Source organism: Rana temporaria, chromosome 5 (assembly GCF_905171775.1).
Source record: "Rana temporaria chromosome 5, aRanTem1.1, whole genome shotgun sequence".
NCBI classification, from domain to species: domain Eukaryota; kingdom Metazoa; phylum Chordata; class Amphibia; order Anura; family Ranidae; genus Rana; species Rana temporaria.
This window is the reverse complement of record NC_053493.1, coordinates 259,370,909-259,659,266: the sequence shown is the minus strand read 5'-3', so window position 1 is coordinate 259,659,266 and position 288,358 is coordinate 259,370,909. Positions and strand designations below refer to the sequence as shown.

Here is a 288,358-nt window from a genome sequence, read left to right as displayed (position 1 = left end):
AGGTCTGTCCATTCCAGAACATTGTACTTGTTCCTCTGAATAAATGCCTGAGTAGATTTTGAGCTGTGTCTTGGGTCGTTGTCTTGCTGAAATATCCAGCCCTGGCGTAACTTCAACTTTGTGACTGATTCCTCAACATTATTCTCAAGAATCTGCTGATATTGAGTGGAATCCATGCGACCCTCAACTTTAACCAGATTCCCAGTACCGACACTGGCCACACAGCCCCACAGCATGATGGGGCTTCCACCAAATTTTACTGTGGGTATCAAGTGTTTTTTTTGGCATGCTGTGTTCTTTTGCTGCCATGCATGATGCCCCTTGTTATGACAAAATAACTCAATATTTGTTTCATCAATCCACAGCACCCTATTCCAAAATGAAGCTGGCTTGTCCAAATGTGTATTTGCATACCTCAAGCGACTCTGTTTGTGGCATGTGTGCAGAAAAGGCTTCTTTCGCATCACTCTCCCATACAGCTTCTCCCTGTGCAAAGTGTGCGGAATTGTTGAAGGATGCACAGTGACACCATCTGCAGCAAGTTGATGTTGTAGGTCTTTGGAGGGGGTCCGTGGGCTGTTTTTGACCGTTCTCACCATCCTTCGCCTTTGCCTCTCCAATATTTTATGTGGCCTGCCACTTCTAGCCTTAACAAGAACTGGGCCTGTGGTCTTCTATTTCCTCACTATGTTCCTCACAGTGGATACTGACCCCTTATATCTCTGTGATAACTTTTTGTAGCCTTCCCCTAAACCATAACATAGAACAATCCTTCAGGTCATTTGAGAGTTGTTTTGAGGCTCCCCATGTTGCCACTCTTCACAGGAGAGTCAACGAGAACAACAACTTGCAATTGGCCACCTTAAATACCTTTTCTCATGATTGAATGCACCTGTCTATGAAGTTCAAGGCTTAATGAGCTCACCAAACCAATTGTGTGTTCCAATTAATCAGTGCTAAGTAGTTACAGGTATTCAAATCAACAAAATGACAAGGGTGCCCAAATTTATGCACCTGTCTAATTTCGTTTTGATGCATATTGCGCATTTTCTGTTAATTCAATAAGCCTCATTTCACTACTAAAATATTACTGTGACCTTCATTTTTTTGATAGATCAAAATGAAATTGCTGATCCAAACAGCCAAATATTTATAAATGATCATCTTGGAAATTGTCAGGGGTTCCTAAACTTTTGCATACGACTGTAAAGGCATACAGTAAAAAAAAGTCAGAAACAGAGAGTATCTCATTACTTGAGACCATTTCAACAAGCAGACTGACGTCACATGCCGACTTTATATGGGAACTTTATATGGAACATTGGTATATACTGTATGTTATAGAGTGCTGTACTGTATATATCATTTTATTGGTTAAGATCTCAGGGATATCACTTACAGAAGCTGGGATGAGAAATTTAAACACAAACACTGATATATAAACAGTAAATTGACTCAGAAATCTTCAGTCTTCTAAAAACAATGCATTCATTTTTTATTTCCAGATGCAATGTGCTTGCTCTCTGCCTAAAACATTGCTGCCCATCCAATAATAGCTTAACCACTTACCCCCCGGACCATATTGCTGCCCAAAGACCAGAGTACTTTTTGCGATTCGGGACTGCGTCGCTTTAACAGACAATTGCGCGGTCGTGCGACGTGGCTCCCAAACAAAATTGGCGTCCTTTTTTTCCCACAAATAGAGCTTTCTTTTGGTGGTATTTGATCACCTCTGCGTTTTTTATTTTTTGCGCTATGAACAAAAATAGAACGACAATTTTGAAAAAAATGAATATTTTTTACTTTTTGCTGTAATAAATATCCCCCAAAAATATATAAAAAAAATTTTTTTTCCTCAGTTTAGGTCGATACGTATTCTTCTACATATTTTTCGTAAAAAAAAATCGCAATAAGCGTTTATTGATTGGTTTGCGCAAAAGTTATAGCGTTTACAAAATAGGGGGTATTTTTATGGCATTTTTATTAATATTTTTTTTTACTAGTAATGGCGGCGATCAGCGATTTTTTTTCGGTATTGCGACATTATGGCGGACACTTCGGACATTTTTGACACATTTTTGGGACCATTGGCATTTTTATAGCGATCAGTGCTATAAAAATGCATTAGATTACTATAAAAATGCCACTGGCAGTGAAGGGGTTAACACTAGGGGGCGGGGAAGGGGTTAAGTATGCCTGGGTGTGTTCTTACTGTGGGGGGGGTGGCCTCACTAGGGGAAACACTGATCTTCTGTTCATACATTGTATGAACAGAAAATCAGCATTTCCCCTGCTGACAGGAACGAGAGCTGTGTGTTTACACACACAGCTCCCGTTCCCCGCTCTGTACCGAGCGATCGCGTGTGCCCGGCGGCGATCGCGCCCGCCGGGCACACGCACGGGAGTCGGGGGCGCGCGCGCGCCCCTAGTGGCGGCTAATAGGCAGGACGTCATATAACGTGATCTCGCCTAGGAGAGCCACCTTGTGGACGTATTTCGACGGTGCGGCGACGGCAAGTGGTTAAAAGTTGTGCTGAAAATCTGTACAATTTTTTGGGTATTTAATATTAGGAAATAGGCAATTACTTTTTTGACAAGAAATTTGCCTTCTGACTCTTGGCTGTGGCAAATAAAGCTGAATTATTTTCACAATAATATATGCCTCTTCCTCTTACATAATATTCAGCAAATCTATACTATATTTATGACTCCTGTCTTTGAAATAACACAATATAGTTCTTGTTTCGGGCATAGTTTCTACTGCTAGATTGCTGCCCCAGGCCCAAATCAGTCTTCCATACTCTCCAGCCACCGCGCCATATGTTTGGCTGTTGTTTCTGTATCATGGCAATGTTATTTTTTAGTTTGGCAAAACAACTGTCTCGTCTCTGGGATGTGGTTTTGTGCTTTAGAGGTGTTTTGGTGCACTTTTGGTTTGATTTAGTTTTTTTAAACTTTGCAAACAATATCACAATCAACGAAGTGCCTTGTTTTGCTACTGCTTGACAAATTGTATAAAGTTGATTGCATTAACTTTTTTTTTTTACTAATGTACAGTGCCTTGCAATAAATGTTAGATATATTGTCCCTGCTAAATTCAGTGCTTGATTATGGCCTATCACTACTACATAGAAATCTTCTCTCTGGAAAAAATGTTGTATTTTGAGAAATTGTGAAATCAATTATATTTGATTACTGCTGCTGTTTGTATGCCAATTAATAATGTAATGATGAGTAAAATAAACTATTACAGATGCAATGTATGTAATGCAGTAATACAGTGTCGCTGATGCTATCTCTAATGTTCTGTGAAATCACATACAGCTTTTAGGCATCCCCAGAGCATGTAATCTGAAGTATTTTTGAATTTTAAAAGTTGCTTCCTAAGCTCCCTCCCCACCAATGCCACTGCTCAGCTCCTCATGCCCATTGTTTGACTATACATCACTCTTAACCCAGAAATGGACATTAGTAATTTCTAAGATTTGGCTCCCATTGCTTTCAATGGGGCTGGATGTGGGATCTTAACATTGGTAAGATTTTCCGTACCTACGTCAACTGAACCCAGGTATGGTCAGTCTGTCACAATGTGAATCATTTCAAAGTTTGTGATGTTTCATACCCTGTTTTATAGCTGAAACAGAACTGAGTGAATTAGTCAAGGTTTTAGGATATATAAACAATAAATCAAGATATACGGTAACTTTTTATTTTTAAGTTTTTGTCAGGTGTTGCACAACACTTTAAACATGTAAGTGACCTTCTTTCTTCCATTTTAAAATGCAGGTGATAAAGAAAGGATTAATTTTCCATTTTTAGCTCATTTTAAATGCTAAGAGACATTTCATAAATATGCCAATGTTGTTTTGTAATAAAGCAACCCAGCTTCTAGCGAAGCTTTGCCTAGTTTTAAGGCAAACACAAAGTCCACTTACTTTATACTTATAAAACACAGTTAGAAAGGGAGTTCATTGTCAGGGTTTGCATTTTACACCTTAATCAGCCACGGAACTTCTTCAATTCATGTGACAGGGTTTAAGGGTACAAGTGGCAACTCTACCCAAGGTATATTTGGTATCTAAGACAATAGATAGAATTAAAAGCATATTGCATTCATATAGACTAACTGGCTTACATATGACTGGATTATAATCTTAATCTGAAACCGTGCACATTCAGGACAAAGAAACAGGTTTACTTTAACATATACATTCCCTGCAGCATATACTTGCCTTCCCTTCACCTCTCTTTAAAGCAAACCTGTGCTTTCATCATTCATAGTAAAGCAACAGGTTTGGTTTATTACCCTATTCTCATTTCCTATAGTTTCTCCCTGTGACAGCACCAAGACACCAAAACTGTAAGTACAAAAAATCTTTTTTCCACAGGAATTTCGGGCAACTTTAGGGGTGCGCGCTATACGCGGGAGCGCGCTATACCCCAATAAATACGGTAACCCAAACTCTTTTATGCTTAAAAATATCAGGAACTTTCTTTAACTCCAGGAGCTCAGCAGGGTGGCAGAGGAGCACAGGAAAGCTGAGTATGTGAGGTTGGAAAGAGATAGGGTATTAAATAGACATGTGCGTTCCTGTTCGTAACAATGGATTTTCGTACGAATTTGTTAGTTTTCGTACATTCGTATCAATTCGAGCATCCGAAAAGCTGAAAGACCCAAAATACGAAAATTACGGAATTCCGAATAAGCAAAATAACGAACAAGCTAAAATACGAACGTATGATTGGACAATCTTACTAAAATACGAAACAGCGAAAAAGCAAAAGAACGAAAATTACATCTATAAGGAACGATTTGCATTCCGTATTTTAAATCCTTTGTCTGTTCGTATTTTCATTTGTATGTTCGTATTTTCATTTGTGTGTTTTGTAAATCCGTTTCTTTGTCTGTTCGTAAATTTGTGTACTTGAATCGTTCTTTCGAATGGGCACTGGGCAGTGTAGTTAGTGATTGATTACTTGTACTTGCACATTGTACAGTGTAAAGCCTCGTACACACGATCGGACTTCAAACAAACTTTTCCGTGGATTTTTGTCTGAAGGGAGTTGGCCGGAATTTTGAGACCGAAAAAGTTTGTCCGTTAGAGCATACACACGGTCGGATTTTTTGGAAAATGCTAATTTTGACGTTTGTTGGCAAAAAGTCAGACCGTGTGTACGGGGCTTAAGAGAAAGTATATCGCAATATGGATTAGCCGCGTGTTGCTATGTATTTACAAAAGTACAAAATTACGAATCCATTAAGCGAAAATTATTATCTAACAAAATTACGAATTTCGAATAAACGAAAATAAATTGGACAGAATTACGAATCATTCAGTATAAACGAAAATAAAACTGTTCCGAAAATACGAACGGGTCTGAATAGGAAAACTTGCATCTTACGAAATACGAACGGGTCCGAATAGGAAAACTTGAGTCTTACGAAATTACGAATCTTTACGAATCTACGGAATGAAACGAAGCGGAACAAAAAAATAGGAATTTTTTTGTTCTGCAGACGAAACGCAACAAAAAATATGAAAATGTTTGTTGTGCACATGTCTAGTATTAAAGCAAAACTGCTATGGGAGAAGGCTTTCATTGGTGACCTACTTTAAGGGCCAGTTCACACCAGGAATCCCAGAGGAATGCACTTCACGTTCCTGTGCGATTCACATGCAGTTCAGTGTGATGCAATTTGAGCCTTTTCATTTTGAATAGGCTGAATCACACTGGACCGCAGCAAACATAGTGCATGCACTACTTCAAAAAATATAGAGCAACAGGATCGCATTGTACTTCTGTACCATGTGATCCAGTGCAGACAAACACACTACGATTTGCGACCTACGATTGGGGTGTCATTAACTTAACATTGACACCTGCTGAAGATTACAACAGCAGTGCGGAAACAGCAGTTTTTTTTTTTTTCAGATTTCCATAACTTATATAGCATTATCTAGCATTACCTGGGGTCAGCAATGGCCAATTACATATTTCTTTCTAACTAATGAAGCATGTAATACAATGGTAGTGTTAGTACTGAGGTTAGTTTGATGAGCTTGAGTTTGAAAGTTTTGTTTGAAAATGTACAACGTTTGAAGAATGATAAAACTATTTCAGGTAAATGTTGCACCTGTTTTTTTTCCTAATGTGATCAAGAGTTGTAGCTGAAGTTTAGGGGTTTTATGGTTTTTTTTGGAGGGGGGGGGGGGGTAAAGGACCAAACACATTAGTTATGTGTAGTGGTGTGTAGTGGTGTGCATCCTATTACCAGCAGGTGGCTGCTTCTGGTAAAAAAAAAAACTTTCAATCAGACCTGCAGGTTACTGCCCTCAGCAACTGTCTTACAGCACTATGAGAGTTAACATGCTATTGAGAACAGTTGCGACACCCGCTTCTGCCCCTCTCCCATCATTCACAAAATTTTCATTACTGTTCTCCTACATTGCATTGTGTTCTGTGAATAGAGTTGAACGACAGGATCTCCACTGCCCATTCATAGAATGCAGTGCATTGTGTAAGAATCATAATATGAGTAGTATAAATTGAGGGGAGGACAGAAGGAGGAAAGCAACGGCACAGCCTCGGTAGTAGTGCCTGCTGTTATCCTTCACAATGCCGGAAGGCCCCTGCTATGAACGCTGGAAGACCCCTGCTCAGGGCAGTATCTAGCAGCTCTGAAGGAGGAACTGAACAGAAGATTTTTTCCAGGAGCATCCACCTGCAGGTAATGGGGTACACACCATTACATATAACTAATGTGCTGTATCAAAAATAAATCAATAATTAAATAAACTTCAGCTTTAAAGAAAAATGAGGCATTGATCTGCTTTACATATGTAGCGCCGGGCTCCCAATGACAAGGGCGCTACTATAAATTTAGGGGGAGTCTAAGACATAGTTGGGCTCAGACTCTGTTAAATCTATTTAAATTTGCCTCTGTTCTGACTGTGGTTGTGCTCGGTAGAAGTTTTCCCTTGTTGCCTATAGGTGGCGTTACCACTTCAGGCCCATGTTGGAACTCGGGAAAACCATAGTGTGTTGAGTGACCCTTCTCGGCAGCAGCCCAGTGGGAGTGGTGCCCCGCTGTGCATGCTGGGAGGGGATACTTAAGGGGCAGACACCCTTTTTCGGGGTCCTTCACCTCATGGCCCTCCTGACGCAAGGTGGGTGTGTGTGATTTAAGTCTTGGGACCACGTTGGTCTGAGGCTGTGTTCCTATCAAGTAGGCCCAGCTATGCTGGCTGGGGCCTATGGTTCTACAGGGGATCCCAAGCTGTCCGTCCAGGTGAAGGAAGCTTCTTAGTGAAGGTAACTGGGGGAGGACCTTCCCTGGAGGAGACAAGCAAGGCAAGCTGATGTCTCGGGATTGGCCTGGTAACCTCGTTAAGGAAAAGGGATCCACTACGCAAATTGTCTTACAGTCCGCCGGATTGGCTTAAATGCTCTTTTGCTGTAAGGCAGGAAGTTTGGGACTGAAATCCTGTGGCAGAGGATTCCTGATCCTGTGTGCTCAGACAGTCTGTGGCAGAGACTGCATCATTCCGGCTGCTAGGCCATGTGAGAGGGGTCTATCCGGGTGAGCAATACCATCTCAGGAGTGAGTGGTGAATACTGGGACTTTAAATACTTTTTTGTGCATTCTGTACCGCCTGAACCTTCCCCTTCTCTCTATACTCACTACTTCCTTCACAAGTTTTATGCAGCAAAAATAAAGCCTACAGTTGAAGGTTTTACATCTTGTGTGGACATTGCAATTTCTACAGACTTCCTCCCCTGGACAACGAACTTAGAGGTAACGTGCAAAACCCAAAATCTAAACCAGCAGCTCCTACAGGGGTAGTGCTACAATATAGTACAGTGAACAGTACTATATCCTCAACCTGTGAAAGAGGTTAGCAAGGGAGTGGCCTAAGAAATATGAATTTAGGAACTTAGGTAACACACTGAGAAAGTGCATGACATCTACAAGGTCTGAAATCCTTTCTAGTTTGTTACGATAAAGGCATTGTTGTTTTAAATAAAAGATGTGAATGTTCTAAGTAAACCTTAGTCGTATTAACTCCCTAGAGCAAATTCAAGTGGGGCTTTCACAAAGTGTTGGAAAATGCCCAAAAAAAAATGTCAGTGGCTGTGCTGAAGAAAGAGTTTTCAAATCAGCAAGAGTTCCCCTGAAGAGCTGGCAGGTAATGGATAGGTAGGAATCACATACACACCAGATGTTCAGCCTTTGAATATATTTGTACTACTAAAAAATAGAAGAAGGGAGTATATTCTCGGAAAACTATAGTAGGCATGAACATTAAAGCTGAACTCCAGGTAGATATAAAAGACACAAATTAATGAAGCTAAGTATTTATTAAAAAATCATGAAAGTGTATGTAAAGGCATTTATTCGGAAACAGTTGGGAATGGTTAGAGCCTTTATTAAGTTTTAATTCTGTTTCTGTTCCTGCAGAGAAAATGCATTTCTCTATTTGTACTGTTGACTAATTCACTGGGACAAAAAGTGAGGGGCAATCCAAAAATTTGGAATTGTCACCAAAGCAAAGATGGAAAATCTTCCGAAGAGGACACCTGCTCTTGTGACAACTCTCTCAGAATATAATTCTTCTTATATGTTGTTGCATCTCAAGGAAAGAAAGTGAAGGGAAGTCTCCTTTGTGAAACAGAGATAGCAAAAAATAACCTGTTAGAGGTTTTAATGCCTCGTACACACGCCTGGTTTTCCAGACGAGAAAACTGCCATTTTTTTGATTGGTCGGGAAATCCCGTCGTGTGTATGCTCCATAGTAGTTTTCCTGATGAGAAAACTGCCCCCCAAAAAAATTAGAACCTGCTCTATTTTTTCCCGTTGCGTTTTCTGTCAGTCTTTTTCTCATCACGAAAACCGCTCGTGTGTATGCTTTTCTGAGGGGACAAAAAATGCGAATGCTCAGAATCAAGTATGAGTCCCTTTTATAGTGTCGTTATACGTGTTGGACGTCACCGCGGTATTGTCAAGCCATACAGCGTAGGTTAGATGAGGCATTCGGTGCGGAGTCCTCTGGATCACTGAGGACGATATGATCCGCAGCCACCTCGTCCCAGCCATGTACAAGTCCATGGGTTTCTTGGGACTGTAATTGATCGCTTGAAGACTGCTGATGCTGAGTGCTAGGCTACACCTCCATGCTGACACAATCCTCCTCCTCCTTCTCCTCCTCGTCCTCTTCCTGTGTGATAGGCGAGCAAGCAGGAACACTGTCTGGATAAAGGGGGCCTTGAGAGGTAAGGAAGTCCTCCTTTTCCTCCCTCTGTTCTGCCTCAAGGGCCCTGTCCATTATTCCATGCAGCGTGTGCTCCAACAGGTGGATAAAAGGGACAGTGTCACTGATGCATGCACTGTCAATGCTCACCATCCTCGTGGCCTTCTCAAATGGTGACAGGACAGTGCATGCATCCCTGATCATGGCCCACTGGCGTGGGAAATAAACAAACAAACAAACTCCCCTGACCCTGTCCTTCTGCCATATTGGCACAGATACACATTAATGGCTCTCTGCTGTGTGTGCAGCCGCTGCAGCATGGCCAGCGTAGAGTTCCACCTGGTGGGCATGTCACAGATTAGGCGGTTCTTGGGCACTGGCATTATATGACCGTCGGAAATGCACACAGAGTTTCCTGGCCTGCTTCAGGACATCCTGTAACCCTGTAGCCCAAGAATCAATGCACCACCAAGTTAAGGACATGAGCAAAACAGGGCACATGGGTCAGTTGTCCCTGTTGCAGGGCGGAGAGGAGGTTGGTGCTATTGTCGCAAACCACCATTCCTGGCTCAAGCTGGCATGGCTTCAACCACCTCTGAGCCTGCCCCTGCAGAGCTGACAGAACCTCTGTCCCAGTGTGGCTCCTGTCCCCCAAACACACCAGCTGAAGCACTGCATGGCATCTCTTTGCCTGCGTACCTGCGTAGCCCCTTAAACGCCTATGAAGCACCGCTGGTTTCGAGGACACATCAGCACAGGAAGAGGCCACAGAGGAAGAAGAGGAGGGGTGGAGGAGAGAGGTGTGTCACAATGACCAGTAGTAGCATTTTGGAGGCGTGGTGGCGGAACAACCTCCAACACTACTGTACCTTGTCCTGCATCCTTCCCAGTTGCCAGCAGAGTCACCCAATGCACCGTGAAAGATAGGTAACCTCCCTGTCCATGCCTGCTGGACCATGAATCAGCGGTAATATGCACCTTACCACTGACCACCCTGTCCAGCGAGGCATGGACATTGCCTTCCACATGCCGGTAGAGAGCCGGAATCACCTTCCGTGAGAAAAAGCTGCCACTGAGGTACCGCACATTCCACAAACTCACGGAAGGGGGCAGAATCTACCAACTGAAAAGGCAGCAGTTGAAGTGCTAGCAATTTAGCTAAGCTAGCATTCAACCGCTGGGCATGTGGATGGCTGGGAGAGAACTTCTTTTGGCGCTGCAGCAGCTGGGTCAGGGAAATTTGCCTGGTACAATCTGACATTGGTGTACCGATAGTAGATTGCCTGCAAGTACTTGGTTGTGACACACCTAATTCTACACCTTCAGTCCTATCAGTGCAGGCTTCAGAGAGGACTGAAGGTATAGTGGGGTTGGAGATCCCAGCAGATGAGGAGCAAGGAGAGGTCCGCTTTGTTCTTTGGTGGTCGACATATGTCTGGTCAAGCATGTGGTGCCCAAGCGGGTGATGTTTTGGCCACCCAAGATACACTTGCGACATATGTTGCAAATAGCAGCGGTGCGATCTGATGCACTCGTCTCAAAAAAAGGCACACACCAAAGAACTTTTGGAATAACGTGGAGAGACAGCAGCGCCCTGCACATGCGGAGCTCTGCGTTGTGATGCAGTTGGTGTGCTGTCCTTAAGCTGGCCCCTGGAGGGCATCTTGACTCATTGGAGATGTGCCTCCTCCTCCTCCTCTCTCCTATCAGGCACCCATGTGGAGTCAGTGACCTCATCATTTCCTCCCTCCTCATCACTGTAGAAAACCTGGCAATATGCTGCAGCTGGGGGAACATGACTGCCAGATTGCTGTCCTTCTTGGGAACCCCCTCTCTCTGGGCTCATGTTACTGCCTTCCTCTAGCTGTGTACCATCATCGGAGCCTTCAAAATGTTGCACATCCTCCTGCAGCATGTACCCAACACTGTGGTCAAACAGTTCTGGGGACTCCTCGGGAGGACATGGTGGGGCTAGGGAAGGAGTGACTGATGCCATTGAGCAGAGGGAAGAGGACGCGTTGGCAGCTGCTTTGCCAGACAAAGTACCCTAAGCCTGGGTAAGAGAGGATGAGGACGGCTTGGTCATCCACTCTACCAAGTGTTCGGCATGTTGCGGCTCAACACGGCGAGCTGCCGAAAAAAAATATGAGCATGTCCCACGGCCACGTGCTGATGAGGATGCACCGTGTCCACGACCAGCAGCACTGTTGCCTCTAGACGCAGAGTCTGCTTGCCCTCTTTTATCGGCTTGTGACTCTCTGCCTCTCGTTGTCCTTCCAGACATACTTATGGCCTGCAGGGAGATGTAGCTGCACAAATACTGACAATACTTGCTGATCAGTCACTGCCTGTTGTATTAATCTGAGAACACCAGCAATTGTATTTACGTAGCTTTAGGTGCACACTGTGCAGAGAACACAGTACACCAAGTGAAAATACTTGCAGATCCCTGCCTGTGGTATTAATATGAGAACTCCAGCAAATGTATTGATGTAGTTTTAGGTGCACACTATGCAGAGGACACAGTGCACCAAGTTAAAATACTTGCAGATCCCTGCCTGTGGTATTAATATGAGAACACCAGCAAATGTATTGATGTAGATTTAGGTGCAAACTGTGCAGAGGACACAGTACACCGCGTGAAAATTCTTGCTGATCAGTCACTGCCTATGGTATTAATATGAGAACAACAGAAATTGTATTCACGTGGCTTTAGGTGCACACTGTGCAGAGGACACAGTACACCAAGTGAAAATACTTGCAGATCCCTGCCTGTGGTATTATTATGAGAACACCAGCAAATGTATTGACGTAGCTTTAGGTGCACACTGTGAGGAGGACACAGTACAACAAATGAAAATACTTGCTGATCAGTCACTGCATGTGGTATTAATATGACAACAACAGCAATTGTATTCACGTCGCTTTAGGTGCACACTGTGCAGAGGACACAGTACACCAAGTGAAAATACTTGCAGATCCCTGCCTGTGGTATTAATATGAGAACTCCAGCAAATGTATTGATGTAGTTTTAGGTGCACACTATGCAGAGGACACAGTGCACCAAGTTAAATTACTTGCAGATCCCTGCCTGTGGTATTAATATGAGAACACCAGCAAATGTATTGATGTAGATTTAGGTGCAAACTGTGCAGAGGACACAGTACACCGCGTGAAAATTCTTGCTGATCAGTCACTGCCTATGGTATTAATATGAGAACAACAGCAATTGTATTCACGTGGCTTTAGGTGCACACTGTGCAGAGGACACAGTACACCAAGTGAAAATACTTGCAGATCCCTGCCTGTGGTATTATTATGAGAACACCAGCAAATGTATTGACGTCGCTTTAGGTGCACACTGTGAGGAGGACACAGTACAACAAGTGAAAATACTTGCTGATCAGTCACTGCATGTGGTATTAATATGACAACAACAGCAATTGTATTCACGTCGCTTTAGGTGCACACTGTGCAGAGGACACAGTACACCAAGTGAAAATACTTGCAGATCCCTGCCTGTGGTATTAATATGAGAATACCAGCAAACGTATTGACGTAGCTTTAGGTGCACACTGTGCAGAGGACACAGTACAACAAGTGAAAATACTTGCTGATCAGCCACTGCCTGTGGTATTAATATGAGAACAACAGCAATTGCATTCACATGGATTTAAGCGCAAACTGTGCAGAGGACACAGTACACCAAGTGAGATTACTTGCTGATCAGCCACTGCTTGTGGTATTAATATGAGAACAACAGCAATTGCATTCACGTGGCTGTAGGTGCACACTGTGCAGAGGACACAGTACACCAAGTGAGAATACTTGCTGATGAGCCACTGCCTGTGGTATTAATATGAGAACAACAGCAATTGTATTAACGTAGCTTTAGGTGCACATTGTGCAGAGGACACAGTACACCAAGTGAGAATACTTGCTGATCAGCCACTGCCTGTGGTATTAATATGAGAACAACAGCAATTGCATTCACGTTGCTGTAGGTGCACACTGTGCAGAGGACACAGTACACCAAGTGAGAATACTTGCTGATGAGCCACTGCCTGTGGTATTAATATGAGAACAACAGCAATTGTATTAACGTAGCTTTAGGTGCACACTGTGCAGAGGACACAGTACACCAAGTGAGAATACTTGCTGATCAGCCACTGCCTGTGGTATTAATAAGAGAACAACAGAAATTGTATTCACGTAGCTTTAGGTGCACACTGTGCAGAGGACACAGTACACCAAGTGAGAATACTTGCTGATCAGCCACTGCCTGTGGTATTAATAAGAGAACAACAGCAATTGTATTCACGTAGCTTTAGGTGCACACTGTGCAGAGGACACAGTACACCAAGTGAAAATACATCAGCTAGCACAATCACCTGCCTGCCTGTCAGTATGTTAGGAAGAGCAGAACTAGCTAAACTCAATACAGTGTATAAATATATATAAACACCTGGGATGCATATATATCCTCTACACACTGTAACTGACTAGCCTGCCTGCCTGCCTGCCTGCTCTATCTAACTAAAAAAATGATACTGTCTCTCTCTGTCTTAACCACCGCAACACACTACACAAGGCCACAACGGAGGCGGCCTTATATAGTGTGGGGCGTGTACTAAACCACCTGAGCCATAATTGGCCAAAGCCACCCTGGCTTTGGCCAATTATGGCTCTCAGTTTTTTGCGTGCTGTGATTGGCCAAAGCATGCAGGTCATAGTGCATGCTTGGCCAATCATCAGCCAGCAATGCACTGCGATGCCACAGTGAATTATGGGCCGTGACACGCCACTCGAATTTGACGCGAACGGCCCATAAAGTTTGTAATTCGACGAGCGGTCGAACATACGATGTTCGAGTCGAACATGAGTTCAACTCGAACACGAAGCTCATCCCTACTGAGGATTACAGTATCTGGAACTGCCTCCTCCCAGCCTCCTCCCAGCCACATATTACTCCCAAGGGTTCTGGGGATGGAAAACTATTTGTTAAGGGTTGACGTATGTCTTGCTCTGCTTCAATGCCTCCAAAGCTGCCAGAATCATCCTCCTTCTCTCTCCTCTTGTGTGTTCTGTGGCATAGGAAATATGGGGTCTGCATAAAGTGGGCCTTGAGAGGAAATAAGTGCTCCTTTTCCTCCTGCTGCTCAGTCCATAATGCCACGCAGAGTCTGCTCTAGCAGGAACACAACAGGGATTGCGTCACTGATGCATGCTTGTCACAGCTCATCATCCTTGTGGCCTCCTCAAATAGTGACAGTACAATGCATGCATCCTTTATCAGCAGTGTGGCTTTGTTTTGCTATACTCACACAGCCGCTGAAGCATTGCCAAAGTCGAGTTACACCTGGTGGGTATGTCACAAATCAGGTGGTTTACGGGCAGGTGTAATTCCCACTGAATTTCAGCCAATCGAACACTGGCTGTGTATGACCGCCTGAAATGGCTACAGACTATTCTGGACAGCTTCAGCAGATCTTTCAACCCTGGGTACCTATTTAAAAATGCTGCACAACCAAATTGAGGACATGTGCCAGGCATGTTCCACTCAGAACAGGCCTTGTCATTGTCAACCGAAGAAGTTGAGTGCATGTGCTCAGCATCATATCCAGAGGTTGGAAATAGACATATGAGTGCTGCCAGCATTGCTGCAGAGGTTGAAGGGGTGGGGGTCAGCCTGTCAGGGCTCAGACCATACTCTGCACACTGCATCAAATTGGTCTGCATGGCTTTCGTTCCAGAAGGAAGCCTCTTCTAAATTATGATGTACAAGAAAACCTGCAAACAGTTTGCTGAAGACAAGCAGACTAAGAACATACATTTCTGGAACCATGTGGTCTGATGAGACCAAGATAAACGTATTTGATTCAGATGATGTCAACCAGGTGAGGAGTACAACGACAAGTGTGGCTTGCCTATAGTCAGGGACAGATTAAAGTAGGGGCCATTGGAGCTGCAGCTCCAGGCCCCTACCTTATTGTAAGCCCAGCTGCTCAAAGAGAACAGGCCCCCTGTCAGCCCCCTGCAGCCCACCATATCACAGAAGTGTCCCTGATGCAGGCTTCGATCTTCCCCCAGCCACCTTGTGCCTATATCCAGCCATAACATGCAGGTGGGAGCTCTTCCACCTGCTGTGTACTAGGCACTAATACTGCGCCGCTCCCTCCTCCAAGTGCCGCAGTGGAAGATTACAATGTGCGATCCTCATTCCCATGTGAGCCTCACACATAGCAGAGCAGAGACCAGCCAGGTACATGGAGAACCTCTGAAAGGGAGCCCTGGGACATGGCTGCTGTCACTGTACTGGGTTGCAATGCTCTGCCCTGTGCCACAAGTAAGGGATGGAGGGATGCAATTTTGTGTTGTGTACCCTTTATGTGGGCACCTGGTGGTATGACAGTGGATAACCACTGGCAAGTTAGTATACAATGCAGCCAATCAGACAGCCATCTGCTAGGTGCTGGGAGTGTGGGCATAGGAGGTCTGTACCAGGCACATTCCCCCCTGGACTGTGTATGTTTGGATATGGGGAGCTGTCTAAATAGACTGTGTGTGACTTGTATTGCATGGAGTCTGCATGTCATGTGGGCACAGTGTAAAGTCCATATAGGATGTGTATGGTGAGCATAGTCAGTGGCGTATTATCCATGTGTGCAGCACATGGGCCCTGGGGGGGGGGTGTCCCGCCCCGTCACTGTGATCTAGTACACAATGCACATATGGAGGAACTGCTGCTGCTCCACCTGTGCTTCCAGATGTCCCGCATCCTTGCTTATGCTCCTCCTTTCCTCCACCACTGATGCTCTGTCACTATTCTGCAGCTCCTTGCCCTTACCACCGATTTGGAGCGCTGCAAAGGAGTTACATGGGATTTAACTCCAATAATAGATCCCCCCACTGCTCCGACTCGCATACGGACCCCCCTCACTGATGCCCCACGCCACCTTCCTGCAGCTCTGCTAGCCGGCTGTCATGGTCTTACCTCCTTGCTGTCCTCCTTCGTTTGACATGTGCTGGCGGCCATCTTGGTTTCTGGGTTTCTTGTAGCCTCCCACCCTGCGGCTCCTCCTTCCCACTGGAAGGAGCTGGATGCCTGGCTCATATATATAGGAGTCTGTGGCTTCAGTTCCTTGCTTGGTCCTCCTGTGTTCACATGCTTCTAAGACTGCTGCTGCTTCTGGTTCCGATCCTGGCTTCGTCTGACTTCCCTGCTGGTTCCTGATCCTGGCTTCGTCTGACTACCCTGCTGGTTCCTGATCCTGGCTTCGTCTGACTACCCTGCTGGTTCCTGATCCTGGCTTCGTCTGACTACCCTTCTGGTTCCTGATCTCTGGCTTCGCAAAGACTCTGCTTCGGTTTTCACCATCCGTTTGGACTTTTGCTTTACAGCTTGATTTTCAATAAAGCATTCTTATTTTCACTTATCTCTTGTTGTACGTCTGGTTCATGGTTCCGTGACATTAGGACCAAGCCATGAATTCTGACGGTACAGGGCCATCCTCGCTACCCACGCTGGTTGCCAGACTTGATCAGCAGGATCACCTGTTGGGTCGGTTCGCTGTGGCGTTGCAAACCCTGCTTGAACGCACGGCTCATTTCGCTCCCGTTGCCGATGGGTCGGTGGTCGCTCCTGGGCCCGCTCCTACTGCCGCTCCGGTTGTTGCGCCAGAGTCTACCCCGACACCTGTTGTTGCGCCTGCGGTGTTTCGGGGTATGACCGGTTCTGCCCCCCTTCCACAGCGCTTTGGGGGAGAGCCAACTCAGTGCCGAGGTTTCCTTAACCAGGTGGGCATTTATTTCGAGTTGCTGCCACATGCCTTTCCTACTGAGAGATCAAAGGTGGGCTTCTTGATCTCGCTGCTCTCGGACAGGGCCTTGGCCTGGGCCAGCCCTTTATGGGAGAACAACAATCCGGTGGTTGCCGAGTTTTCCGGTTTTGTTGCTTCTCTTCGGAAGGTATTCGATGTGCCGGCTCGCGCTGCCTCTGCTGCGAAGCTCCTTATGTCCGTCAGACAGGGTTCACGATCCGTAGCCGAATACGCCATTGAGTTTCGTACCCTGGCAGCAGAGGTGGGCTGGAATAATGAGGCTCTGGTCGCTGCTTTCTCTCATGGTCTCTCGGATGCCTTGAAGGATGAGGTTGCAGCTAAGGACCTACCAGTGGAGCTCGAGGCTCTTATTTCTTTCCTGATTTTGATTGACACCAGACTCAGGGAGAGACCTTCCTTTAAGGAGTGCCTGCGGAGGCCCCCTAACAGTTTGGCGCCTAAGTTTGCTGTCCCACCCGTGCCTCCCTCTCCTCCCACGCCTCCTGGGGTTGACTTGTCTGGGGGTGAACCCATGCAGCTGGGGTTTGCTCGCCTGTCCGAGGGGGAGAGGGCACTCCGGAGACGCGAGGGCCGATGCATGTACTGTGGTCTCGGTGGTCATTTTCGGTTGGCATGTCCGAACCGTCCGGGAAACGCTCGCACCTGAGATCCTGTCGGGGGCAGATCTTGGGTGGAGTCTCCTCGTCCCCGGTTTCCCGTGTTGACAAACCACTGATCACTGTTGTCCTCTCCTGGGTCGGGGGCTCGGTGATGACCCAGGCGTTGGTGGACTCTGGTGCTGGTGGTTTGTTCATTGATAGTGTGTTCGCTGCCGCCAATTCCATTCCTCTGCAGGCTCGAGGTTCCCCGCTGGCTCTTGAGGCGATAGACGGCAGACCCCTCCAGCGTCACACGTGACTCATGAGACCCTTCCAGTGGGGATAGCCATTGGTGCCGTTCACAGAGAGTCGGTCTGCTTCCAGGTTATTTCGTCTCCACACTACTCGGTGGTCTTGGGGTACCCCTGGCTCCAGAAGCATAATCCGACTTTCGATTGGAGATCGGCCGAGATCCTCTCGTGGTCACCGCAGTGTGGGGCTAGTTGCATCCATGGGCCTGTCAAGTTGCTGTGTACTTCCTCGGACTCTCTGTTGCCTCCTGAATACGAGGAGTACCGGGATATATTCGATAAGGTGCGCGCGGTTGCTCTACCTCCGCACCGCCCATACGATTGTGCCATAGAGTTACAACCTGGTGCCGTTCCTCCTCGTGGCAGGGTCTATCCACTGTCGGTAGCGGAGAATGAGGCCATGGAGGAGTACGTGATGGAGGCGCTTTCACGCGGGCACATTCGCAAATCCTCGTCCCCGGCAGGGGCTGGATTTTTCTTTGTGAAAAAGAAGGGCGGTGAGTTGAGGCCTTGCATCGATTACAGGGGTCTCAATCGCATCACGATCAAGAACGCTTACCCGATACCCTTGATTTCCGAGCTGTTCGATCGCCTTAAAGGGGCCACGGTCTTTACCAAACTCGACCTGAGGGCGGCATATAACCTGGTAAGGATCAAGGCGGGCGATGAGTGGAAGACGTTTAACACCCGGACCGGTCATTATGAATCCTTGGTCATGCCCTTTGGGTTGTGCAATGCGCCCGCAGTCTTTCAGGAATTCATCAATGATGTTTTCCGTGACCTGTTGCAGCAGTGTGTGGTGGTCTATTTGGATGACATCTTGGTATATTCTGAATCCATGGAGGCCCACATTCTGGATGTCAAACGAGTGTTGCAACGGTTACGAGAGAACAAGCTGTTCGGTAAGCTTGAGAAATGCGAATTTCACCGATCCCAGGTAACCTTCCTAGGTTACATCATTTCCGCTGAGGGGTTCTCCATGGATCCTGAGAAGGTTTCGGCTGTCTTACAGTGGCCCCAGCCCAGTGGCCTTCGTTCCCTGCAGCGCTTTTTGGGCTTCGCCAATTATCGGAAGTTCATCAGGGACTTTTCCATGCTGGCCAAGCCTCTCACGGATCTGACCAGGAAGGGCAGTAATTCCCAGGTCTGGCCGCTCGAGGCCATCCGAGCTTTTGAGGCCCTAAAATCCGCCTTTGTGTCGGCTCCGATTCTGTCGCATCCCAACCCTGGGTTGCCCTTTGTCCTCGAGGTGGACGCGTCTGAGACGGGAGTAGGCGCTCTTCTGTCTCAGCGTAGAACACCAGAGGGTCCTCTGCTTCCTTGTGGGTTTTACTCCCGGAAACTGTCTCCCGCGGAGTGCAACTATCAGATTGGTGACAGGGAGTTATTGGCCATCGTGCAGGCCCTTAAAGAATGGAGGCACTTGCTCGAGGGCTCGGTGGTTCCGGTTCTCATCCTGACGGACCACAAGAATCTGACCTACCTTTCTGAGGCCAAGAGATTGTCACCACGTCAGGCCAGATGGGCTCTGTTCTTGTCACGTTTTAATTACGTGGTCTCCTACCTACCCGGTTCCAAGAACATCAGGGCGGATGCCTTATCACGGCAGTACTCCGAGCTGTCCAGGGAGGAATCGATTCCGACTTCGGTCATACCTCCGAATCAGATCCTGGCCGCCATTCGCACCAGCCTGATCTCTCCCCTGGGTGAGCAGATTTTGGCGGCTCAATCTGGTGCTCCCTCTGGGAGACCCAACGGCAGATGTTTTGTGCCTGAGGAGTTGCGCACTCGGTTGTTGCGAACCTACCATAACTCCAAGACCGCGGGGCATCCTGGAAAGAATCAGCTGTCCTGGGCTGTTTCACGTCTGTTCTGGTGGCCTTCCCTACGTTCCGACATCGCCGCATATGTAGCGGCATGCTCCGTTTGTGCCCAGAGTAAGTCCCCTCGGCACCTTCCGTTGGGCCTTCTGCAACCCATAGCCACCGGGGAGCGCCCATGGTCGCACCTGGGGATGGATTTCATCGTGGACCTCCCTGCATCCCAAGGCCATTCTCATGATTGTGGATCGGTTTTCCAAAATGTGCCACTGTGTTCCTCTCAAGAAGTTACCCTCTGCACAAGAGTTGGCCACGATTTTTGCCAGGGAGGTCTTCCGGTTGCACGGTTTGCCCAGGGAGATTGTGTCGGATCGGGGGAGTCAGTTTGTGTCCAGGTTCTGGCGCGCCTTTTGCTCCCAGTTGGGGATTCATCTCTCTTTCTCCTCGGCCTACCACCCTCAGTCCAATGGGGCCGCAGAACGATCCAATCAGGCCTTGGAGCAATTCCTTCGTTGCTATGTCTCCGATCACCAAGACAATTGGGTTGACCTCCTGCCTTGGGCTGAGTTTGCCAGGAACACGGCGGTGAACTCTTCCTCTGGGACGTCTCCCTTCATGGCCAATTATGGGTTCCAACCTGCCGTGTTACCGGAGGCATTCTCTCCCCAGGATATTCCGGCTGTGGAGGATCACCTTTCCGTCCTACGTGCTTCTTGGGTACAGATCCAGAAGTCCCTTGAGGTCTCTGCGCAGCGCCAGAAACTCCAGGCTGATCGCAGACGAGCGCCTGCTCCTTCCTACCAGGTCGGAGACCGTGTATGGTTGTCCACCCGCAACCTCAACCTTCGTGTGCCCACTCCCAAGCTGGCTCCTTGCTTTGTTGGTCCCTTCGGAGTGCTTCGCAGGGTAAACCCGGTGGCCTATGCCCTTGCGCTTCCACCTGGCATGCGGATCTCCAACGTGTTTCATGTCTCCCTGTTGAAGCCACTGGTGTGCAATCGCTTCACTTCCTCGGTTCCTCGGCCTCGTCCGGTCCAAGTGGGCAATCATGAGGAGTATGAGGTGAGCAATATCCTGGACTCACGCCTGGTCCGCGGTCGGGTGCAGTTTTTGGTCCACTGGCGTGGTTATGGTCCAGAGGAGCGTTCCTGGGTTCCCTCCGCAGATGTCCATGCTCCTGCCTTGCTCCGAGCCTTCCACGTACGCTTCCCTCAGAAACCGTTTTTTGCTCCGCGGAGGAGGGGCCCTTGAGGGGGAGGTACTGTCATGGTCTTACCTCCTTGCTGTCCTCCTTCGTTTGACATGTGCTGGCGGCCATCTTGGTTTCTGGGTTTCTTGTAGCCTCCCACCCTGCGGCTCCTCCTTCCCACTGGGAGGAGCTGGATGCCTGGCTCATATATATAGGAGTCTGTGGCTTCAGTTCCTTGCTTGGTCCTCCTGTGTTCACATGCTTCTAAGACTGCTGCTGCTTCTGGTTCCGATCCTGGCTTTGTCTGACTTCCCTGCTGGTTCCTGATCCTGGCTTCGTCTGACTACCCTGCTGGTTCCTGATCCTGGCTTCGTCTGACTACCCTTCTGGTTCCTGATCTCTGGCTTCGCAAAGACTCTGCTTCGGTTTTCACCATCCGTTTGGACTTTTGCTTTACAGCTTGATTTTCAATAAAGCATTCTTATTTTCACTTATCTCTTGTTGTACGTCTGGTTCATGGTTCCGTGACACCGGCTAGCTTCAGCTCTGTAGGGGAGCTTCAGGCCAGGGAATCCAAATCTGTCAAAGTATCCTCTACCCTCCATGGCACTCCAGCACTTCCTGTACTGGGCTCCCGAGCACAGCACCGACCCGCACCCACCTCCCTGCAGCTGCTGGCCGGCTTCCCCTCCTCCCCCTTCTGCCAGCTGTAGCTGCTGCTGGGGCAGGAATGTTTACTAGCCCCTTCCTGAATTAACACAGTGAACGATCAGTACCGATTGCTCCTGTGTTAGCACTGTCAATTTATGTTACATCAGTCCCTGCCCTCGAGCTTACAATCTAAGGTCTCTAACTCACATTCATACATACACACACTAGGACCAATTTAAACAGGATTAAATTCTGTCTTTGGTTTTGGGAGGAAACTGGAATACCCGGATGAAAACCCACGCAGGCACAGGGAGAACATACTGTACACATTCCAGGCAGGTAGTGCCGTGGTTGGGATACATTTTTTATTTATTTTATTTAAAAATGTTTTACACTTTTTTGAATCAATCTTATTGCTATCACAATGAATGAACAATATCCCTTTTGATGGCATGGGCCTTGCCATGTCTTCTTTATCGAGGGATTTGGGGTGTATTAGACCCCAGATCTCTCCTCTGGCCTCCAAAGCAGCCGATCACATACAGATCAGCCCGATCGCCTGCTTCACTGGCTGCTAACCATAAACCAGAAGTGACAATCCAGAAATGACAGTTCCTCTCTGTGCAGTCCACAGAATTCTGCCAGATGGAGCCGTCCCAGGCTCCCAGATGGAATAGGAGAGCCCAGAAAAGGCAGCAGCGATGAGGGGGGCACCCCTTTCCACTGCCTGTAGAAATGATAGAGTGGTTGTACAGTGACTCAAATCACTCCAACAAGAAACAGCATCGCCTCTGCCACTTAAACCTGGTGATGTCATATGACGTCCATATGACTTCCACCCAGAGAAAAGTGGTTAACAGGAATTTTGTAAGCTATGTTGGCCTCTGTTTTATCTTGGTCTCTGTCATGGTCCTGCACATGTGATCAGTTATGACACTAGCTATTGGATAGTTTGACAGTTTGGTTGAGAGCACAACCAACGAGACAGTTACATTTCCGGCACAAACCGGAAATGTAACTGTTCCATTCATGGGTTTACTTCCGCTTTAAGCATGCCCCTTAAGCCCTTCCCACCATTAACAAGATCTGGCAACATCCACTGTTCTGTACGTTGGCTGCCATATTGTGTGAGCGTGCCATAGACCTGATGGTGGTACCAGTGGGCACTGGGAATTCTATTCCTGGCATCCCTACTGTCAACATACTTCCTTTATGTGATGTGTGTACTGTCTGTAGTCTGTGTATGATGCACAGTGTGGGCACAGTTTGATGTATAAATGTGGGTACACACTATAATCCATATTGGATGTGTATGGTTGGCATATATATCATCTACATTTGCTGTATGTGTTCAATATAGTCACACTGTGATGTACAGTGATGGGCACAGTATATTCTCCATATAGGGAGAGCTTGGCATAGCCCTGAAGGTGGTTCATGTGGGCACTGGATAACTGTTTACGTTTTCATTTTATTTATTTTCATGGGTGTACTCACTTTTGTTGCCAGCGGTTTAGACATTAATGGCTGTGTGTTGAGTTATTTTGAGGGGCCATCAAGTTTACACTGTTATACAAACTGTACCCTCACTACTTTACATAGTAGCAAAGTGTAATTTCTTCAGTGTTGTCACATGAAAAGATATAATAAAATATTTACAAAAATGTGAGGGGTGTACTTTTGTGAGATACTGTACAGTATATTACATTAAACATGCAGTAACGCACTGATACTGTATACTGTCTATTGAGGTAAACGTAGTATAACGCACTGATATATACTGAGTTAAACATGCTCCATGCTCCGACCATAGAGATTATTACATCTACTGTAGCTGTTACGGACCATTCAGCACAGCTTCTAGTGCTTGTTACTGCATGATTTTAGTGGCATTTTCTTTTAATAAACTTACCGTCTGGAATGTCACTATGGGAGCCTTTCTGTCTCTATTCATCTGAGGATTTTTTTCACTGCCACTTACCATTGGCCCTCTCTGTTGGAGATTGTGTGAGCTGATGATTGATCGTTGCCCACCTGTACCCAGGATCCATCAATTGGAGTTACAGAAGCCGGATCGTATGTGCCTAGTATCCCTGCAGGGGTTATATGATCTGGTAAGTGGGGACACATGAGGGGATCACAAAAGTCACTGATACCCTGTTGAGAGCACCACCTTTCACCTTGGAATGACTTGAAGACTTTTTGTTTACCTGTTTTACTTTATGCAACCTCCTGGATGGAGATCCAGCCTGAACTTCCAATTATGAACTGTAACTAAGGATAGTTGCAAGTCACATCTTCTTATGTGCATGAGTGACTGCTTGAGCTCATTATTTAATAAATTTTTGATACGGTTACTGCTATGCTGCAGCTTACAAATATTAATTATTTTTGGGTAGGCACTGTTATTTATTTATTTATATAGGTGTGATGTTGGTTTGTTTCTATGAACTGTCTGGTTCATGAACCTTGCTTTTTTGCACATTGTTGAGGTACAATTCCTCCTTTAGCCTAATCCTCATTAGCACCATTCAAGAGGCCTAGGAGATGCTTTTACACACTTTCTGCATTAAGGATTCACCTGCCCTTTGCAGGCGAACTAGTCCTGTGGTACTTCAGTTGGTGTGCACATTTACTGTTTATTTAACCCACGATTGTCTTTTTACACCCCCTTTTTTTCACGTGCACGCACAGGTAGACCTGTGGTTTTAGTCTATCACTTAGACCTTTTGGTCTTCTAGTGCTAGGTAGCGCCCCCACCCCCTCCTACACTTACTCACTTTTATTTCTCCTTAGGGAGTTTTTCTGGGGGGCTGCAACCTTTAAGTGACTTACCTAAGTGCGGATTCCTACATTTTAATTTAATGAACAGGGTAAAACCTTCCAGACAAAAAGAAAACAAGGGCGCACCAGCCTAGTGTATTACCCTTTGGATACATTTTATTTAATTAAAATACAGTATAAAACCTACTCATAATTGTAGTAGAAAGGTTTGCAGTAAAAAAGTAATTCCATAAGTGGCTGCAACATGTAGAACCCAAACAGCACTCCGAATGGTCATGGAGGATCCAATGAGGTTCACTGCCGGCTGACATGTTTCAAAGCTCAAGGCTTCTTCATCAGAGCCCAGGCTGGGCTCTGATGAAGAAGCCTTGCACTTTGAAACGCATCAGCTGGCAGTGACCCTCATGTTGCAGCCACTTATGGAATTACTTTTTTACCTTCTTACTGCAAACCTTTCTACTACAATTGTGAGTAGGTTTTATGCTGTATTTTAATTAAATAAAATGTATCCAAACGGTAATACACTAGGCTGGTGGGCCCTTGTTTTCTTTTTGTTTGTTACCAGGATACCCCCATCCATGAAGTGCAGCAAGGCCAGTGTCATCGTTATGGAATATTGACTGCTTGACAATCCACTCATGTGCAGGAGCATTTGTTTTCTGTTATTAAAACCTTCCAGAGCTTAAGTGGTTAAAAATATACTCTTTCTATCATTAATCTGTCTATATTAGTAAAATGTTTACAATAATATCAGAAAATATCTTATTATTATTAGTCAGATTATATTACAGTACTAAAAACAAAATTCTACTTGGCTAATCTGGGTACTTTATTGTTTTTTGTATCACATTATTAAGCAAGGCTCTATATGTGCTGCAAACAAACAATATCCCTGTCTCCACAATAGCTCTATATCAAGAAAAACTGTCTTTTTAACCAAATGTATGCAATAAAGTGCACTGTTTTCTGCTGAAGGCTATTTTAAATTAGGCTAATAAATTGCTATGTTCTTTCCTTGGTGATAATGCACTACATTATGTACCTCTATATATGCAATGCTATCCGTAATGGAGCAGAAATTACATATTAGACACAGACCAGATGTTCTTATATACATTTACATTTATATATATAACAGAACATGAAGTATCACTCTGTCATTGCTAGGTCTCAATGGGACAGGATAAGGAATGAGAGTTTCTCATAAGAAATGGGAAAACCTTAACTGGGTCACCAGAAAGGATAAATGCAAATAGTAACGTTTCTATATGTGCTTGCACGATGATCTATTTAGTAGCGCCTTGTATGTAGATTTTTATATAAACACAACCAAGCACATTATCAAGAATTTACATTATCCTTTTATGTGATTCATTTTCATTAAATACATGTATAGCTTCAGACTTTTTGTAGAGTATTGCTTTTTAATAGTAATGTTTTATGAGTGGCTGGTAAAGCAAACCTTATATATAAACAATGGAAAACACACTGGCATTTACAGAGAAAGCCACTGGCAGAGACAGTCAGATACACTGCACACTCAACAAAATTCTTCCACACTAATAATAATATACTGCAAACCACATTGGTAAAGTGCAAAATGTATGTGATAAATGTATATACAAATTATAAGTCTGTTTAAAATGTGCATAGATGAAAACAACAGTCCTAATCAAAGGTGATATCCACCACTGTGTAATGAAGAGTGTCAGACAACTTCTATATTCACCACGTGGGCCATTACCATTTACCAGAATCTATGGACTCTATGACAGAGTCAGTTAGGCCTGCAAACAATATAATAGTATCCGGGAACTGAGACCAAGATGGGTACATCTAATACTCATGATATCTCCAGTTGCTCAGGAATATAATGGATATATATGGCCACGAGGGTAATGCAAGATTCCTCATAAAATCAAAACATATAAGCCCACTGTTGTGCTTATTAAAGAAAGTTTTCCTGCACAGTATTTATGATTTAAGTACCGTACTTATCGCGGTATAACGCGCTCCCGCGTATACCGCGCACCCCTAAAGTTGCCCCGAATCCTGTGGAAAAAAAGTTTTTTTGTACTTACAGTTTTGGTGTCTTGCGCGGCGTCTATCGGCGGCCTCGTCGGGTCCGGCGTCCGTCTGCGGCTTCGGGTGTCCTCTTCGTCGGGTCCGGCGTCCTTCTGCGGCTTCGGGTGTCCTCTTCGTCGGGTCCGGCGTCCGTCTGCGGCTTCGGGTGTCCTCTTCGTCGGGTCCGGCGTCCTTCTGCGGCGTCCTCGCATCCTCCCCGCTCGTTTCCCACGCCGAGTTTGAATACTGCGCTGACATATTCAGAGCGCAGTACACTCGTGTATTGTCGGGCAGGCTCGGCAACTCTCGCGCTGACGTCCTGGACGTCCAGGACGTGAGCGCGGAAGAAGCCGAGACTGCCCGACTATACCCGAGTGTACTGCGCTCGGTATATGTCAGCGCAGTATACCGCGCACCTTTTTAAGATGGATACTCTTAAAGAAAAATTACTTCTTGCGACATCCGAGTTCCAAAGCATAAGCTGTTCAGGAATCTTCATGAATGTAAAACTGTGTATTGATGAATGGTGTATGTGTCTGCGTGTATGATTGATGGTAATCAGGTGTTTTGAGTCTTCTAGAGTTTGTTAGTCTCCTCATGGCATCTCTAAGACCCCTTTCACATTTAGGAGTTTTTCAGGCTGTACAGCGCTAAAAATAGCGCTGCTATCCCGCCTGAATGACTCCTTCACTGCAGACTCAATGTGAAAGCCCGAGGGCTTTCACACTGAGGCGATGCGCTGGCGGGAGACAAAAAACTCTTCTGTCAGCAGCATCTTTGGAGCGGTGAGAGGAGAGGCATGTATACCACTCCTTCACCGCTCCTTCCCATTGAAAACAATGGGAAACCGCGGCAATACCGCCCGCAATGCGCCTCTATAGAGGCGCATTGCGGGCGGTATTAATCCTTTATCGGCCACTAGCGGGGGTTAATACCGCACCGCTAGTGGCTGATTCCCGCGGCAATCCTGGCGGTATAGCGCCGCTATTTTTAGCGGCGTTATACCACCACCGCAGCTCCTGCCCCAGTCTGAAAGGGGCCTTATGCCTCTAATTACCATCTCAGACAATAAGATAAAAATTATAATACATTCTGCCCAAAATGATGGCTTCTTTTTCATTGGTTAAAAAAATCTAATGATTTACTTTTTCGTGAGTTTCAGGTAATATCACCTTCAAACACTAGGCTTGTCTGAGCAGAAAAATGTGTTCTGAACTATCTTTTAAATAATATGTTCTATTTTCATAATGTGTATCAGTTTCTATATTTGTGCTGAGGAATATATATATATTATTCAGGGATTCTGGTAACCAGCATAATATACAATACTCTCAGTTTAATTTTGATTAATCAATGTCACATAAAAATGGTCATATATATGTATAAATGTATAATTCTGGTATATCCAATAAATATTTGTTTATCTAAAAATATACACCTGCTATATGCATATTTTTATACAGTTATAATCATGATTCATGTCTTACATAATACTTATTGTTTTTTTTAACCGCTTGTCTACCGCCCGCCGTCATATGATGGCGGGACAAAGACTCTATCGCTCTGGGTGGACATCATATGACGTTGCGCCTTCCTGAGCCACTAGGGGGTGCGCGCACACCAACGGCGGCGGACGCCACCGGCGGGGCACTGAGAACCCGGTGCACATGCCCGGCGGCCGCAATGTCCGCCAGGCACCCGCGATTGCCCAGTAACTCAGCAGGACCGTGGATCTGTGTGTGTAGACACACAGATCCATGTCCTGTCAGGGAGAGGAGACCGATGGTGTGCCCCTTGTACATAGGGACACCGATCGGTCACCTCCCCCAGTCAGTCCCCTCCCCCCACAGTAAGAATCACTTCCTAGGGAACACATTAACCCCTTGATCGCCCCCTAGTGTTAACCCCTTCCCTGCCAGTCATATTTATACAGCAATCAATGCATTTTTATAGCACAGATCGCTGTATAAATGTGAATGGTCGCAAAAATGTGTCAAAAGTGTCCAATGTGTCCGCCGCAATATCGCAGTCACAATAAAAATCGCAGATCGTGGCCATTGCTAGTAATAAATAAATAAATAATAAAAATGCATAAATCTATCCCCTATTTTGTAGCCGCTATAACTTTTGCGCAAACCAATCAATATACGCTTATTGCATTTTTTTTAACCAAAAATATATAGAAGAATACGTATCAACCTAAACTGAGGGGAAAAAAAATGTTTAAAAAAAGATGGATATTTATTATAGCAAAAAGTGCAAAATATTGTGTTTTTTTTTTTTCAAACTTGTCTCTCTTCTTTTGTTTGAAGCGCAATAAATAAAAACCGCAGAGGTGATCAAATAGCACCATTATACCACTCTATGTGTGGGGAAAACATGATAAAAATTTCATTTGGGTACAGCTTTGCATGACCGCGTAATTGTCATTCAAAGTGTGACAGTGCTGAAAGCTAAAAAATGGCTTGGGCAGGAAGGGGTGAAAGTGCCCTGTAGGCAAGTGGTTAAAGAATTGTACTTATAATTTGTTCTACATCAAAATCTTTATATTTTCATTGGGTCAGTAGATACTAACATCATAATCGTATCTGTGACCTGGCATATATTATAAAATTTGAATGACTTATAATCAAATATAGGTATTGGAATATAATATATATATAATTTGAGTAACTTATAATCAAACATCTGTATTTTTAACATAACTTTTAACAAAATGACTGCACAAAATTTAAATCTTTTCCTAACGTGTTGAAATGATCCTTGAACAGTCTCAATTAATATTTAGAGATGGCTTAATTTAAATTTAACACAATGGGTTTCGCTAGACAAGGATGATTTCCATGTCATAACAGTCTAGTCATGTACAAGGACAGTAAATGTTTTTCTTGTTTTGTGAAACAGGACATTATTGTTCAAGCAAATCAATTTCAACACAAGGCTTGTATAGTTTTTAGAATGGTTGAGCCATTAAAACTTGGAAAACATATGAAATCACAAAGACCCCCAGTCCACCTGTCCTGAGGCCCAGCTGAATCTAACATCTCTACCAGAAGATTATAACACTTATTATTTCTTCATCATATTTATAACACCACGTAGTGTGAATCCATAAAACATATTTATTAAAAGTAAAATGCAAAGCTACTCACATGTAGAGCATAAAAACAGTGCTCTGTATACAAAACAGTAGTAAATGATTCCAAGTATTCCAGAGACTGCATGCAAGCGTGGGGACGTCAGAGATAACGCACGTGACATCGCCACACTTGCATGCAGTCTCTAGAATACTTGTAATAATAAGTTTAGTCTCTTGTCATTAACATACAATCCTCAGCCAATGTATATCAAGACAGCCCTCGCACATCAAGACAAAAATTTTGAAAAAAAGTTTCTCGTCTTTCAAAACGCTCGTAAACCACGTTACTCGTAAACTGAGGCTCCACTGTATATATTTATATATATCTTTTTAAGTTAGATTGGTTTCCCATCTTATGGCGATCTCTGTGATTTTCAGTGCATTTTCTGGCCAAGGTGAAGAGGCGAGGCTCCCAGAATGTGCTACTTTACACACAAAAGCCTCTTAGGAATTCCATCGCCCTTGGTGAATGTGAGACGCATTGTTGCAGACTCACTCGTGATTTCCAGAGTCCCTCTGTCACGTACCTGATGGTAGAGCCCAATATGCAGGGAGCGGCTTCTTTTACACCTCTGACTCTGGAACACCTGATAAGGCAGACAGGGAGCTTGCGAGTGTATAGTCACACAAGCGCCTGACAGGAACACTGGTGCTGGGACTGAACTGAACTTCAGGAGACTCTGTAGGGGTGCCAGCAGTACAGGAGATGACTGGAACAGTAGGCAGGCTTGAGGCAGAGATACTGGAAGCAGGAAGCTGCAGTCAGCGGAGGAGGTGTTCAGTAGTTCAGAACACAGGCACGTCCAGGCAGGCCAGGTCATATACAGAAAACCGGATCAGGTACAGATTCGGAAGAAGAGGCAGAGTTGTGGTTCAGGCCGCGTCAGCAACAGGCAGGCAGCAGGCAGTCCAGAGGGAGAAGCAGAAGCGTAGTCAAACCAAGCCAGGGTTAAGGGCAGGCAGAAGACAGGAGCAATCAGGAACAAGCCGGGTCACAGGAACAGATAAGCAGAACGTTTAAACAGGTAGCAGGTGGGTCTCAGGAACGCTGTAGACCGAACAGCAAGGAGCCCAGGCAGCAGTCCCTTTAAATAGCCCCATTTGGCGCCAAGAGCTGTCACCGCGGGTACCAAACAGTACCACTCGCAGGAGAACTGCACAAGACACTATTCCGCCATCTTAAGTACTGATTTGCCCTTTTTGCCACCATCATGTAATTGAGCAAATGCAGAGATGCAAGCCCCTCCTACTTGTGAACCTCAGATGTGTACTGTATTTCTAAGGACATGATCATCTGTGAGTATGATGAATTCCCAAGTCCCACGAATAGATATTTTGCCGCTTACCTGCTGTATTCATATATATTTATGTTTATGCGTTTTCCTGTATGTACATTTTTTTTAATAGAACAAACAGCCTGTTAAACTGCTGAAGAAGGAATTGAATACCTACAGCTCCCATCTCCGAAACATGTTGGGATCATCTGTGACCACACATTTACTGTAACCTCTTATTGAGGCGTTGAGGTGTTCCAGTATTCAGTTGCTGTTCTATTTGATCGTGTTCAAATGCATTGTTTTTAGGTGTATCTACTTGTGTGTTTTCAATATATATATATACAGTATATTCAATAAATTTTTACTTTTTTATGATAGTACTTCCTTTCATTCTGGCTAATTTGCCTTGCCCATAAAATCCCTAAAAGGGGCACTACATTTCCAAAATGCTATGTGAATGAGAACAGATTAAAGTAGATGTTATTCCAATTTGGATGTTAATTTGAAAATCTAATTTAAATGTATTTCTCATGTAGCTGTGAATTCAACCACTTGGTAGCTAATTAAGATGCCCCTTTGGGCTACAATATATAGAATGAAACAATAGCAAGTTAAAAATGAAACCAGGCTACAATATGAGGAATATGTGCAAAGTTTTGAAACCCTTATTTAGCCATCTAGCCCTAAGCAGGAGTAAATTTAGTGTTGCTTGGCTGTAATCAGTCTAAGATGAGAGTAATAGTTCTTTATGGGGCAACTATGGAACTGTTTAATCCTAGACAGGTTATAAAGGCAGATACAACTCATCAGCTTCTTTGGGGATGAGTGCTACATATACTGTACATGAACAGAATATTTTTAGTTGACACATGGGAAAATCTTGCAGGTTTGAAAATGTGTTCAATTGGTCCAAAGCAAACCTTTTTCGACTACACAAACTTGTTTTGGTAAATACTATACACCCATTCCCCACACTTTGGGAAACCTACGGACTTCCTAGATCTGAACTGTCCCGATACTTTGAAATCAGAAACTTCAACATGTGATACCTCAAAACAGGCTCCCTGCTGACCCAGATGTCGCAATTCGAATGCATATGCAAAAGTTACCCCTACATTAGAGGACCCCACAGTAGAGGACTTATTTAGATTCTCTACAAATAATTAAGTGTCAAACAGATGTTGGCTCACCATCGTATGTTACTAAATGAGAGCAGAAATTGGGGTGCACATTTGATGCCGCGTACACACGATCGGTCCATCCGATGAGAACGGACCGATGGACCGTTTTCATCGGTTAACTGATGAAGCTGACTGATGGTCCGTCGCGCCTACACACTATCGGTTAAAAAAATTATTGTGTCAGAACGCGGTGAAGTAAAACACAATGACGTGCTGAAAAAAACTAAGTTCAATGCTTTCAAGCATGCGTCGACTTGATTCTGAGCATGCGTGGATTTTTAACCGATGGTCATGCCTACTAACGATCGGTTTTGTCCTATCGGTTAGGAATCCATCGGTTAAATTTAAAACAAGTTGGCTTTTTTTTAACCTATGGATAAATAACCTATGGGGCGCACACACGATCGGTTTTGACCGATGAAAACGGTCCATCAGACTGTTGTCCTCTGTTTAACCTATCGTGTGTACGAGGCCTGATACCACAGACTGATCTGGTATTTGGGCCGCTACCAAATCTTCGTCACCTAATGGTCTAGCAATAGGAACAAACTACAAGGTCTTTGCCCTCTGGTACCTAGTTCTGGCTAGGACTGCAAAATATGTCCCCTCAGCAACACGCTTTTGTGGCTGCTCAGATCCAGGTACACACCTCCATGTGTGGTGGGACTGCCCTATAGACCAAAACTTTTGGATGGACTCCTTCACAATGGCATCCAAAGCCTTGGAAACCAATATTCAGACAGATCCAACAACAGCTCTTTTAAATGTAAAACCAGCCGAGTTGACCCAAAATCAATTCCAGCTCATTCTTCAGCTTGTTACAGTTGCTAAAGAAAACATTGCTAAAACATGGAAATCCCTAACCCTAGTTGTGGCTATAAGTTAACCGTATAATAAATTAGGCTCTTATTCACACTAAGATAGAAGCCATCGAAAACAATAAAATCTGCAAATTTTAGAAAATATGGCAGCCATGGGTTAAACATTGCTTACCCGCAGATTTTGATCACACTTTATTAATGCCTTGGTAATCCCACCTGTTGCTTTTCTCCCTTTGCTATCTCGTGGACTAGAACCACACTACCACCCGGGGAGCTTTCTCCCCCTTTTGCTTGTTCCTCTACTCCCCCCCCCTCCAATCTCCTGGGCAGGGTTAATCATGGAAGCCTTTGATTTCTCTACAGATTTTCAACTCATTTCCCACCTGCCCACCCCTCCTCTCCCTTTCTTTCCCCCATTCTTTCTCCTTCCTTCCACTTATGATTTCCATACCTACCACCATCTCTACCACCTATAAAGCTTGCTATCATGTTTAATTGCAACCACATGTGTCATATATATGTATAAGCAGATGTAGGTGGTAGAATTGATAGACCTATTACATTTCTGGGATCTAAGAATAATGGGTTATTTGCATTTTTGACATGTGCAATGCACAATGCTATAGTACAGTGTTTCTCAACTCCAATCCTCAAGGCGCCCCAACAGGTCATGTTTTTAGGCTTTCCACAGGTGCACAGGTGATTTGATCGGTTTCACTGCCTTAGTAATTACCACAACCGTTTCAGCTGAGGGAAATCCTCAAATCCTGAAAACATGACCTGTTGGGGCGCCTTGAGAACTGGAGCTGAGAAACACTGCTCTAGTATGATAAAAGGTACCACTTTTACACATCCACATACTAGGAGGAATATGTGCATTAAAGGTTTTTACACGTGCCAGAGTTTGCTTGCAGCATACATTTTAAAGTGCACTTGTGGGCTCTATTATGTAGGAGAGACTACACCGAAAATTAAACACAGAATTTCACAACACAAGTCATCTAATAGATCCCCTAAATCTGATTTGCCGGTTGCATGGCATTTCAAAAAATGCAGACATACATCAGCACAACTCAGGTATATGGTAATGGACTGATGTATCTGTTTTGAGGAGAGAGGGCAATAGAGAGTTAAGATTAAAACAAACTGAAGTAAGATGGATTGCACTTCTTCAGGCTTTAATCACTAAAGGTTTGAATAGGGATTTTAATTTGCATCTTTTTTATAGGATACATATTTGTTATTCTTTGTTTACATATTGTTTATATTGTGTTAATTTTGTTGTTAGATTTTTAGGTGCAGATGGAATGTACTGGTAACATTGTAGTATCTTGTAAGAATTGTTAGCTGCTTCAATTAAACAATGTCTATGAATTGATGCATGTCACCTGCTTCTTATTTCAGGTCAATTGAGGATATGATTTAAACCCACATTTGTATTATTCTGTTTTATGCTTCTTGTACCTGATGGAGAATCCTTGTGGCATCCAAAACAGTTGTACTGATGATGAAAGCATTATGCAGATTGGACTTTGGTTTCTTATACATACATATATGTTATATACTGTGGCCCAGATTCACAAAGAGTTACGCCGGCGTATCAGTAGATATGCCGACGTAACTCCGAATCTAAGCCCGTCGTATGTTTAAATGTATTCTCAAACTGAGATACACTTAAACATGCCTAAGATACGACGGCCTGCGCCATCGTATCTTAGGGTGCAATATTACGCTGGCCGCTAGGTGGTGCTTCCATTCGGCGTAGAATATGCAAATGAGTCGTTACGCCGATTCACGAATGTACGCTTGCCCGTCGCAGTAAATTTACGCCGTTTCCATAAGAGATACGCGGCGTAAAGATAAACATGCCCCCTAGGTGGCGTATCCAATGTTAAGTATGGCCGGCGTTCCCGTGTCGCAATTTGAAAATTTTACTTTGTTTGCGTAAGTCCTCCGTGAATGGGGCTGGACGCCATTTACGCTCACGTCGAAACCAATGACGTCCTTGCGACGTCATTTAGCGCAATGCACATCGGGAAATTTTAGGGACAGCGCATGCGCAGTACGTTCGGCGCGGGAACGCGCCTAATTTAAATGATCCACGCCCCCAACCCGGATCATTTGAATTAGGCGGGCTTGCGCCGGGGGATTTACGCTACGCCGCCGCAACTTTACAGGCAAGTGCTTTGTTAATCAAGCACTTGCCCGTAGAACGTAAATGTCATACGTTACGCCGCCGCAGTTTTGCGCGAGTCTACGTGAATCTGGCCCTGTGTATCTATTACTGCATATATATCTTGGCATCCATATGTAAAACACAGATTCAAAAAGATTCTCAAACTCATACATATGTAATTTAAAAGACACAAAAGGTGCCAAGCAATGTACAACTGTCTATAAATAAGCATACCTATGCCATTCTGAAAACTCATTAAATCACAAATGACCTTGTGACATTGTCAAAGTGATAATTGTACCAGTACACGGCACATATCATCCTTAGGGATTTTACTGACAATAAGCAGACAAGCTAAATGAACAAAAGACAATCTGTGGCAGATGTGACTGTCCCTGTAAACCATATAGAGAGATTTTGGTAGCATAAGCCACAAAGTCACTGTTTGACTTCAAGGAATGTTCTATTCCTTAGAATTTGTCATTGGCAATATTGATGACTTCAGTGAAAGTACAAGGTGAAAGTGTTAGTTGTAACTAGAATAGTAGAATACAAAATGCAGATCTCATTTTAAAAGTAAAGTGTATCAAGGTTATCTTTTTTAACAAAAAGGGGAAAATGCTAATTAATAAAGAACTAATGTGTATATATAGATATATCTCTATATATATCTATATCTATATCTATATATATATATATATATATATATATATATATATATATATATATATATATAGATATATATATATAGATATATCTCTCTATATATATATATATATATATATATATATATATATATATATATATATATATATACATATACATATATATATATATACACACAATATCTCACAAAAGTGAGTACACCCCTCACATTTTTGTAAATATTTTAATATATCAGTTCATGTGACAACGCTGAAGAAATTACACTTTCCTACAATGTAAAGTAGTGCGTGTACAGCTTGTATAACAGTGTAAATTTGCTGTCCCCTCAAAATAACAACACACAGCCATTAATGTCTAAACCGCTGGCAACAGAAGTGAGTACACCCCTAAGTGAAAATGTCCAAATTGAGCCCAATTAGCAATTTTCCCTCCCCGTGTCATGTGATTCATTAGTGTTACAAGATCTCAGGTGTAAATGGGGAGCATGTGCGTTAAATTTGGTATTATGGCTCTCACTCTCTCATACTGGTCACTGGAAATTCAACATGGCACCTCAAAGAATTGTTGCTCTACATAAAGATGGCCTAGGCTATAAGAAGATTGCCAAGACCCTGAAACTGAGCTGCAGCACGGTGGCCAAGACCATACAGTGGTTTAACCGGACAGGTTCCACTCAGAACAGACGTCGCCATGGTCGACCAAAGAGGTTGCGTGCACGTACTCAGCATCATATCCAGATGTTGTTTTTGGGAAATAGACGTATGAGCGCTGTCAGCATTGCTGCAGAGGTTGAAGGGGTGGGGGGTCAGTTTGTTAGTGCTCAGACCATACGCCGAATCTGTGGGGCATCCTCAAATGGAAGGTGGAGGAGCGCAAGGTCTCTAACATCCACCAGCTCCATGAGTGGAAAAGGAGTGGAAAAGGACTCAAGTGGCAACCTGTGAAGCTCTGGTGAACTCCATGCCCAAGAGGGTTAAGGCAGTGCTGGAAAATAATGGTGGCCACACAAATATTGACACTTTGAGCCCAATTTGGACATTTTCACTTAGGGGTGTACTCTCTTCTGTTGCCAACGGTTTAGACATTAATGGCTGTGTGTTAAGTTATTTTGATGGGACAGCAAATTTACACTGTTATACAAGCTGTACACTCACTACTTTACATTGTAGCAACGTGTCATTTCTGCAGTGTTGTCACATAAAAAGTTTTACACTATGTGGAGGCTTCTTTTTCCTTGCTTTACATGAACCATTTGGTGTAATATCACACTTTTACCACTTTAGTGCTGGTGTTTCTGATTACCAGAGGAGTGGCCTTTTTGGAGACTTGGGGTCCAAAATCAACATCCAAGAAAGCATTGTATGGTTAATCATACACCTGACTCTAAGCCTACAAAATCCCTGACATTGTGCAAGTGTACAAAGTGTGCAAGTGCAACAATTGATGCTGGTTTGAATTCAGGGGGTAGTCGCACCAAATATTGATTTGATTTTGACTTTTCTTATGTTAGCTCACTTTGCAGTTTGTAAATTGATAAACATAAACAATAATATATATACAGTATATATATATATATATATATATATATATATATATATTCCCCTGATAAACCACTAAATCAGAATGAAGTATATATTGATCTTCAAAATTTTCTAAGAAAGCTTAACCTACAGAAATATTTCTTATTGAACACAGAGGAGAGAATGGTAGATGAATCAGAATACAAGCAAACAACCTTAAAAAACAATTCCACATTTAATCCCACGACATTAGGAAACCAATTTATGGGAGCATTCAAAAAGATGGTCGAAGGAGACCTCAGAAATCTGGAAAGAAAATTTAAGAATAAGAACAGAAATGTGTGGAAAACTATCAAAGAGATTGGGAATAGAAATTAAGTTGTAATCCGGTCAGCGGATAAGGGTGGAGGGTTGGTGATTTTAAATAAGTAAGACTACGAAAAAGAGATAGACAATCTACTTAAAGTAGAAAATACATACAAAAAACTAAAGGGGAACCCCAAGCAGCGGTTCAAGAAAAAATTGAAAAGTATGTAAACAAGGGAAAGGCCTAGGGCATACTAAACAATAGGAGGCTGAATACTTAGTATCCAACTCCACGAAAACACCAGTCATCTATTATACCCCCAAAATTCACAAGAGGTTGGACAAACCCCCAGGGAGACCGATTATAAGTGGGATCAATTCGGTCTTTTCCCATCTGGGGAAATATTTAAATACATTTCTCAAGCCCCTGGTGAAGGAGGGAAGATCTTACCTACGTGACAGCCTACAACTGTCAGGAGAGTATAGTAGACCAGTACTGTGTGACTGCACAGAGGAGACCCACAATGTATGCGGTGAAGTTAAAAGGTGTTTATTAACAAATAAATGAAGACAACCGTAACAAAATAGCATATACAATCAGGGGAAATACCGTATTCATAAACAAAGCCAGGCCGAGGTCATACACAGGGGAAGTCAGCAGATGGGTGAGGATGGGAACACAGCGGATCAGGGAGCGGATGGATGGACAGGCTGCGGGGCAAGAATCCAAGAGGGAACAGGAATCAGGACACAGGGAGGACAAGTCCAGGCAGGGATCAAGGATAAGGATCAGGATCAGGTCCAGAAATCAGGGTCAAATACAAGCTCAGGTCCAGGAGGTATGACGATACCAGGGCGAGGAGTGATTACACACGCCGGGTATTTATAGAGGCGTGCTGATTGCATTCAGGTCACACCTGAACGCAGGAAGGGCTGTGTGCTCCACACTGCTAAGAACGCCCCGCTGGTGGACGCCAGTACTGCAGCCCAAGGATAACATAGCAGTAACACCAGCAGGGGGAACCTTCCCTGACAGTACCCCCCCCCAAAGGAGCGGCCTCCGGACGCTCCAATTAGATGTTGCTGGGGAAAGTCCGTGGTGTCAAGCTGGGCAGCAGATAAAGTCACATCAGGTTGGGCCGGATGAAAGTCCATGACTTTTAACAGGGCAAAGTGCAGCTCAAGCTGGGCAGCGGGTACAGAAATCTTAAGTTGGGCAAAAAGTACATCAAGCTGGGATGCAGATAGGGGCAAATCAAGCTGGGCAGCAGACTCCGGGTCGTCGAGCTGGGCAGCAGGCTCCGGGTCGTCGAGCTGGGCAGCAGGCTCCGGGTCGTCGAGCTGGGCAGCAGGCTCCGGGTCGTCGAGCTGGGCAGCAGGCTCCGGGACGTCGAGCTGGGCAGCAGGCTCCGGGACGTCGAGCTGGGCAGCAGGCTCCGGGTCGTCGAGCTGGGCAGCAGGCTCCGGGTCGTCGAGCTGGGCAGCAGGCTCCGGGACGTCGAGCTGGGCAGCAGGCTCCGGGTCGTCGAGCTGGGCAGCAGGCTCCGGGTCGTCGAGCTGGGCAGCAGGCTCCGGGACGTCGAGCTGGGCAGCAGGCTCCGGGACGTCGATCTGGGCAGCAAACTCTGGGTCGTCGAGCTGGGCAGCGGGCAGGGACACCTCAGACTGGGCAGCGGATGGCACTGAAACAGGCAGGGCAGATGGCGCTAAAACAGGCAGGGCAGATGGCACTGAAACAGCAACTTCAGGCTGGCAAACTGGCACAGCAACTTCAGGCTGGCAAACTGGCACAGCAACTTCAGGCTGGCAAACTGGCACAGCAACTTCAGGCTGGCAAACTGGCACAGCAACTTCAGGCTGGCAAACTGGCACAGCAACTTCAGGCTGGCAAACTGGCACAGCAACTTTAGGCTGGCAAACTGGATCAGGCTGGCAAACTGGCCGCATAGCAGGTAGAGGTTTGGCAGAATCAGGTTCAGCTGGCATGCAAGCAGACTGGAGCAGGTTGGTTGGTGTGGAGACAGGTTGGGTTACTGGCAGGATCATCTTGGTTGGGAAAAACTTTTGTTTTTTCTTGGGCTTAGCCACAGAAGCTCTGTAGGTAAGGGGTGCAGCGGACTGGAAAGGAGGATTGGGATATGGCAGAGTAGAGGGAACAGTAGCTGGAGGAAGTTTTTGTGGGTTAGTAGGCGGCTGAGAAGAGACAGGTGGGTTGTATGCAGGATAGGTACAGGGAGCAGAGACTGGATATTGGTATCTGGTGGGAAGCAGTGTATACTGAGCTTTGACTGGGGTTGCCATTGGTGATGGACAGATGGATATTTGGGGAGGTGAGTGGTTAATGGCAGGGCTGGAAACAGGTGGTTTGGCAGAAATCAGGAGATCTGACCATGCCTGCAGCACAGGCTGAACAAAAGCAGATTCACACACACCTTGTCTAATCAGAGCCTGCACTGAACTAATGCACTCAGACAACTTTTGCTGGGGACAGGAGGAATAATGTTCATCAAAAGACGCCGGATCATCCTCTAATAACCACACCAGGGATTCAACTTGGTCATGACTGAAGGGAGGAGAGAAATCATCACTACCATCTGGGATGAACGACAGGGCCGGTTTAACACATAACTGGATTAATGCCTGAACATCATCATAAGACATATAACCCTGATCCACCATGGAATGGGCTGATCGGATGGTTTCCATCAGCTGGTCACTTGTCCATCCCTCAAAAACCTGGCGACAATACTCCTCATCCTCCTCTGCCAGCAGAGAAAAGTAAGTGATTTCATTGAAATCCATCTTCAAAAAACGCACCGCAACAAGATGGTTCCTCAATGCAGGCACGTCTGGTCAGGGAGGGCCCTGGTATACTGTCAGGAGAGTATAGTAGACCAGTACTGTGTGACTGCACAGAGGAGACCCACAATGTATGCGGTGAAGTTAAAAGGTGTTTATTAACAAATAAATGAAGACAACCAGTGCGTAACAAAATAGCATATACAATCAGGGGAAATACCGTATTCATAAACGAAGCCAGGCCGAGGTCATACACAGGGGAAGTCAGCAGATGGGTGAGGATGGGAACACAGCGGATCAGGGAGCGGATGGATGGACAGGCTGCGGGGCAAGAATCCAAGAGGGAACAGGAATCAGGACACAGGGAGGACAAGTCCAGGCAGGGATCAAGGATAAGGATCAGGATCAGGTCCAGAAATCAGGGTCAAATACAAGCTCAGGTCCAGGAGGTATGACGATACCAGGGCGAGGAGTGATTACACACGCCGGGTATTTATAGAGGCGTGCTGATTGCATTCAGGTCACACCTGAACGCAGGAAGGGCTGTGTGCTCCACACTGCTAAGAACGCCCCGCTGGTGGACGCCAGTACTGCAGCCCAAGGATAACATAGCAGTAACACCAGCAGGGGGAACCTTCCCTGACAACAACTCATCCAAGAGCTTCAACAAATTAAGGGGGCAGAAAACTATCTACTAGCCACAGTTGATGTCAACTCGCTATATATTACAGCTAGAGAAACAGTGTAAATGAGATACAAGTAAAAGTGATCCAAAAGATGGCAATCACATAGCGTAGATATTAAAAACATTTTTTTTTTATAAAAATAAATAGCAATAGTACAATATATTGGTATACAACCCTGAAACTCTGATACCTGTAACACCAAGCTGGTCCTGTGGATTATATAACCTAGACTTGGATGGTTGTCACTGGAATGATCCCAACATGTTTCAGTGTATACAAAATTCCTTCTTCAGGGCAGGACAGAGCAGGGTGCAATACTAATGTACAACCTGATCTTCTGGCATGGCCCATATTCCTAGGGCATGCTCCTCCACCTAGTGGTGGGCAGAAGGGACAGGAAGGAAAGGGGGGTGAGAATGGGAGGGAAAGGGTAAAAGGTAGATCCCTGGGTAAATGTGGCGCCTATAGCCTGCGAGGACCATCAGGATAAAAGGGAATCACAACCAATCTGGCCACGTATATGGGATGGTATCTCAGAATAAGGTAAGGATAGTGGTCTCTAGGGATGAAAGCCGCATGTTTTTGGCAAATGAAAAAGGAGAATGTATTTATTTCTACAACCTTGTAATTTTAAAAAGGTATTTCTCACATACAGTAAGGACATAGTTACAATTACACACCCTAAATTTCATTACAAGGTCCCCTTTAACTATGATTATTTACTGGTCAGCATCTGAAAGTGTTTTCCAGTTTGAAGTCTAATGTAAGAAAAAATCCAGACATCAATAGAAAATGCTTTATATTACAAAATATTATTCCAGATTCTGTAAATTCATAACAAGATAGACAAATTAGCTAAACCTTTGGATTAACATCTTGAATGTGTTATATTAATAGCAATTATATAAATTAATAACTATGCAGAATTAAGATATGATGATGCTGAATTGCTGATGACTGAAACCGTGTTTCAGTAAACACATAGAAGAATCCCTATGCTTTACTTACAGTATATATCATTATAAAGATAATAAGTGAGAGTTGTACAATGAATATGGATTTGCACAACACTCCACACCAGGCAGAAAGCCTTGCATTACTGTGTGGAGTTACAGACAGGAAGAACAGGAAGTGAGGATTTCTCAGAAGAAATAAGGACATTTAAAAGCAAAATAGAAGGATGAGGTAAGTGAAGGAGGACTGCACTGGGGTAAAGGAAGCTATTTAGGGGGATTTTTTTATTACCTTTACAACCCCTTTAAGTAAGGGTTTGGCTCCCTCTAATGAACGCTGAAACTCTATCAGGATCTTTCTTTCATTTAAGAAGTAGACAGTTATGCATTGTGGGATATATAGTATAATCAGGAAGTGACTCATGTTGTTAAATCAGTCTGGGAACTACTGAACCAACAATGCTAAGTCACAGAACAGTCTGCTGGGTAAACAGGTAAAAGGACAGGCGTGGCCTGTATTCGGTCTATCTGGACGCTATTCAACTGCCAGCAGGAGGTCTGTGTGTGTGACCGAGAGTGAGAGACTGCGGCCAACAGAGGAGAGCTGGATCATCCACCCCAGAGGTATCTTTGGAGGAGGGCCCTGCTAGTTGAGCAGATGATCGGCCTGCATTTCATAGCATTTGAAGCCATCAGCTTTCCAGTATACTGGGAGGAGCAGCATGGCGTGGCGGCACCATCTTCACTGACGGAGACACCTGCAGGGGGTTCCGGACGTCTACCAGCCAGTTGAGGATCCACAGTGGTGAGAAGGCACCTGCCTATCCAGGTTGACTGAAGTATTGCTGAGTGAGTTTCTTTGCTACAGACTACTGCTGAGACATGTAGTTCCATGGCTGTGGTTCTGCTGCACCTGAGCATCTTACATCCAGACTTTGGGGCTTTGTCTTTCTCCCCTGCGCTGTAAGGTCAGTACTGTATTGCTTACATAAAAAAGGAATTATAATTGGGAATAGTTCTTCAGTTAAGGAATCCATAGCATCATATTCTACAGTTATTGATATTTCACTGTCTCTTTTGGATTACAAATAACCACACAACTCAACACTGCAGTATGAAATAAGCTAGCTGAATATAAAACTGGAACCTGAGGAACATCCACTGCTTTAATCCTTTACAAAGCTTTACTTCTCTGAACTGCAACCTAGAGGGAGCCATTTAGTGAGATATAGTTAGGACTTTCATTGTATTACTGTATTCACTGTTGTGCATTTTTTTATTGCATTGGTCTGTGTGTTGAGGCCTCAGTGGGAAGGTATTCAATACCTGTGTTAAAAGTATTGAGGATCTATCTCCCTGTGCACATGTTCACATATACCCTCACCAAGTTGCTATTGGGTACAAGTGTATGATTTTATTGCATTGAACAAATACCTCTGCAATCATAACCTGTGTTCATTCATTGTTTAACCATACCATTTCCTTGTGTTATCTTTTGCCATAGTAAACGTTCTTTGAGTGGTTTAGTGACTTTGTCAGAGCTTCTCATTATTACTGTAGAACCCAAAGTGTCAGAGGTAAGACTGGGTCTACAGAGTCTGGGTGGCCAGTGGGGTATAGAGTCAATCAACAGCCCTCATGGGGGTACCACTACACCTATATAAAACATTAAAAATAAGTGCCTATACTGTTTAAAATCCAGTAAGGCACTGTGTAACCCTGCAGCCTTAGTTGTCCTATATTCTCAACACTGTGCCGATAATAAGTAAGTCACTCGAGGCCGATCTGCTGAAAGCTTCAAGATTTACTGTTGCTGAGCAGGAGAAAATAACAGGAATGGCACAGGCTGTGCTGAGGAAGGACAGATTAAGGAGAGAGAAAAATAAGCAGGCGAGGTGACAGGACAATGTTTGCTGCCAGGGAGACACAAAAGAGTTAAACTTGCATAGAGAGTGTCTTATCTTATCTCCCTAAAATTGTCTCTCCTTTCTCCCTAAACAGTAGCAGCCTGTGAACATCAGCACTGTAAAGCTTCTGTAGCCTTTCCCTCTAGCTGAGCCAAGACATACAGTCAAGATTGGAAATGTACACATTATAATTACAGAAGGTGACATCGTTTTTAAGACCAAGGAGAGGGGGAGAGTTCTCAGAAAGAAAGTGCTTGCTCTGGGCTTCAACAACATGGCCCCTGGCAAGAAGAAACAGGAGCAATGCCGGAGACAGTTTACTGCACACTATAATTTCGGTAACATAATTATTCATGTGGAATGTATGTTATTTTGTACAGCAACAATAATTATTAACGATCTATTATCAGTAAAGTTCCACTTGAACTATTCTTTCCCCTCCAGCAGCATACCTTTTCTAGCTCCCACGCTTCTCTGTTTGGCCTGGGATCTAAGTGAAATACCCATCACTTTGGGGCATGTGTAAGCATGTCATAGCACTGATGACTAGTGATTGCCCAAGCACTGTGATATAGACAGGGAAGGAGCCCATATTCCTATGTGGGCTCACAAGTTAGATTGGAGCTTGCAGAAATCTTTTTTCCCCAGTACTATTGACAGAATGGAATTGTACAAGAGCAGGGAAGCGTAAACACATTCTGCTGGGGAAGGGGAAGTTAAATGGCCCTGCATGGCCAAACAAAAGGGTCAATCTACGCCTAAATATTTAGGTTGTTGTATAAGCCTAATCACCTAATGAATCTCTTGTGACATTCTATAAATGATCAGCTTAATATTTGAACAGTAGTAGGTTCCAGCATGAAAACATACCAAATCTTGTTACTTTTTCTGATTATATAGCATACGAGCAGGGGAAGCATCATCATTACTATGATACAGCAGTACCTAGAAATTAGGGATGGGCTGAAACGACCCCCTGTTCGTTTCGCACCAGAACTTTCGAGCATCGCAAAAGTTCAGAACCGAATAACAAACCCAATTAAAGTCTATAGGACCCGAATTGTAAAAAGCAAAAGTGCCCATTTTGAAGGCTTATATGCAAGCAATTGAGCATACAATGGGTATGGGGGTCTGGGTACTGCCCTGTGGGACATGTATAAATGAAAAATGTTTATAAAAAACATGATTTTTAAATGAGCACTGATTTATTGATGCTTAAAGTGAAAGCATAAAAATGAAAAAACCCTTTCAACATAGTATTAGGGGGGGTCCCCTTAGTCTACCTGTAAAGTGGCATATCTGTACTGTGTATAGAAGCTCCTGCAGTAATAATTGCATTTATAAAGCCAAAAAACTGCATTTTCCCTGCAAGCTTTCTTTTGTAAGCAACGGCTTGTGGAGCCAGTCTGTATGACGAGGCCACAATGTGGTTCACTGGGAACAAGATTATAGATTTTTTGGATAAATTCAGTTGTCTCTTCCACAGACTTTGGATAGAAGTAACAGGGGCAGAAAAATTGGTCTTTGGGTGTAGGTGGTGCCTTCACACCAAAACCTTATAGAGATACTCTTGATGAAAGCAAGAATTGGTCTTGCTGTCAAAAATTTCAGTGATATGCACTTGTCAAACAGGTGCGGAAATATTGTTCCGCTGGGCTCTGAGGAAGAGGTCTCTGTCACCTCGAAACGCGTCAGCCAGCAGCAACGCACCTCGCCACCCCCCCTACATTCTGGAGTGTGGTTTGAGGGGTATTTCAATTATCGTTTGACAAGCCTTTTATCAGTCTTTGTTTGTGAGTAGTTTTCATTATTTTATTATTCCATTAAAATTTGTCAAACGGTAGTACACGAGGCTGGTGCGCCTTTCTTTCTCCCTTTTTGTCTTCTATCAGGATTCCCCCATCCATGAAGGGCAGCAAGGCCTCTGTTACTACGGGTTTTTTTGACATCTAAGGAGAACTGTATGTAGACATCTGACTAATTATCAAGGATCCCACTTGTGCGCAGGAGTTTGTGTTTTTTGTCAGTATTTCGCGGAAATATTGTTCTTTGGGTGTCGGTGGCGCCTTTGCACCGTAACCCTATTGAGGTACTCTTGATAAAAGCAAGAATCTACCTAGTTCTCAAAAATTGCAATAACATGCACCTGTCAAAGATGTGTGGAAAAAATTGGTCTTTAGGTGCCGGCCGGCCTTTACACCGTGCTGCTAGAGCTCCAGCCAACTCGCCAGCATTTCTGCATGTATATGCAGTTTTACTCCTCAGTATGAGCTCTGCTAAAAAGAGGAAGATGAAGAGTTTCCTTAAAAAACTCTTCTTGACCTAAGACCAGAGTTACTTCCCTGGTACATGATCCTCCACGTCCCAGGCCTGCAAGACGGAGACACGTGGCGCGCCTCGCTCGGCATCGCCGATGGCGGCACTTCCTGCTTTCCCAGCTTCTTCATCAGCCTCGGAATCCCTTTCAGGCTTCCCGGATGCTCTTGCCTCTCACCCGCAGTGTACTCTGGGGCCATGGGCAACCTCGACCTCTGCTCTTGGGACCCCAACCACAGGGAACTCATCCAGTTGCTGCCTACAAAGACTGACAAAGACTTTGTGTTGGTCTATGAAATAAAATCCCAATAAAATACATTCATGTTTTTGGTTGCAGCATGACAAAATGTGGAAAATTTCAAGGGATATGAATACTTCAAGACACTGTATTTAAGGCATTCTGACAAGGCTCCTCTATATAGCCCAGTCCTAACACCTATTTTTAGCTTTCAAGTTGGAGCACATACAGTATAGCACTCAATAAAAAAAGGGAAGGTTTGCTTGGAGGAATTCAATTCCTCTTTAAAGGCTGCGCCGCTTTTCTCTATTTTAGTTTTTTTTTTTTAAATAAATGTATGCAATTAAGCATTTTTGCTTACCATGCATAGTTGTTAGAATCTAGGATTCCCCTATTCATATGCTAATATGAAGACAGTGATTTTTAAAGCATAAATATAAGTAGACGCTAGACGTGTGCATTCGTTTTCGTCCGAATGCATTTTCGTCCGAATTTCAGGTATTTTCGTTATCGTTTTAACAAACGATAACGAAAGCACAGAGAACGAAAACCGAAAGATCCGCCATAAACAAATGCTTTATTTTCGTTTTCGTTGCGGTTGAATGTGCCTAACCTTAACTCTATTGGTCCAATATTATTCTACATAAAGAGAAAAGATTCGACATTGAGAGAAAAGATTCGACATTATAGAGACATGAAGAGGAGTCGACATAGAGAGAAAAGATTATAGATAGAGAGAAAAGATTCGACATAGAGAGAAAAGATTTGACATAGAGAGACATGAAGATTTGACGAAGTAGCTAAAAACATACGATCGCAGCAAGCGGACATTTATGGTGAAATGCTCTGCCCATAGGCTATAGAAGAATTCTAATGTTGGTTGACTAGTAATAATAATTAATAAATATAATTATTATTAGTCATACAACATTAGAATTCTTCTATAGCTTGTAGGCGGAACATAAGACCGGAAATGTACGATTGCGGCATCGTACAGTTTCGTTGCTCCGTCAAATCTTTTTTTTTTTTTAAAGATTCTGTCGAATCTTCTTTTTTTTTTTTAAGATTCCGTCAAATCTTCTTTTTTTTTTTAAGATTCCGTTGAATCTTCTTAGAACATTCGACAGACACCATAATGTGTGTGTTGTGTCACCGGCGCTCATCAATATTATAGATATATTTTATAAATATATTAGTGTCTGTCAAACGATCTTCTGCAGTTTTAGTGAATACCTCAAAAAGTGTATGAAAATTGTGAAAGAAAAAATATATACCGTATTTATCGCGGTATATACGCTCTGGCGTATACCGCGCACCCCCAATTTGGCCCCCAATCCTGTGGAAAAAAAAGATTTTTAGTTTTTTTGTACTTACAGTTTTGATGTCTTGCGCGGCGTCCATCTGCGGCCTCGTCGGGTCCGGCGTCCTTCTGCGGCTTCGGGTGTCCTCTTCGGCGGGTCCGGCGTCTGTCTTCGGCGGGTCGGGTGTCCATCTTCGGCGGGTCCGGTGTCCATCTTCGGCGGGTCCGGTGTCCATCTTCGGCGGGTCCGGCGTCCATCTTCGGCGGGTCCGGCATCCATCTTCGGCGGCGTCCTCTCGCTCGTTTCCCGCCACGACTTTGAATACTGCGCCCGCATATAGCGAGCGCAGTACACTCGTGAATCTTCGGGCAGGCTCGGGCGCCTCTCGCACTGACGTCCTGTACGCTCAGGACGTCAGGACGTCAGTACGAGAGGCGCCGAGACTGGCCGAAGATTCACGAGTGTACTGCGCTCGCTATATGCGGGCGCAGTATTCAAACTCATGGCGGGAAAGCGGGTATCACCGTATATCGCGCACCCACGATTTTGCCCTGATTTTCAGGGCAAAATAGTGCGCGGTATACGCCGATAAATACGGTATGTATATATAAGTACATATATATTACTACTGCGCTGATCCTGTAGGTTTGTGTAAAAGATAAATATAAATATAGATACACCAGCAGTTTGCATAAATAGATACAAAAAAATATTTTCAAAAAATAGCCCTTATACATATATCCCTTAAGTCTCGTACACACGATCAGACCATCCGATGAGAACGGTCTGAAGGACCGTTCTCATCGGTTAACCGATGAAGCTGACTGATGGTCCGTCACGCCTACACCACGCCTACACCATCGGTTAAAAAAATGATCGTGTCAGAACACGGTGGCGTAAAACACAACACTGTGCTGAAAAAACGAAGTTCAATGCTTCCAAGCATGCATCGACTTGATTCTGAGCATGCGTGGATTTTTAACCGATGGTTGTGCCTACTAACGATCGGTTTTGACCTATCGGTTAGGAATCCATCGGTTAAATTTAAAGAAAGTTGGCTTTTTTTTAACCGATGGTTAAATAACCTATGGGGCCCACACACGATCGGTTTTGACCGATGAAAACGGTCCATCAGACCGTTGTCCTCTGGTTAACCTATCGTGTGTACGAGGCCTTATGCATATAAAACGTGCAAATCAAGTCAAATCGCCATATAATATAGTGTAAATACCAGTGTACACGCGTTTGAGCACTTGTTTTTTGGTGTACACCGGTATTTACACTATATTATATGGCGATTTAACTTGATTTGCACGTTTTATATGCATAAGGGATATATGTATAAGTATATACAAGTATATATAAGTATATGTAGTAATATATATGTACTTATATATACATATATATTTTTTCTTTTACGACAGACACCATAAGCCTTCAATGACAGATTCGACCTTAATTAATTTGGATTTTCGGACAAATGCATTTTTTTACGAAAAACTAAATAAATAAAAAAGAATTTCGGGAGTAACTAAATAAATGTATTTTTCGGACAAAAATGAAATTCCGAAACTAAATATTTCAGTGTGCACATGTCTAGTAGACGCTAGGATTCACCTATTATTATAGTAATGAACTTGTGGACAGGTTCATGACATGCAGGACAGGAATTGAGGTTGTCGCAAAATAGAGGGAGGGAAAAGGTTTTGAAAACTGCCATGTGCTAGAGATAAAGAGGAAGCAGTTTTGCAGGACTCCAAAAAAGTTGTCTGGAGAGACCCTGGATAAAAGGAAGAAGACTTAATCACCAGGAAGAACCAAATTAGGTAACCATTTAGTGTATTGCATACTGTATATTGTCCATGCTCATTTGCTAGGGAAGATAAATAGCTTGTGCATATGCATATGCTATAAATATATATATATATATATATATATATATATATAGTACAGAGGTTTTATGCTTCCTTACTTTTACCGCTAAGAACCTTAAAAGACAGAGTGAATAAGCTATAGAAATATGACAACTGGCCCAATTTATAACTAGCCATCTGAATTTATAGCTAGCTTTTGAAGTAAGGTGCACATGGAAGGACCTTGCACATCACAAAAAAACAAAACAAAAAACTCTCAGCACACTTACCAGCTATCCCTCAGGCCCCGTACACACGACAGAGGAACTCGACGTGCTTGGCACGTCGAGTTCCTCGTCGAGTTTTGGGATGAAGCCGCCGAGGAGCTCGGCGGGCCGGCTTCTCCCATAGAAGAACGAGGACAACGAGAAAATAGAGAACATGTTCTCTATTTTCTCGTCGAGTTCCTCGGCGGCTCCATCGAGCCAAAACTGTACAGACGACAGAGATTCTCGGCAGAATCCGGGTTTTGACCGAGTTTCTCGGCGAATTCTGCCGAGAATCTCTGTCGTGTGTACGAGGCCTCAAAGAAACGAATTAGGTCATAAACAGAAGGTTTAGTTGCACACATATGTAAACATTTGCAAACATATGTCAAGGTGCACTGCCTCGCCAAGGCTCCTCTGTATAGTGCAGTCATAACTCATATTTTTGAGAGCCTGCAAGTTGAAGCGTAGATAGCAGCAAATAAATTAAAGGCAGGTTTGCCTGGAGGGAGCCCATTCCTCCTTAAAGGCACAGGGACACATTAGAAGCCGAGCAAAAACACAATGGGAGCTGAAGGAGTCCAATGTGTCCACACGCCAGACCGAGTGAGCAAGATATACAATGAATACAACCACCCCAATTTATAACTAGCCTCTGAATAAAGAGGGCCTAGTGGTGACATCAGTGACATATGGTCATGGCCATAGACCAAATATGGCTATGGCTATATTTGGTCAGTGATATCACCACATCTCTGCCGCCTTGTATATAAACCATTATTTACAACTGACTTTTTTTGTGAATAAGTAGAGGTATTATGTACAGCTTACACATTCCTGAGGAGGGGTTGGATATCTGGGGGCCCCCTTATCTTAAATGAGAATTTCAGATTTTAATCGAACCACTGGGTCAGGGTTGTGAGGAAAAGGTCCTTGTCCTTATCAACATGGCCCTCATGTTGTGGGCATATGGCCTGGTAAGGTTCAGGAGGGGAAGCAGCATTGCTGCCCCCCCTCCTGATGTGCTAGGCTGCATACTCAGATTAACGGTCTGGTGTGGATTTGGATAGGATCTCAAGCCATTTTTCTTCCTTTTTTGTATAGGGTTCTTACCCTTAAAACCTATTCCAGGTCCAAAGGTATAGCATGTATAGCAAAAGCAACATATTTAAAAAATGACCTCCTTGATGAAGGTTTGGTATATATTTTGGGAAGGAGGGGTGTTGCATTGCATTATTTACAAAACAAAGGATGCTTTTTTTTGTAAATTTCACTTTTGCTGCACTACTTTGTTCTCATGGTAGCAATGTTCAACTTCAATAATAAAATGGTAATTTTCGCGCCAAAAATGTAATTAAAATTATGTGTTGTGAAAAGCACGTAATAAAAAAATACAAATTACATGTATTTATTTCTAAGCTGCAACCCTGTGAAATGGAGTGAATACCTCCCCTTTTACGATCCCTCAATCAATGTTTATACTGTTTCCCCTGGCAGGATTAGACACCGAAAGGGTTTACAGGGATATCCAGATCTTTGACCTTTTGCATAGTTAGTATGCCATCTAGCGACGTAAATAGGTATCCCTCTAATATTAATTAATTAATTTTTTAAATATATTTCTTTTTGAGTCTTTTTTAGCTATTTAAATACAGCATCCATGCAGCGAGCACACTAGCGCTTGGCCAATAGGAATTAGCGCGTTGAGAGTATGTGATATGCATATATTTGTCTGATTGTAACTTTGCGTGATGTAATGTTTAATCCGGCACTGGGACTGCGCTCCAATTGGCTGCTGTTGCTGACAATCAAATGACACTTCCGCCAGTATACAGATATAAACATGTGATCATTGTGACCAGGCACGCCCCCCTGGAGACGTAATTCCTACGAAACGTATGTAGGCGGCGTAGCCTGGTCACGCTGTTGTATGCCCAAACATCCAGCTTCCTGGAACGAGAGAGCAGCTGTTGGTGGAATGCACGCGACCACGCCGACACGGAGGTGTAGGAATCCGTGCATATACTGACAGGCCTGCAGCCCCAGTGCCGGGATGGGCACATTTTAATGTAAGTGGCCACTTGGCCCATGTTTTTTATTCCCATTTTTTTTAAAAACCGGTTGCACTATGGAAGTTTTTTTCTGTTGAATGTTTCAGCTCTGACTATTGAGGACAAGGTTCTATCTATCATCTGTGATGCACGATATCCATGCAGGCATTATCTTGCATAAGTGATTTTGACCATCTTTTTCACTAAAGAGGTCCAAAGGTTCTGGTAAGAACATTACCACCATCTGAGCACGTTTTGGGTGTTGATCGTCTAATATGGTGAAGGAGCACTCAAAGGCACTTATTGATTGAGAAGATTTTTCTACAACTATACCAATATCCACAGTGGCACTTAACCAATTTTATTAGTGACATTAAATCAACTATTATATGTTGTCTCACTATTGGCAAGAAATCCACCATTAAGTTGGGACTTTTCTTTCTTTTGTTTTTGTGTTTTTTATTTTTGCACAGTGATCTTCACTTGCAATTTAATTAACTCTATAGTCACTTTCTTTGACTCGCAATAATCAGCAATTGGTTAATAATCCTATTTTTTATTCAATCACTCAAGTATATGTTATTTCCACCACTTTAATTAGTCACTTGTATATTTTAGTGATCCACATCTTATATAGCGCCCCCTATCACTCAATCAATGTTCAACTTCACAGTGAAGTTTACGGTAGCCCCCGATCAAGTTTTTAAGCAAATAGTGCTTTTTTATTATTAAAGTCACTGCTACCAGTAAAACTGTATTTTGTTTTTGCATGGTTACATAGCCCCTAGGATAGTGCCCAGCCTCCCATGCATATTTTTGCTAATCCTTTGACAATTAGCCTTAAAAAATGAAAAATATTGATTTGACAGATCAGGCTCCCATTGATTTAAATAGTATCAGAAGTTTTGATATGTTCATATGTTGATATGCTCTTGGAATCAAATCAAGGTGTGTTGTGCTCATCCCTAGTCATGGAAAAGAGGATTATTATACAGGTCTAAAGCCATACTGTAAGTAGATTTTTCAAACAAATGTTTGTATGAATATTTGTATTAACATTCATATGAAAATTTTCATTAGCATATTCAATGACATGATGAATGTCATTCAAAAGTACTTCAAAAACATTTGCTTTTAATATTTGATATTGGAGTGAATGAGTAACAGAAAACTCTGTTCACTGTTAAAAAGGTCAATTCCATTCTTTTGACACCCCAGACGATGTCTTCTTAGATGAAACGTGTGTCAGGTCGTATCTACAGCTACTACTGCATGGAATCGACTCATTATATACAAGCGCTTGTTTTATCCTCTCAAACGTGAGCGTAAATTTTAAACGTTTTCAAATAAATGTTTTTCCTGTTAAACAGATTTACACTATGTGCATACCTTTTCCTTATTTTTGGTGAACCTGAATATCTCTGCCAGGGAACCCATCGTTAATATAGAGGGTATGCTACTTATTGCTGAGATGAAAGTGTGATTATCTAAGGCCCCATACACACCATAGAATCCATCCGCAGATAAATCCCAGCAAATGGGTTTCAGCGGATAGATCCTATGGTGTGTACACGCCAGCGGATCTTTATACGCGGATATATCTCCCCTGGGATGGATTCCAGCAGATCGGATATTCGCTGACATGCAGAACAAATCCATCTGCTGGAATCCATCCCAACGGATGGATCCGCTGGTCTGTACAGACTCACCGAATCCATCCGTCCGAAGGGATCCCCCGCATGCGTCGCAATGATTCAACGCATGCGTGGAATTCCTTATATGACAGCGTCGCGCACGTCGCCGCGTCATAATCGTGGCGACGGCGCGACACGTCATCGCCAGAGGATTTCGGTGCGGATTTCAATGCGATGGTGTGTACACTCCATCGCATTAAAATCTGCTGAAATCCTCGAGAGGATTTATCCGCGGAAACGGTCCGCTGGACCGTATGCGCGGATAAATACTCCCGTGTGTATGGGGCCTTACTCTAATGTTCACCAGTTCCAGTGCTGAGGGATTCGTGTTTTTGGTGCAGTGTCACCATACAGCCCTTTTAGACTTATTTGGCATATGCCTTGCTGAGTCCATTCAATCCGGTAAACCTCATTCCTATTAGTGGTGGCAGCTTTTCTTCTATCATTACATTTGTGTTAACTGAAGATCAACTTTCACCCATTTGGATTATCACTTCACTTATGCTATTACAGTCATCACAAATGGACATATGTATATTTACTCATAGAACGAATAGTATTACTCATTTATATATATTTTTATGTGTTTAAGATCTTAAACAAGTTTTATACTTTTTCCTTCATTGTCCTTGTTTAGGACCTGTTCATTTTTAGCGCTGCACTTTTTGTATTACCATCCTTTGTATTACCTTTTGAATTTTCTCTTCACTACAGTCAAAATTAAAGTTCTAATAATTAGAAAATTAAATGAATGTTGTTAAAACAAAAAAATTCTAATGGAATTCAATTTGTGTATGGTCAGCTTAAGAAAAAACAGTTCACGTTCCAATTCTTTTTTCAATTCTTTATTTATAGGCTCAGAGTACAGGAAAATATCAAACAGAATAACGCACAGTATAAATGACAGGAAAATTGTCCAGGTGGACTACCAAAAATAATTAAACTAGGAGATGCTGGAAGTTAACAAATAACTCAACTTGTGTTTGGGTACAATACACACATCTCATCCAGTACTGTATTGTATCATACAGCAGGGACCAAAGAAAAGCTACTGTATAATGCACTAACTGTATCAATCTCTCTCAATGCAGTAATGTTCCTGTCTGCAGCGACGCTCTCCCCTCTTCCTGGCCTTACAGGAGACTCTAAGAGCAGTGAGAGCAATTCACTCCTGCTACTGTCAGTCAAATTCTGTACTGATCAGGGAGCAAGGGGTATGTATCTATGGATGCACACATCATGGCTTGAAAGCACACCTGCATGATTGTTCCCTCAACACATGGCTTGCTAAAAGAGCACACACAGGGAAAGAGGGGAGGATAGTGACAGTGACGGACTCCAGAAAAGAAGGTAAAAACTGCAGTATGCGATATCGTTTTACAGAATAGGAAAGTATAATTTCTCTTTTTATTTTAAATGTTAAAAAGTAGCATTTCTAACTACTTTAAATTGTTTATATAAACTGGACCCCTATTTAAAAATGACACGAGTTATGAAAAATTCACAGTAATTTACATACTACCCACAGTGAATTTGAAATCTTCTGTGGTGTTAATTCCCCAATTCATGCCATACAATAGATTTGGGTCGTTGACTTCATAAAGGGCTTCTTCTACTTGTCCTAGAATTAGCATGTGAAATATGGGGTGTGGCGTTGCTCTGTTATAAGTGTATTATTACATGTATTCGCTTAATGTTCAATGGAAAACCTTTGTGACCTTTTTGAGTATATGTGAATCATTTCATCAAAAATATAATAAAGTGACAAGTGATAATTAGTGATGTCGCGAACATAAAATTTACTGTTCGCGAACAGCGAACGCGAACTTCCACAAATGTTCGCGAACCCGGCGAACCTCATAGACTTCAATAGGCAGGCACATTTTAAAACCCACAGGGACTCTTTCTGGCCACAATAGTGATGGAAAAGTTGAATTAAGGGGACTAACACCTGGACTGTGGCATGCCGGAGGGGGATCCATGGCAAAACTCCTATGGAAAATCACGTAGTTGACGCAGAGTCTGGTTTTAATCCATAAAGGGCATAAATCACCTAACATTCCTAAATTGTTTGGAATAACGTGCTTTAAAACATCAGGTATGATGTTGAATCGATCAGGTAGTGTAAGGGTTACTCCCGCTTCACAGTGACAGACCAAACTCCCCGTTTAATGCACCGCAAACAACCGCAAACTCCCCATTTACACAAGGTTGGATACAAAGCTAGCCATGTCCCGTTCCTTGTCCTCACTGACGTCATTGAATGTCTCTTCCTCCACCCAGCCACGTACAACACCAAGGGTCCCTGAAAGGTGACAACAGGCCCCCTGGGACGCCTGCTGTGGTTGGTCCTCCACCTCCTCAAATCCACCTTCCTCCTCTGACTCCTCTTCTTCAGACTCCTCTCTCTGCATTGCCCCTTTACATTACACAGCACCCTGCACCTCTGGACCCCTTTATATTACACAGCACCCTTCACTTCTGGAGCCCTTTACATTACACAGCCCCCTGCACCTCTGGACCCCTTTACATTACACAGCGCCCTGCACCTCTGGACAACTTTACATTACACAGCACCCTGCACCACTGGACCCCTTTATATTACACAGCACCCTGCACCTCTGGACCCCTTTACATTACACAGCACCCTGCACCACTGGACCCATTTATATTACACAGCACCCTGCACCACTGGACCCCTTTGTATTACACAGCACCCTGCACCACTGGACCCATTTATATTACACAGCAACCTGCACCACTGGACCCCTTTATATTACACAGCACCCTGCACCTATGGGCCCCTTTTTATTACACAGCATCCTGCACCTCTGGGCCCCTTTTTATTACACAGCACCCTGCACCTCTGGGCCCCTTTTTATTACACAGCACCCTGCACCTCTGGGCCCCTTTTTATTACACAGCACCCTGCACCACTGGACCCCTTTATATTACACAGCACCCTGCACCTCTGGACCCCTTTACATTACACAGCACCCTGCTTTTCTGGACCCCTTTACATTGTCAGTATACACTGTCACCTGTCAGTATATTAGAAAGAGCGGATCTAGTCTAGCTAAACTCAATACAGTGTATAAATATATATACAAAACCTGGGATGCATATATATCCTCTACACACTGTAACTCTAACTGACTAGCCTGCCTGCCTGCTCTATCTAACTCCAAAAAATTACACTCTCTCTCTCTCTGTAAACCACCGCAACACACATTAGATTACAGAGGAAAAAAAAGCAGACTGATGGACTAGCCCTAAAAAGGGCTGTTTGGGGTGCTGTCAGGACGCTGTCCTTACAGCAGAGATCAGATGAGTCTTTCAGGACTGGAGTGGACACTGAATACACTGGCCTAGCTATAGATTTCCCTATTAAATCAGCAGCAGCTACACTCTCCCTCCTCTCACTAAGACTGCAGCTTCAGAATGAATCTAAAATGGATGCTGTCCAGGAGGTGGGAGGGTCAGGGAGGGAGGATATGCTGCTGATTGGCTGGAATGTGTCTGCTGACTGTGAGGTACAGGGTCAAAGTTTGCTCAATGATGATGAATAGGGGGCGGACCGAACATCGCATATGTTCGCCCACGGCGGAGAACCCGAACAAGCGATGTTTGCCGGGAACTGTTCGCCGGCGAACTGTTTTGTACATCTCTAGTGATAATGCTACTCAATACTCCTTAGAGACAAACACACATATAAATCATATAAATGTCAACAGTCAACAGTCTTCAAAATATAAACCTTATATCATAAAGGATATCCAACGTGCAATAAGTTGATATATGGTGATGAAAAGTCCTATTAAATCCTATAAAGTTGATAAACAGTCTGTTTGGAAATAAAGACGTTATTGCACCTTGGATTTAAATGATGATATAAGGTTTATATTTTGAAGACTATTGACTAATTATTGCACCTTCATATATATGTTACATTTATATGATTTACATCTAAGAATACACTTATAACAGAGCAGTGCCACACCCACTAGAATTCATTTATATTCACATAGACCCTACTTAGGTAGGTGTCACGGTGAAGGAAAGCAGCTCTCATCAGAGTATAATTAACCATCAGCGCAGAACAAACCCATAACTATCTGACTCCATCATTGCCATCATTGCCTAATCATACAGGTGTTTTTTTGAGTCCCTATAAATGTCAGCACTTAAAAAAAATTGAGATCGAATACTGATTTGGGAAAATTATCTTGCAGCAATTTTTTTTATCTTTCTGTTATTATTTTAGCATGTATGGCAAATCAATACATAACAAATGATGTCTCATTGTTAACACAGACATGTTTGCTGTCATCATACATAAAAAGACCAAAAAAGGTCAATACATTAGGAGAAACTAAATTATAAATACTACAGCTGCACACTACAAAACATTGACTTACGCTGCAGCAATGACTTTTTTTTCTTAGCAGTGCTGTAATTGTGCTCAGTGAGACCTTGTTAACATCGCAGAAGGAGATAGTTTAATAGAGGCACTGCTGGTGGCTGACAACAGATTGCCTCCCCCGAAGGGTAGAAAAGTCTCTGTAGATTCAGGGAGTTTTGGCATATTGCCAAGATACAAGCCCCATGTCAGTGCTGACAAGAAAACATAAAGAGCAGAGATTAATTTTTCACAAGCATTACCTCTGTATACCATAATTTCTTGGCAGCCGTCCTGCTGGAACGCTACCAGTTACAAATCTAAGAGCGCACACATTACTAAACAAAAACACTCATATTTTCTTTCACTGTATACACATCAGTTAATACAGTAATTTTTCTACTTTCTATTAACCCACAAAAGGAGACAACGAAAGAAGAAAAAGCAAACTTGAGCCAGAATGCTTTAGTTTAAAATAATTTTAAGAATACATTACCCTTTTCAAAACATACCCACCGATCTACTAAGTTGGGTAATGGGAAAACCACAGTGCATTTTTAAACTTTTGAATTTCAATGTAGAATTTACCTGAAAATAATATTTTTCACTTGATATGTTACATTTTCTCAATAACAGTTCAAACAAAGCTTGTAAGCTTTCTCAAGTCACCAGTGATTATCCAAATGCTAGTTATTATAGTCAGCATCCTTGCTAAATGGCTGCTGTGAAAATTCAATTAGATAGAAATTCACCTGCAAGCGCTCTCTTTTGTGGTAAAGTCTATGTACAGAGCTCTATTTGAGAAGATGTTTTGTGGAGTGAAAGTACTTTACTGCAAGACACTTGCAAATGTACCTGGATGCACTGGTTGACTGAGCAGCTACAGTACATAACCAGTGAGGTTTAATATTGTTTTTTTTTTTAAGTTATGCATTTGAGTTCTCAACACTTTCATGCATTATACAACCTATAGGAGTATCTTCACTGGTCTCACAATTCGATTAGATTTAGATGATCATGTCAATGATTTGATTTGATTTGAATTTCACCTGCTCTTAAAAAAGGACACTTCCCTGCATATAGTAAAGTCTGCACAGTGAGCACAGCAAACAACAGTATTTATTTAGAACAGTAAATACTATGGAAAATATTAAATGTAAACATTAACATAAATGTCTAAATCTTAAGGCCCCTTTCACACTGGTGTAGAGGGCGGCGTCGGCCGCTATTTTTAGCTGGGGCAGGGTGCTACAGCCTAGTTTATATTCTGCATTTCGTGTAGATTAGATATTCAGTGTAGAATCTATTTTCAGGCAGTGTAGTATATATAATATAGTGTATAAGTAGTTAAGGGTAACCCTGCACCAATATTTTTTTTAAATGGTGTAGGGCCCCCCCCCCCCCAATATCCATACCAGGCCTGGGATGGATTATAAGGGGAACCCTGGGCCAAAATAAAAAGAATTACGTGGGGGTCTCCCCCAAAATCCATGCCAGACCCTTCAGTTCTGGCATTGATTTTAAGGGGTACCCCCCAAAATATATACCAAACCCTTACGTGAGCATGCAATCTGGCAGGCGACAAGAGAGTACCCCCCTCCTTTACCGTACCAGTCCACTTGCCCTCAACATGTAAAGGGTGCCTTGGGGTCCCCCCAAAGCACCTTGTCCCCATGTTGATGGAGACAAGGGCCTCAACCCCACAACCCTTGCCCAGTGGATGTGGGGGTCTGCGGGCGGGGGCTTATTGGAATCTGGAAGACCGCTTTAACAAGAGTGCCGCCAGATTCCGCTCCCCCATGTGAATGGGTTTTTGGGTACATTCAAGAGTGGGAAAAATCACTACGCTACCTAAGTGAACATGACAAAGTTGCTAACACAAACAAAAGACAATTTGTATAAGATAATGAGAAGAAATATGTAGCGCTATGCAAATATATATATAGGGTGTATTGAGTTAAGGAAGTAAGTTCCAGACCCCAACAGTAGTGATGATCTCACTATCAGTACATAAATCAACATAAATGTGCAAATTCAAATAAATGAATGGACGATGGACTCATCCGTGCAATATCACTGTGACACTAATGTAATACCAACACAAAACAATGTGAATGTGCAGATTCAAACGTATATGTGGACCAAAAACTCATCCGTACAATGTCACTGCGATACTAAAATTGCCATGAGCGGCATCAATGGTCACACTGGCTACCCTTACTGCGGAAACTTTTGTAAGTAATCAAACATACAAATGGATCTTTCGCCAATCCATGCACAGACATGAAACAGTGAATATATGGAAAATATAGCATAATAATATTAAAGTGCAAGTGCGCTAAAATACAACATTCATATATTGGGATGTTCATAAACTGAATGAGGAATGATATCTCAAACGATATATGATAAAAGTCATTTATTTGAATTTGCACATTTATGTTGATTTATGCACTGATAGTGAGATCATCACTACTGTTGGGGTCTGGAAGCACCTACTTCCTTAACTCAATATATCCTATATATATATATATATATTTGCATAGCGCTACATATTTCTTCTCATTTTGGGTACATTCACCAAAAAAAGTGTAAAAAAAGCAAAAATGACAGGATATAGTTTTGGACAATTCCTTTATATATATATATAAAAAAAGAAAAACTACCCCACCATGTCCATCCATCTTCAATTACGGCACAGACGGTCCTGAAAAAAACAAAAATATAAAACTTAGAAACTCTGCCTCCATGGGAGGCGTCCCTGTGACTGCGGTCTTTGCTTTAACAGCTGTTATATAGTCAAGAGTGGGGCCGCCCGTTGATGTAAACGGGAGACCCTGCCCTCTCTGGCATCACATAATGTCACATGACATCAGAAGGGGCAGGGTACCCTGGTTTCATCAGCGAGGGGCATTGCCCTTATCTATATAAGAGCTGTCAAAGCAAAAAGATGGCAGTCTTGGGCACGTCTCCCATGGAGGCAGAGTTTTTCCTTTTTCTCTCGGGACCATCGGTGTCATGATTGAAAATGGATGGACATCGCGGGACAGTTTTTCTTTTTTTATATAAAGTAATTCTCCAGAACTGTTTCCTTTAATTTTTACTTTTTTGACACTTTTTTGGTGAACTGGTAGGGGTACAATGTACTCCATACTTATTCACATAAGGGGGGCCTTGGATCAGATTCCGATAAGCCCCCCATCCGCAGACCCCCACAACCACCAGGCAAGGGTTATGGGGATGAGGCCCTTGTCCTCATCAACATTTCCTGTGGCCTGCCATGTTGCGAGCTATGATAAGGGTCTGGTGGTAGGTCACCTATAACCACCACTATTCTTTTACCCAAGAGAGGCAGGGCTCAGTGCGGCTCAGTGAGTTGTAGGGCGAGATGATTGCAAATCGACTTCAGCCATTCTCCGCAACGATGCTGAATCAGGAATGGCTGCATCGATTCGCCAATTATATTCAACAGCCCTATTGAGTACATGATGGAAGGGATTTGAGTATCCTGGTAAATCATAAACTTATATCTAGAGTCCATTTCTTGGCTCCCAGGACCTCATTTAACTCAGTTCCTGTTGATTCAGTCTGTCAAGTACCCCCTTTCCTGATGTGCATTATCACTAGAAAATGCAATGCACAGCATGAGTGCCATTGTCAACAGAATTAAGGACTGCCTAATACCCTCACTTTAGGAGAAGGATTCTGTTTATCACATTACTGGAAACCCGGACACCTGAAATGTATGGAATTAAGGTATGTATGTATGCTAAAAATGTTTAAATATTTACTTCTGATGGGGGTTCAGGAGAGGGCTGGAGCTTGATTAAACTGAATTTCAGGTATTCAGACACTGAATGTAGTGAAGGCACGCTATGAATTAAGTTACATAACATCTCCTGGGCTTGTCTCTATTATTTACATTTGACAGGTTTATTGCTCTGCCGGTTATACACTTCGGGATCTGACACATCAGCTATACATGCCCCTCCCCTCTGCTGCCCATTTACAAAAGTCTTTGTATTTTGTGAATGTGTTCACATAATACCAAGCATATTTTATTGGGCAGGAGGTGGGGAGGGGGCAAAGCAGATGCAGTGACCCTCCTGTTAAAGAAGCAGATCTCAGAAAGATCAGCGTAAATCTCCCGAAATTACAGCGATAGCTGTCTTTCAAAAGTAATATAAAGCTGTCAGATATAAATACTAGAGCCAAGCCCAAGAGATTTCACACACCTTGTTTGACTAAACTTATAGTGTGCCTTAATTTTTTTCAAAGCAGCTGAATTTCTGGAATTCAGCTTTAATGGTATTAATTACCAATTGGTATCTTCTCAATTTGGCAGGATACTAAATAAAGGATACTAGAATCCACATACATGTGCACCCCTCCCATGCTTCAGCCACTTGGAATATTTTGGCACGCGGTGGGAAGATCTTGGCACAGAGTGGAAGCAGCGAGTGATAGGTCAACTTTTGCATCTGGGCCCCCAAACTACAAGTTTCAAGCTACGCCTCTGATTATTGCTCTGTGTACTGTCTCTGCCGTAAGAGAAGTGCTTCCACAAGTCTCTTTCATTGTGCCGGCAGGGAGATGGGAAAGATCTCCCACTGATGGGCCTCCGGAGGTGCAATTGCACGCTGATTTGACACAGGGGATGTCAATCAGCGGGTCCGACGGCCTCCCAAGATCATCCCCCAGAGAGGCAAAATGGCGATCTGCCTACGTAAACAAGGCCGATCACCGTTCTGACAGGAATGAAGATAGAGATCTTGTGTTCCTGCTAAACAGCAACACCGATCTCTGTATTCATCCAGTCAGAGCAATCCCCACACAGTTAGAAAGCACCAGCTAGGCACATTTAACCCTTTGAAAAAAGTGTCAAAAGTGTAAGTTTGGTGTGCAATTTGTCCACCACAATGTCGCAGTCCCACTAAAAATCGCTGATTGTCGCCATTACTAGTAAAACAAAAGAAAGAAAGAAAAATGCCATAAAAATATCCTATAGTTTGTAGACACGATAACTTTTGCGCAAAGCAATCAATATATGCTTATTGTGATTTTCTTTACCAAAAATATGTAGAAGAAATTCGATTTTCTCTATCATACATCACGGGACACAGAGCGGCATAGTAATTACTATGTGGGTTATAGAGTCTACCTTCAGGTGATGGACACTGGCACTCTCAGACAGGAAGTTCCTCCCTATATAACCCCCTCCCATAGGAGGCGTACCTCAGTTTTTTCGCCAGTGTCTTAGGTGGTGGTCACAGTATAAGCAAGGTCCTTTGTGGCTGAGCTTAGGAACTGTTTTAACCGGATCCATCCAAGGTGCTTCATAGCCAAAGTGGATGGTACCCGGGCCCCTGGTGGACGAGGGGGTTTTGCCTATAATGCTTCTCGTTTGAGAGCTGGATTCTGGGTTCCAGAACATTGGTCTATGTTAAACGGCCAAATGTCATCTGTTGCCAGGATGCTGTATAGGTCCAGGGGAGCGGTGACCTGCTATGGACCCCAGACCCTGAAGGTTTTTGCGAACAAAGCCCACGGTGAAGGGTGAAGGCTGGGCCTCTTGTCCTTGACAATACCCTGCAGCGTGGACAGGTAAGTGAGAAATCTGCGGGACGTGGTCCGTCGGCAGGTTTCTCTAGTAAGGGGAGTATGGGAATAGCCCAAATATGCTGCTATGCATGGGCAGGTCTGCCACTGTGTCTGTAAGACAGGATGGCTGTAAATCGTTTCTCATATACATATGTTTTTCCCCTGTCTGGTACTGGTAATCTGTGGCAGCAGGTACTGTAGGGATGCATGGGGATGTCTAAGCTAGAAAAAGCTTACCAGCCTGAGAAGCAAACTTGCTTGGCATGGCGGTTCCTCGGTCCTCCCTGCGGCGCGTGTCTCCAGCCCATACTGCTGCGGTGTTAGTCTGCTGTCACGCGCGCGCGCGTGCGCGTGCACGTAAATAGCGGCGCGACGTTACGTGACGCTGGGGCGTGGCAGAACGGCGCACGCGGGTGCGCGCTAAAGGAACGCTCCCTCAAGCAGTCATGACCTTACAGCGTGGGGGGACACAGAGCGCGGTGCCAGGTGGAGACTTCCTACTGTCGACAGTGGTCAGGTTGGTGGACCAGGACGCCTCAGGGTGCATCTGTTCAGGGGCTGAAGTGCCCATATCTGGACATTTGGTAGGTGCCTGCCTGTAAAGCCTCCTCCCCCATAAGGACAGGTTATATTACGTACCAGGCTATCCCAGTGGAAGCGTTGCCCTTAGGCAGCTTCACAAAGTCCCAGGTAGTTCTGCTACATAAGGGGTACTTTGTTTTTTGTGGCCAGGTTCCTTCCAAATTGCGGGGAGTTACTAGGATTGGCTATGGCTCCCAAGGGGAGTTCAAAAGCGGCAAAGTCCGCAAAAAGATCCAGGGGATCCCCATCCAGCTCGGAGGACCTAGGCCAGGCCTCAGCAGCGGCCCCACTCCCTGAGGATCCGGAGCTTATCGGTGGGCAGGATCAGGTAGCTGGTGCTATAGCAGGGCCAGTCCAACCAGCCCCAGTGTTTGTAACACAAGAGGTACTGGCTACTACTCTGGTGGGACTAGAGGAGAGATTGGCAGCCTTAATTGCTGCATCTCTTCCCGAGAAGAAGCGGGCTAGATCCCCTTCTCCTAAGGTGCGGTCCCGGAGTCTTGAAAGTCTTTCCTCTGATGAGGTAGGCTTCCTAGAGGATCAGGAGGAGGACCTGGAGGAGAAAGTGTCTGAGGAATCTACCATTGAAGAGCCTTTTTCGGCCTCGCAGGCTGAAAAACTGTGGATTCAGTCCTTAGCGGACATGGTCCGCTCAACATTTAAATTACCATTACCGGTATCCCCTACAGGGGTAGTATCCTCTCTAGGGTCTTTGAAGGCTCCTCATGCTAGCACTTTCTTTCCAGTCCATCCTCTCCTGGAGGAGCTTATGTATAAGGAATGGGCTCACCCTGACAGAATCTTTATTCCACCAAAAAGATTTTCTGTGTTATATCCCATGGAGGAAAAATTTTGCAAGAAATGGTCTGTACCGGCTGTGGATGCGGCCATTTCATGCGTTAATAAAACTTTGACCTGTCCTGTGGACAATGTCCAAATGTTTAAGGACCCGGTGGACAAGCGTTTAGAAACGTTATTGAAGTCCTCTTTTGCCACGATGGGGGCGGTGGTTCAGCCGGCTATAGCAGCTATTGGGGTGTGCCAGGCCCTGAAGGACCAAACTAAACAGGTCCTAGGGGATTTGCCAGACCAGCAAGCTCAGGAACTATCTGATTTACCTAGAGCTCTTTGTTTTGCAGTGGATGCGATAAAGGATTCTATCCAACAAGCATCCCGTCTCTCCATGTTTCTTGTGCATATGCGCAGGCTGTTATGGCTGAAGAACTGGTCAGCCGAGACTCCCTGCAAAAAGCTGTTGACAGGTTTCCCCTTCCATGGGGAAAGATTGTTTGGGGAAGACTTGGACAAGTATATAGAAAAGATTACAAGTGGGAAAAGTACCCTGCTACCGGTCAAGAAGCGGTTCAGGGGCCCCACCTTTAAGCGTCCAACAGCTCCGGCACCTGGGCCATCTAATACTAAGTATCGACGGCCGCCGACTAGACCCAATAATGACAACAAGCCGCAGGGGCAGTTCTTCACAAACAAGAGACCCTGGGTCCGTAAGCAGGGTAAACCTGCCCCCAAGGCGTCCTTGTGAAGGGGCGCCCCCATCCGGTTGGGTGGGGGGAAGACTCCAACAATATTCCAATATCTGGAGGAAGGGAATCTCCGACAAGTGGGTTCTCTCCGCGGTAACCTCCGGTTACCAGTTGGAATTTCGAGAAATCCCCCCGCCTCATTTTCAAAGGTCAAACTTGCCGAGCGACCCAGAGAAAAGGGCGTCACTGTTGGCATCCCTAGACCATTTGTTGGCCCAAAAGGTGATTGTACGGGTACCCACTCAAGAATACGGTCTGGGGTTCTACTCGAATTTATTCGTAGTCCCAAAGCCAAACGGCGACGTCAGGCCGATTTTAAACCTAAAACGGTTAAACAAATTTCTAGTGATTCGGTCTTTTCGGATGGAATCCATTCGTTCAGTCACGGCATCATTGCAGGGGGGAGAATTTCTAGCGTCCATAGACGTCAAAGACGCATATCTCCACATTCCCATTTACCCAGGACACCACAAGTTCTTACGGTTCATGGTAGGTCAGCACCATTTTCAATTCGTGGCGCTGCCGTTCGGCCTGGCCACAGCTCCGAGGGTCTTCACAAAGATCCTGGCACCGGTGTTGGCAAACTTAAGAACTCGGGGTGTCCAGATTTTGGCATATCTGGACGATTTATTGCTAATAGAGCACTCGGCTCTAAGCTTAGAGCGCGCAGTCCGAACCACAGTTCAGTACTTAGAGACCTTGGGTTGGCTCATAAACAAAGCCAAATCTGCCCTTCTTCCTACCACAAGCCTGGAATATCTGGGCTTACGCCTCGATACAGCCCAACAAAGAGTTTTTTTGCCTCAGGCAAAAGTCGAGTCTCTGACACTGACCATTCGGTCACTGTTAAGAAAACAGAAACCAACGGTTCGTCTCAGCATGCAGTTGCTGGGGAAGATGGTGGCTACCTTCGAAGCGGTCCCCTATGCCCAGTTCCACTCCAGGAAATTGCAGAGCGCAATCCTGGCAAGGTGGAACCGGAGAGTTCAGTCCCTAGACTGCCCTATGAAGCTTGGTGCGTCAGTCAGGGGAAGTCTCAGCTGGTGGTTAACACCCCAGAACCTGAAGAGGGGGAAATCCTTCAATCCGGTGGCCTGGGTAGTGATATCTACCGACGCCAGTCTGAGGGGTTGGGGTGCCACCCTAGGGGAGCTCTCCCAGCAAGGGCTTTGGTCAAGCAGGGAGAGTCTCTTGCCCATCAATCTGTTAGAGATCAGGGCTGTGCGGTTAGCCCTAAGGGCCTGGACGTCCAAATTACAGGGCTCCCCGGTAAGGGTACAGTCAGACAACGCCACGGCTGTGGCCTATATAAACCATCAGGGGGGCACGAGAAGTCGATCAGCCCAGAAAGAGGTGGATCAGATCTTCGTTTGGGCAGAGGCTTACATACCTTGCCTGTCGGCAGTATTCATACCCGGCATACACAATTGGCAGGCCGATTACCTCAGCCGCCAACAATTATTTCCGGGGGAATGGGCTCTCCACCCCAAAGTTTTTCAGACCATTTGTCAAAGATGGGGTGTGCCGGACGTGGACCTATTAGCATCCAGGGAAAACACGAAACTGCCCAGCTTTGTTTCCCGGACAAGGGATCCATGGGCCTGCGGGACGGATGCCCTGGTATGTCCTTGGCACGAGTTTTCCCTTGTTTATGCCTTCCCACCGGTGCAGCTGCTGCCTCGGCTTCTGCGCCGGATCAGGTGGGAGAGGAAGCCGGTGATCTTAATAGCCCCGGCGTGGCCCCGAAGGGCTTGGTATTCCCTGATTGTCAGGATGTCAGTCGGAGACCCATGGCCTCTTCCCTTACGACCGGACCTGCTGTCCCAGGGGCCGATATTCCACCCTGCCTTACGGTCGCTAAATTTAACGGCTTGGCGATTGAATCCTTTGTTTTAAGAAAGAGGGGTTTGTCAGACTCTGTCCTGGCTACCCTAATCAGCGCCAGAAAGCCAGTTTCTAGGCAAATATACTACAGGGTGTGGAGATCTTACATAGCCTGGTGTGAGACCAGGAAATGGCACCCTCGTAAATTTGTAATTGGCAGGATCTTGGAGTTCTTGCAAAGGGGGCTAGACATGAAGCTAGCTGTAAGTTCCCTTAGGGGCCAGGTGTCGGCCTTATCGGTGTTTTTTCAGAGACCGCTAGCCACGCATTCTCTAGTAAAAAAAATTTTTCAGGGAGCTTTACGGATTAGTCCTCCGATTAAACTCCCCTTATGTCCATGGGACTTAAATTTAGTCCTTTCAGTCCTTCAGAAGCAGCCTTTTGAACCCTTGGGTCAAGTCCCATTAATCTTGCTTTCCAGGAAATTAGTCTTCTTGGTGGCCATGGCTTCGGCCAGGAGGGTATCAGAATTGGCAGCATTATCCTGTAAGGAACCGTTCTTGATAATCCATGAGGACAGGGTCGTACTCCGACCCCTTTCTACTTTTTTGCCCAAAGTAGTCTCAAGCTTTCATTTGAACCAAGATTTGGTTCTTCCATCCTTCTTTCCCTCACCAAGGTCTAGGGAAGAAAGGTTACTACATACCTTGGATGTGGTAAGAGCCGTGAAAGTCTATTTAAAAGCTACGGCAGACATTAGGAAGACAGATTCCTTATTCATTCTGCCAGATGGGCCCAAGAAAGGACAGGCGGCTTCAAAAGCCACCTTGGCCAGATGGATTCGGCAGGTAATCTCTCAGGCCTATGGCCTGAAGGGTAAGGAGCCTCCGGCTTCTATTAAGGCTCATTCTACAAGAGCTTTGGGGACTTCATGGGCAGTTCAGCACCAGGTTTCTATGGCCCAGGTATGCAGGGCAGCTACCTGGTCATCAGTCCACACGTTCGCGAAGTTTTATCAGCTGGACGTGGGGAGGCGCGGGGACCTGGCCTTTGGGCAGGCTGTTTTACGGGCAGCCCTTTGAGTTCCCTGCGCTCGATGGCACCTTGGATCTTTTCTTTTGGTTTCTCCCCCCCCTCATTTGGCATTGCTTTTGGACATCCCACATAGTAATTACTATGCCGCTCTGTGTCCCGTGATGTATGATAGAGAAAAAGGGATTTTTATAAACAGCTTACCTGTAAAATCCTTTTCTCGTAGTACATCACGGGACACAGAGCTCCCACCCCTCTGGGAAAATTGGGAATAATATTGCTTGCTACAAAACTGAGGTACGCCTCCTATGGGAGGGGGTTATATAGGGAGGAACTTCCTGTCTGAGAGTGCCAGTGTCCATCACCTGAAGGTAGACTCTATAACCCACATAGTAATTACTATGCCGCTCTGTGTCCCGTGATGTACTACGAGAAAAGGATTTTACAGGTAAGCTGTTTATAAAAATCCCTTTTTTTTAATTATTTATTTATTGGATGTGTTTTATAGCAGAAAGTAAAAAATATAGTTTTTTCAAAATTGTTTATAACGTCAAATAACACCAAAAGAAAGCTCTATTTGTGGGAAAAAAAGGGACACCAATTTTATTTGGGTACAGCATTGCACAACCATGCAATTGTATCGCAAAAAAATGGCCTGGTCTTGAAGGGAGTAAAACCTTTCCGGGGCTGAAGTGGTTAATAGGTTATTTAATTAAATGTTTTAATACCTGAACAACATTATTGACTGGTGGTAAATGGTAAAACTGTTGACCTTTTCAATGTATTTGAATATCAAATATTAAATCTTCTTTCAAACAATATCTACAGATAAAGGTGATATCCTTGAAAAAAACACACAAAATAATTACTTTTTCAATTATTATTCAACAAAAACAATAATAAATATAATGGTGTACTGTGTAAAAATAACTACACACCTGGCCTCAATAGCTTATATTGCCCTCTTTAGCAGATATTACTTTGTGTAGACATTTTGCATAACAACTGACCATTTTCTGACATTTGTCACATTTTTGACCACTCTTTAATGCAAAATTCTTTCAGTTGCAAGATGTTTGTGTGTTTCCTTGAATGAACAGTTCATCATAAATCCCCTTACATATTTCAATGGGATTCAAATTAGGACTTTGGCTAGACTCTAACCGTCCATTTTGTTTTACCCATTCTTTGGTGAATTTGCTAGTGTATTTTGGATCATGATCATGTTGAAAGATCCATTTCCAATCTAAGTTCAACATTCAGACATATGGGCTCACATTCTTATTAAGCAGACTTTGAAAGGATACATTTGTAGTTGACTTAATAGGGTTAATTTACTAAAAGCCAATAGAGTGTTCACTTTGCAAGGATAGTTGCACTTTGCACAGGAATTTTCCCCAGAGCTTTGTGAATGAGGTAAAACTCTGCTGGCTTCCATCAGTTAATTATGTACTGTACAAGCAAAAATAAAAAAAATAAAAAAAAATTCCACATGATCAGAGGCGACTCTAGGTTTTGTGAGGCCTTAAACAAAACCTAGACATGAGGCCCCACTTACGCCCTTAATGGAAAAAAATTAACTGTATAAATTGCATATATTAAGAGCTTTAAAGTGCTGGTGCCAGTGCTCTATATCTTAGTGCTGGTGTCAGTGTTCTCTATCTCAGTGCTGGTGTTGGTGCTCTCTATCTCAGTGCTTGTGTCAGTGCTCTCTATCTCAGTGCTGGTGTCAGTGCTCTCTATCTCAGTGCTGGTGTCGGTGCTCTCTATCTCAGTGCTGGTGTCAGTGTTTTCTATCTTGGTGCTGGTGTCAGTGTTCTCTATCTCAGTGCTGGTGTCAGTGTTCTATTTCAGTGCTGATGTCACTGAGGGAGATAGCAGTGGAGAAGCCAATCAGCAGGCAGTGCCAGCACAGGATGCAGAGCGCCCGGATTCACGATGGCTGAGGATCAACACTTGACTAGGCTTGCACCTCCCGAACCCCACAGTGGAACCCTGCATAGGTGGGGGTAAGGGCAAGGTGGAGGTAAGGGTCAGGGGCTGTCAAGCACAGGTTGGCATACTGATAACCAAGAGTAAGGTAGTCGAGGAGATGGGGCAGGGGGTGGATTTAAAGGCCAGTGGCTGAGGGATGCTGGAGGAGCAGGAAGGAGGGGTCTCTCTCTCTGATGATGGTGGTAGCTGGCTGCAGAAAGGGTTGAGGTGGCATGGTAGTTGTGCCTCTGTCAAGTTTATATGTAATTTATTTAACCGCTTGCCGACCAGCCGCGGCGGCAGGCCGGCTCCCCTGCGCGAGAGCACGTAATATAACGTCGGCTCTCGCGCAGGCCACTAGGGGCCCCCGAATCCCGTGTGCATGCCCGGCGGGCGCGATTGCCGCCGGGCAAACGCGATCGCTCGTTACAGAGCGAGGACCGGGAGCTCTGTGTGTAAACACACAGCTCCCGGTCCTGTCAGGGAGAGAAATGCTGATCTTCTGTTCATACAATGTATGAACAGAAGATCAGTCATTTCCCTTAGTGAGGCCACCCCCCCTACAGTTAGAACACACCCAGGGAACATACTTAACCCCTTCCCCGCCCCCTAGTGTTAACCCCTTCACTGCCAGTGGCATTTTTATAGTAATCCAATGCATTTTTATAGCACTGATTGCTATAAAAATGCCAATGGTCCCAAAAATGTGTCAAAGGTGTCTGCCATAATGTCGCAGTACCGAAAAAAGTACCAAAAAAAATCGCTGATCGCCGCCAATATTGATAAAAATGCCATAAAAATACCCCCTATTTTGTAAACGCTAAAACTTTTGCGCAAACCAATCAATAAACGCTTATTGTGATTTTTTTTCGAAAAACATGTAGAAGAATACGTATCGGCCTAAACTGAGGAAATTTTTTTTTTTTTATATATTTTTGAGGGATATTTATTACAGCAAAAAGCGCAAAAACTAAAAACCACAGAGGTGCTCAAATACCACTAAAAGAAAGCTCTATTTGTGGGGAAAAAAGGACGCCAATTTTGTTTGGGAGCCACATCGCACGACCGCGCAATTAAATCAGTTAAAGCGACGCAGTGCCGAATCGCAAAAAGTGCTCTGGTCTTTGACCAGCAATATGGTCTGGGGGTTAAGTGGTTAAGTACATATATCACCTTTACTTACAGTCACTGTTTGATTGCATATCTAATATTTGCCTGTTTGAATATGTTTGAACAATTTCCATGGGGTGTTCCTAACTTTTTCACATGACTATAAAATAAACTAAAGAGAGACTCAAGAGATAAACATAAATCTAGACGAGGGAAAAGTTTAGACTCCAGAATTTAGAAACGTAGTAGGAGATGGGTCAAATACATTAGTAAGACTTCAACTTAAAATGCAGTTTCGTTTTGGGTCCAGGTTTACAAAAATAATTGTCTAGAACAGGGAAAGAAGACAGAGGAGGGCAACTAAATTCATAAAAGACATTGGGCATGGGGGAATACAATTACAGGCCAGAAATGAAAAAACATTATAGTTGATTGGTCTCTTCAAACAACACCCCTGTTAATTATATTATGCCATATTGTTATAGGGGAAGCATAATCTCTAATTATACATCAGACAGGAGGCTCATATCTTATGCATTATCTTTCTTTAATAATGCCCATAGCAGAAATACAGTAAACATTTATTGTAACTTAAAAATTCAAAGAACTACCCTTCCCAGCAGTCCCTGGGCCAGTGTAGCCCCTCCCAGACCGTAGCCTATATAAGGGACTGTCTGAGGTAACCTATTCCTCTTTCTTTCTGCTCATAGCCAGAACTCAGATAAGTACATTACTCTATGTTTATAATTTTTATGTAGGCTTGCTTGTTATTTGGTTATCAGCAGCCTTTTTAATTTGTGTAGATCCTAATGTCACATCGTCTTTCCACAGGGTGCTGGGGATCCCCCCCCTCCCACCCCGGCTTTTATTACAGCTACGGAGGTTTTCCCTCCTCCGCTATTCCCTTCAACTTCCACCTGTATCTGTATATACCCTCTGATCCCCTCAGACCTTCATCTGTGTGTTGTTCTATCAACCTTCTGTCTTATGAAGCACAACTGATATTTCTAAAATGATAAACGTTTAGTTTTTGCTGTATGCTTTTCCCTTTGCTATCTGTGCCACCCGTTTTGTAGAGAACGCGGTTTCCTCTGATGTGTACATCTTACAGTCATTGGGCTTCTTTATTTGTTTATTTTACAATATACCGCTGCTTTGCTTCTTTTGTTTCCCCCCGGTGCGCTCTGCACACTGCTCGTTTTCTGAATGGAGGTAGGACGGCCCCATTTTAACATCTCGGCGCCTTTTTTCCTACCTCCCTTCTTCTCCTTCTCCTCAGAGCGTCTCATCTCTGAGGGGGGCGTGGCGGTGAGGATCTCCCTGCACCAATCGCGCTATTGTCGCGAATCGACGGCGAATTCCTCCCCTCCCCTGCTTCTGTCACTCCTTCACCTTCAGTTACATTATACATCAGTTCTTGTTCTGGGAATTTATTCCCCTGTAGTCTATTCTACATATAATGAATATATTAATACATGTAAATAAATAATACATTTAAATAATTATACGAATGAATAAATTATTGACTTATTAAATAAATATAAATAAATCAATGAACATAAATGTCTATAAATAAATAATTTATACAATCTATATGATTGAATGAATAAATAAATATATAAATATATATAATAAACAAATTTTAAAATATAAACTATTAAACTATACTTTATATATAATTGAATAAATAAATACATATATATATATATATATATATATATATATATATATATATATATATATATATATATAAATAAATAAACAAATTATAACAATAATTGAATGAATTATAGAAATTACTATACAAGTTATAGTACATAACTTCCGTATCTTCCTGTGCTGCACAGCCGTGCTGTCCGCAGACAGCTGACTCCTCTCCTGTGGCTGGCGACAGACCCTTTACTCCCTACTGGTGCCACTGAAGTGGTGGACGCAGCCCTGGAAGGCCCTACCTACCTCAGTGCTGCACTGGTTCCTGAGCTGGTCGGTAGGTCCGTCCAGACTACCAGGGCATCGGTTGTTCCAACCCACATGCACCCCTATGTCCGGATCTCCCGGCAAGGATATAACGCCCCTGAGTAGGGCATGGCGTCCCGTATGCGCCGTCACATTAATGTGGCCTCCGTCTCCCCGGCAGGGGAAGTAATTAACATGCCCCAGGCAGTACCCTCCCAGGACTGCCGACCCATTGACTCCCCGACAGGGGAAGTAAATAACATGCCCCAGGCAGTAACCTCCCAGGACTGCCGACCCTCTGACTCCCCGGCAGGGGAAGTACATAACATGCCCCAGGCAGTACCTTCCCAGGACTGCCGACCCACGGACTCCCCGGCAGGGGAAGTAAATAACATGCCCCAGGCAGTACCCTCCCGGGCCTGCCGACCCACTGCCTTCCCAGACTCCAATCGACCCCCGAGCCTCGGGGAGATGCACATGCAGAGGCAGCGATCCGCTAGACGGACTGAGCCAGACTCCTCGTGGACTCTTCCAGAGTCGTCCGCGGAGTACGAGGCGGCTAACACCTTTGAGTCTGAGGATGAAAATGATGATGATAATGATGATGATTATGTGAGCAGTGGGCACATGGCGCTCCATGACGACGCCAACCCTAGGTCCCAGGGTAAAACCTTATTGGACTCTTGTGGAGTACCATTTTTCGATCAGGAGGTGATTGGCCACCCACACTCCGGTGACTGGGCACCTCTACCTGAGGTGATCCAATAGATCGAATGCCGGACCCGGAGATCGATCGGTACGCTAACCGGACAAGTTGAGGGTGGAATACTCACCCTTCCATTACCAAATACGGTGGTGCTCACTCCGGAGGTGGATCCCATAATCATTCAGTATTCCAGGAAGGGAATAGAGAGGGCCTTTGGGACCTCACAGTACTGGGTCTTAGATCTCTGGACCTATCACCTAACCCTACGCCTTAGGGAGCAGGCTACCGCCTCTGTTAGCCGGTTGACCTAGCACAATGGGATCACGCTAATTGATGATATCTTTAAGACGGTAGGACAAATGGAGTTATATTACCAGGCGTATACCTGGTTCACCATCCCATTCGGTTTTTCAAACCTAAACACCGTCCTAATGGACAACAGGTTGCTAGACCTTGGACCAAACAGCCGATAGTAGAGATGGACCCGCTCTCTTTGAACTTCCTCGACAACATCTTCCCGATCAGGAAGAAGAAAGGCGTTTTTTTTCGTCCGGTGGGAGCTTGAGAAATCTCACCAACTTACTGCCCTGTGGAACAAGGGTGAGGTTGAACATCTACTTGAACGACCTACTTCTAATGGCTGGTTCCCCTCGCCTAGCGAGCGAACACGCCTCCTGGATGGTCGGATCGCTTCGCGATCTGGGACTCCTCATAGATCACGAACACCTATTATCTCCCCATTTCAGGAGATCGAGTTTTTGGGGTTCTTGGTGGACACCAACCGAGCGATCCTTCGGCTACCCATACCCAATTAGCCGCCATCCGCAAAGACATCAGTATCATGCTGGGCAGCAGCGGGTGTCCTTACGCGGGCTGACTCACTTAGTCGGCCTGTTCCCGATGTCAATCCAGGCCACTCTCCAGCCCCTCTTCACTGTCGAACCCTCCAGAGACTCAAGACTCTACATCTTCGCTAGGGGCTTCGCTATACAAACTAAGTGAAGCCATGGTGGACCTACGGTAGTGGTTACTTCATGCCGTCAAACGGAACGGCGAGACATTTTCAACTCCTCACCGGATTTCGTCATAGGGTCGGATACCAGCCGCCTCGGCTGGGGTGCTCGGTGCAGTCCCTCGTCCTCCGGTAGGACGTGGTCCGCAGAGAACCCTCGGCTGCACATCAACACGTACACCCCTGACGGGCTTTTTTGCCATCGGAAGTCTGTTGCCACGCACGTCCATCTGCTGTGTGCTATTGCGTTCGGACAACGTACCGGCAGTCCGGTACGTCGATCGCTTGGTGGGCCCCTGATCCAGAATCCTAGCGGATCTAGTAAGACTTCGGGCACTTCTGCCTGGAATGCAACATCGTCCCGATTGCGGGATATGCCACAGACTATCCCTATAGGGTGGCAGATTGGATTCTCGTTACCTGACCGATCCCAACGATTGGCGACCGCACCGGTCAGGGTCCCTGATCCTCGCTCACTTCGCGGATCCTTCTCTATGGACCTGTTCGTTCCCCGTATCAACCACCAGTTTCCACGCTCTTACAACCGGAGGCCGGATCCGGAGGCGCACCATGTGGACGCCCTCCACCAAACGTGGTCACAGGGGACACATTACGCGTTCCCCTGTTCCCGGTGACCCTCAGGGTCCTCCTTCACTTAGCGAGCCGGAGGGCATCAGTCGTGCGGTTCACTCCGTGGTGGCCGACGCAGCCATGGTTTCCCCTCCTTCTGAGGATGACGGTGGAACTCCCCAGGTTGTTTCCTCATTCCCCCCCACCTCCTCGCTGGTCCGAACGGGGATCTGCACCCTCTACTCACGAAGCACATCCTACCTCTCCTCACATGGTTAGTATCGGGGTTCCGGTCGCAGACTACGACCTTTCGGGAACAGCTAGGGATTCCCTGCCTTGGACTGGGCCCCGGGACTAGATCGGCATCTCGATCTACCTGGGGACTCTGGGTTACTTGGTGTGATCAACGACGGGTCGACCCCATTCAAGCGCCAGGGTCTGTAATAGCCAATTATCTGGCGGACTCTTTGGATCCGTTGGTGTGTCAATTTTGAAGGCGTTAAGTTTAAATCGCCCAATGTACCAGCACACTTGGGATTTTTCCAAGGTCATGATCATGTTCTCGGGCTGGGGGACGTTGACACTCTGTTTTGAGGTTACTGTCTTTCGAGCTTACTGTCTTCTTGTGTCTGATTTCCATCATCGTGGGTCAGACATCAAGGCTTTGGACATATCCAGGCGTCATTCCTCGCCTCAGAGACTCAAGTCTTTTTCCGTCGTGCGTTGGACCAGACGGTACTTCGATCGGTTTTCTACCCGTTCTTCCCCGCACATCCACAACTGTATGTGGTCCGCTGTCTACAGACTTATATGTCCTTGACAGCCTCGCTGCGATCTTCGCAAGTCTTTCAACTCCTCGTTTCCTACGTTAATCCTCTCTTCCCGGTTTCCTCTGTGACTTACTATAGCGGCGGACTGTTGTCAGCGACCGTGTTTCCGCCAATCCCGCTTTGAACAGGAGGTACACATATCTATGTCAGTGTTGTGGATTATTTTGATTGTTATTAGTCATATGCATTGTTATAGCTTTGAACTTGCATAAGATATGAGCCTCCTGTCTGATGTATAATTCGAGATTTTCCTAGCTTGTGACGGAAAATATTAATTATATGAAGACAGGAGGCGAGTATCTTCCCTCCCAACCCAACCCTGTCACGAGGTTGTCTCTCTCTCGTTCTAGACTGATGAACCACGCACCCTGCAAGTCGGAGGCTGGTACGCCCCGGGAGTTCGTTTTCACTATCCCCGTTGGGATTGCTGTCCGTTTCAATCCATGGGTTTAGTTCACCGCAGATGGAGGTTCCTACTGCGTTCCGGATCCGGAGTCGGGATGCCATTGACTGAATCCGTTGGTCCATGTTCCTGAGGACAACTGACCAGTCGGCTCCGAATGGTTTGGGTTTCCTATAGTCCCCGTTGGGATGAAGTTGGTCCGTGTTGGCCTTGTCCTTTCGTTTCCTCCAGATTCGGATGTTGTGTTCCGGTCGGAAGGTTCCCGGCAGCCGCGGAGATGTCCAATTGGACTTTCGGTTCCTGTTTACACTAATTTGCATGAAGAAAGAGGAATAGGTTACCTCAGACAGTCCCTTATATAGGCTACGGTCTGGGAGGGGCTACACTGGCCCAGGGACTGCTGGGAAGGGTAGTTCTTTGAATTTTTAAGTTACAATAAATGTTTACTGTATTTCTGCTATGGGCATTATTAAAGAAAGATAATGCATAAGATACTCGCCTCCTGTCTTCATATAATTAATATTTTCCATCACAAGCTAGGAAAATCTCGAATTATATTCAGCTAATTAAAAAATAAATATTCCTATACAGTAGTTATATATTGTCATATACTATAGTTATCAGGTCATACTCTTATACCCATTTACGCCTATGTGTTTCAGTAATGTGTGCACTAAAATGTCTGCTAGTACAATGCATTGCAAAGTACCATGAATGGGCATTGCAGTGACATTCATTTTGAATGGAACTCAACACACTTAAGTAGTAAACCTGTAATGTACCTGCCTGGTAGTACATCACAATGCAAGGTGATGCACTGAAAAAGAAAAAGGTTCATGTCACATTTTAGATGTGTTGCAGTGCATTGACAAGCCATTTAAAAAATTGGGCTGCCTTAATGCAATTCACATGCATTGGCACACAGCAACAGACTGGTAAGATCCAAATGGGCCCATATAAAAACTTGCCTATTTATTAAAAGATGTTGTTTTTAACGGAAAGTATAAACAGCATAAAATAAAAGATGAAAAGAACTATACGAATAAGACGATAAGATGAAAAAAACACTTGCTTTAGTGATTTTTTTTTTTTTACAATACTACTTAAATACAAGTACAGTATAACTACCTTATATGTGTTTACAGTATAATTCTTACTCAATATGTGATATATTGTACTTTTCTTTTTCAGCTTATCTCTACCATAAGCAGACTTCTGCCCTCTTGGATGTTAGCATGATTGGACAGGTTTCTGCCTCCAACAAGATAAGCACCTTTACTTTCTGGAACAGTCTGCTACTGTGAAAATTCTAATTATGTTATCATCACCAACAGAAGAAACAGAAGATTTCACAGCAGATGAAGATGTTTTTCTTCAGATCTTGCTCAGGCGGGCTTATTCAGCAGAGCAATGCAAAAAGCAATGATTATATGAAAAGTGCAGAAAGTAACATCAACCAATCAGGAATAATCTCTTGACTGATCTGATTACAGGAAATCGGATTGGTTGCTATAACCTATAGGACTTCAAACATCATTATTTATTTATTTTTTGTTATTTTGAATCTGTTTATCAATGAAATATGTTAGACTATTAAATGTGATGCATATTGTATCTGTGTTTACAGCAGCATTGGGCTGCTGTTTGAGAGTTTTATTTAAACATTTACCACAAGAAGAAATACAAAAAGAAACACCTTCTTGCTAGGCTGCTTGGAATAGGGTCAAATAACTGTGACTGAAAGGAGGCATGGAGGTCTCAGTAAGCCAGAACAAATGGAAGTGCTGACCCTGCAGGACTTAAGAATACACAGAGGAGTAGACTTAGAGCCAACAGAGTCTGCAGTCCAATTAAGTAAGTACTGTATTAAATAAGACAGGACATAACCAACACAGCTTGTGAGAATTGAAATAAAGGTTTACTTTTTTATAGCCACATCTGCTTGATGTGTTGTGGATGCTCTCCATGGTCCTGCAGGTGGAGCGCAAATTCATTTTTTTAACCTCTCTCCAAGGTCCTGTATTTTGTCATATTAATGTTTGACATCTTACTAATATTTTTTTTTATTCTTAGCAAGTTACTGATTTAATCACCAACAATTAAATATAATTATATCCAAAGTATTTGTGAAAAAAAAAAAGTTTTTTTTACAATATTCTGCAAAATGGGAAGCACTGACATGTGTAATAAAATAGTCACTATGTATGCCCATTCGTATAATCAACAAAATTCATGTGGTTTAAATCAAGCAACATTTCATAAAGTATATTTAAAGTGAAATTTAGCCCTGGTTCACACTGGGTATGATTTGGAACGATTTGAGATGCGATTTGACATGTCAAATCGCATCTCAAATCGGCGGCAATTGTCGGCAATGGCACTGTCCTAATCAGTGCGACGCCGCATCTGCGATTTCAAAAAGTAGTTCCTGTACTACTTTTTGCGATTTCGGGCCGCGATTTACATTAAATTGCGGCCGAAATCGCGGCAAAATCGCGGCAAAATCGCAGCCGCGAAATCGCGGTAAAATCGCGCATTTTACAGCGATTTTGAATTCGCAGCAGTGTGAACCTAGGCTAAAAGTGGGTTACTCTTAAAAAAGTGTTGACTTTCTTTCTCTTAGTGGTACCCAGTGCACAGGTGTCTTCCTTTCCAATGAGAGGGAGCTACCTGAGCCACACAATCTACAGGGACTCTTTAGAAACCAACTTTTTACATTCCAATTGGTCCTCCTCCAGATATTGTCAACTGTTCCAGGGGGTATTCACAAGATCACAGGAAATACCTTGCAGATGCTTGGCCAATCTTTGCAGCATGGATACCTTAGCCACACCATTCCCCTGTCAATGAAAACCCCTTCACATACAAGTTCTCATATCCTCCAATTTTAATGATGTTGGCATTAAAGAAAGAAGACTATTTACACTGTCTATACTGCTTATTGAGAGGTAATGTAAGGACATGGATACTGTGCTATCACAGCTTTTTTTTATAAATTACACTGACATGTGTAATAAAAAATAGTCACTATGTATGCCCATTCTTATAATCAACAAAATTCATATGGTTTAAATCAAGCAACATTTCATAAAGTATATTTAAAGTGAAATTAAAAGTGGGTTACTCTTAAAAAAGTGTTGACTTTCGTTCTCTTAGTGGTACCCAGTGCACAGGTGTCTTCCTTTCCAATGAGAGGGAGCTACCTGAGCCACACAATCTACAGGGACTCTTTAGAAACCAACTCCTTACATTCCAATTCCTACTCCAGATATTGTCAACTGTTCCAGGGGGTATTCACAAGATCACAGGAAATACCTTGCAGATGCTTGGCCACTCTTTGCAGCATGGATACCTTATCCACACCATTCCCCTGTCAATGAAAACCCCTTCACATACAAGTTCTCATATCCTCCAATTTTAATGATGTTGGGATTAAAGAATGAAGACTATTTACACTGTCTATACTGCTTATTGAGAGGTAATGTAAGGACATTGATACTGTGCTATTACAGCTTTTTTTTATAAATTACACGGCTTGCTGGCAGCCTCTGCTCAGTATTTAATTTCATTACACAATGTAATGTATGCATAATTACATTATGGGAGATGTTGCTCTGGAGGCGTGCCTATGCCAGGAATAACTGAGCTTTCAACAGCTACCCTTGCAAGAATTTTACAAGCCTAGTGATTACGCGACAGGAAGTAATAAAAGCTGTTTTGTGCTACAGGAACGAGGTAAAATAAATAATAAGGCTGAGACATGCTTTAGAAGGGTAGAGAGAGTTTTGGGATTAAATCTAGATGATGGCTAGACATGACCTTTGTTACTCATCCTCATTTCTCAGTAAGCACTCAAGAGATCCCTAAGCCTTGGTAGCATGTACAATTAATATATGAGACCAAATTGAAATTTTTGTGATTGCTTAAGCCCAATCATGTCTGGCATGAAGCAGCTTTTCACAGTTATGCCGTGTACACATGATCGGACATTCCGACAACAAAACCGTGTATTTTGTTCCGACGGATGTTGGCTAAAACTTGTCTTGCATACACACGGTCATACAAATGTTGTCGGAAATTCCAAACGTCAATAACGTGGTGACGTACAACACGTACAACGAGCCGAAAAAATTAAGTTCAATAGCCAGTGCGGCTCTTCTGGTTGATTCTGAGCATGCATGGATTTTTGTGCATCGGAATTGTGTACACGCGATCGGAATTTACGACAACAAAACTTGTTGTCGGAAAATTTGAGAATGATGGAGCTTACACACGGTCTTAATTTTCGACAACAAGCTTCCATCGAACATTTATTTTAGGAAATTCCGATTGTGTGTACACAGCATTAGAATAACACCAGTCAATCACTGTAATGGTAAAGTGTTGATGTGGGTATGCTCTGCTGCCTTACAGCCTGGGAAAATTGCTATAACTGATGGTACCAAGAATTATGTTCTGTATTCTAGAATGTCCAAAGATCATTGAAAGAGCTGTAGCATAGTTAATTCATGCAGCAAGACACTCATCAAAAAACAAAACATGTTGTCACATAGTGGTGTTTATACAGTGTGACAAATGGCAGATTCACATCAAGGCAATCGTCAACATTGATCCCAGCAAAGAGGGTAAAAAGTAGGTTTTCTCAGCAGAGCTACATCAGCAGGATCTATGACCAGCAGTAATAGGCTAGCAGATGAACAGCCAGGAAAAGCAGCAGACAAACAAAATCATTCAAGCTAAAGCTAAGGGTCAAACCACAATGACAATCAGGATAATCAGGAAGAATGGGAAAGTTTACAGATTTTAACTGAGGCTTGCAGGAGCTACAATTCAGACTCTGCTTCTTAGCTTCTAAACTGGTTGGCTGACAAGCTGACTTGAGCCTGGATCCACATCGCAATTTATTATGAAGAGCCTAAACAATGTGGCTGATTTATTTACTAAGAGTCGGTTCACACAGGGGCAACACAACTTCCAGCATGACTTTGGGAGGCAACTTGGACATGACTTGAGTATGAATCATCAGGCAACTTACAAGCAACTTCAAGTCGCCTCCAGGACAGTACAAGGCAACTTCAAGTTGCCTCCAGGGCAGGAGGCTTTCCAGTGGCCAATCAAACAACAATCAGCTCTGTGGGAGGGAGGGGTTTGCCTAAGAAATGCATGTTATCTTCCTGTATTGTTGCTTCAGTTAAGACAGTGATCAGACTTCTGAGGCAACTTCCATTGAAATCTATGGGTACAAGTTGCCTACAAGTCTGATTGAAGTAGTACAGGAACCTTTTCTGAAGTCGGAGCGACTTTAGTGTACATTAAGACGGCTCCATTCACTTCCATTGATTTTCTCAACTGTGCGACTTGGGACGACTTGGGGAGACTTCAAGTCAGATCCCAGGTCGCCCCTGTGTGAAACGGCTCTTAAGCTATCACATCCGTGCCATAATGCAAATGCACAAATCAGCATTTCCCAATATTTATCAAACTTGACTGTCAAGTGTCAATAATCCAACAGAGCTGTTCAGCGCTGTAACACCTGATTTAGGATGTTCACAGTGCATGTGAAGATCCACCAGCTATGTAGTGGCGAACCACATTTAAAATTAGTTTAGCATGGCAAACTGTGATTTTTTTTTAAAACATACATGTGATAATTCTATAATATGCAATTTTTCCTGATTTTCAAATGTACAAACAAAGTCAATAAAAAGTGTAGAAAACAGGAACAATTTACCTGGATCTAAAAAAGTGTTTGTGGAAAGAGTGGATGATGGCTATGTATAGGTGTATTAGCTAGATAACAATATTACAACTGGTTTTAGGCTCACCAGTACAGCACATGTTGGATTCCTTATGAAATGCCCATGTGAATTACAGTGGTGTTAGACTGATATCCTGGCACATGGACTGTCATCTGAGACTATCTTTGGAAGCACATGATGCCCATAGCAATTATAAGGGTTTTTGATTGCTTCATTAGCCAATACTGAATTCGATTTCATCGGTATGTTCAATAGCAGTGGTATTCTCAACTAAGAACTATCAAACCAACAAGCAATGTCAGCACCCATAATTGCAGTCTTAAAAAATAAACTACACTCGCAACTCTTCAAAACCACACTTTCCAGCAAAATAGCAATGCTAAATCAAAACCACTCAATGGGAGAAACACTCAACTCCCTTAACAAAGCATTACTACAGACAACAGACACAGTCGCTCCAAGACGCAGAGCACTAGTAATCGGTATTGGCGAGTACATTAAAAAAAGTATCGGTACTTGTACTCAGTCCTAAAAAAGTGGTATCGGGACAACCCTACTAATAAATATTAGTTTAATACTGTTGTAAAGTGCTGACTAATTTGTCGTCTCTTTCCCTTCTCCAGACTTCACCATTTGAATAGTACTCACGTTTTGCCTAATAATGGTGTGATATTAGGGGTTTCATTTAAATCTAGTGACTTTCATCAAGTACAGGCCAGCCAGAGGTGTATGTTTTCAGAGCTTTTGACCCACATTTATTGACAAAAAAAGTAAAATTAAAAGAAAAACACTCACAAGGTTAACCTTGTAGGGGTTTTCAGCATCACCACCATAGATTATAAATTAACCAGCCTTCTGGCTATTCAGGCTTTGTAGTCCCTAAGCTTGTCTCTGCACAGACTCACCAAGCTGGTCTCAGTCAGCTTTCAGAAAAATAAATTTCTCACCTTGATTTTTTGAACAAATAACATAATTAATTAATTAACTTGCTTTAGTTAACATGCTTGGAAGATGCCTTAGAAATGCAAACTTCTTTGTTGGGGAATACAAATATCTCCCCAACCAACCACCAATGTTAAAGGAGAACAGAGTACATAAGTACCCATTATAAATTTGTTCAGGTTCTATGAAAAGGAACACAGACAATTTCACTAAGTCTATTAACTGAAAGAAAAAACAAACACACAACACAAAAAAGGTTATTCAGGACCACCGTTGTGATCCAGTGTCAATCATAATGTATAGCAATGGAATCTGCATCATTCGTGACATTATGCTCTATCTGTACAAAACACATCCCTGCTGCTGAATGACACATTCCTGGGGCTAAATAAATATCAACATAGCATGGGGCATCCTGAATGACATCATATCCCTGAGCACTCCTCTTCTCCAGCCCTGCAGGGATGGTCTCAAGCTTCAATAGTGTGAACCAACATGCACCAGAAAGACATGCTAATCACTTTTAAGGTCAGTCACGTGATCTATGCTAGCCATTTGATGAACTGTTAACCAATTATGAAGTAGGTTTTAGTTTGCCAATGAGAGCAAAGGTGTCAAATATGTCACTAAAGCAGTCATTTTGAAAAAAGCAAATAAGGCATGTGGGAAATCCAGTTTTTCCATGGCAAATGCAAGTTATCAATATACATATCTCATGGTGAGATATTTACTAACATGTTGCAGGTACAGCACCACCCAGGAGTACTTGTGGAGACTTACTAATAGCTTGTGTGTTACCGGTGGTGGTCGTGCACTCAGATTGCAACTTGTGCTGCTAATGAATAGATTTGAAAACCTGGTGTATGTATGCCATTATATTAGTGAATTAGTCTGTTATAAAAGTGTTAACAGGTAACAAATTATCAAAAAGCATGTCAAAGATCCCCCCTTACCAATAAATGAAGCCCTTGGACGCATCACAATTCCTGAAATAAAATTGACCTAAACAAAGTAAAGATTTCAACCCAATTGTGATACTGTGTCACTACTGAAAGGAAAGAGAATGCTGGAAAGGATCCTAGAGAATTGAAGCACAGGATCTTTTCTGAAGTAAAATTCTATTCTGTAAATTGCTGTTTTCTTCAAAAATTCAGTTCTGTTCAGGGTTTTTTTTTGTCAAGAAAATTGTATCTACTCCTTGCCGTGACTGGATGTTTAAAGCCAGCAAAGGTTCATTCCACTGTAAAAGTGGACCTCAACTCAAAGTATGAAGATTTGTGATTGTATAAGAAACTGCTAGCATTGTTTATTGTTCCCAAGTAATAGACAAATATACCATTTGTCTGGAATTCATCCTGAAACAGAGCAGTGTGCTTCCATTACATCAGAGAGAATGAAAAGGGTGCTACTACCCCAAATTATGCAGCTGTCGGGTACAGGATATGCAGGCGCTCAGCTGCCAACACAGTAATTAGTAGAAGATGAGCTGCAACTCCATACATGCTCTTAAATATATCCAAATTTATTGATGCTCCATAAAAGACAGATAGGTACAGCAGATGTTAACGCATTTCAGCCATAATGGTTTTGTTCACAACCAACAAGGCCATTATGGCTGAAACACGTTAACATCTGCTGTACCTATCTGTCTTTTATGGAGCATCAATACATGTGGATATATTTAAGAGCATGTATGGAGCATGTATGAAGTTGTGGATCATCTTCTACTAATTACTTCCATTACATAAAGGTGCCTAGACTCCCTTATGCCTACGGCCTCCTAGCTGTATATCTACAATGTGAAATCATCTTTTCACTGGCTGTCTCTGACTGAGACATGACATGAGCTTTGGTGATGTCACTACTATTCTGTTTGTTGTAGAGGAATCTGCACTGTAAGCTTCTGCTTTATTCATTCCATGGATCTGTGTTTCAGAACATCTCATACTGCTCCTTCTTGAATATTGCCCCAGCAGTCGACAAATGTCAGCTCTGACACAGGAGAAAAAAATCTCAAATTAATTTAACAGGATGACTGCCCCACACAAACACACAGTTCCGAACATGCACGGTAATGTCAGTAATGGGAAAAAAAGTCAGCTGCAGGGAGTATGCGGGCAATATGTACTGTACCTAGTAAGCTGATTTCACCTTTAGTAAATCACCAAAGATTTTCAATATTAAGAACACTAAAAATACTTGCAGGATATTTGGTCTTCCTCCAGCTTAACCTCTAGTGTACATATAAGTGTAGAAGGGACGTAAGATTCTGATGTACTTCAGATGGCAAGACTGATATATCTATGGGCTTGGCAAACAGGCTGTTCACTTTTCAAGGAAATGTTATCCATAGTTTAGTGAATAAGGTGAAGTTTATTTTCCTTGACTTGGGTATTCATTGCAAAATGAAACACTACCACATTACCCAAGCTCTGGGGAAAAATCCCTTGCAAAGCAAGCAGTCTGTTTGACTTTTCTTAACTCTACGGACTAAGGGGTAGATTCAGGTAGAATTAGGTGGGCGTAGCGTATCTCAGATACACTACGTCGCCGTAAGTTTGAGCAGCAAGTCCTGTAGTCACATAGAACTTGCACTGAAACTTACGGCGGCTCAGTGTAACTGGGCCGGCGTAAGCCCGCCTAATTCAAAATAGGCTGGTTGGGGGCGTGTTCTATGTAAAATACTAGTGACCCCACGTATTTGACGTTTTTAATGAACGGCGCATGCGCCGTCCATGGACCTATTCCAGTGCGCATGCTCCAAATGACATTGGCAAATCATCATGCTTTCGACGTGAACGTAAATTACGGCCAGCCCCATTCACGGACGAGTTACGAAAACGACGTAAAATTTTTAAATTTCGACGCGGGAACGACGGCCATACTTAACATTGGCTGCACCATGTATTTGGTGGAATAACTTTACGCCTGAAAACGCCCTTACATAAACGGTGTATCTTTAGTGCGACGGCCGGGCGTACGTTCGTGAATCGGCGTATCTAGCTGATTTACATATTCTAGGCGTAAATCAGCATACACGCCCCTAGCGGCCAGCGTAAATATGCAGTTAAGATACGACGGCTTAGGAGACTTATGCCGGTCATATCTTAGCAACATTTAAGCGTATCTCAGTTTAAGCATACGCTTAAAGTTGCGACGGTGTGGATTCGGACTTACGACGGCGTATCTACTGATACGCCCGTCGTAAGTCTATGTGAATCTACCCCTAAGACTGGGATGCCTTTAAAGTTCATGTGCGTGTAAAGTCAGGCGTCCCAATACTTTTGGCATAATAGTGTATGTTGGTGCTATGTAAACACTGTAAATAAATAATAATTTGGAAGGTAGCAGATGCTTTTTCTCAGCACCATATATCATTCGGGAAGAAGATGCCTTTAAAGAATTGAGAAATAATATTTTTAGTTTAATGAATAAACAGTGTAATTACCGATGACAGGCTCACTTCAAGTGAATAAACAAATTATGTACAGAGTGAATGATAATGACAATAATGTAGAACAAGTCCACTTCAAAACAAGACATTAAAATGTGTATACAAGATAGATGGCAAGTGAACAAGTCTGTCAGGTTTGTTTATATAAAGTACTTCAGAAAGGTTAATGGATCAGATGAAGCATGCATGCAGGCAGGTGTTATGAGAAAGCACATGCAATGTAATTTCGCCAGCATAGGGACACAACGAGTAGTTTTGTTAACGTGTTTTTCCTTTCACTGACATTTAGGCCCTGTCTTAATGCTGATGAAAAACGGAGGGAAAAAACCATGTGTCCTTAATACTGAGAGTTTAAGAAGGGCAAAGTATTTCCCAAGAAGTCAGTAAAAGCAGTAATGGCCATTAATGATTGCAGCAAAGAGGTTTTCTGAGTGCCCTACTAAATAGCTCTTTGTCCTAGTCTATACTAGAGTATGATCTTGTGCGCAAAGCACCTTCCCTGTACTTTGGTTATAATGAGACATCTAATGAGTACAAAGTGTTTATGTTTCCCGAGGAGACTCATCACTATCCTCATCTCAGTCTGTTTTTCAATACATATGGAATGAAGGTTTTCTTTTTTTTTTCTTTAACTTCAATATAACTTTTTTTGTATAGCATATGGAGTCCTCAAGGACAAAAGTTTTTAACCGTAGAAATGCTGAGGGAAATGTACTGAATATATCAGTTTTTAATTCAAAGTTAAATGTTACACATCTGAGCATAGGAAAGAAAAAAATGCCCCAAAGCACTGAGAAAGAAACATGGCATACTTTGTACATTATAAAAATACTTTTTCTTTTGTTGAGTTAAAGCTTCATTTGTAAAAAAAAAAAAAAAATCCCTGTGGCTAATTACTGATTTGACATTGAAAGCTGAAACCCAAATGCGCTTTTCATAAGGAATGATAATATATGGCAACATTAATAATAGTTCACATTGGATTGCATTTTGCTTCCATTTGCTTTGTATTCTTTAATTGATATTGTCTTTTTTAGAAACTTTTCAAAATGCAGGATTCCTTGCAAGTCTTTGTTATTATCAGAATATTTTTTTCTTTTTTTTTATCTGTGTTTAAAAAATGACAGGCTGAAATGAGAGGGGAAAAGAAATGTGTATTTGAATTTTAATTAAGACATTTTCTATTTCAAAGAGTCATTGCAAAAACAATTTTAACTGTAGTTTAGTTGCGTACGTCTCTCACAAAAGAATGCAAGATTAAATCCTATCTGATATTTTTTTTTTTGCTATTTATTATGGTTTTCAGTGTGCCAAATTGTACAAAATTAACACTTTCTGGGTTAAGCAGGTAAATCAAGAAACATTGAGAATCAGTATACAGTCAATACTGTATTTACTTAATGACTCTATAAATCCTCCTGCAAATACTGTTGTGAAATGATAAATACAACTCTTAGTCATTATGCAACACATTTCAGAATCACTCTTGGGGTTAGAGAGTTCTATTTATTTTTGTAAACCTGCTGGCTGCTGATTACAATTTTGACTTGTTCCAAAGATCAGAACCTTGGGACCAGCAAATTAATTTTCATCTAAAGTATACTTTTTTTTTAATATTTCTGAAAGTGTTAATTAAGGTCTTCTTTTTTCATTCCACTTCGGTTTTTATGCTATGCATTAAATAAGGGCGGGCATTAAAGAAAGGTAGGAGCTGCAATTGCAGTTTTTCTTTTCAAAAAGCTGGTTCAGTGTAAGCTTCTATGTGGGTCTTATGACAGGAGATATATACAGTATATCAGTGACGTCTGGTGCTCCATTCTTTTGGGGCAAACAAACCTCCCCCATCGCTTGGATGATCGCCCCCTATAGGGCCTATGGTGAGGTATGATCCAAGTCCCCCCAGTATATATGGTGTAGAAGAATCCAGCAGGGCTGAGCCCGGTGTTGCAGCCAGTTGTGGAAGGTCCCCAAGCAGCTGGTCATGTCCAGCGGGGTCGTCGTTCTCCTTCTTCCCGGGCAGTCAGTGCAACCTCAGCTCAGTGCCTGGCTGGTAGGTCCGGTTGCTGGGGGATGGGGACGTTGCTGGGCTCGGTTTCCTGGAGGAAGGGATAGGTAGGGAAGTATTTGTGGTGCCCGTATCAGGCCAGTCCCGGAGGTCCCAGCTCCGGAGGATCCTTCCACAGGAGAATCACTGGACCCGGTGCCCAGATAGTAGAAGCCGGCTCGGGTCAGGTGATGGGGGACACCGAGCCCGACCAGTCACCGGAGCAGAGGACGTTCTGGAAGAGACCAGATAATCGCTTCTCCTTCTGGCCAATTGGGTCTTAAGAGCTATGACTAAGCACCAGTGAGGGTGTGAAACCTGTTAGCTTCAGCTGTTTTGTATGACGAAACCCCCCCGGTTCGGTTTGCAGCACAACATGCGAACAGGCAAAAAATTAGTTCGAACGCGCGAACACCGTTAAAGTCTATGGGATACGAACATGAAAAATCGAAAGTGCTCATTTTAAAGGCTAATATGCAAGTTATTGTCAGAAAAATTGTTTGGGGGCCTGGGTCCTGCCCCAGAGGGTATCAATGCAAAAAAAGTTTTAAAAACTGACATTTTTTGGGAGCAGTGATTTTAAGAATGCTTAAATATTCCTTTAAATTTCATACCTGGGGGGTGTCTATAGTATGCCTGTAAAGTAGTGAATGTTTCCCGTGCTTAGAACTGTCCCTGCACAAAATTACAGTTCTAAAGGAAAAAAAGTAATTTAAAACTACTCGCGGCTATAATGAATTGCTGGGTCATTTAAAAAAACAGCATTGGTTCCCCCCTTAGTCCATTACCAGGCCCTTTGGGTCTAGTATGAATATTAAGGGGAACCCCGAAGCAAACTAAAAAAAAAGCATGGGGGTCCCCCAAATTACATATCAGGCCCTTCAGGTCTGGTATGGATATTAAGGGGAACCCTGCGCAAGGAGAAATCCCGGGGTTAGGAAGGTGTAGTTCCAGTTAAAAACATATAGGTAGATTTAGGTAGCTTGGCTTAAACTTACGGCGGCATAGCTTAGCGTGTTTAGGCTACGCCGCCGTAAGTTAGCTAGGCAAGTACATGATTCACAATGTACTTGCCTGCTAAGTTATGGCGGCGTAGCCTAAAGCGGGCGGACGTAAGGGCGCCTAATTCAAATGTGTGTAAGGGGAGCGTGTTTTATGTTAATGGGGCTTGACCTTACGTTTTTTAAGTTTTTTCCTAACTGCGCATGCGCCGGGCGCCTACATTTCCCAGTGTGCATTGCGGCTAAGTACGCCGCACGGGCCTATTGATTTTGACGTGGACGTAAGCGACGTAAATCCCGATTCACGGACGACTTGCGCAAATGATGTAAAAAATTTGAATTTCGACGCGGGAACGGCGGCCATACTTAACATTACTATTCCATCTAAGGCTAAGCTCTAACTTTAGGTGGCCTATCTCTAACGTAAACGGCATAAATGTACTGCGGCGGCCGGGCGTACATTCGTGAATCGGCGTATCTACTGATTTGCATATTCTACACCAACCGCAATGGAAGCGCCACCTAGCGGCCATCCGAAATATTGCAACCTAAGATAGGACGGCGCAAGCCGTCGTATCTTAGATATGTTTAAGTGTATCTCTGATTGAGAATACACTTAAACATAAGTCGGCATAGATTCTGAGTTAGGTCGGCTTATCTACTGATAAGCCGGTCTAACTCTTTGTGAATCTACCTAATAGGCCCTGTGGGAGGGGCAAAATGCGTCAACGCAATTGCCGGTTCCCTAACCAACTATGTCATTTCCACCACGAAAAGCAAACTAATGTATGTATTTGTACCACGCCCATGACCATATTGTATTTTATTTTGAACTTTGCTGGACATGATTCTTGCTGTGAAAAATGAAAATAATAAACAAAGTATAAAAAAAATGTTGATCTGCCCTGCCTCGCTTCTGAATCTCATTTCTCAATTATCCTCTCTCCAATGACAAATTGGAAACTGCTATCATAAACGTCCCCAACTGTAAATCTTCTGAAATGGGTGGCATTCCAGTTAAACTATATAAGCATATTTTTCTTTCCAGACTGTTAGAAACTTGTAACCGTGCCTTAAAAACAGGGTTTTGGGGGCGTGACCGGAAGCCAGCCTGGAAGGAAGCATCCCTTGAGAGCTCCTCTCCAGCCCGCAGCACTTAGGCAGAAAACCGGGGGATTTTGCAGCCATCCATGGGCGGATCGCGGACCACCAGATCCACAAAGGCACGGGGATCATCCCAACCCCCGCCAGGCTCCTCCACGACCTTCGAGCGCTACTTTAAGCCACCCGACATGCCGCCGGGTGAAGGGGACAAGATGGCGCCAGACGCGGCCACGTTCAGCACAGGGACATCTCCCCCTCGCTCACCTCAGACTTGCCATCCAGAGCCATCCCCGACCCGGTCGCAGACCTCGGCCTCCTCCGTGAGCCCGGATGGCTCCCAGCAACAGGTGAGTGGATCCCCACACCCCTGCCCCCCTACCGCGGACCATGCGGCACAGGCCGCAACCATCCCCGACCCCCGGGACCGGGACACCCAATGTACAGGGGCCTTCCCCCGTCTGCTCCGCACCGCCCCGGATCAGGACCTCCAAAACGGGGCCCAGCTCTCCCCCTCTCCCACGTTCACCAGGGAGGACTTTCCGGCTCTCCAAGCCCCCACCAACTCCCAGGCCTCCATGAGCTCCCCAGAGCAGGGCAGCTCCTCAGCCAGTGCTAGGCCTCAATACGCCTCCCCTGCAGCCAGGGGACGGATCCATCAGGCCATCCATCCCGAGGTCGGAGATCGGAGAGGGATCTCTCCCCCCTCATATGCATCCATGGCCAGCATTAGCACCCCGTGGCACGGAGGGGCCCCCACCTCACTGGGGGATCAGGCTGAGGCCTGGTCCGCACCATGGGACTCATCCCATCAACCCCCCCCCTAGAGACCAGAAGGCATGAAGAATCGGTCTCCAGCCACCGACCATCCCCCACCGATCCACTTTACAACCCGACTGACACCAGAGGAGCTCCCCAATATCCTCCCCCGCCATGGCAGTCCTATATGCAGGCCTTCCCCACGAAAGATGATTTTAAACAATTGATTGAAGAAATACAGGCTCTACACACAGGCCTCAAACACTTAGCTGATAGAGTGGAGATGGCGGAGGAGGAGATACAAGAGACTAAACTGGCGGTACACCGCACCCAAACTCAGGCGTCAGACCATCACCTTATGCTCAGGGATATGCAGCGGCACATTGAAGACCTGGACAATAGGGGGCGCCGCAACAATATCCGCATACGCGGTCTCCCCGAAGCCGACGGGGCGGAGGACCTCCAGCTCACCCTCCAGAATTTATTCAACGACATACTGGGCGCACCAACAGACAAGCCCATTGAGATGGATAGAGCCCACCGAGCCCTTAAGCCAAAGGGTCCTGCCTCCAAACCGCGGGACGTTATATGCCGTGTAAACTCCTACCCGCTGAAGGAAGCTATAATGCGTAAAGCGCGCCCCATTCGTAACCTAGTCTTTAACAACAACCCATTACAGCTCTACCCGGACCTCTCCTGGATCACCCTGCATAAACGACGGCTACTACAACCCCTGCTCCGTACCTTACAGGACAGAGACATTGTGTACCGATGGGGCTTCCCCTTTAGCTTGTCCGCCACCCACCAGGGGACCTCTGCCACCTTGCGTTACCCGGAGGACCTAGACGCCTTCTGCAGAACCCTGGACATCCCCGTCCCCCAGTTGCCGGACTGGGACCTTGTGGCCACGCCACCCCCCCCACCAGTGGTCTGGCAGAGAGTCCCCCCGCCCAGACGCCCCAGGGGACGTGACCCTGCCCGAAAATCCCTCAGGCACAGTCCCACTTGAGACGGTCGCCCTGGCCACAAGAGCCGCCCAGAAAGCCACATGAAGCCCTCTTGACTTATTTTTGTTGTTATTCTATTACTTTACCCCCCGGTTGCCCCAGCCCTACCTTAACGCCACACATCGGGCATGTCTCGGACGAGACGCCGTAGAGGCTGCCCTTCTGATTACGGACCCCCCCCCATGGCTGATAGCCTGAGAGTTCCTTCCTTCCCAATCCCCCTAGTGGAGTCTCTCCACACCACCCCCCTGCCCCCCCGACCCACATTTTTGGACATTTTGGTCGGGAGGTCTTTAAGGAACTGTCGGGACCCGAGGGCCCCTAGGCCACTCGGGCCCCCATTGTTGAATGTTAATGTGTGCTTTTTTTGGTCTTTTGCTCTCATCTTTCTCTTTCTTTTCAGACACCTCTCTCTCCCCTCCCCCGCAGGCAGGACCCGACGGCGCGTCCAGGTGGCTGTCGGCCCGGCGGCCCCTCCATTCGCCCTCCCAGAACCGGATGCAACGCACCTGACTCCAGCTAAGTATGAACCACGGTCACTCCACCCACAGTATGGCTAAGTTACTATCCCTGAACGTCCACGGGCTTAACTCCAACAGGAAACGTCATCTGGCACTTAGGGAATTTAGGCAGTCAGGGGCGGAGATCGTAATGGTACAGGAGTCGCACTTCTCTAAGGGCGACTCCTTTGCGTTCGCGTCCAGATATTTCCCCTTAATATATCAGGCCTTTAGTTCACGGAAACGGGCAGGGGTAGCAATTTTGGTAAAAAGGGGCACCCCCTTCACCTGCACAGAATCCTACATAGACCCCCTAGGACACTTTATTATCCTACGGGGAACATGGCACTCACGGGACATAACCCTATGCACTCTTTACGCCCCCAATGCACATCAGCACAGATTTTTGGGTCGGGTTTTTGCCCGCCTGGCCAGATCCCCCCACGACCTATTGGTAGTGGGAGGGGACTTTAATTTACCCCATTCGGCAACCTGGGAACGCCTGGTGGTGAATCCTCGGGCCTCGCAGGCAAGGGCCTTGCGGGACTCTAGGCTCTTCCGCCAGTTAACGAGGAAGCATGCTCTGTTTGACGCATTGAGGGCGCTTCACCCAGGGGATCGCCAGTTTACTTTTTACTCATCCCCCCACCATACGCACTCGCGCATAGATTATTTCCTACTAAACAACACCACGTTACGTGTTACTGATGCAGCACGGATTCTGCCCATTTCCTGGTCCGACCACGCCCCCATTACCCTGACCCTTGACCTGAACGCCCCCACCCGTAGGCCCTATAACTGGCGTCTAAATGATTTCCTCCTGAAGCACACCCCCTCTAAAATGGAAATAGACTCTGCCCTCCAACTCTACTTTAGCGAAAATGACACGCAGGACATCTCCACTACCACACTGTGGGCCGCGCATAAAGCGGTAATCAGAGGACGCTGCATGGCCATCTCCTCGGCCCTAAAACGGAACGCTGAGTCGGCTAGAAAGCAGGCGGAAACGCAGCTCCGAACCCTAGAAACTCGCCTGCAGACCTCACCCTCCCTAATGCTCCTTAAACGTATTGCCCTGGTACGGTCAACACTCCTGGACCTGGCGCTGGGTCGAGTTGAGAAAGCCCTAGTTCGCCTACGACAGGTATATTATGACAAGGGCAACAAGGCGCAAGCTTTATTGGCGAGGAAACTAACAGACCGCACACTCGCCTCCACCCCGCACCAGGTCCAGGACAGATCGGGCAATATTGTATCACACCCCCAAAGTATTGCGGATGCATTCGCAGCATTTTACGCTGACTTGTACAACAAGCCAGAAATCCCCCATAACCCACCCTCCCCCGACCTGCTAGATAGGATGACACGATACCTGACACAGGCGGGCATCCCTCGGCTAAAGCCGGAGGACCTGGCCTCCCTAAACGCTCCCATTACAGGAGAGGAACTGACCTTGGCCATTAAGGCCCTACCCGCTCGCAAATCCCCGGGCCCAGACGGGTTCCCATACGAATATTACAAGACCTTCCTCCCCACACTTCTCCCCCATATGACGAAGCTCTTCAACGCCTTTCTACAACGAACCCCCATCCCACAAGATATGCAGCGATCATTTATCACCCTTATCCCTAAACCAGACAAGGACCCCGCATTATGCGCCAGCTACAGGCCAATAGCCCTGCTGAACTCAGATCTCAAGATCTTTACGAAGGTCCTCTCCCTCCGCTTAAATGTAGTCTTACCCTCCCTGGTCCATAAAGACCAGGTGGGCTTTGTCCCCCTCCGCCAAGCGGGGGACAACACGAGAAAGGTGACTGACCTAATTGACGTGGCGGGCAGGGAGGGCTCGGAGTCCTTGCTCCTGAGCCTAGATGCAGAAAAGGCGTTTGACCGCCTTGGCTGGCCCTTCATGCTCGGCACGTTAAGACATATGGGTTTTGGGGGACCTTTCCTTCAGGCGGTCCGACACCTCTATACCAATACGATCTCACAGGTGAAAACTCCCTTTGCCACCTCATCCACCTTCCCCGTTACTAATGGTACCCGTCAAGGGTGCCCTCTATCCCCCCTCCTCTTCGCTCTTTGCATAGAACCTCTAGCAGCAACGATACGCGGCAACCCGGATATTCGGGGTATCCCAGTAAGGGGAAGGGAATTTAAGATTTCCCTCTTCGCCGACGACATCATTTTGACACTGACGCGTCCCCGCATCTCCTTACCCAACTTACAAGGGGAACTGGAACGCTACAGGGCCCTCTCGGGTTATAAAACCAACACGTCCAAGTCCATGGCCATGCCAATTAACATGCCCGGACCCGAGGCCTTGCACTTACAGTCCGTTTTCCCGTACCACTGGGAGCGAACCTCCCTGAAATACCTGGGTGTCCATCTGACCCCGAACTTTGCATCCCTGTACCAGGCCAATTTCCCCCCCCTATATAGCTCAATAAGGGCGTTGATCCATAAATGGAGGTCTCACCAGATATCCCTTTTGGGCCGGATAGCGGCCATAAAGATGGTGATCCTACCAAAACTGCTGTACCTTTTCCAGACCCTACCAGCCCCGGTCCCGTGTGCTCACCTGCGTGCCCTACAAGCGGACCTCCTCCGGTATGTGTGGAATTACAAACGCCACAGGATCCCGCGTTCGGTCATGACGGCCGCGCGTACCGAGGGAGGTCTGGCCTTCCCAGACCTGGTCAAATACAACCAGGCCTCACAACTCCGAGCGGTGGCATCATGGTTTCCCCAGAAGTCCTACAATAGGTGGACGGAGGTGGAAAAGATTTGGCTGGCCCCAATACACCCCAATAATCTCCTGTGGAACGCGAACGCGACAGTGGAGCCTGGACGGTTGCTGGGTTCCATGCGGCAGCTGCAAAGTATCTGGAGGAGGCTAGCCCAAGACTGTCGACTCACGTCTGATAGCTCCCTGCTGACCTCCTTCCTTTATAACCCTAAACTACCGACGAGTCTCACCCACCAGATGTCATGGCCCTGGGCATCGCGCAATCTGTTTCACTTTGGTCACTTAGTAGACCCCAGATCCCGCACCCTGCACTCCTTCACTGAGCTCCAAGCCAAACATGACATTCAACGACAAGCTTTTTTCAGCTACCTACAGATCCGCCACTACGCCCACACGATAGCCCCCCGGCTCCTTTTCTCCAAACCGACCCCATTTGAGCGTATTATACTCGAGGGCACAGCCCGAAGGGGCCTCATATCAGATATTTATCAAATCCTAAATGAATACCCCTTACAAACTAAAGGCAAACACACCTACATGCTCCGTTGGGAGAGGGAGCTGGGGGGGGAGCTCACAGAGGATGAGTGGAGGGCGGTCTGGAGGCAGGCGGCCAAGAGCTCGATCTGCACCCTCTATAAGGAAAACACATATAAAGTGCTGTTCTTTTGGTACCTGACCCCGGACGTCCTCCACAGGATTTATCCTTCCACCTCTGACCAATGCTGGCGGTGCAACCAGGCCAGGGGCACACTGTTCCACATCTACTGGACCTGCCCCTTGATAGTCCCGTTCTGGACTCGGGTACAAGAGCTCCTGACCCGCCTCTTAGAGGCACCCATACCCCTCTCCCCGAAGCTGTTCTTACTGGGCCTATCCCAACCCCACATAGCTAAACCCTATAAGAAACTCCTGAGACACATAACCACAGCTGCGACGTGCCTGATAGCACTTTATTGGAAGAAATCAATGCCACCCCAAGAAGCCCTCTATGCTAGGGTCAAGGATGTAGAGCTTATGGAAAAAATGACAGCTAGGATCCGGGATAGGCTGGAGGACCATGACCTGGTCTGGGAGAGGTGGCATGTGGAGGAGGACCCGCCGTGAGCCGACAACAGACCACCAAGGTACACTACCTCACCCGACATTCCTGCCTGCCCCCCCCCCCCCGCCTTCTCCCTGTCTCCCCCTTCTCCTTCTTTTTTCTCTCTCACCTGCCCCCTTTTCCCCCATCTCCTTCTCCTACTCTATCCTCTCGCTTCTCCTCCTCTCTTCTTTGTTACCTAGTTGTTTTATACGTTACTGATTGTACAACCAAGAATGAAGCCGCTGTGTAAGTACATTCAGCTGGAATTTTTGTATTACCTCTTTTATCTTACACTTGAAATGCTGCTACATTTTGTATTGACCTTTTGCGAAAATAAAAAATCGTTATTTGAAAAAAAAAAAAAAAAATAGGGTTTTTCCAGATTTCATATATGAGGCCATAATAGTAGTCCTTCCAAAAAAGCTAGTATCTTCCTCGTACCATTTCATCTCCCTTTTATTGAAGGGAGATGAATATCATAATACACCCTAACTAAACACATTTCATGCCAAATAATCACTACAACACGTGCAGAGTTTTTCTAAACACAAAGGGTACCAATGAACATCCCAAGAAAAAGAGCATTGTTGTTATTAGAAACTGCCAAGGCGTTTGACAGTGTTGAATGAAAATTGTGCTTAATACTAGGAACATTTAATGGGCTCAAATCCTGTATGCTAATCCAAGGGTAAATAATTCTTTACTTTTCCACTTTTAATCTAAACAGAGGTACCAGCTACTTTCTACTTTCTGAGCCAGAACTGAAAGCATTAAGATACTTTCTACAAAAACGTCTGGTGAAGGTGTTTATCCGCCCTTCAACTTCACCGGCTTGAGCCCCACTATACTATACTGAAAAAAAGATGCGACTTTGCGCCCATACATTGATTAAAGATAGCTAAATAAAAATACAGTTAGGAATCCAATGAGTATGTGCTATTCCAAGCTACAGATGGCCTTTTGGACAATATATGGGCATTTGTAATTCTTTGTAGTGCCCTTTGGACTCTGTAATGCACCAGCTACCTTCCAACATTTTATAAATTATGTTTTTAGAGACTTGTTAGAACAATTTGTTGTGGCTTACCTCGATGACATACTTATCTTTTCTACTATCTTACAGGAACATCAGGCTCATGTCCATAACATTTTAGAACAACTACAACAAAATAGATTATACATTAAGTTGAAAAAATTTGATTTTGAACATACCCATATACAGTTGTTGGGTTACATTATTTCTTCTGAAGGGCTGAACATGGATCCCAGCAAAATGCAGGCCATCCTAGACTGGCTACCCCTAAAAACATAAAAGTTATGCAACAGTTCTAAGGATTTTCAAACTTTTTGGGGAGAGTTATTAAAAAAAATTGTGCACCCCATTACTTATGTGACTAAAAAGGAGGCACATTTTCAGTGGTTGACAGAGATGGAAATCACCTTCTCACATTTGAAAACCTTATTCACCATTGCACCTGTACTAGTACACCATAACTTAGAACTTCCTTTAATAGTAGAAGTAGATGCCTCCAATACAGCCGTTGGAGCAGTTCTTTCTCAAATAATTGGTATAAAGATGTTATTACATCCATATGCATATTATTCTTACCATATGACAACAGCAGAACAGAATTATGATATTGGTAACAAGGAACTTTTAGCAGTAAAAGAAGGCTTTTCCAAATTGAGACACTTTCTGGAGTGCTCCACACGTCGGCTACTGTCCTTACAGGTCATAAAATTCTTAAATTTATTGAATTAAAGAGGGTCAATGCAAGGCATGCAAGATGGACAATTTTTTTCAAGATTTGACTTTGTTATTTCTTACAGACCAGGATGTTAAAAATGGGAAAGCAGATCCTTTGTCAGGAATGTCAGGTGACCCTTCTACTGGCATGGAACCAGAGAGTACTATCTTACAAGAAAGATGCTTTTTGGAGTAATGCACCCTGCAAAGCTTTTTTCATAGATTAAAGAAGTTTATGATAGGGATCCACTCTTAAACAATCCACCAGTAAATTTTACATGGATTTTCTGGCTTCATAGCCAGTTTCCTACTGCGCATTGTTAAGTTGCACAGCACTTTGTGAATGGCCACCTTGTCTTCTAGGGGACACACAGGTGACACACACAGGGAACAAGGGGGAAATTGCATACTTTACCGCAGCTGGGCTAGGACAGAAGAACATTTATATATCTCAAAAAACAAGGGGTGGAGGGATGGTCTTTAGTTTAAGACCACCTTGTAAAAGGGGGTGGAAGTCTGCTTTAAGGATTTTCAGCTGGTGTATGATTCAAAATCTTCTGGTCACCCTGGAATTAGGAACATGAAAAACCTCCTTGCCTGTACCTTTTGGTGGCCTTCCTTTTAGAAAGATGTAAAGGATTATGTTCTTTCATGTGAAACCTGTGCCCACCATAAGGTACCAGGCTCCCTCTCTGAAGGTGTGTTACTACCCCTCCCTGTGCCATCGTGAAAATGGGGATCTATTTCCACATATTTGTTTATTAACCTACCACCATCCAAGGGATTTTCTGTCATGGTAGTCTGTCATGGTAGTAGTAGATCACAACTGTTTTTCATATGGCATGTTTAAAGCACTTTAAGAAGAATCCCTTTTCTGGACGTACACATCCTCCACAAGACCCAGTCCAAGTGCAAAGGGGGAAGATTCCATGGTGGATAACATTTTTGATTCTCGTATGCATCATGGTAAACTACAATATTTGGTTCAATGGGAAGGTTTTGAGCTAGAAGATTATTCTTGGGAGCTTGAGGAGAATTTTTATGCCCCTAGATTAACAAGGGAATTCCATCACAGATTTACTCACATACCAAGCCCTAGGATGTCCAGGGGAACGTCCTGGGAAGAGGGGAGTACTGTCATGGCCTGGATTTCAATCCAGAACCCCTTCAGTGTCACGCAATATCTGTTTTTGTTGAGCCACCTGGATTGCTGTACAGTTCCCTTAACAATTCCTTGGATGATCCTGCCTTGAACCTTGTTTGTCTTGAATCTTGAACTCTTTTCTCCTCCTATGACCTTACTGATTCAAGCCATGTCTCTGCACTTCCTGTTAGTCAGATTATTGTGCTCCACACATCTCGCCCGCTGCCTCGAGCTACCTCTGTTGCTACTTAGATTTGACCTTGGCTTGTGACCCCCTCTATGAAACTCTTCTCCTGCATCAACCTTGGCTTGTGACCCCAACTTTGAAACTCTTCTTGTGCATCGACCTTGACTTGTGACCCCCGACTATGAATATCTTCTCTTGCATTGACCTTGGCTTGTGACTCTGACACCGATTCTCTGTTTAATGATTCAGAACCTCTTAAGAACTGAGAATGGTGCTTAGCCTGATGTTTTCAGCCATTGGTCCCCACTCTCTACAGGTTTTATCCTAACTCTCTCATCCATTAGACTTCATTAGTTCTCGGGGTTTTGGTATTCTTGGTGTATGGGTTATAATGTTATTTTACTGGCATTATCCTTTAAAAAGTTCCCACCCATGCCAATTCTGACATTTCTCTCCTACAAATTACTCAGAACCCTAAAACATTATGATATGTTTTTTAGCAGAGACCCTAGAGAATAAAATGGCAAACATTGCAATTTGTTTTGTCACACAGCATTTGTGCAGTGATTTTTCAAACACAGTTTTTTTTAAATACACTTTAATGAATCTTAATACAAAAAAAACACAATATTTAACAAATTTTTTGTAAAATATAAAAGATGATGTTACTCTGAGTAAATAGATACCTAACATGTCACACTTTAAAATTGTGCATGCTTGCAAAATGGCGCCAAACTTTGGTACGTAAAAATCTCCATAGGCAACACTTTAAACAATTTTTACTGGTTACTAATTAAGAGTTACAGAGGAGGTCTAGAGGGCTAGAACTATTACTCTCACGCTAATTTTTGCGGCGATACCTCACATGACTGGTGCAAACACTGTTTAGATATGCAGTCACGACCTATGTATACATTTGCTTCTGTGTGCGAGGCGAAGAGGGCACATTAAAAAAATAGGAGTGATCCCCTCTCTAGAATGGATATTAAACCATCTGTAAATGGTTGGGCTAGGGGTTGTGAAAATGTCTTATAGTATGTGGGAGAGAAACCTTATGGGCCCAAGAGTTTTCTGGGGTTTAGTCTGCCATTCCTCAATGTTGATTAACTCTCCCCGATGAAAACTATCTTCTTCCAAGAAGCCTTGATGCTGCCATAAATTGGGTCTATGTCAGTTATTTGGATGTAAGGGCTTTAGATGTAAGAGCCTTAGGCCCCATACACACTATTAGCCAGATTCACGTAGACTTACAACGGTGTATCAGTAGATACGCTGTCGTAAGGCCGAATGAGCGTCGTCGTATCTTTAGGCGTATTCTGGAAACCAGATACACCTGAATTTAGCCAAGATACGACCGTCGTAAGTCTCCTACGCCGTCGTATCTTGGCTGCCTATTTACGCTGGCCGCTAGGGGCGTGTACGTTGATTTACGCGTCGAATATGTAAATGCACAAGATCCCCCGAATGTATGTACGCCCGTCGCAGTAAGCTACGCCGTTTACGTAAGACATAAGCCGGCGTAAAGATAAAACACCTCTCTAGGTGGCGCAGCCCATGCAAGGTATGGACGTCGGAACTGCCGTCGGATTTTACGTCGTTTGCGTAAGCCGCTTGTGAATGCGGCTGGGGGTAGGTTACGTTCACGTCGAAAGCATTGAGTATTTGCGACGTGATTCTGAGCATGCGCCGTACGAACGGCCTTAATTTACATGGGGTCACGGTTAATTTAAATGTAGCCCGCCCACTACATGCCTACTTTGAATTAGGCGGGGTTACGGCGGCCCATTTGCACTACGCCGACGTAACTTACGGAGCAAGTGCTTTGTGAATACTGGCCTTGCCTCACTATGTTACGTTGGCGTAGTGCAAATGGAATGCGCTACGCCGGCCAAAAGATACGCGGCTCTACGTGAATCTGGCCATATCAGTTTTCCTGCAGGTTTTTCTCTTCAGGTTTACCAAAACCATCTAATATGAGGTCAAACCTTAAGAGTTCCAATTTGTATGCAATCAGGCAGGCCCTTGCACTACATGGTTTTGGTAAACCTGAAGAGAAAAACCTGCAGGAAAACTGATAGTGTGTATGGGGCTTTAGTGCATTTGCTAAGAGCCCGCCTGGCTTGTTCCCTTTTCCTTGGAAGATCAACAGTTTTTGGAATTGTAGTAATTGTGGGATAATTGTATAGGGATTAGGAGGTATATAACCTTCGGTAAAATCTGACAAAAATATACCTTATGTCTCTGGCATTTGTATGGAGGCTTCTTCTCTCATCTCTAATGGCATAAACATGCACATTTTTCAATAGGCCCCTATATACATATTAACTTAACAGTGCCTTATTTTTTCTTAGCTTGTGAGTGATTTTGTACTTCAAAACTATAATATGCAAAAGCCAGGCTTTAAGTCTTGCAGTTTTGCACCTGATGGAAAAGCCATTTGCCTCCACACACTGAAAAGGATTTGTTACAATAGGGCCTCATTCACATGGGTGTACCGTATGCCTTTGTAAAAGGGCCGTTTTCACCCGCACAAGCAGCCTGTTTAAATCAATGACAGACAGTCTGCTGTGCAGACCTGCTTGGATCTCAATGTGCACTGGTTCCATATTGTTGATGTCATTGCATCTTTTTGGTGGACTAGGATGCTGTGTACCTATAGTTTTTGAAATCCAAAATGCCTTACTCTTCTAATCATTGGTTCTAGGTGTGCTGGCATGAAGGTGGCACATTGTTTTTTCAGCTACTCTTCACCCAGCCTTAGTGTGTCTTGATGTGGCTATAACACCTGATGTTATTAGAGTGATATTAAGGCTAGACAGTCTACTGAGGTGGAAGACAGGCCGCAAAAGACAGTTGGCCTGATGGAAAAATTGTAAGTCTTGTAAATAATGTATACTTGGAATAATGTACATAAAGCAGAAGTAACAATGGTAAGCAGGTAAAAATAGAAAATAAAACTTTGCCTTTAACCGGAATTTTTTTTTTCAATAAAATGAAAGATAGGTGTACACAAGAAAATTGGATTTTTAAGGAAAGCTACTAACTAGCAACCCAATATTCAGTTCAAATGTTAACACCAAGTAAAATGTGAATTATGACATGGACAAAAAAAAATTGCTAAGGGTTTCATCCTACAGTGTAAGGTTTCATCTTAATTAAATATGTTCTGAAATCATGTTTCTTGGAACATATATTCCTCTGTTTTATATGCAAAAGTAAAATAACTAAAATAAAGATATAAATAATGGATATAGCATACATTCTAAATTCTATAATACAGTTACTAAAATGATCATTAATACAAAAATTAGTCATGCTAAGGAGGAATAGTGAGGAATCTCATTTGTAAAGAAATCTGCTGTACACATTTCTAAGATGCCAGCAATGATATGCTCTACTGCAGACCCACAATGCTCTAAATTAATGTATTTAAGGTCTAACCAGATGTGCGTGGTGTTCATATAGATTTTATGCATGCTAATGTCTCATTGTTATTCCGTCTCGCAATTTATACAGTAGATGAGAATGTCATTGTGCCCTAAGACTGTTGGTTGCATTCAAGGACAAAGCATACTGCATTCAAAGAAGAATGTTGCAGTTCATTAAATTCTGTATTAGGGACAAAGACACATCTAAATATTACGCTTAACTTCAATAATAATTTTGAAGGTGCTCTTTAGTTACTATAGTCCTTCCAGTACAAGATATATAAAGGACTGTACAGGAGCATACAGGATTACATTTTTTTTAAAAAACTGATTTATTTCTATCCTTGAGGTATACTGTAAATCCATTGGAGAGCCCAAAAAAACAAAACACAAACATTTCCTCTAACATGCAGTAGAAAATAAAACCTAATCATTCCGGACTGCAGGAAAGTTTAAACCTGAATGCACTTACAGTAAGCAAATATACTGTAGTATGCTATTTCCAATATCTTACCCAAAGTAGTGAATCAGATGCATTGTTTGCGTACCCTAGGGGAGACCTCTGATGCCCTCCGCTATTAGTAAAGACTATAAGAAGCGTCATACTGACAGCTACCTGTATTAAGTGGATTGGTAACTATGTCTTGGTTTATCCTTTACAAACTTCTACTCCCATCTCTCTCCCAAAAATTTGTTCCATTTCTGTATAACTTACAATGACAAATAATATTTATTTCTTCATACTGCTACATACTATGAATGAAGTTTAAAATCGTTAGAACTACCCGTGTGATGCACTTTAAATGATTGTAAAGTCTTGCTTTAAAAAAAAAAATAATAATAATAATAATAAACATGTTATACTTACCTGCCATGTTGCAGTGGATTTGCACAGAGCAATATAATACATATAGGTAGATGGTGCATGATTAGAAGAGCACAGTCAATAATCGAAAGGTAAACACATCATACGGTCCATGTCAATAACATTAAAATGAATGAATAAAAAGTCCAATAAAAGTCCAATGGCACATTAGCGGCAGCAAAATTCTGAAGCAGAAGCGAACTCTGAAAGATATGTACAAACAAGAAGAAAAATGCGCCAAACTAAGTGCAGTAAGTAGGTATTTAATTCAAATAATTTGTACACAGTAAAAATGGCTACTCACAAAACCAGTGATAACACAGGCATGATAGGGAGAACGGCTGGTCCGGTGTCACAACATGTCATCAACAGCTACAAGGGCTTCGCAGCAGGCTGGTCTCATAACCTGGTCCCATGGGCGATGGAAAATAGAGGTCCGAGGTGTTCGGGAGCCTTTGGGGAACCCCAGGGAGTACAGGAGCAGAGCAGCCCAGATCCTCCAGTTCTCGGGTCCCTCTTCGCTGCTCCTGGCCCCTCCCTCCCCTATAGAATTGAAGCTTACTATGGGGGGCACCCAAGCCGAATCAGAGCTCAGTGTATCCATTCAGCCACGGAACCACAACCCGATCTCACTCCCTCTCTCCCTCAATGGGCTAACTGACAGCTGTGGGAGCCAATGGTACAGTGTCTGTGCCCCAGCCAATCGGGAGGAGAGTCCCGGATGGCTGAGGGAATCGTGTACATAGCTGGATAGAGAAGCAGCTCAGGGTAAGTATTAGGGGGACTGAGGGGGCCTACCACACACAATTATTTTTTTATCTAAATGCATAGAATGCATTAAAGGGGTTCTAAAGGTTTGTTTTTTATTTTCTAAATAGGTTACTTTAAGCTAGTGCATTGTTGGTTCACTTACCTTTTCCTTCGATTTCCCTTCTAATTTTTTTTCTGTATTTATTTTCTTTGTCTGAATTTCTCACTTCCTGTTCCTCCTCAGTAAGCTGTTCAGTAAGCTGTTCTAAATGATTTTCCACCGCTCTGATGATGGTGGAAAGCTTACTGAGGAGAAACAGGAAGTGAGAAATTCAAACAAAGAAAAAAAACATTTACAACCCCTTTAAGATTAAAAAAAAACTTTTAGGAAGCCCTGCAAGGTCCTTACTAATTAGACTGTGTTTTATTAAGTAGTCTTGCTACTTGCAGTTAGCCTTAAGCAATTAGAAAGGCCTAGCTATTAAAAAAGAAAATACATTTCAGGTCTCTTTAATGTTAGCCCTTTCAAGTTGTAATCTAAAGGCAAGGTCAACCTCTAGAATTCTATTCTATTAAGACGACGAGATGTCTTATATGCATGGCAGATTCGCTGCCCATGAGATCACATGTCTAAAGCAATCAACTGAAAGGTGATGAAGTTGAAGTGTAGCTAAATAAGATACATATGGTATAGAGTTTGTTAAATTCCTAGTCTCGTCAACTCTTTTCCCTCGTGTCAAGACAAAGAGCGAGTTAGAAAATCAATAGTTTAATCCAATTGAGACGAGATGGCTTATCCAGCATCTTTTATTTTCTGTAAATGCTGTTCAATCAAACAGAACTGTATTTCTGTAAGTGAGGAGAATCTATTTTATGACAGCTGACAAATAAGATAATTATTTCAGAGTTTCACAGTAATTGCAGTGTAATAATTGAATAGTCAAAAAGACAGCTTATCTTGAAATGTATTAGGAAAAAGGGTTCATTTCACCTTTCTGCATTCTATACGTTTTACTAAATGTATAAATGCATATTTTCTAAAACTAACACATCTGTAGAATTGCTATTTAGTGTGACACTGTTGTATATATAAAAAAAAAAAAAATAGAAAACCATGGTCATAAATATGATTTCTTGTTTTGCCACTACCATGGTAAAGATTATAATTTTCTATATAAACCTTATAATGATTTTTATTACATTTATTTTAACAAGATAAAACCCTAAGGCTGCTTTCACACTGAGGTGCTTTACACGCACTATAGCGCTAAAAATAGCACCTGCATAGCGCCTGTAAGGAGCCTCTCCTCTTACTTCTGTGTGAAAGACTGAGTGCTTTCACACTGTAGTGGTGCGCTGTCAGGACGCCAAAAAAAGTCCTTCAAGCCGCATCTTTGACGCCCTGTAGGAGCAGTATATATACCGCTCATACAATGCCCCTGCCAATTAAAGTTAATGGGCAGTGCCGTTGAAGTGTCGGCAAAGCGCCACGGCAGTTGAGCTTTGCGGGTGCTTTTAACCCTTTTTCGGATGTTAGCAGGGGTTAAAAGCGCCCCGCTAGCGGCTGAAAAGGGCCGCAAAATGACGGTAAAGCGCCACTACAAAACTTCCGAAGCCCCAAACACCCCAGTGTGAAAGTAGCCTTAATAAGCAACACAATCACACACATCTGTCACATCACTACCAGTGTGAGCACTGTTAGTTATCACAAACTTGTATTCTAATCTTTTTTAGTTACCCTTAGCAAACTTGCCAGTATCAGAGTTCACTTGATTCATTATATGAGCTGACACTGTCCCTATATGGGGTAATATAAAAGTGCAATTAATAATTTTTCATCACCAGATGTCAGTTTTGGCTGGGGTGGTTTTCTCAGTCATCTATGAGGCAGCTACATGCTGTCATCTAAGGCCTCGTACACACGATAGGTTAACCAGTGGACAACGGTCTGAAGGACTGTTGTCATAGGTTAACCTATGAAGCTGACTGATGGTCCATTGTGCCTACACGCCATCAGTTAAAGGAGTTCTCCAAGTTAAAACTTTTAACCCCCGCTGTGCCCGGGCTGTAAAACTATACAAAATAAACTTTCACTTACCTGCCTACGATCCCCCGTTGTTCCGATATCGCCGTCCCGTTCTCCGGTCCCGGTCTCTTCCACTTCCTGCGGGTCGGTGACTCACAGTGCGCTCAGCCTATCAGCGGCCTTCAGCAATGTCCCGCTGCGGCCACTTCCTGCGCACTGTGAGTCACCGACCCGCAGGAAGTGGAAGAGACCGGGACCGGAGAACGGGACGGCGATATCGGAACAACGGGGGATCGTAGGCAGGTAAGTGAAAGTTTATTTTGTATAGTTTTCAGCCCGGGCACAGCGGGGGTTAAAAGTTTTAGCTTGGAGAACTCCTTTAAAAAAAGATTGTGTCAGAACGCGGTGACGTAAAACACAACGACGTGCTGAAAAAAACGAAGTTCAATGCATCCAAGCATGCGTCGACTTGATTCTGAGCATGCGTGGATTTTTAACCGATGGTTGTGCATACTAATGATCGGTTTTGACCTATCGGTTACCAATCCATCAGTTAAATTTTAAAGAAAGTTGTCTTTTTTTCAACCGAAGGTTAAATAACCTATGGGGCCCACACACGATTGAAAACGGTCCTTCAGACCGTTGTCCTCTGGTTAACCTATCGTGTGTACGAGGCCTTAGACTTCAAAGTGACCCTCAGACAGCATACTGTAGAGGTGCAAGTCAGCATCTCTCTAGCACTGCAGGTCATGAAGGCTCCTAAATATAGGACTTTTAAAGTGGATAATAGACGAAAAAAAATCTCCAAAGTTGTGGGCATGTTCTGTAAATTAAATGATGCAAATCCTCAAACAATTCATGTTAATTCCAGGTTGTGAGGCAACAAAACACGAAAAACGCAAAGGAGGGTGAATACTTTTGCAAGGCACTGTACTTGAACAGATCATTTATTCAAATGAGTCTTGTGACACACATCTAGAATAGACTGAGCAAACCTCTGGTTATGATCTCTACACTGTTCGATTATTTATATTCATAAGAACAGCTAGTAATTCCATACAATAAGCATTATTAGTTAAGGGAAAGTACAACTGTAAACAATTCACTAAGAATTGTGTTCCTGTAATAATATATGCAGCATGACTTTGTGAGCTACATTTTGCTTTTTAATCAACACATGATATATTGCAAATGGTGGCAGTAATTTTCTGCTCGCTACCTCTAGCTTGTAGAATTTGTCTAGGTCCCTCTGTCTCATTATTTTACTCCAAGGTTTTTTTTTTTTCCTTACAATTGACCTTTTTGTACTATTGATCAGTCGTAGTTAGCAAAAGGTGTCCAATGTGAATTACAACAGGCTCAAACTCATTATCTCTGTGAGACAATTAATTTTCAATATCTTGCTTTTGCTTATAAAAAAAAGTCGAAATGGAACCATGAATCCTTATGGGAGCCAAGTAATACATTACCAATGTGCAATTTCTCAAGGCTTAAGATACTGCAGCCATCTCTGCACTTGGCAGGAGCTTTGTGCTTTTACCCTTTTATGCCCATTTCAATACCTTTGTTCTTGCTGCTAGGAAATTCAGAATAGCTCCTGAAATTCCTTTGGCTCTCTGTACTGTAATTTAAAAGAAGATAAGGAAAGTAGAGAAGAACACTTTTAAAAGACTGAGCAGATGTAGTACTCTCCACTGTAATATAAACCTTAACACTAATGGAGTTAAAGCAGTAAAATGTGCTCTTGAAAGGCAGCACTGAAAAAAACGAAAAGGTCACATTTTCTTCTTTTTTTTTTTACCTTTTTGTTATATTGCTTCTCAGAATACAACATTCCTTGATGAAAACAACATATACTTCTAAAACAAAAGAAGTTGAAAAAATCTTACATATATTTTTTCACATAAAGATTGCAATGTACTGTATGCTGAAAGAAAAATATGTTGTTAGTGTTTCAAGGCTGTGTTGACTTGCTCGAATAAATTAAATCTTGTTTTTTTCTTTTTTTTGAGCACTTAGGTGCACATCAGCAACACCAATGTAAAATAATGCTAGAAGAGTTTTGTTTTATTCAAAAGAAAACATATGTGCTATTCTGACGCGTCACCTGCATCTGCATGTTTTAAAAGTTTAAAACTGTTATGATGAGTGCACTATTGAGCATTGGAAAAACATATTAATTAACTGTTTTGTTCAATTGAAATAAGACAATATAATGAGCCAAATAAAACACAAATAGTGTAACCGCAAAAACCTTAGGTAAATCCCATTAAATTAATTGTGCAAAAACATGCACTATATTACCAAAGGTATTGAGACGCCTGCCTTTACACGCACATGAACTTAAATGGCATCCCAGTCTCCGTCCGTAGGGTTCAACATTAAGTTGGCCCACCCTTTGCAGCTATAACATCTTCAACTCTTCTGGGAAGGCTGTCCACAGGGTTTAGGGGTGTGTCTATGGGAATGTTTGACCATTCATCCAGAAGCGCATATGTCAGGTCAGGCACTTATGTTGGAGAGAAGGCCTTGCTCATAGTCTCCACTCTAATTCATCCCTAAGGTGTTCTATTGGGTTGAGGTCAGGATTCTGTGCAGGCCAGTCAAGTTCCTCTACCCCAAACTCGCTCATCCATGTCTTCTATGGACCTTGCTTTGTGCACTGGTCCAAATCATTTGGTGGAGGGGGGATTATCGTGTGGGGTTGTTTTTCAGGGGTTGGGCTTGGCCCCCTTTGTTCCAGTGAAGAGAACTCTTAAGGCCTCAGCATACCAATACATTTTGGACAATTTCATGCTCCTAACTTTGTGGGAACAGTTTGGGGATGGCCCCTTCCTGTTCCAACATGACTGCACACCAGTGCACAAAGCAAGATCCATAAAGACATGGATGAATGAGTTTGGGGTGGAGGAACATGACTGGCCTGCACAGAGTCCTAACTTCAACTCCATTTTGGGATGAATTAGAGTGCAGGATGTGAGCCAGGACTTCTCTCCAACATCAGTGCCTACCCTCACAAATGCGCTTCTAGAAGAATTTTCAAACATTCCCATAGACACACTCCTAAACCTTGTGGACAGCCTTCCTAGAAGAGTTGAAGCTGTTATAGCTGCAAAGGCTGGGCCAAATCAATATTGAACCCTATGGACTAAGACTGGGATGCCTTTAAAGTTCATGTGGATGCAAAGGCAGGTGTCCCAATACTTTTGTTAATATAGTGTATATAAACACACTAACACTAACAAAGTATTTTACCCTAGATTTTGCCATAAATACGGTGTCATTGGCACTTGTGAACTAACTTGGAAGCATAAAACAATATTTTGAGTTCAGCAGGGACTGGCCAAATTTATATCCATGTATGGGCAGGCTGGTTGTATAGAAGTCCATCAGTAGTCATTCATGTATGGGCAGACTGTTTGTACACAGGTCGAACTGCCAATCGACTTGTGTACAACCAGCCTGTTTAGTTTTTCCCAAAATATCAGTGCTGCTGTATATAGCTGGCAGCACTTTTCAGAGTTTTCTGACAGTGGGGAAGTATCCTCACCATCAGAAAACAATAGCTTAGTGGGAGTGATTCCCCCATCCAGATTGAGTGAGTGGATGGGGAACCTGGGCCCTTTTTTTATCTATATATATTTTTTATATATACCGTATATATTTGAATTTTAGTGGCAGCCGCACAAATAGATATTTTTAAAAGAGAGAGTAGTAGTTTTCTGCTATGGTCTCCAGAAGTGATATACAGCATGGGGCAGATCCACGTACATCGGCGCATTTTTGCATCGGGCGTAGCGTATCTAAGATACACTACGATGCCGTAACTTACTTTTTTTTTTTTGGAATCCTCAAAGAATTTGCGCCGTAAGTTACGGCGGCGTAGTGTATCTTTGTAAATACATTGTGACCCGACGTAAACAATGTTTTTTTTTAACGGCGCATGCGCCGTCCGTGGGGGTATCCCATTGCGCATGCTCGAAATTAAACCGGAAAAAGCCAATGTTTACGACAGTGACGTCATTCTACGCAAATCCCTATTCGCGAACGACTTACGCAAATAACGTAAAAAATGCAAAATTCGACACGGGAACGACGGCCATACTTAACATTGAGTACGCCTCATAATAGCAGGGGTAACTATACGCCGGAAAAAGCCGAACGCAAACGACGTAAAAAAATGCGCCGGCCGGACGTACGTTAGCGGATCGTCGTAATGAGTTTATTTGCATACTCGACGTGGAATTCAACGGAAACGCCACCTAGCGGCCGGCGGAAAAATGTACCTATGATCCAACGGCGTACTAAGACGTACGCCTGTCGGATCGATCCCAGATGCAGTCGTATCTTGTTTTGTAGATTCAAAACAAAGATACGACGTGGGAATTATAAAATTACGCGGCGTATCAATAGATACACCGGCGTAATTCTTTTGTGGATCTGCCCCCATATTTTTTGTAATATATGCCTTAAGGGTGTGGGCTTTGAGGTCTGTTTTAATTATTGGTTGCCGTTCTGAAAATGAACAAAGACGGACGTATTTAAAAAATTTGATTTTGAGATCTCAGAATATATTTGATATTCCCTTTTTGGTGGCCATTTGTTTGTTTATGGATTTGTACAGTGTCTTTGTTGACTATGCATCCAGGATCTGGTAGAAAAGTTGAAGGTGTGGGATCGATGATATGACATGTGTCCTGACTGGGTGGCTACCATAGCTCCTCCAATAGCTACAATGGTGGAGTGAGCATAGTTACCCAAGGACAAGAGGTGTGTTATATGCAGGATTGACAGAAAAAATAACGGGGGAAAAAATGGCAAAAAATAAAATGAGTGCAGTAATTACTTTCAAGGTTTAGTAACCTGCAACATATTACATTTTTGGTTTTGAGTAACTTCAAACTGAGTTGTATGGACAGCTTGTTGCAAATCTGTACTGCTATTCCATCTAAAACAAATAGAAAATATTACTCTTTAGGACAGATGCCTTTACAAAGGTTAACCTCTGAACGGTGCCTTGAGGAGATCCAGAGCACTTCGAAGCAGGACCTTGTCTTCTTATGCAACAAAATGTTATTTCTGTATTTAAATTCATTGTGCCTGTCAAGATAAAGCCTTGCCCCTCACATTGCCATGCAGCCTGGTATGATAAGACCTTGAGGCAAATGAAACAGAAGTGATGTAAGCTGGCAAGGCAGTGGAAGAATACACAAACTGAACAGGCCAAAAATCCCTGCATCATCATTTTAAAGATTATCAGTTATTATCAATATTATCAATTATTGCACAAAAACATCAGACTACCAATCACACAAAATTGTAACAGCAAGTAACAGACCTGCTAAACTCTTATGCACTGCAGAAACATTATGTAACCCAGGCTGCCTAAAGCAGAGTCTATGGGGCAGATCCACAAAGCGAGTACGCGGCGTATCTACTGATACGCCGGCGTACTTTCAAATTTCCCGCGTCGTATCTTTGTTTTGAATCCTCAAAACAAGATACGACGGCATGTGGGTTAGATCCGATAGGCGTACATCTTCATACGCCTTTGGATCCAAGATGCAATTCTTCGGCGTCCGCTGGGTGGCGTTCCCGTCGTAATCCGCGTCGAGTATGCAAATTAGCTATTTCCGACGATCCACGAACGTACGAGCGGCCGGCGCATTCTTTTACGTCGACTCTAGTCAGCGTTTTCCGGCGTATAGTTAAAGCTGCTATGTTAAGTATGGTAGTCGTTCCCGCGTTTAATTTGAATTTTTTTTTTTCATTTGCGTAAGTCATCCGTGAATCGCGGGATGGATGTAATTTACGTCCAAGTCAAAACAATGACGTCCTTGCGACGTAATTTCGCGCAATACACGGCGGGAAATTTAGGGACGGCGCATGCGCAGTTCGTTCGGCGCGGGGACGCGCTTCATTTAAATGAAACACGCCCCACCCTACTCGCCGATTACAATTAGGCGCCGTTACGCCGCGAGAGATAGACTATGCTGCCATAACTTACGGCGCAAAATCTTTATGGATTCGAACCAAACTGCAGTAAGGTACGGCGGCGTAGTGTATCTCAGATACGGTGCGCCGGGGCAGATCTTTGTGGATCTGCCCCTAAATCTCCCACAAGAAACAAGTGAAAAGTTTGTTCATCACTTTGCCAATAGTCTCCTCCATCAGAGATGGATTTAAGTCTGATAAATCAGCAGATCTTCTCAGCGCCTCAGCATCTTCATTTTGGAAGAAGATGTAAATTCACCCCACAACCCTCTTCTTGATGCATCCTCAGGTGCATCATCAGTACTCTACAGAACACTATGCCAAACCAAACAGAATATTGCAACTTTGACCATGCACAATACATAGCTCACTTTATATCCCACCACCAGGGACTTGATCATTTACTTGTCCCCACACTAGAAATATTTCAATATTGATTATCATTTTTTCTTGCAACCAGGTCTAACCTGTCTTCTGTCTGTGACCATTAAACCAGTGTTCTTGTCAGGCTACCAAGTTATCACTATTACTTTTTCCCTCAACAAGCACTTAGAGCGAAATTCTAGAGATTGGCTACTTCCCTATTGGGAGACCAAATATACTTAAATGTCTCCAAAACCTCTGTACTAGAATACTGTCCCTGCACAAAATGAAATTACTATAAGAAAAAAGTAATTTAAAACTGCTTGCGGCTTTAATGTAATGTCTGGTCCCTGCAATATGGATGAAAATCATTGAGAAAAATAGCGCAGACACAGACAGTACACACACCACATAGCTTTAGGTGCACACTGCAGAGGACACAGGCAGTACACACCATGTAGCTTTAGGTGCACACTGCAGAGGACACAGGCAGTACACCATGTGAGAATACTGCAGCTAGCACAATCACCTGCCTGCCAGTAAATTAGGAAGTGCAGATCTAGCTAAACTATACAGTGTATAAATATATATACAACACCTGTGATGCATATATATCCTCTACACACTGTAACTTTAACTGACTAGCCTGCCTGCCTGCCTGCTCTATCTACCTACTAAAAATGACACTCTCTCTCTGTCTTCTCTCTTTTAACCACCGCAACACACTACACAAGGCCAACCTGCAGGCGGCCTTTTATAGTGTGGGGCGTGTACTAAACCCCCTGAGCCATAATTGGCCAAAGCCACCCTGGCTTTGGCCAATTATGGCTCTCCGTTTTTTGCAAGCTGTGATTGGCCAAGCATGCGGGTCATAGTGCATGTTTGGCCAATCATCAGCCAGCAATGCACTGCGGCAATGCCGCAGTGAATTATGGGCCGTGAAACGCCACTCGAATTTGGTGCAAACGCCCCAAAACTTTCGTAATTCGACGAACGATCAAACATACGATGTTCGAGTCGAACATGAGTTCGACTCATATACGAAGCTCATCCCTAACCCTGACATCAGTAGTGTATTTAGGTTTTGTGCTGCCCTAGGCATGACTAAATTTGTGCACCTCCTAATTTAAATATGACCCACCCCTTTTTGTCAAGGCCACACCCCTTGCTCTTTAAGACCCGCCTCAAAATTTTAGAGTGGGGACTATTTCTGAGGGCCTGGGAGGGCAATGAATTCCCTTAATTTGCATAGATTTCCTCTCACTTCCTGTTTAGCTATGGGGCAGGAAGTGAAGGGAAATCTCTGCAATGGGACAGGGATGGTAAAAAATAAACTGACAGGGGCTATAACCCTCCCTTACTCAATCCAAAATGAAAAAAAAAAGTGTTGCCTATAGTTCTACTTTAAACACAAATTTCTGATAAATTTATGGGGAGGACTAAAAGATATAACCATGCCAATGGTGCATCAGAAAACATATAGCACAGTGAGGAAGGTTTGTTGTCCAGGATGATAGCAGCTTCCCCCCCTCCCCACAGTTGCAGAATGCCAGCCGCCTGCATACTGAAAGCAGTGCAGCCGCTTTATGGGGGCACTAGACTAATTTTCCTCTCAGCCCATTCCACCCCATAAGACTGGCGCTTCACTAACAGTGTAGCGCAAGATAGCGGGGACTCTTTCCCTGCAAAGTGCTGCCCTAGGCCTGGGCCTTGTTGGCCTAGGCCAGAATACAGCATTGCCTGACATATCTCTAATGACCCAGTTGGAGGCCCATAAGTGGGTCATACACAGAACATTAACACTGATAGTGACTAAGTTAAAGACCAAACACGTTTTCATTAAAGGGGTTGTAAAGACAAAAATATTTTCCTCCTAAATTAAAGTCTGACAGTAGCTGATAAAGTAAAAAGTAATGTTTTGCATTATAACTAGTTTGATACCTGTTGAAATTGAGCTGTTTTATTCACCTCCGTCACTCCTGAATCGTTATTCTCACTGACTTTCTGGTTTGCTGTGCACAATTATTCTTGCTACATCACGGCCTAATGGGAACTACAGTTCCCATTAGGCTTAGCCTCCATGCCTGTGAGGGATAAGAGAGCATCTTCACGCAGGGCTGTAGTCATAGGGAGGGGGTGAGCACATTCTGCTTTCCACCATGCAAAACTTCTCAGATGCTGGTGGAAAGCAAGAAGAGGAGTGACAGGAAATGGCATTTTCAAACCTGGATTACTGTATTTTGGAGGTCAAAAGGAAAAACGAGGTAAGTGATATTTAAATGTTCTAGCTTACAGCAATCAATTGATCTAATAAAAAACGAACCTTTAGTGTTCCTTTAATGTGTTCACTATGCATATTAGCTGCTGACAGCAGCTCACAAAAAAACATCTGACTGCCATCTTGATTGCAAACATGTACTGTACCTTTTGGACATAATTGAGCAGAAATGCTAAACAACAGTATTTGCTAAATGAAAAGCTATTTAACCACTTGCTGCCCCGCCAGGCTCAGTGACATATATACAGTATATATATTTGATTTGACCTCTTCCGGGTTAGGAGATTTTACTTTTTAGCGCTCAGCGCGCTCCTTCTGTAGTTGGGTATAATTTAATCTCTATGATTGGTCATTCCGATAACATAACAATGTAAACAACCTGTCATGAATGGCTTTCAATAGCATGGTACCTGGCTTCCTGTAACAAGTGATTAGCTGTAGCCAATCACAGATCACAACCATAAGCAAACTGTTCATGAATGGGTAACTCATTAATGACAGCTAAAACAATTGCTTATACAGTGATAGTCACTGCATAAACAAAAACACAAAACCCTGATTACTGGCTCTAGTATTCCTAATCACCGCCACATCAGCCATATAATGATGCTGTACTGCAAAAAATAAATAAAAAATTGTGACCAAAAAATATTTTACAATTTTTAAAAAAATCACCATTCTTCTTACTATATACCTTTCCAAAAAGGGGTAATTTGGGGGTTATTTGTACTGTCCTGACATTTTAGGGACTGACAAAAAGATGTCAGGTCTAATCAATTTCAAATTTATACCGTTGTGCTCATAAGTTTACATACCCTGGAAGAATTTATGACTTCTTGGCCATTTTTCAGAGAATATGAATAACACAAAAACTTTTCTTTCACTCATGGTTAGTGTTTTGCAGAAGCTATTTAATTTTCAATCAACTGTGTTTATTCTTTTTAAATCATAATCACAGCAGAAACTACCCAAATGTCCCTGATCAAAAGTTTACATACCCCAGTTCTTAATACCGTGTATTGCCCCCTTTAACATCAATAACAGCTTGAAGTCTTTTGTGGTATTTGTGGATGAGGCTCTTTAGCTGACCATCTACAGCTGACCATTCCTCTTTGCAAAAAGCTTCCAGTTCCTGTAAATTCTTGGGCTGTCTTGCATGAACTGCACATTTGACTCTCTCTCCAGAGTGGCTCAATGATATTGAGGTCAGGAGACTGAGATGGCCACTCCAGAACCTTCACTTTATTCTGCTGTAGCCAATGACAAGTCGACTTGGCCTTGTGTTTTGGTTTATTGTCATGTTGGAATGTCAAAATACATCCCATACACAGCTTCCTGGCTGATGAATGCAAATGTTCCTCCAGTATTTTTTGATACCATACTGCATTCATCTTGCCATAAATTTTGACCAAATTTCCGGTGCCTTTGTAGCCCACACATCCCCTAAACATCAGATATCCATCTCCATGTTTCACAGTAGGAATGGTTTACCTTTCATCATAGGCCTTGTTGATTCCTCTCCAAATGCAGTGTTTATGGTTGTGGCCAAAAAGCAACATTTTTGTCTCATCACTCCAAATGACTTTGTGCCAGAAGGTTTGAGGCTTGTCTCTGTGCTGTTTTGCGTATTGTAAGTGGGATACTTTGTGGCATTTGCGTAGTAATGGCTTTCTTCTGGCGACTCGACCATGCAGCCCATCTTTCTTCAAGTGCCTCCTTATTGTGCGTCTGGCTGATGAATGCAAATGTTCCTCCACTATTTTTTGATAACATACTGCATTCATATTGCAATCATTTTGACCAAATTTCACGTGCCTAGGCTATTCTGCCAAGGTATGTAAACTTATGAGCACAACGTTATACCATAGTTTGTAGATGCTATAACATTCACTCAAACCAATTAATATACACATATTGGGATTTTTTTGTTATCAAAGACATGTAGCAGCATACATTTTGGCCTAAATGTATGAAGAACTTTGGTTGGATATGTTTTATAACAGAAAGTAGAAAATATCAGTGTTTATTTTCAAAATGTTCTGTATTTTTCCATTTATATAATAATAAAAAAAAAAAAAACAGTGGCGGTTAAATGCCACTAAAAGAAAGCTCTATTTATATGAAAAAATATATATAAATTAAATTTACGTAGTGTTGCATAATCTCACAATTGCCAGTTAAAGTAGCACAGTGCAGCAAAAAAAATGCTCTGGTCATGAAGGGGCTAAAACCTTCCAGAGTGGTTAATAAACATATTTTAAAAAGCAGTATCCTACTATCAAGATCATTACAGACCAAACAATTATTCAAAACTATCCACTCCATACATGACAAGCCAGGCAAGACTTACTTTAAAGCAGATGGGGCTGTTTGCTCCTTAGGCCTTAGAACCCTAAATGTTATATTGCCACAAGCTCTTATCTTTCTGGAAGGTGGTATTAATATCTTAAACTGAAACATTTTTATATGTATCTTGTTCCCAAAGATTTATCAAAGGATCTAACTCTGTTTGAATCTATATGCCTAGGGCAAAAGGATTTGTTCCCTTTTATTATCTCAAAAATATATTACTTTCATAAGGACCTCATTCTTACCTATATTTTGATAGAACATGGAAGAGGAAACTAGGCTGTGCTTTCGGAAGAAGATTGGGAGAAATCTTTACTCCCAACATTTAGGTAGAGTATAGCAAGTCAGATACAGGAAAGAAATTATAAACTGCTTAGTAGTTGGAACATGCAGCAAGTCCAGCAGTGTTGCATAGGATGCTCCCAGCTGTGTCTCATTGATTTTGGCAGTGCTGGGAAGAAGTAGCCACTATGTTAAATATCTAGTACCCTTTAATTAGACCATATTGAAGTACCATATTTAAATTATGTCATTATGCATGACTTGGCCAGAGACTATAGAAGTGGTGCTACTTTCCATGTTCCCTGGATCTGTGGCATCTGCTAAAAGGGGGCTGCACTCATTTTTTATTGTGACTGGCAGAGCATTGATCCCTACACATTGGAAAAATAGCCAAAGTCTCCAGTTTCAGGGAGTGGGTAATTGAGCTTAATAATGTAATTCCTTCCAAGAACATCAGTTTGTAAAACTTTGGTGTTCTTGGGAGGAATTCTCTAGATCCAAAATATGTCAGTATTTTCTTAGACAATGATACCTGGTATATTTAAAGCAAGGTCTTAGGATGGTTTGGTGGATTGAAGTGGTCAGTGTCCAGAAGTTTACATTTGTTTGTGTGGGAGTTGGGTTTGTTATAATGAAGGATTTGTGATTAAACGTGAAGGGTTCAAAATATAGAGGGTTTTATAGACTACAAGAGCCGAACATACAAAATCCATCTGCATTATCTATAGAACTACTTTAAGATGTAGAAAATCTGAGGGTAACTTTAAAAGTTAATTAAAAAATATTGTGTGATTAGATAAGGATTTTGTATTAAATATGGAATTGTATTAAGAGTTAAAATCGAATACAAATGTATAAAATAAAAGCAGTTGGCTCCTATTGAGATAGTTTCAGACCAAACAATAATCCATGGGTGTTCACTCCATACATGACAAACCAGGCAAGACTTATTCTAAAACAGATGAGAATGCGAAACAATCCCAAGCCTATTACCAAAAACTGTATAATCTCTGAAAAACATACCCCCCATCTCACCTCAAAATGCCTTTGGCCTGGAATTACATGAAGGCAGTCCTAATGTCTCCTGGCTTCCGAGATTTATACCAATATTTTATATACAGGTATATAAGCTAATCCTGGAACTAGTGTGACATCTTCAGAATCAGCAATGGAACCAGCCATGGCTTCAACTTACTATTGATAATAGGGTTACTCAAACTCATCCTTCGTGGTTTCAGGTACATCCCCAGCTTGCAAGGTCTTATAAAAAAGGACAAAACACACAAATTAGTTGCATTAGCTTTAAAGGGTCACTAAAGGCAAACTGCTTTTTTTTTTAAATAACAAACAAGTTATACTTACCTCCACTGTGCAGCTCGTTTTGCACAGAGTGTCCCCTAACCCTGTCTTCTGGGGTCCCTCGGCGGCTGTCTCGGCTCCTCCTCACAAAAGCTTTCCACCTTCATGCGAGCGAGCTTGCATGGTGGAACGCTTTTGCGAGCACGCTCCCGTGATACAGCGGCGGGCATAGCTGCCGACTGTATCACTCGGCCCCGCCCCCCGGCGTGTCGCGTCATCCGCTGTGATTGACAGCAGTGCCAGCCAATGGCTGCACTGCTATCAATCCGTCCAGCCTAGCCAATCAACAGCCAGGCTGGGAACCGAAGAGGATCACGTGGACGCGCGCGGGACATTCGAGGGTCAGGTAAGTAAAACGGGGGTTCGGGGGGGGGGGGGCGGTACCGTCGGATGTTTTTTCTCCTTAATGCATAGGATGCATTAAGGTGAAAAAACATTTACCTTTACAACCCCTTTAACATCTCTCTAGCCTAAAGTTTGTTACATGAAATTCTTTGCCTCGATTTTCAATCTCCCAGATGAATTGTTTGCTAATTGTCAATTTGACTTCCAATTAATTTGACAAGGAGATACAATCACATCTCATGTATGCAAGTAACAGCCAGTCTTTCAGAGTTTTACTCCTGCTATTACCAACCCCTTAAAATATCTTAAACTACTGACACATTGCACTTCTTGGTTTGGAAGGGTCTCCATCCTAAAGATGGATGTTCTTCCAATTGTCTTATATGTCTTGCAAGTAATCTCAATATGACTGCCTTCTACATTTTTTGCAATGGTGAGGATGTTCTCTGGCTGCTTTGTTTGGAAGAATGCAACTTCAAGAATTGGCTTCTAACACATGACATTACTCAAACTCAGGGGTGGTCTTAGATTCCTAGACATGAAACGTTAGGATTGTTGACTAGAACTTGCATTCAGCCCTTTACACAGTACCCACTAGATACCATTCTGTTACTTACTCCCCAGTGACTTTATCCATTTATTGGGGCTATCCTCGAAAACCTATGTACCATTTGCAAGTTTGTATCGCCCTCAGCAATTCCAGGCTCCCTAACCCCCTTGCAGTAAAATCCTGATTTTCTTCCTGGTGTACACAAAAACTTTATACTCTGATTGGAGCCAGTCCAAAGCTTCCCCACACCTATAACTCCTACTCTGCATCCCTCTTCCCTAAACCCCCTCATTCTCTAACCCCCCCCCCACACACACACACACACACACACACTTTTTTTAATCCTAGTTTGCTTTCTTTATTTTTTTCTGACACTAGACGCTTTTTCTCTTTCTCCTCTTCTTTCTCCTGGACCCTCCCTTGACCCATTGTCTACTGGCCATGGTACCACCCCCACCTATCTGCAAAACCCCACAAAGGAAACTCTTTTGTTGCAAACACTTGCATATTTCTAGTATAGGACGCCTCTGAAGACCTTTTATGAGATTGTGTCACATCTATTAATACTAATGACTTCAACTTATTTTTACAATGGTCTGTGACCTAAAATCTATTACAGTTCTTGATGTTGAAATATGAAAAGAACAGTCCAGTAATCTATTTAGGAAGCCAACGGCAGAGAATTCTATTCTCCAAATCACCAGTTTCTATCCCAAAGCACTTATTGCATCAAAACCTATATCCAGCACTTAAGCAACTGCCCAGATGAAGCTACATTTAAACAAGAGGCAGTTAAATTGAGACAAAGGCTTTTGCAGAGAAAAAAGTCTATAAACGCAATTTCTCTAAAAATCTACAAGAAAACAGGAACCAACCAACCTTATGAGAATTATCACCAGGTTCTCTAACCAACATGTACAAATAAAAAACATTATTAGTAAATACTGGCACCTACTCACTATGGACCCACAAGTTGACTCATTTGTTTCCTCGACACATGCAATTACATATAATATTGAATGCAAATCTATACACAATTTGATGTGAAGGATATTCTTATGTCAATGCCTTGTGTTGTGGTATAATTTGAAACTATTTTTTACATTCACTTCAGTTATTTCTGAAGGAACCACTAGGATGTGCCATTGTCTCCTTAGGATGTCACCTGGTGCACTGGGACTGTCCCCTGTGCATCTTTTGATATGTATGGGTGGCCATTGATTAGGCCTATGAAAGGCAAGGGGCATGGGCTCCATCAGGAACTGCAACCTAATTTTTACAATGGTCTGTGATGCCTGTGTTCAATGCCTTCCTGCCCCTGTGCCCAACTATCTCCACACCATTTGTCCATATGTCTTGTAGTTTCTCCTTATACTTTATGATTGTTGTATTTTTTTTATCTATTTGTAGTTTTGTACTGTCTGGCATTGGGTTGTGTTGGCCTCAGTGATTTGTAGGTGGCCTGGTCTATGCTCCAGCAGCTCCCTTGCCATCTTCCCTCATTTTGGAATCAACGCTAACAGCAGTTTAATGGTTTTGGTTCTTTTACTGTAACGGCCGTTTATACGTCTCTACATCTAGCAGTGTAAGTTAGTGCACATTCAGGAAATTACTTTATTGTGTAAACATTCTTGAAATATGTTAAATAATTTGTTTATATTGTAGATTGCGTATATTCTATACTTTATACACACTGAGGAAGAAGAGAACAAAGCAATACATTGAAACGAGTTGGTTGCTCTTGTATCAACCTAAATGGGGACATTTTTGGTTATGTAATGTTGGCAAGAGGTGTAGTTTTCTATGTTTAACTCAATACTGATATATATGTTTGTACAAAAAAACAGCTGCAACTCTATTGCAGTGTAGCACCCTCTAGTGTGCAACTAGTGTAGGTAAATGTATTTTGTTGACTCATGCTAGCTTTGTGAGTCTGTAATTGGATCTGGTTACTCCAGGTCAGGCTGAAGGGCTCTGCAGGGTAGGTCTCTAGTACCTTCCCCTGGTTCTAGAAGCTTGAAGAAGCTTCTGGAAATTAGTGGGTGGAGGATAGAAGGTCCTGATTTGCATACTTGAGGGAATCTGGCCAATCCCCAGGCAGAAGGCACTGGTAGGGTGGCTGGGTCAGCCCCTTAATTATGGTGGAGCCTGAGCAGCAGGGGAGTCGGGTGGAAGATGGAGTGCTGAGGTTCCTGTCGAGTGGCCTGGGAGGAGACCTTGGGTCTGGGGGCTCTGCCTCCAGAAAGGAGCTGAGGAAAAGAAGAAAAAGAAGCCTAAGAGAAGGATCTCCATTACCTTTGGGTCTTGTGCAGAAGACATCCGGACATGTGTGGCAGGATCTGATCAGTTAGAGGCCTGGACAGGATTATTGCCCAGTGCAGTAGGGAGCAAAGAACCTCAGCACACCCGGGGCATACAAGAGAAGAGACTGCCATATGTAGCATGCTTTCCAGGGACTAAATCCCAGTCCCTTGTCCTGGGGCCTTCTTCAGAAGAAGCCAGGTGGGCTGATAGTCAAGCAGCCAGGAGGGCTGGTGGTATCTACAAGCTTCAGAACTGTGTGAGGTTCTAATGAGGAGACACTATGGGGGTTATCCACAAAAGGGATACGCCGGCGTATCTACTGATACGCCGTCGTATCCCTGTTTCTATCTATGGAACTGATCCACAGAATCAGTTTACCATAGATAGGCAGAAGATCCGACATGTGTAATTGAATTACACTGTCGGATCTTAAGGATGCAATTCTAGGCCGGCCGCTAGGTGGCGAGGCCATTGCGGCCGGCCTAGAATATGCAAATGAACACTTACGGCGATCCACGAACGTTCCGACGGGCCCGTCGCGCTAATTCTACGTTGTTTACGTCGAGTTACGCCGTGTAAAAATAGGGCTGAGTCCTATTTGACTAAGCCCTATTAAGTATGGCCGTCGTTCCCGCGTCGAAAATACAAACTCTACGTCGTTTGCGTAAGACGTCCGTGAATGGCGCTGGACGCCATTTACGTTACCGTCTAAGCAAATGACGTCGGAGCGACGTCTGTTAGCGCAATGCAGGTCGGGTAAGTTACCCGACGGAGCATGCGCAGTACGTCCGGCACGGGAGCGCGCCTAATTTAAATGGGACTCGCCCATTTGAATTGGCCCGCCTTGCGCCGGACGGATTTAAGTTACACCGCCGCAAATTTCCAGGTAAGTGCTTTGTGGATCGGCACCTAACTTGGCAACTTTGCGGCAGTGTAACTTAAATGGAAAAAGTTACGTTGCGCTGGCTGGCTGTGGATCTGGCCCTATACTCCTGCATACAGTTAGGAACTTTGGGCCAAATCCACAAAGATCGTGCCTAACTTAATTTTTTCCATTTAAGTTACACTGCCTTAAAATTTCTACCTAAGTGCCCGATCCACAAAGCACTTACCTAGAAATTTTGGGCTGTGTAACTTAAATCCTATTCAAATGTGGGCGATTCCCCTTTAAATTAGGCGCGCTCCCGCGCCGGCCGTACTGCGCATGCTCGTGACGTAATTTTCCCGACGTGCATAGCGCGAAATTACGTTACGCCGAGCTTTGTGGATTGCGACGGGTCAATAAAGTTGCGAAAAAAAAAAAAAGATACAGCAGGAAAAAAAATTCTAATTTAAAAAAAAATCGCGTCGCTGGAAAGAAAGGTCTGCTTTTACATGGTGTACTAACTTTACACCTTGTAAAAGCAGCCCTAATTTTGCGTATGCAAACTAAAACTTACGGAGAAAAAACGAAGCTGAAAAGCTTCGTGGATCTCCGTAAGTGCTAATTTGCATACCCGAGGTGGCATTTCGACACGAAATGCCCCCAGCGGCGGATGCGGTACTGCATCCTAAGATCCGGCAGTGTAAGTCCCTTAGGCCCCGTACACACCATAGAATCCATCCGCAGATAAATCCCAGCAAATGGGTTTCAGCGGATAGATCCTATGGTGTGTACACGCCAGCGGATCTGTTTCCGCGGATATATCTCCCCTGGGATGGATTCCAGCAGATCGAATATTCGCTGACATGCAGAACATATCCATCTGCTGGAGTCCATCCCAACGGATGGATCCGCTGGTCTGTATAGACTCACCGGATCCATCCGTCCGAAGGGATCCCCCGCATGCGTCGTAATGATTCGACGCATGCGTGGAATTCCTTATATGACAGCGTCGCGCACGTCGCCGCGTCATAATCGTGGCGACACGTCATCGCCAGAGGATTTCGGCGCGGATTTCAATGCGATGGTGAGTACACTCCATCGCATTAAAATCTGCTGAAATCCTCGAGAGGATTTATCCGCGGAAACGGTCCGCTGGACCGTATCCGCGGATAAATCCTCCCGTGTGTATGGGGCCTTACACATGCCGGATCTTCTGCCTAACTATGGAAAACTGATTCTGTGGATCAGTTCCATAGTTAGGAACAGGGATACGACGGCGTAACAGCAGTTACGCCGTCGTATCCCTTTTGTGGATTTGGCCCTTTGTGCTATTTCACTAAAGGGGACTGAGAGCTCCTAGTTCATAATGAACTGTGTCACTGACCCATAGAGACTGTGATTATTCAGGAGGGAGTACAGTCCAGGGTCGTAATTTTTGTGTACAAATACATAGAGTTTGTCCTCATCTGTTGTTCTTCAAGTCAAGTTGAGAATCTCATAATCCCTATACCCTATCCAATCTGTTTCCCCAATAAAAACAACAAAAACAAGCCCATGGACTGATTTCTTGTGTCTGGATGCAAGTTGGAAATGCATGTTGCCTGGCTGTGCAGGAATTTTAGTTTCAATAAAGTATATATATATATATATACAGCCCTCAAAATTTACACTCGCCTCTCGCATTTTGCGAGTAAATTTTGAGGGCTGGCGAGTGACTGGCTGGCTGCTTGGGAGCAGGGGGGGGGGGGCGAACGAGGAGAGGAGAGGAAGAGCCGCCGCCACGGCGTTCAAACCGCGAGGAACATTACAGCTTTCAATTCAATAGCTGTGTGTTCCCTGCAGCGTGCGTCTTATACAGCCTTTCCCCTCCGGGAAACTGATAGACATATCACCCATCCCAGGATTGGATGGGTTATCTGTCCATCAAAGTTTCCCGGACAAGAGGGGAGGGGCTGTATAAGACGCGCGCTGCGGGGACCACAAAGCTATTGAATTGAAAGCTGTAATGTTCCCCGCGGTTTGAACCATTCGGCGGTGGCTCCTCCTCTCCTACCCAGCACAGGTAGGATGGGGGGAGGGAACTATGGCTAATATGTATATGGGGGGAGGTGAGAGGGAACTCTGGCTAATATGTATATGTGGGGGGGAGGTGAGAGGGAAATCTGGCTAATATGTATATGTGGGGGGGGGTGAGAGGGAACTCTGGCTAATATGTATATGTGGGGGGGGGTGAGAGGGAACTCTGGCTAATATGTATATGTGGGGGGGGAGGTGCGAGGGAACTCTGGCTAATATGTATATGGGGGGGGGAGGTGAGAGGGAACTCTGGCTAATATGTATATGTGGGGGGGAGGTAAGAGGGAACTCTGGCTAATATGTATATGTGGGGGGGGGAGGTGAGAGGGAACTCTGGCTAATATGTATATGTGGGGGGGGGAGAGGTGAGAGGGAACTCTGGCTAATATGTATATGTGGGGGGGGGGAGGTGCGAGGGAAGGCTGGCTAATATGTATATGGGGGGGTGAGAGGGAACTCTGGCTAATATGTATATGTGGGGGGGGGGGTGAGAGGAAACTCTGGCTAATATGTATATGTGGGGGGGGGGGAGGTGAGAGGGAACTCTGGCTAATATTTATATGTGGGGGGGGGGGTCTGGCTGCAATGTGGGTGGTGAGAGGGAACTGTGGCTAATATGTATATGTGGGGGGGACTCTGGCTGCAATGTGGGTGGTGAGGGGGACTCTGGCTGCAATGTGGGGACATTTTACTGCATTGGTAGACATGGGCAGGCTGCATTTTTGGGCACGGATTAAGTTGTAAATATTTATTACTTAATTCTACATAAAACATTTAAGTGTAATTTCATGAGATTTATGAGGGCGTGATTAGGGGCGGGACATGGTAGGGGTTGGGGCGGGGCAACTGGTGGCGAGTATGCCTTGAGGCCTGGCTAGTAGCTCAGGACTTGAAATTTTGAGTCCTGTATATATATATATATATATATATATATATATATATATATATATAACAATGTTGTATAATTGCCTAAAAAGTTCCACAACTAGAGGGATTTTCTGTTTTTTGCTTTATCGTTAGTAGGGATGTGGCATAGGTCGAAGCACTCCATTTACTTGTCCTTGCAAACACTAATGCCTCGTACACACGATAGGTTAACCAGAGGAAAAACGGTCTGAAGGACCGTTTTCATCAGTCAAAACCCATCGTGTGTGGGCCCCATAGGTTGTTTAACCATAGGTTAAAAAAAGCCAACTTGCTTTAAAATTAACCTATGGATTCATAACCGATAGGTCAAAACCGATCGTTAGTAGGCACGACCATCGGTTAAAAATCCATGCATGCTCAGAATCAAGTCGACGCATGTTCGGAAGCATTGAACTTCGTTTTTTTCAGCACGTCGTTGTGTTTTACGTCACCGCGTTCTGACATGATCGGTTATTTAACCTATGGTGTGTAGGCGTGACGGACCATCAGTCAGCTTCATCGGTTAACCTATGACAACGGTCCTTCAGACCGTTGTCCTCTGGTTAACCTATCGTGTGTACGAGGTTTTAGAGCCACCCTAAGTTTCCATTTAAAATTTCCAAGTGTAATGTTTATAGATGATAGGAAATGCAGTTTTTATATTTAGGTTTCAATGTTTTCAAACCTATGACTTTCAATATAATAATGGTGAATCTTGCCATGAAAGTCTTTGTTCAGGCACTTGCTGTGTCCTGGTTTTCCAAATGCCCCTCTGTGTGGTCAACCCTGCTATTTCCAGTGGCACAGTTCTCTGAATTAACCTCTTGCGTGTCTACCCAATATGTCACAGCTGAACAAGTTAAAATCATAAATGCACACTTTGTAACCCCCTTGTATAGTCTTGTATTTGCTACATGTGTGTCTGCCTGTATGTGTATTTCCAGCTTGTATTATTGCTGATGCAATATTTATTTGTATACTGTACTGTTGTTGTATTGCTGCACATGAAAAATAGTTAACAAAGAAATATAGAAAATGAAAAAATGTTTGATTGAAAAGTAGACATTTAACTCATATAAAAGAAATTACATGTGGGAAATGGGAATGAAGAATCTACCTACCGTATTTTCCGGCGTATAAGACGATCGTTTATACTTAAAAATATGCCTCAAAACTCGGGGGGTCGTCTTATACGCCGGTACCTGTATGTACAGTCTCAGTCAGACTTCGGGCGTCCATTGTTCAAAAGCCGCGCCTCCTCCCCTTGCTGTTCCGTGATAGGCAGAACACTCCGTTTCCCAGCAGAGCCTGTGTTCAGTGTTCCGCCTATCACGGATGTCTTCTCATCCTCGGCCTCGGACAAGAGGACATCCGTGATAGGCGGAACACTGAACAGAATCTCTGCTTGGAAACTGAGCGTTCCGCCTATGATGGAACAGCACGAGGAAGAGGCGCGGCTTTTGAATAATGGACGCCCGAAGTCTGACTGAGACTCTGCATGTCAGGGATAAGGTATGGAATCGTGGAGGTGAGGCATGTAATGAATGGCACAGTGAGGCATGTAATGGATGGCACAGTGAGGCATGTAATGAATGGCACAGTGAGGCATGTAATGGATGGCACAGTGAGGCATGTAATGGCGCAGTGAGGCGTGCAATAGCACAGTGAGATTTGAAAAAAGCTGAATAAAGCCTGTTCCTGTCAGCGGTTGTTCCTGTCAGGAAGGGGGTCGTCTTATATGGCGAGTAAATCCCAAAAGCAAAATTTTAGCTGGAAAATTAGGGGGTCATCTTATACGCCCAGTCGCCTTATACGCTGGCAAATACAGTACTCCAAATTATTAATGGCATCAGCCATACCTCACTGATGCGATTGCAAACATCATTTGTATGTAAGCAAATTTCACTCACTTAATATTATTGTCTAAACCCAAAAGCAGAGACATAATATATTGCTGTTTAACAGTCCTTAAATGCGTTGGCTGCATTCGTTTTCCTTATTCAGACTTTCTCTCCTGTTCTAGAATGACAATGTTTGCTCACTGTAATTTATCTTTGGAGTAGCAATGATGCCACCCTAGACTGCTCACCTGATTTGTACTATAGTCATCCCCCCTCTCTTTATCTGTACAGCAGAAGGGTGTTCTGTAGTTCAGAGAACAGAACTGGGACGGCTGACATTATTATTGGAATTTCAGATCTGTGCACAGGAAGTGACAAGGACATTATAATTCTGGCCAGATCAACAAGCATTTTCTGTATTGTTTTTGTACTTGCTGAAAATGTTCATAGCTTGAACTAAATGTCTGAAGTCACCACATCAAAGGACTGGTAAATGACAATATATTTTATTATTATTCTTGAGTTTAGATATCATTTAAAAATAACGTTAATATATATCATCAGTTAAATACTGTATATAGCCTTATAATTCAAATACACAAGTGGAAGAAGAATCATTAGTAACTGTACCTTCTACTGTACACTAATTTCCTTCTGTAAATTCTTTCAAGGAGAGCCTGATCCCCTATTGTGTTTGTGCAGCCAATTATATTCAGATCAATGAAAAAATGTTACATTAAAAGATTAAAAAAGAAACCCTGCATATTATTTCCACTCTGTAGAAATGTCAGCTTGTCCGAAATTTAATACATGAAATGTATTCAATATTTTAAAAGGTTCATTATCAAAGTAGTGAACTTTCCTGTCTTGAATTATTGATCCACAGAAGTTTTTTTGTTATGTTTTTTCATGCACCATTTAATACAGTTCTACAATGATGAAGGTGATAATGAACTTTCCATGGGTTCTATAGAAAAAAGGCAGCATTCCTGTCTTGCACATACACAAGCATGTCCTCCATTCCCAATAGTATATCTGATGCTGTCAAGCAAACACAAAACATCAACAGCCACATTCTGCCGACATGTTTAGCTAAATGGAACCGAAACAGTCACAGATGACAATTTCATAAATACATTAATTAGAAGTGTCTCCAAATAGCATGCAATTTTAAATTATTAACATAAAATACTGCATTATAAATGACTGCAAATTGCATTCAGGGTGCACTCCATGCTTAATTTATTATGTCGTAGGAAAATTTGTAAATGACTTCCCTGTTTTATTTTTAATGGGTAGTTTTATATGTATATTGTTTCATTAAGTCAAGCTTAATTCACATTTCACATCCTATGTGTGTTATAATAAATATGATTAGATTTTTTCTAACTCTGATATATTTATATTTTGTTTTAAAGAAAATAACTTTAAGGTGTGGAAACTCTAAAAGAGAAGATAATCTACAGACATTTGTTCCACTATGGGAGAGGTATGCCAGGACCAGCCGAAGTCTACAAACAGTGTTTATATGCTTTGTTCATAATTCTTCAGCTAACAGTAGTTTCCATGTAAACGACTTCATTGATACAGAAGTCCCTGTCAGTCCTCCTGTAAAAGTTAAAATAAAGCCTGTAAACACTTTCTGAAGACTTTGTTTATATGGTGACCACTGACCATGTTCTCTATTTCCTCGTTAGTCAATGGGAAAAGTTGGCTCGCCGAGATCCTCGGCGGCTTCACAAGGAACTCGACGAGCAAAACGATGTGTTTTGCCCGTCGAGTTTCTCGGACGTGTGTACGGGCCCTCATTCCTCCTGTACAAGCTAAAACAAATCCTGTAAACACTTTCTAAAGACTTTGTTTATATGGTGACCACTGACTCTACTGCAGGATCGCTGACGATGGCTCCTGTATAAACAAAGCCTGAAAACAAACATTATTTGTGGACTCTTTTTTTAAATATATTGTACTAAAATATTGCTAAAATTATTCTTAACACACTTTTATATTCACACAAGTGCCTTGAACTTGGTTTTGAACCTGGTGCTGCAGTGGTTCTTAGTTAGATACCATGGCTTCCAGAATGTCTTGTGACAGGGAAAAGGAGTTTGTGGCCACCTTGTCCATACCCAATGAGTGTTCGTCCAGTGGTTGAAATCCAGTGGCAAGATATGCTGCCTGCTAACTGCCTGATATGCAATACACATTCTGGAACTTGACATTGGTCATGCTGCAATAGCGGGCCGTCAATGAGTATTTGTGTTAGTATGGCATGAAAACAAGCGCTGAGGATCTGGGGTGGTTTTTACCACATCAGGGACTTGCTATTTAGGATGCGTTTGCCAACTTGTCATTCAAATAGGCAACCAGAATGGTGAACCATGACAGACTAGGGATTAGTGATTCAACCACTTTGCTGTTCTTGCTGAAGCACTCAGAGTTTAATAGACCAGGCCCTGGAGGCACAGCAAGAAGAAATAGAGGACTTCCTTTGGTCTCAGGACCAGCAGGGTGTTTTTACACCCCCATACTGTTAGACAGACACATCAATAGACAGAGGTGGTGGAGCATTAGGCTTACAATGCTGAGAAGGGGGACATGGATCAGGCTTTTAGGGTTATATTCCACCTCTCCAAAACCCTGTAAGTTGTACATGGGTGGGGTGAGATCATGGGTGGGGTTAAACTGTTGAGGACACTGTTTTCCTCAGCAAAATGTAGGATTTGGGGTCTTCTACTACAGGCAATTTTTTGGTGAATGGGCTCATTCAGCCACTCAAAGACCCAGGATGGTAGACTATTACTATTTGGCCACCCTTTTGAATCACCACTATACAAGAAGAAAATGTCAGATCCTATGCTGCCATCCCTGAGGGAGCATAAATGCACTACTTGGAACAGATGCTGCAGATAAACCTTATGACTGCCTTTCCAGACAGTGGAAGGATCTTCTTTCATGGACAATATCACCCTGATGCTCAGATCACTGAAAGGAGGAGCAGCTGTGGCAGTGGTTGCTTCAGCAGAACTTTAAAGTTGTTGTCCAGGAAACGTTGGTTAGGCTTGCTGCTAGCAGCAGTCACATGCAGCACCTAAATCATATGATCTTAGGTATCCTGGAGGCTAGGTCAGATGTTAAAAACCTTCAAACTGGTTTGGGCGACCAGGTTGACTAATGGCTTATACAGCTTTTACAGTATACGGCTGAACATTTGGCTTGCCCAGAAAGGGCATTCAGCGCACTTGGGGGGTTTAAACAGTGCTGCCAGCAACTCATGCTAGCAACCAAATGTTTGCTTGGAATTTGGTCCGCCCAGAATTGATACCTTTTACTATAACCATCTCTTTCCACTTCTGTTGGCCTGCTACTTTTAATAGCTTTTTCCACTGCCACTGGCCTGCCACCATTACCAGCTCCTGCCACCGCTGCTGGGCTGCCACCATTACCTGCTCATGTCACCATTACCAGGTTCTTTCACCACAGCTGGCCACCCATCACCATCTCCTTCCAATGTTTTTGGCCTGCCACAATTACCAGCAACTCCTGTCACTACTGGTCTCCTGCTACTGTTGCTATCCTGCCACTATCACCATCTCCTGCAGCTAATGCTGACCTACCAACATAGCCATGTTTATTTGTTCTTCTCAATAAAATGTACTTGTGTCTCCATGTTCAAAATTCATCTTACCAAAAGTGCTTAGATACTGTATATAGAATCTGTTCAACAGTTAGCTGGCTTTTTATGTGAAATAAATACATTCTAATGTTGGTATTTTGATGAAATGATGCTCTAGTTATCTCGTGGAGCTTTGTCCTATCAGAAACCTATACTTCTCAGGTTCATCTACTGCCTTTCCTAAGCTATCTTCAGTGTAGCTGGAGGGTCCACATCAACAAAGTCTCCATCCTGATACTGTTCTTTTCAAAATGCAATCTACTACCTATCCTTAAAATTTAACTAAAGGATTTTTTTTATATTCAGTGGATAAAGGAAGAGTTATAGACCCTGCCATTTTGTGGAAATGAAAAGAAATCTCTCCTGAATGAGCAAATCCCTGGTTGCCACCAGAACTAATGTCCCCTCTGGAACATTTTCCTTATATTTATTTTCTGGTGACAATCCAAAATTTGGGATTTTATTTGAATTTCACTTTTGGTGGTATTGGTGGTAATGGTAAACAGGACAAAAAGAGAGGACGAACCTTCAGAACAGGGGCACAGACAGCAATAAAAACCTTTTAGGTGTTCTAATCCATCTCTATCCAAAATTTAAAATATTTACAATATTTCAGTTTTTTTGTGTGAAATATATACACTCTAAAGTTGATTTTTGGAATAAATGCTGCCTAGTACTACAAGTTCTTACATACCGTGCACGCAGTCTACAATATTTCAAGTTTGTTTTTGTGTAATATATGCACTCTAATTTGAATTTGGATCAAAAGCTGCTGGCTGGCTGTCCTTTTTCAAATTAACTCTATAAAATATCTGTTTATACCATTTGTAAAATATCTCAGGATTTTTGAAATGTATATATTCTCATGTTAATTTGTGGGTGAAATGCTGCCGACTGTCTGTCCTTTTAAAAATGCAGTCCACTACAACTGCATACATGATGTTTGTAGAATCTGTGCAATATTTCAGGCTATGTTCTGTGAAATATATCAAAAGGAAAAAAACGCGCTTGCTATAATCAATAATAAAAAAATGTGTGTAAATGGACTCCTCTGAAGCAGCAATAAATGTGACATAACACAGTAAAAATATAAAAAGAAGAAATTGCGCTAAGTCCAAATTAGACTAAATTAATAAGTCCAAGAGGGTTGGTGTGAAGAACCAAATAAAACTCCTCGATCCAGTGTCAAATCTTATTGCAAGACATGCTTACCAGATAGTAAGATAATTGTGCAGGTGGCTATAGCCCAGCTCAGGCCTTTGGTTAGTGCAACAGCACTAACTCCTCCAACAATGGCAAGTTGCAGCAGATGGAAAAAGAGCCTCCACACCATAGGCAGATGGTTAACCCAAAAACAAGAAAAAACATAACATAGCGTGATCCTTCCCAAAATAGTGACCCTCTGACAGAATCAATGATATGGAATATAGAAGATTAGGTAATCACCCAGTGATGGTAAGAGAGCGCACAAGTGAGCCAACACCACACAAAGAGTCTCCTTACCAGACTACAAATATTATCAGCTTTAAGCAGGTGATGAAACGGCACCCAAATCCACCACAGAGTAAACCACCACCATATAAGATGTCTCCTTATCAGATATTAACAGCTGTAGGCATTGATAATATACGTAGGCAGGATGTATTCAACCCCTGCTATAGGCTCCTCCATGTGTCCTGCATTAGAGGACACATGTGAAATATATGCATGCTAATGTTGAATTTTAAATGAAAAGAGGCCTGCTGCCTGTCCTGTTTAAGTCTAATATATAATTTTGGATAAGAACGTTTTCCAGAATTTTGATTAAAAGCTGCCTGCTGTGTGTCTTTTCCAAAATGTGGCTTACTACAAATGCTGAAATACATGAAGCCTGTACAATATTTCTGACTATTGTCCCAGAAATAATGCATGCTGAGTTATAATGAACAACAAATCCCACCTTGTCTCTCCATCCCAATAGCGGCCTAGTAAAACTGCTTACATAATGTACATAGAGTCTACACGATATTTCTGACATATTTTCCCTAAAACAATAAACTCTCATTTTTATTTTATAATAAAATCTTCCTCATCACTTTCTCTTACATTGCAGCCCAATTAAGCTGCTTAGATACATTCCAGCCACTGTACTATATGTGCGGCTCTTGTCTCTGAAATATGGCACTCAAATCTTTATTTTTAAGGATAAATTGCCTCACAAAAGTTGTTGTTTAAATGTTTTTGTGGACTCTGTTTTGACATTTCATTAAATGTTGCCATGCAAAAACAGAATATCACAAAATATACTGTGGAACTTTTTTGACACTATCCTTAGCTTTATTTTTTGTTATTTTTGCAACAGTAAACTTTCCTATAACCTTTAGCTCTGTTGCAGCTGCTTCTTTCACCTGTCAATTCTATCCTGTAACTACTGGATAAAAAATTAGGTGTCACAGTCAAAACTACCTAAAGCCTGTTTTTCAAGCTGAAATTAATCCTATTGCCGCATTTAACCTAATCAATGAAGTAAAGATAAAAAAAAAGTATTGTGCATCAAAAATATACGATGTCCAATTACACTTGATAGAGTGGAATGAATATTTTTTCCCATGTCATAACTGAAGTTGCATAAAAAAGAATGACCCTCTCTCCACTGTAAAGTATTTTTTTTAAATCTTTTTTTTTTCATTGATATGAGTTCCCTAACGCAATACCAATCTTCCCATGCTCTTTGACAACCCCTTGTCAAATAGCCTTGAAAATGGACAGAATTAATATTCAAGATTTGCCCCATAGACCTCAAGGGGGTTTGGATTGTGGTTCACAGTTTTTGGACTTTACTATGGGCTTCATTAATGGCTCATAAACCAAACTAAGGCTGATTTGCTAATCCCTATATTACCTATCGGAGCCCAAAAAGCACAAGATGTTTGGATAATAGGCAGAGAAACACACTAGACACCAGAAATATGTGGGAAGAAAAATATATGTTAAAGTAAATGTCTATGATATGGTCCCAAAATCCATCACTAGATATTAGTGGGATATATCACTGGACACGTTTAGGATATGAATGACAATACATGACTTTTACCTAAAGTAGCTATCAAGGTTTAAATTGACAAATCCTGACAATTTTGTCATACATTATTTCGTTTTTTTTAGTAGATTATTCTGTGCTGGGTTACTTTTATTTAGCAGTATCATTATTTTACACTTATATAGATGCAAAATTGAAGCTAAATAACCCACACCAAATAAAACCACACTTTTGGCCAACACGCAAAATAGCCAACAGAAATATCCAAACAAAAGAAAGTCTCACCCAAATGATGCCAATACAGATTTAAATACTGGAATACATACATTGTGATATCAGGCACTAAAGCTGGTCTGTACCCTTATACCGCGTACACACGACTGTTTTTCAGGTTCTAAAAAAAATGATGTTTTTTTTTTATGTCATTAAAAACGGTCGTGTGTGGGCTTCAGAGCATTTTTCGTGTTCGAAAAAATGGCCAAATTTTTTTTCGAACATGCTCTATTTTTTAACAACGTTTTTAACGTTGTCGTTTTTCAGGTTGTAAAAAATGGTCGTGGGTGGGCTTTAACGACGTGAAAAAAACGTGCAAATTATGAGACGGGAGCGCTCGTTCTGGTAAAACTACCGTTAGTAATGGAGTAAGCACATTCATCACGCTGTAACAGACAGAAAAGCGTGAATCGTCTTTTACTAACACAAAATCAGCTAAAGCAGTCCAAAGGGTGGCGTCATCCGAATGGAACTTCCCCTTTATGGTGCCGTTGTATGTGTTGTACGTCACACGCTTTGCTAGAGCATTTTTTTTTTCACGATTGTGTGTAGGCAAGGCTGTTTTAATGATGGGGTTGTAAAAAACGTTGTTTTTTCTAGACCCTTAAAAACAATGTTTTCTAGTACCCAAAAAAACGGTCGTGTGTACGCAGCATTACCCCCTGCATTAATTTTGTTCTTGTAATTTTAGCATTTCTTGAAATAGAAAGATGAAGAAATTATATTCTTTACATTACAAAACCCTAACAAAATGGTAACTTTATCCTATATGTGCTAAAAGGTTTTGCAGCTTGTTATTCAGATATAACCAGCAAATAAATAAAAAGTAATGTTATCTTGATTAGCTATACAGACTAAGCCCACGGAAGCACAAAATCTGGCGCAGCTGTACATGGCAACCCATCAGCTTCTAGCTTTCATTTTCCAAAAATATACAGTATAAACATATTTAAACTGTGCAGCGTCTCAACCACAACCTAAATAAACATGTCTTCCAGCAGCTAACACAATGTGATTCACCCCACATAAACTATACATCTAATAAAACAAACAGTGCAGTGCTAGAATCTCCAAACTTGATCTTTAGAATGCTTAAACCAAACACTTCATCCCAAACTATAAATAACTACCGTAATACATACTCTTCAGAGACTTCTTCAGTCTATGAAGAAGTCCTTAACCATGACACAACGCAAAAGGGGATGAGGAAGTTTGGAGAACCTCCATGCTGTACTTTATTCAGTCACTAGCATCTGTTAGGTGAAGCAAGAGGAGATGAGAAGTCAGAGCACTGAGAAGGGTTGTAGACCAGCCTGTGGACAACAGAGGACCACTTGTGAGCATGGAAGCAGGCTGGTTCACACAGGCCAAGGTGTTTAAGGACAGCTGATAGCTTGAGTGGAATCTGCAAACATTGTGTTTGTGACATTCAGTGGTTTCTGACTGCTACTTACCCAATGTGAGTGTTTTTAATCTTGTTTGGGATTCTAACAAATGGTTTAACAGAGAACATTATGTGGCTGTTTATTATTCCATTGAGGGTGTAATAACATTGGATGAGTTGTAAAGGTGGAGGGACATTGGAGAGAAAAATTATCTTGACAGCATCTGTAATATCCTTGATTTGAGTGGTTACCATACAAGATCTCATAACTTAGGCCCCATACACACGGGAGGATTTATCCGCGGATACGGTCCAGCGGACCGTTTCCGTGGATAAATCCTCTCGAGGATTTCAGCAGATTTCTCTGCGATGGAGTGTACTCACCATCGCATTGAAATCCGCGCCGAAATCCTCTGGCGATGACGTGTCGCTCCGTCGCCGAGATTATGATGCGGCGACGTGCGCGACGCTGTCATATAAGGAATTCCACGCATGCGTCGAATCATTACGACGCATGCGGGGGATCCCTTCGGACGGATGGATCCGGTGAGTCTGTACAGACCAGCGGATCCATCTGTTGGGATGGATTCCAGCAGATGGATATGTTCTGCATGTCAGCAAATATCCGATCTGCTGGAATCCATCCCAGGGGAGATATATCCGCGGAAAAAGATCCGCTGGCGTGTACACACCATAGGATCTATCCGCTGAAACCCATTTGCTGGGATTTATCTGCGGATGGATTCTATGGTGTGTACGGGGCCTAAGAGACCCAAAGAGTAAGGTTTTTTAAAACACTGCTGGTGAAGATAGCCCTGAAGATGTAAGGACACTAGGGGGCAGATCCACATAGATCTGCGCCGGGCAGATACGCTACGCCGCTGTAACTTACTTTGGCTTAGTTTGAATCCTCAACGAATTTGCTCCGTAAGTTGTGGAGGCGTAGTGTATCTCTTGCGGCGTAAGGCCGCGGAATTCAAATCGGCGAGTAGGGGGGCGTGTTTTATTTAAATGAAGCACGTCCCCGCGCCAAACGAACTGCACATGCGCCTTCCCTAAATTTCCCGCCGTGCATTGCGCTAAATGACGTCGCAAGGACGTCATTGTTTTGACTTGGACATAAATTACATCCATCCCGATTCACGGACGACTTGCGCAAACGAAAAAAAAATTCAAATTAAACGTGGGAACGACGGCCATACTTAACATAGCAGGTTTAACTATACGCCACAAAACAGCAGCTTTAACTATACGCCGAATAAAAAGCCGACTAGAGACGACGTAAAAGAATGCGACGGCCGCTCGTACGTTCGTGGATCGTCGGAAATAGCTAATTTGCATACTCAACGCAGATTACGACGGGAACGCCACCCAGTGGACGCCGAAGAATTTCATCTTAGATCCGAAGGCGTACGAAGACATACGCCTGTCGGATCTAACCCAGATGCCGTCGTATCTTGTTTTAAGGATTCAAAACAAAGATACGACGCGGGAAATTTGAAAGTACGCCGGCGTATCAGTAGATACGCCGGCGTACTCGCTTTGTGGATCTGCCCCTGTGAATTTATTTGGTAAGCACACAGGAGTATTTCAATAGAGAAAGTTGTTAAGAGGACTGTGTAGACATTTTTTGAATAAAAGGATCACTTTGTATATATGATTTATATTTTTGCATTTATTACTTATTTATACTTTGGTTTATATATTCTAAAGATCACATTTGAAGATTCTAGAGCTGGAATGTTTGTTATATTATATGTTTAATTTTCAAAGCCTAAAGTGTAACTCCACTTTTGTGGGGAAAAAGTTCATAAATGAAAAAATATATAAATTTAGCATATACAATTATGACATAAACCATAATAAAATATAACGTTATTAAAAATGATCTTTCCTTTTCAATCTGCAGTGCTGAAATTTTCTGTAAAGCACAATGCAATATGGCAACCTTTGAAGTGTTCTGTATACAGATGGTGGATGTGCAATTGGCTCACTGATTTTCCCAGACCTCTGCACTCAGATAAAAATCACGGGCCAAATCCTCAAAAAACTTGCTTAACTTAACTTTTCCGAGTTAAGTTACACTGCCGCAAATCTCCCAAGTTAGGTGCCGATCCTCAAAGCACTTACCTGGAAATTTTCGGCAGTGCAACTTAACTCCGTCCGGCGCAAGGCGTTCCTAATACAAATGGGCGATTCCCATTTAAATTAGGCGCGCTCCCGCGCCGGACGTACTGCGCATGCCCGTGACATCATTTTTCCCGACGTGCATTGCGTGTTTTTACGATACGCCGAGTTTTGAGGATCGCGCCGGGTTAAAAAGTTGCGACGGGTTCAAAAAAAGATACGGCGGAAAAAAAAATTCAAATTTAAAAAAAAAACGCGGCGATCGAAAAAAAGGTCTGTTTTTACAAGGTGTAAACAGTTTACACCTTGTAAAAGCAGCCCTAATTTTACGCATGCAAACGTAAACTTACGGAGAAAAAACGAAGCTGAAAAGCTTTGTGGATCTCCGTAAGTCCTCATTTGCATACGCGAAGCGGCATTTCGACGCGAAATGCCCCCAGCGGCGGATGCGGTACTGCATTCTAAGATCCGACAGTGTAAGTCTCTTACAGATGTCGGATCTTCTGCCTATCTTTGGAAAACTGCTTCTGAGGATCAGTTCCAAAGATAGGCACAGGGATATACGCAGGCGGAACAGCAGATCCGCCTGCGTATCCCTTTTGAGGATTTGGCCCCACATTTTTGGCATCCTGGTATCCTCTGCTACAAGTGTTTCAGTTTTGGTAAGATACTCCCTACGGGTTATTCACGTCTTAAAGGGGTTGTAAAGGTTAGTCTTTTATTTTGTAAATTGGTTCCTTTAAGCTAGTGCATTGTTGGTTCACTTACCTTTTCCTTTGATTTCCCTTCTAAATGGTTTTTTTCTTTGTTTGAATTTCTCACTTCCTGTTTCTCCTCAGTAAGCTTTCCACCATCATCCGATCGGTGGAAAGTCATTTAGAACAGCTTACTGAACACCTTACTGAGGAGGAACAGGAAGTGAGAAATTCAGACAAAAAAAAAGAAAAAAACATTTAGAAGGGACATTGAAGGAAAAGGTAAGTGAACCAACAATGCATTAGCTTAAAGTAACCCATTTAGAAAATAAAAAACAAACCTTTACAACCCCTTTAAGGGATTCATATGCTGCACTTTCCTCATTAAAACCTTGCAGGTGAAGCAGCTGATTAATAATTATAGTCACTCCCATTCACATTTACATTGCCCATGTACACAGACACATAGATACTTCCCTAATAAAAGGAATGTACAACAAATGTTGTTAAAATCCTTGCAATGTACATAGATAACCCAGAAGGGAATGTTTTTTCTCAACAAAATCAGAGTTTCTCTTTAACTGTGAATGAGCTGAGGCTAGAAACTGATTGTTTACTATGCACAGTTGCTCCAGATTTTGACTGCGCCAGTTTTAGTAAATTCCCTCTCTGAGTTTGTGTAGTGGTATAAAATGTATACAGTATATTGACCAGGGTTCAGTGATTATCGCATAGTTTTGGATGAGGTTGTATCACTCTTGTCTAGTTTATCTTTTCATTATTTTAACAGCAGATGAGGTCTCAAAGTCCATTTTTACATATTTAGCATGTTTCTATTCCTCTCTATGTGTCCCGTCTACCATTATCATTAAAAGTGAAAGTAGAAGAAAATCCTAAATTTTGGGCTGTGATCTGTGATCTCAAGTTCAAAAGAGTCATGACGATGTTACAAAACCCAGAACTAAACTAACAAAAGAACAGATGTAACTGAAGGCATTGAAGACTTTACAGAAGGTAGGAAGCTCTAATCTTAATATCATTAAAAAGCTGTGGTATGAACTGAAAAACTGATGTTGGAACAAAACATCCCAGAAATATTTTACAGTGAAACAGCATTGCATACAGAAATGGGCCAAAATACTATCTGATTGCTTTACACGTCTGATCAGATCATCTACTTAAGTGTTTGGATGATGCTAAACATGGTGGTACATGCCAATTTGACCAGTACCTCAAACAAAACCAAAGAAAATTCCCAGCTTAACTTACCGACCAGCCTGCAACAAACTGAATTATCCTGTCTAACAGTATGCGTTAAAAACAGAGGTTTCGTTTGGACACATTTGCAAATACATGCGTAAGCTGCAAAGCCACTTCACGGCACCCCAGTACTATCTGCAGTCGTAACTGTATGTATGTGTAGGAGGCTACAGTTTAGAAAGTGCTTCTTTTAAATTATGCTTCAGGATGTCAAATAATAGTAAAACCTTAAAATAATAGTGTAGCTGGTGGCTAGGCCTGTTTGCTTTCATTCTGGGCTGGGATTGGCTCAGGGCAGGGTTGGGTGACTCACAGGTAGCATCACTGTCACCTCCCTCTTCTTTCTAGAAGGTTCTAGAAAGAGGAGGAGAGGAAATGTGGAGCTGCCTGGGGTATTCTGAGGAGCCTTGACCAATCCCCAACTTGGATTGGCAGGGGGCAGGCCTCCCTAAATACCCAGGGTTAACCAGCTGGGGGAGCTGTTTGATGGAAGAGCTAGAGTGAGAGAGGGTGTAGGCTGTCGGCACCCACAGGGAGCTCCCCAGTCTTGGGGGTGACCTTGGGCCTGGGCTCTGTTGCAGCCAAGAGGAGAAGAGATCATGGTGAAGAGGTATAAGGAGAGCAAGAAGAGGACAGCAGGAAAAAACACTACTAAGAGATTTCAGGGAGGACAGCTGGTCACAGCCAGGAGGGCTGGTGAGTGAAGCACAGTCAGAAGGACTGTGAAGGCAAGCCTGAAAAAAACGTGAGTTTGCAGTTTTACGATGGGTGCAGAACCAGAAGAGGGGATTGTGGGAAGGTCAGTGGAGAGTGGCAGCTGCAATCAGGAGGGCTGGCAGGGCCCTAATAAGGTTTACCCAGATCAATAGCCCAATTGAGGACAGTTAGCACCGGAACTATTTCTACATCATAGGGGCCCGAGGTCCCTGCCTGCAAAAGGCAATTCACTGAGGCTTGGCTGAGTTAATGTCAGGCCTAACCATGTGGTGCTAGCTGGTCTGGGAACTTGCAGGAAGTAAATTTCTGGAGGAGTAACGGTCTGCAGCAAGTGAAGACACATTGTGAGACACCGCTGCACATGAAACAGTAGGACATGTAACTGCATTTCTGTGCTAAAGTTTTATATTGATTTGGTTGGGTTTTATTAATGAGCAACTATAGAAGCTTTAGAATGACTTGGTGCTCGTGTAAAAATCCATTTGTATGCTGTATATGTAATATTAACGTTCATTCAATATTGACTTAAAATTCTGCTAACTCTACATTTTCAACGATACTCTTAATACTTATATGATGTTTTCTGTGCTACCTTTAAGGCCCCGACGATTTGGAAGTTCCCACGAAACGCATAGGCCATACCTCCGACATCTATAGCAGGACCTGCACATCCTGGACCCAAGAAACAGTAGACTGTATTTTCTCTTAGATTGTAATAGATTTTAAAGTTTTAATCCATGGATGGCAAATAAAGCTCTTCTATATTCTTTTAAAATTGTGTTATACATCATTGTTTATACTCCACTAAGGCACACTTAAAGTCCCACTCTACCCTACCTTGAATCCAAATGTTATACCTTTCAGGGACGGTGCCTTTGTGGAAGTATAATAATTTCATGTCTGCTCCCACCCCTACATAATATATTATTAAATATATGTTTTCTTCTTTCATCTTCAAAAAGGAACATTTTAAGCCAAAAAGTAACTCCTGATAAGTTAAATGTTGCAGAGATTTCTCTTCACTTCTTGTCCTGTAGCCAAAAGAGGAGGTCAGAGGAAATCCCTCCAAAGTGAGGGAATCCTGGGGTGTCACCAGGGTCCCCATAACTACTGTCCCTATAGGAAGATATTCCCACTATTCCTGTTCTGATATCAACTAAAAATTTGGGATTTTCTTTCTTTTAATTTCACATTCAATGATAACGATGAATAGGAAAAATAGAATCTTCCTAATAGGGGTACAAACACCAAAAAAAACTCACAGGTGTTCCTAATCCCTCTCCACCCTATCTAAAAATGTAAAAAATGTTTGGCTTTAGTGACACTTTAAAGTTTATATATTAGGTCAGGACACTCCTGAGGAGATATTTAGTATAAAAGCATTTTGAGTTAAAGTTAAAATACCCGGCATATTTCCAGACCAGCTGTTTAGACTGACTCAGAATATCCTCAGACTTATTTGAAACGCCTTATCTTTTCTTTTCTTTTTTTTTTAGGAATGTTTCTTTGCAGTATCACTATTAAAACAAAATACAGCATGCAAATAACATTTCCGCTGCAGGTGCTGTATGACATAATATAGCTACTTATTTAACTTTATTATTAATTAATGTCATAATTGCACAAGAACTAAATAAAATCTCAACATTTTTAAATTATAATAATTTGGGTATGTTTTGGCTTCAAACGTGCCCAGCTTCACTTTGCAAGCCATTTTCCTAATATTTAGGTTGCTTTGAGAGATAGAATAGGTTGAATATAAAACATACAGCTTGAAAAGATGGTAATTCGTTGGTATATTATTATTTTCCAGATATAAATGATGAATTTTCTATAACAGTGTTGTTTTTTTTAAAGAAGTTGATCAAAAGAGCAAATTAAATCTCTAATGGGGACTATTTTTATTTATTTATCTATATCCTACAATATAACAGGTTGAATGTATTTCTGTATATAGGGGAGGGTTAAGGAAGAAAGAAGTCCACATGGGACTGCTGAGGAGGGTCTGCTGAGCAATGTAGTCCCATTGGGGCACAGGGGTCCCCCGCATGGGATCTCATCTGGAGTCAGGAAACCACCAGTGATAGAATTACACTGAAGGACTTTTTACCTCTGGGCAAGGTATAAATCAGTGCTCTGACAGCGCTCTGACTCTTTTCCTAGCGGCCCCACAGCTTTCCGGACTGAATCCATGGCACAGAGACCCCATGGACCTAGCTGCAGGTTTTTTAAAGAGCATGCAACATTGAACAATGGAGTGTGCAGTCCATAGACTGGAAAACTAAATAGGAATTACTCTCAAGACACCGTATCACCAGCTAGCATATCAGCATGTGTTCAAGATGGTGCACCATGCTGGCTGGTGATATAGTGTCTTGAGTGCAGTTCCTATTTAGTTTTCCAGTCTATAGACTGCACACTCCATGTTGTAAGCTCTTTAAAAAACAATATATATATATATATATATATATATATATATATATATATATATATATAGGAGGTTAAGATTGACTATGTCATTATAGGCATATATACAGTATAATTTATTTTGAGTATGGAGCATTTTTGGAATTGGTTTCTCTCCACAGGCCCGGCAGACTTTACCAAAAGCCATTCTCCTTTGAGCTTATTTGAAGCATCTTTATACTGAGATCCAATCAGTCCTGATAAAGTGGGGGATTCCTGTGAAACATGTTGACCGTTACAAGTTTATCTCAAGGCCATATGAACTTTAAATGGCCGATTTGCATACATGATTCTAACCTTTTTTTAATGGATATGTTTGTTAGATGCTGAATAAAGTGTTAATATTTTATATTGTCTGTCTGTATTATAACCTTGGAAGTATACACCACAAAGACGCACTCCTTTGCATTTCTATTTTACCTCTTAGCATAAAGCAGAATTCTAGGTAAATTTAGTCTGGCTTCCTTTGGATCAGTGGAACAGGGGTTGATTAGCTAGGGATGCTCAGTTTCAGAGGCTGCTTTTTTTTCTTTTTTGAGACTCCAGCCAATTCCTGCGTAGGTGTGCCCAGAAGGTGTTAAGAGAGCTGATAAATAGTCTGAGGATGAGCAGTAGAGTGCAGTGTTCTTGAGTGCAGTCTTGCAGGAGGTTATCAATGCGATAGGGCTCTGCCCTCCTAGTGCAGGATCCCAGGGGGCCTAATTGCAGATCTGTGTCTGGAAATCCAGTTGGTTCTTGAGAAACTCAGTGGACATTGGTGGGAAAGAGACCAGCTGTCCTATGGTGGTATTAGCCTCCATTTCCCTCACTATGAAGAACCTGCTGGATATTGGCAGGAGGCAACTGATGATCCTGTGGCTATGTGAGTAGAAGAGAAAAAACTAGAGCGAAAACCTGCGCTATGGGAATAGAGTATATAGTGGTATAAATATGTAATTGGGCTGCTGCTGCAGTGTAAGGTGAAAAACCCCAAGTGATGTGAAAAAATAATAATAAACTCAGTGCTGCTCCTGTAACCAAAACAATACATTATCTAGCATTCAAATGCCTATATCAACATATACAGTAACATAATATTACTTGGCAGTATATTATAAAGTGCTCAATGCAATTAAAGTGCAATCATATAATGTCCATCCAATATGGTGCGCTGAACTTGTGAAAAATATAAAGTTGAAGTGGTTCTCGGTGATTTTCTGTGCTCCCCTCCTGGCTCCCCACTCACCAGAAAGAGTGAGTAGAACACCCCAGTGCTTCCAGTGTTGTGGGGAAGTGTGTACTGTAGCTTTTAATTCTGGAAGGAGTACAAAGCACCAGCAGAAAAGAGATCCTATGTAACATTCAGTGTGAGCAGCTAGAAAGTTTGTGCAGTGCATCTAGCTGGTAATGCAGTGCAGCCAACAGTTTGGTGCAGTGCAGCCATAAATTGAGGAGTCCTCGGTTTTTGGGGTATCCCATGCTCCCTCTCCCTATCTTAGTGCATCATTTACAGTAAAAAAAAGTACCTGTAGACTGTTTTCTGAGCCAGTAAAAGGATAAGGAAAATGTGGAGTTCCTGACTGACCCCCCAACCCTCTAAAAAATGGCTACAGAAACTATGTTTGTTTTAAAGTGTGAGATGCTTTTAAATGAAATAAAACTTATTTGTCCACTTTCTTTAAACATACTATATAAATGTGTGCTTTAATAAAGGAAAATGAAACAAAATGACTTTAAACAGTTACAGTAAAATCTTGGTTTGCGAGCATAATTCGTTCCAGAAACATGCTTGTAATCCAAAGCACTTGTATATCAAAGCATTTTTTTTACAGGGTATAAAAGAGAAGAGAGGCACCTCTAAAGCCCTGTACACACAATCGGTCCATCCGATGAGAACGGTCTGATGGACTGTTTTTATCGGTTAACCGATGAAGCTAACTGATGGTCAGTCGTGCCTACACACCATCAGTTAAAAAAAACGATCGTGTCAGAACGCGGTGACGTAAAACACAACAACGTGCTGAAAAAAAACGAAGTTCAATGCTTCTAAGCATGTGTCGACTTGATTCTGAGCATGCGTGGATTTTAAACCGATGGACATGCCTACAAACGATCTTTTTTTTTCAATTGGTTAGGTATCCATCGGTTAAATTTAAAACAAGATTGCTTTTTTTTAACCTATGCATAAATAACCAATGGGGCCTACACACGATCGGTTTGGTCCGATGAAAATGGTCCATCAGACCGTTCTCATCGGTTTGACCGATCGTGTGTACGCGGCATGAGTGTAGCAATAGGTTGCTAAATGTTGTACCTTCATCAAATGTCACCACATTGCTACACTTAGAGGCGCCTCTCTTCTTTTTTATACTCAGTTGTGACATGACGCTACTCTTCAAGACATCACTTGTATATCACGGCAAAATTTATTAAAACATTTTGCTTGTCTTGCAAAATGCTCTAAAACCAAGGTTTTACTGTATTTAAAAACTTAAGCTAATAAGTTCATGGTTATAGTTATACAGCCCTGTTTCTGGTCACTCTTTTCGCTCAGCTACTACGTACCAAAATATGGCCCTGCATCCCATGAAAAAAAAAATCAGTTTAGGAAAACATAAGGAAGGATTTTGTCTTTCCAGCCTCCAAAAAACTATTAGCAATTCACAATCCCCCATGTGAAAGCCAGAGACATTTTGGCACAGCGTGTAAAAGCATTTTCATAGTTTGGATTAACATTTCCACGATGCTTCTATCTGAAAAAACAAATTGATCTTACAAAAGGCCGTTTCCCAGCAGTCATTTGGCTGGAAGTGATAGGAGCTCATTTTAACTGGATCTGTTTACTTAGAAAGGAGAGTGGAACAGAGTATCTCACACAGTACGCTTCTTTTTCCCATTCCACATAGAAAGTGTGTCTATTAAATGTGACTTTTACTGCCAAAGCACTTGTCATTTTACATTAGCTGTAGCAACTTCTGCTGTGACAAAGTGAGCAGCGTCTCCTTTTGCATAATGAAAATATTTTCACATCTCTGCTCAACCTGCTAACTGCGATTACAGCCAATTGGCCTATGAAATGACATTAGCATCCAGCTCCAACTAAATGAAATCACTGTGGCTGTCTAGCCTCTTAAAATGTGGTTTTCTATGTATTCAATTGCAGAATTGTGCATTTTGGAAAGAAGAATGAAAGAGAAGAGCCAAAACCAAGTGAGAGGCATGTAGTCAATGGGAATAATCTTTATACAACTTTCATTTTACACTGTTATTTTTTTTTTTATATATATATATATACAGTAACATGACCAGCATTTCACCATGTTTTAGACTGAAGGAGAAAGAAGACTTGTACAAACAAAAAGTCACAAACCAATAATACAACTGGTGAAAGAAAATAGGCTTAATATTACAGTTTGGAACATAGAGCTAGGTGAAAGTCTCAGCTCTCTGCGTGTAATAACATAATTTTGTTTTAAATACCTAAATTCCGAATGCTTTCACCCCCTTTCTGTCCAGGCCAATTTTCAGCTTTCAGCACTGTCACACTTTGAATGACAATTACTCAGTCATGCAACACTGTACCAAACTAAGTTTTCGTCCTTTATTTAGACAGATGAAGCCTTTTTTATTTATTTCTTTTGCCATAAAAAAAAATAAATAAATAAATAAATAAAAAAAAACAGGGTTCTCTTTGTTCCTGTTATAGAATTTTTCAAATAAATAATATTTCTTAATGAAATTAGGCCCAATTTATTCTGCTACATTTCTTTAGTAAAAAAATAACACAAATTGGTGTATATTATTTAGTCTGTGTGAAAGTTATAGCGTCTACAAACTATGGTGTATACAGTATATACTTGCAAATTGATCAATACTGATGTACTAACAGCCATCTAATTTCTTGAGGTCCTAACATGTCAGAACAGTACAAATGCCCCCCAAATGACCCCTTATTTTAAAAGCAGTCAGTCCAAGGTTTTTAGTAAGAGGCATGGTGCCTTTTTTGTTGTAATCTTCTGCACCATTTAAAAAAAAATAGAGACACTAAATAAATAAATTTAACTTTTTGATTTTTTACATATTGTCACAAAAGCAGTACAGCGTCATCATATGACTGGTGTGGCAGTGATCAGGGACACTGACTGGTGACAGTATGCAACAAAAAAAAATCAATAATTTTTTTCATTTTTTTTTTACATTCTTATTTTTTCTTTTTTGCTATTTTTTTTTTTTTTTTACAATAATGTGACAAGAGATCTAGGGAGATGATCAGGATTTTTTTCCCACTATCATTGCTTATTACAAAATTGCATAAAACCAAAATGTTTATGAATGGCATCCATTCATATGCCATTGTGTACTATTGTGATAACTATGATTAGCTTCAGCTATGTTTACATGGTACAGGGCCACACAGCGGACATGTACCATGTGATCACTGTGACCAATCACAGAGATCACAATAGTACACAATGAATGGCTATGAGTGAAAGACATTGTGTACTATTGACATGTGATTGATTACATGGTACCAGGGCCAGCCTGGTACAATGATCTGTCTTCCGTTGTGTCTGGTGGACACAGTAGGTGACAGAGCGCACCACTGAGTGGCCCCTAGGGCACACAATGTGCGTACCTGCAGAACATCATATGAAGTTCACAGAGGATAAGAAAGCTCCCGCCTGGCCATCATTTTACAAAAGGCCGGGTGGAAAGTGGTTAAGAAAACCTGCCATGACGAAAAAACTGCCATTACTGACCTCTTTCTCTGAAAATGCTAGCTGTTTGGCCATCTTGTTAACCCTCTGTCTTCAGTATTTTGAGTCATGTCTTGAGACCAGTATGTAGAGAATGGCTTCTGACTTTACTGACCTTCCTTGTTTCAGGTCAGTGAATGAGAACATATTCAAGCTTGTAGGTCAAAAAAAAGTTGGACACACTTAAAGATCATTTTAAATGAACTGCAATTTTCAAATCATTGTTGCCCTTTACTTTTCCTCATTGAATGTTCACATATCAGGGATATACAGTACATCAGTATGCTATTTTTTGCCTATCAAGCCAACATAAACATCAACAGTTCAAGATTACCTTGTACGTAAGCAGATGGTGAGAATTTTGAAACTTGTGTTAACAAATGGATGAGTCACAACCCAGTTACATTTTTTAATTTAGCTATAATGGAACCAAACTAAACAGAGTCATTGCCGTAACTTTTACATTCAACAACCATCTTTTATTTTGTAACAGCTATTTTACTTCACTAAGGAAGGTATTGGGATCTAAGGTCTGGATGTATGCACTCTAAAATACACTGAGGCCTCGTACACACGTCCGAGGAACTCGACGTGCCAAACACATCGAGTTCCTCGTCGAGTTCAGTGTTGAAGCCGCCGAGGATCTCGGCGGGCCGACTTTCCTCATTGAACAACGAGGAAATAGAGAACATGTTCTCTATTTGGCCCGACGAGTTCCTCGTCGGCTTCCTCGCTGAAAAGTGTACACACGACCGAGTTTCTCGGCTGAATTCTGCCGAGAAACTAGGTCGTGTGTATGGGGCCATACACACTCACATCAATGAAGTATTGCCAAAAAGTAAAGTTCCACTTTTTGTTTCAATATAAATAGTACACATTAAAGTAAAGTGTTTTGTTTTTTTCCCCATATTTTTGCCATATTTAAAATATCATTAGACATTTTATAAATGTGGCACTGCTTGTTGTGCCACAAAGTACCACTTACCCTTTACAGGGTTAACATCAATCGTATACCCAAAAAATTAACCTGAACTCGCCATAATGTGAATCATACTACTTATGGTTTACTGAAGGTTAAAAATTACACTTACAAGAAAACAAGGATAAAAACATCCATAAAAGTGTGCCACCCAGCTTGCGGACATCCATCCACTCTGGATACATCGCGATGACGTCAGCACATCCACCTCCCGATGCACATTTCATCACAGAATGACATCCTCTTGGGGATAAGGTGGAAAAACATGATATGTGCCTGAAGTGTACCTGCCAGTGTCCCGATCACCAGATCCCCAATGGTTCGTTCAAGCCCTATTGGACAACCTGCCTCCGGGTTCTCCTCAAGCTGACACCCCATCGAACGGCATACAGCCTGGGATCTCCTCAGTAGAGCTGGGGACCCAGTAAGTCACTGGGGCCCCTTTCAGCAACATGGAGCTCCGCGAAGCGTGCGACCCCGGCCTGGTAGGCCATCGCCGTGGTCCGTTGGATGCGTGCACCCTAAAGGTGGATGCCGCACCTGGAACCTGGAACCCGCGAAGAACCACACAAAATGGCGTCTGCCACAGATATACTTTCCCTCAGCATGCTCTGCGAGGGAAAAGTGGCTGCTGGGGAAAAGTGGCTCTGCCAGAACCTTTCTAGCGCCCTCTGTCGCCCAGGGGTGGAAACAGCACCCCTGGAGCGCAGACTGACCCACAGGACAGTTCAGGAATGACAGCAGCCCAAATTTAGCAAATTGTGAATGGGAGCAAAATAGCTCTCCCATTCCCCACTAACTTTAGCATAGTGCCCATACTGAAAGTAAAGGGGCGCTACATATTTATTTATTTATGGTTGAACTGGATGGTCTTTTTTCAACCTGACTAACTATGTAACTATGTAACTATGTGTGGAGGTGTTCTGGGGCTTCAAAGATGTGCTGAGGGGCTACAGAAGTGCACTAGGGGTACAAAGATGTACTGGGGGTTTGAAATTGTGCTGGGGGTATGGGGTGTTCTGGAGGTGCAGAGATTTGCTGGGGATAAGGAAGTGTGCTGGTGGGTTAGGAGGTGCTAGTTGTGGAGCAACTGTAATATTTGTGGTGCATGCTGCAATATTTGTGAAGGGACAACTGGTAGGGGTTGCACTGTGCAGGGGAGGGGGTGGTACTCCTGGTACCTTTATTGGGTCACAAGCTTTAAGTCTCCGCTTCTCTGGACACTCGGCCTCCTCAGCCCCACCCCTCCCTGTTTAACTTTTAATAACTGTGGCTCTTCATAACATGTAGAGAATTTTAGGTCTAAGGTCCCCGAACCAAAGAACCAAGGGGGGAAGAATGGGCCAATTAGGACTATCACGGTACTGGTACATAGGTGAAGAATGAGAGTAGATATTTAAAACAAAAAATAAACTTTATTCAAAACATGGACAAACATAATCACACATAATCACCCGCCAAGATGAAAACAACGGGCGTAACCCTACAGAGTCCCGCGCGGTAGCCAGGGGAGACACATGGCCTGCTTCAGGCTAGCTGAGTAGATGTTAACTCACACAATCTTATATTATAAATATTAGACTAGCAGGATACTCCTTCCATGTGTCTCCCCTGGCTACCGCACGGGACTCTGTAGGGTTACGCCCGTTGTTTTCATCTTGGCAGGACCTGTCTAGGTGAGCAGCTCAGCCCGATGTTTCCCCATTTAAATTATGTTTTTTTTCTGTATTTTATTATTAATTGATTGTTTAATAACTTTTAGATTTTCTCCTGAGGAAGCGGAATATTCCACAAAACTAGTTGAGACTGGCATAACCTTCAACCCATCGTGTTTTTCTCCCTACCTGGGGACCTTCAGTATGGTGTTGTCATTGGTTATCATTATTTTAATTGTGTGATCATGTTTGTCCATGTTTTGAATAAAGTTTATTTTTTGTTTTAAATATCTACTTTCATTCTTCACCTATGTAACAGTACCGTGATAGTCCTAATTGGCCCATTCTTCCCCCCTTGGTTCTTTGGTTCGGGGACCTTAGACCCAAAATTCTCTATATTCTCAGGATGATGGTACCTCATATTTTAGTATTTACATATCTTACCCAGAGGCTCTTACTCTATATTGTATTAGGTGGATAACACACCTGGGCCCCTGTATGACAGCATGCGTCTGGCACTTGGCCGCGCCTCCAGCATCTTGTCTACCCAACACTCCTCAGTTTTTTTGGGGAGTTGCCTCTTATTTATCTAACCGTATTTCATTTCTACCCCAGTCCCTAAAGGGTGGTGTGACCTTGGCTCTGTGTTGTTACGATAAGGTTGGATATAGTCATGGTTCCAGTCCCTGGTTCACTTCGCTGTACTTGGTCCGGCTATCCCCAGACCAGACAAAGCAACCCGGAAACTTTCCAAGACTAAATGCACAGTTTGTCCCTTTGCAAATTACTACTGCTGGGACTTACTTGGCATCCTTTCACCACCTGAATGTAATTTATCATTCTCATATGGATACTGTGATCCCCCCACAGTTTTAGTGTGTTATGTGATCACACCATTCTCGATCAGGATTTTATTCTCTAACCCCATGTTCGCAATCCAAGCCTTAGTCCCCCCGGTGCCTATTTCATTAGACACCCTTACCTTATATGTATTGATTATGTACATTTTCTGAATGTTTTTATTCTTGCATTACTTTTTATATTGTTAATTTACATGCCATTTATGTTTTCAATGATCGGGCTTAGCTTCTCATCAATCCCTGCCATCCAGCGCAGCGTTTCCAGACATTCCCCCACGGTGGTCCTGGGTGTGTTTTGGTGTGGTTTACGGCTTCAATCCTGAAGCTACGCCCCCCCTGTAAGTGTCGTAGCAAGGGCTTTCCACCCTTGTGTCTGACACTGACGCATGGCGCACGTGCAAACGTCCGCACTGACGTCACACGCACGGCTCTCACCAGCGACGCTGAGACACAGCGTTTGCCTGTGTGGGAGAGTCACGCCATGGTCAAGACACATAAATAGGACCTTCCTGCTTCCAGCGATCACCAACGATGGGTCCCGGAACTGCTGCGACTTTATCCAGTCCACAGTAAGTCTCTTGTCCCTCTCCTTTCTTTGAGTTCCATCTCCCTACCCTCAGCCTGCCTCCCTCCTGGACATTTATTCCTTACTACTAATTACACTCTCTACCTTCTCTCCCTCCCTAGTCATCAGATGTTAGCATCATTACCCTGATGCTACCATGGGACCTCGAGTGGCCCTTCCTATCCCACATATTATCATCACCTCCACACGTTGTGTTGAACCCACATGCACTTCAACAGGTGCTATTATTGGGCTCCTGCTCCCGGGACCCCCCTACATATCACCACCTTTCTTGTTATCAAGGTACACTGATTTGTATCCACTTCTATGCTTTTCAACTTTGTTTCACCATCACTCCCATTTTTTCCTACACTTCCCCCCCTCCTACCCCCCCTTTCCCCCCCCCCTTTTTCACCCTCCCTCCCTCCTCCTCCCATCCCATTATACTCCCCAGTTCTGCCCTTTCCATCTCTCTACCCTTACCCCTTTTTCCAGCCCTCTCCCCTTCTGTTCCCATATTTCTTTCCTCTTCCCTCCCTGTCTCCTTTTTCCTCTCCACCCCCCCCCCCTCATTACCCATCCTTCCCCTACCCCTTCCTTCCCCCCCCTCACAGCCCCCTTTCCCCCCCCCTTTTCTCCTCTCCCCCTCTCTCCTTTTTTCCCCACCCCCTTTTCTTTTCTCCCCGATTGCTCCCACAACCTCACTTTCACCCACTAAATTGTACTCACGTGTGTTCACACATTCCCCTCCCTGCTTCAGGCTAGCTGAGTAGATGTTAACTTACACAATCTTATATTATACATATTAGACTAGCAGCATACTCCTTCCATGTGTCTCCCCTGGCTACCGCATGGGACTCTGTAGGGTTACGCCCGTTGTTTTCATCTTGGCGGGACCTGTCTAGGTGAGCAGCTCAGCTCGATGTTTCCCTATTTAAATTATGTTTTGTTTCTGTATTTTATTATTAATTGATTGTTTAATAACTTTTAGATTTTCTCCTGAGGAAGTGGAATATTCCGCGAAACTAGTTGAGACTGGCATAACCTTCAACCCATCGTGTTTTTCTCCCTACCTGGGGACCTTCAGTATGGTGTTGTCATTGGTTATCATTATTTTAATTGTGTGATTATGTTTGTCCATGTTTTGAAGTTTATTTTTTGTTTTAAATATCTACTCTCATTCTTCACCTATGTACCAGTACCGTGATAGTCCTAATTGGCCCATTCTTCCCCCCTTGGTTATTTGGTTCGGGGACCTTAGACCCAAAATTCTCTATATTCTCAGGATGATGGTACCTCATATTTTAGTATTTACATATCTTACTCTACTCTTCATAACATGTGGTGAACAAAAATGGTGCTTCTGGTTGCTCACATCAGTTGTCTTCGTATACATACAGGGTGTGCTCCAGGACCACAGGAAAAATCTGGTGGTGGATTGAACCTTGCCCTACTCTACCACAAATCTGAGCATTTCATTTTAGTTGGAGTTGCTCTTTAAACATAGCAGCATTGGTCCAGAGGAAGGCAGAACAAATATCCCAATGTGAGTGATAGTCATTCTGCCCTACAGGGAAAATTGTCTGTTCTTTCCCTTAGAATGACTACTAACTGGCTGCCCCCACTACATACTGCTCACTGACTTCCTTGTCACTACATACTGCTCAGTGAATGCCCCACCACTATGTAGTGCTCATTGACTGCCCCACTGCTACTTACTGTTCTTGACTGCCCTTTCACTACATGCCACTCACTAACTGCCCTCTGACCACTCATCACATACTGCTCACTGACCACACTGGGACATCATACTGTTCACCAAATGCCCTAGCATGCCCTAAGCACTATACTGCTTACTAATTGTCCTGCCACTACATACTGCTCACTGACTACCATGCCCATATATACTGCTAACTGACTCCCTTGCATACAGTTCACTATCCTGGCACTGCATACTGTTCACATACTGCCCTGTCACTGTCAGTACATACAGTACATGCTCTGCACTGGCAGTAGGTACTATGGTCCTTACTTTCTTAGCACTCTATACTGATCACTGCATGCTGGTTACTGCCCTGCACTTTCCTACTGCTTAATACAACACACCCCACATCTCTGCATTGCCATTTCCTACTGCTCACTGTCCTGCACTGTAACTGCTCATTTCACTTTCTGTACATAATGCTCTGCACTGACACTACATACTGCAGTCACACACTGCACTCACTAGTACAGACAGTCACACTGAGGTGGAAAGGAAGCCCTGTCAAGGGGCAGATACGCTATATGGACCCCATAATTTCTAATGGCAGTCCTGTCCCTGACCATCTGCAGAGAGGAATTTTTTTCTGCAGCTGCTGCTGCAGCGTCACCTCCCACCCATCAGGCACACAAGAGCATACTGCCCTAAAACCTTTCTGCCGTTTCCTAGGCTGGTAGTTTTTAGATGCACTCCTAGCAAGCACCTCCAGCAGCCACATGGACTCCCCGGATGAGGAAACATGGTGAGGAACAGTGAATAGCTGACCATTGGTTGGAAGTAAAAGTCAAGGAAAGTTGCAGATAGAACCTGTGACTGGAAGGAGGAGGGAGAGCAGAGGTAACCCGTGGCTGGAAGAAGGAAGTAAAGCTAAGATGACCAGTGAATGGAGGGGTGGTAAACAGAGATGACCTGTGGATGGAGGGGGGAGAGAAGAGGTGTTCGTGGCTGGAAGGAGATGGAAAAGCAGAGGTGACCTATGGATTGAGGGGTTATCAAGGTGACCAGTAAATGGGTGGGGGGAAGGCAGAGGTGATCAGTAGATGGAGGGAGTGCAGAGGTTTTTGCCACATCTACTAACACTGTCTTAACCTGTCCTGAAACTTTCCAAGCAGTAAATTGCAGTGAAGATTTATTTAGTATCCATTTAAGTCCATTCAAGCACAGTCAACATTCTTAAGCCCTGATGAAATAGGAGTTTGTTTGGCTCCCAAAATATTTTGGCTTTATTTAGCTATTTTATCATAAAATTACCTTAACTCTTAGATGTTTGTTTGACGCTCACATTAGATTGTATATAGGGGCCACACTGACCACCAATATACAGGCGGCACACTGACCACCATTGCACAGGGGTACATTGACCACTACTAGGGGATACACTGACCACCAGTATACAGGGTGCACACTAACCACCAGTATACATGGAACACATGGACCATCAGTATATAGGGGGCATACTTTCCACCAGTATACAGGGGGCATATTGACCACCATTTCACAGTGGACACCCTGACAACCAATATGCAGGAGGCATACGGCCAAACCAGTATATAGGGGCGCACAGACCACTAATATACAGGAGGTACACTGAGAAAGTAATGTTGTATACAGTCCTGACCCCACACTATACACTGCATGGTTCTGACCGCTTCACTCTATATTCTATGTTGTACAGTATATTTCACAATGAAGGGGGCACACTGATTGCTGTACACCTGGAGGTTAATTAATATGCAATATGGCGGTTAATTATTTTGTATTTCTGGGTGTTAATAATGCGCAGAGTTACTGTGTAATGCTGAGGTTATTATTATTGTGCCATGCTGGAAGATAATTATGCAGTGTTGGGGATTAATTATTGTGCAGTACTGGGAGCTTATTATTGTGTTGTGCTTGGGACTAATTATTGTCATGTGATGGGGGTTTATTAATGTGACATTCCGGGTGTTAATTTTTTTTCTGTACCGATGGCTAAATGTTATGCCATGCTTGTGGTTATTGCTGGCCCTGACATATCCTGGGAGTTATCATTACTAGTCTTTATACTTCCTGGGTGTTATTGTTGGCCCTGACACTTGCTTGGGAATATCATGTCTCACTTGTACTTATTTTACTCCAGAAATCTCTTCAGTGTACCACAAGGCACTATTTGTCCATACAAAGGAGGAACATGGCACCCTACAGGCCATAGGTCATGAAGAAATACCCACTTTTGGTAAAACTCACGTTTGGCCACACTAACTTTTTTGACCATGCCCACAGGAGCACAGCAAGTGGTATACACCATGTGCCACAGGATTTAAAAGAACTCCAGGAATATAACCTGGTGCATCACTTTCAATCCTACCTTATCACACTGTGGGCTATGGGATAGACATAAATTGGTCAAGCTCTGCATTATACTAGATTTGTTAGAGTAAATGGTCTGGAATGGTTGTAGAATAATCTGGAGACATTATTTATAGATCTCTACAGACATTGCCAAGACAGAAATTCCAGTAAAAGTATGACAAGTCTTCCTGTGTATAACATTTTATAGTGATTCAAATGAGGAAACCACTGATGACTCAGTAGCTGTAACTCAAAAAAAAACTCATGTATGAGCCTCTCAGGCTTAGGAAGGGGTGCCAGTCCTCAATCCACTACTGTGAGTGCTGGGTGGGGAGGGAGCTCTTTCTGGCTCCAAACATCAATGTGTGTGAAAACGGATGCCCGTGTAGCTGCACGTCACTCGTGATAATATATGACAGCCTCAGCCTGGAATCAAGCCAGGCCATGCCCCCAACGTGTTTTGCCCCTTAGAGCTTAATCATGGGGATGAAGATCCCAAACACCAGGCTTGGGGAAAAAATGAGGAAACCACTGATGCCTCAGTAGCTGTAGCCACATTTTGGAAATAACCCCCAGTAAACGTATATGGACTGGGAAGCATAACATCATCTTTGCAGTTTTGGCAATGCCAAGCCAACCTGAGAGAATAGAGAAAATCCAGAGGACATAAAGTGCCAAGAAGAATTATGTAATGTATTTTTTATATTTAACAATATAGATGCGGAAGTTGGAGAATACATTTAAGAATATTATGAGAAATACCATTTACTGTATTTATTGGCGTATAACACTCACTTTTTTACCCTGAAAATAGAGGGTAAACTGTGCCTGCGTGTTATATGCAGGGGGTTGTGGAAAGTTTTTTTCTGAAACTCCCCTCGTATAGTTAGGGTGCGTGTTATACGCCGATAAATACGGTAAATAAATGGGTTACTAACAGAGTAAAAGAGAGATCAGACAGAAATTTTACATTTAAATGTTGTGATAATAGGGGTTACGTTATTAGCAATGTATTTAGATAGGTGTAATTGAATCCCCACACTCAAATATCTTACTTCGTCAGTAAGATTCAGAAGACAGATACTACTCAGACCTTGATCAGTTTGTGCATCCATCAAGAAAACATTTGGCTTTCCCAAAATGACTTTAAAGACTGAGTAGAAACCAAATAAATGAACTACCGTATTTATCGGCGTATACCGCACACTTTTTTCCCTTTAAAATCAGGGTAAAATCGTGGGTGCGCGATATACGCCGATCCCTGCTTCCCACGCTGTGTTTGAACGCCGCCGCCGACATATACCGAGCGCAGTACACTTGGGTACACTCGGCCAGGCTCGGCTCCCCTCGCGGTCATGCCCTGTGCCGCCTTCTAGCCTTTATGCGAGAGGAGCCGAGCGTGGCCGAGCATGCCCGAGTGTACTGCGCTCGGTATATGTCGGCGGCGTTCAAACACAGCGTGGGAAGCAGGGATTGACTCTAAAAAAAAGCGGGGGAGAAGCGGGGAGGACACCACCAAGGCCACAGATGGACGCCGGACTGGACAAGGCCGCCGATGGACGCCGGGCAAGACACCGACGAGGGGCATTCAAATTGTAAGTATTTTCTTTTTTTCCTGAAATTTCCCTTCCAGGTTGGGGGTGCGCGCTATACGCCGGGGCACGCTATATGTAGATAAATACGGTATATCCAAATGTATTTAGGTGGTCCCATAAATATATTGGCATTTCCAAAAAGAAGAAGGAACCACACACTATACAAAACGGTTCTAATCCATTTATTCTTCAGTCCAACAAATAGATAAGTCCATCTAAGGCACAAACACCCCATTCTGTTTCACTCAATAAGAGGCTTAATCATAGGGTGATCCTGTAAGTAAGCTCCTTATCAAATGTACCTTGTCTTTGTTTTTTCTCTGTGCCTTTTTGCGGTTCCCATTCACTTCTACCAGTTTACAATGGAGATATTTGCCAGCACAACACTTCAAGTTGAGTCCAAACTTTTTTTTTTTTTTAAGCATAATCACATCACAAGCAAGAGAGTCACGTAGGACCCCTTCATCAGACATGTGATAAGTGTACACAGGGCTGCTGATAGAAATCGTGGGCCCCGTACAGACTACTTGATAGGGCCCCCCAAGAAAATATTACAGCTATCTTTAGCTAAAAATACAATAAAATCATTATTAGCAGACAAAAATACAACATAACTCACATAATTCCTGCTAAATCTTAAAGACAAAACTGAGTTAATAAAAAAATGAAGATGAGATTGAAAAAAATATACAGGCTGGGCAGTTGGAACTCTGGGTTTAGAGGGAGAGAAACAAAGTTACAGAGATAACAAACTCAGGAGCAGAGCTAACATTAGAGCCAGTGCTGGGAGAGGGGAGCCGGCACAGGGAGGGGGATTAGTGAGGGATGACTGTCTATTTCTTAGCAGATAAAAGCTGTCAGAAGGGAGAGAGGGAGAGAGCAGCTTTCAGCTGCTGGAGGAAGAGTTCTGCAATTGTCATCCATCACTTTTCCCCCTCCCTGTGTGGTCCCCCTGTGTGGGCCCCCTGTGTGCTCGGGCCCCCTACAAGAGGACCGGTGGTCCCCCCTTATCAGCGGCCTTGAGTGTACAGCAGCAACATGTGTAATAGGTATTAGGTATATGGATGGTTACTCCCACCAGTTTAGATACCCTACAGACTTGTGTACCCAGCATCTCAGTGCTGCAAGGGCTTTTTAATGAAAAAGAAAAAAATACCTGTGTGTGGCGCTTGATTTGTTTGGGACTGCCAAAGTAGTACTAGTGGATTATGCATGGGTAACCCTGCGGCTTATTGGTCTAGTTGTGGATTAAATCACCAGAGTGAATGTTAAATAGATAATCAACAATACATCAAGAGACACAAGGCCAATGTAAATGATCTGGAGCTGTAGCTGATACTAAACAATACAAACTAATTGGCTGAGCTAGGCTGCCTCCTCAATGTCTGGCTGGGGGGACCTGGTAAGTGTAAACTAAAGGGGAAAAGAGGGGAGCCAAAACTGCCATATAGTGTAGTAAAATTATTCATTGACGCATGGTTAAAATAAAATCATTACACTTACAAGCACCGAAGCAGGTCTGAGCATGTCACAGCTAATTCAATGGCGGACTAGGAAATGATTGCAGCCTGGGTGGATATGAAACTGCAGAGCCGGGATGAGTAGATATCGCCGCTCTGCACTGTTTATAATTTCATTTTAACCATGTGTCTATAAATATTTTTACTATGCTATATGGCGGTTTGGGTGCATCTCTCTTTCCCTTCTTCTTTCTACAAGGGCTCTTCTTAGCATATCTGCTCTTATTTCCCAGTAGCTGCCTGCTTGAGTGAGTCAGAGGACCAGAATCAGGGTGTAGCTTGCAGCCAAACCCATCTCCAGGAAGAAAAATGCTGACTATGACCCTAAGGACACCACCTCTACAGTCAAGCATGGAGGTGGAAACATGATGCTTTGGGTTTCTCTGCAAAAGGTACAGGCCAACTTTTCCGCAGCGAGGGGTCAATGGACAGGGCCATGTATTGTAATATCTTGGATGAGAACCTTCTTTTCTGAAGATGGTTCGTAGATGGATCTTCCAGAATGACAATGACCCAAAACATACCTCCAAGGCAACAAAGGAGTGGCTCAAGAAGAAGGGCATTAAGTTCATGGCGTGGCCTAGTCAGTCTCCAGACCTTAAAGAGGTTGTAAAGGTAAAAACAAAAATCCCTAAATAGCTTCCTTTACCTTAGTGCAGTCCTCCTTCACTTACCTCATCCTTCCATTTTGCTTTTAAATGTCCTTATTTCTTCTGAGAAATCCTCTTCTGTCTGTAACTACACACAGTAATGCATGGCTATCTCCCTGGTGTGGAGTGTCGTGCTCGCCCCCTCCCTTGGACTACAGGAGAGTCAGGATGCCCTCTAACACACAGCTCCTTTCTCTATCTACAATGTAGAGAGCTTCCTGACTCTCCTGCTCACCCCCTCCCCCCCTCAAGGGAGGGGGCGAGCACGACACTCCACACCAGGGAGAAAGCCTTGCAATACTGTGTGGAGTTACAGACAGAAGAACAGGAAGTGAGGATTTCTCAGAAGAAATAAGGACATTTAAAAGCAAAATGGAAGGATGAGGTAAGTGAAGGAGGACTGCACTAAGGTAAAGGAAGCTATTTACCTTTACAACCCCTTTTATCCTATAGAAACTTTATGGAGGGAGCTTCTTACCTCTGTGCTTGCCAACAAGTGTTTCTCCACCAAGTACTAAGTCATGTTTTGCTTGGTGATCAAATACTTTTTTTATTCACTGAACTGCAACTTAAAGCAGTTGTATACCCACATATGGATTTTTTTTTTTTACACCTGCAAGGCAAAAGACATAATGAGCTAGTATGCACCGCATACTAGCTCATTATGAAATACTTACCTCGGAACGAGGAGAAGAGAACTTACCTGGTCCACGCCGAGCGAGATGTCATCTTGACTCGGCGTGTCTTCCTGGTATCGCCGCTCCAGCGCTGTGATTGGCTGGAGCGGTGATGTCGTCACTCCCGCGCATGTGTGCGAGAGACTTCAATTCGGCAAGGTCCGCCGGCTGCCGGTCCTTTAGCCGAGGATCCCCCCTGCGCATGCGCCACTGCAATTAGCGGCGCATTGCGAGGGGAATATCTCCTAAACCGTACAGGTTTAGGAGATATTCTCTATACCTACAGGTAAGCCTTATTATAGGCTTACCTGTAGGTAAAAGTTTAACCACTACAGATCCGCGCTATCGTCAAAAGACGTCTTCAGCGCGGACCTGAAGTGCCGAGTGGACGTCTTTAGACGTCCTATTGTTTACATTACCCGTGCGCGCCGCTGGGGGGCGCTCAGCGGGTAAACACTGTCCCGGCGCATCGCTGGGAAGCCGATGGGTGTACCTGGCGGCCGCGATGTCCACCGGGTACACGCGATCGTCGGTAACACAGCAGGGACGTGGAGCTCTGTGTGTAAACACAGAGCTCCACGTGCTGTCAGAGGAGAGGAGACCGATCTGTGTCCCTTGTACATAGGGACACAGCATCGGTCACCTCCCCCAGTCACCCCCCTCCCCCCACACAGTTAGAACACACCCAGGGAATACATTTAACCCCTTCCTCACCCCCTAGTGTTAACCCCTTCCCTACCAGTCACATTTATACAGTAATTAGTGCATTTTTATAGCACTGATCGCTGTATAAATGTGAATGGTCCCAAAATTGTGTCAAAAGTGTCCGATATGTCCACCGCAATATCGCAATATCGCAGGCCTGACAAAAAAAAATCGCAGATCGCCGCCATTACTAGTACAAAATAAAAAATAAAAAATAAATCATAAATCTATCCCCTATTTTGTAGGCGCTATAACTTTTGCGCAAACCAATCAATAAACGCTTATTGCGATTACAAAAATATGTAGAAGAATACGTATCGGCCTAAACTGAGGAAAAAAAAATATATATATTTTTTTTTAAATGGGATATTATTATAACAAAAAGTAAAAAATATTGTGTTTTTTTTCAAAATTTTCTGTCTTTTTCTGTTTATAGCGCAAAAAATAAAAATCGCAGAGATGATCAAATACCACCAAAAGAAAGCTCTATGTGTGGGAAAAAATGATAAAAATATAATTTGGGTACAGTGTAGTATGACCGCGCAATTGTCATTCAAAATGCGTCAGCGCTGAAAGCTGACAATTGGTCTGGACACGAAGGGGGTTTAAGTGCCCAGTAATGAAGTGGTTAAAAAAAGGCTATACAACCACTTTAATTTATAGCATTTGTTTTATGTGTTTTTTCAGGATTTATGGTTTAAATTCTGTTTCTATCATTTAAAATACACCTATGATAAACATTATGAAGCCTTCATTTCTTTGTAAGTGGGCAAAATTTGCAGGGGATCAAATAATTATTTTCCCCCACTGTACTTACATTAGCTACAAGGGCATATAATGATTTAGTAATGAAAAAAGTTGCATTACTTAGTACATTTTATATCTGCCTGGAGTTCAGCATTAACGATAAAAGTTACAATTGGCAACAATAAAATAAATGTCATTTTATGCCAGTACATTGCAAAAGGAGAAATAAAGGATATTGTTAAATTATATAATGACTCTCCCTATTTTTTTTTTTTAAAAAGCTAAATCAACATTTGTCTTAGCCATAGTAAGAAAAAATGAACAATTGTGGTCTTCATGTGTCATCTCAATACAAAAATGATTAGGCAATATAAATTGTCATGTGTAGTTTGTTTTTGAGCTACTCTGTCTTAAAAACAGCTCAGTAGAGACAACTGGTTTTACACTGTTTACAATCTCCTCTCTGAATAAAAGTCTTACTTGAGAAAGCTTGTTAGTTACCTAATGCAGAGCATATATGGTCCTCCACACACACTCGGTTGGAGCCCTAGAACAAGCGGTCACAGTGTGGTATGGTTTACGGCTTTTGATCTGAAAAACAATTTGTCATTCTGGCTTCCCTAATAGAAACTTTTGAATAAAAGGCTCTGATCAAATTGACCCTGTTACCTTCTATCTGAACGTTATATCAACCTGTGGATTTGGATCGATGTCATGTCTTACAATGTATTTTTTATATCAGTAACTGTTATTTCAGTTCTTCCTTCTATTACAATCTACTCACTACCTTAATTCTAGGTGATCCTGTGCTTTTTTTTGTTCCGTGAATTTTCATGCATAGTTAAAGTAGTTCTAAAGGGAATTTTTTTTTTACGTTAATGCATTCCCAAACAATTCCAGTATTTTTATTGCCCCCTCAATACTTACCCGAGTCATCACTCAATCCAGCGCTGTGCCCACAGGAGAGAGAGGCAAGAGCTATCGGCTCCTGCTACTGGCAATCAAATCCTGTGTGCGAAGATCGGGAAGCGGGGCCGAGCTGGGCTGTGCATGTCTATGGATGCACACAGCAGGGCTAGGAAGCAGGCCCACACATGGGCCACCATTTGAAAAGGATTCCTATGGTAGAAAACAGAGCAGAGGACTAGAGCACCAGCGGTGGACTCCAAAGTAGTAGTATCGGGGCCACTCTGTGCACCAGTTATAAAAGCACCCAAGCCGGTGACAATACACTGGGCTAGATCTCAGAAGAAGCTCCATTCGGAACTCTTCAAATCTACCTTGGGAAACCGAATCAAAACTATTCATCCTCAGTTAGCAGCCTCAGATACACTGGATGCCATAAATGCAGCTCTGCTACAGTCAGCCGACTTAGTAGCACCGAAAACGCAAAGTCCGCATCCGGAAAAAAAAGTCCGGCTGGTTCAACAACCAGCTGTCCCTACTGAAGCAAGAGCGCAGAAGGGCGGAAGCCGCCTGGAAAAGAAGCCCTTCAGAAGATCACCTCATCATCTACAAGGCAATAACAACACAATATCATAAAGAAATCTTCAAAGCCAAGAAACATAATTTTTCTATGACGATTAACAGCGCAATGAACCGCCCCCAAGAACTCTTCAAGATGGTCACCCAGACCATGAATCCGGGATGTCTTGAAGTCCCCAATTCAGACATCCAAGAGTTCTGTAATGAACTATCGGATTTCTTCATCGACAAAATCGAAAGAATCCGGGTAAGTATTCTGCAAAATAATACCCCCCTCAGCCCCCCCTTCAATCAACTACAAAACACCAACAGAAACCTTCTACAATCAACTAAGTTCACTCTGGAACCCATCTCCATCGACACCACCAAAAATATCATTGGTGCGTTGCGGAACAGCACAGCACCCCATTCCCACCAAGCTGCTGAAGGAATGTGCCGACATCCTGGCGCCTCCCATCACACAGCTTATAAATCAGTCATTTAAGGAAGGCATAGTGCCATCCCTGCTGAAAGATGGCACAATCCAGCCCATCTTGAAAAAACCTAACCTGGATCCCAAGGACCCAACTCACCGCCGCCCCATAACAGGCCTAAATATTCTCTCCAAGATAATGGAGAAAATAGTGGTACAACAGCTGCAACAGCATCTGGATACCCACAATCTACTCGATCCATTTCAATCAGGTTTCCGTCCCGGACACGGGACAGAAACGGCCTTACTCAAAATATGGGACGATGCCCTCGAGGCCGCAGACGAGGGAGAATCCTGTCTCCTGGTTCTGCTGGACCTAAGCGCAGCCTTTGACACAGTAGACCACAAAATGCTACTGATGCGACTGGCCGAGGTAGCCAGAATCGCAGAAGGTGATTTACCATGGTTTTCCTCCTTTCTTGAAAACCGATCACAAATAGTGAAACTGGGATCTTTCACGTCGGAAAAACGCACGGTGCCATGTGGAGTCCCCCAAGGATCCCCCCTGTCACCGGTGCTGTTCAACATCTATCTTCGCCCTCTCTTTGATATTATCAGTAGCCAAGAACTACTTTATCACTCTTATGCCGACGATACGCAACTGTATTTTCGCATCTGCAACAAAAAGGATCATCAACTCAGTTTAGAGAAATGTCTCTCTTCGATAGAAAACTGGATGACTAAGAGTTATCTCAAACTCAATAGTTCCAAAACAGAACTTCTTATGTTTCACGCCAGCCGAAAGAGTCAACTGGCAACAACCTGGACACCGCTGCCCATTCTGGGCCAAACCATCACCCCTAGCTCCAAAGTCAAAAGTCTAGGAGTCATTTTTGACACCTTCATGACAATGGACGCACAAATAGGGTCAGTAGTCAGCGGATCGCACCATTTGTTGCGCCTACTACGCAGACTTATTCCATTTATCCCCAAAGAAGACGTAGCAGTCGTGGTGGGAACAATCATGAATTCCAGACTGGACTATGCTAATGCCCTTTACCTCGGGCTCCCAAAGTACCAAATCGCTCGTCTGCAAGTCGTACAGAATACGGCCGCCAGACTGGTGACTGGGAAAAGGACATGGGAATCAATCTCACCTTCGCTGAGAACCCTTCACTGGTTGCCAGTAAAAGACAGAATTGTATTTAAAGCACTCTGCCTGACACATAAGTGCATCCATGGGAAGGCTCCACAATATCTTTGCGACAAGATAGAGCCTCACAATTCTAATCGCGTTCTGCGATCCACTGACCAAAATCTGGTCAAGGTTCCAAAAACCAAATACAAGTCCAAAGGAGAAAGAAGGTTTGCTTTTCAAGGTCCGAGACTATGGAACGCTTTACCAACCAGCGTTCGGTTGGAGGAAAACCACCTGACTTTCAGAAGACGGATAAAAACTCTGCTCTTTTGATGTCATGAGACACGAAACATCAAGCGCCCAGAGGCGATTCAGTTCGCATGTGCCGCGCTATATAAGTTTTTCATTCATTCATTCATTCAAGATTGCACAGAGCAAGTAAGTAAAAACCAATTTAGTATTTTAATAAAAAATGTAATAAACAAGGTTTACAACGCCTTTAAGACTCTGGACTTTAACCAGTATTAATAGATTGGCACACGCCACCTTAAGAATATGATGTATATTTATGAATAGATTCCTTATCCAAATTCACAGATCTATTTATAATTTTTTCTTGTTTTGAGGAAATGGGAAAAAGTTGTAATTTTTTTTCTTAGTAAATAATGCACAAATATTACATTGACACATATTTACTTAACCAGTTATTCAAATAAATGTTGGTCATGTTACAAGGTATAAGGGGCTCAACTGTGGCACCTGATATTACTGATATCCTTTTGTTTAATAAACTCATGAACAAATATGTTGTAAAGTGCATGGGGTACCTGTACATCCTTAGCTGTCATCTGTATCCCTAGCTCCTACCTGTATGAGGCCTGTCTGACTGCCCTTGCACTAACGTTTGCAGGACTCCCACTTGCTTACAGAACTTCTATTTTTCAACATTCTGCCTGACTCTGAACTGATGGGGACCTATATTCAGGTATATTTGTCAAATACTTTCCTCTGAATTGTTTTTTGACTGAATCAACCTGTCAATGACTGCAGTTATTAGGAAGGGGAAGATTGTATTCTCATGGAAATAACAGAAAATATGAGTTGCCATGAGTTGTCATACAAGTCAGTCCAGCCATGTCATATCAATATTAATGCCTGATTTTTACTGCATCATGATTGTGTGAGGGTTCAGTGAATTAAATGGCACAGCAGTATATTTATTATATTTAACTCCTCAACAGAGAAGGTGGGGCTCAGTTTAAATCAGTGGTTCTCAACCCCTCTAGCGCAGTGACCCCTTAATAAAATTTCCCAAGTTGTGGGGACCCCTAACAGTAAAATTATTTTCGTAGCACGGGTTGTCAGCACCCAAGGTAAGACAAGTAATTTACGCCCCTAACCCATGGATATTTAGTGCTCCCTGAGTCCCTTTCACTTGTACGGTATTAAAACCAGTGGTGTATTTAGGATTTGTGCTGCCCTAGGCCTAACTAAACTTGTGCATCCCCTAATTTAAATACGACACACCCCCTTCCTTTCAAGGCCACACCCCTTTCTGTTTAAGACCCACCCTATAATTTTTGAGTGGGGACACTAGTTCTCAATGCCTGGGTAGGGGGAATGGACTCCCTTAGTTTGCATAGATTTCCTATCACTTCCTGTTTAGCTATGGGGCAGAAAGTGAAGGGAAATCTCTGCAATGGGATAGGGATGGTAAAAAAAAATAAACTGACAGGGCCTATAACCCTCCCTTAATCTATCCAAAATGAAAATAAAAGTGTTGCTACAGTTCTACTTCAAGCACAAATTTCTGATAATTTTATGGAGAGGACTAAGAAGATATTGGGTTGTGGTCCAGGATAATAGGACGGTCAAAATAAGAAACAGCTTGCATTACACCAACAGTGTAGCACAAGCCAGCGGGGACACTTTCCGTGCTGCCCCCCTGCAAAGTGCTGCCCTAGGCCTGGGCCTTGTTGGCCTAGGCCAGGATACAGCATTGAATAAAACCCGTAATGGTTCTTTCCCTTTTATCTCTTTCTATCCCAATTTCTTATTTATTTTTTTCCCCACTCCTCTCTCTAGCCACCTTTCTTGTTATTTCTCTTATTCTTTCTCTCCCTTTTTCTTGATTCCTCCCCCTCTTTTCCTCTCCCTTCCACGTATTCACTATTTTTAATCCTTCTCTTACTCCTTGGTGGGGGGAATGGGATGAGTGACAGTGCTGGTGGGGAGTTGGGATGAGTGGCAATGCTGGGGGGGGGGGGGAAACTGATCAGCCAACTTAGGTGCTCTTGATCAAGGTCATCTGCTGATCTGAGAACTGTAGTGGGGACTTTTAATGGGAACGCTAATCACAGGTAGTGTTACTCACTGTGTCTCCGGCTTCACTGTGTCTCTGACTTTGTGATGTCTCGTAGCAGTGACACCTATGCCAAAATCAGGAGATAGGGTCTCCTCCAGCCCCTCCCACTTCACATTCCACACCAGTCAGCGGACCTCAATTCTCTGTCCCCCAGCCATGCCTTGAACTGAATGGGCGGCTGCAAAGAGGCTGAGTGGGCGGCCACAGGCTCCAGATACCGCCCTGCTGGACAGCCTCAAAGGGCTGGGAGAGCGGTGCGAGCTTTAGTAACAGACCAAGATATGGTGACCCCTGACAAATCATCATTCGACCCCCGAGGGGGTCCCGACCCCCAGGTTGAGAGCCACTGGTCTAAATTGTTTTGGAAGATAAAATTAGTAAACTGCCTTATGGATTTGCATTGGTTAATATATAAATATTATACTGTGTACTGTATATATATATATATATATATATATATATATATATATTTTTTTTTATATTGTATATTCAGCATCACCGCTTCACTAAAATGTATGTTCTCAACAAAGTTCCTTTGTTCTGCTTCTCCACATTTACAGAGACATCGTTCCTCTAGGTATGTTTTATGCTTTATTGTTTTGCTGGCATTCTAATTGTCTTTCATTTGCACATTGAAAACCTTGATGAGACTGAATGAATGTGTTATAAAATTAATATAATCTTAATTTATTCTTTGATTTTTATTCTAACCATATTAGATGATATAACCTCACCTCAGCCTTTGAAACCCAATTACCCAATAATGTATGAGAACAGGGCTGTGCATTCCATAGCAACAGCTGCAATACTGGTAATATTGGATGTAATTTAGCCACTATAAATTAAGGAACGTGCGTAGGCACCATCATGACAGCATAATTATGTCACAAGTTGATATGCTGAAGTATATAGATGACAATGTGTACTAATTTTGCAGATCAACATACCCAATGAACAGACGCCACTAATAGATCAGACAGACACAATTAATGCAACTAGTCACTGTACAAAAAAAAAAACAAAAAGATAGATGAAGCTGTTCAGAATGTAGTGCTAACAAGCAGAGCAGTCTGGAGCCATTTGCTGTCAGAGGTAATAACACTCAAAGCAGAGAAGAGCAGTAACACAGCGGCACTTTGATGGTGATGATGTACTGATGTACAAGCACACACCTGTGAAGAGGACACTAAATCTACCCTAGCATTCATTACGGTGGTGGTAGGAAAAACAACACTAATAATGAAAAGTGTAAACGGAAATAGCAGACAGCAGAGAATGACATTTGCATGGTCCCAGACAGCTTGTTAGCTGAAGTGGGTTTTAATTAGCTATTTTCCAGCAGCAAACGAGCAAATTAGTGACAGCCATAAACAAGTAGAGACAATCAGGTTTGGAGAAAATGAGGAAAACATAATTTTTATGAAATCTTCCATATACATAAAGGCTGAGCCAAGGTGTTATTTTATCCCAACAATTTCAGGCTTTGGAGATTGTATCAATGTAAATGTTTATGCATTCTGTGAAGCCGTATACTTTCAGAAAACTAGATTTCCAGCCTATGCTGTTACTTGAAGTAGTGTATTATAGATTTAAATTTACTGTAGATCCAAAGCACTACAAAGCCAGTGAACTGGGGTGACAGTAGCTGTGTCCTCAATTATGGGATTATCTGTATATTGCAAGGCCTCCCTGTCAATTTTACTTTATATTTATTTCTGTAAAGGTTAGTGAGGATATCTATTCATCTTCTGCTATTGCTAGATTTCAGTGCTCGCAATCATCTGTTTGCTATTTTGTGACACAAAGTGACCTCATACTGCAGTACGTGTTGGTGTATTTACACACATTGCACCTCTCCAAACAGAAAAGTTCTATTTCACACCAGGCAATAATGCCTATAGATAGGTTGTAGGCAGGTGTTGGACTGCAGTGCATGTGCTGACCTGAAGGTGGAGCTGTACAGTATCTCAGATTAACAAGCGACAATTAAGGACCTGAAACAAAACAAAAAAGCCACCCTAAAAAGTTACGCTTACAAGAAATAACAATAAAAACAGCATGTATCAAATCACTAGCTCATTCTGCGGTGAATGAGTAGGTGATTTGATACATGCTGTTTTTATTGTTATTTTCTTGTAAGTGTAACTTTTAAGGGGGGCTTTTTTAATAAATTTAAAAGCAGAGAACACTATGGTACTTGTGTTTTTTTTTGTTTCACGTCCTTAACCCCTGGAAATATAAGTGGAACTGATTATTAAAAAGCAAATGGAGGAAGGTGGTATTTGGAGACAATTCAAACGTTGATTACCCACACAGAGGTGCAGTCTGGGGACTGAAGGAATTATTACCATTGGTAAAGTGGATTGATCGTGGTGGACACATGTAGTGATCTGTCTATGAGTTTTATACTCATCCTTCAGGTGAGCAGGCATTTTAGCAGGTGGTGGTGTGCACTGAATATTGGATCCATTTAAATAGGATTTTACACAGCGGTGACAGCTTTGGAAACCTACATATGAACAGTTTTTTTATTATTTTTTTTTTGTTTCATACATTGTTTTATGGAATGTATAATTATTTGTTTATATAAGATTTATAGATACAAAATTTTCACAAAATTAACATGTAGTATAGTGGTTGGGAGAGACAGAGGGGGAGAAGAAGTGGGGTGGGGGAATCAGGATGTGAGAGATAAGGAATAGGTAGAAAGCCTTGGTGACCCTAAGGCCTCGTACACACGGACGGACTGTCCGATGAAAACGGTCCGCCGGACCGTTTTCATCGGACATGTCCGCCCGGAGATTTCTGTCTGATGGTTGTACACACCATCAAACAGAAATCCGCGCGGACACGATACGCGGTGACGTGGCCGCGACGATGACGTGGCGACGTGCGCGGCCCTGGAAGGTCAATGCTTCCACGCATGCGTCGAATCACTTTGACGCATGCGAGGGCTTTCAGCCGAGCGGACATGTCCGGTGAGTCTGTACAGACGACCGAACATGTCCGGACAGGCTTCCAGCGGACATGTTTCTTAGCATGCTAAGAAACATTTGTCCGCTGGAAACCTGTCCGATCCGCCGGAAAATTGTCCGGTCGGACGTACAGACGACCGAACATGTCCGCTGAAACTGGTCTGCGGACCAGTTTCAGCAGACATGTTCGGTCGTGTGTACGGGGCCTTAGATCCATCTGGTATAAAGGTCATCCAGATAATTTGTATTCAGATAAGAGGAGACTCCACCTCTCATAACCTTCCTGTCCTCCTTGGGCAATAAAAATAAATATGATATCTATGGTTGATATGATTAGGATACAGGATATGCACCTTTGTATGTAATGTTATGTATTAGATTTAATTTTTTTTTTAATTTATGAATGTTGTTTTGATTTTCATTGTGATGTATTACATTTGCAAACTTTTTTCCTAAAAATGAATAAAAACAATTTAAAACACACACACACACAACAAATAGAAAATATAACCCATGTCCTTCATCATGCAGTCACAGTATCTCTTCAGTCTTCTGGGTACTGGACATCATTCAACATGGAAGACTGAGGACATTGTCTGGCCAAAAAAGAAGTGGACAGCTCCAGAATGAAGGTGAGTATCAAAGCTTGAGCTGCTTTAATTTGTCAACTTGCTAGCAGCCTATCTAAATTTTACAGATTTTGCTTGGAATTGGGTAATATTAATATCTACTAATAACCTTTCTAGTTTCCCTTAAACTAAAGACATTAAACTGTTGTCATTATAGCTAAAGGATTGAAACATTCAAGCTGCTTTTTTTGTGCTTTTTGTACATCTATTTAAAGAGAATTTAAAACAATTCTGCAATATTATTTTTCTTTATAATGGCTATATTTCGATTTTTTTGTAATATAAATAAGAATTTTTGCATATAAGTAATATATATATATATATATATATATATATATATATATATATATATATATATATATATATATATATACTGTATACATTTTTAATCTATGGTGAGATTACGTTGTGACTTACAATGGTTATGAGTTATCCCTGCACAGAGATACAAAAAAAGTTGTTGTTATTTTTCTTATTTTTGTAGATTGTAATTTCCATATATTATTATTATTATTATACAGGAGTTATATAGCGCCAGCAGTTTGCACAGTGCCTTTACAACATGGGAGCAGACAGTACACTTACAATACAAATCAATACAGGAGGGATCAGAGGGCCCTGCTCATTAGAGCTTACAATCTAGAAGGGAGGGTCAAGTGGAACAAAAGGTAATATCTGTGGGGGATGAGCTGATGGAGAAAATGTAAATACAGTTGTTAGGTGTGGGTAGGGTAGGCTTCTCTGAAGAGAAGGGTTTTCAAGGGTCATCTGATAGAGTATGAGATAATCGTATAGATTGAGGTAAGGTGCTCCATAAGATTGGAGAGGCTCTAGAAAAGTCCTGGAGGCAAGCATGGGCGGAGATTATGGGGGAGCTAGAGAGCAGAGGGTCTTGAGAGGAACAAAGAGAATGAATAGGTTGGTGTTTTGAGACTAGGCTAGTGATGTAGGGTGAGCGGAAGCCAGTGGAGGGATTGACAGAGAGGAGTAGCAGACACAGAGCGATTGGTAAGGTGGATGAGTCTGGCAGCAGCATTCATGATGGATTGAAGGAGGGATAGACTATGTAGAGGTAAGCCAATGAGAAGGGAGTTTCAGTAGTCGAGACGAGAGATGGCCAGGGAGTGAAGTAAGAGCTTTGTTGTGTCATTGGTTAGGAAGGGGCATATTTTGGAGATGTTGCGGAGGTTGAGGCTGCAAGATTTGGACAGTGATTGGATGTTGGGCTTAAAGGAGAGTTCAGAGTCCAGGACTACACCAAGAACCTTGACATGTGGGGATGGGCTTATAGTTGTGCCATTGATTTTGACAGAGAGATCAGGGAAAGGGGCACATGGGGGAATATTAATTATATGTTCGGTTTTGGATAGATTGAGTTTGAGAAAGTGATGTGACATCCAGACTGATATAAGTGATAGTAAATTAGTGAAACATGAGGAGACGAAGGGAGTGAGCTGAGGGGTAGAGATTTGGGTATCATCAGCGCAGAAGTGGTATTGGAAGCCATGGGAGGCTATCAGCTGACCCAAGGAGGAAGTGTTGATTGAAAATAGGAGAGGTTTAAGAACAGAACCTTGGGGGACCCCAACAGAGAAAGGAAGAGGAGAGGAAGAGCGGTCCAGGAGTAGAAGTACAGAATAGTGTCCATTGATTTTGGCTGTTAGTAGATCATGTGTTAGTTTTAGGAGAGCAGCTTCTGTGGAGTGTTGAGGATGAAATCCAGACTGAAGGGGATCAAGAATGCTATTATCGGCAAGGTGGTCACTCAGTTGATTTTAGACCAAACATTCAAGGAGTTTGGATAAAAAGGAGAGCAAGGAGAGGGGATGTAGTTTGTTAAGTTTGGATGGGTCCAGTGAGGGCTTTTTAAGTATAAGGCTGACAATTGCATGTTTTAGAGAGTTGGGGAAGATGCCAGAAGAGAGGGAAAGATTGAAAATGTGGGTTAGAGAGTGTAGAATAGAGCCAGAGGGTGAACGTAGCATTTGCAAGGGAACAGGATCCAGAGGGCAGGTGGTAAGATGGATGTTAGCAAGTAGATTAGCAACCTTGTCTATGCGTGTTACCCTAAATACAAATGCAAAGGCAATAGCTGTTTTCCTTTACTTTTATAAGTAAGGAAATCATTGCTTTTACATTAGTGCCTCTCACGTGTGTTGACCTAATGTGCAGAGAGCAACAAAACTATAACTACCTTGAACACAGGTGTTGGAAAGATGAAAAGCAGGTACTGTATAGGTATCATTAGCATGTTGTCATAGATTCCAGCAGTGGACTTCACACCTATGTGTGCCCTGAATCTGTGAGAATGCTACCAGAACTCTTTGTACTGAATATTTACAGATAGCCTTACACTTTACCAGACATCCTTTCTCAACCCTTTCTGAAATAATAAGGTGACAGCCTTATGGTATAATTATTTGTGTGAACTGATAAACATAGCTATTGAGTTACAGAAAATGTTAAAACAAGGCACAACCAAAGCATTGCCATAAATAGGAAACGAGTTAGAAATTAAAAGCAGAATATTGCAAATACTGGAAAAATTAAAAGCAAGTAGTAAGCAGCATATGTATAAGCAGACTGAGCCATGGATAGGGAGTAGGGACCCGGAAACTAAAAAGAATTAGACTTGTCTAATTTCCAAAAGCATGTTTTACCTCCATCAAGCTCGCCTAAGCATTTTACTTTCTATAGTTTACATCTACCCCCTCAATATAAAAAAAAACTTTTCAACCACTCAGATCACTTGTGGATTTGCAGCATGAAATGATTGCTTGTTATTTTCAAATATCGACAATCATCAGCAAAGATCTTTGTGGTTCTTTCCAGTTTTTTTGGGGGGGACTTGCTGTCATTTTTTGCTTGCTAAAATATGTTATCTTACAGAGAAATTTTCTATTCTGTTTAGCCGCTCTTGCTATTCATACATCTTTGCCACACCACCCATATACGATATGCAAGGTCATCTTCCAACTAAATCAACAGAGGATACAATGCTAAATAACTGTCCTAAGGCCAAGTCAACAGTAGACTTTTACCAGGAAATATAGTTGTCCCATTCCCGGCAGCTCTGTTCCATGTGGCAGAGGTTTGTATTCCACCACCCTAACTGAACAGAATTACTAGTCTCTAATGCCTCGTACACACGGCCGGTTTTCCCGACCAAAGCTCTCATGACAGTTTTTCTGTCGGGAAAATCGGCCGTTTTTCATGGGGAAAAGCAACCGAGCAGGTTCTCGGTTTTCCCAGGAGCGTTTTGACAGTTGGGAAAACCGATCGTGTATACGAGGCATTAGTAAGTAAAACACTCATACATGTTTATAAACTGTGAGGCTATTTATTAGCCCAGAGTTCTGCTCTAAGACTGGATTACATTAGAGTTTTTTTCTGTTTAGCTTAGCTTGTTGGCTTTGCAACACAGCATAATATATGATTTAAGAATGTTATCAGACATCTAGAAATGCATATAGAGGATGAAAACAGTTACTAATCATAATTACAGAAGTGAGAAATCTATTTAACTTCAAGAACGTAAATAAACCATAACTATTAAATACGCGGTCTGCCAAAATGATAAATCCTCACAGCCTTACCTCACAAAAACTTTCAAGGACACACACAATTCTAGCGGGCTTTCTTCTGTGCTATCTACAAATGCCAGCATTGTACCCTAGAGAAATGGACCTGAAGAACGATGACTTGTATGTTCAAGCAGATGGTGTGGTAAAGCCCTTATTCATGGGTAGTTTTAAAGGTAACTCATTATTGCTTTGACAGTTAGTCAAAATGTTATTTTAGGTCTTGCAAACACTTTTTTGTAAAAAGCAGAAATAGAATGGGCTTTGTTTTTCTGCATTTGACTTGCATTTCTAGTGGGAGGTCTGCAGATTTTATTTTCTACAATAGTGTAGTAATAATGAATGACCACTCTCAGATTGAGTTTGACCTACGTTGCATTGCTCGGCATCTCTTTGGACACAGTCAGTCCTATTAATTACCATTTCCACTGCTTGAAAAGTTGCTTATTCAAAAAACATGAAACAGAATAAACACAGTCCTTGTTTTGCATCAGTCTTGAGAGATGGCATTTTACAGTATTCATTGCCTAAATTTTTCCTGACCTGACTGAGACCCTCCTGTATCCACAGCATTAAACTGATAGCTCAAAATTCAGGTAGAAAACACAATTTTTTGTAAAACTATTAGCCACATATAAAGACTTGTGTAGCAGAGTGCCCATTTACTTACCATGCTCAGATGATGTTGCAAGCCCCTTAAACTCTTTCTCCATGGGTTACTGGACACATCCAGGGAAGATAAGTTCCCCAGCTTACCTCCTTCAGCAGCTCCACACCTGATGAGATTAGAGGTAGCTGGGCAAGTAATCTGCAACTAGGTGGAACGCCCTCCACTGTTAGAACTGGTGTGTAGGCAGTGGAGCAGAAGCCCAATAGCACGCTGCTTCTCTGGAAGGTCCAGATACTGCAATTTGGGTGCAATTGCCTGACAGCAACCAGAAAACTACAGTTCCACAAGGTGGTCATGCTGTGTCCTCGGGCCAGAGCCACCCTGGACTTCACTGAGAGGGATGCTGTTTATGGGGATATGCGCAAATAGCTGTTTGTGTTCTGAACTGTTTCACTGAAGTAGTGATTCTCAGCTCGACTCTCTGCTGTTATAAGGTCTTATGGAGACCATGCCATAAAGCCACATGTTAACCTGGATGAACCACAAAGGCAATGCTATGAGGAATTGATCTTTGTGCAGCTTTCACAATCTGTTTGTATTACTTGCAGCATTTAAATTTTTTTTTTCATTTAAACCCTGTTTTGCATTATTAATTCTAACTTTGCTCCTGTTTAGTAAAGTGCAAGTTACAGTAATGCCCTGTACACACGATCGGTCAATCCAATGAGAACGGTCTGATGGATTTTTCCATCAGTTAACCGATGAAGCTGACTGATGGTCAGTCGTGCCTACACACCATCAGTTAAAAAAACGATTGTGTCAGAACGCGGTGACGTAAAACCCAAAGACGTGCTGAAAAAAACGAAGTTCAATGCTTCCAAGCATGCGTCGACTTGATTCTGAGTATGCGTGGATTTTTAACCGATGGACGTGCCTACAAACGATCATTTTTTTTCTATCGGTTAGGAACAAGGGGGAACAGGGGAGCACACAGGGGGCCCAGGCAGAAGGAAACAAAATTAACCTGCACAAGAGGGGGGTGGCATATTCAGGAGCCGATTCTCTCAATTTTCCTCCTGCAATTGCTGAAAATGGAGAGGATCATTTCCTGTATATGTCACCCCTGCCGCCCCTCCTGTCCTCCTGAACCGAGTATAACAGGGAGACTGCCCTGACCCCCCTGGAGCATGGGGTGGGGTCAACATTGTTACCTCTGATGTTACGTCAGTGAATGTATGTTTGTTTATATAGTTTTTATTTGCTTTTGTACCTTTTTGTACAATTTATAAAGAAATGAATAAAACATATCTTTAAAAAAAAAGAGTTTGTAGCTGACGTCCTCCAGTTTCGATGATATAGACAATATATGGAATAGCTGTAGAATGATATCTATTTTTTTGTCTGCTTTTTAAAGATCAGTATTCACACAATCTTTTCTTTTATTTCTAACATTTAACACTATCAAAACACCATGCACAAATCTTAACCACTAAAGATCCAGTTTCCTCAATGGTTCATATATTCCTTTCAAACTAAAAACCCTGGGCATCATTTTTGTAATTCACATACAGGATTAGACAACTGCCAAGCTACTGTAGTACTAAAAAGAAAGAGCCTTGGACACCTGTCAAGTTGATGAAAGCAGTGCCATCCTCTGACCTTTGCCAGTTCAAGGTCGATAATGAGACAAGTCAGGCAAGAAGATCAGCTTGTGCTGACTCCATTAGTGTTAGCCGTGTACATTTGCTGAGTAGCACTACACCTCCTGTCAATTAGTGTGGCTAAACCAAAGGCAGAGCATAGTGAGAGCCTGTTACCTTTTCCTCTACACCCTGCTGCATTTTAATTAGCTGGAATCCCCTGACTATTCCTTTAGAGCTTCATTACTGCCATCTTCAAGAAATTCAGGGGAAGCTTTTTTTTTTTTTTTTTAACATTTCTCCTCATAAATTAAAAGAAAGAGCTGATTATTCGAACAATAGATTCTGATAATGTAGGACCGCGTGCAGGATTTTAAGGGCATTATTATACCACAATGCTCTTCAATGTCGGTCAGAACCTTGCACACAATCAAATGAAGCCCAAGGGGCACAATTTAAAATCAGCAGGGGACATCAGCATTTGAGTGAAAAGTGGAAGCCTATGCGTTCATGTGTGTAAGCATGCATCAAGTTTATGCTGGAATAACTCTCATAATAGTCATGCATAAATATATTCACTAATGTAAGGCACATATCTGAGTGAGGAGAGCTGGTTAAATGAAATTAGTGAAGCAGTGGAAACGTGAAGTAATTCCGCCGTTCCATTGTTCAGAAGGTCACTTATCTCTCCTGTGCAGAGAATTAAAAAATGCAATTGTAGTTTGTGTTTTTCCGTGCGTGTGTGCACCTCAGATAAAGCAAAATGATGTTCTAAGGAGAGATGCACAGAATCACTGGACAATGATTCAAATCTGAAGGGAAAGAAGCTAACTGAGCTTATTTATTCACTTTTCAGAGACTACTATTTTTTTACCTGTTTGTTTTATATACAGTAAATAAAAAGCTTCAATTCTCTCTTGCCTCTTAGTTACCTTGCATCCACATACTGTTACATACTGATATATGTTATTTATTTATTCCTTTGAGTATTTATTATAATTATTTATTATAATACATCAGATGAAAAATGTAATTCTTATAGACTAATTTCCAGAAAGACTTTATTTTTTTGTTATTATTATTATATAGTTAAAATAAAATATATTTTTTTATCAAAATTAAATATTTTGTTTCAAATTGATAATGTCTCTGGAAAGGGTACCCCCACCCCTAATATGCACAATTTACCTGTATTCCTAAGCAGCGTTTTGGCCATAAGAAAAACGCTTCTAAGCGCAAACGCGGAAAAACGCCGCTAAACACGGCATGTAAACGCGTAAAAAACGTTTTAAACGTTGGTTACTATCTGTCAAGTTTAATCATTTAGGAGCAGTTGTAAAAACGCCCCGTGTACATGGAGCTTTATGCCCTGTACACACGATAGGTTAGTCTGATGAAAACGGTCTGATGGATTTTTCCATCAGTTATCCGATGAAGCTGACTGGTGATTAGTCGTGCCTACACACCATCAGTTTAAAAAAACGATCGTGTCAGAACGCGGTGACGTAAAACCCAGCGATGTGCTGAAAAAAATAAAGTTCAATGCTTCCAAGCATGCATCGACTTGATTCTGAGCATGCGTGTATTTTTAACCGATGGACGTGCCTACAAACGATCGTTTTTTTCTATAGGTTTTTTATCCATCAGATAATTTTAAAACAAGTTCCTATTTTTTTAACCTATGGATAAATAACCGATGGGGCCCATACATGATCGGTTTGGTCTGATAAGACTAACCTATCGTGTGTACGCAGCATTACTCCTCTTTAGCTTGGATTGAGCTCAGCCGTGGTGGCAACCTCAGGGATTGGTGACGTTACCTCCCTCAGTCATGTGACAGTGCTTGGTATTACCACAGTAGAGCAAGTCACATGCTTCTGCATACCCCAAGGTTGATGAGCTGTCTATTCGGTCCAAAACACAGGTTTGAACCAAGCTTTGAATGTTCGACATTCATGCAAACGTCTGAGTTTTAGCTTCTTCAGGGGGAGCCAATCTTCATATATAAAGTAGCAATTTTCTACCAAGACTATACTGTATATGATAGCTTCCTCTGTCAATGACTGTTAAAGCTACAATCTACAGCAGGGGTCTCCAAACTTTTCAAACAAAGGGCCAGTTTATTGTCCTTCAGACCTTCAGAGGCCCGGATTGTGGACAGAGGGGGCATAAAATGTCCCGGGCCCAGCATTAGTGACAATAAAGGGTTGGTGGTCAGTAGGAGGAGATGTAGTGCCCCTATTAGTAAGAGAAGTAGTATTCCAGCATTGGTATCAGTAGAAGAAATAGTGCCCCCTTGTTGGTGTCAGTGGGAGGAATAGTGCCCCAAGGACCGGATAAAGGCTAGCAAAGGGCCACATCTGGCCCTCGGGCCACAGTTTGGAGACCCCTGCTCTACAGTAAATACAATGCTTAACAATCACCAGAATATAAATCTACTTTGTGTGCACAATATGACTTTACAAACCCTGATATTATCTTATAAAATAAGCAGTGGGAGAGGCCCAGCAGCTCTACCCATTACAGACCACCTGCAGAAAACTACAGGATGGGGTGGAGACAAGACAAGTCGCCCTGTACAAGAAGGGGGTGCAGCAATGACCAGTCTTTATTACAAGAAGCTCTTCCTCAGAAGTTAAAGTAAATGTTCAGTTTTTTTTTTTTTAAATAACAAACATGTCATACTTACCTCCACCGAGCAGTTAGTTTTGCACAGAGTGCCCCCGATCCTCCTGTTCTGGGGTCCCACGGCGGCTATCGCGGCTCCTCAACGCAATCGATAACCCCCCCTGGGAAGTTCTCTCCCGAGGGGGTTACCTTGCGGGCGCACTCCCGTGTCATACACTCAGCGTCCATAGCTGCCGAGTCATTGGATTTGATTGACAGCAGGGGGAGCCAATAGCTGCACTGCTATCAATCTATCCAATGAAGAGCCGAGAAGCCGTGGACACAGCGATGCAGGATCGCGCACATGGAAATTCCTGGGCTCAGGTAAATAAAACGGAGGCTTGGAGGGCCGGACACATAGGATGCATTAAGGTGAAAAAACACAAGGGTTTACAGCCCCTTTAGGTTTTATGCTGAATAACTACATAAATCTGGAATAAAAATCACAAAGAACAAGATCCAATTAAGAATCTACATACGTCTTGGGCCAGATCCACGAAGCGCGGCGCTTCTTTACGGCCTGTGTAGTGTATCTCAGATACACTACGCCGCCGTAACTTACAGCGTATTTCCCGTATTCTCAAAGAATTTGCACCGTAAGTTACGGCGGCGTAGTGTATCTGTGTCGGCGTAAGGGTGCGAAATTCAAATGGGTGAGATGGGGGCATGTTTTATGCTAATACGTCTTGACCCAACGTAAATTACGTTTTTTCTGAACGGCGCATGCGCCGTCCGTGGGGGTATCCCAGTGCGCATGCTCGAAATTAACCCGCAACAAGCCAATGCTTTCAACGTGAACGTCATTCTACGCAAAGCCCTATTCGCGAACGACTTATGCAAACAACGTAAAAAATTCAAAATTTGACGCGGGAACGACGGCCATACTTAACATAGGATATGCCTCATATAGCAGGGGTAACTATACGCCGAAAAAAGCCTTACGGAAACGACGTAAAAAAATGTGCCGGCCGGACGTACGTTCGTGGATCGCCGTATCTAGCTAATTTGCATACTCGAAGCGGAAATCGACGGAAACGCCACCTAGCGGCCAGCGTAAATATGCACCTTAGATCCAACGGCGTACTAAGACGTACGCCAGTCGTATCTAGCCCAGCTTCAGGCGTATCTTGTTTTGTGGATACAAAACAAAGATACGCCGGAGCAACCTAGCAATTACGCGGCGTATCAATGGATACGCCAGCGTAACTGCTTCGTGGATCTGGCCTCTTGTATTTAGACAAGTTCCACTTTAAGGAAACAGTGGTTACCAGAACCTGCCACATCCATAGCAAGCAATGTCACACAGTCCCATTTATTTGCTGGCTGGACACCCCAGCCCTATAATGGATAGTGCTAACATCATTGAACACATATATTGTAGCCATTTTTCATCAATGACATTACTAAATATACCCTGCCTGTTTGTTTACATTTATCAGCATAGAAAAGTGTTACTACCGTGTTTCCCCGAAAATAAGCCCGGGTCTTATATTAATTTTGGCAGCCAAAAACACGCTAGGGCTTATTTTCGGGGTAGGTCTTATCATGCCATGTGCTGTCTTCTCTCTCCCATTCCTGTCAGAAATCCCATGTGGAACCGTGTAAAGTGCTTGTAAGATCCTAGAATCCACTCATACAGCACCACATATTGCAGAATGTGTATGTCTCTGCAATTAGTGCCACATACCTTCTTATAGTGCTGGGCACATCTGTAACCCATCGGAGCTCTCTTCCCCTCTTCGAGCACTGCAGAGGGAGGGGGGCCTGACATCCCCCGCTGATAGCTTGCAGAAGAGCAGAGTGACATCACCTGAGCGCCGCTCGGTGCTTCCATGGCCAGCCGAAGCCCTCATCCCAGCTCCAAACACTGCAGAGGGAGGGGGGCCCAACGTCCCCCGCTGACAGCTTGCATAAGAGCAGAGTGACATCAGCTGAGCGCCACTCAGCGCTTCTGTGCCCCATCGGAAGCCTCCTCCCATCCCAGAGAACTGCAGAGGGAGGGGGGCTTAAGATCCCCCACTGACAGCTGAGAAGAGGAGAGCAGCGTGAGATCAGCTGAGAGCAGTGGGAGGTCAGCGCTATGCCGAAGGTATTTGGTAGAACTAGATCGCATAAACACACACACACACAGTCTTCACTTAATAACAATGTAATAGAGTGGACTCTAGTATTTCAACAGCACTTTAAACTAGGGCTTATTTTCAGGGTAGGGCTTATATTGCAGCCCTTCCTGAAAATCACACTAGGTCTTATTTTCGGGGTAGGTCTTATTTTTGGGGAAACACGGTATTAGTGGCAAGTGAAGAAATAGGATCAAAGGTGTCCATCCGCTGGTGTTTTTTTCTTTCGGTGAGTCAGTGGGTGTCATTCATTATGACTAAAAAGGATTTGCAACACTGGAGGACATGATTAGCAATGAATGTTGTAAATGAGTAGAGATACTATGTACCCCTTACTCATTCAGGGGGGTGTGGTGTCTTGAAGCCCCCTTATTTTCTTTCCAGATCCCTATACTTTCCCCCAACCCACATACCCTCACAACCACTGGGCCAGGTTTATGGGGAATAAGCCTTTTTCCCATCAACATGGGCAAGTGAACCCTCCATGGTGAGTGCACATGGCTTGCTATGGTTTGGGGGGAGGGGGGGCAGGGATTGCACGATCAACCCTCCAACTTTCTTTGTTTGCCAGGCTGCATGTTCGATTAAGGGTCCAGTATGCATTTTTGTAGGGAACCCACACTTTTTTTTTGCCTTTTTTTGCATTGGATAGATCTGGTATGGATTTGACATCCATACCATGCCCTCATCAAGTATAGGGGTCTGGTATATATTTTTAGTTGGAGCGATCTGTTTCCATTAACGTTGGAGGAGTGGATTGGAGCCTTTTCTGTGCCAATAAAGTATAGCGTCTGTTCTAACGGCTTATGGTTTTGAGATAAATTCTGAGGTAAGCAGATTTACATTCTCACGCATTGGTGTAGAAAGAAGGACCCACGTTTTTCAAGAGAGGACGTTTTTTATTCACTCAAAGGGAAAAGTTTGTCAGAGGATTAAGCGACTTAATATAGACAGTATATACAGTATATGGTTTTCACTTTATTATTTCATGATTTGTTATGATACCATGTGCACTTTTTACCTGGGTGTCACACTTGTCTGAATACTTTATATAATTTAACCACTTAAGGACCGCCTCCTGCACATATATGTCGGCAGAATGGCACGGCTGGGCACAAGCACGTACAGGTACGTCCTCTTTAAGTGCCCAGCCGTGGGTCGCAGGCGTGCACCCGCGGTGCGAGCCCGCGACCAGTTCGAAGCTCCGTGACCACGGCCGCGGAACCCGCAGACCCGATTGCCGCTGGAGTCCCGTGATTGGTCCCCGGAGCTGAAGAACAGGGAGAGCTGTGTGTAAACATTTATCAGGTATTTTAGCGCTTCACATAATTGTTGAATTGTCTAGTATAGACAAAGGTAATCCCCAACTGCTTCGTTTACAAATAAAAGTATCCGGGTGCTGTCATTTACCAGGAATTTAACCACATGCTGCCCCGCCCTAGTACATTTACTGCGGCAGGGTGGCAGCTGCAGGCACAGCCAAGTTGCACTTCTGTGCCCCACTAAGTGTTCCTACGGTAAGTCTGCTGAGAACTACTGTCACGTACCTGAGAGAAGACTGAAGTGATGAGGTCGGTCTCTCTTGTATCTCCAACCCAGGCCCCACTGAACGTGGATCAGAGTGTGCTGAGAAACAAGAGGAACAAAAGTGCTTGCAGATGTAGATAGGGGAACTTAAAGTAGGAGAGGCGGTTCCAAGAAAACAGGAAAACCATCAGTTCAGGAACAGTAGCAATGCTCAGTAGGCCAGTGGAGGTTAATGAAGCACTCCACTTGTGCTGCAGGGCTGGGACGTGTGGCTGGTCAGAGCTCTCAGCAGACTTAGAGCAGGAACACTCAGCGGGACGCAGAACTGCAACAGCAGACAGCCAGGCAGGCACTTGAACGGGTTGGGAAGCCAGGATCAGAGACAGAAGTTTGGTCACAGGATTAGCCAGGGTCATCAACAGGCGGGCAGCGAGGTAGTGATCACAAGCAGAGCTGAAGTCAGGAACAAGCCAAGTCAGGAGCAAGTGACAAGGCAAAAGCACTCCGAGATCAGGTCAGAAGTAACCAAGGTCAGCAACAAAGGGAACACACTGGAAGAATGCAGAACACAGGGAATAGCTGAAGACCAGTCAGCACTTGAGCACAGGCAGGAGCATCCTTAAATTGTCCGCTCTGTCACCAGAATGCACTGTGCGTGCGTCCGTACGCACATTTCGGTGCACTATCCTGTGCACATACACACCCCTGGTAACCATTCTGTGGAGATTGTCGCACACATGTGCCAGACATCTCACAGGAATTCTATGACACCCCTATTGACTTCAGTAGAATTCAGATTTAGCACCCGAACTACAGTAATGTTCATCAAACCCTCCCCAAACTCAGGTACAATTGGCTCATCCCAAGTCTCATGAATTCCTAACAGCAGTGGAGGAGCAAGGAGTTGCAAAGGAGCACAGGTAATAATAATAATATCTGGAGGGTCGGAGGGGAGGCCATTGGGCCTTTTCAAAGAAACTCTTATGCCCTGTACACACGATCGGTTCATCCGATGAAAACGGTCTGATGGATTTTTTCATCAGATATCCGATGAAGCTGACTTTCATCAGGTTTGCCTACACACCATCAGTTAAAAAAAACAATCGTGTCAGAACGCGGTGACGTAAAACACAACGACGCGGTGAGAAAAATGAAGTTCAATGCTTCCGAGCATGCGTCGACTTAATTCTGAGCATGCGTTGATTTTTAACCAATGGATTTCCCCACAGACGATTGTTTTTTTTATATCTGTATTTTAACCATCAGATAATTTTAAAACAGGTTCTAAGTTTTTTCATGGGAAAAAAACTGATGGGGCCCACACACAATCGGTTCGTCTGATGAAAATGATCAATCAGACCGTTTTCATCAGACGAACCGATCGTGTGTACGTGACATAAATATGCACCCTGCTTGGTTGTCAACTTTCCCTGCCAGCTCCACTAAATCTGTGATAGTATTTGTATAATGTTGTGTTGTGTGAACCATTAAATTATTTCTAAAGACTCAAGTTTTTTTACCTTAATGCCTTTCAGGCATTAGGGTCCTTTTACATGGGCTGTCCGATCATGTCCGCTTGACAGTTTTTTTAGGCGATCCTGATGTAACCTTCCAGTCTCCTCTATGGAGCAGCAAATGTCTGCCATTGGCTCCTGCCACTGTCAATAACAGCCAGTGAGTTAATAAGAAAAGAGTGGGGGGCGGGTCGTGGATGAGCCATGCTCTCATGGGAGTCCGCTCCATAGGGCAACGGGGAGCAATCCCCCCCCTAGAATTGCCAGGGAGAGCCAGGAGCAGGGCCGGACTGGCCCTGGGGCCGCTTTAAGCAGCGACTGCAGCGCTCTCCTCCCTCTGTCCTCCGGCGCTCGTATCGTATGTCATGGAGCTGGGTCTGTGTGCAAGGTCCTGCCCCCCTAGTTCGGCTCTTCTGATAGTCTTCTAGTGTTCCACCTATCACACAAGCCAAACTAGGGGGGCAGGACCTTGCACACAGACCCAGCTCCATGACATACGATATGAGCGCCAGAGGACAGAGGGAGGTGAGCGCCGTTTTATATCTTTTACCAGGCCTGTGCTTTGTTTGTTCCAACATCTGTTGCCACAGGTAACACTATTTTCTGATGTGTTTTTAGCAAGTCTGGAAATGCAGGGTGCTGTGTAATGTAAAGGGGGCCAGTGTTGCAGCGTGATGTGTAATGTAAAGGGGGCCAGTAATGCAGGGTGCTGTGTAATGTAAAGGGGTCCAGTGGTGCAGGGTGATGTGTAATGTAAAGGGGGCCAGTGATGCAGGGTGCTGTGTAATGTAAAGGGGGCCAGTGATGCAGGGTGATGTGTAATGTAAAGGGGTCCAGTGGTGCAGGGTGATGTGTAATGTAAAGGGGGCCAGTGATGCAGGGTGCTGTGTAATGTAAAGGGGGCCAGTGATGCAGGGTGCTGTGTAATGTAAAGGGGTCCAGTGATGGAGGGTGCTGTGTAATGTAAAGGGGTCCAGAGTAGCGTGACCACATTTCCAAACTACCATTCAGGGACACCCCCCTTCCTAAAAATCAGCTTGTGGTGTAATCACAGCACAGTGATTGGACACAAGAGGCGGGATTTATGATTTCTCCAATCACAAGCAGGGGGTGGGGACTGTGCTCCTTTAGGTATTCCCAGCCAGGACAAGTACTGTCAGTGAGTAAAGTGGTGATGTGGCTGCCTTTTTTGGGGGCATTAGTTTGGCTTGGGGGGTGGCTGTGTCAGTTTTATTCCGGGACATTGTATTGTCCTGGAATGGACAGACCTGCCAAATGCGGGACTGTCCCAGGTAATCCGGGACACTTGGTCACCCTAGTCCAGAGCTGTGGGGTGCTGTGTAATGTAAAGGGGTCCAGAGGTGCAGTTGTGGAGAGGGGGTACACAGTAGTGACAAAGAGATATTGAAAGATGCAGGGGGCACAGTGGGGTGTTTTTACATTTTAACGTGGGGGGGGGGGGGGGCTTTTAACCCCTGCTAGCGGTCGAAGAAAGGGTAAAATGCGGCTGTGTATCGCTGCTGCCGAAGTGCCCCCTCTAAAAAAAAATTCAGTGAAGGCCCATGCATGCTCTGTGTGTGAATGGACACACAAAGTGCAGCTCAGGAGTGAGCCTGCTTGAGTGTCCCCATAGCAAGAGGAGGGGTCGGGACCGCTGGCAGAGAATGCAAAGAGAAGAGGATCTGGTCTCCTCTTTGCAAAACCATTGCACAGACCAGGTAAGTATAACATGTTTATGTATTTATTTAATTCTTTCCTGAATCACTTTAACTACTGATGTGTCATTTTGCTCTTTGACATTGACAAGCCACAATCAGTTAGTACTTTGACTATATGTACAATACTTACATATATGCAGTAAACCATGGAAATCCACATAAAATTGCCATTTTTAGGCTTTCCTTTTGAACCCTTTATTACATTACTTTAATACATCAATAGAGTGTAACTTCATTAGCCTGGCTTCACATCTTTCTTTTTTGAGATTACATTTGCTTTCTCATGGTGTTAAACATCAGGGCTTCAGCAGCATTCAGAATCATAGATCTAGCCAGGCACACGTCCCTGTCAGTTTGACTACAGAGAATGGGGAGTCACTGATTAATGACTGTTTGTTAATTGCATTGCTAACTTTTACTGTTTCATATTCTAGGTCTATAAAAGCAAGAGACAGGGTCTGGCTTTTCAAGGTGACTGCCTTCTCTTACTCAGTGATTGTTCTTCAGTCAACAAAAAAACACATATATTCAGCTAGGTTTGCGGATAACTTTAGAGCAAGAAAATGTATGTTTTTGCAGAATATCCAAGATAATACCACATCCAGCCTAGAGAAAACTAAAGGCTGTGTTGTTGTCGTCGAGCAAGAGCATGACGTGCGCGCTCTCGGGTGAGGAGGAAGAGCTATGGGAGAGTCGGGAGGAATGACAGACTGAAGCAGGAGAGGTGGCGACGTCCCCCCCGGCACACGTAGATGCTACACAGCGGTCCGGTCGGGACTCCGGGGAACGGCCGGGATCGTGAAATTCCGTCGCACCGAGAGCAGGGATTTGTGGGCTGCCACCCTGAGCCGTACCGTAGCCCGCCGCTGCATTAGGAGACAAAGCTGCAGACCGAGAGGGACAGTGGATGCTCAGGGAGGACGGCACCAGCTGATTTCACCCCCCCAGCTAATCTGCACACCAGACCAGGGACGTGAGTATGATGAGCCAGCAGCATTAAGCTGAGCTCCGGTAAAAACGCCAGCACCTTCCCTAACGGACCCAAGAGACATGAGGTATATTCTTTGATTTTTGAACTATGTCTTAGGAAGAATTGGTGATATGGAGATTTGAAGGGACTGTAAGCATTTGATCTCTGGAGACCTTTATGCCTAAGAGGAGATACTGAGGGCTTGCTGCGGGGAAAATCAATGGTGTTTTACATGCTGCATGTTCCCCTATTTTTTCTTTTATGAGAAGTTGTGCCTAAATAGGGATAAGACACGGTTGTTAATTTCACTGGGGTCATTCAACCTGTAAAGTTGGAGGGGGGCAGAGAAAAATCCCCCATTTGTTAATAGGAGGATTAAAATACGGAGGGAACTGGGAATTATAACCGATAACAGACGCCTGCCCTAAACATAAAGACAGATAAAACCATAGCTGTAAAAAGGTAGAACAGGCAAACCTGCAAACTTTTATCAATATATTTTGTCCCTATTGCCCTATACCATATATCATATATCACATTTTCATACCATATCACTTTAAAGTGGGATACATCTTTTAGCACACCTCAAGCTGCTGTTGACTGAAGGACTTCCATAAATATCCCTCTTCCAGAGAGACCTAGGAGTCCCCCCCCCCCTTAGAGCGAGACCAAGAGTCCATACTTTTTTCTTTCCCTTTTTTCCTTCCTTCCTTTTAAAAAAAAAGAAAAAAAAAGAAAAAACCTGAAAGAAGGGGGTAAAGGGAAGAGGGATGTAAAATCTCTTCTTGTCCCTCTTGTTAAAAACCCCATAGTGAACGTCGAATAGGGGTGCACGTGCAAAATTTACCCTCGTAGCTGAGGTGACTACCATTTCCCCTAGGAATTAGACCGGGGGACATCCTAATTCCACTATTTAATCATATGAAACAGAGGATTGGCCCTATGAGAAGGGGGGAGATCAAGGATTAAGTTCCAAAATAAAGGAAACAGCAAAAGGGGAAATAAATCTGGGAAACCCTGCTCAGGACTATAAGATCACTAGATACCCTGCCTAAAAGGGGATAACATATTGAAAGGGGGAAGGAAAGAAGAGGAGAGAAAGAGAAGAGGGGTGAAAGGAAAAAAGGGAAAAAACTACACTACAAAACTTCCAGGGGGGATTGTTCCCAGTATCCCATATGGGCTACCTCCATTTACATTAAGACCGCTGTTTTTCTGCGGGAAACCAAAAGGTCAAGCTGGGGAAGAGAATCAGAAGGAAAAAAATTGACATGAGCAGAATGACAAGCAGATCCACAAAAGGGGGACCCCCCACCACCCCAAGTAATATAACAGCAACAAGTTCAATAAGACCGTTCATGACTAGAGGAGAAAGCCCACGAGCTCTTGGAGCCCAGGGGGTAACAAAACAACAACAACAAGTAAACAAAGCGAAAAAGACTGAAAATAAGAAGCCCCAGAGCGAAACTTCAAGAGAAACATCCCTGGAACTAAGAGATGAAGGGTCCTCAGGAGGAGGACTGGAGGACAGCGAGAGGGAGGAACAAAGGTCAGACGCTCGGCCTCTCTCAAGGGGAGAAATGGCAGAGATGCTGCAAAAAATGGAAAACACGATAATGGGCGAAATACAGAATCTGCGGACTGACCTCGGCCATATGCTCTCCAGACTTGAATCAGCAGAGGAACAAGTAGAGAAACAAGAGCAAGACTTAAACTTATTAAAAGATCAGATCACACAGATACAGCTACAACAGAGGCATACGCTCTATAAATTGGAAGACCAGGAGAACAGAAACCGGAGACAAAATCTGAGGATAAGGTTATTACCAGAGAAGAAAGGAGAGGACCTCAGGATAATATCACAGACGATATTTAATTTACTATTGGGAAGACCGGCAGATAACCCAATTATGATCGAAAGGGTACACCGAGTTGGAAACCCGAAAAGAACGTCCCCAGAGCGAATTAGAGATGTTATAATAAGGTTCCGATACTACGAAAACAGGGAAGAAATCTGGAAGAAGCTGAGGGGACATCCCCCATTAGTTTTTGAAGGGGTGAATCTGCAGATCTTCACCGACGTGGCCCCTGAAACTTTGGCAAGAAGATGGCTGTTAAAACCGCTCCTGAAACAGATGATAGATCTGAATATCAAATACACTTGGGGGTTCCCCGCCTGTTTAATTGGGACAAGAGAGGGAAGATCTGCAATACTGAGATTCCCCGAGGATTTAAACGAGTTCTGTAGGAAACTGGACATTCGGGTGCCCGATCTCCCAGGCTGGAGTTGAGGGGAGGAGTGGAGTGAGAGAGGGGGCTCCATTTAGAGACCCCCTCCCACTCTCTCCCTTTCTTTTCCAGCCTGGTCGATCTTTCGGTACAACATATATTTTTTTTTTCAGACCCTTTCCGTTTATTCCGGATGGTTCCCTTGGTCGGGCTTTGTTCCTTTCTTTTTGATTTTTTCTTTTTTTCTTTTCTTTTCTCCCCCTTTTTGCCTTCGGGACCCGAGAGGGTTCCCGGGGGATAGGGGGGAGACAAGTGTAACCGACCCTCCACCCCCTCTATCCAAAAGATAGGGGAGGGGGAGGAAAATCCCAAAAAACCTCACCCAGAGTGTTCTGAACCAAGACATGGTAGTTGGTTCAGGGGCCTTTAATAGGCCAAATGGGGAAGTGGGAGGAGGGGAGGGGGGAGGGGAGAAGGGGGGGGAAGGGTTAGAGGGGGGGAGAGGGGGGAGGGAAGGTCGATACCCCGTCTCACCCAGACAACCAGAAGAGAGCGTAACTAATAGAAAGGAAAATTGTAGACCCAGCCTTTGGGACGATAGAAGGAAATATTATAAATCACGAAGATGCCAGTTATTAAATGCCTCTCATATAATGTAAAGGGTCTAAATAGCCCTTCTAAGAGACATAAGGTGTTAAAGGAATTAAAATACTATAGGACAGATATCGCTTTCCTACAAGAAACCCATCTTACATTAGGATCAAATACAAGGATATATTCACCTGACTTCCCTACTTGGTTTTATGGGGACACCATCTCCAAGAGGGCCAGAGGAGTAGCAATCGGGTTAGCTAAAGGAACTAGATTTGTACTAACAGATAGACTAATAGATCCGGAAGGGAGATTCCTCTTTCTGAGAGGGAAGTTGGAGGAGGAAGAGTACACCCTTGCAAACGTGTATGCGCCTAACACTTCCCCGTTGAAATACTTTTTGGGAATATTGGGGAAATTAAAAGATTACAGTAGGGGAAAGATAATATTAGGAGGAGACCTAAATTTCGGCATGGATCCGAAAGTCGATAAGTCACATCAAACATCAGAAACGCAGGGTACACAATTAAGAAAAGTTAAAGAAAGTTTACATAGAAGTCAGTTAGTAGACACATGGAGGATCTTCAACCCAAACCAGCGAGACTACACTTTTTTTTCTCAGGTACATGGCAGCTACTCTCGAATCGACCACATCTTGGTTGACCATAGAATACTGGAGGAGGTGGTCGAGACAAGAATAGAGCCCATGACGATCTCTGACCACGCGCCCATTAGTATATCAATAAACATTGTATGCAATCAAAGGTCCTACCAAAACTGGAGATTAAATGAAGATCTACTGATCGAAGAGAAAAGTATAACTAGGGTTAAAAAAGAACTAGAAGAATATTTTAAGATAAATGAGACAGAGGAAATCTCGGCAGCAACCCTATGGGACGCCCACAAGGCAGCGATTAGAGGGGTTTTGATCTCGGAAGGAGCAAGGAGAAAAAAGGAAGCGATCAGTAAAAAAGTAAAACTAATAGACGAGATTTTCAACTTAGAGCAAAAGCATAAGAAAGATGGAAAGCAACAAGATCTATACTTGGCCCTAGTCAACAAACGAAATGAACTTAAAGATCTCATAGATCAAGAAACAAGAAAGGAATTCAACTTAATAGCAAGGGAGAGATACAGGTGGGGAAATAAAACAAGCAAACATCTGGCACGGATGGTGAAAAAAAAAAAATGAAGGAACTATATCGACAAAATTAAAAACGATAAAGGGGAGGTATTACATACAACAAAAGATATCGCCGAAACATTCAGATTATACTACGAAAAACTATACTCAGTAAAACAAAAGAACTGGCAGAAAGGAGAGAAAGAAAATAAGATCGCAACTTTTTTAAAAGAGGCAAGACTTTCAAAAATTAGTCAACTAGAGGCCGAGGAGATAGATAGACCAATCACGGAAAATGAAATCAAAGTAGCATTAACAAGCTCAGCCTCAGGCAAAAGCCCAGGCCCAGATGGCTTTACAGTAATGTATTACAAAAAATGTAAGGACATATTACTACCAAGGATATGCCAGTACTTTAATGGCCTAGGGAAAAAATACAAACTAAGTAAGGAGGCCTCCGAGGCAACCATCACTGTCATCCCAAAAGAAGGTAAGGACATCGGGAGCTGCTCGGGCTACCGACCGATATCCCTGCTTAACACTGACATAAAATTGTTTGCAAGGGTATTGGCCGGGAGAGTTAGGCAGGTAATGACTAAATTGGTACACCCAGATCAGACGGGTTTTGTTCAAGGGCGAGAGGGGAGAGACAACGGAGTAAGAACACTTCTGATAATCCGGAGATTGAAAGCAATGGGATCCCCAGGTCTACTCCTGTCGATAGACGCAGAGAAAGCGTTCGACAGGGTAGACTGGGGACTTATGCTTGCTACCCTAAAGGATATGGGGTTTGGCCAGGGGATGATGAACTGGGTGGATACCCTATATCAGTCCCCTATGGCCAAAATAAAAATAAATGGTAGTCTTTCGCAAACATTCCAAATGAGAAATGGAACGAGGCAGGGGTGCCCCCTGTCACCATTGCTGTTCGTGATATCAATGGAACCATTCCTAGCCAAGATCCGAAATTGCCAAAAAATAAAAGGGACCAAAATAGGAGAGGAGGAACATAAGCTCGCAGCTTTTGCGGACGATGTCCTCTTCTATTTAACAGAACCCAAAACATAAATCCCTAATTTATTAAACTTATGCAATGAATATGGGGAATTTTCAAACTTTAAATTAAATATCACTAAAACAGAGATCATGAGTATAAACATAAGAAAGACAGAAGAAAAACTCCTGAAAGAGAATTATCGCTTTGCTTGGGTAAGGGAACTTAAATATCTGGGGATTCTGTTAGCTAAATCAATCAAAAAAACCTATGCGATAAACTTTATCCCACTGTTAAACGAAATCAAGAAAGAAACAAAAAGGGTGGAAAACAGAGCAATATCGTGGATAGGACGAATCAATTATTGTAAAATGGTTATCATGCCCAAGATCTTATACAAATTTCAGATGATCCCTATAGCTCTACCAGGAACGCTGCTCTCAGCCCTTAATAAACTAATTATGAATTATATATGGAAAAATAGGAAACATAGGATATCACTCCAGACATTAAGACAACCAAAAAAAAAGGGAGGGCTTGCTGTTCCGGATGTTAGGAGATATCACGAGGCGGTTATGTTAACAAGAGTGGTGGAGTGGGCCAGAGTCAACACAGAAAAAAGGTGGGTAAGCTTAGAAAACGAATTAACACAGGTAAGGTTGGATAAGATTATATGGAACCCCCCCCCAATTTAGGACACTGGATATTAACGCACATGAGATAACAAAAAATGCACTCAAAATATGGGACACAGTCTATAAAAAAATTGAGAAGGAATATAATTCACCCCTCATAGCACTGAAGAATAACGATTACTTTGCACCGGGTAAGACACAAGTAGGGGGTCACTGGATCAAAAAAGACACGGCACAACTAAGGGATATAATGAACGGGGATCACATTAAAACACTGCAGGAGTTAAAACTTAATAAAAATTTAATGGAAATCAATGAATGGAGGTACCAGCAGCTAAACCACTTCATTCAAGATCTCCCACACCCATTGAGATCAGAGGATCAGTTGTCGGAACTGGAAAAAAATTGTACGACAGAAAGAACCAAAGGAACCATTTCTATATTATACAAGATTCTACTGAAGATAGGAGAGCGGAGTTTACCTCCATTCATTGAAAAGTGGGAAAGGGAATTGGGCTCACAGCGAGATAAGGCTACAATAGAGAGAATGTTGACTCTGACACACTCTTCCGCGGTAGATAGCCGCACGGCGGAAATGTGCTTCAAATGTATCGCCGGGTGGTACATGACACCGGACAAATTAAAAAAATTTAATGAAGAGCAGACAGGGGATTGCTGGAGGGGTTGCGGATCACCAGGAAATATGGCTCACCTTTGGTGGGAATGCCCAAAGATAAAAAAGTACTGGGAAAACATATTGGGTTGTGTGGAAGAGATCACAATGAAAAAGATAAAGATGGACCCATGGGTTGTCCTATTCCATGGGGGAGAAGAAGGCATAAAAAGGTACAGGGAAACACTTACACCGCATCTCTTAAACGCCGCCAAGAGATTAATCCCAAGGAGGTGGCAAGATACAGAGTGCCCCCAAATCTGGGAATGGATTGATGCGGTCGAAGAAACATACAAAATGGAAGAACTGAAAGAGGGCTTAGAGGGTAATAACATATTGCAAAGTACAAAATGGGAAAATTGGAGGACCTTTAAGAGATCATGGAGTTACGCAGAAAAGTTAAGGGAAGAAACCTAAAAGATTTCCTAGAAGAAAATTAGAAAGAACTAGAGGTTTCAGAGTACGTCTAGGGTGAGACGGGGGGGGGGTGGAGGGGTAAAAATTTGGAAGGATATACTTTTGATGTCTCCCTCTCTCTGTTACGCTCTAAGCAGATAGAGTAAACATACCCGTATATATATACACTCATATAAAAAAAAAAAAAAAAAAAAAAAGAGAGGGGGGAAAATAAAACAAAAAAAAAAAAAAAGGACCCACATATAGAAAAGCGACACTAATGATGCAAAACCAAATTAGAGATGCAATGGGCTGGCACGCAGAACATGAGCATTAAATATGCACTCTATGAGGTAGAGTCTGAAGTGGAAAAAAAAAAAAAAAGAAAGAAAAAAAAAATAAAAAAAAAAAAAAAAGGCTGTGTTGTAAAGTTAAAAAAGAGTCTGATATGTATTTTTAGTGGGAACCCGGTTCCAATTTTTTTATGTAGGTTCCCCCCCATTAACAGCTACAGTGCCTTGAAAAAGTATTCATACCCCTTTCAATTTTCCACATTTTGTCATGTTACATCCAAAAGCGTAAATGTATTTTATTGGCATTTAAGATTACCATGGAACCACAAACTAATTATGAGCTAACTGATTTTCCTGATTATTGACAGAAAATAGACAGATCCATGATGACTGATACCTAAGCTGCCCACTCAAGCATTGGTAGCAAGCACATTGTTATTGATTGGACATGTGCAACTCATCTAGTTTTGAATGCTTTTTAATTAATTTAGACAAATTCGTTAATTGGGAAATATCCAAATTTCCACATTTTTGATTTTCCGAATTTTTATGAATATTCGGAAAATCATAAATTTGAAAGTTTGCAAATTCGAAATTTGAAAATCTGAAGATTTGGAAATTCGGAGATGCGAAAATTCGGAAATTTAGAAACTTAGAGAGTTAGAACAGTGATTTTTTCAAGCCTCCCATTTTGTGAAAGCGGGAGTATGGCCTACGATACAGGAGATGATAATAGAATCCACATCCTGTCAGTTGGATTTTTGGAGGGCACTGCAATTAAGGCATTTCCTTGACACTTTGAGCTTACCGAGTAGATATGAACAAACGTTAACAAAGCTTGAGGAGTATTGTAATGAGAGTGGCACTCATAAGTGATTTGCTGAATACTCCCGCTAAGGATTTTCGATTGCCCTTCTTTAGGAGGTGGGAGATGGAGCTGGATAGGTTTTTTTTCGGAGGAGCAACAGAATAAGATGCTATGCAATATGTTTGAATCCTCAGTCTGTATAACAATGCAGGAGATGAATTTTAAGATCCTATTGCATTGGTACCGTACCCTGGCCGGCGGCTGTCCTAAATAGATGCTACAAAGATATACCAGATAAATGTTGGCGGTGTGGCGGAAAAGGAGGGACGTTAATACACATTATCTGGACTTATCCCAGACCACAGAGTTTTTGGAAGGAAGTCCGGGAAATTGCCCAAAAGTTTAGAGAGGAGGAAATGCCGGAGGATCTGACTTTTTTTTACTACAGGATTTTGATACCACGGTTAAATGGTATAGGAAGTCAATCCTTTGTCATCTCCTAAACGCAGCAAGAGCATGTATCCCATTAATGGGGAGTCGGACCCAGCCCCCGTCAGTAGGGATGTGGCTCAAACGAGTAGAATATTTGAATGTGATGGAGGATTTGGTCTGGACCCCCCGGCAGAAACGGAGAGTATATTTGGAGACATGGTCGGCATTGAACCTCTTTAAATATTCTGAGGAGGGAAGAACTCTTATAGATGTAAACTGAACAGATGATATCCGGGGACTTGGGGGGTGCGAAGGAGAGAGAGCGGGGATTTAAAGCCCTTTTCTTTCTGGATGCCCAATTGCGTGTACATGAAAAACAAAAGGCTCTTGATTTGAGGTAATACGAGTAAGGTCTGGGAGATTGGTGGTTATTAAGATTAAGAAGATTTATGGATATTGTACATTATGGTATATCATATATAGTAGACAAAGAACATGTGTGATGTAAGCAGTAAATAAAAATGTACTCTGTGATTATTGTTTTTGATTTCTGTTTGTTTCAAAACAAAATAAAAAATGTTAAATAAAAAAAAACTTGTTTTTATTATTATTTATTATTATTTTGTTCCATTCCATTTGTTTAGATATGGCATTCTTTATTTCGGATAATTTGTTACTTCGAATTTACAAATTTTTCAAATTTTCTAGTTTACACATTTTTGAATTTCCGAAAAAAAAAGAAAGAAAACAAATTAAAGGAAAACAAAAATGTATGAATTTTTCAGCAGTGCACATTTCTATTATATATACAAAGTTGCCTCTAAATTTAACAGTGTGCTTCATTGAGAATCTTTACACAATATATTGTATGAATATTTACTTCAAATATCCAAAATTTTGGAAAGCAAATTCTTATTGACTTACTTCATCTACATAATTGATGGGATAATTGAAGTGAATATTGTAACAAAGGGTTTAAAGCCCTTTTTACATTTATTTGTTTAATAGCAGGTTAAACTTTCAAATATACAGAACATAGGTATGTGTAGTGCAAAAATTCTAATTCAATATAATAAGTTGTATAAAAAAAATGTATTCAGCTTTGGTTGAAGGTGGAGTACAGTTGATATACTGGATAAATGCAGCTTTAATTCAGTCCAGGGAGCCCCTCAACTTCTGGAAACATCAACATTTACTGGAAGCGACAATCTTTAGACAAGATTCCAGGTACATCCACTGACAAAGACCAAGATGAAGCTTTTTTATTCTTCAATATATTGCATGTGAGACTTATTGAGGAGGAGGTCCCCTGCTTTTTCAACTGGTGTATGGCAAGCATATAGCATATGGTGTGGTCAGAGGTCACAGCTAACAGAAGTAACCTAAATTTATACACATAAACAGAAACTAATAGCTATAAAATATCATAATTAATAACATAAAAACTAATACTAAGTGCATTGTAAATCAATAACTATTAAATACCTGTGATTCACAAGGATTTACAAGGAACTTTGGTCATAATCATAATCTTTTATGCTTAAAGAAGTTGTAAACTCACATAAGGAAATTGTATTATCTGATATAAAGAAAGTGTAACTAAACCCAGGACCATGCATTCACTATATCAGGTTTCCCACAATACACAGAACATGGATTTAGTAAATATTAATTGCTAAATACTTTTTCTCATCAGCAGTATAAAGCAGTCTTGTGACTCCTATCGGTGTCTGGTTAAAGCTTGTAGGAGAAATTTTCATTCACCTCTGTCTGTCCTATGAGGCTGCATGACCCCTGACTTTCTGTCTGGGCAGTTCTGATTGACCCTGTGCCGATCACATGCACCCTCCCAAAAAAAAAAAAAAAACTCTAGCAATAAACACTAAACTGAGCATGTGCAGAGTGACTCCAAAAGTTCTGTCCTATCAGGAGATGGATTGGGGATAGTGGAAGAAGGGGAGGATCAGAGAAGACAGGCTCAAACAGCGCAGGATTAACCCCTTAAGTTCCACAGTGAGTATAACAAGCATGCTTCACTGCATATACAGATTTGACTGTTGTTTGTTTAGTAACATTTTAATATCCTTACATCTACAGCATTGTTATTTAAAAAAAAAAAAAAGAATACATCTAAATACCTTTTCTGTACCCATGTATATAGCAGTCACGTGATCACATTACTTCCCATTCCCAAGCACAGGAGACTCATGTAGGTGGGGCTGCTCTTCCTCAGTGATATCTGTAGCATACACCACTGAAGAATCAATGCACTCTATTCTTGTGTTTTGCAAAATACTAATTGGTTGACTGGCTGAAAGGTCATCCAATCAAGGCAGGAGGGGTGAGGAGCGACAAGGCTTCAACACAGACTATGAAACTGAAAACACAGACATGCTGCTCTTGCATAGTGTGTCTCTAAACACAGCGACTTGATGAGTAAGCTGACCACGGAAATCATGGCAGCCGATTCGTGACAGCGTGGTCAGCTTACTCGGGGAACAGAGCCGTAGGCAGGATCAACCAGGTGAAAAAATATATATAATAGTGCGCTATATTACAATGTGTTGGTAAAAAAATATAGTGTGTAAGGCTGCCGACACAACATGGAAAAACTGTAAGACAAAATATAAAGAAAAATGTGACGCCAATAAAAACACAAATGCCCTGTAAGGCAGTATCAGACTCAACAAAATCAATGAGACTTGGACAGTGAGTACATATGAAGAGATCAAGGAGACTCCCCCACAATCAGGTGAGTACCCGGATCAATAAATCGTGAATAATGAGTGTATCGACTCAAACCACATTTCCAATCAACAGGGAAGTGAAATCCACAATGTAAAAAACTGTGCACATGAATGAAAACAAGTAACTGTGATATTCATAAAGTGTCAAAGTAGAAAAGAACAATGGTTGTCATGAACCATGAAGTCCCATTTAGTGCATATAAATAATTTGTATGCATAAAGTTTATACAGTCCCAGGGAACATCAATCTTTATGGTAAACGGTGTATTATCTCCAGACAAAATCAGCAGTAGAAATAAATAAGTTGTACCCTTACCGGATGGAGTAGACCCACATCTCACCATACGGTGGGGGGTCTTCAAGGCTTGCGTAGGCCGATTGCCTTACAGGGGTAACTCTCCAGACACTCCTAAAGCGCTTTTCCGGTAGGACCTTTCCACTCTGATTGAACCAGGGATCTGGAACTGGTGACAGTGATGATGATATTCCTGGAGGTAGTTGGAGTTCTCAGGGGATCCAGTGTACCAGTATAAATTAAAAAGAAAAGAAAAAACACCTCCTCATCGCATAAAAAATTTATTAAAAATTTTCAAAAATAAGGATAAGCTCCCAAAAGTCTCAAATAAGGGATTCTCAATAAACCATTATCACACCAAAAAAGAAAGCAGCACTGCAAAAGCAATCTTAGCATCAAGGCACACACACTTCAGAGAAGGATAAAAGTAGCTGTGCGCAGTGTGGGATGGATATGATCAGATGCCCGACCGGTTTCGTATCAAAATACTTCTACTGGGGTGCATATCTGAATCATCTTCTCCCCCTGCGCTTTAAATACCATCTCTACTTACCCCCATAGGACCAGCACTCATCGTTAATGGCGTGCGTTCCAATTGCTGGCATTTCCGGTAGGCGTGCGCTCCAGGCGCCCGGAAATGACATCTATTCAATCCAATGGTTAAAAAACCCCTGTCTTTCCTGTGTATGTTACAAGCGCTCCAGGCGCCCGGAAGTGACATCTCCTGTGTATCAGCCCATCAACATGATCTCCCCTCAGCTCCCCTCCCTTCCAGGAGGATGAGCCAATCAGCACCAGTCCCAGCATGTGTGAGTCTAGAGAGGCGGAGCGCATCATAGGCCGACGTTAGCCCCGCCCCCTCATGACACAGCTCCATAGTAAGGAGATATGCAGACGTTGTGCCCGTGTATAAACACAACAGCACCTGCAAATTAGTGCGTGGAGGAGGTTCATTGATCTATAATGGATCACAGGGCGATCAGTGGAGATGTAACAGGGAAAATATCAGAGGAAAGGGAACATAAAGGATGGCTAGAACATAGAGACATGTATGGAGGGCCTCCTGGTGGTGGGAATTGGTAAATGAAATTACCATACCACCTATATTCATGGGCTGCTACATAACACAACTCTCATATGTAGGCGCCATCTAGTGGTCAAAAACGAAAATGATGAAAATAATGACCATTTAAATCGTCCCATATTATTAAGCTATTAATAATCTATGAAAATTAAAATTAAAAATTACTTTTTGGATTGTAGATGGTGTCCTGGGAGTAAGTAGAAAAATGGAAAGATTATTCAAAAAACAGAAAAAATATATAGAAAAAATATACAGTGACTTATAAAATTCCAATATGTTAATACTGGTCATATAAATCAGGACTGGTTGATGAAGGAGTTGACGTCCCACTCCACATTAAGGCCGTGGGGGACGTAACTCTTCAATTGGTAGATCCAGAAGACCTCAAGCTTTGATACACCCCGAACACTGGGCTCACCTCTCCAGTGAGGAACAAAGTGGTCAATAACCTGAAAGGTCGTCCCCTCAATTCTTTTATTATGCTGTTCAAGAAAGTGCCTGGGTACAGTATGTTTTGTGCACCCCTTCTTGATTTTGGCTATGTGTTCCCCTACCCTTATGGTGAAACTTCTAATAGTGCGGCCCACATATTGTTTCCCACAATGACAGGTAATGAGATACACCACGTGTTTGGTAGCACACGTGGAAAATATTTTCATGGGGAATACAAAACCGGTTACTGATGATGTAAAGCTAACTGTTTTTCTCTTATTAGAATTATGTAAGCATACCTTACACTTTCTACAAGGGTGATAGCCTTTGGATAAAGGGAAAAAGGAAATTTTTCCTGGAGGGTCTGGTATATTTGGCGCAAGTTGATTTCTTAGAGGGACAGCCCCTCTATAAATCACACCTGCTTGTACAGGAAGAACCGGTCCCAACAAGGGATCATTTTTCAAAACTGCCCAGTGTTTTTGAATGATACTTTTAATTTGTCTGTATTGGGTGGAAAAAGTGGTGAAGAACGAGTGTTTAAATTTGTTATCTTGTGCTATTTTAACCCTTTCCACAGTTAATGTGGACCTATCTACTATAGAGATTTTCTTAATTTCTTCTTCTATGGCCAGCTTACAGTATCCCTTTTCCACAAACCTTTCTTTCAAAGTTTGTGCCTGGACCTTGAAATCATTTAAGTTAGAGCAGTTCCTTCTTAGTCTAAGCATCTGGCTACGGGGCACCGAGCCTAGCCAGGACGGGTGATGGCAACTGTCCTGTGGGATGAACCCGTTGCGGTCCGTGCTTTTGAAGTATGTCCTAGTTTTAAGTTGATGGTTTTCAACAAAGATTTCAAGGTCAAGGAAGTGTATACTTAAGGGACTCGCCTCATAAGAGAGACAAATCCCAACTTGATTGTCATTCAAGATAGTCATGAAGGTATCAAGGGAGGTACGATCCCCTTTCCATAGGAGGAGGATGTCGTCTATATATCGAGCCCACAGAACGATCTCAGGTCGCTCTAGAGCATAGACGACATCCTCCTCCCATTTGGCCATAAAAATATTAGCCAGACTGGGGGCAAACTTGGCCCCCATGGCTACACCTTTCTCTTGTAGATAAAAGTCACCTCCGTACCAGAAATAGTTGTGAGAAGTTGCGAACCTCAACAGGTCCATGATGAATAACTTCTGTATCACAGGAATAGTTTCTACTCTATCCAAAAAGCGGTCAACAGCTTGAAAACCTAAATGATGGGCGATACTGGTGTATAACGAGGCCACATCAGCTGTGACTAATAAAAGGTCCTCCGTATAGGGTACCTCTTGTAATTTGGCGATAGTGTGTCTGGTGTCCTTCAAGTAGGAGGGTATACTTTTCACAATAGGTTGGAGATGGTAGTCTATGTATTTCCCTACTCTGGATGTTATTGAATTAATGCCACTTACAATAGGCCGCCCTGGTGGACGGGTACTATTTTTGTGTACTTTGGGCAAGTAGTACATGACTGGTATACGCGGAACCTTAGGCACAAGGTAACTCTTCTCTTTATTGTCCAATATTCCCTTTCTAGCCCCCATATCAATAAGTTTTTTCAAAGAAACCTTAAATTTAGAAGTGGGGTTCGAGGGTAATTTAATATATGTGGAACTGTCCCCCAGAATATTATACATCTCTTCGTTATAAGCAGTTTTGTCAAGAACCACTATCCCTCCTCCCTTGTCCGCAGGACGGATCACCAGATCCCTCCTTTCACATAATGTCTTTAATCCAAGTTTAATGTTAGGGTCAGAATAATTCCTTTTGACAGGAAGTTCTTCCAAATCTTTGATGACTAAATCTCTGAACACTTTGACACTAGGTGCTATTGGACATGAAGGGTTAAAGAGGGAAGGGTTAGAAAGCCCCGTATGTATAATCTCTGTAGTAACCTCTGGGAGACTCGGTCTACAGGGATTGGAAATAAAATACCTTTGGATATTCATTTTTCTCACGAACTTTTGTACATCAATAAAAGTATTAAATTTATTGAGAGTTCTGGATGGGACAAATTTTAAGCCCTTGTCTAAAACCACTTTCTCTGCATTGGTAAATTCAGCTGAACTTAAGTTAAAAATTCCCGCCAATGTTATACTCTTCTCCTTTTTCTTCCTGGCCCTCCTCCCCCCTCTCGTCCCCCGTTTCGTTCGTCTCCCCTGGGGAAGTTCTCTGGTCCCCTGTGAAAATCCCCCGGGTGGGTGGACTTGGGCAGATTTTGATTATAATTATAGGGTGGTCGATCAAAATGGTCGTCATCCCTTCCCATATAACCATAATGGGACTCGTGGGTCCTAGATGGATAATCATATCGAGGTGTACGTGGTCCACCTGGTGTACCGTATGATCTAGGGGGGTAAGCAAAATAATCCTCTCTCCTGTAAGGTGATCGATCATGGTAGGATCTATCTCTTGATCTTTCTTTATGACCTTGTGGTTTCCCTTTCATACCTTTACCCCTTCCCCTATTTGGGGGTGGGGGACCACCATTGGAATAGTTGGGAGTTCTAGGCCCTGTTCCAGTGGTGTTTTGTCTCATGTCTTTAGGCATAGAGACCTGAGTCATAGATGGTTGTGAAAAGGAAAGGACTTTGGCCTCACTAGTGGAGGGCTGTGATACCTCCATTTCCAAATTGGAAGCATTGACATTGGAATCAGCGCTTATTTTGGCCTGCCAGCTGAATACTGACCCGGCCTTATAATCAGCAAAATCCCTTGTATACTTCTTCTGTTTTTTGTTCTTTTGGTCTTTTTCTTCCTTCTCTAAGTGATTCCTCAAGTTGGTTGATAATGTAATATATTCTGTAGTAGATTTGGAAGATAGGAGTTTCTCCTTAATTTCCTTTATTTCTCTATCTAGAGCGGTCATCCTAGTTTTCTTCTTTTCTATTAAAAATTTCAAAAGGGAAATGCCCTTTGAATTAAAAAATTGGAACCAGGAATCAAAGTCTGGGTCCCCCTGTTGGGGGTGTACATCCCACCTTAATCCCCTGGGAACCATGTCTTCTTTGACATAATGCTCCAGGAATGCCACATCCCACTGGAGATGCAATTCCGAGGTCATCACGTTCCTGAGTCTGAGGAAGAGACCACCAACCTCAGAATCAGTATTAAGAATGGTGAATACTCCCTCTGTACTAAACGGTCGACTACTGCGGTAGTCAAAAACATCCATTGTAAATTGCAGCAATATAAACAAATCCTAAGGTACAGTGAAAAAATATATATAATAGTGCGCTATATTACAATGTGTTGGTAAAAAAATATAGTGTGTAAGGCTGCCGACACAACATGGAAAAACTGTAAGACAAAATATAAAGAAAAATGTGGCGCCAATAAAAACACAAATGCCCTGTAAGGCAGTATCAGACTCAACAAAATCAATGAGACTTGGACAGTGAGTACATATGAAGAGATCAAGGAGACTCCCCCACAATCAGGTGAGTACCCGGATCAATAAATCGTGAATAATGAGTGTATCGACTCAAACCACATTTCCAATCAACAGGGAAGTGAAATCCACAATGTAAAAAACTGTGCACATGAATGAAAACAAGTAACTGTGATATTCATAAAGTGTCAAAGTAGAAAAGAACAATGGTTGTCATGAACCATGAAGTCCCATTTAGTGCATATAAATAATTTGTATGCATAAAGTTTATACAGTCCCAGGGAACATCAATCTTTATGGTAAACGGTGTATTATCTCCAGACAAAATCAGCAGTAGAAATAAATAAGTTGTACCCTTACCGGATGGAGTAGACCCACATCTCACCATACGGTGGGGGGTCTTCAAGGCTTGCGTAGGCCGATTGCCTTACAGGGGTAACTCTCCAGACACTCCTAAAGCGCTTTTCCGGTAGGACCTTTCCACTCTGATTGAACCAGGGATCTGGAACTGGTGACAGTGATGATGATATTCCTGGAGGTAGTTGGAGTTCTCAGGGGATCCAGTGTACCAGTATAAATTAAAAAGAAAAGAAAAAACACCTCCTCATCGCATAAAAAATTTATTAAAAATTTTCAAAAATAAGGATAAGCTCCCAAAAGTCTCAAATAAGGGATTCTCAATAAACCATTATCACACCAAAAAAGAAAGCAGCACTGCAAAAGCAATCTTAGCATCAAGGCACACACACTTCAGAGAAGGATAAAAGTAGCTGTGCGCAGTGTGGGATGGATATGATCAGATGCCCGACCGGTTTCGTATCAAAATACTTCTACTGGGGTGCATATCTGAATCATCTTCTCCCCCTGCGCTTTAAATACCATCTCTACTTACCCCCATAGGACCAGCACTCATCGTTAATGGCGTGCGTTCCAATTGCTGGCATTTCCGGTAGGCGTGCGCTCCAGGCGCCCGGAAATGACATCTATTCAATCCAATGGTTAAAAAACCCCTGCTTGTAACATACACAGGAAAGACAGGGGTTTTTTAACCATTGGATTGAATAGATGTCATTTCCGGGCGCCTGGAGCGCACGCCTACCGGAAATGCCAGCAATTGGAACGCACGCCATTAACGATGAGTGCTGGTCCTATGGGGGTAAGTAGAGATGGTATTTAAAGCGCAGGGGGAGAAGATGATTCAGATATGCACCCCAGTAGAAGTATTTTGATACGAAACCGGTCGGGCATCTGATCATATCCATCCCACACTGCGCACAGCTACTTTTATCCTTCTCTGAAGTGTGTGTGCCTTGATGCTAAGATTGCTTTTGCAGTGCTGCTTTCTTTTTTGGTGTGATAATGGTTTATTGAGAATCCCTTATTTGAGACTTTTGGGAGCTTATCCTTATTTTTGAAAAATTTTTAATAAATTTTTTATGCGATGAGGAGGTGTTTTTTCTTTTCTTTTTAATTTATACTGGTACACTGGATCCCCTGAGAACTCCAACTACCTCCAGGAATATCATCATCACTGTCACCAGTTCCAGATCCCTGGTTCAATCAGAGTGGAAAGGTCCTACCGGAAAAGCGCTTTAGGAGTGTCTGGAGAGTTACCCCTGTAAGGCAATCGGCCTACGCAAGCCTTGAAGACCCCCCACCGTATGGTGAGATGTGGGTCTACTCCATCCGGTAAGGGTACAACTTATTTATTTCTACTGCTGATTTTGTCTGGAGATAATACACCTTTTACCATAAAGATTGATGTTCCCTGGGACTGTATAAACTTTATGCATACAAATTATTTATATGCACTAAATGGGACTTCATGGTTCATGACAACCATTGTTCTTTTCTACTTTGACACTTTATGAATATCACAGTTACTTGTTTTCATTCATGTGCACAGTTTTTTACATTGTGGATTTCACTTCCCTGTTGATTGGAAATGTGGTTTGAGTCGATACACTCATTATTCACGATTTATTGATCCGGGTACTCACCTGATTGTGGGGGAGTCTCCTTGATCTCTTCATATGTACTCACTGTCCAAGTCTCATTGATTTTGTTGAGTCTGATACTGCCTTACAGGGCATTTGTGTTTTTATTGGCGCCACATTTTTCTTTATATTTTGTCTTACAGTTTTTCCATGTTGTGTCGGCAGCCTTACACACTATATTTTTTTACCAACACATTGTAATATAGCGCACTATTATATATATTTTTTCACTGTACCTTAGGATTTGTTTATATTGCTGCAATTTACAATGGATGTTTTTGACTACCGCAGTAGTCGACCGTTTAGTACAGAGGGAGTATTCACCATTCTTAATACTGATTCTGAGGTTGGTGGTCTCTTCCTCAGACTCAGGAACGTGATGACCTCGGAATTGCATCTCCAGTGGGATGTGGCATTCCTGGAGCATTATGTCAAAGAAGACATGGTTCCCAGGGGATTAAGGTGGGATGTACACCCCCAACAGGGGGACCCAGACTTTGATTCCTGGTTCCAATTTTTTAATTCAAAGGGCATTTCCCTTTTGAAATTTTTAATAGAAAAGAAGAAAACTAGGATGACCGCTCTAGATAGAGAAATAAAGGAAATTAAGGAGAAACTCCTATCTTCCAAATCTACTACAGAATATATTACATTATCAACCAACTTGAGGAATCACTTAGAGAAGGAAGAAAAAGACCAAAAGAACAAAAAACAGAAGAAGTATACAAGGGATTTTGCTGATTATAAGGCCGGGTCAGTATTCAGCTGGCAGGCCAAAATAAGCGCTGATTCCAATGTCAATGCTTCCAATTTGGAAATGGAGGTATCACAGCCCTCCACTAGTGAGGCCAAAGTCCTTTCCTTTTCACAACCATCTATGACTCAGGTCTCTATGCCTAAAGACATGAGACAAAACACCACTGGAACAGGGCCTAGAACTCCCAACTATTCCAATGGTGGTCCCCCACCCCCAAATAGGGGAAGGGGTAAAGGTATGAAAGGGAAACCACAAGGTCATAAAGAAAGATCAAGAGATAGATCCTACCATGATCGATCACCTTACAGGAGAGAGGATTATTTTGCTTACCCCCCTAGATCATACGGTACACCAGGTGGACCACGTACACCTCGATATGATTATCCATCTAGGACCCACGAGTCCCATTATGGTTATATGGGAAGGGATGACGACCATTTTGATCGACCACCCTATAATTATAATCAAAATCTGCCCAAGTCCACCCACCCGGGGGATTTTCACAGGGGACCAGAGAACTTCCCCAGGGGAGACGAACGAAACGGGGGACGAGAGGGGGGAGGAGGGCCAGGAAGAAAAAGGAGAAGAGTATAACATTGGCGGGAATTTTTAACTTAAGTTCAGCTGAATTTACCAATGCAGAGAAAGTGGTTTTAGACAAGGGCTTAAAATTTGTCCCATCCAGAACTCTCAATAAATTTAATACTTTTATTGATGTACAAAAGTTCGTGAGAAAAATGAATATCCAAAGGTATTTTATTTCCAATCCCTGTAGACCGAGTCTCCCAGAGGTTACTACAGAGATTATACATACGGGGCTTTCTAACCCTTCCCTCTTTAACCCTTCATGTCCAATAGCACCTAGTGTCAAAGTGTTCAGAGATTTAGTCATCAAAGATTTGGAAGAACTTCCTGTCAAAAGGAATTATTCTGACCCTAACATTAAACTTGGATTAAAGACATTATGTGAAAGGAGGGATCTGGTGATCCGTCCTGCGGACAAGGGAGGAGGGATAGTGGTTCTTGACAAAACTGCTTATAACGAAGAGATGTATAATATTCTGGGGGACAGTTCCACATATATTAAATTACCCTCGAACCCCACTTCTAAATTTAAGGTTTCTTTGAAAAAACTTATTGATATGGGGGCTAGAAAGGGAATATTGGACAATAAAGAGAAGAGTTACCTTGTGCCTAAGGTTCCGCGTATACCAGTCATGTACTACTTGCCCAAAGTACACAAAAATAGTACCCGTCCACCAGGGCGGCCTATTGTAAGTGGCATTAATTCAATAACATCCAGAGTAGGGAAATACATAGACTACCATCTCCAACCTATTGTGAAAAGTATACCCTCCTACTTGAAGGACACCAGACACACTATCGCCAAATTACAAGAGGTACCCTATACGGAGGACCTTTTATTAGTCACAGCTGATGTGGCCTCGTTATACACCAGTATCGCCCATCATTTAGGTTTTCAAGCTGTTGACCGCTTTTTGGATAGAGTAGAAACTATTCCTGTGATACAGAAGTTATTCATCATGGACCTGTTGAGGTTCGCAACTTCTCACAACTATTTCTGGTACGGAGGTGACTTTTATCTACAAGAGAAAGGTGTAGCCATGGGGGCCAAGTTTGCCCCCAGTCTGGCTAATATTTTTATGGCCAAATGGGAGGAGGATGTCGTCTATGCTCTAGAGCGACCTGAGATCGTTCTGTGGGCTCGATATATAGACGACATCCTCCTCCTATGGAAAGGGGATCGTACCTCCCTTGATACCTTCATGACTATCTTGAATGACAATCAAGTTGGGATTTGTCTCTCTTATGAGGCGAGTCCCTTAAGTATACACTTCCTTGACCTTGAAATCTTTGTTGAAAACCATCAACTTAAAACTAGGACATACTTCAAAAGCACGGACCGCAACGGGTTCATCCCACAGGACAGTTGCCATCACCCGTCCTGGCTAGGCTCGGTGCCCCGTAGCCAGATGCTTAGACTAAGAAGGAACTGCTCTAACTTAAATGATTTCAAGGTCCAGGCACAAACTTTGAAAGAAAGGTTTGTGGAAAAGGGATACTGTAAGCTGGCCATAGAAGAAGAAATTAAGAAAATCTCTATAGTAGATAGGTCCACATTAACTGTGGAAAGGGTTAAAATAGCACAAGATAACAAATTTAAACACTCGTTCTTCACCACTTTTTCCACCCAATACAGACAAATTAAAAGTATCATTCAAAAACACTGGGCAGTTTTGAAAAATGATCCCTTGTTGGGACCGGTTCTTCCTGTACAAGCAGGTGTGATTTATAGAGGGGCTGTCCCTCTAAGAAATCAACTTGCGCCAAATATACCAGACCCTCCAGGAAAAATTTCCTTTTTCCCTTTATCCAAAGGCTATCACCCTTGTAGAAAGTGTAAGGTATGCTTACATAATTCTAATAAGAGAAAAACAGTTAGCTTTACATCATCAGTAACCGGTTTTGTATTCCCCATGAAAATATTTTCCACGTGTGCTACCAAACACGTGGTGTATCTCATTACCTGTCATTGTGGGAAACAATATGTGGGCCGCACTATTAGAAGTTTCACCATAAGGGTAGGGGAACACATAGCCAAAATCAAGAAGGGGTGCACAAAACATACTGTACCCAGGCACTTTCTTGAACAGCATAATAAAAGAATTGAGGGGACGACCTTTCAGGTTATTGACCACTTTGTTCCTCACTGGAGAGGTGAGCCCAGTGTTCGGGGTGTATCAAAGCTTGAGGTCTTCTGGATCTACCAATTGAAGAGTTACGTCCCCCACGGCCTTAATGTGGAGTGGGACGTCAACTCCTTCATCAACCAGTCCTGATTTATATGACCAGTATTAACATATTGGAATTTTATAAGTCACTGTATATTTTTTCTATATATTTTTTCTGTTTTTTGAATAATCTTTCCATTTTTCTACTTACTCCCAGGACACCATCTACAATCCAAAAAGTAATTTTTAATTTTAATTTTCATAGATTATTAATAGCTTAATAATATGGGACGATTTAAATGGTCATTATTTTCATCATTTTCGTTTTTGACCACTAGATGGCGCCTACATATGAGAGTTGTGTTATGTAGCAGCCCATGAATATAGGTGGTATGGTAATTTCATTTACCAATTCCCACCACCAGGAGGCCCTCCATACATGTCTCTATGTTCTAGCCATCCTTTATGTTCCCTTTCCTCTGATATTTTCCCTGTTACATCTCCACTGATCGCCCTGTGATCCATTATAGATCAATGAACCTCCTCCACGCACTAATTTGCAGGTGCTGTTGTGTTTATACACGGGCACAACGTCTGCATATCTCCTTACTATGGAGCTGTGTCATGAGGGGGCGGGGCTAACGTCGGCCTATGATGCGCTCCGCCTCTCTAGACTCACACATGCTGGGACTGGTGCTGATTGGCTCATCCTCCTGGAAGGGAGGGGAGCTGAGGGGAGATCATGTTGATGGGCTGATACACAGGAGATGTCACTTCCGGGCGCCTGGAGCGCTTGTAACATACACAGGAAAGACAGGGGTTTTTTAACCATTGGATTGAATAGATGTCATTTCCGGGCGCCTGGAGCGCACGCCTACCGGAAATGCCAGCAATTGGAACGCACGCCATTAACGATGAGTGCTGGTCCTATGGGGGTAAGTAGAGATGGTATTTAAAGCGCAGGGGGAGAAGATGATTCAGATATGCACCCCAGTAGAAGTATTTTGATACGAAACCGGTCGGGCATCTGATCATATCCATCCCACACTGCGCACAGCTACTTTTATCCTTCTCTGAAGTGTGTGTGCCTTGATGCTAAGATTGCTTTTGCAGTGCTGCTTTCTTTTTTGGTGTGATAATGGTTTATTGAGAATCCCTTATTTGAGACTTTTGGGAGCTTATCCTTATTTTTGAAAATTTTTAATAAATTTTTTATGCGATGAGGAGGTGTTTTTTCTTTTCTTTTTAATTTATACTGGTACACTGGATCCCCTGAGAACTCCAACTACCTCCAGGAATATCATCATCACTGTCACCAGTTCCAGATCCCTGGTTCAATCAGAGTGGAAAGGTCCTACCGGAAAAGCGCTTTAGGAGTGTCTGGAGAGTTACCCCTGTAAGGCAATCGGCCTACGCAAGCCTTGAAGACCCCCCACCGTATGGTGAGATGTGGGTCTACTCCATCCGGTAAGGGTACAACTTATTTATTTCTACTGCTGATTTTGTCTGGAGATAATACACCGTTTACCATAAAGATTGATGTTCCCTGGGACTGTATAAACTTTATGCATACAAATTATTTATATGCACTAAATGGGACTTCATGGTTCATGACAACCATTGTTCTTTTCTACTTTGACACTTTATGAATATCACAGTTACTTGTTTTCATTCATGTGCACAGTTTTTTACATTGTGGATTTCACTTCCCTGTTGATTGGAAATGTGGTTTGAGTCGATACACTCATTATTCAGGATCAACCAGGTACTACAATTATACTGTACAGATTATTTAACATTTAAACAGCACAGTGCACGTTATATTGCTTAAAAAGGACAAGAACAGCAATTTAATTTTTATGGGTAACAGACACTTCGAGGCCCTGTACACACGACCGGATCTATCCGCTGAAACTGGTCCGACGGACCAGTTCCAGCGGACCGATCCGGTCGTGTGTAAGCCCGAGAGGACAATTGTCCGGCGGATCGGACAGTTTCCAGTGGACAAGAATTGCTTAGCATGCTAAGCAATCTGTCCGCTGGAAACCTGTCCGTCGGACATGTTCGGTCGTCTGTACAGACTCACCAGACACGTCCGACCGACCGCCATCCCCCGCATACTGTTTCGACGCATGCGTGGAAGCTTTGACCTTCCAGGGCCGCCCACGTCGCCGCGTCATCGTCGCGGCGACGACGCGGCCACGCCCCGCTTATTGTTTACGCGCGGATTTCTGGCTGATGGTGTGTACAACCATCAGACACAAATCCGGCAGCCGGACGCAGTGGATCTGTCCGCTGAAAACGGTCCGGCGGACCGTTTTCAGCGGACAGATCCGATGGTGTGTATGCCGCCTTAGTATAAACAAAGCCTCAAAAGTAGATGCTGTATATTTAATAATACAAATGATAATAATCTTGGTTGCAAAAAAATAAAAATAAATCATATCGCTAACAGAACAAACAATGCAACATACAAAACAATGTGTTGCCACCATTGAATCTGACACAATATTTTCACTGTTATGTGAAAAATAAAAGCAACCCAGTTAACCTCCCTGGCGGTATGATTCTTTCAGAAAAAAGGTGCTGAAAGCGGTACCATTATTTGCAAGGACATTTGGCGTTTTATACTGTAGGCCTGTAATTCTTAGGAATAACTTACTTAAATCTGACCAAACAAGAGTCTAGTAGGCATCCCGGGTATGACATTTTTTTAAAAACAAAATTATAAATGATAATATAATAAATAATTATAAATAATTATAACAAATAATAATATAATAAAAATAAAAATTATTCAATAATTTAATCAACTCAAAATCACTGAAATTTGCTCAGTTGCAGAATTGTCGTTGTCATTACTTTTATTTTTTATGATGAATTTCCCAATAAATCGCTATCGCACAATTCTCCAAGTGATTATAATTTATTAGCGCTGTTTTCTAGCTGCTCTAAAACCATTTTTGACATAAAGGGACACTTTTGGTTGCTATGGACAATCTACAGTTTGCAGGCAGAAAGAACAGTTTTTATTATATAAAAGGACATGTAGGACACTGGACAGACCACTAGGGACAAGGGGATGTGTATTTTTTACATTCAGTACTGTAATCTATAAGATTACAGTATACTGTATGTATTGTGTTTGTTTACCTTTTTGAATTTGGCGCCGTTCTCCGCTCCCGTGCGTTGTAACGTCGCAGGGAACGGAGATCGGCGGCACACAGAGGCACTGTGTGAACCAAGCAAGGTCCCGCTCGCTCACACAGCGCGGTGGCATCGCTGGATCCAGGGACAAGGTAAGTAAACCAAGCCTATGGATGCTGCGAGGCGAGCCCGAGTCTGACTCGGGGTTACTGATCGTAGCCAAGAAATCTCACCCCGAGTCAGACTCGGGAACACCGCTCAGAGGGTTAAAGCATATATTCTGCCTTTTGCACCAAGAAAACATCTAGAGAAGCTCTGTTTTGCAGTATTACTAATCTCATTTATCTAACTTCTTCTCTTAAGCCTCATACACACGTACAGGATTTCCGACGGGAAAAGTTCATGTCGGAAATCCGGAGGGGAAAGCTGAGAACCTGCTCGGTTCAGTCTTTCCCCCTACACATAGCTGGTTTTCCCGACAGGAAAACTGTGATGGAGCTTATGCTTTTTTTCCAATTCCCCACTCTCTCCAAAGGATCCCAAAGGATCATAGTACAAACTTTTGCACTGTGTGTCCAATATAGCAGCTCACTGACTAATTTTTTGTCAGCCATTTATAGTTTAAAGTGGATGTAAACCAGGTTCATGAAATTTGAGCCGGGCACATATATCTGCAGTGTTTTGTTATCTCTCTTCAAAAAGCTAAGTCCCATAGCTCTCTCCTGAACCGTTCCTCTGTTATTAGCCTGATAACGCCTTTTCATTGGAAATTCCGACCGTGTGTATGCAACATTGGAGAAATTCCATTGAAAATTCCGATGAATTCCATCAGAGATTACATAGAAAATATGTTCTCTTTTCCTCCGATGGAATTCCGATGTGAGTTTGATCGGGCTAAAGCCTGATCGTGTGTACAGGGCATAAGAGTCTCTGCCTATAAGGCTGCGTACACACGATCGGTTAAACAGAGGACAGCGGTCTGATGGACCGTTTTCATCGGTCAAAACCAATCGTGTGTGGGCCCCATAGGTTATTTAACCATCGGTTAAAAAAAAGCCAACTTGCTTTAAATTTAACCGATGGATTCCTAACCAATAGGTCAAAACCTGATGGACCGGTTAGTAGGCACAACCATCGCCGCCCGCCTCACAGCCTCTCAAGTCTTACTCTTCGGGCCCCAGCTACAACTGGATGGGGAGCGGAGGAAGATCACTCTGCCAGGGAAGGCAAGGAGATAGGCAGGTGGCTGGCCAGGATTTAAGCCAAGGCAGAAAAACATGCGAGTGGAGCTGAATGGGCATGCGCCCGAAACTGAAGAAATATTCCCTCCGCTCCGACCAGCACATGATCATCAGAAAGGGGCGCAGATAATGGGAAAAATACAACCCCCCTATGCTAGTAGGCACGGCGGAGCAGGGGGGTGTAATTCAATTTTTTTTATTTTATTTCTGCACTGACTGTCTTTGAAATTGCCCCTGCCCCCTATTAGATCCAATCTGGGGACAAAACCAGGGACAGACTTGGTCCGGGGACAGTGTCCTCAATCAGGGGACTGTCCCTTGAAACCGGGGATGTCTGGTCACCCTATGCTAGATAGATTAACACAGCTAATAAGAACAGAGTGCTTGGCCACACACGTGTATCATTTTTAAAAGGCAGATCCTCCTTCACAATATTCATGCACTACAAAATATATACAAAGAAGATTCCGCTCATCCATACCAGTGGGCCAGCCACCTGCATTTTAGCAACAGGTGAGATTGATTGCTAGGATGCCAGTGACCACACAGTCATTGGCTGTTATTGTGCACTATAACAATATATGGTTTTGTTTTTGGGAACCCCATGCAAAAAAAAATAAAGCTGAGGTCCCCCCAAAATCCACACCAGATCCTTATGCAAGAATGCAGCCTGGCTGGCCAAGAAGGGGGCAATGTGCATAATAAATAAATACACTGACACTGTGTTAAAGACCTTATTGGGAAAAAAGACACAAACACCATGACAAAGCCCTTTTCTCAAAAAAAATTCTAAAACCATTAACCACTTAAGCCCCGGGCCATTTGGCTGGCAAAAGACCAGGCCACTTTTTGAGTCGCTTTAACTGACAATTGCGTGGTCATGCGACGTGGCTCCCAAACAAAATTGAAGTCTTTTTTTCCCCACAAATAGAGCTTTTTTTTGGTGGTATTTGATCACCTCTGCAGTCTTAGGCCCGGATTCAGATAGAATGCTCTATCTATCTGCGTTTAAATTTAAGATGACCCCGCGTTTTTGAAGTTTTTTTTGAACGGCGCATGCGCCGTCCATGAAATATCCCAGTGTGCATTGCTCCAAAGTACGCCGCAAGGACGTATTGGATTTGACGTGAACGTAAATGATGTCCAGCCCTATTCGCGAACGACTTACGCAAACAACGTAACATTTTCAAAACTCGGCGCGAGAACGACGTCCATACTTAACATTAGCTATGCGGGACGTACGTTTCTGAATCGGCGTAAATACCTAATTAGCATATTCCTTGCGTAACTATACGGAAGCGTCACCTAGCGGCCAGCGTAAATATGCAGCCTAAGATACGGTCGGATCTTAGGGAAATCTATGCGTAACTAATTCTCTGAATCAGGCGCATAGATACGACGGTCCGCACTCCTATCTGAATCCGGGCCTTAATTTTTAGTGCTATAAACAAAAATAGAGCGACAATTTTGAAAAAAAAACAATATTTTTTACTTTTTGCTATAATAAATATCCCCAACAAATATATATATATATAAAAAAAAAAAATTTCCTCAGTTTAGGCCGATACGTATTCTTCTACATATATTTGGTAAAAATAAGCGTTTATTGATTGGTTTGCGCAAAAGTTATAGCATCTACAATATAGAGGATAGTTTTATGGCATTTTTATTAATATTTTTTTACTGCGATTTTTATTGTGACTGCGACATTATGGCGGATACATCAGACACTTTTGACACCATTTTGGGACCATTGACATTTTTACAGCGATCAGTGCTATAAAAATTCACTGATTACTGTAAAAATGACATCCAATGAGAGGGAGAATTCAATCAGTGACAAGTTGTCACTAGGAAGAACGGGGAGATGTTGTGTTTACACTGAAATCCTCCCGTTTTTCAGCTCTGTGACCCGATCGCGGGACACCGGCGGTCCCGCGACCACGGTCACAGAGCTCCCGACCACATTGTGGAAAATTAAAGAAGAACCTGTATACCCATTTGCCCAGCCGTGGCATTCTGTTGATGTAAAAAGTCGTGCGGTGGTCCTTAAGCGGTTAACAATCACATTATCCAGTGATGTAAATCCATGTCCGTTACGATGAACGATGTCCACCCACTTGCTGAAAAAAAAACATGCTGATGCATCTGCTCCCATGCCCAGTTCTAAATATGTGACCAGCAATTGAGGGAGCCTGGAGCAGCAGATTTTTTGCAGCAGGAAGGAAATTATTGTATCCCTTCTTTTGTCTTTTATCCACCCTAGCAAGAGCGTTAACAGAGTTTTATTGTTTTAGTATAAGTTCACTACAAGAAAAGCCAGCTTAATTCAATAAACATAACATTTTTGAGCCGGTTCACACAGGGGCGGCACGACTTTGTGGGTCGACTCGGCAAGGCGATCTCAAGACGATTTGAGAGGCGACTTTCAAAATTACTTCTGTATTGAAGTCAATGCAAGTCGCCCCGAGACGCCCCCAAAGTCGTACAAGAACCTTTTTCTAAAGTCGGAGCGACTTGCGTCGCTCCCAGGGCTCGAGTCCTGCGGGAACGCATGGGAACGGAGTTCCTGCAGTTTTTTCACAGCAGGAACTCAGTTCCCTTTGCAGGACTAGAGCAGCCGAGCCGCCCGAGCCCACCTTTTACTAAGTGGCGATGCCCAGCTCGAGTCACTGTCAGGGGCAGGCGAACCTTAGTAATCCTTTATGTTACTGGCCGCTTCCTGTATATGGATTCATCGAGTAGTGTGCGGTTATTCCGTCACTTCCTCGATGCCGCAATGTCTCCTGGGAGCTTTTGTCATTGTTCCCAGGAGACATTGCGGAGGTCTGCCGCAAGTTATCGCGGGATTTAGAAAGAACATGCAGTTTAGTAATTATGCATATGAGCGTATCATTTTATTTATTTTTTTAGTGGGGGGGTGGATCTTGGGTGGGAGTTCCCACACTTTTTTCCCCAGGACTTGACCCCTGGTCGCTCCTATTAGAACGGTTCTATTAAATAGAGAGGAGAGTGACTTGTCAGGCGGCTGAGTCGCCTGACGTGTCACCCCAGTGTGAACCGGCTCTAATAGAATAAACATTTTATACATAAACATCTGCGTTTAACAGTTGATAGCTTCATGGTTTGTTTTTTAAATGCCAGCGGACATAATAGCAAAATGAATAATGTACAGGCAGGGGCGTAACTAGAAATCACAGGGCCCCATTGCAAAATGTTGTATGAACAAGAAAGAAAAACGATTACCCCCAGATGGGACTTTTAAGGCCAGACTCCAATGTATATATAAAATTTTAATTTATTAGATATTTGCACCAAGATGGGTAAACACTTAATTACAGAGTAATTCTGGATGTTGGATTACAGAAATCTTCTGGAACAGTCAGAAATTATGTATAATAAGAATAAAAAACATATAAGAAGTAGTGATAAAGTGACACCTGGGGCACACGTCCCATGTGTGGACCCAGGAGAAAATAGGAAACAACAAGAAAGTACTCAAATAAAACCTCGTGAAGATACAGTACAATTAGATTAAAAACACTCTGTAGAGAGTAGTGGAGAAATGCCCGACGCGTTTCTGGTCTATTGATGGAGCAACAGACCTTCATCAGGGGCCACAGGAGTGTGTGATTACAAGCTGTTTTTCTCTCTCTAAAAATAAAACACACATCATTATATTATATCATATCATCAGGTGTATATGGATCCATATTTTAAGTGGTTGTTAGAGATACCTCTACTATAATGTATATGATCAACATACCGTTTGTGGTGAACCAGGGTTTGAAAATTGACCCTCAACTTGTCGGTTTAGGATATCCCCAGGGCCGACTTGTGGGGTCTCATAAGTAAGAAAAGAGAAAGGGGAGGGATGGCTCCGATTGATCCCAAACACACGGTATCCTATTGAAATTTAAGGATATAGGAAGTAGAAAAAGAAAAGAGAGAAAAGAAATAAGAGAAAAAGGAGAGAAAAAAGGAAACAAGAGAAGAAAAAAAAAAAAGAGAAAAGAAAGAGAAAGAAAAAAGGGTAAGGAAAGAAAGAAAGAAAGAGAAAAGAAGAGAAGGGGGGAAAGAAGAAGGGAGAAAACGGAGAAAGAGGAAAAAAGAAAAAAGAAAAAGAAAGGGAAAAGAGAGAAAAAATAAAAACATGACAAATGATCCAATGCATAAATCCTTGGTCATACTGCTCATATTCATGATAGAAACAATAATTACCCAAATGTAGGGCTTGTTAGGGCAAAAGTGCAGCAGATCAGGGGGTTTACTGAGTCCAATGCGGACGATCCTCTTAGAGTTGCTAGGGGGAATCCCGAGCTCTATATGTAGAGAGGAACCTGGTGCCGAATGCCTGTGGAGCAGACGTATATAGATAGAAACTGAGGCATGCATGGTAAGGAGAGGTACATGCTAGAGTGAGGTTAGGTTGGTTACAAAAAGGCTTGTTTGAATATAAGGTAGAACAGGCACTCACCGTGATTGGGGTATTGTAATACCAGCGTTACTCCCTTCAGCTCGCAGGGTGCTGGGAGAACTGGTCATATGTTGGCTCTATTTATAGGGTGGACATGACCTGGGAGGGCCGTGTAGCTCGGCCCCTCCCAGGGATTCTGATCAGATGGGATTGCCATCTGCTGTTTGCAATCGTTCTGCTGGAGGGGGCGGGATGGGGCTAGTGGGCATGGCAATCCGCCCCTCGATGGGGAGGAGTGCCTTCTTTCCAGCATTGTTGTGTAACTATGGTGATGGCGCTGGCGTCACGGGCCATGTGACCCTGCGCCTCGCGTCACACCATGAACAGCGGGGAAGCCTTCTAGCAAGCCCGGCCGCGTTACCATGTCGACGGCGCTGATGCCAATGCCACGTGACCCGGCAGAGCCGCGTCACCTCGCTTGAGGCAGGGAAGCCCTCTGACGAGCGTGGCCACATCCCCCTGTTTGGGGATGTCGCGCCCGGCGTATCCCAACGATTCAGGCACGGCGGGGAATACAGTATTAAATACACTGTACCGATCCTCGCATGGACAGAGTGTCCACCATTATTAGAGTAAGCCGAGTGCCAAATGGCAAAAAAAAAAAAAAAAAACTATATGACACCCCGAGTCCGGGGTAGAGATTTCAAGATTTAAATGTGAACAGCTGTGGGTGAGATAGGAAAAATAGTTGAAGAAAAAGACAAAGAAAAAGAAAGAGAAGAAAAGAAAAATAATAATAAAATAAAAATGGATGGGAAAATGTATAAAAAAGGAAAAGATATATATTGAAAATAATAAAGTAAGAGGAGAAAAGGAGAGTAATAGATAGACAAAAGAGAACAGAAGGAATCGAAATGCAGGGTGAACAAGAGGAGCCATAACGCACAAATCTCTAGCCACAAATCAAGTTTAACAAGTAAAGGTCAGTTGATCATATAGTTATATAAGAAGGAAAAATACGGATAGTATACAAGTGAATATGAAAGTGATTTGCACTTTCTGTTCCATCAAGGTAAATCAGCTGAAAATTAAGCATAATAAAAGATCGGTGCAGTGGATATCCCGATGGACCAGTATATATAAAAACAATATCCTCTTTCACATTTATATCGACATAATCAGGAAACACACCATTAATTAGATTAGGCAGTAATCAAACATTTAATACGTCTAAATGTTTCGTGCTGGAGTAGGATAGAATAGGATAGTGGGGACAAAAGAAAAAGGAAGATAAGGGGGCAGTTGACATTTTATATCTCGTAGGTTCGGTGGAGAGGTTGGTATGTTGATTAACCCTCCCCCTCCCATACACCCGATTTATATCCCTCAAGGAAGGGTCTATAACTGATGTTATTGTTCAAACCCGGGGGAGAGGTGGCATTCAAGGCCACTATCCAGCGAGTTTCTCGCTGTAGTAATAGTTTGTCCCAATCCCCACCTCTTGGGTTCGGATGAATTCTATCAAGCGCCAGGAAGGTGATTTTAGGAAAAACCCCCTGGTGCACATCTCTTGTATGTCTTCCAAGGGGAAGGTCAGCATTGGCAATTTTCATACTATGCACATGCCTGCTTATTCTTTTTTTCCATTCCAGTTTCGTTTTTCCCACGTAGAAACACCCGCATGAACAGGTCATAAGGTATACAATTCCGGCGGTACTGCAATTTGCAAAATGTTTTGGTTTATATGATTGACCATTTGGGAGGTGTGTAGTCTTACTGATATTTAGGTATTGACATTGCGGGCATCCGCCGCAGGTGAACGTGCCCCACCGCTTACAAGGATCCCCCCTAAAGGCCCCTGTATATTCACTCGTGACTAGTATGTCTTTTACAGACCTAGTTCTCCTGTATGTGATAAGTGGTCGATCAGAGACGAATTGACCCATAATAGGGTCGATTTGCAGGACATGCCAGTTTTTTTCAATTATTTTCTTAATTGATTTGTACTGTTTGTTGTATGTTGTAATTATCCTTATTGGTGTCCTTGAGTTCTTTTGGTCATGTGATACCTCTTTTTTGCGAAAGAGAATGTTCGCTCTGGATTGGCTTTTGGCTCTTTTAAACGCCTTCTTGAGGCATGTTAGAGAATAACCTCGTTGTAGAAGCCTCTCTTTTAGTTTTTCTGCCTCCCCTAGGAAAGCTGTTTCTTCCGAGCAATTTCTCCTTAAACGGAGATATTGGGAATATGGTATCGACCGAATTAGTGGTATTGGATGGAAACTATCTGCTTGTAGTATGGTGTTTCCGGCAGTTTCTTTGCGGAAGAGATTACTTGATAGGCGTCCATCCTCTGTTTTTGAGATGGTGACATCTAAAAAGGTGATTGTGGTTTCACTACACACTTTTGTAAATTTTAGATTGAAGTCATTCACGCCCATGTCTTTCATACAAAGCTCGAGGTCATTCTTTGTTCCATCCCAAACCATAAAAATATCGTCGATAAACCTGTGCCAAATTAAAATGTTTGCTACGTGCGGTCTAGCTCCATCAGGGGTTAAAAAGAGGTTCTCCCACTCCCCCAGATACAGGTTGGCATACGATGGGGCACAGCAAGTCCCCATCGCTACCCCCTGTATCTGGAGGAAGTGGGAGCCATCAAAGGTGAAGGCATTGTGATGAAGGATAAAGTCCAGAGCTTGGACAATGAACTTGTGTAATGGTTTATCGTCACGATGTGATTGACTGATAAAATGTTCTATCACCTGTAGCCCCTTCTGGTGAGGTATAGAGCTATACCTCACCATACAACATTGCAAAATGTTGTATGGGGCCCCCCAGAGCCGCCCTAGTGTCAATGCAGCGTGACCTGTGCCCCATACAGCGTGACCTGTGCCCCATACAGCGTGACCTGTGCCCCATACAGCGTGACCTGTGCCCCATACAGCGTGACCTGTGCCCCATACAGCGCGACCTGTGCCCCATACAGCGCGACCTGTGCCCCATGCAGCGTGACCTGTGCCCAATGCAGCGTGACCTGTGCCCAATGCAGCGTGACCTGTGCCCCATACAGCGTGACCTGTGCCCCATAGCGCGTGACCTGTGCCCCATACAGCGTGGCCCGTGCCCCATACAGCGTGGCCCGTGCCCCATACAGCCTGGCCTGCCTGTGCCCAATACAGCCTGGCCTACCTGTGCCCAATACAGCCTGGCCTGCCTGTGCCCAATACAGCCTGGCCTGTGCCCAATACAGCATTGCCTGTGCCCAATGCGGCATGACCTGTGCCCAATACAGCGTTGCCTGTGCCCAATACAGCCTGGCCTGCCTGTGCCCAGTACAGTCTGAACTGCCTGTGCCCAATACAGCATTGCCTGTGCCCAATACAGCCTGGCCTGCCTGTGCCCAATACAGCCTCACTTGTGCAGAGGAAAAGGCAAGCCGGCCGGATCAGCAGAGAGCGGGATTGCCAGCTGTAATAGCTTTCATTTGAATTTCCCATCTTCCCGGGGCTCATCGTCACATAGCCCCACCTCTTAGCCCAACGCATTTGATGACGTCACATGTCCGACACTGGACCAGCGTTCTGTCGATCAAAGGTGCCGGACCAAGAGGTGGAGCTATGTGACATGAGCCCCGGGAACACTGGAAGTTCTAATGAAAGCTATTACAGCGGGCAATTCCGCTCTCTGCTGATACAGACAGCTCGCCTCTTCCTCTCCTCTCTCTTCCCCTGGCTGGAAGACCATGCCGGCGATGCTCTTATCCTCACCGGGCCCAGTGTTGCCAACCCCCCCAAGTGAAATTTACTGGCAATTTCCCGCGCCGAACGTTCTGCGCATGCTCCGTGTTAAAATTTCCCGACGTGCTTTGCGCGAAATTACGGCGCCCCAATGTTTTTTTTGAACGGCGACGTGCGTTGCGGCGTTTCGTATTCCCGGACGTCTTACGCAAAAAAAAAAACGAAATTCGACGCGGGAACGACGGCCATACTTTAACATGGCTGATCTAAAGATAAGCCATGTTAAAGCAGGTGTAACTTTGCGACGGGAAAAAACGACTAGCGTCGACGTACGAGATTGCGACGAACGCGCGGATCTTTGTGGATCGCCGTAACTAGTCATTTGCATATTCTACGCCGACCGCTATGGAATCGCCACCTAGCGGCCGGCCTAGAATTGCATCCTAAGATCCGACGGTGTAAGTCAATTACACCTGTCGGATCTTTTGGCTATCTATGCGTAACTGATTCTATGAATCAGCCGCATAGTTAGGACGGGCGGATCACAGAGATACGACGGCGTATCTCTTCTGTGAATCTGGCCCATAGTATTTAGTCACTAAATTAAGACACTAAACTACAACGGCAAGCATGGCTGGTGCAAAACTATTTTGCACCCAAGGCGAGACCAGCTACTTGCGCGCCCCCCTTTAAAAAAAAAAATAATCAACATTAATTCAATAATTTTAGCACCAGAACTCCTGGTGGAAGGATGGAAACAGGTGGACAGGAGTGCAGCAAGTTGGAGGGAGGATGGAGCCAGGTGGACAAGAGAGGGGGGGTCAGCCAGGTAAGGGGATGGAGCCAGGTGGACAGGAGAGGGATGTGTAGCCAGATGGAGGGATGGAGCCAGGTGGATAGGAGGGGGGTGTAGCCAGGTGGAGGGATGGAGACAGGTGGATAGGAGGGGGGTGTAGCCAAGCAAAAGGGATGGAGCCAGGTGGATAGGAGGGGGTGTAGCCAGGTGGATAGGAGGGGGTGTAGCCAGGTGGAGGGATGGAGCCAGGTGGATAGGAGGGGGTGTAGCCAGGTGGAGGGATGGAGACAGGTGGATAGGAGGGGGTGTAGCCAGGTGGATAGGAGGGGGTGTAGCCAGGTGGAGGGATGGAGACAGGTGGATAGGAGGGGGGTGTAGCCAAGCAAAAGGGATGGAGCCAGGTGGATAGGAGGGGGTGTAGCCAGGTGGAGGGATGGAGCCAGGTGGATAGGAGGGGATGTAGCCAGGTGGAGGGATGGAGCCAGGTGGATAGGAGGGGGGTGTAGCCAGGTGGAGGGATGGAGCCAGGTGGAAAGGAGGGCGTGTAGCCAGGTGGAGGGATGGAGCCAGGTGTACAGGAGAGGGATGTGTAGTCAGATGGAGGGAGGGAGCCAGGTGGATAGGAGGGGGTGTAGCCAGGTGGAGAGATGGAGCCAGGTGGATAGGAGGGGGTGTAGCCAGGTGGAGGGATGGGGCCAGGTGGATAGGAGGGGGTGTAGCCAGGCGAAAGGGATGGAGCAAGGTGGATAGGAGGGGGGTGTAGCCAGGCGAAAGGGATGGAGCCAGGTGGATAGGAGGGGGGTGTAGCCAGGCGAAAGGATGGAGCCAGGTGGATAGGAGGGGGGTGTAGCCAGGCGAAAGGGATGGAGCCAGGTGGATAGGAGGGGGGTGTAGCCAGGCGAAAGGGATGGAGCCAGGTGGATAAGAGGGGGGTGCAGCCAGGTGGAGGGATGGAGCCAGGTGTATAAGAGGGGGGGTGTAGCCAGGTGGATAGGAGGGGGTGGAGCCAGACGAAAGGAATGGAGAGCCAGGTGGATAGGAGGGGCTGCAGCCAGGTGTATAAAAGGGGGGGTGTAGCCAGGTGGATAGGAGGGGCTGCAGCCAGGTGTATGAGGGGGGTGTAGCCAGGTGGATAGGAGGGGCTGCAGCCAGGTGTATAAGAGGGGGGGGTGTAGCCAGGTGGATAGGAGGGGCTGCAGCCAGGTGTATAAGAGGGGGGTGTAGCCAGGTGGATAGGAGGGGCTGCAGCCAGGTGTATGAGGGGGGTGTAGCCAGGTGGATAGGAGGGGCTGCAGCCAGGTGTATAAGAGGGGGGGTGTAGCCAGGTGGATAGGAGGGGCTGCAGCCAGGTGTATAAGAGGGGGGGTGTAGCCAGGTGGATAGGAGGGGCTGCAGCCAGGTGTATAAGAGGGGGGTGTAGCCAGGTGGATAGGAGGGGGTGGAGCCAGACGAAAGGAATGGAGAGCCAGGTGGATAGGAGGGGCTGCAGCCAGGTGTATAAAAGGGGGGTGTAGCCAGGTGGATAGGAGGGGCTGCAGCCAGGTGTATAAGAGGGGGGTGGAGCCAGGTGGATAGGAGGGGGTGGAGCCAGACGAAAGGAATGGAGAGCCAGGTGGATAGGAGGGGCTGCAGCCAGGTGTATAAAAGGGGGGTGTAGCCAGGTGGATAGGAGGGGCTGCAGCCAGGTGTATAAGAGGGGGGTGTAGCCAGGTGGATAGGAGGGGGTGGAGCCAGACGAAAGGAATGGAGAGCCAGGTGGATAGGAGGGGCTGCAGCCAGGTGTATAAAAGGGGGGGTGTAGCCAGGTGGATAGGAGGGGCTGCAGCCAGGTGTATGAGGGGGGTGTAGCCAGGTGGATAGGAGGGGCTGCAGCCAGGTGTATAAGAGGGGGGGTGTAGCCAGGTGGATAGGAGGGGCTGCAGCCAGGTGTATAAGAGGGGGGGTGTAGCCAGGTGGATAGGAGGGGCTGCAGCCAGGTGTATAAGAGGGGGGTGTAGCCAGGTGGATAGGAGGGGGTGGAGCCAGACGAAAGGAATGGAGAGCCAGGTGGATAGGAGGGGCTGCAGCCAGGTGTATAAAAGGGGGGTGTAGCCAGGTGGATAGGAGGGGCTGCAGCCAGGTGTATAAGAGGGGGGTGTAGCCAGGTGGATAGGAGGGGGTGGAGCCAGACGAAAGGAATGGAGAGCCAGGTGGATAGGAGGGGCTGCAGCCAGGTGTATAAAAGGGGGGTGTAGCCAGGTGGATAGGAGGGGCTGCAGCCAGGTGTATAAGAGGGGGGTGTAGCCAGGTGGATAGGAGGGGGTGGAGCCAGACGAAAGGAATGGAGAGCCAGGTGGATAGGAGGGGCTGCAGCCAGGTGTATAAAAGGGGGGGTGTAGCCAGGTGGATAGGAGGGGCTGCAGCCAGGTGTATAAGAAGGGGGTGTAGCCAGGTGGATAGGAGGGGCTGCAGCCAGGTGTATAAGAGGGGGGGTGTAGCCAGGTGGATAGGAGGGGCTGCAGCCAGGTGTATAAGAGGGGGGTGTAGCCAGGTGGATAGGAGGGGGTGGAGCCAGGTGGAGGGAGTCACACATCAGTGATAAGGTCTGACTAGAACTTGGAATCCTTCACCCCCAGCGCTTCCCCGACCACCTCTTACCTTGTACACTTCTCTTCAGATCAGCTCCCTCCACATGGCAGCGGGCAGCAGTCGGTGTCACAAGTCCCAGGATTAGCAGATGAGATCTCTTACAGGCTGTGAGTCACAGCTCATGCAGGGAGACCTCCTCCAGCTTGTCCCCCGTCCGATCAGCTGATCTGTTGGTTCCACCCCCGGGCTTCGGCAGACGACCGCGGAGAGGCTGGGAAAGCAGGGCAGGCTGCAGGACCCAGCGTGTGTCCTATGGCTAGTCCATCCGGGTGTCTCTGTGCACAATGTCCCTCATCCTGCTCCTCCAATGGCTGCACGCCTGCACATCACCCAGGGAGGGAGGCGGGGCGGGCAGAGAGCTAACACCCACAGCTGCTGGACATTGACATGGTCACTCTCTGGGGGAGGGGGGGTCTGCCTGCTCCTTCTCCCAGCCAGCCAGATGGAGCTGCGGGAGCCGTTTCCCACTACACTCCGCACCGCACCAGCCACCACCTGCCAGGTCCGGCCCGGGCCCCCCTGATCCTCACTCAGCTGCGGGCCCCATAGCGCCCGCGTGGGTCGCTATGGCGGTAGTTCCGCCACTGCTTGGAGTCCTTCCAATTTCTCCCTGCAAACCAAGAGCTTTCAGATTTCAAAAACACCTTAGAAACCTCTAATCAATAATGATATTATGGCTCTACAATGCAGTTAGCTACTACAGAAGCAGAGAAGAAATGCAGTCAGCATTATATTATATACTGGCCAACCATTGGGTATATTGGCTAACCAATTAGATAAAGAAAAACAAAACAGGTCTTTATAAACCTTTTAATAAACCTAAGGCCCCGTACACACAATAGAATCCATCCGCAGATAAATCCCAGCAAATGGGTTTCAGCGGATAGATCCCATGGTGTGTACACGCCAGCGGATCTGTTTCCGCGGATATATCTCCCCTGGGATGGATTCCAGCAGATCGAATATTTGCTGACATGCCAAGCAAATCCATCTGCTGGAATCCATCCCAACGGATGGATCCGCTGGTCTGTATAGACTCACCGGATCCATCCGTCCGAAGGGATCCCCCGCATGTGTCGTAATGATTTGACGCATGCGTGGAATTCCTTATATGACAGCGTCGCGCACGTCGCCGCGTCATAATCGCGGCGACGGCGCGACACGTCATCGCCAGAGGATTTCGGCGCGGATTTCAATGCGATGGTGTGTACACGCCATCGCATAGAAATCCGCGAAAATCCTCAAGAGGATTTATCCGTGGAAACGGTCCGCTGGACCATATCCGCGGATAAATCCTCCCGTGTGTATGGGGCCTAAGGCCTCGTACACACGACCGAGAAACTCGACGGGCGAAACACATCGTTTTGCTCGTCAAGTTCCTTGTTAGGCTGTCGAGGATCTCGGTGAGCCAAATTTCTCCATTGCCGTCGAGGAAAAAGAAGACATGCTCTCTTTTTGGCTCAACGAGATCCTCGACAGTTTACTTGTCGAAAAGTGTACACACGACCGGTTTCCTCTGCAAAAAAAAAAACAGCAAGTTTCTTGCTGGTTTTTGCCGAGAAACTCGGTCGTGTGTACGAGGCCTCAGGCTGTTTCACATAGCACCAATCTGATCATTGTTGTTGATAATGAAGGTGCTTATGGGTTGAGAATGATCAATAATAAGAGATAAGCACATTGCCTATGTACACAGTAGTTCCTGCAGACATCACTCTAAAGATGGGTATGCACCTTTTTTTTTTTTTTTTTTTCAGCCAGTATGCTGAGTAAAAATAAAAATAGACAAACATGTTACCCCCATACACGTAAGCGAGATGGACAGAGGAATCCTCCCTACCGTGCTATTGCATTCTGACCCCTTCATTGTCTGATCACAGATCAGCACTTATCGAGTGAAAGTTTTCACTCATGTTCAACAGATGTCTACTAATCGACTTCTGTCAAAAAGGGAGGGCCACACACAGAACGAAATTCAGCCAGTTCCTGAACCAGCCAAATTTCTATATGTGTGTACCCACCTTAAAATTACAGCCTATACAACCAGGTTAGACGTTCCTGGCTGCTTCTATTATTTTCCTCCCAGATAGGTCAATATTAAAGGAATGGGTCAAAGAATGTCCTGCTACTCTTCCTACCCTCTTCTCAATACACAAAAACATGGATGCTTGGATGATCTATGTGCTCATGATTATAAAAAGATGTGTAATGCCCCGTACACACGATCGGAATTTCCGATGGAAAAAGTCAGATGGACTTTTTCCATCGGATTTTCCAATCGTGTGTAGCCCCATTGGAGTTTTTTCATTGGAAATTCTGATGAATTCCATTGGACTTTCGATAGAGAACATGTTCTATATTTTTCCGATGGAATTCTGATGTTATTTGGCCGGGCAAAAACATGATTGCCTGTACGTGTACATAACAGGAAAGATCTTTTTGTGGCTGTGCCTTCATATCCTATCAGTACCTGATGTCTAGGGGAAAAGGGTGTATTATTTTACATTATCATTTAGTGTTCTCTGTGATAATAAATAAACCCAATTAATGAGTAGAAATATTTTTTAATCCAGAGGATTGTAGATTAGATGCCCTGTTCTCCCTTATGAAAGTACTAGAGACGTCAGTGCTTCAATCCTATGTGGTAGCACAAGTTTATTCAAGTGTAGGTAAAGCCAAAACATTTCCTTATATATATATATATGTATATATATATATATATATATATATATATATATATATATATATATATATATATATATATAGATATAGATATATAGATATCTATAGATATATCTATAGATATATATTATTGGATGGATTAGGCGAATGGTTTAAACCTATTCGGTTATTTGTTCTGCCTGTATCCCACTGGCAAGTGTACCCTACCACTTCCTGTCCTGAAAATGCAACAGGAAATAAGAGGAAAGTGTCCTTGAAGGGAATATCTATCGAAGAAATTCCTCAATATACCAGATGTCCTCATTGGAATATTTTCCTTCTTTCTTTAGTGACGACTCTAATGCCGCGTAGACACGATCATTTTTTGGGTTGTAAAAAATGACGTTTTTTTAATGTCATTAAAAACGATCGTGTGTGGGCTTCAGAGCATTTTTCGGGTTCTGAAAAACGGGCAAAAAAAAATTCGAACATGCTCTATTTTTTAACAACGTTTTTAACGTTGTCGTTTTTCGGGTTATTAAAAAAGGTTGTGTGTGGGCTTTAACGACGTGAAAAATCTGTGCATTCTCAAAAGCAAGTTATGAGACGGGAGCGCTTGTCCTGGTAAAACTACCGGTCGTAATGGAGTAAGCACATTCATCACGCTGTAACAGACAGAAAAGCGCGAATCGTATTTTACTAACACGAAATCAGCTAAAGCAGCCTAAAGGGTGGCGTCATCCGAATGGAACTTCCCCTTTATAGTGCCGTCGTACGTGTTGTACGTCACCGCACTTTGCTAGAGCATTTTTAATGATCGGGTTGAAAAAAAAACGTTGGGCCAAATCCTCAAAGGAGATACGCAGGCGGAACTGCTGTTCAGCCTGCGTATCCCTGTGCCTATCTTTGGATCTGATCCTCAAAAGGATTTTTCCAAATATAGGCAGCAGATCTGACATCTGTAAGACACTTACACTGTCTGATCTTAAGATGCAGTACCGCATCCGCCGCTGGGGGCATTTCGAGTCGAAATGCCGCTTTGCGTATGCAAATGAGTACTTAGGCAGATCCACAAAGCTTTTTAGCTTTGTGTTTTCTGCGTAAGTTACGTTTTGCATGCGTAAAATTAGGGATGCTTTTACAAGGTGTAAACTAGTAACACCTTGTAAAAACATACCTTTTTTTCGATCGCCGCTATTTTTTTTAAATTTCAAATTTTATTTTTCGCCGTGTAACTTTTTTTTTTCCCGACGCAACTTTATTGTCCCGTCGCAATCCACAAAGCCCGACGTAACGTAATTTCGCGCGCTGCCCGTCGGGAAAAATGATGTCACACGCATGCGCAGAACGTCCGGCGCGGGAGCGCGCCTCATTTAAATTGTCATCGCCCCCTGGATGAGAAGACCGCCTTGCGACGGAGGCACTTAAGTTACACAGCCGAAAATTTCTAGGTAAGTGCTTTGTGGATCGGGCACTTAGGTAGAAATTTTCCGCCAGTGTAACTTAACTGCTGAAAGTTAAGTTAGGCAGGTTTTTTGTAGATTTGCCGCGTTGTTTTTTCTAGACCCTTAAAAACATTGTTTTTTTACAACCTGGAAAATGATTGTGTGTACGCGGCAAAACATTTAGAATTTCATATCACATTCTGTCACAGTGACAGTGGTCACCAGGACAAATATTGGGGGGACAGACAGCAATAAATTCTTGACTGAGAATCTAACCCTTCCTTAAATCTATTCAAAACTACAACAAAAATGTAAACCTCCATTTTCAAGTTGTACCTATAGGTAAGCCTATAATAAGGCTTACCTATAGGTACAGTGAATATCTCCTAAACATGGGCTGTTAAGGAGATATTTACTTTGTACTGTGCCGATGATGTAATCGGCTCATGCGCTGTGAAGAGACGGCCCTCCGAGGGGCGAACATGGATGCAGCCTCCAGCAGGGACAGCGCTGGCTTCATTTGCAGGTAAATGTTGCATAATGTGCTAGTATGCGATGCATACTAGCACATTATGCTTTTACTTTGCAGGGAGCAAAAAAGGAAGTAAAACCCATCAGGGTTTACTTTCTCTTTAAGCTGTCTATAGATGGAATAAAATTCAGCCAGTTCAAGAGGGACTGGCCAAATTTCGATTCATGTATGGGCAGGTTGGTCGTACACAAATCGATCTATTGATTGACTTGTGTACCAAAAGCCTGTCAGATTTTTGCTGCATGATCAATGCTGCTGGCTACAGCCGGCAACACTGATTACTGCATTCTGACGGCAGGGAAGGTTCTTTGCTGTCAGAATACAATACTACAGTGGGAAGGATTCCCCCATCCATGTCAAATTTATGGATGGGGAAATTGGTGCTGGTTGAATGAAAAAAACGAACTATGCATGGCCAACTTTACAAACACTTTAAAGATGAGAAAAATATATTCACAATTCCACTTGGGTTGTGACCAGGGCCGGATTAACAATGGGGCTGATGGAGCTGCAGCTCCAGGCCCCTTTCTCAAGATAGGCCCATTTGCCCAAAAAAAAAAAAAAAAAAAAAAATATTTTTTTTTTTTTTAAAGAATTTTTTTTTTCTAAGATCGAATTTGGGGGGTTGTAGCTCGATGACCAGAGGTCACAGAAACCCCACATTTGGGGGTAGGCATGGGAAGACCTACCCCACAACTGGTTAAAATATGGGACGGCTATCATTTATGGTTCCGGAGATACGGGCCTGCTTGCACAGCCTGTCAGAAGCTACATTCAGAGCGGCCAATATAAATACAAGCTGACACACTACAGCAGACTGATAGGATCACAGTGCTTATAATAATTATTTGTATATTACTCATGGTAATTAACCCCTTGCCACCCAGGCCAATTCTGACACTTCTCTACTACATGTAAAAATCATCATTTGTTTTTTGCTAGAAAATGACTCTATGGTGGTCTTTGCACTTTTTATGTTGCAGGGTACAGAGCTGCACGATTCTGGCTAAAATGAGAATTGCAATTTTTTTGCTTAGAAGAGAGATCACAATTCTCTCACGATTGTTGCGGCGTAACATCATCTTTCACATTAAAACAAAACAAAAAAAAAAAATGGGCTAACTTCACTGTTTTGTTTTTATGGTTTTTATTATTCATTGAAGTGGGAAAATGCAGTGTGACATAAAATATTGCAGCAATAGCCATTGTATTCCCCGGAGTCTCTGCTAAAATATATATAATGTTTGGCAGTTCCAAGTAATTTTCTAGCAAATAATATTGCTTTCTAACTTAAGAAACAAGTGTTGGACTTTAAGTGGTTAAATTTAGTTACAATGTTTAATTTTGTTTACAAACTTGGCAGACTGCCCAGATATTTTCTTTTGACAGCAGAAAGTCTCTCCACTTGTTATATGAAAGAATCAGCAAACTCTGCATTGAAGATCGTCAGGGGGGTTGAATCGAGATCACGATTTTTTTAACGATTAATTGTGCAGCTCTAGCACGGTATTTGCGCAGCAATTTTTCAAACATGTTTTTTTGGAAAAAAATGTTTCATTCATTAAAAAAACAGTTAGTTAGTTAGTTAAGTTAGCACAATTTTTTTTGGTATCCTAAGCGATGCTTTACATTTTTTTAGGTTCCATGTTTAGAGTTACAGAGGAGGTCTAGTACTAGAATTATTGTTCTCGCTCTAACGATCGTGGCGTATGTAACCTGTGTGTATCTGGCTCTGATACTACCAGTGCCTACCCAGCCACTGACTAGTATCTCTCCCCAGCCTGTCCCCACACACCCTCTCACCTGCTGACCTGTGGATGGAGGAATCACTCCTGCAGTGTTATTGTGTTCTGCCAGTGAGTACAATGATCAGTGTTGCTAACTTTAGCTGGCAGCACTGATTGTTTTAAGAAAAAAAAAACAGGCTGGTTGTACTCAAGTTGATTAATAGATTGACTTGTGTAAAACCAGCTAGCCCATACATAGATTGACTATGGCTGGTCTCTGCATAATTGGCGTAATTTCAATCCATGTATGACCCGCTTAACCACTACTCAGTCCCTAAATATCCTTCCACTTCTGTACATAGTGCTCACTGTCATACTCTCCACACTCCTCTCCTGTACATAGTGCCCACTGTCATACTCTCCACACTTCTCTCCTATACATAGTACCCACTGTCATACCCTACACACTCCTCTCCTGTACATAGTGCCCACTGTCATACCCTCCACACTCCTCTCCTATACATAGCGCCCACTGTCATACCCTTCACACTCCTCTCCTGTACATAGTGCCTGCTGTCATACACTTCTCTCCTGTACTTAGTGCCCACTGTCGCACCCTCCACACTCCTCTCCTGTACATACTGCTCACTGTCATACCCTCCACACTCCTCTCCTATACATAGTGCCCACTGTCATACCCTCCACACTCCTCTCCTATACATAGTGTTCACTGTCATACCCTCCACACTCCTCTCCTATACATAGAGCCCACTATCATACCCTCTACATTCCTCTCCTGTACACACTGCCCACTGTCATACCCTCCACACTCCTCTCCTGTACATACTGCCCCATCATACCCTCCACACTTCTCTCTGGTACGTACTACCCTCTGTCATACCCCCTCACTCTTCCTGTACATACTGCCCATTGTCATACCCTTCACACTCCTCTCCTGTACATAGTGCTTTTTTCCGTACCCTTTGTACTCCTCTCCTGTACATAGTGCCCACTGTTAGACCCTCCACATTCCTCTCCCTCACCTGCACATACTTCCCACTTATATACCGTCCATACTCCTCCCCTATGTCGCTTACCCACAAAAACAGTTCTTTAAAATTATACTGAATACCCTCAATGTTACCAGCTCTAGAATGGACACACTTTTGATAGTTCAACTAAAGGAAATCTCAGTTCTCATATTTGTTCTGCCCCATTATTAGTACTCATTTAATTTTGTGATTACTACTATGATGTATAGAGGAACATCGGGGATCTCAGCTACTCTAAATATAGCACTTATATAAAAAAGTGGCCCTGAAAATATTTTTTAAATGTTGGCAACTGTGCACTTAGGCACTGCCCAAGGGCCACCGTCCAACGGGTCAGTAGGGGGCCCCATGAGAGGCTCCTGGGATCCTGTGATAATAAAGCGGTAGTAAACTTTCCTGACATTACTACTTTTTAGAGGCCCTGGGGTAGGTTATGCCACAACGTACAAGTATGCCCAGCATATTAGCACATTAGTGTACACTTACATTTTCAGACTAAGCCCTCCAGTGCTGCGATGAATCAGGCGGGGCCTGGACACTTCCATCTTCACCCGGTCTTCCTTCTGGGTTCTGTGCCTTTGGTCACTTGCCTTGGCTGGGCTGCGTTCATGTCATTCCCACGAATTTATTTATTATTTATTACACCCCATTCACACCTCTGCGACAAAACGCCCGACGCTGGCCGCTCGTGCCGCTGGAGGGGAGAATTCCCATTGCTGTCTATGAGATGGTTCACATCTCATAGACGCCGTACACCTGTGGCATGAAAAAAAGTCCCGGACCCTTTTTTTCAGGCGGCATTGGCATTCGGCCATACAAAGCAATAGGAAGGATTTGTAAAAAAAAAGTTACACTATTCGCGGCAAAATACGCCGCGTACGCGGCGTTACTTGTCGCGGAGGTGTGAATGCAGCCTAAAAGGCCCCACCAAAATCCTCAGCACCAGGCCCATGATGTTCTTAATCTGGCCCTGGTTGTGACAATCTGCCAGTCCAGATATCTACCCTCCATGTCCTTTTTCAGACTAGACCACACTGCCTTGAATGCTGTTTTATTCCCATATGCATAAACTTACTACCTTACAATCTCAGGAGTAATTAAGTAATAAGACATGAACCCCATTTAAAGCAAATGTTCACACAAAAAGTGAACTTCCGCTTTTCGGAACCCCCCCCCTCCGGTGTCACATTTGCCACCTTTCAGGGGGGGTGCAGATACCTTTACGGGAGTCATGCCCCCCCCCCTGCTGTCTTCTGGGAAACACACTGGTCCCAGGAGACAGCGGGGACCAGTGAGGACGTGCCGCACCACTCGCGAATGCGCAGGAAGGAACTGGGCAGTGAAGCAGAAATGCTTAACTTCCTGATGCCCTCACCAAGGATGGCGGCAGGGGCAGCTGAGAGACGAGCGAGTGCTCGTCCTCAGCTGCCGACATCGCAGGCACGCTGGACAGGTAAGTGTCCATTTATTAAAAGTCAGCAGCTGCAGTATTTGTAGCTGCTGGCTTTTATAAAAAATTGGGTGGACCTCCACTTTAAAGTGTGACTAAAGGGTATTTTTATAATTGAAATAAACAAAATTGTTATACTTACCTGCTCTGTGTAATGTTATTGCACGGAATGGCCCTGAACCTCCTCTTTTCGGGTCCCCCACTGGCGCTATCCACTCCTTCTCTTCGGTGTCTGCCCCCTTAGCAAGCATTTGCTATGGGGGGCAGACATGGGGGCGCACTACTGAGCCAGGCTCTGTGTATCTATAGACATAAATAGCATGGCTTGGTCCCGCCCCTTACCCCCTCCTCACTGAATTTGATTGACAGCAGCAAGAGCCAATGGCTCTTGCTGCTGCCTCCATGTCCAGTGAGGAAAAAAATATTGGAAGGTTTTTTTTAACCTCAATGAGGAAAATGCATTAAGATAAGAAAAAAATCTTTAGCCTTTGCAACCACTTTAAAAACATTGCAGCAGCACAGTTGTCACCATTTTCATAATGCAGTGAAACCAGACATTGCCTCTCAGTTCTACTCAAGGACATCATTGGCCATAGATATAGTGCACCGGGGCAGCTGTCACTCAGTGTCATAATGTCAAGTCATTATCATACTGTCTCAGTCACAGAAAGCATACAAATGACTGCCAGTGTTCATAACTGGCTGTCATTCACTCTTCCTATTTCATTTCACTAGGGTTTTTAACTTAAGTTAACACACACAAGCAAGCAGGCATTAGGAATAGTCTATTTAAAGTGGTTCTAAAGGCTGAAAGTTTTTTTATCTTAATGCATTTTCTGCATTAAGGTAAAAACCTTCAGTATGCAGATTCCCCCCAGCCCCCCTTATATTTGAGCCTGATCGCGATCCAGCCATATGCACAAGAGCACAGGCTTTCTTGGCTCTCTCCCTCCACATTGGCTCAGACATAGCAGTGGGAGCTATTGAAGGGGAAAAGGCTTGACCCACAGCTCGAAATTCCAACACCAGGAATATAAGTGGCCAAAGTCTCATTAGGGGATAGGGAGACTTAAACTGAAAAGGGTCCGAGATAAAAGAACCTAACGCCAGTGGTGGATAATATCCTGACCATATCTCACATTTTTTTAGTTAGATGTTTGACACAGCGATAACTGCTGTGCTCATGATAGTGGGGAAATCCGCCATATACCTCTCACAAATACTTACCAAAGCCTTGTATCTGGCTCTGGATATTGATCCAAGTTTGATATACCTATACAATAAGGCGATTTTCTGACATTCATTCCAGCAATTATCGCTCTGTCAAACATCTAACTAAAAAAATTGACAATTGGTCAGGATATTATCCACCACTGGCATTAGGTATTTTCATCTCAGACCCTCTTCAGTTTAATTCTCCCTATCCCCTAATGAGACTTTGGCCACTTACATTCCTGGTGTTGGACTTTCCAGCTGTGGGTCGAGCCTTATCCCCTTCAACTCACTCCCCCTTTTTGCCCTTCATGTGGTAGCCGTGCCTGCATCTACCTTTTTTGGGGCATCGTTGGGACAGCGCAGCCATTGTTCCTTGTTGTCTTTCCCTTCCCTTTCCCATCTCCATCCCTGGTGTAGCATACCAAGATACCTGTATTTATATGATATTATAAATCTCAACACCACTTTCTCCTGATGAAGAGGAATCACGCAAAAAATCGAAACGCGTTGAGTTTCACTCTGTATAGTTGCACAAGAGTGTTGTAAATGAGTAGTCTGAGTGTGATTTCATATTTATTATATCAAACTGAATATGCAGTCTTTTGACACAAATTCCTAAGTATCTATATTTTTAGATTATGTACTATTAAACTTTTATATTTAATTGTTTGCATACATTATTTTTGAAGTTATTGCCGCTAGAGGGTTTTCGTTTTGCTGTTTCTATGTTATATTAGGGATGTGGGCAATCTCTCCTATTCCCCACTAGAATTGAACTACCTTATCCATATGACAGTAGTTACAATTCCCACATGGAAATGTACCTTTTTTTTTTTGCATCTATCGCTTCTTTTATTCTTGAATTCGCTGTGCACTAACTGGTCCTTTAAAAAAGGAGCCCTTATATTGGTGATGGTGGGGTGTTCAGAAAGAAAGGGAGCCATGGTTAAATGGTTCCATGCCAGTATTTATTGAAAATTTGTCTCACTTGTTTGCGTTGTCTAGAGTATTTTGTCATGATTCTGCTAAAATTTACATTTTTGGTTCTTTATGACCAAAGTGCAATTTTTGTTGTATGTACAAGTCTATTTTCCTAAGGCCCTTTTCACACTACAAAATAAATCCGTTTTAATAATCCGTTTTAAAATCCGTCAGATAATGTTTAAAAACGGAAGTTAAACGTCCTTTTAAAATATCATTGCAGTCTATGGCATTTTTTAATGTTCCGTTAATATCCGTAATAGTCCGTTATAACGTACGGACGTTAGTTGTAACGGAATATGTGACGGGTCTTGCACTATTTTTTGTCCTTTTTTTGTCCGTTGCAATTAACGGATATATTAACGTCCGTTCTATTTTAACATTGAAGCCTATGGCGCACGGACATTAGTAAATGTCTCCGTAAATGTCCGTTATGTTAACGGACGTTAATTTTAATGAGCATGCTCAGTAAAGACTTCTGGAGCCTGGTCACATGGTTTTGCTCACTTCCCCCTCCCCTGTCTACACTTCCTTGATCCGGCAGGAGGGAGCAGCTTCGTCATCATCCGTCATCATCCGTCATCATCTGTCATCATCTGACGTAATTTCATCAAAATTTTATCACCATTGAAGGTGAGTGCATGTGTGGCTTTAAATATTTCTTTTTTTTTTTTACTTTTTCAGTGGTTTTGGGAACATGTGCTTGCAGCTGTCTGCATTTTTGTCCGCAGTTTGTATGGGTTAATGAATGTTTGGTAGTGAAGTTTGCATGATCGTTTTTGACCGTGTGTTGACACTCTGCGACATTCTTATGTCCGCCATTTACTTGCATTTTTGCAGGACATGTGCATTTTGGCATGCAGTTTTCATGGGGGCCTGAATGATGTTGCTAGGGTAGTGTGCAGCTTGATATTTGACCGTGTGTAGCAACATTGCCTTTTGTGTATATTTATATATAAAGTATAAAAATGAATGAATAAATTATATATATATATTCAATATATATAATTTTATATATATATATAATTTATTCATCCTTTTTTTTCATTTTAAAAGTCAACATCATTTTTTTTTTGTTCTATAGTGAAAATGCCCAAGAAAATGTCAAAAAAAAAAGTAATGTCAGAAATTCCAGACAACTCTGATGTCACATCCTTGGACTCTAGTAGCCAGATGTCCTCAAGCTCCAGTGTGAGTATTTATTTATTTGATAATTTTCACATATCAATTAATTTTTATATACAGTATATGTAAAAATTAAACATCATTTTTTATTTTCTCTATCAGCATCATCATCATCATCATTCTCAAAAAAAAAGAAAGAGTTCTATGAGGGCATCTATGAAAAAGGTGAGTTTTCACTTTTTTGACTGTTTTTTAAAAAGAATGTTTATGGAAATATTTTATTTATTTTTTCTCTCTCTCACCCCCTCAGAAGCAACAATCACTTTCAAAAGTTATTTCTTCTGACTTTTCTGACGCAACAGAAGAAAAGACGTCAAGTGTGAGTATTTTCCCATTTGAGTAAACTGCAGAAATTATACTTAAAATAATACATTTTATATTTTGGTTTTACAGCATGAAGAATTTACTGGACCTTCGGAACATGAATCCGAGGAGGATAGTGTCCCTCAAGTGGCGGCCCCCCAGGACTCCCAGGATAGGCCTTCCAAAGATGCTGAACCAGTATGTATATTACCAAATTTTGTTTTTTGTTGTACATCTTTACGTATATTCATGTTTTTTTTTTTTTTTTTTAATATAGCTTCCCGCTCCTCAGTGTGCACCCACAAGAGGTAGACCCCGTATTCGTGGCAGAGGACGTGGTCGCGTGAGTATTTTATAGAGTGTGATTTGTTTCATTGTCAAATGAATACACAATACTTTTTTAAAAACTAATAACATATATCATTATATTTTCAGGGTGGCATTCGGCCTTGTCGGACTGAAGAAGGGCAGGTCTTTCCTCATCTGATCATAGATGATCAGATACTGATTTCTATGATTGAGGAACGTCCTGCCCTTTGGGATAAGTCCGACAAAAAGCACGCCAAGCGGGAGTTCTGCCGGGCTCTTTGGATGCAAATATTCAGTGCCATCTGTAACACCTGGGAGCAGGGCCGGACTTACCATTGGCCTTGACTGGGCTCAAGCCCAGGGGCCCCACCCAATAGGGGGCCCCCTTTAAAAAAAAAAAAAAAAAAAAAAAAATTTTTTTTTTTTTTTTTTTTTTTAGGGGTCCGGAGGTCCCCAGGGGCCCGGATGCCCCCAGGGCCCCGGATGGCAACCCCCCTTTTTTTTATTTATTTTTGTAAAAAAATGTTTTTTTTATATATTTTTTATTTTTATATATATAATATATATATATGTATATATATATATATATTTTATTTATATTATTAAAGGGCCCAGGGGTCTCCAGGGCCCCCGGATAGCAACCCACCTTTTTTATTTTTTTATAAAAAAAATTAATTTTTTTTTATATATATATATATATATATATATATATATATATATATATATATATATTTTTTTTTATTAAAGGGCTCAGAGGTCCCCAGGGCCCCATGTGGCAACCCCCCCTTTTTTATTTTTTTTATAAATGTTTATTTTTTTATTTTTTATTAAAAGGCCCAGAGGTTCCCAGGGGCCCAGAGGTCCCCAGGGCCCCCGGGTTTGGCAACCTCCCTTTTTTTATGTATTTTTTATAAATGTTTTTTTTATTATTATTAAAGGGCCCAGAGGTTTATTTTTTCTTTTTATTAAAAGGCCCAGAGGTCCCCAGGGCCCCGGATGGCTACATATATTTATATATATTTGTTTTCTTCTTTATTTCTTCTTTTTTTTGTAAAGGCCCCCCCGCTTCTCAATTTGCGGCAGCCCCCACGCTTCTCAATTTCAGGCGGCAGCACCCCCACCCCCCCTAGGTTCTCTGCTTCAGGGGGCCCATGCCTTAAGCTGTGCAAGGGGCCCCAAAATTCCTGATGGCGTCCCTGCGCATACCTCCCAACACGCACGGATTCTGTGGGACTTTCCCGCACAGACAGCTTCTTCCCGCAGTCCCGCAAAAGGGTTCATTTCCCCGCACTGCAAGAGGAGGCAGCACGGAAGCAGGAGGAACCGGAGTGGTGTGTGGAGGACTGTGGCTGCTGAAGGGAAGAAAGCCGAGAGCCGGGCTAATGACAGTCTGTGGCCCCGGCTGTTGGCACAGGTGAGAGGCACTCCCCCCCTCAACAACTGCAAAATCCCCCCCCGCTCAACAACTTTAATGCGCTCCCCCCGCTCAACAACTTCAATTCGCCCCCCCCCCCGCTCAACAACTTCGATCCCCCCCAATTCTCGGCTCCAGGGGGCCCCTTCAACACTCAAGCCCAGGGGCCCCCACCACCCTAAGTCCTGCCCTGCCTGGGAGGACCTGTCCACACATGAGCAATGGATTGTCGGTAAAGATTTAATTTAATTTTCTATTATTTTACATGTTATTTTATTTTTTTAATAAACATATTTTTATTCTAGGTGAAAAAATAAAAGGTCACTGGCACTCCATCAGGGACCGCCACATGAGGGACTTAAGGGAGGAGGAACAAATGAGAAGTGGATCTGGGGCCTCCAGTAAAACCCCATATATACACCGCCCACTCCTCGGATTCCTACAAAAATGCCATGATATGCGGAAGTATGTCATATCTATGTTATTGTCCATGTGTAAATTCAAATAATTTTGAACAAAAAACTAATTATTTCTTTCAATCTCTCTTTCAGAACAAAATCCAGTCTATACATGGCTCCCTTGGCAGCACCAACAACCAACCCCCCCTCCCAACCCCTCCCTGGCCCATCCCCCGACACTGCTGATCAGGGGCAAGAAGCTTCTCCCCTACCAGCTTCCTCAACGTCACGACCAAGTCGCCAGAGGATAGAAGTATCCTTTGGAGATTTGGTCCAGCCGTTGGGGACTGGTAGGAAACAGCAAGTGGTACTGGACAATCTCATAAAGCTGACAAGGGACAGCTTTATGAGATTGGATGATAAAGTGGAATCCTTAAGGGAGGAGTTGTGCCGGTCACGGCAGGCGGGGGCAGGGCCGTCTACTGGTCCCCCTTCTGATATTCTACTTCATCTGCAAAGTCTGGCTCCCTTGGTGGAGAAATTGCCCTTTGAGAAGCAGTGTCAGTTCCGCAAGGAGTCAACAGACCTAGTGCTTAGATTCTGCTGCCCCACTCCAGACCCTCCCCCCCTTCCTGCAACTCCACCTAACCTCCCAACCCCCTCACCTTTTCAATCCCCGTATTTATACATGTCCCCTACCCCAAGTTCACCAGACCGTCACCGTGCACCATCACGGCAAGCTTCTCCTGCCCGTCACCGTTCCCAAGCCCGTCACAGCTCCCGCTCCAGCCACCGGTCCCCTTCCCGCTGCTACAGGTCCCACACCCTGCCCCACTCCCTGGGATCCCAACAGCATTTGGGCCTTTCATCCACACCCTGCAATAGCATGATGCAATTGCTGTCCCAGGGAGAACCCTCTTTTTCAACCCCGTCCTTTTCACCTCTAACCAATTTTCCTCCTCCACCAAATCTTCGCACCCCTAACACTCCTTTTCAACACTATTCATTTCCACCAAAATCCTATCCTCTGGAAACGCCCAGAATCTACCCACAAGGTAGAGTGGACTCCTTGCGTTCCCCGGAGGACCCCAGTTCCCAACACCAATCACCATTCCCTCATCAACCCTCCTTTACAAACCTTTGACCTTTGTATATTTGTATATTGTATATTTTTGGATATTTTTTGTTGTAATTTTTTTTGGGCACTAATGTTTTGTTGGCACTAAAGCCATGATGCCCAGACCCTTTCACATTCCCTCCCCTGCCTTATTTCACATACCAATGACATGTGATGTGAACCTGGTGCTGATGTTGTTGTTGTGGCACTAAAAAACACACCAAAACAATATATCTTGTTAATTTATTTTTATTTAATAAAAAAATAAAAAGAAAATTTAGTTTGTCTATTTTTCACAGTACCAGTCTGTGTTTCATTCACAATGTTCTGGTAAAAGGTACAACTGTACTATTGTTAAATTAAAATGGGGACATTACTAGCATGATGTTGGAGGGTGTACATTCTATGCCCCAGTGTGAAGTGTACACTGGGGCATAGATTGTACACCCTCCAGCATCATTCAATCAATGTGTACAAACACAAATTGATATAAGCACATTAATAGCATGATGTTGGAGGGTGCACATTCTATGCCCCAGTGTCAATTGTACACTGGGGCATAGATTGTACACCCTCCAGCATCATTCAATCAATGTGTACAAACACAAATTGATATAAGCACATTAATAGCATGATGTTGGAGGGTGCACATTCTATGCCCCAGTGTCAATTGTACACTGGGGCATAGATTGTACACCCTCCAGCATCATTAAATCAATGTGTACAAACACAAATTGATATAAGCACATTAATAGCATGATGTTGGAGGGTGCACATTCTATGCCCCAGTGTCAATTGTACACTGGGGCATAGATTGTACACCCTCCAGAATCATTCAATCAATGTGTACAAACACAAATTGATATAAGCACATTAATAGCATGATGTTGGAGGGTGCACATTCTATGCCCCAGTGTCAATTGTACACTGGGGCATAGATTGTACACCCTCCAGAATCATTCAATCAATGTGTACAAACACAAATTGATATAAGCACATTAATAGCATGATGTTGGAGGGTGCACATTCTATGCCCCAGTGTCAATTGTACACTGGGGCATAGATTGTACACCCTCCAGCATCATAAAAGCAATCAAACATACAATGATTTATTTCCACCAAAAATAAAGAATTCAAATAAAGTTCACATCATACGATCCTGCCAAGACACCATGCCAGCTTCTGTAAGGAAATACTGTGAAAAATCGTCTCTGAGACGCATGATGACCTGGGTAGCTCTTCTGGATATCTGCTCTATTCCAGGCAGAGCTGATTCAACTTCTTCAGGATCACTGGGGGAAGGCTCCTTGGTTAGGATGAAGTTGTGTAAAACAACAGCTGCCTTAACAACCTGATCAACCACGTCTGGGTGCAATTGGATTGGCCGGTTAAAGATCCGCCATTTACCAGCAAAAATTCCAAATGCACACTCCACATAGCGTCGTGCGCGTGACAGTCTGTAATTGAAGATGCGCTTGCGTTGGTCTAGTCCTCGGCTGGAGTAGGGCTTCAGCAAGTTGCCACACATCTGGAAAGCCTCATCACCAATGAAAACAAAAGGCATTGGCGGTTCATCGGTCCCAGGAAAGGCCCTTGGTTCAGGAAGTCCCATCTCACCAGAGTAGATCCTCCTCCCCATCACTGAGTTCTTGAACACACGTGAGTCATTGGTTCTTCCATATGACCCAATGTCCACTGCGACGAATCTGTACTGCGCATCCGCAATGGCCATAAGTATAGTGGAGAAGAACTTCTTGTAGTTGAAGTACTCGGACCCAGTGTGCGCTGGCTTCTGGATCCTGATGTGCTTCCCATCGATTGCACCTACACAGTTTGGAAACTGTGTTACTTCATGGTACTTCGCAGCAATTTGAAGCCAAAGTTCTGTAGAAGGTTGTGGGATAAATTCTTCTACAAGACAATCCCACAGGGCATCGCAGGTGCTCCGGACAATCCCAGAGATGGTGGAAATACCCAGGCGAAACTGGAAGTGCAGAGACGAAAAACTCTCACCAGATGCCAGGAACCTTAAAAAAAGATAATAAAAATGGGGTTTAGTATTTTGTAGAACACAATGAATGAAAAAAAGGAAAAAAATCAGTACATACCTGAGGGTTACGATTAGGCGTTCCTCTGGTGAGATACTCCTTCTCAGGTGGGTGTCTTGCCGACGTATCCGTTCACTGATGCGTGCTAGAAGGTCATCAAATGTTGATACAGACATCCGTAAGTAGCTTGCAAACTTGTCTGGATGCTGCCGCAGCTCCACATACAAAGTGCTGTGAACCCCGTGGGTCATCCGTGACGCAGTGATGGGATGGATCCAATATCTTCGACGGCGTTGGCGGCGTCTTTCAGCATCTCGTATCCTTCTTGCTTGGGAACGCCACAGCAGAACATCAAAACTGTAGGAAAGATAGGTGGGAAACATGTTGCTATGTACTCTCCTCAGTGCTCAAATTCAGACTGCTAATCATTGAAGCACTCTTTTTATACCCAACACTTTGAATAGGGGGCGGAGCTTCAACTGCAGTTCAAGAGGGTGAAATGTTTTTTATTAACGGACGTTAGAAAGGAATGATATAACGGATGCATACGGATATATACGGATAAACATTATCCGTTTTCAATAACGGAAGAAGGGTAAAATATTTATCCGTATGTATCCGTTATTAAATCCGTTAATAAACGTCCGTTAATACGTATAATAACAGTAGAAACGGATATTATAAAACGGACATACAATCCATAGTGTGAAAGAAGCCTATCTTCTTATTTTAGTGACAAAGATGTCAAAATAAAAATATATTTTTACTCTACAATATGAGTCTGTCTTAAGCCTCGTACACACGATAGGTTAACCAGAGGACAACGGTCTGAAGGACCGTTGTCATAGGTTAACCGATGAAGCTGACTGATGGTCCGTCAAGCCTACACACCATTGGTTAAATAACCGATCGTGTCAGAACGCGGTGACGTAAAACACAACGACGTGCTGAAAAAAACGAAGTTCAATGCTTCCAAGCATGCGTCGACTTGTTTCTGAGCATGCGTGGATTTTTAACCGATGGTTGTGCCTACTAACGATCGGTTTTGACCTATCAGTTACCAATCCATAGGTTAATTTTAAAGCAAGTTGGCTTTTTTTTAACCTATGGTTAAACAACCTTTGGGGCCCACACACGTTCGGTTTTGACCGATGAAAACGGTTCTTCAGACCGTTGTCCTCTGGTTAACCGATCGTGTGTACGAGGCCTAACAGTCCATGAGGGGTTCAGTGTGCAACATATGCACTTACCGGTAGCTTTGTATATTTCATATGGTGGACTTTGACAGACTTTTCTCTGTTACACTCCAGCCCTCTTTATTTCACACAGAATTCGAATTGATCGATCATTTTTCGACCGATACGAATTTGAATCCTTCCAAAAACATTTAATTAATTCGAAAATAAATGAACTGAACGAATTTAAATGAAACAAAGTGAATTCCAAAATGAATCAACAAAACGAAATGAGTAACATAAGTAGCCGGATTCAGGTAGACGTACGACGGCGTATCAGTAGCTACGCCGTCGTAAGTCCGAATGAGCGCCGTCGTATATTTAAGCGTATTCTGGAAACCAGATACGCATAAATTTGGCCAAGATACGACCAACGTAAGTCTCCTACGCCGTCGTATCTTATGTGCATATTTACGCTGGCCGCTAGGGGCGTGTACGTGGATTTACACGTCTAATATGTAAATGAGCAAGATACGCCAATTCAGGAACATACGTACGCCCGTCGCAGAAAGATACGCCATTTACGTAAGGCGTTTTTCCGGCGTAAAGATAAACCACCAAAAAGATGGCGCAGCCCATGCAAGGTATGGACGACGGAACAGCCGTCATATTTTACGTTGTTTGCGTAAGCGTACGGGAATGGGGCTGGGCGTAGGTTACGTTCACGTTGAAAGCATTGTGTATTTGCGACGTGATTCTGAGCATGCGCGCGCATGCGCCGTACAAACGGCCTTCATTTACATGGGGTCACGGTTAATTTAAATGTAGCCCGCCCACTACATGCCTATTTTGAATTAGGCGGGGTTACATTTGCGCTACACCAACGCAACTTACGGAGCAAGTGCTTTGTGAATACTGGCCTTGCCTCACTATGTTACGTCGGCGTAGTGCAAATAGGATGCGCTACGCCAAACTAAAGATGCGCCCTCCTACGTGAATCTGGCTAAAGGAATCTATCCAAAATGAAAAGTTTCTGTTCCGCACATTTACGCTGTCCAGGCTACCTGTGCCACTCACCTGCAGTAAAACTACTGTGGGCAGGCGGAAAGTAGTTAAAATAACCCAAAAGTGTATATTTTTTAGTCTGCTTGAAAGTTATAGCATCTATGCACTATGGTCTATACCAGGGGTCTCCAAACTTTATAAACAAAGGGCCAGTTCACTCTCCTTCAAACTTTAGGGGGGCCAGACTGTGGCCAGCGGGAGTAGAAAATGTCCTGCCTCAGTGGGAGTAAATAATGCCTCAGCATTGGTAATAATGGGAGGAATAGTGCCCCATTGTTGGTAATATTAGTATTAATGCCCCATCATTGGTGTCAGTGAGAGGAATAGTGCTCCATCATTGGTGCCAGTGGGAGGAATAGTGCTCCATCATTGGTGCCAGTGGGAGGAATAGTGCTCCATCATTGGTGCCAGTGGGAGGAATAGTGCCCTATCATTGGTGTCAGTGGGAGAAATAGGTTCCAATCATTGGTGCCAGTGGGAGGAATAGTGCTCCATCATTGGGGCTATTATGAGGAATAGTGCCCCACCACTGGTGTCAGTAGGATAAATAGTGCCCCATCATTGGTATCAGTGGGAGGAATAGTGCCCTGCTTACTGAACGTGGGGGAGAATAATGGCTCAAAGGCTGAAAATAAGCATGCAAATGGCTACATTTGGCCCCCGGGCCGCAGTTTGGAGACCACTGGTCTATATAGTATATTTGAAAATTGGTCAGTCCTGATGTACTGACTGCTTATGTCAATTCTCGAGGCCCTAAAACGCCAGGACAGTTCAAATACCTCCCAAATTACCCCTTTTTGGAAAGTAGACTGTCCAAGGTATTTAGTTAGATGTATGGTGAGTTTTTTAAAGTTAGAATTTTTTATCACACACAGCATGGGCATACTTACAATCACACCCTGAAACACATTCTGCTATGTTTTCTGAGTATGGGGATACTATATGTGTAAGACTTTTTCACAACCTACATGCATAGAGTGGCCCAAATTGCACCTTCAGGTGTTGTAGGGGCATAAATTACACATCTAATTTCCTGACTACTGTACCTTATTTCCTGGAGCTCCAGGACAGTGGAAACACCCACAAAATTACGCTATTTTGGAAAGCAAACATTGAGCCCAGGTTCACACTGGGTACGATTTGGTACGATTTGAGATGCGATTTCACATGTCAAATCGCATCTCAAATCGGCGGCATTTGCCGGTAATTGTCGGCAATGGCACCGTCCTAATCGGTGCGACGATGCATCTGCGGCGCTGCAGCGATTTCAAAAAGTAGTTCCTGTACTACTTTTTGCGATTTCGGGCCGCGATTTACATTGAACCCTGCACAGATGTCTCTTAAATTGCGGCCGAAATCGCGGCAAAATCGTGGCAAAACCGCAGCTGCAAAATCACGGTAAAATCGCGATTTTACCGCGATTTTGAATTCGCAGCAGTGTGAACCTAGCCTCCAAGGTATTTTCTAAAAGGTATAGTAAGCCTTTTGAATATTTTTTTTTTCTTACATAAGACCGTGGTGTGCCATGTACATGGACATGGCAGTGCTACCTTTGAATTCCACTCCTTAGGTCCTTCTCATGTGTCCTTTCTTATGAGGTCCATGAGGTTGACCCCCCCCCCCCTCCCCAAGAAAAAAAAGAATCACAGAAGAACTTTGACCTTTTCCATTTTTCTGGACCTACACACAATGGCTCAAAGGATGACAAATGTAAATGGACACTAGTTCATTTACATTCAGCAGCTAATATATTCAACATGGGTCCATCACAGTTTGCTATAAAAAAAATAAAAAAAGATAAAAGTGACAAACAAAAATGACAACTGTCCCATTCTGCTCAGATTCAGCCTGGAACCTGGCTTAAGCGCCTCTTTAACAGTTAAGTCTATTAAATCTTAATAATTTCCTTGCTCAGTCCAGAGATGGACATCTGATGTCTTGCAGCTGCCACTCTCCAGAAAAAAATATGTAGTATATTTTTGTAATTCTTTATGATCAGCAGCATCTCAACTCTGTCCAACCTGCTGATGGTGAATTTTGTGATGCTGACTTTGCCACTTGCAGGAAAAAAAAAAAAAGATATGTTCTTTTTTAATTGGCTCTGGTGCATCTGTGGTGCTGCTACATCCCAGAAATAAAAGTGTGTGAGAATTCTTCAGTTGTGTTATTTTAATAATTAGCCTTCATAGTGACTTCAAAATGTTCATGGTTTTGATGTTGCAACTCTACTGTGATGCTGCCAACCTCTGAAAACACCTTAAAGGGGTTGTAAAGGAAAATGTTTTTCATAATAAGCATCCTTTACCTGCAGACAATCCTCTTTTCACTTCCTCATTGGTCGTTTTTGCTCAGAAGTTGCTCTATTTCTTCTCTGTTCTGTTCACTTCCTGCTTGTCTGATTGTTACTCACCACCGTGAAGGGAGGCTTTACTGCGGTGGTCAGTAACGTGCTCACCAGGGGTCAAGTCCTGGGGAAAAAAGTGTGGGAACTCCCACCGAAGATCCACTCCCCCACCAAAAAAAAAAAAAATGATATGCAATTATATGCATAATTACTAAACCGCATGTTCTTTCTAAATCCAGCGATAACTCGTGGCAGACCTCCGCAATGTCTCCTGGGAAGAATGACAAAAGCTCCCAGGAGACATTGCGGCATCGAGGAAGTGAAGGAATACCCACACACTACCCGATGAATCCATATACAGGGAGCGGCCAGTAACATAAAGGACTACTAAGGTTCGCCTGCCCCTGACAGTGACTCGAGCTGGGCATCGCTGCTTAGTGAAGGATTGGCTCGGGCAGCTCGGCTGCTCTCGGCTGCTCTAGTCCTGCAAAGGGAACTGAGTTCCTGCTGTGAAAAAAGTGCAGGAACTCCGTTCCCACGCGTTCCCGCAGGACTTGAGCCCTGGTGCTCACCCCCTCCTGGGAACTACATCTGTGCGGCAGGACGCTCTCTACGTGTTAGAGACTTCAAGGAGGTGTGAATTACTGGGCCTGCCGCAATGCATACTGGGAAATGTAGTTCTTACATGAACGAGCGATGCAAACCAGGAAGTGAATGAGAGAACAGAAACTAGAACACCGGAGGTGATATAGATGAAGGAATTTAATGGGTATTTACTCGTTTTTTAACAGAATCATTACACTAGTCTGTCTGTCTACCTTGCCGACATTAATTTTAGGCAAAAAATGTTTTTCCTTTACAACTCCTTTAAGAAGAAGGATTTTTTTTTACTTTACCTGTTGCTCCCCCTGCCTAGTCCCAAAGTTCAAGAACTGTCATCTTTTGCCATCACACTGCTGCGTCTTGGAAAATAAAATAAATGGAAATTATATTAATTCTTCATTATCTGGCTCATTTACCTGTTCAACATGTTGACAAACTTATCCTGAAAAGTCCAAGATACTTTGCTGTGCTACTGCCAAACCACCCCCCAAATATATATATATATATATATATATATATATATATATATATATATATATATATATATATATATACATATACATATATATATATATATATATATATATATATATATATATATATATATATATATATATATATATAAACACATACATATATATATATATATATATATATATATATATATAGTATATATATATATATATATATATATATATATATATATATATACACTGTATAAATATACAATATATATATATTAATATTATATATAAAAATGGTTATGGCTATGGTTCATTAGTTCATTAGCATCACCGCTCTGCTTCCCTGTCTGGTGTTTATTGTGCTATGGCTGTTGTGCCAAACTGTGCCCAATTAGAATAATTGGAGCAGGTCTCCATATTTTTGTACTCTGTTCCTGGCTTGTGATGAAGAACCTGGCCAGTGATGAAGGGTATGCAGGTGATTATTAATGCAGCATTAGACTTACACTTCTGTGACCCTTATGAAGATATCTCACAGGACTAGTATATTTATACTAAAGGTTATTTTACACCAGAAAGTCAGCCCAACCATGATTTCAAACCCAGCAGAATAATTAACTTGTTTTTAAACTCAGAATAGCAGATGACAATAATTCAAAAAAGTTACTTCAGCCATTTTTAGTATACACAAAATATTTAATCTATAACCTTCTTTATACTACAAAAATGTCTCTGAATTTTAGAAAAAAATGGAGGCAAAAAGAAAAATATTAAAAACAATATTTTTCGAAAAAGTAAGGCAATGTTCACATAAACAATCCAGCTTGTAAGCTTATAATAAATAACAGTTTCATTGTCTGTTGTAACATCGGTAAATATGCAGCGTGAGACGAGCAACAGTCCATCAATATAGCTTTAGTTTCACAAGACAGGAGTATAAAATCAGTTTTTATAAGCACAATCACAGTGTGATCAGTGATTTCTGTACACCGACAAGCATTCTATTTAGTGCACTGTCATTTAAAGTGGTTGTAAACCTCAGACATTAAATAAGAATAAAGCATATCCATCTTTGTCTCAATGTAGAGCACAAAGGGGGTTATTTACTAAAGAAAAATCCACTTAAAAAACAGTATTTTGGCTTGCACATGATTGAATGATAAAATCAGCAGATGAGAAAGTGAATGTGAGTCTTTCGCGCTACTAAAGAGTAAATAGTGAATGTGAATATGAGTGAAACGTGCTCAAAAGCTACAAAATCTGTCAGTGTTCACCTTACACAAATGTGATCAATATAAATATAAAGTGAATTTGCGCTAAAGAAATACACTAAAACAAATCTAAAACCAATATCAAAAACCAGATGAGTATAACATTGGGGCAATATATAAATGTGAACATAGATAAAAGATCAATAATAAAAATCCATATAAGGTGCAAATAAATAAATAGATGGATATTCCTAGAACGTCACTGTAAAATTGTCACAGGTTGGAGACCAGTCCTCATATGAGGCGAGTGACTATTTGTATGGTAACAATATTCCCAAGGATAGGGGGGGATCCCGCCCGGGGTCCTTTCACAGTCGGGGTGTTGAATCAAGCAGAGAATCCACAATTAGTCTCCCAGAACTCTCACCTCTATAGTGAATAATTAGGCATTTATGGGTCTCCCATCATTCCTCTGCATGCTCTCCAACTATGGCTGTAATGGCTAATGGCTTCCACCACTCCCACAGTTCTCATTGGTTTCTGCTGGCCTATAATAGAACGCTCCAACAAGGAGAACCAAAATGGGGAGGAAAAGGAGAAAGAGGCCTACAATAGTGTAGTATGCTAATGGATAACTTTATTGTGTGCTGATACAAGTGAACTCTTACTTACTTCTCCTCCGGTCACTTCCGGTTTGCGGTAGCCTCGCTTCCTCCCTACGGCGTTACATCACGTACCTCGTGACTTCTTCAGGGGAACCTCCCAACAGAATTCGAACAGAATGTGTACGGGAACAGCTGGCTGGTTGGTGAGTGACATGGGAGTCAGGCATGACTGTCCGACCCCATGATGCAGACATCACGAGGGGCACATGCACGACTAACATCCTCCTGTCTTTCCCTTCCAGGTGACTCTGCATATGCACTTGGGCCCCATCTCCTGACTCCATTCCGGAATCCCGAAACCAGAGGAGAGAGAAACTACATTGCTGCACACATACGTACCCATGCAGTGGTGGAACGCACATTTGGCATCCTGAAGTCCGGTTTCCGATGCCTGGATAAGTCCGGGGGGACCCTGTTGTATTCCCCAAACTTTGTGTGCCAGATCATCGGTCCGTGCTACACAACTACGCCATGAGAAAGGGCCTGGAGATTGACATACGTGATGACCTGACCCCCGAACCACACAGTCCCCCCTAACCGAGGCTACCCCATCTGCTGAGGGAAGAGCAGTCAAGAGATGCCTCATGGTAGGCATCTTTGCATGTTAAACACACACATTCATCATGGCACAAGGAGAATGCATGCATGCACACCACTGTGGTCCCTAGCTCACACACCACATCCACCTCACATTGGTTTAGTCCAAGTCCACCATGCAGGACTTGGGAGCAGCAACGCCGCGCCAAGGCCCCAATGGTGTTGCTGTCCATTCATACCACATTCACACGGTCATGGGGGTAACTTCTCCCCGACGACCCAGGGTGACACCCCTTTGCTGGCAGGCGTGTCACCCCCACATTCACACACCAGTCACACTGTAGCCTGCACTACTGACCGTGTGCAGTCACTAAAACATAAATAAACTCATATCCTGAGTATCAAAAAAACATAAATAAACTCATATCCTGAGTATCAAAAAAACATAAATAAACTCATATCCTGAGTATCAAAAAAAAAAAATCATCACTTGAGCATAAAATAAAAAAGTAAAAAAGGCCCTCATTTGCCCTGTTGTGGGCTATGTCTGGTGCCCAGGCTCCTGGTCCTCAGTTGCCTGGTGGGGGAGGAGGCCATTGAGGGGATTTCCCTGATGGGGGAGGAGGCCCTTGAGGGGATATCCCTGATGGGGGAGGAGGCCCTTGAGGGAATATCCCTGATGGGGGCAGGCCCTTAAGGGGCTTTCCCTGACGGGGGAGGAGGTTTGGGAGGGTGAAGGGATGGTGGGATTCTCCACGAGGTACACAACGTCAACCAGAGTACCATGCTCCTCCTCCACTTCCTCTAGAGGAGAGGTGTGGGCACTCTCTTCCAGGGATGGTGTGGGTCTACCAGCAGCCGACGACGGCCCAGCTCCCTCCATCACATCTGTGGATGACACAAAACATTCACATGTTGGTGGACCCACACACTTGTCACATGTTCCCTTCCACCCCCTCGCATGCTACACACCGGAGAGAAGATAAAACACACTTACCTGTCCTCAAGGCCTGGTCAACGAAGTCATAGCCCTCCAGGCCCTCAACCTGCTCCCTCTCCAGGCATCGGGCAATCACCTGCTCCTCAGGAGTGAGGGTGATGTTAGTGGCTGGTCCACCTCCTGTGCCCCTGGCGTGCCTCCTGATCGTGGACAGCTTCTCTCGGACTAAACGACGCAGATCATTTATTTTTTTTTAAATGTCCCTTGGGGTCCTAACCTCCATGCCAAGGGCATTCACCTGCGTTGCGATCTCCTGCAGGATCTCGTCCTTCTGGACCTTGCTGGTCGTGCCACTCTGTGCCCCATGGAGGCACGCGCCGTACTTGGAGATGGCATCGATAATAATTGCCTTCTCCTCCGGGCTAAAGTTTTTCTTCCTCCTATCCTTACCAGTTACTGGTGCAGACATGGCTCCAAATACATCAAAAGTAATAACACCAAAAACTGCTGGTGTACTTTTGCACTTGACGGGCGCATGTCTGGGCGTATTTATGCACTGGGCGTAGGCGGTGGGCCGGCGTATCTTAGGTGTTACGCCGGGCGTAGTTGTGAGCATGCGCAGATGGGTGCGGTCAATTCATCCACGTTACAGCGCATGCGCCATTTAAGATACGCCCGACGTAAACCACTGCGACACGCTCGGACCATCATTTGCATGGGGTGACGCCCACATACACTTACGCTGGCCTACGCCTTCGAAAATACGTTACGCTGGCGCATCTTGGTGAGTAATGGCTTTCTGAATACACTACATGCCTCTCCGCGCTGCTCCGGCGTAGTGTAAAAAAGATACGCTACGCCGGCATAAATATGCGCCAATGTATCTGAATCCCGGCCAATAACTTTCATGCAAACCAATAAATATATGCCTATTGGGATTTTTTTGACCAAGAATTTGTAGAAGAATACATTTTGGCCAAAATGTATTAAGAATCTTGATTTAAAAAAAAAAAATTATTGGATATGATTTATAGCAGAAAGTACAAATTATTGTTTTTTTTTTTTTTGCTTATATAGTAAAAAAATAAAAAACCCAGTGGTGATTAGATACCACCAAAAGAAAGCTTTATTTGTGGGGAAAAAAATTATATCAATTTTGTTTGAGTACAACGTTGCATGACCACACAATTAATAGTCAAAACGGAGCTCCACCCAAAAGGGGAAGCACCACTAATTTTCCATTTCTACCCTCTCCTCTGCAACATTTGGCACCTTTAAGGGGGAGGGGGAGTGGGTACCTGGGTTTGACAGGTACCCGCTTCTACTTCTGGCTGATCTTACCACGGCAAAGTCAGCAGAAAGTTTGGTCCCCCTCCTCCTTCCTGTGCCGCCGGGCCATTCACAAAGCGCAGTGCACTTCACGCATTCAGTAGTTTCCCTTAGTGTTGATGGCGGTGTCAGCACTCGACAGCTGATTGAAAACTGGCTGGGGTGAAGACACCGCTGGATTCATGGACAGGTAAGTTTCCTAATTTTAAAAGTCAGCAGCTACAGTATTTGTAGGTGCTGACTTTTATTTTTTTCTGAAGGATCCTGGAGCTCTGGTTTAAAGTAGCACATTCCCGAAGAGCAAATAATGGCCTGGTCATGAAGGGGTAAAATCTTTTGGGGGTCAAGTGGGTAATAAATATAAAGTATAATCCAAATTTGGCTTTAAATGTTATCTCTTAAAATGCTCCCATAACTGGTTCTTGTTTTCAGGTGGCTCTGTGCCCTTATAGGGTCCAAAGGAGCCAGCATTGTGTTTGCTCTCCCGGCTAGCACGACAAAAAAGTCTCCAACTCTAGGAAAATCCAAACATTCACACTTGCAGTGGTGCCCCCTGCACTACAATGGTTAAATATTTGTTATGTCTAGGAGGTAGAGGAATAGTAACAAATACTTACCTTATTGCTCATTCCAGCAGGGTACCTCCAGTGCTGCAACGAGTGCCCCACAGCAGCCTCTTTAAGCTAAGACTGGTCGCAATCACTCTCCAGCCTCCTCAATGTACAATACATAATAAAAGCGGAGCTTCACCCAAAAGGGGAAGCTTCGCTTGTTTGCTTCCTCCTCCCTCCACTGCCATATTTGGCATCTTTCAGGGGGGAGTGGGTACCTGTTTTTGATGCAAAGTCCCCATGGAAGTTTGGCCCCTTCCTTCTTCCACCGCCGCTGGGCCATTCAGAAAGCGCATCCCCTCACCTGTATTCCAGTGAAGCACTTCTGTTGAAGTGAGCCTTCACAGGGAAGGGGGGAACCTTCTGCCTCATGTCGTATGGCTAAGTAATGATCTGCTGAGTCCACCTAGCAAGTGTGTATTGAGAGGCAGCTAATCCCTTTTTGTAGCCCTCAAGTAACACAAATAGAGCTTTAGAATGACAAATTGCAGTCGTGACTTCGAGAGAGATTCTCACAGCCCTAACCACATCCTGGCAGTAGAGATCAATCTCATAAGAGCAAGACAAAAGGAAGGCAACACTATGTCCTGATTTCAATTAAATGCTGAGAGCACCCTAGATAGAAAGCAGTTTTGAGAACCTTTAAACAATCTTTTCCTTGTGGATGACACCATTCTTTATAGGATAAGGCTGCAAGTGCAGACGCCCTCCAGATGCCATCCAGATTGAAGTGATAGCTTCCATGCACAAAAGTGTGAGAAAAATGTCCTGAAAATGTTCAAATGCTAGCTTCTGAGTGACCGACAGCACCAGTTTGAGGTCCCAGGTAGTCAACAAAAACTGTATCAGTGTTACAATGTGAGACATCTCTTGTACAAAGGCTTTGACCAAGGAAAAGGAAGTTATCAGTTTCTGAAAAAAGCATCTGAAGGCAGATACCTGACCCTTAATAGTCCACAGTGCCATGGATTTATTGATATTGATTGAAGGATAAAACGCATGCCATGGAGTATTTCCTGGGATGAAGCTTCCCCTCTGCTACAAAGAAGCAAACAGTTTGAGAGGTGCAGTTCATAAATCATTACCATGATTCCATGGAGTCTCAAGGAGATCTTCTCTGGAGGTCAGAGTATCCCTCGATGTGGACATGAACCTGTCCAGTTTGTGGTTGAGTATGGATAGATGCCAATAGGTCTACATGTGGTGTCCCCCACCAGAGAAAGTAAGTGATACACCTTCAAGTGGAAGGACTACTCTCTGGCATCCAGCCATTGATGGCTTTAGAAGTCGAGTTGCTAATTCTATGAATGGAATATGTAGTGCAGATTGGGCTGGAACATTAAGTTTGGCTCAAGTCAGAACAATTACCGTTTCTCAGAGAACAGCCTGACTTCTGATTCTGTCTTAACGATTTATGTATATCACTGCTGTGGTGGTGTTGAATTGGAACCTGACTGTCAGTCTTTGGAGTAGGGGGGTCTAATGCTGGTCCACTTCAACGCGAGGCTGGATATGTGAAGGAAAAAAAGTGGGTAGGGGGCGCTGATAATAATACAAAAATCCAATAGGAAGTGGCAATAAAACGCCTGTGCAAACAATGCAAAAAAATGGAGCCGTGAACTGTCAATAAATAAAGATCCTAATGGGGATCGCAAAAACTTGCCATATGTGTGCCAAACAGCAAATAAATAAAGTGCATGTGCAATATATACAAACAAGAAAAATTAGTGCATAAGACCTGTATATAAATCTCAGAAAACCTGATCATATGTGAACTATACAGTGAATGAAATAAAATACATGTGCACTGAGTGCCAAAAAAAGGGAGATTGCATAAAAAAACAAAAAATTATTATTTCAAATGTGAAAAAATCACAAACTGGAAACCAGTGAGAAATCACAAAGAAAAGTCCATAATCTTAGGATGTAAATGTCCATAAATTCCTTAATTTTTACTACATGTGTGGTAAGTTGCAGAGGAGCAGGAATTACACCTTCACCAATCCTATCACCCAAATGTGCATAAAGGATGGCCCCTTACCGCATGTAGTTGACCCTTTTAACTAAAAAAAGATCAAATAAAGCTTTGCTGTCACCCTGGACAGATTGTGGATAGTCTGAGGTTCCTGTGGGTCAGCTTAGTAGGACATCATGGAAAAAATATAAAACAGAGAGATACTGCCATAGCATATTATCATTTATTAAAAGTTTAAAACAAAACAAGTGACGAGTGGAGGCTTACTTTAAAAGTGCCCACATCCCGGCACTGAGGCTTTGAGCTTGGGTCAGAAAGTACGATCCTGAGGACCCGTTCCGTAGAGAGTAATGTCCGCGCTGGGGTGTTCTACAGCGTGCGTTCCACCTCGCTAGAGCTGAGAACCAGCTGGACAGGAAGCTGTGCGTGATCTGCGTGTCACCTCGACGTACGTTTCAGTAATCCGTCATCAGGAAGCGCGCAGATTCACGCACAAGACCAGGTTTAAATAGGTCTATCAATCAGCAGCGATAGATAGTGACATGCCGTTGAAAGCCTCAGTCTCGGTTACTAGGCAACCAAAAAACAATACAAAATGCACTAGAAAGCCGCATTCAAACGACTAGTGGGATATAAGGACTAGATGGTCCATGAATACAACATGTACTGGCTATTAAATATAATTAATAACTACAGGTACCATAGCAGTAAAATATATAGTAAGCAACAGGCATAGAAAACAGATATGAAATTAATAAGTAATCTAATACTTGTCGCGAAAAATTTTAAAACTAAACCAAGGAGATGATCCATAATACATACATAAAATTATATTATAATTATACACAGAAATATTTTTATTCAAAATACATAAAATATATATAAAAAATTCCTTTGCAAAAAAATGCAAGAAATGCAACAAAATACAAAAAAACTCTAAAAATGGGGGAGGGAAAGGACTAAGGAAAATCGTGTTCCCTGGTGAGGACTCCTAATTGATCATTCGTTGTTCAAAAAACAGTTAAGATCAAGTTCAATATTGAGACCCAGTGGTCGCATGGTCCTCAGACGGTGCAGCCACTGGGTCTCGTTTTGGGACACTGCTCGGGTTAGATGTGTACCCCTCCAATGACTACTAATCCTATCTATACCATAAAATGTCATTTTACTGGGGTCTCTATTATGGAATAAGTCGAAGTGTTTTGATACACTATGGTTAGGGTAGCCTTTAACGATATTGGCTACATGCTCATTTATCCTTATTTTGAGCTCTCTGGTGGTTCTGCCCACATATTGGAAAGCGCACGGGCACTCCAAAACGTATGTTACGTACCTAGAGTGGCATGTAATAAAGGGTTTTATAGTGTACTCTAGCTTGGTCACGCTGGAGCTAAATTTGGTGACCTTACGACCTTTCCTATTGGTTGTCTTACAGGATCTACAACGAGTGCAGTAATGAAACCCTGTACTGTCCAAGAAAGTAAGAGGTCTTTCCGGAGGGTCAGGGACATTGCCCGCTATTTGGTTTCTAAGGCCCGGGGCTTTACGATAAATAAAATTAGGTTTAGAAGGTAACAATTTAGACAAATCATTGTCTTTCAGAAGGATGGGCCAAAATTGTTTAAATATTTTTTCCACATGTTTATATTGTCTGTGAAAACCGGACAAAAAAGAAATGTCTCCCTGATAGGGGGGTTTAGGTTTGGATTCAAGCAGCATGTTTCTATCCATCTCTGACCTCCTTTTTAATGTCCAACAGTTTAGTTTGTGAATAGCCTTTGGCAACAAACCTATTGGTTAGAATATCTGCCTGTTGCTCGAAATCAACAATGTCATCACAATTGCGACAGATCCGCATGAATTGCCCCTTAGGGACCGCTCCCAACCATTTGGGGTGGTGGCAACTGGTGATTGGGACATAGCCATTCCTGTCGGTGGACTTAAAAAAGGTTCTGGTACAGATTTTATTATTTATCTTCGTTAAAGTCAAATCTAGATAGTTAACAGTAACCAAACTGAATGCAGCTGTGAAACTCAGACCATACTGATTGGTGTTCATTTGTGATATGAAAACTTCCAATGATTGTTCAGACCCCTCCCATAGCATAAAAATGTCATCTATGTAACGTTTATAATATGTTAACGATTTGTCAGGTTCTTTAAATATAGTCTCCTCCTCCCATTTATCCAGAACTAGGTTTGCAACACTGGGGGCATAACGAGCCCCCATCGCAACCCCTCTTATTTGTTTGTAAAACTGGTTTTGTGCCCAAAAATAATTATTGCTCATTGCCAAAAAGAGGCCCTGGACCAAAAATGAAATCTGAGGCTCTTGTAATGTGGATTTACTAAGAAAGGCCTCTCTTACAGCCACAATGGCATCGGACTGCACAATGTTGGTGTATAAAGATTCCACATCAATTGTTACCAACCAGGTATTGTCAGCAACTATGATATCCGCTAGGGACTTGATGAGTTCCCTGCTATCTTTCAAATAGGCTTTACCTGTTAATACCATGGGCTGCAAAAAAATATCTAAATACTCTCCAGTTCTTGCAAATAGCGAATCAATTCCGCTTAGTATTGGTCGCCCTGGAGGTTTAGTCCTGTGTTTGTGAATTTTTGGGATGATGTACAGCACTGGGGTGCGCGGGACCTTGGGAACCAGATAAGATGCCTCCTGTTGGGTCAATATGGTTTTAGATACACCACTATCGACCCAGCAGGTAAGTTTCTCCTTCAGTTTAATCATAGGATCTCCTGGTAGGAGCAGGTAGGTAGTGGTGTCGCTCAGAAGACTTTGGAGTTCTGCGTAGTAATCCTCTTTCTTAAGCAACACCACTCCTCCACCTTTGTCCGCCGGTCGGACCACCACATTTTTATTATTTTCTAATCTTTTTATACCTTCTGTCACCATTTGGTTGTTATATTTGGCTTTGTTTACCTCTATTTCTCTAACTTTATCCTGAACCATATTTTTGAACACCTCTATATGATGGTGTGTGCCCTTATTAGGGTTAAAAACAGAGTTGTTTCTCAACCCACTGTGTTGATAAACTGTAGAAGAAGGTTGGGCTGGGTTATTAATCTGTTGAGCAAAATGCTTTTTGATATTTAGTTTTCTGATAAACTTTTCAATATCTAAAAAAACATTGAATTTATCAATATTTTTGTTGGGGGCAAATTTAAGGCCTTTCGAAAGGACCACAAGTTCGGCTTGAGAAAGTTCGACCTCTGCTAGATTGAAGATCCCTTCATCTAGTTGTCCCGGGGTCGTTTTCTTTCTGGTTCCCCCTCTTTTACCTCTTGGTCTAATTTTTCTATGGTACTCTTGGTAGTGACCGGGGGAATTTTGTAAGGTTCTTTCCATCCCCTCCATTCCCCCGCTGGCTGATTATGTTGTTGTTGTGCAGGTCTACCTCTATGTCCACCTCTATAATGACCTCGTGGGGGTCTGGGGGCATGATATTGTTGGTTCTGCTGATAATAAGCATTGGAAGGGTCCATAGGTCTATAATCCAAAGGGGCAAATTTATTATGGGGGAATCATATAAGGGGGGGGATATTGATAATCATTGGGAGTAGGATAATGATTCATATGTGAAACGTTCTCACCTCCAGTGTGATAAAAATGGTTGGGTTGGGATGGAGTCCTAGGTTTTTTAGGGGTATGGATTTTGGGAGTATGTATTTTGGGTTTAGGTTTAAAAGTGGCCTGAGTAACCGTAATAGGTGCTCTATCGCTCCTCTCTATGGAAATGTCTGGTGTTTCAGTGGAACTAGAAACAACTTGCCATTTATATACTTTCTGATCACTATAGTCTGTGATATCTCTCTGATATTTTTTAAGTTTTTTGTTTTTAGTGTCACTATCGTATTTCGATAGATGTATCTGAAGAGCCTGAGCTCTTTCAGAAAAAGCTTGTGTATCCATAAAAGGTTCCATTAGTTTTTTAAGATCTGCAATGTTGGCCTCAATTAGAATATTTTTGGATTTTCTTCTTCTAACCATAAGCTGTAATAATTTTTGCTCGCAAGCATTAAAAAATTGAAACCACTCGTCTTGCAACGAGAGATCTTCAATGCCATCGTTGGGATAAACATCCCACCTCAGACTGCGAGGGGTGAGATTTTTGCTGATATATATCTCAAAAGAGGCTATATCCCACCACAACCTAATCTGCTTCTCCATATTGAGTTGGAGTTGTTTAAACCCTCTTTCGAGGTCTAGATTAGGGGTGGGTTTTTCTTGGAAGATTTCTTCTAAATTTAGAATTTAGCTAGACAATGTAATAAAGATCTCGCGCCAAACTATAAATATAAAACTAAGACAAAAAATATATATAGAATAGCTGCTCCCCAAACAATTCAAATAAGAATAGATTCAAATAAGAATAGACATGTGAAGGAAAAAAAGTGGGTAGGGGGCGCTGATAATAATACAAAAATCCAATAGGAAGTGGCAATAAAACGCCTGTGCAAACAATGCAAAAAAATGGAGCCGTGAACTGTCAATAAATAAAGATCCTAATGGGGATCGCAAAAACTTGCCATATGTGTGCCAAACAGCAAATAAATAAAGTGCATGTGCAATATATACAAACAAGAAAAATTAGTGCATAAGACCTGTATATAAATCTCAGAAAACCTGATCATATGTGAACTATACAGTGAATGAAATAAAATACATGTGCACTGAGTGCCAAAAAAAAGGGAGATTGCATAAAAAAACAAAAAATTATTATTTCAAATGTGAAAAAATCACAAACTGGAAACCAGTGAGAAATCACAAAGAAAAGTCCATAATCTTAGGATGTAAATGTCCATAAATTCCTTAATTTTTACTACATGTGTGGTTAGTTGCAGAGGCTGGATAGCTACCAATCCAAGGCTAACTTGGTTTTATGCTGTCGCCCAATCCACCAAACCCCCCCCCCCCCGCCATGTCACGTAGCAGCCAATGCGTGTGGCCGGTAGTCGCGATGGCTGGTGGCTATCCCGCGATTGCTCCGGAGAAGGACAGAACGGAGATCTGTCAATGTAAACAGACAGATCTCAGTTCTGTCAAGGGTTAGTAATACGATCTGTGGTTCATAATGCTTAGGAAGAACAATCAGTCTCCCCAGGCAGTCCCATCGCCCCCACAGTTATAATCACTCCCTAGGACACACTTAACCCCTTGCTCGCTCCCTAGTGTTAACCCCTTCCCTGCCAATGACATTTATACAGTAATCGATGGCTATTTATAGCACTGATCACTGTATAAATGTCAAAGGTCCCAAAATAGTGTCAAAGTGTCCTATGAGTCCGCCGCAATGTCGTAGTCCCAATAAAAATTGCAGATCGCTGCCATTACTAGTAAAAACAAATAATAATAAAAATGCCATAAATCTATCCCCTATTTTGTAGACGCTATGAATTTTGCACAAAACAATCAATTTGCGCTGATTGCAATTTTTTTTACCAACAATATGTAGAAGAATACATTTTGGCCTAAACTGAGGAAGAAATTTGTTTTTTTTTCTTTTATATATTTTTGGGGGATATTTATTATAGCAAAAAGTAAAAGATATTGCTTTTTTTTCAAAATTGTTGCTCTTTTTTTGTTTATAGCGCAAAAAATAAAAACCGCAGATGTGATCAAATACCACCAAAAGAAAACTCTATTTGTGGTAAAAAAAAGGGACATCAATTGTATTTGTCTACAGCTTTGTAGGCCTGCACAATTGTCAGCTAAAGCGACGCAGTGCCATATTGCAAAAAATGTCCTGGTCAGGAAGGGGGTCAATTCTTCCGTGCACTCACCTAAAAGATGATATTCCTTGTAGTTCTACCTCTGCCAGACCAGACTGCAATGCAATGGATAATGAACAGTTTTCCATATTGCTGTTCTGTAACAGTTTTCACCTCAGCTGACCTTTCTGTCTTTTAACTGTTTTATTGGCTGATAATAAATCATCTACATTTGTGTTTTTATTGATCCAGTGTGAATCTTTTTTTTAATTCAATGCTGAATAAATAATTTTTATTTGATGAGTTCAGTAAAACAAATCTCTTCTTGGATCTCCATTACAACTTTGTTGTATGTTTTATCTATTATTTCCTGTCCTCCTATTTGGGTTCCTTCTGTGAGACTTCCACCTTTAGGCCGCGTACACACGATCAGTCCATCCGATGAGAACGGTCCGAAGGACCGTTGTCATCGGTTAACCGATGAAGCTGACTGATGGTCTGGTGTGCCTACACACCATAGGTTAAATAACCGATCGTGTCAGAACACGGTGGCGTAAAACACAACGACGTGCTGAAAAAAACGAAGTTCAATGCTTCCAAGCAAGCGTCGACTTGATTCTGAGCATGCGCGGGTTTTTAACCAATGCTTTTGCATACTAACGATCGGTTTTGATCTATCGGTTAGGCGTCCATCGGTTCAATTTTAAAGCAAGTTCTAATTTTTTTGACCGATGGTTAATTGACCGATGGGGCCCACACACGAACGGTTTGGACCGATGAAAACGGTCCTTCAGTCCGTTTTTATCAGTTTTGACCGATCTTGTGTACGCGGCCTAACTTTTGAAACATTTGAAACATCAGTGTCCACCAATACAAAAAACCCAGAGTTTCCATGCTCTGCACCCTCGACGTGGGTAATTTTGGGCCTATTCTTAAATAGTGGCATTAGATCCACCAACATTTTTCCATTGTATCAAGGAAGAGTGAAACGTTCCTCTTAAAGTCTCCTCAAAAAAGTGTGGATGAGAAGGAAGAAAGGGGCTCATTGGCAGCACTTGCGGGCAAGGAGCTGCTCTGTACCTGGGAGGATTAAAATCATGGTTTGTCACTCACCTCTGCTACTTCCAGTGCCATTTACCACTGGTTGGGTGATAAACCCCCAGTTCCCTAGAAATTCACTAACTATAAAACCCTTCAACAAAAGAAGGTAATATATTTATTATGACCAATGAACAATACAAAATGATGTGCAAGAGGATTCTTTCCAATAAATCATGGTATAAACCTAATGCCCCGTACACACCATCACTTTATGTGATGAAAAAAAACGACATTTTCTGTGAAGTAAAAAATGACGTTTTTGAAACTTCAATTTTCAAAGACGAAGTTGCCTACACACCATCGTTTTTCTCACAATGTTCTAGCAAAGCGAGGTTACGTTCTCACCACTTTTTCCATTGAAGCTTGCTTCATAAGAAGCTTCTGGGCATGCGTGGGTGAAAAAACTTAGTTTTAAACAACGTTTTTTACTACACACGGTCAATTTCTGTGAAGTAAAAGTTGACGTTTTGAAAAACGACACATAAAATTGAAGCATGCTTCAATTTTTTTTTGGTCGTTTTTTAGAAGACATAAAACGATGTTTTCCCCCACACACGGTCAATTAAAGTGACGTTTTTAAAAACGTCATTTTTTTTCATCACATAAAGTGATGGTGTGTACGCGGCATTAGAGTACCATTGACAAATTCAATAACAGTTTCTATGACCTTGTTGATGGAGCCTTTTCATATGGCGTCATTGACAAGGACATATGGGAATACATCCATATTCAGTACCCTAGAATTCCAACTCTTTACTGTCTTTCTAAAATACATAAAGAGCAAAAAGTTCCACCTGGTAGGCCCATAATCTCAGGCAGAGGTTGCATCACTGAAAACTTAAAGTGGATGTAAACCCACTCTCATCCTTTCTAAACTACTGTCATAGTGCTGATCTTTAAGGATATACATGCCTCTTGCATGTATCCTTACCTGTCAAATGTCTCCCCTGCAGATTCTGTGGGTGGGTCTGTTGTCTGGAGCTCGGTGGGTGGAGTCGTGATGTCAGTAGACTCCCCGACCACCTCTACACTCCCCTTGTCAACATGCATTTTTTCCTGTGTATTTCTTACACTAAATTCTGCTATGATCACTAACATACAATCAAAATCCACAAAAGTAACCACATGACTTCAGAAAAGGAGTGGGGGTGAGAATTAAAAAATAATGCCTGTCTCAGTCATTTACAGCAAGGGGGAAGAACGGACACATTTTCTCCTGTTTGTCCGTTTATCTCACTGAAAAAATAAAAGAGGATTGCTCAGAGCTGTATTAACTCTCTGTGATAAGACTGGGCACAGATGATAGGAAATCTTATGATCTAAAATGTGACAGCAAATAAAAAATTTCGTGTTTACATCCACTTTAACCCTCCTAGCGGTATTCCCGAGTCTGACTCAGGGTTAAATTTTCGTGCTGCGATCGGTAACCCCGAGTCAGACTCGGGCTCGCCTCGCTGCAGCCGTAGGCAGGGTTTACTTACCTTGTCCCTGGATCCAGCGATGCCACCGCGCTGTGTGAGCGAGCGGGACCTCGCTCGAATCACACAGTGTCCTCCTGTGCCGCCGATTTCTGTTCCCTGCGACGTTACGACGCACGGGAGCGGACAACGGTCCCAAATTCAAAAACGTGAACAAACACAATACATACAGTATACTGTAATCTTATAGATTACAGTACTGTATGTAAAAAATACACACACCCCTTGTCCCTAGTGGTCTGCCCAGTGTCCTAAATGTACTTTTATATAATAAAAACGGTTCTTTCTGCCTGCAAATTGTAGATTGTCCATAGCAACCAAAAGTGTCCCTTTATGTCAAAAATGGTTTTAGAGCAGCTAGAAAACAGCGATAATAAATTAGAATCACTTGCAGAATTGTGCAAGAGCAATTTGTGGGGAAATTCGTCATAAAAAAATAAAAGTAATGACAGCGACAATTCTGCAACTGAGCAAATTTCAGTGATTTTGAGTTGATTACATTATTGAATAATTGTTATTATAATTATATTATTACTTGTTATAATTATTTATAATTATTTATTATATTATAATTTATAATTTTGTTTTTAAAAAAAAATTCATACCCGGGATGCCTACTAGTCTCTTGTTTGGTCAGATTTAAGTGAGTTATTCCTAAAAATTACAGACCTACAGTATAAAACGCCAAATTTCCTTGCAAATAATGGTACCGCTTTCAGCACCTTTTTTCTGAAAGAATCATACCGCCAGGGAGGTTAAGTAGATTCATCGACAATCATTTGAGACCTATTACAAAATCTGGAAGGAATGCACCTCCCATCTCGATCACTATTAGTGGCCACTGATGTTGAGGCTAAAGTATTCTTACTTCTCATCACAGTTGGACTTTTTATCACTGGTGTTATATTAGTGCAACTCTGTATATGAACGTGTATTTAAGCTAAGCAATATTGTAAAGTTAGAAAAATCAATTACACATGCAAACTATCTGATGCCAGAGTACAGAGCTTCTGATGCTGTCCATGGGAATCTAACATTACATACAGTTTACAGATATCACCCAAACATGTAATTAAAGGGATTGGTATTTTTCCTATGTTACCCCACAGTCACAATAAAAGTTGAACCTTTTTGTTTTAAAAATATAATTTTTGCATTAGTAAATGTTCTTCATGGAAGTGTCCAGCTACCCATGGCCCTTGACTTACAATCTCTTGCCTATTGGCCTTCAAAATGGGCAGAATTGATTTTCATGATTTTCCCCTATAGAATTCTCTAATGGTGTTCAGATGTAAGTTCATCATGTTTGGAAGGGGTCACCCTGTAAACCATCATCCCTACTCAGAACCTGTATATCTCATTAAAGCATGCCTTTTTGGACCTGACTGTAAAAAATGGACACAGTCACGGTGGTACATAAAAAGGCCTTCCCCTAGCTCTCGCCAAAAGACTGGAAGTGCACATTTGTCTAAGGCCCCGTACACACCATAGAATCCATCCGCTGAAAAATCCCAGCAGATGGGTTTCAGCGGATAGATCCTATGGTGTGTACACGCCAGCGGATCTGTTTCCGCGGATATTTCTCCCCTGGGATGGATTCCAGCAGATCGAATATTTGCTGACATGCCAAGCAAATCCATCTGCTGGAATCCATCCCAACGGATGGATCCGCTGGTCTGTATAGACTCACCGGATCCATCCGACCGAAGGGATCCCCCGCATGCGTCGTAATGATTCGACGCATGCGTGGAATTCCTTATATGACAGCGTCGCGCACGTCGCCGCGTCATAATCGCGGCGACGGCGCGACATGTCATCGCCAGAGGATTTCGGCGCGGATTTCAATGCGATGGTGTGTACACTCCATCGCATAGAAATCCGCGGAAATCCTCGAGAGGATTTATCCGTGGAAACGGTCCGCTGGACCGTATTCGCGGATAAATTCTCTCGTGTGTATGGGGCCTTACATGTGGGGATAGCAACTAATGGTGAAATAGAAGACCTAGCACACAATTAGTGATCAAATTCATTCCAAAGGTGCTCAAGAAGGTTAAAGCGGATCTTCACCCAAAAGGGGAAGTGCTGCTTTAAATCCTCCTCCTCCGCTTTGGCATTTGGTAATCTTTTTGGAAGGGGAGCAGATACCTGATTTTGACAGGTATCCGCTCCCACTTCTGCTTGAATCGCCTGAAGTTCTCCTTCCGCCCCCCTCTCTGCAGTCTTCAAGGACATGTTACAGGTCCCAGAAGACTGCAGAACCACAATACATTGTGGTCACAATGTGGTCACAATTCACAATGCAGACAGGCGAGTGTAACTGTCTCTCAATGAAGCCGGTTCACACGGGTCTGGGGTGGCCAAGGTTCGGATTGCAAAAGAGTCCTGTGTATATTTGGATCTGGTTCAGGTGCAAATTCAGGCAAAAATTCAGACCTGAATTGCATCTGAACCGGTGTACAGAAACGCACTGGGCCCCATGCTGTGAACTGTGGCCGCACTTATGTGAACCCAGCCTTAAAGCTGCCATATATTGCTATTGTGCAGAAAAAACATGTAGGTCCACGTACCTCGGCGCATTAATACGCTGGGCGCAGCGTATCTAAGATACACTACGCCGCCGCAACTTTTTTTTCTTTTTTCGAATCCTGACAGAATTTGTGCCATAAGTTAGGGCGGCGTAGTGTATCTTTGGTGGCGCCCCCATGTAATGGGGGCGTGTTTTATGTTAATACGTCGTGACCCGACGTAAACAATTTTTTTTTAACTGCGCATGCGCCGTCCGTGGGGGTATCCCAGTGCGCATGCTCAAAATTAACCCGGAACAAGCCACATAACAGCAGCTTTAACTATATGCCGGAAAAAGCCGAGCGCAAACGACGTAAAAAAATGCGCCAGCCAGACGTACGTTTGCGGATCGGCGTAACTAGCTAATTTACATACTCGACGCGGAATTCGACGGAAACGCCACCTAGCAGCCGCCGAAAAATTGCATCTAAGATCCGACAGCGTACTAAGACGTACGCCTGTCGGATCGATCCCAGATGCCGTCGTATATATCTTGCTTTGTAGATACAAAACAAAGATACGACGCGGGAATTTTAAAATTACGCCGGCGTATCAATAGATACGCCGGCGTAATTCTTTTGTGGATCTGCCCCGCTATCTGTAGAACGGGCAAAGAAAATTTATGCAAATCTCATTTGTGTGCTGTTTTGGTATTTTTCAAGCAATGAAAGATTTAGAGCTGTATTCCCTAGATGGAATTACAGAAATTCTGCAGAAAATATAGTTTTTTTGTTAATAGCAGGCATGTACATTTGGTGAAAAATAGCCATTTAAACTAAGTAATCCATCTTCCCAACATACGCAAAAATAACTATTAGAGGCTTCAGTTAAAATTATAGAAAAAACATCTGTATGACCATTAGTAAAAAACAAGCATTAATAATTTCCATAGACGCTTGTCATGTAATTGTCAACACGCCTAAAAATATTAACCTTCCATTGTGTTCATAAAGTGCATTCCCTATATCTATTATATGGTTGTTTTGTGATGGCAGGAAAGTTTAAATGAACACAGACTGGGTAATATTTTATTGCTATTATCTAGCTAATAGTTTTGCTTGACTTAACAAAGTTGTAGGACATTTACATGGTGTTCCCTGCATATTAACTCCAAAGGAATTATACATCAGCATGAAACTTGGCAAGGATAAATAGACGGCCTTTTATTTACAAGGGGAGAAAAGAAGTGATATTAAAAAAGTGCAATCATGTTTCTATTTAAAAGTGGTTACAGCCAACAGTATTGCAAAATAAGTCTGGACCGTGACCAAAGGCTGCACCTGCAGAGAATTCTCAGTAACCACACAACAGTGGAGCTTTCACTATGAGACCCAAACGACTCTCCTGTCATATTATTGGCAAAAGTTGACTAATCCCGTTAAAAGAGGAGAGAAAATGAAACATTTGTTTGGGCCCCGGACTGCATTACTAAGACTGCTTGTGACTCTTTAGTCAAAGAGCGACTCTCCCATTACCAGACTGTTAAAATGTTTCACTTTGCCCTATAAATGAATAAAGCATCTTTTCAGTCCCAGACAGGCCAGATGTAATGAGATGGTTTTAATAAAGAGCTCATCAAATTGCTTTTATTCTTTGTTTCTATCTGTGAGCCTTTTCTTTCTGGATGCAATCCTGCCTCTTCAAGTTAAACAAATTGACACAATGGATTACAAATTCCTGCTGGGAAAACAAAGACGCACAAGAAAGCGTGCTGTTTACTATTGCTCTGTCTGGTTCAAGAGAAATAATGATGCAAGGCTCCAAATTCTGTCCTTATAAATTGAGAAATGCATTTCTTGTTAAAGGAAAACTATATTTTTTGTTGTTTTTTATATATATATATATATATATATATATATATATATATATATATATATATATATATATATATACGAAAAAAAGTACAGCGCTAAAAATATATGTGATCACCAAAAAATTATTAAAAAATTTAGTGAAAAAATAAATGAATAGTGAAAAAAGAACAATAGTTCAAATAAAGTCCGAAGAAAAATATTGAATAGTGATGTTGAAAGTAGAAATCCTCCACCATATAGGACACCCGGTGTATAAAGATGTAGTCTCCTTACCAGATGATAAGACCGGTATTGCATCGGTCTTTATAGGGCCCAGGGATATTTAAAAGTCCTCCCAATAGACTAATTCAGATGCTGGAATAAGTCTCGTAAGTGAATGCCTCCAATTATAATCACTTCAAGAATGAGTAGAGCACAAATACAGCGTGTAGACTGAATGATTTTTGGAGTGGCGTCTCCTCTGTGTTTTCCTCCGTCTGCTCACACTCTGTTACAGTGTATCTCCGGGTAGTGCGTGATGACGTCACAAGCTAGGCCACGCGTGGCCTAGCTTGTGACGTCATCACGCACTACCCGGAGATACACGGTAACAGAGTGTGAGCAGACGGAGGTCATTGCCAGGTGCCTGGAGAGGGAGCAGGTGGAGGGCCTGGAGGGCTATGACTCCGTTGATCAGGCCTTGAGGACAGGTAAGTGTGTTTTATCTTCTCTCCGGTGTGTAGCATGTGAGGGGGTGCAAGGGAACATGTGACAAGTGTGTGGGTCCACCAACATGTGAATGTTTTGTGTCATCCACAGACGTGCTGGAGGGAGCTGGGCCGTCATCGGCTGCTGGGCGACCCACGCCATCTCTGGAAGAGAGTGCCCACACCTCTCCTCTAGAGGAAGTGGAGGAGGAGCACGGTACTGTAGAGGAGGTTGTCTACCTCGTGAAGGAGATCCCCATCCCAGGACCCTCCCAAACCTCCCCCCCATCAGGGATATCCCCTCAAGGGCCTCCTCCCACACTAGGGATATCACCTCAAGGGCCTCCTCCCCCATCAGGGATATCCCCTCAAGGGCCTCCTCCCCCATCAGGGATATCTCCTCAGGGGCCTCCTTCCCCATCAGGGGTAGCTCCTCAAGGGCCTCCCCATACAGCCGGCCCCAAGCCTCTCCTGCCCCCAGGAAGGCTACCCAAAAGACCAGGGGTTATCCAGATGCCTTGGAGGAGAATCTGGCGAGGGATCAGGACCAGCAGACCCTCCATATGGGTGCCTTAGTGGGTGACCTGCACCGTGTGGCAGAGAGCCTGGCCTCCTCGGCCCAGACCCAGGCTGCCTGCACCTTGGCTGCCCAGCAGGCCCTCACACAGCAAGCTGGTCAGACTACCTCCATCACTGACAGCCTGCAGGATGTGAGTTCGAACTGCACAGCTATTGTGACCTGCCTGAGGGAGCTGCAGGCCATGACATCAGGCCTTGTGACAGAGGTTAGGAGCCTGGCAGTGGCTGTCCAGGCAAATACAGCTGCCATGCAGGTGGAGGGGAGGAGCCTGGCAGCGGCCGTACAGGCGGAGGGGAGGCAGACAAGGTGCTACCAGCGCAACACCACCACCCGCCAGCTGCGGATGCAGGCGGAGACCAATGCCGTCCTTAACCGCATTGCCCTGGCATTGGACAATTTGTGTGCTTTGTTTTTTTGTTTTTCTTGTTTTTTTCTCGCATTGGGACTATATTTTTGTGTTCCTTGGCATGAGTGCATCCTTCAATGGACTAACAGAGCCTTTTTTCCATTAAGTGCTTGATCAATGCTAGCATGTTATTTAGATTACTCCTAAAGGTTTACACATATTACTTGGGCATCTTCACAGATTTTTCTAAATGCACTTGCACTTGTTTCATACACTATATTCACAACATCATGTTGTGATTCTGAGCGCAACTTATTTCCTTTTCTTATTGGAGCGCAGACAGCCAGCCAGGGAGAGACCAGGGGATGATCCTCCTCCAGATGCCCCACCCCTCCCCCCACCTGAGGCTCCCCCCAGGCAACTGAGGAACAGGAGCCTAGGCACCAGACGTAGCCCACGACAGGGAAAATTAGTGCCTTTTTTACTTTTTCTTTTATGCTCACGTGATGAGTTTATTTATGTTTTTTTTATACTCAGGTTATGAGTTTATTTATGTTGTTTTTATACTCAGGATATGATTTTATTTATGTTGTAGTGAATGAACACGGTCAGTAGTGCAGGCTACAGTGTGACTGGTGTGTGAATGTGGGGGTGACACTCCTGCCAATAAAGAGGTTATCCCCACGACCGTGTGAATGTGGTATGAATGGACAGCGACACCATTTGGGCCTTGGCGCAGCGTTGCTGCTCCCAAGTCCTGCATGGTGGACTTGGGCTAATCCAATGTGAGGTGGATGTGGTGTGTGTGAGCTAGGGACCACAGTGGTGCGCATGCATGCATTCTCCTTGTGCCACGATGAATGTGTGTGTTTAACGTGCAAAGATGCTTACCACGAGGCATCTCCTGACTGCTCTTCCCTCAGCAGATGGGGTAGCCTCTTTTAGGGGAGACTGTGTGGTTCGGGGGTCAGGTCATCGCGTATGTCAATCTCCAGGCCCTTTCTCATGGCGTAGTTGTGCAGCACGCAACATGCACCGATGATCTGGCACACAAAGTTTGGGGAATACAACAGGATCCCCCCGGACTTATCCAGGCATCGGGAACGGGACTTCAGGATGCCAAATGTGCGTTCCACCACTGCACGGGTACGTATGTGTGCAGCATTGTATTTTCTCTCTCCTCTGGTTTCGGGATTCCGGAATGGAGTCATGAGATGGGGCCCAAGTGCATATGCAGAGTCACCTGGAAGGGAAAAGACAGGAGGATGTTAGCCGTGCATTTGCCCCTCATGATGTCTGCATCATGGGGTCGGACAGTCATGCCTGACTCCCATGTCACTCACCAACCAGCCAGCTGTTCCCGTACACGTTCTGTTCAAATTCTGTTGGGATGTTGCTTTGACGGAATATGTAGCTGTCGTGGCTGGCCCCAGGGTGTTCGGCATGGACGTGCCATATGAGGCATTGGGCATCGGCTATCACCTGTACGTTGATGGAATGCCAATGCTTACGATTACGGTACATGTGGTCTGTGGCATGGGGGGGGCGTAGTGCCACATGTGTGCAATCAATGGCCCCCACGATGCGTGGGAATCCTGCAATTCTGTAGAAATCCTGCATTGCCTTCTGCCGCAGATGCTCATGGGCGGGTTTGATGATGTGGTGGGACATGGGTCTGAGGATTGCGGGGACAACCTGGTGCACACATCTGCTCATGGTTATTGTGACATCCCAGCCACGACTTCACTTGTACGTTGAAAAGATCCATTTGCAAGGAAATGCAGTGTTGCCAGTACCTTGACCAGTGGCTGCACTGCATGTACGCGTTGTGTCTGGCTGGTGATGTCATCATGCAGGGCTGTGGCTAATTCCAGGATGGCAGCAGGGCTGAATCTGAAGATGCGATACACCTCTGAATCACCCATGCCAAAGACGTTCATGCGCGTTCGGTAGATCCTCTCCCGTGCCCTCCTCCATGCCTGTAGACGCAGTAGTGCTATGACCACGGCTGCCCCTGGCATGTTGGCATACAGATGTGTTGTCCTGCAAGTGTGGTTGCTCAGCTCGTCCATTACGGTGCTGCTGAAGCTGCTCTCCAGCTGACCTGTGCAAGTCTGGTACAGAGTTACCCCTGCTTTATGAGGGGTAACTTTAGGCCGGACATACAGCTTACGCGCACCGCATGTAGCCTGCGCCAGACAAACGTACGTTTCTGAATCGCCGTATCTCCCTCATTTGCATATTTGAATAGGAAATCAATGGGAGCGCCAGATGCGCCCAGCGTAAATATGCGCCCACGATACGCCGGCGTAGGAAAGTTACGTCGGTCGGAAGAAGCCTATTTTCAGGCGTATCTAGTTTTGTGGGTACGGCGCATAGATACGACGGCGCATCCATGGACTTACGTGGCGTATCAGTAGATACGTCGGCGTATGTTCTTTCTGAATCCCGGCCAGTGTGTCTTCATACACTAAATACAATATATAACAGAGAAAAGCCGGCAACTCCAAAGTCCTTGTTACAAAAATGTATTGGCTACATATAAGCATTAAAAAGCAAACAGCTGACGCGTTTCGGCGTGAGCCTTAAGCCCCATACACACCACTAGATTTTCTGCAGATTTTTGCCTATAGATTTACCAAAACCATGTAGTGCAAGGGCCTGCCTGATTGCATAGAAATTGAAACTCTTAAGGTTTGACCTCATATTATATGGTTTTGATAAATCTGAAGACAAAAATCTGCAGAAAATCTAATAGTATATATGGGGTCTTAGTCATAGCAAGTTTACAGTGAAATAATAAAAACATTTATAGAGAAACAGATACAAAACTCCACCCTCTTCTGTGCCACACAAAGGGCTAATTAGCAAATTATCTTTCAGGAGTGTACCCTATGTGTGAGTGTGATCTCAGGGGAGAAGGGAAAACTCTGGGTCCTAAAGGAATAGTGTAATTGATAGTACAATTAGCATTGTTGCTTAACAGCATGGTGCTTCTTCTAAGGCACAAAGAGGGCTAATTACCTCATTATCTCTCAGGAGTGTACCCTACGTATAAGAGTACTCCTGAAACATAATGAGGTAATTAGCCCTCTGTGTGCATCAGAAGAGGGTGGAGCTTTGTATCTGTTTTTCTATAAATGTTTTTATTATTTTGTTGTAAACTTGATATGACTTCATGCTGAAACGCGTCAGTGTTTGCTTATTAATGCTCATATGTAGCCAATAAATTATTGTAACAAGGACTTTGGTGTTGCCGGCTCTTCTCTCTTATATGTCTGTTTAACTAAAATCATTTGTAGCGCCTGGTTACTTTCCAGAACCTGTGCTAGTGTAAATTTAGAGGGGGTCAGAGAATTAAGTAACTCTGACCATGTTAATTGGTTCAGATTTGAAGCCTCTGTCTCAGCTTTGGCTGTGCTGTGGGCTCATTCTGTCATTTCTGGGGTGCTGATCACACCCCAGGTCGACAGGTGGCAGCAGTAGAGACAAGGATCTGGATCCTTTCCCCAGCAGCCTATCAGGAGAGGTTTCCTCGCTGTGCATGCTGGGAAGGGGTATTTGTGAGGCAGATGCCATTTTCTTGGGTCCCAAGAGGTCCCAAGCGTTAGTCCTGCAAGAGGAAGCTGTTTGGTGTAAAGTCTGCCTGAGGAGTGCCAAGAGAGGCTGGTTTTCCAAGAGGGTTTCGGCCATCCACCGGGGATCAAGGTAACCGGGTGCTGAGAGGCTGGACGTCGGTTGCCTATCAGTCGGTAACCTAGCTACAATTACCTGAAGTTGATGCAGGTGTCAAGTCTGCTAAGGAGGATTATCTCCACTTTTTCAACCATAGGGAGGGTCTGTGGCAGAGACTTTTCCCCAAGTTCTGTGTTGTTGGAAGCAGGACTGTTTCCCTATTACTTACACCTGAATCTGCTATTTCCATTTCTACCAAATCTCTACTCTTCACCAAGTTTTATTGTTTTTACCCGGCTGGGTAATAAAGAGCACAGAAAAAGACACCTGTTGTGTGGACATTCCATTACTTCAACTCTCATCAAATACCCCTAGACGGTGGAGGAACATGAGGTAACATGCCACCCAAAACAAACCAGCAGCTCCTTCGGGGGTAAGGGCTACACGTGGGGGCTCGTCCGGGATTGGCTGTTACCTCAGGCAACCAAATTGTGTCCCTGTTATTATTGCAATATACAGATTCACATCCAACTAGGAACTCCAGGAAAAAAATGGGATAATACTTGAACATTTTACCCTTTTAAGAGGACAGTTCACATGATTTCCCTTTTTTTAAGGACAGCATTTTCCTTTCATTTTTATTTTATTTTTATTTTTTCCTCCAGGATTCACTTGAGATTTTTTGTCACATTACATTTCTCATTGTGTTTTACAAGATATCACTATTTATTCTTTGTGGATATCCACCCCAGTAGTTTTGTAACTACGGTTTGGAGCGCTTATCACTTTTTTTTTGCATTTATATGTCGAGTGAAATTGAGTTTTAAACTGATTTCTCAGTAATGTAAAGTGTAAGGAAGTAAATGAGTTTCCTGAAGGCAGATTATTGAGGGTAAGAATCTCATCATTGACGTAAAGATCGCTTGCCGTTTTGACGGGGTGCCAAGACCTCTAATATTCCATGAGATTATTGTGTCCCTCTGAGGGGTCATAGGACAATATCAGTATATACTTTGGGCCAGATTCACGTAGCTGCGCGGCGGCGTAACGTATCTAATTTACGTTACACCGCCACAAGTTTTCAGCGCAAGTGCTTGATTCACAAAGCCTGTAAACTTGCGGCGGCATAGCGTAAAGCCGTCCGGCGCAAGCCCGCCTAATTCAAATGGGGCGGGGACCATTTAAATTAGGCGCGTTCCCGCGCCGAACGTACTGCGCATGCGCCATCCCTAAAATTTCCCGACGTGCATTGCGCTAAATGACATTGCAAGGACGTCATTGGTTTCGACGTTAACGTAAATGGCGTCCAGCGCCATTCACGGATGACTTACACAAACGATTTCAAATTTCGACACGGGAACGACGGCCATACTTAACATTGGCTAGACCACATAGGGCCCAGCTTTATCTTTACGACGCGTATCTCTTCGGAAACTACATAAATTTACAGCGACGGGCAAAGCGGACGTTCGTGAATCGGCGTAACGAGTCATTTGCATATTCTACGCCGACCGCAATGGAATCGCCACCTAGCGGACGGCCTAGAATTGCAGACTAAGATCCGACGGTGTAACACAGTTACACCTGTTGGATCTTAGGGAGATTTATGCATAACCGATTCTATGAATCAGGCGCATAGATATGACCGGCCGAATTCGAAGATACGACGGCGTATCAGGAGATACGCCGCCGTATCTTCTTTCTGAATCTGGCCCTTTGACTCTAAATACAGTATAATCAGATTACAAACTATATCAACATTTTTTTAGGTTTATCCATCTATAGCTTCGTACCCTTGAAATCTCAAGATAGAGAAACAGGGGAGCAAAGGTGGGGAACAAAGAGGGGAGGCTGATAGGCTAATATCTACAAAAAGGTGTACACAAGCTAACATACAAGACAGACACAGACAATCACAAACACACCAAGACATAAAAACATTTGTAGGGGCTATATGAGCAAAAAGACCCCAAAAATAGAGTCCACCCTGACCCCTTTATTTCTACACTTTTCCTTACTTCTAAACTACTTCCCTCCCATTCCCTCTCCCAACTCATGGTAGTACCAAAAAAGAGAAAATAAAAATTTCAACTCCAACAAATCTAATCAAAAAATGTCTTAAAGAATTAATTTGGCCGTGAATAATTATCCAGCCATTGAGACACTGAATCTGGTGATGTAAAAAAAAGTATTGTCCTGAGTCTTAATTCTTAATTTAGCTGGCAATAGCATAGAATAGGACAAGTCCATTTGCCTCAGTCATCGCTTTACCTCCATAATTTCCGCCCTTTGGCGCTGTACATTTGCTGAGAAGTCAGGAAAAAATAATATATTTGAGCCATCCTTATGTCTGCTAGTTACCTAATGCCGCGTACACACGGTCGTTTTATGTGATGAAAAAAAATGACGTTTTTAAAAACGTCACTTTAATTGACCGTGTGTGGGGGAAAACGTCGTTTTATGTCTTCTAAAAAACGACCAAAAAAAATTGAAGCATGCTTCAATTTTATGTGTCGTTTTTCAAAACGTCAACTTTTACTTCACAGAAATTGACCGTGTGTAGCAAAAACGTTGTTTAAAACTACGTTTTTTCATCCGCGCATGCCCAGAAGCTACTTATGAAGCGAGCTTCAATGGAAAAACGTGGTGGAACGTAACCTCGCTTTGCTAGAACATTGTGAGAAAAACGATGGTGTGTAGGCAACTTCGTCTTTGAAAATTGAAGTTTCAAAAACGTAGTTTTTTACTTCACAGAAAATGTCGTTTTTTTTCCATCACATAAAGTGATGGTGTGTATGCGGCATTACTCTTTGCAATATCATATCTGTGTCTTTATAATTAAGCATCTTCAGAATACAAGTTCTTGGTCTTAATTGCTTAATTGCTTAATTGCTTAGCGACTCTATATGCCCGCGCCACAGAGAAAAGAGAAGAAAAATGTTCCTCTCCCATAGTGTTTTTAAGCCATCTTTCTATAAATTCTACTGGCTTATTACCTTATTACCTTACTACCCTAATATTGTTTCATCAGAGACGATTCTCCGAGTCCTCCAAACAGGAATCATATAAAGATAATTGGTGCGTAGTTTTTTTCTCAGATTTCATAATTATATGTAAAGAATCTTCAAATGTACTTTTTATTTTCTATTGTTTACTAAGTTGTTTTTTTTTTTTTTACCATCAATGTTGCTAATAAATAGGGATGAGCTCAGGCAAGTTCAGATCCTAGTACAGACCCACCTGGGTGAGTCCACCTGAAAGCAAACACCTGCACTGAACCAATCATAAAGGGTCATGTATATGCGTGGCGTCAGGGGGGATGCTTTGGTCACATATTGGCCCAGCACAGTTAGGCTGACCATACATTATATAATTTTCTTGTACAATTTTCCTTTAGATTTACCAAAACCATATAATATGAGGTCAAACCTAAACACTTTTAATTTGGATGCAATCAGGCAGGCCCTTGAACTACATAGTTGAAGATAAATCTAAAGAAAATGAAATAAAAAAAATTGTATAATGTATGGCCAGCCTTGGAGCTTGCTGGTGGGATCACTCAAGTGTATTCAGACTAGGATTCAAACACACCTGAGCTCCTATCTACCAATAAAAGAGCCTAAAGATTTACCAGATCTACTTGCTCGAAAGATGTTATATAATACATAATATTTATCTCATAAATTTTATTTATCACATTTTTTATTCATACTGACATAATAAAGAATGAAATTATGTACAACCACTATGGGTTTCTTTTAAGCAGTTTTTTCATCTCTAGTTGTTATATCTCACCCTATGGTGCCATACTTACAAACTTTCCAACTAAAAATTATTAGTTCAGACAAGCTTGGAAAGAAGCAGCAACAGCCAGGCTTGTGTTTTATCACAGTGTAAAATGTATCTTTGTAATATTACATGTATTATTTAAAAAATAATTACACATTTTTTTTCAAAGTCCAGGCATAGGAAAAACTCCTATTAATACACTTTCAACAAAATAAGATTGTAGATCAGTACATATGACAAAGCTTGTCCATAAGTAATTTGCACTTGTTTAACAAGTACAGCTGCATCTAGTTAGGTTCAGAACTGATAATAAGATTCGTGGAGGTGTCACTTTTCCGCTGCTTTTCTATGCTTGATGTTTCCATCTCTGCCTATTCTGTAATATGCAATGCAATATATCCGATTAAAACTACGATTGTGAAATGAAACCCCAAAGATTGCACAATTAAAACCATTGTTTCCAATTTATTTGAAAACAAAAAGTCCAAATACAAGTTTAATGACAATGCATTCACGCTGTGTTTGAAGCCCAGAAAGCTATTTTCTCTATGGTCTGTGTATACTAAACAGCACTAATGTGTCTTATAATGCCACTAATAAAAAAACATCAACAAGAAATGCATTGTCATTTTATAGTACTATATGGCACTTTACAAGGCAGTGATACTGACAAATGAAGCTGTGTAATCACTTTGGATTCCTTTGTTGCATTTCACAGTGTGAAAATAGCTTGATCTCAGCATGTTACCAGGAAAGAAATAAACAAGCTTTCACTCTTTTCTCCATCAATCTTTCCTTATTTTTTATAATTAAAGTCCTTTCACAGCTCATGCCTAAAAAAAATACATTAAATCAGATAAGACAGAAAGAACACAAACAGTCGTATAAATACATTTAGATCTTTTTTTTTTGTTTTGTTTTTGCAGATAGCAGAGGGACCATTTATACACTATCCATTCTTGGTTTCAAAAAAGGTCTCATTAAAGTGTACTTTCGCCTGCTATTTTTCTGTTAACATTCTCTGTCTTTTTATGTTTGGTGATCATTAGTTGTCAGCATGTTGCTTAAAGGTGTATCTAGCCATCTATGTAAGAGTGACACATCCAACAATAATGCCTTTGAAGACAAGTTGTCACATTTCCTCCCTACACAAGTCTCATTAATGTTCAGACCATTTTTTTTAATCATGTGTGCATTTTCTTCTCTTATTTTTCTCTAATTAGTTTTTTTATTTTTTTTATTTTGCACTTTCTGGTTCTGCAACGCGGGTTTAAAGGAAAAAAATAAGTGAATGTCATTTCTGAAAACCCTAAGGCCATGCTAATCAGCATAATAAATTACTACTACTCATTAGACCTAAGCTATGTCATGTTGTTTTTATCTTCATACACCACTAGCTCATCATATTTTTATTTTTCCTTTCCACCCAATATTCTTCTCTTTCTAGTAACTGCCAGGGGCGTTGCTAGGTCTACAAAAGATCTGGGGCTAGAGCCCATAGCAACAAATTAAAGAAAGTTATACGTTTGGACAGGCATAAACATGTATATAATATACGTGTGTGTGTGTGTGTGTGTGTGTGTGTATATATATATATTTATATATATATATATATATATATATATATATATATATATATATATATATATATATATATATATATATGTAATATTGTTACATATCTGAGTGCAGATCCCATGGTTTGTTATTATTGATTGTTTGGGTCCCCAGAGCCATCCTTGTTACATCAGGGTCCCCAGAGAGTTCCCCTTTAAACCAGGGTCCCCAGAGAGCCTCAATCCTTACATCAGGGTCCACAGAAAACTCCTCCTTACATCAGCTGTGGACATGGTACAGAGATTATGGTCTGTGGACATGGTACAGGAGATCACACAGTGTGTCTGTGTAAGACTCGGTAATGGCTGCAGGTAGAGATTAGTTCACTTCTTCAGCCTTCAGTTCACCCACTCTGGATAGCCCGCCCTCTAAGTGCAAGCTCTGCACTTCAAACATATCACTCCACCAGTTCTAATGGAGTGGGCGGCGCCTGAATCTGCTCTTGTAAAAAAAAAAATTCCAGAGCTCACCGCTGCACTCGGTAAGAGACTCTGGGCTATGGGCCCCAGATTTGGGGCTATAGCCCTATTAGCCACCCCCTAGCGATGCCACTGGTTCCTAACTGCCTGTAGGCTCCTTTATTGTTATATCCATAGTAAGATTTACTTAGAGCCTACCGGGACATAACTTTTCAGATGCTAAGATTTTCCTCTTTCACAAACTGTGGCATTTATATTAAACCTTCTACAGCATTTATTTCTACCAAAGGGCAAAGAGTTGCCCTATCATATACCACAAATATATATCTCTGCAGAACAAAGGATCTATATTGTATACCTTACTTAAAAATAAATCTGCATTATTCATTTTTTTTCATTATTTGTTTTGTTATTTTGAAATATTTCATGTATCTAAAACATGTTGAGGTCAGTTGAATATCTGTTTATCAATGCAATAAAATGTTGCGTTTTCAATGCTGAGGAATTTAACAACCAGCATTATTACAAGATATTTTTATATAAATAGATAGCAATGCTAAAAACAATAAAAATCATAAGCATTACATAAATAGTTCTGATTTTTTTTTTAAACCTAAACAAACCTAACAGAAAGTGAGCAGAAATTTGAGAGGAGTGGAGGTGAAAGTGGAGGGAAAGCAACCCCTTTTAGACAGTTTTGCCCAGAACAGATATCCAAATTGAAAGATTCGCCCTTACCTCATGTTTCCCTCAGTTTCTTTCTTGGTAATGGCAGACACAATTCATTACAAAAAGAAGGGTGAATCTCCCCAGTATGTCTGAACTATTCCTATGTACTCTGTGCGATTAGTGATGAGCCTAATGTACCTGGGTTTGGTTCGGTGGAGGTTCATAGAACTTCTTAGTTTGAATTTTAATTTGAACTCCGTTAAAGTCAATAGCAGCCAATTCCTTAAATATAAATTCTGGTAATTTTCAAGGCTAACAGGCAAGGGGTTGTCACGCATGGGGCATGAGGAGTTGTGCACTGCCCTGGAGGACATGTACCAATGCAAAAAAAAACTTTTTGAAAAAATATATAGTCAGCATTGAGCTGCACTTTTATTAATGCTTAAGGTGAGAATTTCCTTTAAATTACATGCTTGGGTGATGCCCCAAACTTTCCTGTGTAATATGTACTAGAGTAAAAGTGTTAGTTACAAAGATAAATAAATAAAAAACATATGCTAGGCACTGCCCTGGCTAACTTGTACCAATGGAACACCATTTAAAAAAAATCTGTTTATCAAGGAACAGCTGTTTTTAAAAATATTTAAGCAAAACATTAAACATGCTACAATCCCTAAATAACATGCTTTGAGAATGCCCTAAACGTATCTTTCCTGTATGATGTATGCAATGTACTACAGCCAAAGTGACATTTCCAAAGAAAAAAAAAACATTTAATTTGCAAGCAAATGACATTTCCCTGCCACTTCGTTCTGTTTGTAAACAAAGTAGGTCAGACATTTTCCTAGTTGATGGTCTTGTATAGATATAAAGAGAAACTCCTCACAAAAAAATGACATCCATCCAAAACTCTATACCGCATCTTTATGTTCGATGATGGTTTGGTGTGGATTTTAATTAGAAACCCCCACACAGAAAAATAGAAAAATTATTTGGGGTCTCCCCCCCATAAAAAAATATACACCAGACCTATCCGAGCATGCAGCCTCGCTGGCCAGGAAAGGGGGCCAATGAGAATGCAGCCCCCCTCCTAAACTATATCAGGCCACATGCTCTCAAAATGGGGACTATACTGAGGGGGTCCCCCTGGCAAAACCCCATTTTCCCCATGTTTGTGAGGACAAGGGCCTCTGTCCCACAACCCTGGCCAGGTGGTTGCTGGAGTCTACAGAGGGGGACTTATCAGAACATGGAACTTCCCTTAAAATAAGAGGGCACCCAGATACTAGCCCCTTTCTCCATTTGAATGAGTAATGATTACAAGAATGAATGATGCCCCCCGATCTCCTAAAATAAAAAACGTGCTTGGCGATATGTGACATGTGTAGCGCCCCTGGGGTCGTTCCCTCCTATCTCCCTTTGCCTAAGACACGTCATATGCCACACAGGCACTCACCTTGAAATATTGGCTCCTTATGTTATCGCAAATGTTTCTTTTGTTTACAGCTTATTTTGTTCATAGTTTATATGACTTCCGTTTTACGGCGGCTGCGTCCGCATCCTTGCATTTCATGATCTTTTGCATTATACTTCCTGTATTGTGACCATTATCTTCAATAAAAAATATTAAAACAGACATGTGTAGCGTAATAGTCCATTTTGTATATAGGCACCCCCTTCATCGGATCGGCGTGTGAGTTGTTTCCTTGGGAACTGCAGCTGAGGATTCATTTTTTTTTAAAAAAGAAATGTTTTTATTGAAACAAAAAGAAAACGGTACAAAAATTAAAACAAAACAACGGTACAGCAGAGGTTCAGTACAGTGAGGAACTCTCAAGACAATAAGATTACCAGGATAATCACAGAATAGTATATGGAGCTAGACCCTGTAGGGTCTAGAATGGGCAGCGGGTTTTGGCCATCCCAACCTAAGTATATTTTAGGTTGGGAGGTACCAATCATGAAGGGGGGGTGGGTGTGGGGGTCTATGAGAGTCCAGGAAGTGCCTGGAGCACAATAAGTTTATCCTGTCTCATTGGCAGTCGGCCCTTAACATTATGTGACTAGAGGACGATAACAGGGGGAGACATCATCTCTCGCATGCGGGAGGATGTGGGGAGATCGAATCGTGCTGTAAAGCATTAGAGAGCTATCACCCCTTCATGGAGAAAGTCTTATGCCGCGTACACACGATCATTTTTCGGCATGAAAAAAACGCAGTTTTAAAAAAATGTCACTTAAAATGATCGTGTGTGAGCTTCACATCATTTTTCGGGCTCTAAAAAACGACAATTTTTTTTACGAACATGCTGCATTTTTTAACGACATTTTAAACTATGTCGTTTTTCGGGTTGTAAAAAATGATCGTGTGTGGGCTAATTGAAGAAAGGTTGAGTGTGGTCTCTTTTATAATGAAAGTATATAAAATAAACAGGTGCCTACATCCCAATTAGTATGTAAAATAAAAAGACCCAAATAATTAGGACACCATTGGCTGCTTGAGGCCGAACGTTTGTCACTGATTAGGTCAAGGAAAAAGGGGAGGGGATTTTGGGGGGGACTATTCACGGCACTGGTTGGACACGGTGTAGTAAAAAATAACAGATATTTATTGAACATAAAACAGGTATCATAAAACAACATTTAAAGACAATCCCCACATTGCACATCAGTAAGTTATACACAAACTATGTCTGAATGTAAGGAGTCGATCGCCTCGACCGGTTTCGCGGTAGTGTACCGCTTCTTCAGGAGGGGGTTTATCTACAAGATATGCATAAAACATATAAATATACAAGCAGGTTTATACAGTATTGGTAAACATTGTATAACATAATCCAAGCGGCATGCCTTATGATGGAGTAGAAAACTTACCCAGACTGGTCAATTGATCGAACCCGGAACCCAGTTGAAACCTTCTATGGCGCAAGGAGGGGGATATGTTTATTTAGAACGGGCTCTATTGAGGAATAAGATTGATGAGTTTATATGCAATGAAGTGATCAGCTAATTAATGGGATGGGGGTCACCATTGGGTGCGTGTGGGTAGTGTATCTCAGTGACAAAGGTTGAGTTAAGAAAAGTGGAGAGATGGGAGACGGAAGTGGAGAGGAAGGGAAGGAGTGAGGGGGGAAAAAAGAGGACAGAAAAAGGAAAGTGGTTAGAGGTAGGATGAAAAAAGACATAAAGAATGGCACTCAGATATAGTGAGAGTGAATAAGGAGAAAGTGTGGGGGAAGGGGAAAAGGTGGGGGAAGAAAGGGGTTATGATAAAACAAGGGAGGGGGGAAAGGGGGGAAGGGGAGAGGGGGAAAAAAGTAGAAAGAATTGAAAAATAAAATATTAAAAAGGGGGGAGGGGGGCAAGGGGGGGGAGAGGAAAAAGTGACGAAAACGTAAAAAGAAAGGGGGAAATAAGTGGAAAAGGGAAAGGCGGGGGAAGAAAGGGGGGGCAGCCAGAGGGGAAAAGAAAAGGAGGGGGAGGGGGGGAGGGGGGGGGGGGAGGGTGGATGTGTATGGTGATGTGCTCGTGAGGGTAAAATGTGTTAGTGATAATGGGATAAAAATAATTATGTTGTTGAAACCCGTGATTAGATAGCGGAGGAAAGGGCGGGAAACGGGAGCGGGGGGGTGGGAAATAAAAAAACAGAGGCTGGGGGGAAGAGAGGAATGGAAGGGAAAGGAAAGATAAGGAGGGGAGGGGAGAGAAATGAGGGGGGGGGTAAATAGATGTAATCCGTTGAAAGTGAGGGAAGAAGGAAAAGGGGAGAGGGAGGAAACGGGGAGGAGGGGGAAGTGAAGGGAAAAAAGAAGGTTAGGGTGATGAATAATAATTTAGTTGTGAGTACATGCAAAGTGACCAAGGTGAGCGTGGGACGTATAGTGTTATAAGGAAGTGCAAGGGATGTCCAGCAAACCAAGAATTAAGAAAACCGATCACCAAGCAAACAAATAAAGATTATATAGGTAGACCCTGATGGGTTCTTACCATTGCTGTATGCAAGATACTCAAATTTACTGGGGCACAAGAGGACAGTATCTGTCAGACAATTGTATGGTATGCTGCACTGCCAAGGTATAGGCAGTAAGGAGCATTAGTTCCAGCTGAGGAGGTTAAAAAGCAAGTCAGCCGGTTAGTCATGCAACAAGGTAATCAAAGCAGGGGCCAGGTCAGTAGGTGGCAATCTGGCTTACCGTGGCGGTTACTCGTCTGCGTGTGTCCCCAGGGAGAGCGTCCGTGCTAACTCACAGAAGCGGCTTTCTCAGCCGCTTTTGTAAGAATCCCTGGACGGCGTGTGACGTCATCAATTTGCGACGCCACCGCCGTCCAACGTCCCACCAACCCCTGCACGTGAGTGCGTGGGTGTGCAGCCGTAGACCCAATGGCATGACGCCAGGTCATAGGCTGCAAACAGGGAGCCGTGATTGGTGCTCCCTGCTGGGGACAACACTCCATGCGCCAGTAACGAAGGGGGAGCCGGGCACCAGGCTGGACCGGCCAATCAGGGAGGTTAAACTCCAAAGGCATGCTGCAATTGGAAAATGGGGAAAAGAGAAACATTGTACAGAGACATTTAAATAAACAGTTACAGCGATAAGAGCAAAAATTACTCAATACATATGTTTGATGGGAGATTAATCCATCACATTGCCTAAAGCACTGCATCAGAGCTCAGCATTCTGAAATAAAAACAGGGCACAAAAATTTATGTAGAACAAAACTATCGCATTATCCCATCTATGTCATGGCTCAGAGGCCAGATAGCCCACACAATGGGCCATGGTTGCGGCCCGTGGATGTGGGAAATACGATTGGGAATTTGGGAAAAAGGAATTTTCAATACACAGGGAAGGCAGGGGGGGAGGGGGGGGAGGAAAGGAGGGGAAGAAGAAAAGAATGGGTTGGAGCAGGGCCATTCTCTCAGAAGATACATGTATTAATGTTCACGTAAAAATGGTTTGTAGGAATTGACTTCATTCAATCCTGGGAACTTCATAGCATTTTAATCTTCAATCCACAGGCATTCCTTCTGTAGGATGGCCCTGTTCCAATCACCCCCCCGTTTAGCTTGGGGGATAATTTCCAAAACAAAAAACCGTATAACAGAAAGATCGTATCGATGGTATAATCCCACATGGCGTCCTACTGTGGTTAGTTTACCTACATCGGAATCGTATAGGTGATCACCCATCCGTTGCCGAAATTCTCTGAAGGTTTTCCCCACATAGAAAGCTCCACAGATACAACTCATAAGGAAATCTATTGACAATGTACAGTTTCTACGTAGCCGTAAGTATTGGGTGAAGGGGATACTTCGAATAAGGGGTTTTGGGTGGGCACTGGAAGCGTATAGTAAGGTGTTGCCCGCTGTAGGTTTCCTATATAGGTCCGTGTAAAGTATGCCGTTGGCCTGTTTGATGACAGTCAGGTCCAAAAAGGGGACCTGACTCTCATCAAACACAACCGTAAATTTCAAATTAAATTAGTTTATATTAAGCATCTGTACAAATTCAAGTAACAATTCACTTGAACCTGTCCAAATAATGAACAGGTCGTCTATGAATCGATACCATAACAATATCTTATCCATAAACCTACTGTACATATCGCTAGCATTGAGAAATCTCTCCCATGCACCCAAGTATAGGTTTGCGTAGGCTGGGGCACAGGAGGTGCCCATCGCCACGCCCTGGGTTTGTAAGAACAATTTGTCATTAAAGGTAAAGTGATTTTTGGTCAATATAAATAATAACAGCTGTAAAACAAAATCCATCAGGGGCCAGGAGGTGTTCTCCTGTTCATGGAGGAAGGAGCCAGCCATCCTGACACCCTGCTCGTGGGGGATGCTGGAGTAAAGAGCCTCCACATCCAAGGCCACGAGCAGGGCGTCAGGAGGGACTTGGGTCCCCTCAATGTGTTTCAGCAGATCCGACGTGTCTCTGATAAAGGACGGAAGGCTGATGACATGTGGCATAAGAAAAGCATCAACAAATTTACTAGCATGGTCTGTGAGCGAACCGATGCCAGAGACAATAGGTCGCCCAGGGGGTCTCTGTAAATTTTTGTGGGTTTTGGGAAGTGCATAGAAAGTAGGAAGACGGGGAAACTTTGGAATAAGGTATTCAAGGGTATCTTTGTCAATGAGACCTTTATGATGAGCTTCCATACATATTGTCTTTAATTCAAAGGAAAAAGAAGCAATTAAAGTAGGGGAGATCCGACAATACCAGTGGTGATTGTTGAGTATAGACAGACACATGTCCTGATAGAACAAATGTGTCATCAAAACAATGTTCCCCCCCTTATCCGATTGTTTGATCACAATCTCAGGGTTCTTTTGTAACTTTTTAAGAGCTTTAGTTTGGTTGTCTGTCAAATTAGGAGCGTTTTTTTGCCATTCCTGTCGCTTCAGGTCTCGTATTGTGGCCTGTACAAAGGACCAGATTGAAGGGCAAGTCATTAAATCCGGGAATCTTCTGGAGGGGGAGCGAAAGGGTTTGGGAGGGGGAG

The 288,358-nt window shown here is 43.1% G+C and overlaps 1 protein-coding gene across 1 annotated transcript; it reads right to left on the bottom strand.

Moving 5' to 3' along the window:
* Positions 1-242,642: 242,642 nt before the first annotated feature.
* Positions 242,643-245,018, bottom strand: LOC120940753 (protein ALP1-like). The gene is made up of 2 exons (XM_040353780.1): positions 244,518-245,018; positions 242,643-244,436 (listed from the first exon to the last, which is right to left on the bottom strand). The coding sequence occupies exons 1-2, from the start codon at positions 244,838-244,840 to the stop codon at positions 243,554-243,556; spliced, it is 1,206 nt and encodes a 401-aa protein (XP_040209714.1). The 5' UTR covers positions 244,841-245,018; the 3' UTR covers positions 242,643-243,553.
* Positions 245,019-288,358: the final 43,340 nt, after the last annotated feature.

Excerpts from the sequence above, each read along its gene's own strand:
- LOC120940753 (XM_040353780.1), bottom strand. The coding sequence starts at position 244,840 with ATGTTTCCCACCTATCTTTCCTACAGTTTTGATGTTCTGCTGTGGCGT. Across the intron at positions 244,437-244,517 it reads CGCCTAATCGTAACCCTCAG|GTTCCTGGCATCTGGTGAGA; the intron begins GTATGTACTGAT and ends TCTTTTTTTAAG.